Below are 288,358 nucleotides of genomic sequence, written 5' to 3' on the forward strand. Positions count from 1 at the left end.
GAAAACTAAAAAAAAAATAGAATGTTTTCATTAGGGAGTTTTTTAAACACGTTTCTTAGTTATACCTACCACGAAGGCTGTAAGAAAGAGTGTGCAAGAGGGGAGAGGTTGCAGACCTCTGATGAAGGGTTTTGATAATGGCAATCACAATCGTACCCTTGCTTGCTTCGGATCCTTCTCAACCCAAAAATAACACCAAAAAGTGTCATTTTAAGTACCCGATTGCATTTTCTGGCAAAATTATCAGGATAATTTGTCAGGATGTTGAAATTATCAGGATTTTAAAGCAATGAAGGCCATGTTTTTATTTTTTGATATGTAAAATATCAGCAAACTGGCAGACTTCCCCCTCACTTGAATAACTTTATCATTGTTCGTTTTGGAGAATGAAATGGTTTTTATTCTAGTTTATCATGATTTTTTTAACTTTTTTTGGTTTTAAAAAATGAAAAGAAAATATCAAAGCCCTTTCTAGTATAAAGTTACCAGTAGTTTACAAAATCCAACAGAATTATTCGAAGCTGTGTTACAGAAATATTTTTTTCATGGATTTTGGTCAAAAGCTGTGAAGTTCTTTTTTCAACTATTATCTTCTATTTTTTTTCAACTAAATGTAAGTTTTCAAGCAGAATTCGGCTAAGTAGTAGTTTATCTTATTTCATAACAGCGAAAAGATCATGCTGCTTTTTTAGAATCACAACGCCGGATCCTCGCTACGGTTATAGGCTAGTGGGAGGCAGTGGCAGGAAATTTCCTCTTGTAGCTAAGTAATCTATGAAACATGTGTCTGACAGATTACTAAATGCATCCGTATCAGTGGATATGTTACTGTGAATGTTCAAAATCTGGTTATTGTCGATATCCATCGGTGAATGTCCGAAATTCCTTTTTGTCTGTTTGGATTCAATTCGCTTTGCGCGTCATCTTTTTAGTCTTATGTAAGCTTTCATGGTAAAAGTTAAAGTTAGGTTACCTTAGGCTATAAACCTCAGAAAGGGGCTAAAAACCCAACCTAACAAAACCTGTCATCAGCAAACCTTGTATAAAACTGAAAAAGTTGACGGGCAGCGCTGACTAAATCTAAGGAGGACAAAAGGAGTTATTATATAAGAAAAAAAATGTTATTTCTTTTTATTTCTAAGGAGGAATAATAAAATTCTGAATATGCTGGCTTCATGTCCAGAAGCCTTTATCAACAGGAAAAAAGAAAAAATTAAAAAAAAAATGTAAAGAAAAGGGAAAAGCAAAACAAAAACAAAAATGACAAAAACTGACATCTTGAAATGTTCAACAAGATAATATTTGTCATGCAGTAGCACCAAAAAAAAAACGTAGGGAGGACAAATCAGGTTGTCTCTCTGGTATATCCCAAAGAAATAGATAAATTGGACCAAAAAAGAAATAAAAAATAGACCCACACACACAGACTTTATATTCAAGAAATACAAACAATCTTTGTTGTATAATGTATAGAAAGGCTAACGGCATTCACAAATTTTATTTTTTTGCTAATTAAAAATCTTTTTTATAGTTAGAACATCATGGCTGTTTCAATACCTATCTAGTAAAGAATGAACCACAAGCTATTATAACCAAAAGTATAAAAGCGCGTTTTACAAAACAAACCATCTAGTGGTAAATGTTCTTTTTTACTTAAAGGTTATTCAGGAAAGATAACTCCCGTATAGGTTCCAATTAATAGTAAAAACTTCGCTGCAATAACAAACTTCAGGGGATTTTGAAAAAAGGCAAGAAACCCTTCACGAATGGCGATGGATCGGTATTAGAACTGTACCATTAGAATCGGATCTATACTGAGTTAGAGAATCAGTCATTCTAAATAAAATTACTCAATAACTCCTTTAAGCTACTTAGTACTTCAAAGCGATGTAATTTTTAACGGACTCTACCAGTGGCAGGCAGCAAGGGTGTACGTAGCCTTTTCTTTAGGGAGGCAGACGATTCTGTGATAAAGGGTGGGGTGACTGAAGTTATATTGGTGGTTCAAAAAACCTTACATTGCTATCAAGTCCTATCATACCTATGGAATTGTTATTAATAAGTAATCACCAAAAATCATGAATTTCCAAAAACCTTCAGAATTAATCTTCTTGGAATAGAGCTAAATCTTTCTTTAGCTCTAATCAAAGAAGCTAATAAGAGCTAATTAGATAATTAGCTCTAATTAATTAGCTCTAATTAGAGCTAAGACATTATGGATAATTGCTGCTTGTTTGACTTTATTCTGTAATTCCAGCTGTTTATTTCCAGCTTTTTCAACCATCTATTTTTTATCAACTGCTTTTTAGCCGTCTACCTTTCTTAATTACTTTTTCAACTAACTGCTATCTCAGCCATATCTAGTGTAATTATTATTAGTTATTTTAAAGATCCTTCAAAATTATTATTTTATTACTTTGTTTTATAGGCCTATTAAACTAAAGCCAAATTATGAAGTAATAAACTACATTGTTTCTCGTAAAAAAATATTTTATAACGAATAAAGCAAAATAACTTTAAATTAAAGTAATATGAAATTACAGTTCGCTTCAATTAAACAAAAATGAAACTTTGAATAGAATTTCGAAATTAATTTTGCTGAATAAAATAGTTCTGAATCCCCAGCGCTCACGAAACCAATTTTCAACAAATCAGAAAGAATTAACAATCATAAATTGATTTAGGCGTAAGCAATTTACGTCAAAATGAAGCTTCTTTGGAGAAAGGTCATAACCCTTAGATTTCGACCTCAGCGAATCTGAACTACCAAAGTGAATATCCCATTAGTTACTGATCAGTAACGCCTAGCTATAAAAAAGAAGAATACGACATATTGAATCAGTAGCAATATCGGGTCCGGTCGACAAAACCCTACTGGTAATGAACAGAGGCGAAAGAAGAATCAAATTAATATAAATAAATTGCTTTTTGTTGGCAAGAAATTAAAACGAATCCTAATCAGAGAGTACAATTAAAAATGTTTGTCCATTAGAACCGTGACAAGTTATTGCAGAACGTTTTTTATTTATCTGAATAACTCCACATAATAGCATGTGAAATGAAAAATATAATAAATTGTCAGTAAAATTTTTAATTATATTTCACTGACTTTATGCGTCAAAAACAGATGAAAGGCTTTGGAACAACAAATGAAGTCAATAAATATGTTATGAAAATAAATAAAAGACGCTTAAATAATAGTTCACGTCCGTCACATTTACTAGTGTCAGTTTGTAGATTATAAATCACCGATTTAATTATATTTTATTCAGAAGTTAATGTCCGCTGCTTAAAAATAATCAAAAGTAAGCCGCTATTTGTTTCTTTGACAGTCCAAATGTTCGATGTTCATCATTTTAGCATTAAACTTCGGAGTTCAGTGACAGTCCGGAGTCCTTTTCAGACTCCGGCCTTTCGAAGCTGAACTAATTTGATAGGATAGACAGTGCTTGAACTCTTGTAAGATATTGAATCATAGAGAATCAATTCACAAGACATTAGAGGAAGACAAAATCTATTTTTCAAAAATCATTGGGAGGGGGATAAATCTGTCATTATTTTTAAAATTTTTCCAACGAAAATACTCAAAGGTAATTTTACCCCTCGAAAGGTACTTTTTTAAATCTATGGGAGCAGAAAATCAGGGGGAGGTCATAACACTACTGTTCCGTCATATTTCTTCCCAAAGATTGAGATGACATCATCTCCTTTAATCACTATATAACCACTGCTACTATGACTGACAACTCGTACCATCACCAAGTTTGAACTCAAGGGTTACCATTCTTCAATATAGATGACCTTTGTGATAGGTAAGTTTGAACTATAGTCTCCAGTGTTTCCAGCTGCTGCATTATTCACTGAACTATCACTAGGTCAGTCGATGTAGGGGACAAGACATTTAAAAAGAGAGGCAAAACAACTGCAAATTTATCAAAGGGCTCATTCAACGAGGATAAGAGCGGGACGAAAATCATGTCGGCTTTGACGGTCTAAAAACCTGTCTCCCTATGACTGTGTTTTTGTGTTTAATTCATCCAATGAAAGTATGGTTTTGTGTTTGTGGTATCTCTTGTTGAGCTGGATAAAGCGTTCTTGTTCAACTCTGCTTAGAGACTGGAGTAGATCTCAACTGGTACATGAGTTGGCATATATTTGATAAAATTTGAAGAAAAAAAAATCCTGAAGCCTTTCAGAAATTTTTCTAGTTATGAAAATTATGTTTTTTCTTCCATAAAAAGCGTAGGTAATACCAAATATAGCATTTGGAAGTTTAGTGTACATTAAAAGACTTGGTTATTCTTTTTTCTTCTTCTTGTTTGTACACAATAAGGGGTATACAAAATTTTTTTTATAAAAAATTAAATAAATATTATAGTTTGCAAACTAGTTAATGTAGACTTTAATTTTCTATTGAATTGAAAGATTTGTTGAGATTGTTTTTCTTTCGGCCGACTTTTGGCTAGATAAAAAAGCTCGGCTGTTTGTTAAACAAATGATTGTTTCTATTTTTAAAGTGCATGGTCCGGAATGACGCAAGGGGGAAGATGATGAAGTGCGAAATTAAACTTTTTAATTAGCCAACTTAGTCCAAACTGCACAACCATTTATATATTTAAAAATTAAGAAAAATCGAAAATTCACTTTTGATTAAAAAATTTGAGAAGTTTTTGGTATTACAGGGGTGAGAATACAGCAGAAAATAAATTTAATTTATGCTGCACCACACAGAAAGAAGATGAGCTTTCCATTGAAAGTGTAGCTGTTCAAGTTTAAATTTTTACAGACCAAACTGTTATGTTAACTAATTATATAACTAAACTATATTATCGAAATAAACTAGATTAATAAACTAAATAATTCTGCTCATTTATGTTCAGGTCCCAATATGATAACACTGATGAAAATATAGTACTCCTTAAAAACTTCCAAATTCTGAAACAACAACAATAAAAATCATAGAAAATTCGGTTTTCAAATATCAGTAAGCCAAAGGTGTATCCAGGGGTCAAAAATACTTTCATTTTCATATCCTTGATGCTTCAAAAAAGTATCATTCAGTCATTGTCTTTTCTCTTTTTTTTAGATTTCAGAACAAAAGAAAAGTTAATTTGACACTAATGCCTTAAATAGACACCCCATTTATGAAATAAACTTACTGAGATAAAAAAAAATATAATACAAAAATAATAAGCAATAGATCCCAAAACTAAAAGCTTTGAGTTGAACCAGTAAGTGGGGTGTGTCCTCATGAGAGTGCCCCTTCCCCTTCTTTTTTCAAGGATGTCAATTGGGAGTGAAAAACTGGACTTTCCACCGGAAAAGGATGTATTTTTCCAGCCAATATGCTCTAATTTAGTAAAGTTAAAAAAGAAAGCTTGCTAGGTTGGGCCTTAGATAAACATGTTAAATGAGATTGAATAAGATTAAAATTCTATTTAGCAAGTATTTCCACAAATCAGGGATAAATATATTTAGTTTGGATGAGTTAAGCTCTCAAATTTAAATACGTCGGCTTTCAAAATGGTCGTTAATATAGACAGAGCTGAAAAGTCGAAAGCTGGAGTAAACACGTCCTTATTGATTGAACACAGCCATTTTTTAGGTGGAAAGAAGCCACGTCCGTCCAGCCGTTCACGCTTACACAAAGGCTTTAGAAACTGTGAGTCACCGTAAAAATATCCATACGTAATTTGAAATCGATCACTGCATTCAATACTGTTGAAAAAAAGGTCATAATGTAAGGTTTTGTCCGCTATCAAATCAAGAGATAACTTTTTTACTCATTGAACTAAAATCATAGGGAGAGTTGTATTTTTTCAAAACCAGGTCGAGGCCGATGGCCTCGACCGAGCTCGTTAATTTTATTGAATTCAAATCGAATAGTTGTGGGCATCAAGCCATGGCTAATTGCAGAAAAAGCCGAGACAGATAGTGCGATTGAGTGAGAGGCAGATATAGCATTAACCTCCTTATTAGGATTGTATAAAAATGATGTTAGTTCATTAGTTAATAGATAGTTCTATCTATTATCCGTCTACGCGTCATTCTTGCGGCAGAAGATACATCGCTACACTATTTATGACTATAAAATTATATTTCGATTTGCCTGGAAATAACGACAAGGATTCCAATCTAAGGGATTGGAATTCTTAGAAATATCTTAAACGATCCATTCAGCTATAAATCCAACAACCGTCATCAGAAAAGAGAAAAAATTAAATAAAAACGATAAAATAACAACTCAATTCATTTCAGAAAGCTCTGAAAAATAAAAATAAACTAAATTGAAATACGCATTTGAAATAAGTTTTTAATTTTTATCTATTCTATTTTTTTTTTCTTCGCTGGGCACTCTTGAATTATCCAGTAGACACTCGAGAATTTGGATGTACAGATCAGACAATATCCGGTTTATACATTTCAGTATTCAAGAAAATTAACTTAGACTCTGTGGAAATCTATGTCTTAGATATACTTTTATTAAATCTTTAATATATAGAAATGGTATTTTGGATGGGTTTGGTTATGTTAGGTTAGGTATTTCACATAATCTGTTCTGTGCCGCTCCCTACCATAATTCTCTGTTGTAGTTTTTATAATTCTATTACCAAAGTGTTATGCTTCATCATATTCTGGTACATTTCATTAGGGTAAACCTAACTTTACCCTTCGAATGTGTACTGAATAATACGCAAATATCCTTCGCTTATAATGGAAGTTGGCTATGCTTAACCACAATAATCGTTAACTAATACTTCCTTCTCTTTGAATTCCTCACTGTGTTTACCCCTTGTTCGTGCCTTCCTAAAAAAAAATATTAGTTCCCAACTCCTGGTTCTAAATTATGTGACTAGATCAGTGGTAATGTCATTAGCTAGATTAAAAATATTAAATACATATGTGTATTTGGAGGTCTACCATTTCTCCAGAAAATAGTCAGCGAAGGCAAGCCCAGAAGGCAGTTGAGAATGTCACACCAAAAATCGTGAGAACGGCTTGAAGCAAATTGGGAGTTGTTTTTACCCAGAGGTCTTTTCCAACGTGACAACAGCATTCACATAATTACTATATTCTACTTATATTCAGTCCGTCAGTCTTGTAAGTTTATTGCTTTGCATGTTGAGCAGACTAAGTTGAAAAGAACTGAAGCGTTGCAACAAAGGCGCCAGAGTCCAGTAGCCATGTCGTAAATACGTGAAAACATTCGTAAAATCTGTAATTCAGTCGAAAGTACAAGAGTTACAGAGGATGAAGCGCGGTAAAAAGACAACTGACACAACTCATCCGTCATTGTGTAACTGCTAGTTGTCAGTCAAGTTTCTATTTATGCTTTTGCCAAATCTTGGCATCTTGGAGAACAAGCTTCGGTTGGCCTCTTAAATTGTGTAGTTACATGCAATAGAAAAAAAAGTAACTTTATGCTTTTAAGTCTTATTACCTCGTCAACAATAATACATCTCGATGTTCTTATGTTCATTCAAGCTTTAACTGGCAATTTTAGTACTTAAATTTTTTTTATCATAAAGTCAGAACAAAATATAAGAATAATGATCCTAAAATGCTTTTACAACAGCCAAAAATAAATCAATTGAAATTCATGTGCGGATATACTGCGTAATTTCTTGAAAGATGACCAGAATAAACCTTCTTAATAAGGAAGGAAGAGAAGCCTTAAGGTAGTTTCGAACGCAGAATATAGGAAAATCGAAAAGATTTCCTTAAACAGACCTACCTATCAAAGTTATATGATGGTGTGGGCCAGGTTTTCATTAAAAATCTATTCGTATTCCAAGGTTTAGCTGTGAAAAATTCCAAGGTTTAAAAAAAATCCCAGAACTTTAAATTATTATTATAATATATGCATTTAGTTTATTTTGCCATGATAATGTTTAAAAATGTAGACTTTTTTCTTCATCTGAAAGCCAGGCATGAAATACCACAATCTTGGGTAAAACCAAAAGGAGTGGTAGCCCTGAAATGAGTAGCGAAATGTCAAAATTTTCCATTTTAGGTACCAACCGTTTATCGTTCCAACAGTTTATCCAACAGTTTATCGTTCACATGGCGAACTAATTCTGAAAGACAGGTCTGCTCTGAAAAGCCTTCTTAATAAACTTTTTTCAGTTTGTGTGTCTTATCTATTATGAATTTATAATATCTCTATAATGAATTTATCTATAGCTTAGATAATATCTCCCAATAGACACAACGGAATACTAAAAGCCAGTACCTACTTTCCTGGAAATCTTAGAAAACCATTTAAATTCTCCCATTCTGGCTGGAGATGGAGATATCCAGGTTTAGTGAAACTTGTATCATTTCCAAGTTTGGATTTTGCAATTTCGGGAAGAATTTTCTTTTTGGGGTATAGGAACGGGCATTCAATAAGATTGTTCTGGCATACCTGCTAGTAAAACGTTAAAAATCAGATAAAAGGAAACATAATCCGAGCCAGTTGACAGCTTTGAAAATTCCTCAAAGTGTTACCCTGTTCGATCGAAAACCTTGGTGACACAGTGAATGTATTATTTATGCAAGTACATTGAAGAGATAGCACTTTGCTTAGCAATTAGTAAAATATCATATTTTTCTTTATATTAAGCTAGTTTCTCGTTGACTTTTCGAATTGCGGAAATATTTAAAATCTCCTACCATTATAAACGGATTAATCCCCCACTGATTTGCTAATGGGCCCTTTGTCTTTGACACGGTCAGCTAACGCCGAGTCTTGTAAATGTGTTTTCGCGTATCGAACGGTCTTAGCTATGGTTTCTGAGACAGAACCATAATAGTTTGGTATTCATTGGCTATTAGTGAAATCTGCACTAAAATGTCACTTTTGCTTTCTATAATTACGTCCCTGGATGATTCATTCGCTTGAATCTTATCTAGTAGAAATCAATAGAGTTAGGAAAAAATCACTAATTTAAAAAACTCACAAGAAATCACTAACCTAAAAAATCACAAGGCAAGAAAAGAAACACTGGAAATTTTGACAAATCACTAGGGATGGCAAGCCAGCATGTTGCCCATTCAAGTCTTGAGATGATACATTTGGTTGGCTGTCGTTAAAAATCAGTTACATCCTTAAAAAATAAAAGAAATAGAACCATAATTCAAATTCAAGCTTTTACTTTGATCTTTGCAAGTAGGAAAATTGGTAGAATTTAGAATTAAAGGTCAACATTAACCTTCTGACCCAAATTATATTCATAAAAAAATAATAAGCAAGAATTATATTTATTTTCAAAACTCTGCCTCCAGCTTTAAAAGCCTTGACTTTCTGTGGTGGTTGACATATACAATTCTGACCAAGAAATATAAATGATTCATGTAGAGAAAACAACCGCAGATTTTTAGACTACATCCTGGTTGGAGGCATGTCTCGGGGCTCGAAGCCTTAAGATATGGAAGTGAATGTGTTTGCATGCACCATTTCAAATAAAGATACTGACATTAATTATTCTTTATTACTTATGGCGCAATATTTTTGTCCATAATAAACTTCTGGGTATTGAGGCTTTTAAGTATTTTTTTTACCTTGAATTTTTGCAGCATCCTCAATTTGTTATTGGTTTTATTGCCCATATCCCTAACGGCTATTTTTATCAGTTGAGTTTTTAAGTTTCATTTTTAAGGTTTATAATGATGAATTATCGTCACGTAATTAAAAAGAGGGCTATAAGGGCTGAGTGCAATTCACACCTTCTGAAAATTCTGCTCAATCCTGAGAAATATCCTTGAGAATTAATTTTTTCATATTGGATGAGCAAAAAAGATATTTGTTCTCGCAAAAATAAGCAGAGAATTCTCAGCGTAGACACATGCTGACTGGATTTTCTAATAGCTTGAAGTAAACTGTATCAGTTTTCCAAGCAAAATTTTACTGTCAGAGGATAATTTGTACCATACGAGCAGTAGATAAAGAATTTGCCATGACAAGAAGAAAGTTTTCGATAAACTAAAACTGTACCAAAAAATTTCAAAAGTTCGGATTGGACCCGGACCTCCATATCGTACCGAAAACGGTGGAATGACACCGCTTTGGCAACGCTGATATTAATGAAATGAAAAACTGAAATTAAATACACCATCTCTGTTGCACATAGGGCCTTATCCAGAATTTTTGTCCGAGAAGGGGGATGTTTTTTTCGGGGGGGGGGCTACACAGAAAAACTAAAAGAACGCATAAAAATGTGTTTATACGCATTTCTGTTACGTTTTTACGAGTCAGAACTATATTTTAATGGTTCAATCCTCCCCCCTTCTTGGACACGGCGTTAATCCAACCCCTCGCTTCATTATCATTTTCGTAGTGCACTTTATGCATTGCAATTTATATATTTATTAGAAAACGGGCTATAAGTGACATTAACTAATATACAGAATAAATAAAGCTTAGTTACTAGCATTTAACCCAAAACTGCTTGACATTTCGGTTTTTCAGAGAAAGCTTCAATGTGGCAAACAATAGTTGTTCCATAGTATCTCTGTGCGAATTTGTTAAGACATCATTAATATAACCTAAGGTTACTTGGCATTTGGTTATGCAAAAGCGATGAAAAAATCCTCCTAGATCCGAAAAGTATATCTTACTCCTCTCTCCTATATTTTCGCAAATTTGTGCAAATAAGTGTTCTCGAAGTATTATTGTGCAAAGTTCAAGTTTTAATGTAGATAACCAAGTTTAAGGGGCTAATAGCCCCCTTAGTATTCAAGGTATCTTTGGGTATGCTATAAAAAAGGAGAGAAATTAATATAAAAATTAAGTTTATTTTTCAAACATTAAAATATAATATGAGCAGCAATTGCTATACATATAGTGGGGCTTTTCCCTCTTTATCCTTTTGCTCTTTACGCTAAAATCTCACTTTTTGCCTGAATTCTATAAAAAACGACTGCTCAAACACAAGGGTCGAGTAATTGATATAAGTATTATTTTTCAATAACTTTAAAACTTTAATGTAAAAAGCAGTATGTTGAGGCTCAAACACAAGGGTCGAGTAATTAATATATAAGTATTATTTTTCAATAGCTTTAAAACTTTATTGTAAAAAGCAGAAGGTTGAAGAGGGGACAGTCCATATGGCTTGCGAGAAGATTCCAGTTAATATTAACTATGTAATTTACTTTCTTTTGAAAAAAAACTTTTATGTATTTAATAAATTACGATACAAACGCATCATCGCATGTCATTATCCACTTAGAAATTGGGATACTACTCTAATGGTCGTCGAAATGTCTTAAGAGAATTAGCTGCCTCTTAATTTAATTCGATGACATTTTGGCCCTGTTCCAGATAAAATTGGCAACTGCTAATTGACATTTCGCTTTAGCGTTAGATGTATTTAATAAATTACGATACAAACGCATCATCGAATGTCATTATCCACTTAGAAATTGGGATACTACTCTAATGGTCGTCGAAATGTCTTAAGCCAATTAGCTGCCTCTTAATTTAATTCGATGACATTTTGGCCCTGTTCCAGCTAAAATTGGCAACTGCAAATTGACATTTCGCTTTAGCGTTATATCTTTTTTTTTTATTGAAAAGTAGAAATTTAATATTTCTGTTCGAATAAACATTCTTCTGATAAATTTGTGACTCCTGAAAGGTACAATCACACCTTGAAAAGAAAATATGCATCCGTTGTCATTCCGTTGTCATCCGTTGTCATTCCGTTGTCATTCCGTTGTCATCCGTTACAATCACACCTTGAAAAGAAAATATGCATCCGTTGTTATTCCTCTGAGGAAAAGACGAGATTTCAATTGATTTTAGATAACAACTAGAAAGTCTTTTTTCCAGGGTTTGCAAACATGTTGAGCTATGACATTCAGTTTTCGTCAAGATCAGTCCAATTTTCAAAGGGGTATCGAATCCCTTGCCTAGATTGTCAAGATGGATGTCTAGGTAAAAATTATGAAGTTTTCAAGGGGTAGGGGATTTCAGGACGACCTCGTTTGCACTAGAATGCTGCTTCCACCACTAAACGGCAATACACTATAATTACTTTGGTAAGATCCCTTTTCCTGCTTAAAGTGGCACTAGAAATTTCACTGTCCATTAGAATAATAAAATAAGCATGAATACACAACCATCCTTCTGATGGAATATACAAAATATTGTATTTTTGTATTTGATATTGGATTGAAAATTCTCCTTCACGTATATCAAACATCATGAAATGAAATGATGGGTTTATATTCGGCGGACGCCCCCAGGAAAAACGTATTATGATAATGAGAACCACCAAGACATCCAAAAAGAACCTAAGTTTTCGTTTTTTATGCGATATGACTGCCCAACCTGATACTAACCATGGAATAACCATCCCCTAATGACCCGACGTTGGCGACCTTGGACCGCCGCTGGTCACAATTTTTCAAAGCAAATTGCACCATCGAACTGGCTCTCTGGAATGTCAGGAAAATTGTCAAGCTATCAAAAACAGATGAGGTTATTAAAGGAAATGGATAATTATGGCCCGGATGTATTAGCGCTCTCTGAGGTCGGGTGGATTGGTGCAGCCAAACCAAACCTGGATATGGGGTATACTGTACTGCTTTTTCTTACGCCCTAAGTGACTCTGGTGGCACAGGGAATCTAAGGACTAAGGTAAGGTAATTGAAAAATGATTGGGTGTAAATCTAAATTGTAGAGTCTTGGTGTAAGTCGCTCTTTACTTACAACTCGCTACAACCATCTATCTGATACCAAAATCAGACCGAATTCGGAGCTTGAAACAAGTATTATGAAACCTTGTCACAGAATCGCTGGTACTTTAGTATCAGCAATAATAGCGAAAGTGAATCAGATCGATTAGACACGCGATTCTTTCCTGCTCTTATCAAATTTTCCAATTAAACGCAAACTGTGTGTAAAACAGTTTTGTCCATCCACTTACTCGAACTAAGTACTTAGCGTGACATTTATGGTAAACCATTGCAACTGAGGTAAAAATAAAATTGTGAGCCTGCTGTGTGTAATTGCTACTGTCAGAAGAATCTCACGAAATGGACAAAATACTTTAAAATTACTAGGAATGACATTAGGACCGCAGCAACAAGTTTTTCTCTTCATGGAATGGACTTATAAATTAATGAACTTCAGCTGAAGGTAATGTTTACATTCATGGACTAGGACCAAAAGCATAAAAATTTGAAGTAATTTAGTTCCATGTGAACATAAGATATTTAGTAAAAAACTTATTTTTTTATTAAGGTGAAAAATTGAGGAAAAATTCAGGGGCAAATCTGAACTAAATCAATACATACTATGTGCATAATGATTGTCAAAAGGACGTATCAGAATTATCTTAGGAGCGACTTGGTCCATCAAGCCGACTTGGACCTGTAAATTAAAGAATTTCAACAAAAGGTAAAGTTTACATTCGTGGACTAGGACCAAAGGCATACAAATTTGAAGTAAGTTAGTTGCATAGGAACATAAAATATTTAGTAAAAAACTTAAGAGGCTCGGTTCAAGACAACTGGGATGACTTTTAGAGAACTACAAGGATTCAAGGATTCTTCAACTTCCTCCCGGCCCACAAGGTTATTAGAAGCCCATGATTATTTCTAATTACGAGGTCTATGATTCTAAAAAGAATGCAAACACAGAAGGCTGTCTCCAAGACGATGTCAGGTAAAGATTTTAGAAAAATAAATAGAACAGTTTTGCCACATTGGCACCCATTAATGGAAATGTAGGGGGAGAGGAGGAGTTTGAAATTTCTTCAAATTTTTAGAGAAGTCACAAAAAAAGATAAAACAGCTCATCTCTGTATTGTGACTGGGTCTATTTTAGACACAGAAAATTGTAAGAAATTAGTGTACAAAATCAATAATGAGTACCAACAAATACAAATTTTTGTAAACAGCCTACTCCTAAATCTGAGCAATCTTTCTCGGATTTTCTCTGTTCTACTCCAAATTTTGACACCAATCCTGGAAAATCAAAATGGACTATAGAAACACCAAATGAAGCTCAGAAAAAAATCTAAATTAGTCTTTTGTTATTTTTAGACTTTAAAATCCAGGCTTGGGCCATCTCTTCCGTTTGCAGGTATGATTAACTACTAAAAAAAATATGGAGGCATTCTACATATATGCCCAGACGAAATTCATTTACATTACCTTTCCAGAGGTTCTCTTTTGGGTTCACCTTCCATGGGGCTAAGATACCGGGAACATCTTTTTTAGAAGCTACGCTTAAGTCTCTCCTCGTGACATTTAGTCTCTCATCTCAGACTGAAATGAATATTTATTACTATAGTCAAATCTTTTTTTGCTTGGTGTTTACTAAATACTTCAAGCATGTTCATGTCTAAGGCATGGCTGACAACAAAAATGGAATATGGGGTCATTGGCCCCTACCCTTGGAAGAAGGAGTGCAGTCAATAGCTTTACAATCAGTCTAACACTAACGATGTGCTTAATCATTTCCATTTTCTTGAACATGTTACTAACTCTTAACCAATCTAAGCGCGTTAGGTTACTACCATCACGGCTGTTCCTTGAAAACATCTTTCTCTTCATCATAGGAATCTTCCTTGTTCCCTGGTAAATTTCACAAGGGTATCCTTGGCCTTTACATGTTTTCTTTCAATTTAATTTTTTCAAAAATCTGGAAATTCTAGTGGAAGGAGATTTTTCCCAAAATAACCAAAGTTAAGAGCGCCAAAAAATATTGGAAATTTTACTACAAGATAACAAAACATGCGAGATTTCTCGCTGAGATATTTTCTCGCTGTAAAGGGGACTGACCAATCTGTGGGGGACTGAAGGCATCGTTTCTCCAACCCCCTAGAATTGCAAAATATACATAAGTGGTAACAACGAGCTAAATTCCTTCTAAAATCAAATGTGACAAAAAATTAATACAGCTTCGAGTCCACTACAAAAAATTCAATTTCAAGTCCTTACCAGAAACATTACAAGGAAGAATTTAATAATTGAGTCAATGTTCATTATTTACAGATTTTGACGTTAAAGTACTTGGTATAAAACTAACTTTGTACTTTTATAAGGATATTCTCCCAAAATATAAAGAATTTAAAAAATGTTACTGAAAAATTAGCACAAAAAAGACAAAAAATATTCCGAAGGTATAATGCTGAATGATTTCTATAGAGGCCACTTTGATGAATATACCTAAGTATACATATGTACATTATTGTACAATATGTACAAAGTAGGTATAATGTGTGCTGAAATGTACTAACATTTAGCAGAGCACAGTGTCAATCCTTAGGCATAAGAAGAAAAGGAATGATTGTAATTTTGAATTAAGTTTTATTTACATTTTATATTATACAATCTCTAATAAATCATATACATTTTATCAGTTGTACATGAAACAAGTCATAAACGCAGCAATTGAAGGAAAAAGCCAAAACCCAAGAAATACTGTCGAAGAATATTTACGATACTCGAACATACAAAACAGTAAACTAAAAGTTTTGGCCGGCATTTTCATTACCCAATTGCTATGTTAAAATAAAAAAAAGTATGCATATTCATGTGTTTCTTGAATTTTTAGCGTTTATTTCCAAAAGTTAGTTCATCTTTTGCTATTTTTTCCTCGTTTTGTTTAGTTTAGTTGTGAGCACTGAGGGTGGCTTGGAGGAGGTCCTTGCCAAAATATCTATTTCTGTTTTTTCGCTTCGCTCTTGCAATTGGCTAAAAAACACCCTTGTTTTCGTGGTTTTTCTTAATTGTTTAATATCAAACATGTTCTTGTCAATTTGTTTACTTTATTGACTTAATCATATTCATCTCTGAACAGCTCATTTGTGTATTGTGACTGGGTCTATTTTAGGCAAAGAAAATTGGAAGATATTACTGTATACAAAATCAATAATGCATACATTCTTCTAAATCTGTGTAACCTTACTAGGTGTTTTCTGGATTATTTCAAATTTTGAAACCTATCCTGGAAAATAAAAATGAATTATACAAACACCAAACGAAGCTCAGAAATAATAGAAGCTTATTACTTTACAATATGAAAAAGGTGAATCTCAATTGAATTGTAATACCTTTTCTGGGTTTATTCAATTGAAACCACAAGACACAACAATCTGAAACCGAAAGGCTTGATTACGTTGGATTTTTTTTTTCATCCATTTTCTGATTGTCTTTTCAACCAAATTTCCATAAATTATTTCTTTGCATGACAATTTAGACAAATAAATAGATTAGAATTGGCGCCATTACCGAAGATGAATCGACTGAACAACCGAAAAATCGATTGAATGTATCTTTGGAGGTTTTTTTTTCTCTTCAAATCACTGTTTTGGGAAATCATATGCCGGTTCAAATTTTTTTCTAATCAACAGATTGCTTAGAAAGATATGTCTTGAACTTTTTGTCCAGTGACCCTTTTCATCATGAAACTTACCTGAACACAAAAGAGCGTCAAATTCGCTAGTGTAAGATTACAAAAAAATATTATTCGAAGTAATTCGTTTTAATCGTAATAGTTTCAATAAAAAAAGTTTAAAATAAATTTTATACTTATTTCATATTTATAGTCATATAAATTTTATATTACAAATTTTATTTGAAATAAATAGGATTATTTTTTACCACTACTACTACAACTACTGCGACGATTATTACTGTGACTAATCCTACTACAAATGCTACGACTAAGAGTTTACTATAACTACAGAACTAAATCAAAAGAGTTTAAGTACATCCAAGTTGTCAAAATGGCTTAAACACAATATCTCAGGAGCGGTAGAGAATATTAAATTGGAAGTTTCAGGGAAAGTTTAAATGGGACAAAAAACTAAATCAAATGACTCTATGAGTATCCGGATTGCCAAAAGGACGACTGTGCAATATCCCAGGAATAGCGGGGGAGGGGGTATTATCCTATAATTTTCAGGGCATGTGGTTGGCGACGTATTCTAAATTAAAAGACACTATGCGTATCCGTGGCTGTCAAAAAGGAAAAGTGCATCTGCAATATCTAGGGAACTGTAAAGTTTATTTAGTTGAAACTTTCAGGTGATGTTGAGGGGAGATATTGAACTATAACAAGAAACGCAATAAATGTCGAAAGGACCTATCTGTAATTTCTTAGGAATTGCTTGGAGAAATAAGTTGAAGCTTTCAGGGCATGTAGAGGAGGAAGGTCGATTAATATTTCTTTAGAGTCTATTCAAAGTGTAACATGATGGTGATCAGAAGGATTTCAGTTCTATAGAAGCATAAAGACAATGCATATTCTTAATCTGTTTATTTGATTAATATTCCTCGCACCAATCTTTACAAAATTCTATAGTAAAATTATTATTACTTTTTGCAAAATATTGTCCAAGTGACAAACAGCAAGCCAAAATCTTGATTCTTCAGGAGATAAACTGAAAAAGTATTATAAGTATTTCTTTATCAATCAATAAAAAAACTATGTCTATTAAAAGCGAACAGAAATCAATTTAAAACACTTTCACAAAATAAGCTTTTCAAAGAAAACTAAAGCCTAAGAACGAGCAGAATTTAGTCAAATAGTAATTCAAGCGCCAAACAAATGTAAATTCCCACCAATAAATAAATGAAACCCAATTGAACAGTAACAATAATCAGCGCAGTAGCGCTGCCTGAGTAAAAAGCGATGTGGGCACAATGTATTATATATTTGTTCTATTTTGTAGTGTCTTTTCTCCAAGGCACTTCGCATAGAAAGGCTTGTAGCAAAGCCTTCGATAGGAGCTCTTTTGATTGCAAATTGAACGTACTTGAAAAAAAAATTAATTAGAAACCTCAACAGCTTGAGACCCTGAGAATTTAAATCACCAATCTATACTTATCAAATACAAATATAACAAACACATAATTATTTGTATTTCGACTCATTTACTTAATTTGAAGCACATACCAACACCCTTCTTTAATAGAGTTCCTATTTTTCTGACGATTTTTGTTTTTATTTCTCATATTTTAGGATGAATAGAAGAGGAAATGCTAACGAATAGCTCTAAACTAACAGAACTCTAGAATGAGAGGACTGGCGATTATAAACGTTCACTGAAATATTGAGGTAGACATCATCCGTGTAATAAACCGATATGACGGGAGTGGAAATAAAGAAAAAGACTTTTTCTTATAAAATTTTGAATTCTGTAATTTAAGCAAAATACATCGAACTCTAAAACGCGGAAAGATACGCTACGCTGTCATGAAAAGTAAAATAGTAAAATTTAAATTTTGAATGTTTTGAATAGTAAATTTTTGAGATTTCGTCAAAGTTGACACAGTTTATTAAAACACTATTTTTAAACAGAAACAGGGATTAGTTAAAGCTTTATTGCCTATACTTAAAACCTTCGTTTTAAATGTCTTCTATGCATTTCTATCTCTTCGTTCTGTTTTGTGTTATCACCTAAAAGAACTAATACTTAATGTTTAATACATGTCTTATGAATATACAAGTTGTGTCTTTATCCTCATTTCCCACTCTTCATTACTATCACAGTTTCTAAGCGATGCCACAAAGTTAGGCGACATGCTAAATGGTTTTACCTATACGAAGTGCCACAAGGAGTGCATGACCCCAAAAGATGGTTCAAGACCAATTATTTTTTTTGCAATAAAAAGTTTAACTCACTCGCTATAGTGGTCAGAAATGCAAAGGCTAACAATCATGCAGAAAATATAAAATATCATATTCTTTATAGATGATGAACAGCTTTTTTTTATGGCGGGGACGTTTTTATAACTTACTATTTTGTGTATGAATATTTTTATACCATTTTAAATTCGAAAGATTTATTAGAACTTAAACCCTCGCTAGATATTAGATTAAATTTACGACCATTTCCACTACCTACCTACAACACATAATTGTCGAGGTTCCCTTTTAATTGCGGATATTTCTTTGTTCGCAAGTTTATGGAAGCAACCTATTATGCCCCCCCCCTTAGGAAAATCCTGGATCTGCCCCTGCTCCGAGCCAATTTTCCCAAATCAAATGAAAATGTCAGTAATAACTAAAAAATGAGCTATATAGTAAAAAAAAGGTGCAGATATGCTAAAGAAAACTAACCCATTTCTGCGGATACTTGAATTAAGTAGGCTTATCTTTCTTTCGACAAGATTTTGGAAAGACTATATTTCAGCTAGGGTGAAAACTGGGGTCTGAATAGGGAAACTTAGGTCTGGGAGGCGTGGTTGCCCACACCCTTACTATAGCAAATATGCATCTCTGTAGTCCCAGGCTGTATTCTAAAATTTAGTTTTGTTTAATCGATACAGGTTTAGAGTAAAAAATATAGTCTTTTTCTAATTGTGATTTTTTTTTAATCGATAGCTTTTCAAAACACTCGACTTAAAACTAAATCAATTTTTTAAATCAAAGCATACGCAAAGGATAAAGGCTTCAATTTTCGAGGCTGCCCTACTCTTTAAGATATTCTTATAAATTTGTTACGTATATCTATAATTTGTAAATATATTATATAATATTTATCATGAATATAATTGTCGATAAATAACATGTCATAAATATGTAAATGTGTATATTTTATTATATTTTATTGTTTTAATTAAGATATTTTATATAAAATATGTATGTCTAGATTTTTTAAGTGGCAACTGTGAAATTTCAAAATTTTGGCTCTAACCAGCCCAAGAGCCAAATAATAGTAAGAAAAGGAGTCTAGATACCCTCCTTTCATTTTTTACTCTTAAAAACGCACTATAACTCGTGAATCGTTCGAACTTCAACTCAATCGAATGAGATCTTCGCCAATTTGTTACGACCGCTGATCCGATATGACCAAAGTTACCAAACCAAGAAGTTATATATACAGCTTTTCAACAATTTTATATCAATTTGCAGTCTCAGGATTTTCACTTAATAGTACTTTAACCTTTATCGGGCAAATATTGTTGTTCTACGTCACAAAATGGCTGAGGGCATCCCTTTATTGTGGCTCCTTCTCTTTTGTTACTAAAAGGGGCACGAAAACTTTCAATTTATGTTTCGATGACCCTTCTGCCTATATTTTATGGCAACTTGTTCAATACAATCACCCCCTTACAAAAGTCCATTACTGAAACATTTCCAAAAAAAAAAGATCCATGACTATCTGCACCTCCAAAGAAAAAGTACAATTTTGAAAATTGAGAAAATTGATGATTTTAACGTGATTGTTCGGAATCACCAAAAAAAATTCAATTCTTTTGATACCCACATTGCTATCAAAATTACATTTGTAAGGATTTCGCTTATTGTTGATACGGTGATACTTGTGATACAAAGGTGGATGTATCTTTATCAAGATTACTGTTGCCGCAACTTGGGCAAATACATGGATGATAATCGCTATCTCCATCCTCCCAAGCATTCGCAAAAGTATTTCTAGCTGTTTGGATTGACAGACAGATTTTTCCGAAGACAAAACTGCAATTTAAGACAGTCTGTTTTCTTCCGTGTGCGTTGTTTCGCCTACAGACTAGGCAAACTGAAAAGTCAAAATTCAAATTCAAGAAAAATAACCAACACTATTTAATATTATCTAGCAACATTCCCAGGCTACCAAAAAACTTGAATAAAAAGCTACGGTATTTATTGTAATTGGCTTGTCTTTCTTTATTAAATTTATGCTGAATTCTAAATAAATTATCTAAAATAAAACTGAATTATCTAAAAAGAAGTTGAATTGTTTACCCAAATGTTAAAAAGAGAAAATCGTATAGAGTTAAAAAGAAACAGAGATGTGAAAACTGATTAGAACAGTAAAAAGATTATTAAGAATCAACAGTCAGCAGGAAACAGATATGTGAAAAAAAACTGATTTGAACAGTAAAAAAAAAAATATGTGAAACATAGGATGCCGCTGAAATTATTTACGATAGCAGGAATTGAACCTGAACGCCCATTTACATCGGACACACTCACATCCGCTGTCCTTTCATAAGCTATCCATGCGGTAAATTTGTCTTAGACTTTGCTCATATTACTTTCATACAAGAGTTATAATAGTTAATGTACAACCACATCTTTGTTTAGCTATCTGCAGACTTGAGGTTTTATTTGCATCGATTGGTATTTCAAAACATGAAAAGGCATTATCTTGGTATGACACAGATAACAATGACAAAAAAGATAAATAAAATCAGTGGCACAATTTTTCATAGTAAGGGGGAGGGCAAAGTTGGAGCCAATTTTTCCAAATCAAGTGAAAATGATAGTAATAATTAAAAAATAAGCCATTTGGTACCATAAAGATAGTATTTAGTGCTATAAATATACTATAAAGGTACTTTATAGTACTCTAAAGGTAAAAATGTACTTAAAAAACTGATCTGATTCTGTTGATGCTTGAATTTTAAAGGATTATCGTAGCATTGACAATATTTTGGAAGAAACTAAATTTCAGTTGGGGGGGGGGGGTAAACTGGAGTCTGGGGGGAAAACCGAGGACTGGGAGGGGTAGTTGCCGCCCTGCCCCATAGTAAGCTACGTCCCTGATATTAGCTCATTCTTGAAAAAAAATAATGGCATTATGGAGCAAGAATGGCTATGGTGAGTTCTAAAGGGTAAAATTAACGAGAAATTACATCTTTGTATACTTTTCCCTAAGCACTGTCAATGTCAGGTGTAATTTAATGCTTCACAAATTACAGAATAAAAGAAAATAGTCATTTAAGTGACAAAATACGGGAAGATGAGTTCAATAGCCCAATACAGCCCAATACATTACAAAATACCTTGAAGATTAGAACATGCTTTTGCACAGATATGGAATTCAAACTGACCACACATGGCCATTTGTTGATTATTCCTACAAGAGGTAAACACGGTTAGTTTGCATAGTGAAAACATATTTATAACATACAGTAAACAGTAAACAATATATTACCAAAATCTGTTTCTATTAAAAAAAAAAAAAAAGAATTAAATGAAAGTAACATTGTTGGCATTGCTGACTCGAAATTTGGTATGTTTTTATCCGAAAAATTTTCCTAGTCAAACAGTTCGTGGTAACGAACTGTACGTAAGGAGTGACCCGGCTCAATACTAACTGAAACTCTAAAACGCGGAATTTTGATACCAATAGAAACATCAAAATCGGATGTTTATGTTGGTTTTAAATGTATGAGTTTCGTCAAGTTTAGTCCTATCCATCAAAAGTTACGAGCCCGAGAAAACTTACTTTATTTTCAAAAAGGAGAAAACACCCCCTGAAAGTCATGGAATTAGGTTTTGTAGGTTTTTAGTAGGTTAGTAGGTTTTGTTAGTTGTGTTATGGAAGAGGCCTATGTTAGCCACTACAAAGAAATAACACAAAACTTTTCTTAAGATGGCAATGTAGGAAGCCCAGAGAGGCTATCGAGCCCCACCTTAGTGCAGAATGAAATGATCTCAACAGCTGAGATAAGTTTAAGTTTAGCTAAGTAGAGTATTAAGTTGAAACTTTCATTGCTTGTTGAGGGGAATGTTGAAAAACCAAAAGGCACTATGTGAAAACGGTTACTACTACCACTGCAACGGTGAAACTTCCAGGGATTGTTAAAGAGGCTGTTGAGCTAAATTGAATCATGCTGTGTGGATACAGGTTATTAAAAGGGTGTAACAGCTATATCTTAGTTTCTGCTTAGAGTATTAAGTTGAAACTTTTAGTGCATTTTGAGGGACATGGTGAACCAGTCCAAAGATATTATATGCTATATACTAGATACTATATGCTACTACTTAATCTACTTACTACAAACACGGCCACTGAGGCTAATGGTATTAAGGAAATTTTTCTGACAAAGCGCTGAATTTCTAGATTATTCGACCTAATTACAGATACACGAACTGACGAAGCCTTTGATGTAATTTTCCAGAAGGTAAAAGCATTTTCTTGTGAATTTTCTTACCGAAATCTGTCAAGTTCTAACTGTTTATCTAAACAACTGAAGTTTGTAAAGGAAGTAGTTTCTAGCTTTGATAATTTTGTAGCCATGTTGACTTGTGCCAAAGCTGATTTTGCTGGGGCCGAAAAATCAACTAAGGATGCTTGCAAGAACATTAATTTCTTCGAGGGACTGTATTTACATGTACTGTAAAAGGGATGCTGTAGCTTTTGTTACTTCTCTTTTGGAAGAGGCCTGTACAAGCCACAACAAAGAAATAACACAATTCTTCTCTTAAGATGATTTGTGACCATGGTAATGTAGGGGGCATAGGGAGGTTATCGAGCACCTCCTTAGTTCAGAATGAAATGATCCCAACAGCTGAGATAATTTTTCCTAGTATTTTCATGAAGGGTAGCATTTCGGGATTTGCTTCTCGATTTCAATTACCTCTCTAGAAACTAGTGACAGAAAGGACTTATTGAGGATAGCTTAAAGGATGCTTGTCTGCAATACTTTTTGCGAAGGGGAAACGAGATTGGGAAAGATGCTATATGTTTTTTCATAATTCTTCAACGGCTTTCATTTTTCCATTTGCTTTAATCAGAGGCCAGTTTAAGTCTTTAAATACAAAACAATTAAACACCAATTAATAAAGGCCAATTAACAAAGGCCAGTTTAATTTTTTCGATAAGTCAATTATCTCCGGAAATAAGTTTTTGTATTGATACCCAGTTATGCTTTTAATAAAAGTTTTACATACTTTTCCCCATCAATTTGTGATTTGACACGTTTAAAATCTTTCTTCGAAGAAAAGTAGAAAAATTGAATCACACAAAACTAGAAGAAAAAATAACGAAGCCACCCAAAATCTGGGTATTCAGGAGGATAGGAATACAGGTCAAATCCCCCTTTCTTCTTGTCTGCATTATTAATTTTTTTCACTTAATTTCAAACTTTCATACTTTTCATACAAAATTTCATACTTTCTTACATCTTTGTGAATTGGTACCATAGAAGGTCAACCGAGCAAGCTTGTCAACTACTGGCAGTAAACTGAATTAGTTGGGGTTTTTTTTTTATGTTACCTGGGTAAAACTTCACAAATACTTTGCTCTGATTGGTCAGTTTATCTTAGGTTCTACCAATTCGATTTATATAGCATTCACGAAGGTGAAACAGCCAAAATTAGTGCCACTTGCTTAAGCCAAAAGAAATTAAAAATGCATTGTTCCAAGTCTCTCTGAAGATCACAAAATACACAAAAATAGGTAGCGCTGTGGTTGAATGGTAAAAATGTGATTCTAATGTGATAAAAATAATGTGATAATGTGATAACCAATAGCAGTCAATTGAATTAGAGTTTTTTTTAATATTATCCAAGCAAAACGTCACAAGTACAGTGCTTTCATTGGTTGGTTTATCTCAGGTTCTACCAATTCGGTTTGTAGAGTATTCACGAAAGTGAAACAACTAAAATTAGTGCCACTTGTTTGAGCCACAAGAAATTGAAAGTGCATTGTTCCAAGTCTCTCTGAAGATTACAAAATACACAAAAATAGGTAGCGCAGTGAGGGAATCGCAAAAATTTGATTCTAATGTGATAAACTAATATGATAAAATAATGTGATAAATATGTGATAACTAATGGCAGTCAATTGAATTAGAGTGTTTTTTTAATATTATCTAAGAAAAAATTCACAAGTACTGGGCTCTGATTGGTCAGTTATCTCACGCTCTACCAATTTGGTTTATAGAGCATTCGCGAAAGTGAAACATTCACTCAGTTATCTCAGGCTCTACCAATCAACAGTTATCTCAGGCTCTACCAATTTGGTTTATAGAGCATTCGTGAAAGTAAAACAGCCAAAATTAGTGCCACTTGTTTGAGCCACAAGAAATTAAAAATGCATTGTTCCAAGTCTCTCTGATACAAAATACGCAAAAATAGGTAGCGCTGTGATGGAATCGTAAAAATTTGATTCTAATGTGATGAACTAATATGGTAAAATAATGTGATTATGTGATAAAAATGTGATAACTAATGGCAGTCAATTGAATTAGAGTTTTCTTTTAATATTATCTAAGAAAAAATTCACAAGTACTGGGCTCTGATTGGTCGGTTATCTCATGCTCTACCAATTTGGTTTATATAGCATTCGTGAAAGTGAAACAGCCAAAATTATTGCCACTTGCCTGATCCACAAGAAATTAAAAGTGTTTCGTTCCATGCTTCTCTCAAGATTACGAAATAATCAAAAATAGGTAGCGTTTTGATGGAATCGTAAAAATGTGATTCCAAACTGTGATTCCAAAATGTGATTCCAAACATCCCAAATCGTAACAGAAAAGTATTATTTAGGGATATATATGACTCCACAAGGGAGGGGGGGTGCATATTCGAGTGAAAAACTTACTATTTTTAAAAAGAGCATGAAAAAAGAGGTGAAGTAGTTTGTTAACCTTGTCCATGCTTTAGTAAAAGAATCATTTATATGATTCATATATTTACTTTAAACTGAAACTGTCAGAAAATAGTCAAAATCAAAAGACACCATGTGCATCAAAGAAAATAAATTAATAAGCATAAAATGTACTTCAAAAAACATTTTTTTTACAAAATTTATAGGTATAAAAAAAAAGTTTAGTCTTTGAACAAGTAGAATACCTTTCTTCAAAGTTAAAGTAAAGACATAGCGTTAAAAGAAAACAACTAAAAGGTTTGAAGTTACAAAAAACTCGGGGGTGAGGGGTTAATTTTGGAGGAAAAACAAAAAATGTTCAAAACGAAAACAAATTATATGTACCTGAACAGTGAAAGTCTTTGAGTGACTGTCAGAAGTCAGTCAAAGACTTATATATCTGTTTTGAGCTTTATCATTGATGCTTACTTTTTTTAATTTGAGCTAAATATAAACAATAGATTTAGTTCAATTTCTTCTTTTAACCGTTTTCTAACACTCTCAGTTTAATACCCGTTGCCAATTCTCACTATTAAATATTTACTCAGCCCCCCTTAGCGTCTTTCTCCATGAATATCTAAGTCATATTTACCAAATCAGATTATATTTAAGTACTTAAACATAACTTAAGTGGATAAATATCTTTAAATGACTGTTGATTACAGTGGCTTTAAAAAGAGTTCAGGCTGTGCCGCTAATTGTTTTCTTTTTTGTTTTTTCAGATAAGAAGTCCCATGATTGCAGATGAATGCACACTATAGAGTCATTTTATGGTCCTCGAAAGAGGAATTCATCATACCATATTTAATAATCGTCACTTTAGATAAATTAAATTTTAGCCCTCCCTCCATGAAATCACCAAGCCAAAACACGCTTTGATGAAGTGTAACAATTTCTTCGTTCAAATATTTATTGATTTAAATAAAAAGAAAACAGAATATCAAACAGTCCAATATAATTCTTTTCAACAATTCGACACTATACAACTTTAAAAATAAAAGTGATCGAACAGTTTGGGTATAATAAGCACAATAAAAGTCCTCTACTTCAGCACACTCACTCTTTGACATCTAGACCTTGACTAATTTTTGTAACTTATCTCTTATCACAGACACATGTTCGGTTTGGTAAACACTAAAGTATTTCTAGACGGCAGCTACATCGTACTTTCTCCCGTTACATTTCATGTATGATACATTAACCAATGACACTTGTTGTGATCTAAAAAAAATTTTTTTAAACAATTTGATCGAGCTCCAAAGTAAGCGGAACGAACAAGAAATAAAGGGAGGAAGAGATGAGGGAGATTATAAATTAAACAATGACACTTGTTGTGATCTAGAAAAAATTTTTTTTAAACAATTTGATCTAGCTCCAAAGTAAGCGGAACGAACAAGAAATAAAGGGAGGAAGAGATGAGGGAGATGATACATTAACCAATGACACTTGTTGTGATCTAGAAATTTTTTTTTTTAAACAATTTGATCTAGCTCCAAAGTAAGCGGAACGAACAAGAAATAAAGGGAGGAAGAGATGAGGGAGATGATACATTAACCAATGACACTTGTTGTGATCTAGAAATTTTTTTTTAAACAATTTGATCTAGCTCCAAAGTAAGCGGAACGAACAAGAAATAAAGGGAGGAAGAGATGAGGGAGATGATACATTAACCAATGACACTTATTGTGATCTAGAAATTCTTTTTTTAAACAATTTGATCTAGCTCCAAAGTAAGCGGAACGAACAAGAAATAAAGGGAGGAAGAGATGAGGGAGACGATACAATAAGACTGTGAGAGGGATTGACACAGACAGAGATAGCAAAAGAGAGAGGGGAGTTGCGAGATAGAGAGACAAAGAGAAGGGGAGATATAACTTTGGAATACTTCTATTTCCGAACGAAATTTATGAAATTATATATTCCAGGTATACAACAATTTGAAAATGAAAGGCATATTTAGGTATATCTGCTTCACTCAATAAAATCTTTGCTTGACATATTTTGAAAATATTTTAGATTATTAGGTGCTTATATTCAGACACTATGAGAAAAAATCGATCAAACTTGGTTCTTTCAAATCTTATTGTTTATTGAAACATTACCTGATTGTATAGGTGAGCTCACCCACATAATCAGGTGATGTTTCACTAAACAATAACATTTGAATGAATCAAGTCTTTACAGTTTTTTCCACTGGTGTTTGAAGCAAAAAATAGAATTTAGTATTTGTACTTTGCGTAATACAAATTAAGTAGTAAAAATAACAAACAAATACAACGTAGAGACAATAGGGAAAATTTTTCAAGACAGTGGAAATTATTTCTGTAGATATTTCGGCCCTATGTCCAAGGGCCGTCTTCAGCACAATACAAGAATAAGAGAGAAACTATATATATATATATATATATATATATAAAAGAACTTACATCAAATTGTGAGGATTAAAACTGAATAATTAAAAACACTTTTTAAAACTTTTTTTAAAAATAGCCCTAGCATCCTTACTTCAACGAAGTTCAACCAGGACTGGCGAAAAGAATGAAATGAGAATATAAGCTCATTCAAACTGAAGAGAATAAAATGATTAGATGCAATTTCTTAAAGCTAATCTTGCTTGTTTAGCAGCCTGTCTCAAAGGCCTTTTCGTAGTTGGTTCAGTACTATTATAAATCGGTGTAGTAAAATATTTTGTTAGATCATTTTTAATTAAATTTGAGTATAAAGAATTTAGTGAGTATTCCCCCAAGTCCCTGTTCAAAGAAATATTATTATTTATTTTGAGATTAATTTCGATTGATTCTCGAACCACCTGTTTTATTCCCAAATCATTACTAATGAGTGAAGAGTTTTCAAAAAGTATCATGTGGGACGGATTATTAAATATATGCCAACCTAAAGCAGAATCAAAGGAGTTGTTGGAACTATTTGAAATTAAGGCCTTGTCTATGTCATTTTTATGCTGTTGTGACCGTTTGTCTAGATTCTGATGGGTTCTGCCGACATAGTATTTTCCGCAATCACATGGTATTTGATAGACCCCTCTTTGGCGAGTAACTGGGGTCTTATCTTTACCCGAATTTAAGAAATTGATGATTTTAAAATTATTGGTAAAAACTACGTACAGATTATTTTTTGTGCAAATATTTTTTAATTTTGTTGTGATCTTTGGGATATATGGAAGATAGACAATATTTGAGGGCTTATCAGTAGCCTCACATTGTGAAGTATCTTCTTCGATTTTACAAGAATGTCTTTTTATTCTACGGTTAATTATTTTATTGACAAAAGGAATGGGGTATCCAATACCAAAAAGAATATCTCTGATAAAGTTTATTTCTGGATTTATATATGAATTGGAGCAAATATTCAGGGCACGATCAATGAGGGAAGTTACAACTGCTCTTTTAACTTGTGGGGGGTGATTTGAATTAAAGTGAAGATATCTGTTGTTTTGTGTTGGCTTTCGATATATAGTAAAATCCAGTTCATCAGCATTGCGAATAATTAAAACGTCTAAAAACGGAAGTTTATTTTCAATTTCAACTTCTAGGGTGAACTGCAAATTTCGGTATTAAGTGTTAAGATGATCTAAGAAGCCCCAAAGTCCAGCTTCCCCATAATTCCAAAGTGAAATTACGTCATCCATATAGCGACCCCAATAGACGTGTTTAAAAAAATTAGAATTCAATGCCCAATTCTCAAGATTCTCGACGTAAATATTTGCTAGTAGCCCGGATAAAGATGCCCCCATGGGTAATCCATTTTTTTGCTGATAAAAAGAATCGCGAAATTGAAAATACATAGAAAACTTATTACAAATTTTAACAAGAGTCATTAAAACTTCACAATCAATTCCTGTCGCTGAAGTCTCGATTAAGTGGTAATTTTCTTCTATTTTGTTTTTTAATAATTCCTCTGAAATAGTTAGATCTATATTTGTATACATTGAAACAATGTCGAAACTACTAACTATTGTGTTTTCTGAAATACTTGTGTTGCTAAGTTTTTTAACCAAATCTGCCGAGTTACGAATATAGGAATTTTGAGAATACAATAAAGGTTTGAAAGCTGTACAAAGCCATTTTCCAATATTGGCAGCGGGGGCTTTAGTACAAGCTACGATAGGTCTTAAGGGAATACCCTGTTTATGTATTTTTGGTAAACCGTAGAGTTTAGGACAGAAACTACCACGGGGAAAAAATTAATTGTATAGTTCTGGGGTGATTTTACCATTTTGTTTTAGCTGCTTTAATTCATTTATAATATTATTAGTGAACTGATCAGTAGGATCATGAGTTATTGTTTGATATGTAATTGTGTCATTTAAATGTGAAAGAATTTTGTTGTCATAGTCTGTCGTATTCATGACAACAAGTGAATTGCTTTTGTCTGCTTTAGTTATTATAATAGAAGGATCTTTTCGGAGATTAGATAGTATTTTTATGTCATGCAAATTTTCCGGTGTGGAATTGGTAGGAGGCTTAAACTTTTTTAATTTGAAGGTAGATCTGGTCTTATAAATATCCTCCATAACAGCCAAAAAAAGTTTAAGCCTCCTACCAATTCCACACCGGAAAATTTGCATGACATAAAAATACTATCTAATCTCCGAAAAGATCCTTCTATTATAATAACTAAAGCATTATAATAAACCACAAAACCACAAAGCAAGTATAAACCACAAGTTAAAAGAGCAGTTGTAACTTCCCTCATTGATCGTACCCTGAATATTTGCTCCAATTCATATATAAATGCAGAAATAAACTTTATCAGAGATATTTGTCAAAATTTGTCAAAACAAGCGGGTAACAAATAAATTATTATTAATTATTATTCTTTTTGGTAATGGATACCCCATTCCTTTTGTCAATAAAATAATTAACCATAGAATAAAAAGACATTCTTGTAAAATCGAAGAAGATACTTCACAATGTGAGGCTACTGATAAGCCCTCAAATATTGTCTATCTTCCGTATATCCCAAAGATCACAACAAAATTAAAAAATATTTGCACAAAAAATAATCTGTACGTAATTTTTACCAATAATTTTAAAATCATCAATTTCTTAAATTCGGGTAAAGATAAGACCCCAGTTACTCGCCAAAGAGGGGTTTATCAAATACCATGTGATTGCGGAAAATACTATGTCGGCAGGACCCATCAGAATCTAGACAAACGGTTACAACAGCATAAAAATGACATAGACAAGGCCTTAATTTCAAATAGTTCCAACAACTCCTTTGATTCTGCTTTAGGTTGGCATATATTTAATAATCCGTCCCACATGATACTTTTTGAAAACTCTTCACTCATTAGTAATGATTTGGGAATAAAACAGGTGGTTCGAGAATCAATCGAAATTAATCTCAAAATAAATAATAATATTTCTTTGATCAGGGACTTGGGGGAATACTCACTAAATTCTTTATGCTCAAATTTAATTAAAAATGATCTAACAAAATATTTTACTAAACCGATTTATAATAGTACTGAACCAACTACGAAAAGGCCTTTGAGACAGGCTGCTAAACAAGCAAGATTAGCTTTAAGAAATTGCATCTAATCATTTTATTCTCTTCAGTTTGAATGAGCTTATATTCTCATTTCATTCTTTTCGCCAGTCCTGGTTGAACCTCGTTGAAGTAAGGATGCTAGGGCTATTTTTAAAAAAAGTTTTAAAAAGTGTTTTTAATTATTCAGTTTTAATCCTCACAATTTGATGTAAGTTCTTTGATATATATATATATATATAGTTTCTCTCTTATTCTTGTATTGTGCTGAAGACGGCCCTTGGACATAGGGCCGAAATATCTACAGAAATAATTTCCACTGTCTTGAAAAATTTTCCCTATTGTCTCTACGTTTTATTTGTTTGTTATGGAAAGGCAGTGTGGTCTTCGTCGCTATTTTAGTAAAAATAACATTTTGGAAACAGAAGACACTAAAGATTCTATTATATATGACATAAGTAAAAACAAATAGAGGGATAAATAGAACAAAATAGGATGATTAGGCTTTCTAAAAAGATGATCTCGTAAGTAAGTCAATTAACTGTTAGTTTATTCTTTAAAACTGAATAATTTTAATAGTAATCATATTAAAACATAAACTAGACTTTTAGCTATTCTTTTCAATTTCTATATCGATAGTTTCAATTTCAATAGCTCTTTTCAATTTCTATTTGTTAACAGATTATTAGGGCTATATTCTTACATAAATTTAATCATTCAATCACTGTTATTACCTAGTTTAATGCCAAAATAATGGCAGTGTTAGTCTAAATTGTTCAAATTACTCGCTGTTTAAATGCTTAGTTTTGGTTTTCAGATTACCTAGGAGCTCTCACGGTTGTTTGGTATGCTAAGATTCCCAGAACTTCCAAAGGGTATGCTCAGGAGAAGAAACGCTAACCAAAATAAAGAAAGAGAGGCTGTAGATACCCGAAGCCGTCCTAGCCTAATAGTTAGTACACTGGACTTGAAATCCTGAGAACAAGGATCCGAGTCCTGGTGTCACTGGTTATTTGGTTTGGAACACGGGTCAATGACGTAAATCTGTAAGCTCAGCCAGAGTCGACCCAGGTCTAAATGAGTACCTGGAGAAATCTGGAGGAAAAACACGGGAAGCGTTAGATGATTTGCACACAACCAAGCATTGCACTCCTGGCCAAAGGCAAGTGAGTCATGATATCAGTACCTGCGAAACGCCGACCATTAGTTTGCACGCAAAAAAGGTTTTTGAGTATTTGTGTACACCTAGTTCTGAAAATATGTACATTATTTTGAAAATGGCTTTCGGGATAATTTGAAACTTTTAGGGAGCATTAGGAGTACACTTAAAAGGACCTCAAATTTTGATTTAAAGAGAAAGTAGACTGGCAGAGGCAAATTAAAAGACAATGTGTGCAGCCATGTTAACGAGATTAAATATTTATAGTTAAGTTCCCATTCAAGTACATGTTGCCAAGCACATTCGAGAGCATATGTAAAAAAAAAATAAACAAAGTAGATCTTTTATCTTATGAAACATTTTTATACTATTTTAACTGTCAATTTGAGAGAGGTAGAGGGAGGAGTGTAGTCCTTGTTTTTATTTTCTGCTATACGAATTTTTTTAGCCAAATTTCAGTAGTCACTTTATATCGTTAAAAAAAAAGTATCTAAGCATAGAAAAATATCATACCTTATCCCTTAGCATATGGAGAATTCTCATTAGTTTGAAGGTAGAAATTACCACGAGCACTGAAAAAAACAAAGATATGATTTTGAGCTTTTATGTAATTTGTTTACCCACTAAAACCTAATTTGACACTATACAAACTACGCTCAACGTATTCTCTCTAGTCCATTTATTTCAGCTGTTGTACTAATGCTACTACTACTAACAGCTCACTGTAATACCAGGTAACCACCGTGGGTCTACCACTACCATTGGCAAAATCATACAAAAACAAATATGACACATTAACAGTCATTTTTCAGTGTTGGAAAAAGTATTAAAAACAGATTTTGCAAAACTTATAAAGTATTACGTAGTGAGGGAGATTGAACAATTTGAACTGCATTTTCGAACTCAGCAAAAAAGTTATAAAACTAAATTCGATTTTATACATTTGTAAATCTGTACATAAAAATAGATAGAGTATAAAACTCAATCTTACTGCTTTTACCAAACTTTATGATTTCAACACTTCTGCTCACCTATTTATCCATTGATTTAGTCAGCATGCTAAATCATATTACTTTTTCCTCAAGATTTTTCTGAAATTACGATTTTTTCTTCTTTGGGTTCGTCCGTCACCTTTGAGTTTGTATGATTTTATAAATCTTCTTGCATTATTACTGCTTTTATATGTGTGTAAATCTCAAAATTTATGCTTGTAACATCTGTTAGGAAAATTAAACTTTATCTTGACTTGCTTTACTTTTATTCTATATGTAACAAAAGAAAAAAAAAATATCACGAGCCTCTCCAATAAAGTAACCAAAAACAATTGACTTTTTGGCTAATATCAAACAGTAAACATTGTACAAGCGTGCTATCAAAATTAAAAATAAAGCAACATTTTTTAAGTATATCCAAAATGAACAGAAACAGTAGCATTGCTGTAAAAAAGAAGAAGCAGTGGACTACTTGTTCCTAACATAATATTTTTAGCAAACACTAATCCCACGCGCACCCTGTGTACACGACGGTACCAAAAACAAAAAGAAAGATTTTTGTCCTATAAATCTCTAGCAAAACCTGTGTTTCAATCGCATTTGTTTTCTGCACCGTATTTTTGTAAGCCAATCATAGTATTCCCTTTTTATACGCCAAAAGTGAAGCCAAAGCTTGGCCTTTTTAATTCCTGATTGTTTTCAGGGTGAAATTTTAAGCCAGTAAAAAGAACCAAAAGATTTTGGGTTACGAGATTTCTTACAAGTAAACTCTCTGTTTCTCTTTATAGGTGAAATAATGTCTTGTATATTATTTGAATTTCTCGAGCCCCAAAATTAAAAGTAATGAGGCTGCTGGTACCCTGTATTTATACCCAATTATCTCCCGCCATCTACGTTTGTTTATCTAGTTACCGGAACAAGTACTGGCATCCCTTATGTTAGATAATTTAGAATTTTCTGGACACTGAAACTAACAGCCTGATAATCTAGCTTCAGGTTCATACATACTCGACTTGTGCACATAATAACATCTTTAGTTTTACCGATGGAACATGCCAAGATGAACAGGGTCACTTATAGAACTGCGAATTATGGATTTTAAAGTCGTAATAAGGGAAAAAAGAAACAAAAAACAAATTTTTAGAGTTTTTATAATATATTTATATATTTTTATAATATATTTACAGAATTTTTAGATAATTACAAAATAAATTTTTATAGCTTACCTTGTCGACACCACGAATCCCATATACTCTTCTGTATTAGAGTTACAGACTCCAGCAAGATATTCGTCGTATGATCCACATTGTTTCGCCCGAAAAGCATTGGATCTTATGGATTCAACATAATACTGATGGGCTCGAGCATGAGAGCATCCAGCTTTAAGGAATAAGAATTTGTAAGTACATGCCTAAGCAAAAAATTAAAAGAAAAAAGCTACTCTTGTGGACTCCTCACAAGGCTACCACCGACAAAAATGAAACCCTGACAGGAAAGGATAGTTTTACGATTTAATACGGGTACATTGAGATTTGAAGATCAACAACGCCGTTGACAGCGCATTTTGACACAAAAAAATCAAATCAAACGAATATAATTTTAGCTTATTATAATTTGGATTTCAATTAAAATAAGACAATAAAAACTCTGGGGTCGACAAAACACCCCAGGGCCTGGGACAGGCGCTGTAAGTTATAACCTGGGGGCATATATGTTCTTGTAGAAGGGATCCCCACATAAACATCAGGGGGGGGATCGTTTGATTTGAAACTGAAAGTTCCAGTTCACTTTTTAAAAGTCAAAACAGATCAGACGGCATCTAACCCCCTCCCACGCCCTTTTTTCAATAAACCCATCCGCTAAAAATTTTGAGATAGCCATTTTGTTAAAAACAGTTAAAAGATCACATAACAAAAACCCAAATGTCGACACAATCCCCAGGGCCCGGGGGCAGGCGTTGTAAGTTATGCTCTGGGGGTATATAATTCTTATAGAAAGGATACCCGTAAAAACTTCAGAGAGGGCTCAGTTGATTGGAAATTGAAAGTTATAGTTCACTCTATGAGAGTGAAAAGAGACCAGGGGGTAATTAATAGTCCAACAATCAGATAACAAAACCTTCGGGGTCCATCCCCCCCATTCTAGAGTTTGGGGGAAGGGCTGTACCTTATGCCCTAGGGGCATATAAAGTTTTATGGAAGAAGTGGTCGTACAAAACTCAGTGACCACTCAAATGACTAGAAATTGAAATTTCTAATTCAGTTTTAAGAGTAAAAAGTGACCCGATTGCAACTAGCCCCCCCCCTCCCCACAGCGCCAACCCTCTTTTCCCTAAATGCGCCCGACTAAATTTTTTATATAGCAATTTTGTTCAACATAGACCAAGAATCCAGGAATAACATAGCTACCAAAACCCGTGGGCAGGTGTTGTAAATTATAACCCGGGGGCATACAAGGTTTTTATGGAGGGGATCTTAGTATAAACTTTGGAGAGGGCTCATTCAATTGTAAATTGGAATTTCGAGTGCCCTTTTCAAGAGTCAAAAGTGAACGGAGGGCAACTAGCTCCACCCCCATAAGGCCCCTTTTTCCCCAAATGCATTTGACCAAATTTTGAGATAGCCATTTTGTTCAAAATAGTTTGAATCAAATAACAAAAATTCATGGGTCAACAGAGCCCCAGAACCCAGGGGAAGTGTTCTGCATTATGCCCCGGGTACAGGTAAGGTTTTCGTAAGAAGTGGTTCTATAAACATCAAAAGTGGCTCATTTGATCGGAAATCGAAATTTCTATTTACCTTTTTAAGAGTCATCAAAAGTGATCGGCGGGCATATAACTCCCCCACTCTTTTCCCCAAATGCATCCGACCAAAATTTTGAGATAACCATTTTGTTTGAAATATTCCAACGATCACATGAAAAAACTTCGGGGCCCACATCCCCTCCCGAAACCCAGGGGAAGGGTTGTAACTTATGCCCTGGGGGAATATAAGGTTTTTGCAGAAAAGCTTGTCGCATAAACTTCGGAGGGGAGCCAAATGATTATTAATTGACAGTTTCAGTTCCCTTTTTAAGATTCAAAAGTGATCCGATGGCAACTAGCCTCCCCCTACCAACCCCAAGGCCATAATGCTCCAATTTTTCTATACAGGCATTTCATATGCAAGGGGTGGTGTTATAAATGTTGGAGGAAGCTCATTCAATATGAAATAATAATTTATAATTTATAATTTATATTGCCCTTTTTAAAATTAAAACGTGATTATAAGGCACCAACCCCCCCGCCCCCTTTCCATGCCCTCTTTTCCTCAAACGCATCCAATCAAAATTTTGAGATGACCATTGTGTCCGAAATAGTCAAGAGGTGAAGTAATTAAAACAATTATTCCCCGGGAGCTGACCTAACCTTGCACTGCCCCAAGGGCAAGGGCTCTAAGCTATGCAAGCTTTCCATTTTTCATATATAAGGCTTATATCGAAGGGGTAATCGTATAGACTTCGGAAAAGCCTCATTTGACTTAAATTGAAGGTTCTAGCTCCACTTTTAATAGTCAAGGGTAATCAAATGGTAGGCCTCTCCAGCCCTTGGGTTTAAGTTATACTAGCAGCCCATCGTTAACATATAAAGCTTCTATGGAAGGCGTGGTCGTATAAACTTTGGAGGAAGTTCATTCCATCGGAAATGGACATTTATTGTGCCCTTTGTAAGAATCGCAAATGATCAAAAAGTAACAAGTACCCCCTCCCCCTTGTGCCTTTTCCTCTCAAATACATCTTATAAAAAAAAAAATTGAAATAGTCACTTTGTTTAAAATAGTTCTAAATTCAAAATGTTATAGCTTAGGGGTTGAGAAATCCTTCATAACCCCCAGGAAAAAGGATTGTAACTTGTTTAAGTTGCCAATTATTATAATTTAAGTTTTTTATGGAAGTCGTCATCTTATTAAATTTGGAGGGGGCTCATTCGGTCGAAAATTAAAATTTTTAGTTCTTTTCTTAAGAGTCGAAAGTTATAAATGGGCGATTAGCCCACGCCCCACTTTCCCGAAATGAATCTGGTCAAAATGTCGAGATAGCCGTTTTGTTCAAGACAGTTCAAAGGCCAAATAAATATTATTCCATGTTTGAGCCCCCCAGCCCCGTAGAAAAGGCTCTGAGTCACGAAACTTGCTTATTGTTACTTTGATACTTTGTTTTCCTTGATACCTTGCTTACTTAGATGCTTTCTTTACTTTGATATTCAAGATGTTAGTTCATTGATGTCAGTTCAAGATGTTATTTCACTGTAATTTTTATTTTCATTTTCATTCCTGTAATTGGAAAAGAAGATATTTGTAAAATAATTCGTTTTCAGTGAAGCACCAATGACAGAGTGGGCTTAGACTTTCACAGCTAAAGAAGGGGGCAGTATCTAAACTCTTGTTTGTAGTAAAACTATGTTTGTCTTAAACAATCTCGGAAAGAACTAATAAAATTAAACTGAATATTTGATGTATAATAATATTAATTGCTGAAATCTCATCACTTCAAAATTTAATTCTACTCTCATTTTTATGTTTATTTTTAATGTTGTACTAAGTACAAAAAAATTACTTGTAATATAATTCGTTTTCAGTAAAGCACCAATGACGCAGTAGGTTTTAGACTTTTACAGTGAGAGAAGGAGGCACAACCCAAACTCTTGTTTGTAGTGATTTTTGTTCGTTTCAAGCTTGATTGACATATTCAATTTAGGTTTCACTCGTTTTGAAATTTATTTATTCGTACCTATTGTATTTTTTTTGCTATGTTATTGGAAATGGAGAAATCCTCCATAGCCCCCAGGGAAAGAATTGTAACTTATGTAAGTTTCCGTTATTAGAATATACGTTTTTTGCAGAAGGAGCTGTCGTATTAACTTTGGAGAGGGCTCATTTGATCGGAAATTAGAACTTTTACCTTTTTTTTTAAGAGTCAAAAGTGATCAATGGGTAATTAGCCCATGCCTCACTTTCCCAAAGGGCATCCAGTAAAAATTTGACCGCATGCCCTTGATTAGTGAGAAAATAAAAATCACCCAAACTCTTGTTTGTGGTGATTTTTGTTCGTTTCAAGCTTGATTTGCATATTCCTAGTTACATAGATGTTTTGATCATTCATTGTAGTTTATGGTCATTTTGTGTCTCATTTATTCATCGATAGTAATTTCTGTACAATTTAACTATGAATTACTATTTGACTTTATTTCTGTTCATGTTTGGTTATCAAAATAAGTTCTGATTGATTTAAAAAAAAATGAAAAATATAAATAAGAAGTCAAGAATCAATACAATAAGATTTAATTCTCAGCTGAAATTCTCTTGGTTCTGAAGTTTTGGTTGTGATATTTTCATGGCTTAAAGTTTAGAGCGGTTCCAAAACTATTGTCTAGTTACATAGATGCAGGATATTCAAGCAGATTATTGCTGATGACAGTGTTTCTTTAAAAAAATTAAAAAACATAAAAAATAAAAACTCTGAATCAGGAATAGGGTACAAATTATTTGGAGCGTTAATCTTGCTAGTACTTGTGTTCTTAACAACCCAGCGCTAGAAAAAGGCCTTTCATAGAATAGTTTCACTCCTAACATTTGAAATTGACTGATATTTCTATGTTAGTTATTTTAATTTACTTTTAAAGGGAAATACATGGGACACGGTCATGTGCAACGGTTTCGACATGGCGCAACCGAACTGAAGCCTACCGAAGAAACGAAAGCCTCCCAACGCTTCCTCGTCGTTCTTCACCATTAACCACCAGCCTCTCTTCTGGCATTCAGGTCGAAGTTTCCAATTTTCGAAAGGGGGTGCGCTAACAGTAGACTTTGAAACGCTTTGGGGTATTTTACGGCACAGGCAATGACCCAGCCGCATGTTGTTTACACCACACAGAGATCTCCTTGTTAGATAGTCATTCGTGGGACTGGAGACATAGAGTACGATAAAGACAGCTGTGATTAAAGACATTCGGCATTCTACTACTTTGAGCTTTGACAACCCATGTTTCACAATCACATAGGAATGTGCTTATGACTATTCGTCTCGTAGACTCTAATTTTCGTAATGAGGTTTAAGCTTCGACGTTTCCATAGGGATCTAGGGAGTAGAGCAAATATGCTGCAAGGTGGGAAATTGGTCTTTCAATTCTTGGTCGGAACATCCCTCTGAGTGGTCTGTCGCTATTGCCGTCAAGGATATAGAAGGGAATTCTGTGAATTAGCAAACAACACTTAACTTTTTGTTGGATCAATTCTTAATCCAGCCATGGCAGAGTAATATGTAACATCATCCATCATTATTTGGGTTTTCAGTGAATCATCCTCCTCATATGGGCAATATCATCAGTACAGTCCAAATCAGAGACCTGATCACCTTTTCCAATCGTCACTACTTGGCATGTTCTGATAGCCCTGTCCATAACCAAGTCAATTGCGTAATTGAAAAGGACAGGGGGATAAAACATTACTCTATGTTTATAAAATAGGTTCGAAGGAAGTATTGAGTATCAACTGTCGTAGGGTGCTAATGTTGCTCGGAATTTTAAACAACCAAGCGCTAGAAAAGGATTTTCAGAACCTAAATTCATTCCCACTGTTCGGGGTGCTAGTCTTACTTAAATTTTTATTTACGAACAACATAGCTCAAAAATAAGACCTTTCAGAACGTAATTTTATTCTCAACATCTGAAATAAATTGTAATTTATACATAACATGAACCACATTCAAAGGAAGCATCTGAGATCAACAGGTTGGGTGCTATTCTTGCTCAGACTTTTATTATGAACAACCCAGCACTAGAAAAATATATTTCAGAACAAAATTTAATTCCCACCATTTGAAGACAATTGTTATTTATTTGTTAAACGAAATAAATTTGAAGCAAGAATTGGGTATTAACTTGAACATTCCTGCTTGAACTTTTATTAGGAAATACCCAGCTCAAGAAAAAGACTTTTCGTGAAAAAAGTACATTCCCAACAACTGAAATAATTGTTTATATTTACGCAATATAAGCAATAAATTCGAAGAAAGCACTGGATATCAAGTGTTTGGGGTGCTAATATTTTTTTCAACTTTTTTTCAACTAATATTTTTTCAATATTTTTTTCATTATTAATAGCCTAGTGCTAGAAAAACACCTTTCAGAACATAAGATCATTCTCAACATATGAAAATAATTTTTTTTTCCGACGTTACGTAAGATAAATTCAAATGAAGAACTGGGTATCAACTTTTTGGTGCGTTAAACTTAATCGGACTTTTATTATGAACAACCCATCGCAAGAAAAAAAAGCCTTTTAGAATATAATTTCATTCCCAGAATTTGAAGTCATTTGTTATTTTGGTGTTACATAAAATAAATTCAAGGGGAACACAGAGTATCGACTATCTGGGTTTTATGAATAACCCAACACTAGAAAAGAGTCTTTCAAAACATAATATAGTTCTCTTGATATTTAAAATAAATTGTTATGCCAATGTTACATAGAACAAATTCACAAAAAACATTTTGTATCTACTGTTTAGGATACTAATCTGGCTTACGCTGGTGCCACGGACGGTCCAGCGATAGAAAAAGACCGTTCAGCTTCTGTGACTGTAGGTTTTAATCCCCATTAGCATATTATTCATTTCGAATTTTTGCTTTCTATTATTTGCTATATTTTTGCTATATTATTTACTCCTTTTTTGCTTTCTTTTGCAATGTGCGTATCTATGTTTTTTTTTATATATTTTTTTTTCTTATATTTCTCTCTTTCCATGTTATTTACTCTTTTCTCTACTTTTTTACTTGTAAATATTTTTCCGTTCCAGAGCGAAAATTCAAGTTCGTGCCTTCGCCTTATGAATTTGCTGTCATTAGGATGTCTACGTCACCCGTGTTCACTCGACTACAGCGTGGTCTCTATTCATCACCTATATTGGTAAGTAGTAATGTATGAAATTGAGTTTTCATCGAGGACTGACGCTAATCTCACGAAAAGGAAATTAGATGAATATGAAAGTCGTAGAGTAAATTTTAATGAAATTTTGAATAACCCGATAGGAAGAACACCGAATATGAATTTTGATGAAAATTTAGATAATATTATTGATAGTAATTTTGTGGAGGAGTTTGGGCTATGGGATGTTGGGGCTCGGTGGGAGGATGTCCTCCGGGTTGTGCATTTGAATGCTCAAGGGCTGAATTCTTCCCTGGATGATATACAGCTTATATGTAAGAATTCTCGCCCTGGAATTATTGGTTTATGTGAAACTTTTTTAAATGAAAAGAACCAGCTACTTATGGATATACCCGGATATAATTCAATATTTCTAAATAGAAAGATAGCAAAAAAGGGGGGGCTAGGATTTTATGTATTGAGTAATCTGGCAGTTGTAAGAAGAGATGATCTGTCTATAAACATTGAACGGGTATTTGAATCTCTGTTCATAGAATTGGCTACTAGCTCCAATGAAAAGATAATAATTGGCGAAATATACAGATCTCCAAGCGGATCAATGAAACAATTTATGGAAATATTAGAGATAGTTCTTGGGAAAGTATTGTCTGAAAAGGCAGAAATAATTTTAATGGGTGATTTTAACGCTGACATGATGGATATGTCATCGAGTCAGGCTTGTGATATACTGGCACTAGTAATCTCGTCTGGGTTAACTCCCTGTATAAATATCCCTACACGAATTTCAAACCAATCTGCAACCTTAATTGACAATGTGTTCTCATCTATACATTCTGTAAAAAATGAAGTGCTACTATCAGATACATCGGATCATTTTCCAGTAGGAGTTTTACTTCCACTCCCCCGGTCTGGCCGCCGAATAGTCCCTGATAATAAACCAAGATTCCGATATACACCAGCAAACATCGAAAAGCTCAAAGATGATTTATTCACTGCGTCATGGGAGTTTACAATACCTGAGAGGGTGAGCTTAGAAAATTATAATAAGGCTTTTGATTTTTTTTATGAAACAGTAAAGAAGAAATTTATCCACCATTGCCGAACACCCCAACCAAGTCTTTCTTGGACCCATAGCCTGGACACAGACCCATAGCCCCATGGACTACAGCTGGAATACTAAAGTCAATAAAGAGAAAACAGAACCTTTGGAAAGATATAGGAACAGACCAAGTGATGCTAAATTAGAGACTTTTAAACTATACCGGAAGATGCTTAAAACTCTGATTCGAAAAGCTAAAATTACATATTTTTCCCGAAGGTTTGCGGATTGCGGCAAAAATATTAAGAAAACTTGGGATGTAATTAAGGAAGTTACGCAACCATCGGCAAGACCTAGAAAGCTCCCTAAATCACTTAGTGTTCAGAATCAGCTTTTCTTGGATGAAGACCAAGTACGACATCAGATGACTAAATTTTTTGCTGAGGTTGGGAAAACAACGGCGTTAGGTGTGGTTCCTTCTTCAAGTTCTAGAACTTGGAAGCAGTTCCTCGGTCCTTCCTGTGTAAAGTCAATGGTTCTTGAGTCAGTTACGGAGCAGGAACTGATAACAATAATTTCGTCATTGAAAAATTCTTCATCTGGATTCGACCAAATTCCGGCCAAATTAATCAAACAGATTCTTCCCTCAATTATTACACCACTGTGCCACTTAGTTAACCAGTCATTCAAGCTCGGAATATTCCCTCAGCGTCTCAAGTTGGCACGAGTGATAGCACTATTTAAAGGAGGTGACCGGGAGGACCCGGAGAACTATAGGCCTATATCTCTTCTGTCTGTCTTTTCTAAAATATTTGAAAAGGTTATGCTAAAGCGTTTGCTGAGTTTCCTAGACACGAAGAAGTTTTTTCATCGGCACCAATTTGGTTTTCGGGAGAAGTGCTCAACAGAACTGCATGTAATATGCTTCTTCATTTTGTACGACAGTCTTTAGACTTCGGCCTTATCCCTGCGGCAATATTCCTTGATGTGAAGAAAGCTTTTGACAGCCTCACACACGAGATACTTATTGGTAAGTTGTCGCATCAAGGTGTTCGTGGAGAAGCTCTGTCCTGGTTTTCTTCATTCCTAACTGGCCGATCCATTGCAGTTAAAGCTTCTGATGAGCATATTCCAGTCGAATATGGAGTGCCACAAGGCTCAGTTCTTGGGCCATCCCTTTTCCTCATATATGTCAACGACCTCTATCGACTATTTAGCAACCCACGATCTGATTTCTGTTGTCATTTGTGCCAGAAAGGAGATGCTGTGGTTGAAGCCTTGGATACGCCTGGTCAACATGAAGAACTCTTTGCATTCGCCGACGACACCACCCTGGGGGCTGCAGCACCTGATGAATCATCTCTTATCCTCAAGCTACAATTGATGGCAGAAAATATATATCGTTGGTTTGATGCAAATTTGTTAGCTTTGAATGTAAAAAAATCGTTTCTTCTTATATTCTCCCGCATAGGCAAAAGCTGCCCTACAGTGACAGAGCTTAAAACATCTAAGGGATCCATATCCCGCCCAGCTGACCGGTTTATTCGATTCCTTGGGATACTTCTGGATGAAAATCTATCTTTCAAACGGCATACTGAGTCAATGAGATTAAAGGTTTCTCGAGGCCTTGGAATTATTCGAAAGCTGAAGCGAGTCTTTCCTTTCTCTATCCTTCGTCTATTATATTTGTCTCTTATTTACCCTTATTTATGCTACTGCTCGTCAGTGTGGATGTCAACATTTCCATCTGTACTTACACCTTTACATAATCTCCAACTGAAAGCAGCAAATTTCTTCAGTCTACCACCCATATTTCTGTTGGAACTTCTGAAGATTAAAGATGTTCATACATTACACCTCTCTTTCATTGCGTTTCAGTATTTCCGTGGAGACCTTCCATCAAGTTTTTCCGGGCTTTTTGAAATTGTTCGAAATGTCAGTCCTTATGAAACTAGAAACAAGGATGATGTGCTAGTGCCATCCACCCCTGCAGTGCGCTCGGACTTTGGTCTGATAGTTGCTGTCGGACGTGCCTGGAATTCCATTCCTGTTGGGATTCGACGGTCCTGTACCATAGGATCCTTCAAGAAACGGTTGAAGAATTTTTTAATCAAAAAAAAATAAATTAAATTATAATATTGATCAGTTATTTATATTGTTTAGTTATCAAGATTTAATTTATTTATTTAATTATTTAGATTGAATTTATTTATTTAGATTTGGGTGGTGTGAGTGTTGGATCCTCGATGTATATATATATTTTTTTTTATTTATTTATTTTTTGTAAGTAGGTGGTGCGGAGACCGGTTGTACTCGGGTGAGGATTGGTGAGTAGACTCTAAATATATTTTAAGTGTGAATGTAATTAATAGTTATTTATGTTTTGTTTTGTTGGTTTTTTTTTTCCCAAATAACGGGCCATTGAGCCCTTTGGGATATTTTTTGTTTATAAATGGATGGATATTGGTAATAAAAGGAACTTGAACTTGAACTTGAATGTAATACCATTTGTCGAGTTTGCATGTAATAACAATAATCATGCTAGATACTTACAGATCAAGTCATTGATACTTCTTACATTATCGAAACAGCCTGGTTGGACTCGGCCACCATTCACGAAGAAATCAGTATGACCGATTGGATCAAGAAACGACAAACCTCCTTCAAAAAGTGGTCCTGAATTCGTGTGAATTACATCAATGAAATCAGCGTCACTTGGATCAAGGCAACGATCAGTATTTGTAAAGCTGAATGAGGGTAAGGCGGGATCCAGTCCTAACGAAAACATTTACATAATTATACAATCGCTGTGTATTTCCAACGTTTTCATTTTTAAGACGTCCTACAGGCCTTAAAAAGTGTTATTGTTTGGCCAAAATGTGTCTACCTTGTTCCTCAGTCTTTCAAACAAGATTACATTTGCTTGAAAATAATACGAATTCACTTAATGATTCGTCAAGATTGACCCATGAAAATGGTACCCTGCCCTGAAATTGCTACAGTCATATTATTAAAAAATTCTTTTATTACTAAATGATGAAGAATGTTAAAAACGGTTTAGTTTTTAACACCCCTAGTATTGTATTTTTTTTTAAATTTATTATAATTCCGAAAAAGTTGTTATTAAGTATATTCAGTGTGCTTTACAAAAATACGACTAATTTTCAACATACATAAAAAAAAATTCCTCAGTAGTAAAAATCTTATATTCAAAGCCCAAATTCTTGTAAGAAACTGTTTGAAACAAAATGTATTAGACAAAAGTAACTGGTAACCTTGTTACATGGACAGATTCAACATATAATTTTACAATAGCTACATATATCAGCTCTAAGCCCAAAAAAGTGTTCGTCCGGTACAAAATGTGTTTATTTTGTGTTTATCAAGTGAAAGTATTATGGTTAGAAAGCGACTTAAAGCCATAAGAAAATAAAAACTAGGACTAAGCTAGTACGTCTAAGAACTATGATTACAACTTTCCTGATTGTACTTACACTCTCATTATTCCGATTTAAATTGACAAAATAAAAAATAAAATATCTTTTTCTTACACAAAAACTGTATTTAACTCAGATTAAATTTATAACTTCATTGCATACATATGTTCTAGTTCTGAGCCGAAAGTCTGTTTATTTAATTAAGAATTTAATGTGACTGAAAAGTAAATTACAGAGACAACACAAAAACAACTAATAAAGATCTTCCGAAAGGCTAACCATAAGATTAGAAAGCAATCTATATTAACATTATATTACAATTATACTAACAATTTTATACTATTGCTACATTCGTTCTGAGATCACACTATCCATAAATGGTGAATGAAAAAATAGGTTTTTTTAAGGGGATTTAATTTTTTGGACCTTTCGAACAATTACTTTGTCTTTTTCTTTCTTTTGTTTAGCGGTAAAGAAGATGTGGACATTATCTTGTAATCTCTTAAACAAGCTTTGAAATCTAAGACCTTTTTAGGTAAAAAAGATGCTTGATCAGTACGAGATAAGCTTCAGAATTTACTTCCTTTATTTCTTTGGCTCTCATCTTTCTACGCCAATTGTGCCAATCCCCCTCAAGAGTCTATCTCCTTATAGCTGCTTTGCAGCTTCTCTGAGTAAAAAACTCTCTGAATAAAAAATTCGTGTCCATACGCAAGTCATTACTGCCTAATTGTGTGTCTAATGCTTCATAGTGCTCCAGCTCACTTTTTTTGAATGTCTTAAGAGGATGCAAAACCTCTAAAGTTTTTTTTATTCTGTACGGCCAAACTATTTAGAACTGATTGGATGGTCATGTCATAGCTCACAAAATGGTTTTTATGGGATTGAATGGCCTTAAGGCACAATTGATTACCAGAAGAGAAATACATGTTTCAACCTGCACCTGTCCTGTAATTAAGAAACAAAAAAGAAATAATTACCTGAAATTCTTGACACAGAGCCACTGACAGCGGCACCGACAGCACCAGCAACATGTGCACCAAGACTAAAACCAATGACATGAAAATCCTTAATATTTGCACCATTTGCTACAAGTGAATCGACGAGAGACGCAGCGTAAGCTCCAACGTCGACAACAGCATAAGCAGAAGAAAAGTAGTCGAATGACGCAGCGTCTATTCCCCAATCAATGCTGATGACATTATAATCTCCTTGGCTGAGAAGAGCTGAATTAAATTTTTTTGATTAGAAAAATGAATAGGGAAATGTACTTGAAATTTTAAAGAGCCTTGGAACTTTTCAAGAGTATTTTGGTGATTCCTATAGTTACCAACTGAAAATTAAAACAAATTTTAAATTTTAACTGTTTCATAACGGTCAAGTAAAATTTAAAGATACAACCACATCTTCAATAATTTGTCGTCAAGTTTCAAGTCTACAAGCTTCAAGAGCATAAACTAATAACATATCGGAATGCTTCCATCTCTTCTATAAAACTTTTTGTCACTAATAATGATTAGTCTGCTTACAATAAGCCTATTTCTATATACGAGTACTAAGAAAGTTTTTTGGCCTTGTGGATCTAATTAGTGGAGCATAAGATTGAGCTAATGCCGAGATTTAACTAGCGCTAGTTTGAGCCAATTTACATTTTTGTTGAAACCTTCTGATTGCCAGAAAAATTCTATGAAAAATTCTGACCGGCTCATATCAGCGCTACCAAAACACTGGTATCAGTAAAATGTCACTGTGAATGGGCCTTCAGACTCCGCTGGATATCGGCCAGGTAAAAATTGATCAACTTCAACCGATGAAATGGTTTAGAAAAGCAAAGATCTTATACTAGTTTCGAACGTATACCCCAGTACCAGTTTCATTTATAAAAGCTTTAGTTTCATATCAGAGTTTCCAGTTGTTTGATTTACTCTGAAAAAGACGAATCTAAGCAAAAAAAAAAATGGAAATTGACATCGAGATAAAACAGATAAGCTAATAAAAGATTGGGAAGCTCTTTGAAACAGTTTTGTCTAAAATAACGATTGATTCTCTTAAACTAGTACCAACTCTTAGGATGCTTAGGGAAGTTATATGGCTAGTAGATTTTACTTAGACATCCGTCTCTTTTCAATTCTCTAACTTCGACTAACAAAGGGTTTAAAAGTTTGAAGATCTTCTGTTAGTTTAAAAACCCCAGGAACCCCATCTACATTGGTTTATAAAAGCTTCTTAAAATTCTATCAAGGATTAATCTTTTTGTCTTGTTGGGTTCCTTTTCAAAAACTCGTATCCTGAAAAAAAGGACTTTTTGGATATAGATTCAAAATAGAACGACGACCAGGAAAAGACCATCATCATTTTTCACTCTGATGAAAAAAGGATAGGCTAGATTATTCACACAAAATGCATAAATAGAGGAAAGATAGCAACATTCAAGGAATTCTGGGGAGGACGTTGAAGTAAATAAAAGACACAGCTAATTCAGGTTATAAAGAAGTCACATCTGCAATGTCTCGGGAAAAGGTAAGGGTCTTAACTTTAAACTTTCAGGGAATATTAAAGGAAGTTTTTGACGAAATAAAGAGACTCTGTGAACCAGGTTGTGAAAGAGACCCATTTGTAATATCTCAGGAATGACTAAGGGTGTTGAGTTTTTCAAAGGTTATCAGGTGTTAAGGGTCTTGAGTATATGAAAAACGAACAAGGGTCTTAAGAATCAGAAAAAGGGGAATGCTGAGAGGGTTGTTGAACTAAACTAAAAGAAACAACATACGCCCCAGTCGTCAAAAGGGCGTATCTGCAATACCTAAAAGACAGCTAAGGGCATTATTTTCGAAATTTTAGGGTAGTTGAATTGGATGCAGAGCTAAATAAAAACATTTGGTTTGTGAGAAAGGTGTATCTCATAGGCAATGTTGAGGGGGTTGTTGAAGTAAATCAAAAGACACTACGTGCATCCACGTTTGGGGGTTGTTGAAGTAAATCAAAACACTGCGTGCATCCATTTTCTTAAAAGGGCATATGTACCAGATCACACGAACAGCTCTCGGTGTTTGCTTGAAACTTTTAGGGAATGTTGAAGAGGAACCCGAACTAAGTCAAACGTCATATTGCATCCAGATTTTCAAGGTGGGCAAATCTTTAATACCTTAGGCATTGATAAAGGTATAAATTAACAGCTTAAGGGGCACACCTGAAAATTTTAGGAAACATTGGAAAGGGAATCATGAAAACTTAAAATTTTGACTTGCGGGATAGAGAGGATTTGAAATGAACAATGAAGGTCTGAAGAAAAAGGTGGTTGTATTGATTCTTAGAGCAAAATATTCTTTTTTTTTTATATCGAACCGCTCTAAACTTCAACCGCTAATAACTTCAAAATACCTAAGAATTCCAGGGAAAAATATCGTTGTATATAAAACAGCTAATCTACTTTAATTAGCTCTTTTCAGTATTCTTGGTTGTTATGATAATATTTTTGATTTTTCTATTCTTTATTTTTAATATTATTTTAAATAAAAATACACTGTTCGAAATAATAACCGTTTTCAATAAAGCCCCAATCAAGGCCGTATCCAGGATTTTTTTTTTCGGGGAGGTAGGGGGGTTGCAAAAAACTTAAAAAAAACGCATATATTCATTTTCGTCAGTTTTTACGAGTCGGACAAACATTTCGGGGGGATGGACAAATACCCTACCCTCCTACCATCGTATATACGGCCTTGGCCCCAATGAACAATGTTCAAGTATCTGATGACCCATTTGACTACTACAATAAACTTTGGTTAAACTGAGGATATGATTATGCCACTTTTAAACTTGTCTTCACTGATTCAGGGTAATTTTGTGTGTTTTTTAATCTATTAGAATTTTATAATCTTATTTGTTATTTATATATTTGCAACCCCCCCCCCCCCCTCCCAAAAAAAGAGAAAAGGATAAAGAGGAAAGATTTAGATTTAAGAGTCGTCTGCCAATAGAAACGTCCTAATTTCCTAAGTATAATAATAATGTTCAATTGTTGGGTACTTTTGGTATTAATCCATGCTTAGAGTATTGGGGGCTTAACTTAAGTTGGACTGAAAAATCATAAAATATCCCAGAAATATATTCGACCATTGCTGTGAATTTTTATATGAAATTTATGAGTACGTAACCACCTCAAATTTTGTTTTTGGGTGCTGTAAGGCATTTAAAACAGCGAATATGATTTTAGATTAAGTTAAAACTACAAACCGTCTTTCATTTCAATGACAAACATGTCTAGGCCATTTTGATTCCATCCGTGAGCTATAACTTTAGTCTTTCTACCATTGTCAAAGTTCAATCCAAAGTGACCAGGATGAATGTTTTCATAAGAGCTTGGATTGTCCCTAAATAAAAAGAAGATAAATACAATAGAATCAAATGATAATAAACAATTTATTTATATTCACTTTTTACTTAAAACTTCCCTTGAAAGAAATTTTTACTTAAGTATTCCTTTGAAAATTTAACATAAACTAACAAATATCAGGGTGAAATTTTTTCTTATTCCTAAATTGTTGGCACCAGGTGCCTCTAAGTAAGATTTGTCGCTGGTCTTTTACATCGTTTCATTACGAGATCTCAAAGGACTATCAAATCTTGAGATGAAACGTAACCAGATAAAAGACACTTTTCTGTGTGGTTATCCCAACAGATGCCAAGGGACTCTACAGAAAGGTACATTCTTCAAATGGAGAAAAGAGGCGATGCCCATCCGGCGCAATTGAGGTGGCGCTCCAGCATAGAATGGACCTACGCAGAGTTTTAAGCAGAGCATTCTTATGACCTCACATCTGTGCATAGTCAAACACACCATAGCTAGGAGATGATCAACACATACGCGATGAATAGAGATTTCTTATTAATCTTTCCTTTTCTATTGGTTTGCCCGACATTCTCCATATCTTAAGATTCATAGATCTATACTTAAATCAGCTTGGCTTAAAAACATATATGACACATACAATATGCACAAGAGAAGACAATTAATGTTTCAAGTTTTGGTTGTTTTTCGTCTAGATATCAAATTTTTTTGTTTTTTTTATGTTTTATGAAAAAGGCTTACACAGTATATGCAGATATCCGTAGAACAACAGTCGAATAAACTTTGCCCGAAGGTAAAAGAGATAATCCCTAAATGGTTATTATTTGAATGACCCAGAGTGTCTCCTTTTTGTGTCTGAATGATCCATCTTGTTTAATTTATTCACACCATAAAAAACTGGTATCGTTCCGCGTACAATGAAAGTCCTACAGTCCCCTCTCTCCCTTCTGCCACTCATAAAACAGGAGCATTGTGAAGAAGACAGCAGATCTCAGAAAAAAAATTGATATAAAATATGTAAAACGGAGAAGTAAGTACAATCATAGCCAAACCTAAGAGAAAGTTTTTTTTTTGTTCTACAGTCCTTACACCGAAAAATGTTTTTCGCTTCCAATATCTTGTCGTTACCAAGGTATATATCGCTAGTTATGAAAAAAAGCGAAAGTAACTGGAGGGGAATCATGCCCCTCCAGTTAATGGTCTCATCCCCGAAAATCTCTCTTTTTTGCATTCAATCTTTGAAGATTTATTGGAGACTGCTCTCTAAGAAACTCAACCTAGACCAGCGTCTGGTAAATCAAATAATGCTTTCAAACCACAGCGTAGAAAATGTGCATTTTAATAGCTCGCTCAAATATATAATACCTAAGTATATTATGTACCCGCGTAGTTGCAATTCAGCAACATGAATAAGGGTTGAATTTCGCATGGACCTGATTACTGGCCACTCTTAGTAAATTTAAATATCCATAAATTAAATGAATATACTTCTCGAGTCATGGTCGGTAATACCTTTCTCCTCCCAATGATGTAGATAAAATAGGAAAACTTGACAGAAAGGCCTTGACATGAAGGCCTACATTCTCCCATGCTGTTAAGCCTTGAACCCTTTAGATTTTTACTGATCATGCTGATCTTCTGATTACAAAAACTTCTCCTAAATAAAAACTAAAGCAAATCATCGCTGATAGTTACATATTGAGTTTATTTTTATTTTAAATCACTAAAAGCAATTGTACAGCTTGTGATTGTGATGATGAAAAAAAAGTTTCTTTTTCATCTTTTTTATTGTAAACTTTATGAAAACGGTAGAATGCAAATTCAATCAAATTACAACAGTTCTCTGACTCTGAAATATTCAACATTATCGTTATTTGGAATGCTAAAGAGAATTAGCACGTGATTTTCCCATATTTGATTAAAACAAAATGACTATTGAATAAAGTTTTTCTCCTTTTTTTTCTTCTCTTGTAGACATTTTCGTTCTTTTCTCCTACATCTAAATTTTGTAATCGAATATTTCCTGTTTCTTGTTTATCTATTGCTTTGTTCTTTTTAATTTTTTTTTTTTTGCTTTCTAAAAATGTTTTCTCTATTTTTTAGATAGTAAAATACTCTCTACAGTTTAGTCACTAAATAAAATCCTTTATTTATCAGCAGTTGGAATTCTTTTGTAATTTGAATTTTTCATGTTTAAAATTTGGCGCAGGTAAAAGCAGGTAAAATTTGGCACAGGCATGTTTTTACTGGGTGATTTCCTCCAGGTTAAATTTTGAACGGGTTGAATCTTGTGAAGCTTGACTTTTGTGTGATTTAAATTTTGTGATTGAATTTTCATTTGGACAATTACTACCAGGTGAGGTTTGAGTTTCTTTGGCTGGGCTCCATATTCTTTTGTTAATTTTTTCCAGGGCGATTGGTTGAATTTTAGAAGGCTTGAGTTATCTTTAATTTAAATTTTTGTCTTAGGTTGAATTTTCATTTTGTTTAATTTTTACTCCGTTGACTTTTACGAGGCTTGAGGGTTGCAGCGTGGGTTGAATTTTCTTTCATTTAATTTTCCTCGAGAATTTACTTGGGCTGAATTTTGGAAGGCTCGAGTTTTGTAAACATAGCTTACCTTGTCCAGAGATAAAAGAAGACATTATTGGGGTTAAACTTCGGTACCGAGTGAATGCGTGCAGCGTTTCCAACTTCTACTCTTTGAGAATGTGAAACAGGACTACCTATATTCAAAAAAAAATCTTGATATAAAAGGAATCAAATACATATCCGAGCAATTTTTGTGACTTTTAATATTTTATTTTTTAAGGCGCGCGGGGGATGGGGGAGGAGCACAAATCCTGAAAACAAGGTTAGAGCTAAACAAAAGTAAAATAAGACTTCCCCTGCAAAACAACATCTTAGGTTTTAATCTTCTCCCCTAGTACATTAGAAGGGGTTTGAAAAACCCCCTCCCCTTCCAAAGAAAGTCTTGGGAATACTTATTGAAACGCTCAGCATAGGTCAGGAATTTATGGGTCAATTTAAAATAAAAAAGACAATAGATGATAATAACCAAAAACATTCTCTTTATAAAGGTTTTGGATAGACTTTATCCTTACGTACAATGTTTATGTATATAGATATATATGTCGCAGTAAGGTAACTGTATCAGTCATTTGATGAAATGTCTAGCTTGTTCTTTTTTTAAGGCCCAGTGGATGACAAAATATATAAATATGACGACTCTAAGTTGTCGTCACTAAGGCCGTACCTGGTATATTTACACGTTTGGGGGAATCGTCAAAAACTATAGGCCAAACTGTTCTCGAAAGGTGAATCAGTAGATAATGTACGTCAGAGGATTGATGTGCGATTGATCATTAATTACCATGCTGATTTACCCTCTGAATGCAGCTCGGGAATTTATTTTTGGCAACTATTTAAGTAGATTTAGAGACCCTTTGGCGTAACAGCGACAAAACGTAAATATTTATTTTTACGGGCACATTTAAAATAAATTTAATTGACACGGTGAAAATCAGATTAAAAAATATATTCTTTTGACATAGGTTAAGTTGGAGCTACTTTGGGCCGCAGATCCATTCCGGCAGTTCACGGTACTCAACAGCTTTTCCCTATTTCGTTATCTACTGACACTTTACAAAATCCAAGGGGCAAGGCTGTGTCCAAGGGGGTAGTGGGTTTGAACCTCCGCTCCCCAAAATGACTGTCCAACTCGCAAAAACATAATAAAAACAAATATAAACAAATTTTTGATGCGTTTTTAGTTTTTTGTAAAAATCGGGAAAATAAACCCTTTTGCACCCCCTCCTACCCCCCCCCCCCAAAAAAAAATATCCTGGATGCATCTAGTTTTGTCACCGTACTATAATATAAATATAGAATGGTACAAATATATAGACTATAAACGTACATATTTCAAAGCTCACAAATAGCATGTCGAATGAAAATAAGTTTCCTTTGCAATAACAAACATGTACCCTGCGTTCTATAGACTTATTGCATTTGATTTTTAAAAAAGAGACTTTTTGCATTTGACTTTTGTAATTTTTGGCGTTCAAAAGACAATGATAATAATTGAAATTGTGTTTAATAGCGCTAATTTCAACCTACTAGATTAATCGTTGCTTATAATGTTTCAGACCTCAAAGAGCTGCAATGCGTTCTTTTCTATCTAGAAAAATTATTGATGTATTTATCTATTAGGATAAATCAAATATATTTTAATTTATCCATAGCATTAGGTTTAAATGATGCTTTAAATCTTATGCTTTAAACCTACCTATTTTAAAAGATGCTATGGAACTGCACGATTTTTAACACTAATTATTTTTTTTCAACTTTAATTTTAATTATTGGGAGTATAGAGAGGGAAATTTTGGTCTTTATGATCTTTATTTCAATTTCAAATCGTCCACGCAAAATTAGTTTTTACTGTCTGAATGGTGTTCAGAAGAGCACAATGATTGCACTAATTAATTAATTAATTATAATTGATTACAGTAAGCTATATTGAACGTGGGGATAGCTTCTGAAGGAAATGAGCCCACGGAAATTCGAAGAGCCAATGTGATGTAGAACACGATTTTGATAGTAGCCCGTTTTCAAACAACCCATTGAGGAAGCCGACTTTCGCTTCCCTAAAATAAATTCTGTAAATAGATACAGTGGAAATATTCTTAATTGTAGCATTATAAGGTTGGAAATTTTATTGTGGGAATTAAATAAAATTGTTGTGGCTGAAAAATTAGGTATGATTGAAAAATAGGTATAAACATAGTTCTATAAAAACAAAAATGTAAACTGATCCAAGTAGTGGCTCAAACGAGAAACTACTTAAAGTTGGCACTGCCCCCCCCCGACTCCTCAAAGTTTCAATTCTCGCTCATAAAAGTATTGTTTAAGACACTCAGACGGTCTAAAAGGGAGAAGGGGGCTAGAGAATGTTTTGTTGGGGTTTTTTTTTCGTAGCTTACTGGGCATTTCCATGTATCGCAAAATTTTCGGTTGTTCGGACGTTATAACCAATATAAATATTATTGCCACAGCGAGAAGTTGTTGACAATATTAAATAGAACGTGCAACTTCAACCGGTTATACGCCGTTCAATTTGCTTCTATATTTTTTTGCAGCGGAGCAACGACACATCTTCCGTAATCTAGGATTAAAAATAAAGGTCTAAAGGGTCTAGGGTAAAAAAAATAGGTGGTCCCCAAACAGGCTGGGAAGAGGTCTTAAGGGGGGAATTTAGAGAATCTATGGGGTTAAGAGTGGAGTTTTGAAAACATTGGGGCGGTGTAGGAGCTTCCATTGCTGTCTTAGCCTTAGGTGGCTTGGTGCAGCAGTCGCTAGTCGTAGTAGTACAAGTAACATGCCAATGAGGTTTTCAATAATTTTTTTTCAGATATTAAGTAATGCACTGGTAATACAAATGAAATTTTGAGAGGTAATTTTCTCTTGGAAAAAAACAATTCATATTTTACGTAAGATTATAGAGGCGAATATTATTTTTTATCAGATGTAAAAATAATTGAACTTCAATTCAATCGCCCAGCTTACAGAAAAAAATAACAAAAATAAAGGGAAGAGGAAAACCTACCTAGCGCAAGATTAACAAGACCGAAAAAAATCCAAACTCTGATCATCGTTCCGCATTTAGATTTCATCTCATTACCTAATGAATAATGAGCATATTTTTATAGCTAAATCTTATCATTAAATTTGTCGTATGACAATTTGGAAATTTCAAAAGATGCGTAAAAAAAATCTAATTTCAAACATCTGTCAAAAAAGAAACGTTTATTTGTATTAGATAAAACAATCAATAATTATATTTCTAGAGACCGACAATTTATTTCTCAATCAGTCAGTGATTTCAAAAAAAGGGAATCAAGAAAAGATAATTCAATAAACGAAAATTTTATTGCTTGATGATTATTACAAAAGAAGCTAGCACGCCGTAATGACAAACAAAATAATAGCTAACATTAATATAAAAAAATTAGCATCTTATTAACATAATCACATTTACGTAAAAATTGGCCTATAATAAATATTTTGTTTACATTTTTTGTGTGTTCCATACATACCCGATCAGGGATATCAATTGAAACTAATGTAGGGAAAACAGCAAAATTAACTTTTGAAAATCTATGCTGGTAGCAATAGTGTATCCAGGGGGATGAGTTAGGGTGTTTGAATCCCTCCCTAAATTTTTCTGTACAACTGGCAAAGAAGCAACAAAATACATGTAAACAAATTTTGATGCGTTTTTTACCCCTCCACCGATAAAAATACCCCCCCACACACACACACAGGAAATCTTTGATACGACCTTGAACAGTTATATTGTTGGTTTTTGAAATAAATTATACCAAAAAAAAGCATTTTTTCAGTGAAAATACCAAAAATATATTTCCAAAATATAAAGGGTGTAATACAGGGAGACTTATTGCCCTCCCTCCGCCCCAAAAAAACAACATTAAATACCGCTGATTAATTTTCACAGCCACTTCATAGCACAATAGCATTCACTCCCAAACGCACTTATCAGCCACTCTGCATTATAGCTCCCAAATGAGATATTATCAATAGAACCCTCCAATGTTTCAAGGTCACATAACAGATACTACATGGTTTCCTTAAACACCATAAAGTGGATGACAACGGGTCCTTTCTTTTTCATACATTCCTAAAACACCTTATTTTCACAATTGGGGAATTGGTGCGTTATCACGAGTTATAGAACAACACAAGAAAATAGCGATTATTGTCTTAAATCCTTTGCGCCATTGCAGATTTTTGTGACGTTTTCTTTTACATTTTTTCTTCTTTGGGGGTGAACCTGCAAAAAGAAACAAGAAAAAAATTACAAAATAAAACTGAGTAAACAAAAAAGAAAGAAAAACGCTACCTCTCAGTATAAGAAACATCGTTTTATGTGCTTTCATTTAGCCCTAGCATATAATTCGGCGTGTAGCTTTTCAACAACAGACATGGAAGCTAGTAAATCCTGGAGTCCAACGTTAAATTAACATGCTCTTTATTTAATTAACACGCTTCTTATCACGCTTCATACACTCATTGTTTTATGAAATTTTAGACTAAATAATTTTCTTTTTATGGCTGTTTTTTTTTGAATATTAGGAGATTTTATTAGGAAATTATGAAATCAATTATAATTAGGAAATCAGGCATTTTGTGGGAAAGATACCAAAGACAATGGGAATACTGATGGCGTGTACTATGTCTAAAAATTTTTTGAGCTTGAAGTGAATATGACACCCATTTTCAATAAAAGTCAGGGAACGTAAATACACATCCTTTAATTAGTTACCACTAAAGTTTCAGCCATATTTGACGCCCAGAGTCGATTTGAGTATTTTTGTGAAAATAGATAAAATTGATTATTGATCTGCCATAAAACATTTTTTTTTGAAAGGTAATAGGACTACACAAATCAAAGATGAGATAAATTCTGTGTAAGGGGAATCATTACCATTATTAGCCACAGTCAAATTCAGAGCAGCTGAATATGAACATACTGTAAGATCTCAGGAGGCGATAAACATTCTGAATGTCCAAAAACCGCAACTACTGACGACAACATTCTTAAGGTTCACCAAATGGAGGCAGATGACTGCCAAATTAGAGGAGAGATATTGCAGAGGTTATGAAGATGAACGCTTTTTTAAATATCAAATAAACATTCAGGCAGGAGAAAGAAGTCTAAGCATTAAATGTAGCGTTTGCTGACGTTAGATGAAAAATATATTCGAATGATCATTTCCAACGCTCTATTGGTGCAGCTTAGGCACAATAAATCCGAGTTCTGGTACCGACTATTATTTCACTTAATTTTAAAAGTAAAAGTAGATTGCGAAAACAAGTTTATAGTGATTTCGAAAAAGAGCCTGAAACCCCTCCAAAAGCGAGTTGACACCCCTCCATATTGAAATGAAAAGTAAACCATTGCAATCAGCATAGTCAGAAACCAGGTATAGGAGAATTACAGTAGTCCACCTTGAACAACAAGGAAATTACCTTTTTGTATCGGCAGCACTCATGTGTCTCTTTCTCTTTTTTTTGTCTCTTTTTTTTTACCATGGCCAGTAGTTTACCAGAACATCATAAAGAGATGTTTAATGTCTTATTTGAAAACTATTGTCATATCTAAGCGCTTTTTCTAATTTTCACCATCTTCAACGCCAAATGAAATCAAAAACGGCACTTTTGGTGCCATTCCTCAAATGAAAATCTTGGAAGTATAAAAATGTACTATTGTAATATTTATGGTCCAAAATCCTTAACTAGAGGTTCAAAATTCCTCCTCTCGCATACACCTCCTCCCAGCCCTCTTAGTAAGTTTCATAAGTCGTCTGTTCACCAGTTGGCTACTGCCACATTAGCAGGAACAGCTGGCTACAACGCCATCGAAGAGAGATGCTTAATAGCTTATTGGAAAAGCTATTGCTCATATCTACGTGCTTTTTATAGATTCTACCATCTGTAACTGCCACATGGCAATAAAAATAGAGGTATTATTAATTAAACGAGACATACTCAACAATTAAATTAAGGTTAGATCTCAGAAAACCGGTTTCATAGCAACAAAGACAAGTGAAAGGTGATAAATGCATTGGACTTGTGTAATTTGGGCTATATATTTGCACATTAGGGGAGTGGGGGTTAGTCTAGGTTAGGCTACCCTAGGCTAGGGGCACTGTCCAAATACTTTATACACCCCCCCTAATGTGCAAACATATAGCCGAAATTATATTATTATATAAACCAAAAGGTTATATGAAGGTTATATTTGAATAGGATTAACCTAACTTCAATTTTTGGGTGCGTTTCATTTAATTAAGAAGTACTAAAACTTTTTTCTGCCATTCACACATTTTTTTACTTTGTATGAGTCGGAAACTTATCATTTTTTTGGGGGGAGGGGAGGGGAGCTGTCAAACACAGTGCCCCCCTCCTATAGAATAAAATTCCGGGTGTTTATTCTGAACACCCTCTAAAGATGAGACAGTACAGCTGTGGAAAAATTTATGGTGAAAGAAACTAAGAACATAGTTTCCTTTTCAGTATAAGCTTATAGTTCTTTTTCTAGCTTTGTCAGCATTAAGGTATAAGAATGTCTAATTTCATTAGCCTCCAGGATTACCAGCAGCGACGAAGTTTTACACTAGTCATTCCTCCCTTTCCAGTCTCCTTTAAGACTAAAAATTGACTAATTTTATTACATTCGAGAAGAAATAACATAAAAGTGTAAAGTCTTTTTCAGACGATTGCCAACTTACACCCCACTTTGGAAATCCCAAGGCTTGAATCCCAAGTACCCCCTTTCTGGTTAAAACGAACGAAAATTCTAAGGTTAACATGTCCATGCCTATATGATGAAGACACATCCATAATTAAAATGAAATGAAAGTACACAATAAAAAATAAGACTTTTAATTAGGATAGCTTTGATTTTCACTATCTTAATTAAAATTCTTACCCGATATTACACATATGCACAATACAATCATGCAAGAGCGGATTTTTGGGAGGGGGCATTCCTCCATACCTATAAAAATACTCTTTTTACAGTTTAATCTTAAAAAAAAGATAGCGCCCTCCTTCTAGATTAAAAAAAAAACTTTCCTTTCTATTTTCATAAAAAAATCTGAATCCTTGCCTCCCTCCCAATATCCCTGAATTGCCACCACTGGGACCATGTGTGGGTACAACCTCATTCAAATACATCCGTGATGTTATGTCTATAAAGAAAGCGAGTTGTATATGTATTTCAACTTTTTTATATAAATAAGATTTCCATAGACAAATTAAGATAATTTTTTAAATAAAAATTGGTGCTTTAACCAATGTCAAAAGACTCTTTTTATGATAACTCTTATTAGTAATTTCTTCTATACAAATTTTTACTGCCTGTTAACGTAAATCGCCTTCTTATACGATAAGGAAAAACGAAACAATAATGACGATGAACATACCTTATCCCTGAGCATATGGAGAATTATCATTAGTTTGCAGATAAAAATTGCCACGAGCCCTGTAAAGAAAGAAACGATTTTTAAAGTCACTATGAAAAGACAGCAAATTGTCTCAAATTGTCTGCGGTAAGAAGACAAGCAACAATGAAAATCCATAGATAGAAGGCTACCCCGTACTATATATATATATATATATATATATATATATATATATATATATATATATATATATATATATATATATATATATATATATATATATATATATATATATATATATATATATATATATATATTTATATAATGTATATATATGTATATATATATATTTATATAATGTATATATATATATATATATATGTATATATATATATATACATATATATATATATATATATATATATATATATATATATATATATATATATATATATATATATATATATATATATATATATATATATATATTCTCCTGATGAGCCCTTGTGTTGGCTTGTTGCCTCTGAATTATTTGTCTTTATTGTTTTTATTGTTTGGTAAATGACGACTTATACTTATTGACGACATGACTGCCTGTCCATGGATTATTCTTTATGGTTGATTGTGTATGGCTATGCTCTTTGACCTGTGTGATTGTATGTATGAGTAGGTTTAAGGCCTCATTCAAGTACTGATCTATGTTAATCACTAATATAGGATACACGTTGTTATCTTGTTTGTTACAGTTATGTTATAACGATTGCCAGAAACTAGCCCACACTTAAGCTTGCTTCACCAGGAGCGAGTGATACCAACCTAACTTAACGATCCCTGCTTTAAAACGGTAAAAACTGGTTTAAACTGGCTTTAAGCGGTCAGAAGCTTAATAGGCAGCTTTCATCGTGTGGCTAATTGTCGCAGAGTAAATGTTTAATGTACCCTGAGGAAGCAGAGTGAATTAATGCTTTCCTTAGCAATACAGGAACGGAGGGGGGTTGGGTCGAGACTCGCTGCCACAAGGTCGGGCAACAAGCTTGTTACTTGTCCTTGTAAAAAAAAAAAGATTCAACAACTGACATGTAGATTTGACATCCTATGCGCCAGTAACGACCCTGGAAGATCTTTCTCCGTTTTATTTTATTAATTTTTGTTTTATTTTATTATATTAAAAAGTTTCCAATGCTGTAGAATCGGTCACACCATGTGAAAGTAACTGGTAGGGCCCTTTTATTCTAATCGGGATTGCGTCACAAAGTTTTCTTCAAAGATGAGCGTTGGTCTTCCACCACTCGACCTTAGTCCTGCGGCCACTTTGATGCTTCAGTTGACAGGGTTTATCCTAATTTTAAAACAAACATCCAAATGACCGCTTAGACTGTGATCACCATTTATATGAATGGTGTCACACAGTTTAAAATCAGCCATTATGTGGTCAGTATTGGTTGTAGCTTCCGGGCTGTGAATACATGTATAAAGTCTTCCTTAAAGACTTCCTGGGGGATACCAGACAAAAGAAGTTACGAGATTCTGTGTCTTATATCGCACTTAAAATATGAAAGGCGTCAACAAACTTGAGCAAATCACCACTCAGATGCCAGCGTTTCCAGATGAGTGGGCAAGTAAACCATGAAAGGGACAAAAACTACTAGCCTCTGGGAACTCTACCGCAAGATAGCGCTCACAAGATTTGACTTTAGACAGTTCAATGAGAAGTCAACAGTAATAGCTATCCCTCTACTAAGTTTCCCCACACACAAAGTATCTCTTAGCTTTGTATAGGCACAACCTATTTTACGGCAACTGTTCAGGTAATTCAAAGTTAATATTTTCATTTAGCTTAAGTTAATATTTCAATTTTTTTTGTACCTTAAATGTTTGGTTTCGCGAGGAATGAATCAATGCATAATAGACTAAAATAAGCATCTGAGGTAAGTTTTGCCGATTAGGATTCCAATTGAGCATGCTCAATTTCATCAAATGAAATTATTGTTTTCTAATTATTCCCAAAAATCGGGAGCTTCTACTACATTTTTTCTGTATCTTAAATAGATGGCGGAGAAATTGGACACTTATAGCTCTGACATCGGATACTGTCTATCCTGCTTTTCCAAATTATTCAAGTATTACAGGTTGATTTCAAAGCTGGACTCTGACTTAAATGATATAATAATTTATCAAAAATTTTCATTAATTATTTTCCTGAATAATAACTGAACTTACCTGGATAAGTCAAGTTCAGGGTTGTCTAAATCACAAATTAATCTTTCACAGGAAATTGAAATTACTTTAAAATTAAAAAGGTATTTCACTACTTAGAAAGAATATCTAACTCTTCAGGTTATATTTAATTCTTTCAAAGCTCATTGTCTTATTAAAACTTTTATTAAATAGCTAAGGGTAGAAGCAACTGTGGTATTTTTTATATTTATGAACAAAATAGTGTGTTTTTATTAGGGCAAAATACATAAGCCGGATTAAGGACCAAGGCAGCAGAAGGCTGTTCAAGGCCTAGGACGGCCAAAGAAATGGAGAGAGGCATTAAAAGAGCCACATTGTCGGCTATTTTGATAGTTCGTTATGTTTTGAGGTAATTTAAAAAATGAAGATCCAGGTTGCTGTTCCACTGAATAGATGAAGGCAAAACTGCCTGCGATATCTTTTTTTTATATAAAATTAATATACTTTTATTTTTCATAAGTTATGGTTTCAAAGGAAAAATAAAAGGATCTTGTTTATGAATGAAGTATTTTTAATTTAACACTCCGTATTGAAAGCCATATTCAGTGAAATTAAGAAGATAAACTGTTCGTGTTCAAGCAGACGTGAGTTGTCCTAATTTGCGGAGTGTGTTTCTATGAACACTGAAATAGATACTACAAAAACTCATGGCATCATGCTATTAAATAGATGGCGCAGAAACGCATGGTAACATTAACAGTCTAGGTTAAATTTTTTTACGGTATCTCAGCCAGTAATAAGATAAAAAGTTCTAAAGATATTTAAATTTAAGGCAATGACACAAAAAAATAAAAAAAAACTTCAAATTTCCCGCTCTGTATATTTCTTTTAAACATGGGTATGCTCTCGATGACTTTATTACAATCTTTCAAGACCCCCATACTTTATTTCTACACGAATATAACACTTTGTTAAGCTTAGCAATAATTCAATGGAAGACTGAGTCAACGAATTCATATTAAGTACAATATTTTGCAAAATTATTCTGCCAGATTTGATTCATCATGACAATAGACAATAACCTTATATTTCTATATATATTGTCCATTAGAAGATTTTGTCTATCTATTCGTCTATAGATAGACGATTTCGTCTATCTATTGTCTATTATTGTTAAGTTATAGTCTATATATATAGACAATAACCTATATCTTAAACTTTACTTCTGTATTGTATCTATCTAGTTTCCTAATCATTTCTGTACCCTATTATCAATATAATTAGAAATTAGATCCATAATTCCTAACTGTATTTATTTTATTAAATCGTTTAAAACTTGCTAAAGCTTGCAAATTTAACCAGAATTCAAGGCTTATTGATAGACTTAAAAATAAGATTATTGATAAACCAATAAAATAAAATAAACCCAATAAAAGATAAAATGCTTGTTTGGCTTTAATTTCAACACAATCACGCACAAAAAAGCTAGAATAAATCCGAAATCTAGATAATTTCTTTTTCCATTCACTTGGATTTTTTCTGTAAAAATGGCTCTTAGTTCTCAAGATAAAAAGACCTTAAGAAGCATATAACAGCTTGAATCAGATATAACAGCTTGAGAAATATCTTTTTTCTCACAAAATTTTTCATAAAAAAAAGAATAGAAAAGATATTCAGTTTTGGTGCTTGTTAATAGTCAATATTTAATAGACTATTGAAATGTTAAAAATAATGAAATGTAAATAGAAATGTTAATAGACAAATTAACGCCCACAATACAAAGTTGGTAGCCTTCCTTATCCACCCAACGAAAGAACGTTTGATATTTTCAACTCTTCCCCAGAGGTTGGAGGAAACAGCATGGATTTATGAAAACTACGCATAAAATTCGTTACTATTTGTCAAACGATTCTAACAATTGTGGAATTCATAGACATAGTGATTAATCATACACAGATTTTTTATTTTGAAATACAATTGTAATTCCCTTATTGAATTATTAAGCGTTTTTTGCCAATAACTGATTTATTTGAATAGTTGAATGATTGCCAATAGTTTTTTTTTATGGGCTTCCTAGTGTCTAAGTTTATGTGTGAGCTAATTTGAGAGGGCCGATTCCTTTGACTTCATTTCACAAAAACCTTATAAGTTACCAAAATGTGATTTTTTGTTGATTTTATTTTTTTCATTGCACTCTCCACTCTCAGTAGACTTTTAAATTGCTTTTTTTTTCTGAGTTTTATATATTTCTTTGAATCAGCTAGCTTCTCTGGATGCGTGAGTTCTTCCACAAAACTTTAATTCAACATTCGTTTTGTTGAAAAAGTCATTTTTGTTTTGTGTCATTTGTCTTTTATAGTTAATATCTATCTTGTCACCGTCAACAACAGCAAAATCCCGAAAATTATTTCAAAATTATGAAGTTTTTAGGGCAGTACCCCATTTTTATCAGCGTTGCAACATTGAAGCATGAAAAAATAAGCAAAACTAATTAGTTAAATCTGACAGCGTCTTTCGTCCTTAAGATTGAAACAATAAAGAACTGTTGATTTCAAATGACAACTTTACCTTCAAAAAAAAAATCTAAACCTTCTTTTGGTGTTTGACGATGGCTTTTTTTTACTAGTTTTTACTAATTTTTCCCCATATATTTTTCTTTACCCTTAACACTACCAACAACTGCATAACCGCAAATAGAGGTCTTCGTTATTGAAGATTAAATTCCAAATTTTTCCTTATTTTTAAAGATATATATGATTGTGTAAGTTTTAATTTCAATTCAAACAATCAGATTTTATTCTTACTATATTTGGTGCTTTATAAGTTATTTTATGTTTGTCCTGACTGACAAGTAAAAAAGCATACAACAAATTTAAGGAATCTTACCCTGTGGATACTCCATATCCCATAGCGGCCCCAGCATTTGAACTGCAGCTTCCAGCCAAATATTCATCGTAAGAGCTACATTTCTTCGCTTGAAAAGCGCTAGATCTGATAGATTCAATATAATACTTTGGGGCACGACCATGAGAGCATCCAGCTATAAGAATAATGAGAAGACCTTAATGTCAGGCTCAATAATTACAAGAATTTCTTCTACTCCAAAGGGATATTACCATAAATTCATTGCAGAGTTAAACTACTTGAGACGAAAAAACTAACGAGTAAACCTTCTCCATTAAATCTCTAGTTGAAGTTTATCCTTTAACCTCATCAAAAGAGACATTCGAGGATTCACCCTCATTCAGCTTCAAGCATTCATTTAAACCCTCATACTAGCCTGGTTTCTGGATTATGTCCTTTCTCTTATCCTTTCCTGCAGTCACGACAAAATTTCCTTAAAATCCTAGGGAGGGGGGTCAAGCTGGAGCCAATTTTTCCAAATCAAATAAAACGAAAGTGATCACTGAAAAAACAAGCCATATAGTGCCATAAAGGTAAATATATGCTTAAGAAAACTGACCCATTTCTGTGAGTGCTTGGATTATGCAGGCTTATCTTAGTTTTGACAAGGTTTTTGAAGAAACAAAATTTTAGGCAAGGAGGGGTGGGGGCAAACTGGGGTCTGTAGGGGGGGGAACCGAGGTTTGGGGGAAGCGGGTCCTGTCCCAGAGCAAATGACAGTTGGCCTGTCGGCCAACTGTCTTGTGCCAAACGAAAAGCAGGTCATCCCCGAAATAGGTGGGAGGAAGTCACAAGGAAAGATTAAGGGGAAATGAGAACTTCTTGGGAGGTTGTAAAAAGTGAAGCATTGAATAGACTGGGATAAAGGAGGACTATGCGTAGCTGTGTTGGCCTTAGGCGGTTTGATGCCGCAATGGGTTGTTAATAGATAGGTATCTTGCGCTAGAATGTTGTATTGAGCTCAAAAGAAATGGAACCAGTTGGCATTTGCCAAATTTAAAAAAAAAAAAATCTTGAATACATAGCCAATACTAGCTTTGTGCTAGCATTTTTATTTATCCGGACATTTGGCTTTCCTTTTAACAAGTGTCGTTTTGACAAAATTAATCATTGCGGTCGACTCAAAAGAACAGAAGCTTTTGGTATTTGTCAAATCTATAAAAAAAAAAATATCTTGACTATACAGGAAATATTAACTTTGTGCTGGTACTCCAATTAATTCGGACGTTTTGAAATTTCTTTTGACAAAAGTGAGATGTTTAGACAAAATTAACTTTTGTGCTAAGCTCAAAAGGAATGACAGCATTTAACATTTATCCAATTTAAACGTTATCAACCAAAATTAATCGAGTGTTCACTCTTTTACAATTGTAATATGCGCCAGATTGTCGACGTCCTAGATTGTACCAGTAGTCCTAATCCACACACTTTTCTATAATCGCTTTATGAAAAAATTGACAAATTGTGTAAATGATATCAGTGATAAGAAAAATTAATTTATTATCTTCTCTTTTGCAAGTGTGGGATACAATTTAAGAATCAGGCCAATTATGTCGGTGACACTGTCAAAATAGCAGGGCTACTCATGTTCTTCAAGATTATACAGGTTGTGTTAATTCAAAATAAATATATTTCAGGTATCTGTTCTTTTACAATTGTTTTATATCAAGCAACTTATATATGATGCGGACTTGATGAGTATATCACTTACACAATCAGAATAGCCGGGGTATCCAGATTGAACAAGGTAGTAGAACTAAATGAGACACTACCAAAAATTATTTGAGCATCTACTCTTTTACAATAACTCTGTAAAAAAAAATACTTACAGATCATGTCAATGATATCACTTATATTGTCAAAACAGCCAGGTTGTTCATGGCCACCATTAGGGAAGAAATCAACATGACCAAGCGGATCAGGAAAAGATAGACCTCCTTCCGCAAGGGTTCCAGTATTTGTATGCATTACGTCGACAAAATCAGCGTCACTGGTATCAAGGCGACGATCTGTATTATCCATACTGAATGCAGGGTACGCAGGATCAAGACCTAACGAAACAAGAAATCTTAAAGTTAAAACTTAAAAATAGAAGAATTTTAAGTTGAAATTTAAACATTTTACTGCTAAAGCATTGATATTAATTTTATAATTAATTTTTAGAACCAATTTTACATTAAATTTATTCTAATTTGCTAATTCATTTTATTTAGTTTTTTATGTTTTTTGTTCAGTTTGTCAATTTTGAATTGTTATTTTTTTATTCTCAATATTAAATTTTGTCTTAAAGTTAAAAATTAACTTGACCTGTGTAATTGATCTTGTCAAACATTTCCGAAAAAAAACCGAAGACGAAAGAAATGTCATTTTTGGTTAAAAAGCGTCAATTTTGCGTTTAAGTTTTTAGCCTGATCTGCAATCTGCCTAAAATACGTTCAAACAAGGCTTAAATGCTTAAAACCCCACTCACATTTCAGTTATTCTATTTAAAAATAACAAAATCATCAAAAATATCTTAAATCAAACCAAAGAATTGCTATAAAAGTGTCTCGACAGAAACAAAGTTTACGTGACAACCATGTACGAATATTCATTTATTAAACAAGGAAAAGAACAAAATCCTGCACAATTTGAACTTGTACTCTATTTGTTGCATATATTTGTTGTATTAGGCCCCCAGCCAGAGGTTTGAAGATTTACATGTTAAAGGTGTGAAGAAAAGGAAAATGATTGGATAAGAAGAAAGTGCAGTGCCATCAAAAGTTTTACAGTGTCTGCAAAAGCTAAAAAAGTTTTCTTCCTTGACTCTCCGCCAAGTCATAAGTAGGTTTTGATACTTTGTGCTTGATGTCAGTCATGTGTGCAAAGGACAGATAGCCCAGAAGCATTCGCGACGATAACAATTTGAATTTTTTTTTTTAGCTCACATTAATTATTTTGTTAATTTTACATAAATTAGAAGTACTGTCTCTGTAGTTTTACGACGAAAATTTCTCAACAGAAAATAATTAAATCATAGGCTAATTTTCAAAAAAAAATAATTAAATCAACAACAGTTCGTACGAATCAAGTCTTATGTTACATTTTTGCACAAATTTTCAGTTTTCTTCTGGCTAAATTTTGATGAAAACTATAAAAGTCTTCATGTTGCAATAATAGCAACATGACAAAAGTTTCAACGATAGCTTTCATTGTTTTCTTTGTTGGGTATAGATTTATCTTTTTTTTTGAACGCCAACGATAATAATCGAAGTCCCATCCATAATCTAAACCAGGAGGGGCCGCGGAGTCTCTTCAGCAAATATGCAGCAAAAACCCTCATATTTTACATTGTTTTTAACATTTTCAGTTATGAAAGGGGAGGAGTTTAAGCCCAGCAGCAGCGTTAACCTATGATGGCATTAATTATTAAATTATATTTTCTGCAAAAAACAAATCCTTGTCTTCATTTTTATTTCACTAAATAACAACAACAAAGTACAATTAAATAATTTTTCTAGGTGGATATAATATTAATTAATTGTATTAATAACAGGGTTATAGGGACGAAATTACCAATACGGCAGCCAAATTTTATCTTAGCCCTTCCCCCTCTCTATATCTTAATTCTGTATCCAACCCCGGGTTCATCAGATTTTTCGACAATAGATCTTGAACTGACAGCGACGAATTAAACTTTCCATTTTCAATATTTTTCAAATCAATGGAAACAATTTAAGAAACAATTTGCTCTAAGTTGCAAGAAATTGGGAGGTTAAGACAGTTCCTTATCACACAGCAAAGTAAAGTCGTCCAGAAAATTCTAAATACTTCAGAAAGTTTTTAATGCACTTTTACAGGTTAAACTTGAAAACTTCAATTTTGAATTTCAAAACTGAAAATCAGTTTTTTCGTATCCCTAGTTTTCACAAGCTTTTTTTGCAATTTTTATACCTTTCACATTTTGAACAAGCAAAATTTTGAACGCTAGTAGACACTATATAATTATAAATAGTTCCCCATGAAATAGCAAAGTAAAATCGTGAAAAGAAATTCTAACTGCTTCAGAAGCTTTTCAAAGTCGACGTTCCAGTCAAATTCAAAAATTTAAGTTTTTGTTCGTACTGCCAGTTTTCACATAGTTTTTGTCTGTTTTTTTTTTTTTTAAGTCTTTGAAATTCTCAACAAAAAGTTTAAACGCAAGTGAAATCTTAAATCTTCAAGCTCAACATAAATATCTTCATCAGGAATTTCCGTAAATAATTAATTATATTTTTAAACAGACTAAAATTTCAAAATTCTTACAAAGCAGAATAAAATGAAGATAAATATCCAAAAACTGAGGAGGATAGACATATTCTGATTGTATTTACCCATTTAAAGATGAATTTTTTTTATTATTATTAGAATCATTTAGTTAATTCTTTTTTTTCCTATGGAGTTCTGCTGTATTGCAGTGTTTCCCCTAACAATATTCAACAAACCTCAAATTTATGCCAAATGCCATCATTTTCTGATCACAATTAAACTTTTGAAACATTTTTCTTTGTTGGCAAGTGGATAACCTAAACCCTTTACATGGATATCAACGATGGAAGGGAAAAAGTACATAAAGGACTTCCAATATTTTCTTTCGTATGAAAAGACCCAAAGCATCTAGAGACCTAAGGATGGTGGTAACTCTGATTAAAATTACGACCTGAATTGATGATATGAATTAATCACGGCTCGGCCCTGCCTCATGTACTCTGTGGATATAACATGCGACTGTTTTTCCTTGGTGCTAGACAATCATTTAAGTGTATACTCTCATTTAAGTGAGTATTTACTGCATTAGAGAAGTACTATAATTAAGGGAAAGAACTGTTTTTGTTTCCTTTTTTAATTTCTATTTTGCCAGTGAAATCAATGGGAGAAGCCTGTGGTCCCCCAGATTCCCCCCTCAAAAAAGTTTTTGAAATATACATTTTTAAGGGTAATTTCACTAAATAAAATTAATAAATGACGAATTAGCGCCATCCCACAATATTGAAAAATACATTTTACCCCCTCCCCCTAATTCTTCTTGATTTAACGCCATTGTCTTTTACTATCATTATTTTCTTAGTTGATATTTCTTAATATATCAAAACGTTTGGGTTTATAATTTTCAAATAGACATTCCATCTATCCAAGACAAGAATAAACCTTATTAAAAAAAATTCGCCCGAGAGGTGATAAAAACTTTACAAAAGATTTAAAATTCAAGGGCAAAAAACCACAGCTAGCTACACTGTAGTTACAGCTACTGTACAGCTGTAACTGTTAGTCTGTAACAGTTACAGACTAACTGTTAGTCTTACAGACTATAAATGTTTCTCCTGGTTTAATTCTTCATATTAATCAGTGACTCGCTACGTCAAAAAAAAAAAAAAAAAAAAAAAAAAAAAAAAAAAAAAAAAAAAAAACTAAAGAATTCATGACATTATTCAGCAAAAACGGTCTAAAATAGAAGTAAGCACCTGAAATCCTCGACACGGAGCCACTAACAGCAGCACCGGTGGCACCAGCAACATGTGCACCCAAACTGAATCCAATAATATGAAAGTCCTTAATGTTCGCACCACTTGCAACAAGTGAGTCGATAAGAGACGCAGCATAAGATCCAACGTTAACAACAGCATATGCGGAAGTAAAGTAGTCGATTGATGCGGCGTCAACTCCCCAGTCAATGCTGATGACATTATAATCTCCTTGGCTGAGAAAAGCTAGAATATTTTTTGGAAAAATCAGATACAGAAAAGTGTTATCAGATTTGACTCAATAACACTTAGACATATTCGTTATCTTGCGACAAGATATATAAAAAAATTGTGTTAGGGCAATCAGAAATACCGCTCATGCGATTCTTAAGGGTTATGTGAGGGGGTTCCTTCTTAAAAAAGTCTTTTTTAAAACTGACATTTTTTAATCATAAGTAATTATTAAGTAATATTAGGGATTCTTTTTGTAGATTTCTCCATTCTTTATTTTTCCATATCTGCATTGATATAGAATGTTTTTTTTTATAGTTAACTATATATTTGCAGTCAAAGTTTTTTTTTTTTTTTTTTGGTGTCAGACATAAACCTTTACGAGAGGTACTCAAGAAATTGTTTCTTTCGAATTTTTCTGGTAAATACAATTCCAAAGCTATAAATAGACACAAACTATCTATAGTTTATGTGCAAAAACGCAAACTACACGACTTATGAAAAAAAAAGACTAAAAAAAACGACTAAAAAAAAGAACGGTGGAAAAAAAGTAAAACAGCAGACGCGGAAATGACCTACTAAGTCAACATTATTTTACACAAAACAATTAATGATGTCGGTAGCTTCCCACCAAATAATAGCTAATCTGATAATGTGATGCAACAAACACCATAGAGAGGTAATAATTTCCCCAGAGAGCAATCTGGATACTTACAAGAGAGTTTGAGCTCAGAAGAGAGATCTTTTTTTTTCACCTAAACGTAAGCGATATTATCATGGTTAAATACGTAAGCATGATAATAACTATATTATCATGGTTATAGCCAAATGAGTATCCAAGCAAGGTTGTTACCGGATTTGACCCCCCCCCCAAATGATTCGGAACTAGTGCAGGATCAGGAGACTATTTCTAAAAAAAACTATTTCTTGACTCGTAATTTGCCCTTGGAAGTGAAGGTAAAAATACCCATAAACCATTCCCCCGAAAAAAAGTTTTTTTAATAGCCCCCGTCCAAACAACAATTGTGGATACAGTCGTAGTCACAGCAATATCTGCAACCAAGTAAATCCCAATATAACGATTACCATCAGTCAACGCAGGCACAATTTGCAATGAGGCACGGTGGCAAATGCCCCTCGAGACCCCTATTTGTCCCCCCTCCCTATCTTTAGCGTCTTCCAAAATCTCGCCAAAACCAAGATAGGCCTACATAACTAAAGTATCTACAGAAATAAATCGATTTTCTTTAGTATACCTTCGCCTTTATAGTACTATATGAATCATTTTTCACTTGGTTATTTTCACTTGACTTGGGAAAATCGACTCCGACTTTACCCTCCCCGCCAGGATTTTGACAAAATTACACCCTAGGTAACAATAGGTTTCACTAAAATAATACTACTCATAACTCACTGCAACACAAGCCGCCTGAGGGCAACGGAGCTGCGCACGCTTCTCCTCCATCCCGATCTATTCAAAGCCTCCCTTTTTACGCCCTCCCAGGAAGTTCACGTTTCCTTTAAATCTTTCTTTATGACATCCTCCCACCCCAACCTTGGACGACCTGCTTTACGTTTAGCCCTAGACGGTTGCCCGAGAAGGAAAATCTTCGGCAATCTGTCATCCTTTATTCGCAGAACATGCCCCTAAAAACGGGATTGATCCACACTTTTCGTACAGCCTACTGTTTGAAATACGGTCAGTCAGCCGGATACCCTAAACAATCCGTATGCAATTTCTCCGGAAAACATCTAGCAAATCTTCATCCACTATCAGAGCGCCTATGCTTCAGAACCATATTTGACCACTGTCATCACTGTAGCTTCCAATATTCCAATCTTGGTTTACAGACTTATCTTCCTATTTTTCCAAACCTTTTTTTACTGTAAAGAAACAAACCTTGGTAATTTTACTTTTAACATCTTCACTGCCCCAGCAGCCTTTACTAAAAATAAGACCAAGGTAAGTGAAGCTGTCTACCTGATCAATCTTTTCGTTAACCCATGTCACCTTTTCATCTTCACTTATTCCTAGCCTTAGTGACTTAGACTTCTTAAGATTAATTTTCAAAACTATTCTAGCACCCTAAAATCGCAAAACCTCTAAAAGTTCATTAATTTTGCTCACACTTTCGTCTAGGATGCTTAAATCCTCAGCACAATCTAAACCCATTACCTTTTCTGTGCTCTTTAAGACAAAGTCCATACCTTAAAAGCAGCAGTGTTATTCTAGTACATAACTTTAATGTATCACTTTATTTGACTTTAATGTATTTGTCTGGTATACCAGACATTTAGCATATCTGGTATACTATAATCTGACAAATATTATACGTAGCTTGCTAAGTATACACAGTTTTGTCTTACGGGGTCAAGTTAACTTCCGGGGGAACTTTGAGATGAGGGGATAATATTTGGAGAAAGAGGACCAACTATTTCTCTCTGGTCCTCACAAATAGCTCCTCTGGTCCACACTATAGAAGTTTTTTGTTTTCTTTTTCGCAAAGTACTTATCACAAAAGGGCGTTTTTAATTTTTAATTTCGAAGAAAAGGGGCGCGTTTAGAAGACATAGTTTAAAGCTTACAATTTAATACCTACCCTTTGCATTTTTTTTTCTAGTCTTAAATAATTGCCTATTCCTAAGGATTTCTTCCTCCGTATTAGCACTAATAACTGAACAACATACCGATATGTTTTTTTGATTTTATAGTACCGCCGTTGAAGGCATACACAGGCCGCCATGGGTTTCAGCTTTTAGGGCCCATGCCCTTATCCCAAAATCATGATACTTTTATTATTTAGCTTTTGTTTCTTAACCTACAATTTACCTAGCCATGTATTTTGCTTCAAAGTTGCAGCACCTCCCCTACCTCTCCATGTGAAAGAAAGTCTTGTGTACGTAACTGTGCCATGTTAAAGGTTTTAGATTGGAGATACATACCGTCTTTCATATCTTTGACAAATCCACTAAGACCATTTTGATTCCACCCATGAGCTATAACTTTAGTCTGTCTGCCATTGTTGAAGTTCGATGCAGTTTGGCCGGGACGAATGCTTTCATAAGAGCTTGGATTATCCCTATATTCCAAAAAGAAATTGAAAAAAAATCAATTTAAATAGAAAAAAAAATCATAACTGAGAATCAACTTTAAACGGTGAACTCTATAGACACACAAGAAAAACATAAATAATACTTTTGTGTCTTATATTCTATGGATTTAATCTATTTTGAAATTCGAAAAGAAGTTTATGCCTATATTTTTTGTGACAAAATGTTTGTGCGAGATAAGGTGACATACGCATTTCAAGTCCTATTTCTGACATGTGGCCAAATATTCCAATTACACTATTCCTGGAAGTGTTCAAGATAATCTTTTTATTTGACAGATAGGAGTTATCTTAATAAAATAACATCTTGTAAAAAATCAAACACAGGATTTAACCTAAAATTTTATCAAAAAAGAGTCGTTTTCCAAACAGAAGACTATTTTGGGAACATATACCTCAGTTCTTTTATTATTAACTTATGAAACAATTTTCAATTTTTCTTTTTTTTATATATTGCCTTTTATGAGTATCAGATAGTGCACTTCACTCTTAGTTCTATGACTATCTACCTTAATTCTGCCCTAGGAATGACGTATAGACGGATGATAGATGTACTTATTTACCAAAAAATGAACTGACATCATTTTTACAATCCTAAAAAGGGCTTATGCCAGATTTGGCTTTCACCACTCGGACTATTTGTCTTGGCTTTTTCTATAATCAGCCATGGCTTGATGTCCACATTTACTTGATTTTAAATTTCGCAGTAAACAATTCTTTGCCATTTGTTTATGTCTTTCGAAAATTTTGACATTCAAAAAGAAGTTTGCTGAGCAGAGAGCTTCTAGATCTGGCTTTATTGCTGTTTTAGGTCATTTTGCAATTTCACACATTTAGCCAAAATACAGTTTGTTTTCAGATAAATGTTACACCTTAAATGCTTTTGCGTTTTCATGTGCATTCTCAAATGCACCGCATATGTGCTTCTCAAAAGTATGTATATTCCAAAATGCGCCGCAAATATGCACCTCAAGAGCATATTCATTCTTAAATGCACTGCAAATATGCACCTCAAAAGTACGTGTATACTAAAATGCGCCGCAAATATGCACCTTAAAAGCATGTGCATTCTCACATGTTACATAGTTACATGTAACCACAACACAGTTAGATCTCCGGCAACAGTCTGAGAGGCATGGAGAGAAGATTCGGGGCTTTGCCCCAATTTTGAGATTTTCACTGTTAAAATAGTCTTGGAATAATTTACCAAGAATTCAGCCATTTTACATTTTGTTAGAAAATTCAACCCTTATACATTCTAGCAAAAAATCAATAGCTGAACGAAGGAAATAGGCCTCATTTTATTAGTTTTAAAGTAATTCGCGAGTGGCCGCTCTTTCCTATATTGTTTTCAGTCGTTCGGTTGCAAAATTATCAAAAACTTAATTTTAGGTCATAGTTTGTCTTGGAAGGGCCTTGTGGACCAACCATAGATACCCCCTCTTATCCAATCTGAGTGAAAAGAGGTGACTCCAAATTTCTTGAAAGGCAAACAAATTCAATCGAATCAATGTCTTCCTCATTTGTTTCATGCCCCTGGCTTATTTTGAAACCCCACCTAAGTGCGGCTTTGCAAGGCATTTCATTTGTCAAACCAAAGGAAGCATAAGATATTTAAAGCGATCACTATATAATAAATTATTTTCTTGTTAGTTTTTATTTCCATAGTCCCAAAACAAAAATAAATAACAAAGTTTATTCGGTTTATAGAGGATGTTGACCTACATTTATAAAATTTGAATTTCAGTTGCCAACATAGTTCACATGACTTTTCTTCCGCAATATTTGGCTATTTTTCAGCAACAATATATATGTCTCATGAGCAAAAACAAAAGTGCTAGAAGAGACGAGCGTCAGTCAAGCCACCCAAGCCTGAGAGGTTCAGACAGCCGTTAGGCTAATTTCTCGTAGCGTTGTAATGTAAAATTGACTAATCAAGATAAACCAAAAAATAAACTAAAATAGACTTGGAAAAGCAGGATATCTTTAACAGTAAACGAATTATAAAAACTAACCAAAATGGTCTTCTTAACAAACCTGTTGGCAAGAAAAACACCTACCTCATGGGTGTTTTATAACCCTTCCCCGCTCATCCCATAACCTACGCTTGGCATTTTTGGCCTCCGGTCCTCGCCTGCTTGCTATCACTATATCCTTTATCCAGACGAGGCTCTGTCATTCGGCTCCAGCACGCATTTTATTTTCAACCCGCTTAACTTAAACTTATATTATATTAAACTTATTTAAAATCATATTGTATAACTTAAACTTATATTAACTTAACTTGTGTTCTGCTTAAACTTAAACCTTGTCACATCTGGCAGTTTTTGTTTCAACTCGAGTAGCTGTCAGCACCTCCCACGTTTTTGGCCTATTTCTCTCAAACCATTCAACAAAAAGTATCTATTCTTTAGTTGTATAAATTACCAAACTCATAAATACAAACATTTTTGAACTACTCTTATTATAAATTAATCTCTTTGTTTTCTTAATCATTCATCACAATTTCAATGAAAAGTACTATATCAAACAGTTCGTGGTAACGAACTGTAGTAAGGAGCGACGCGGCTCAATAGTAAACAAAAGTCTAAAAAACGAAATTTTGATGCTAATAGATATATCAAAAGAATTAGATTTTTATGCTGATTTTAAATATATAAGTTTCACCCAAATTAGTCTTACCAATCAAGAGATACGAGAAAATTTTCCCTATTTTAGGAAATAGGAGGAAACACTCCCCTAAAAGTCATAGAATCTTAACGAAAATCACACCATCGCATTCAGCGTCTCAGAGAACCCCACTGTAGAACTTTCAGGCTACTATCTACAAAACTGGAAATTCGTATTTTTTTCCAGAAGACCGATCACGGGTGCGTGTTTAGTTTTTTTTTTTCAGGGGTGATCGTATCAACCTATTGATCCTAGAATGTCGCAAGAGGGCTTTTTCTAACGGGAATTAAAAGTTCTAGTGCCCTTTTTAAGTGATCAAAAGAATTGAAGGACACTTAGGCCCCCTCCAACGCTCATTTTATTCCATCAACGGATCAAAATTTTGAGAAAGCATTTTTTTCAGCATAATCAAATAAGATAATAACTATGTCTTTGGGGACGATGCACTCCCCGTAGTCCCCATGGGGGGCGGCTGCAAGTTACAAACTTTGACCAGTGCTTACATATAATAATGGTTATTATGAAGTGTACAGACGTTTTCAGGGGACTTTTTCGCGTTGAAGTGGAGGTAGGTCGGGGGGAGGAGGTTACGTGGGAGAATCTTTCCAGGAGGAATTTATCATGAGGGAAGAGAATTTCTATGAAGGGGGCGCGGGATGTTCAAGCATTATTTATAAAAAAAAAACAATGACGAAATAAGTAAAATAAAAAATTTTCACCTGGAAGTAATTAGTAGAATTAAAACTTCAAACGAACAGAAATTATTCCGTATATGAAATGGGTTGTTCCCTCCTCTTTACGCTAAAGTTTTTTATTGTTTTAAAAAGTAGAGTTGTGACAAAGAGTCAAACTTTAACGTAAACAGGAGGGCATTGAGGATGGGACAACCCCTTTCATTTATAGAATAATTTCTGTTCGTCTTAAGTTTTAATGTCGCTCCTTACTTGTAGTTAAAAAAAATTATTTTTTTATTTTATAGTGAGACAAAGGCTTGTTTGGCAGGATAGTTTCTGGCCCAAATGTTTCAGACACGTAGATTCTATTAGCAATGCTTGGATCGATACTTTTAAGTACCTTACCAGTATATCGATACTTTTGCCAAGTATCATGTTGATACCCGATGCTTGTTTCGTATCACACAAATTAATAAAATTCAAAACTTACTTTGTCCACAGATAAAAGTAAACATCATTGGGATCAAATTTCGGTAGAGAATGAGTGCGGACAGCGTTTCCAACTTCTCCTCTTTGAGAATGTGAAACAGGACTACCTGATGTTGAAAAAAAAGGAAATCTGATAAAAAATCAAAATCTTATTTCATTTAGCAATACCTATAATTTTTATGCCAGATTGGCACAAATCGAGCTTTTTGTCATCTTAGCTAGGGCCAAATGAAGCCGGACGTCCTCAACTCGAGTGGAAGGAATGTATTACAAAGGATTTAAACGAGAGATGAGCTTTAGGGGAGGTAGAAAAGAGTCAAGCAATGAGTCACTAAGAGTGGAGATGAAGGGTGTGAGAAGAGTCCAAGGACTTAGAGTCCTTGCACTTAGAGTCCAAGGACTCTAAGTGCAGCTGTGTTGATACTGCGATGATTTTTCAGTATTCATTAGGATTCGTAGCCGTATTATTTTTTAGCACAGCGAATTTGTGACGATCGAATACCAATAAAATGGAAATGCTAAAACTTTGCTACCGTCATAACAGCAGCATTTCAAGGCGTGAAGACTAGAAGCGTCCAGGCCTGTTAGGCTTAGGTCACATCTTCGCCTATGAGTTCAAGCAAATTCAGTCCCCCATTTTGCATAAGAGTCCAGACGACGTCATGCATCAACCCAAAATTAATCTAATCTTTCATCCCTTAGTTCTATGACTATCTACCTTAGTTTTGCTCTAGGAATGATGTACGGACGGATGGATGACAGACTTATCTATCAACAAGTGAAATGACATCATTCTTATACAATCATAAAAAGAGCTTATGCCAGATTTTGCCTCTTACTCATTCGGACTATCTGTCTTGGCTTTTATTTTACAATTAGCCGTGGTTTGATGCCCGCAACTACTTTATTTTAATTCACAACTTTAACCTAGCGAGAGTTTGGAGGGGGGAAATGGCTATCTAAGATATCGAGCTTTTAGATTTATTAACAATTTACGCAGTAGTGACTTAATAAGCGAGCCAATACAACTTTTTTTGTCAAGCTTCAGGTCAGTTCTGTTTTTTTTTTGTTTTTTTGTTTTTTCACTGAAAAATAGCCTAAACAAAATTACTGGAGCACTAGATGGGCAACATAGTAAGTTCCTTAGCTTTGATGCAAGATAAAAATTAATATTATAATCTAGAGAGTTTTCAGTAAATATTAGAGCAATAGCTTTGAAGTAAAATTTTTGTTAATATTTACTTCAATCATTTACTCATTTACTTCCTTACCTGAGAGCTGGGTTTACTGATATACGTCTATTACAAATAAATATGGCACAAAAAAAACTTCACAGCACAATGGCAACCACGCCGATACAGACACGAGCAATCATCTGCAGTCGTAATGCTGCATGACATAACAAGCCTTTGAACGGAGGGGTCTTTCCCAGTGCATATACTATCTCTGAATTCTCCAGTGTTTCTCCAAAAGAATATTGGGTGCTCAGAAATTTCCCAAAAATTGACGTCAACAAAATCTGACGATTTTCATTCCGTGTTGTCGCATTATGCCTTTGCTAATGTTAATATTCAGGGGACTTCGGAGAAGCCAATTTTCATTCAGGGAAATTCGAGACCAGTGGCAAAACTGGTCTCCCGTTTTAACTAGGAGTCAAATTTGTGTCAGTGAATAGGAAAACTTAATTCGCTATTTGTCAGTTAACTGATTTACATCAAGATATTTTTCACCTATTTTTTTCGTTTTCTTTTCCTTTGGGCTATAATTAGATCGAGTTGGAGATATACCCATTTTAAAATTTATTCAGTTGATTTTAACTTAATTTCAACTTAATTATTTTATTTTAATTACAATTTAATGATTTTAATTTATTTTAATTATTTCAACTTAATTAATTTTATTTAATTTTACTAGCCTTATACTAGTTTATCCAGAAAGACTGCCAGACTTGCAGTCCTTACAGTGTAAATAATTAACCTTGGAGAGATTTGAGTAAGAAATGAAAATCCGTTTGTATTTATGATTAGTGACCTTTTTTATGAAATTCTTCGTTTTTGTTGGGTCTTTCAACTTCCCTTTAGGCCGAAGCCAAGAAGGCATTTCCGGTTTTAAACCTATTGTCTAATCTAGATTTAATAATTATCCAGACTCCTTGGCTATTTACTGGCCAAAAAGGACCTAACAAGGCATGTTTCAGTGAAAATGAAATAAAAAATAAGAAAAAAATAAACCTACCTAGCACAAGGGTAACAGCCCCGAAAAAGATCCAAGCTCTAATCATCGTTCCGCAAAGAGAATGTATCTGATTATTTGGTAAATAATTCAGCTATTTTATAACTAGACCTTATCATTGTTTATGTCTTTGAAAATTTTGACATTCGAAAAGATGCATAGAAAACATCTAATTTGGGAACTTCTGTCAACAAAGCAATTTTATTTGCATTTGATAAGAAACAATTAATAATTTCGAAGAAGAAATAAAAAAGAATTTGGGAGAATGCACATGAGTTTGATAAATTTGAAAACACAAAAATGGCAAATTATCACAGGTAATGGAATCACTCAAGCTCGTAAACTATCTTGAAAAACATTATTGTTTTAAATTCTGAATGTCATTACATATTTTCGCAAATTTTTCTTTTACATTTTTCCTTCTCTCGAAGTGGACCTGAAAAACAAATAAAATAAAATAAATAAACATGAAAATATCTAAAAAACAACCAATTGAAAAAAAGAGAGAAAGATTTGAGCTTCGCTGAAAAAAGAGCTCCGCTTGGTGATAAAGATTAAAAAGTAAAACCATTAGGGTATTGGACGCTAAAGCGGTTCACACAGTAGCGGTTCTGGCCTCTTTTGTACCCGGGAAAAATCTGAACTTTCTGGCCAAACTTTAACAATATTTTCATTTATCAGCATACTTGTTTTGAATGAATTTTAATTATTTTTAAATTAATTTAATTAATTAATTAACAATTTATCAATTATCTTCACGTACTAACTGCACCCTACTTTATTATAGTAAACCAAATTTAAAAATTACAAAATGATTACGACCGTTATGCTATTTATTTTAAATTTTACACCCCTAAAATTTTTGAACCCCGGGCAGGTCCCCCTGTTCTCCTCTAAAACTACATCTGATTGGACGTCTTGGTATTTGTGAAGTCATTCATACAGTTTTTTTTTCTTCCATAATTAAAACTCAACAAATTTTCCCAAAGTTGTGTCCAATCGAGGTCGCTTTTCACGCCAGAAAGCGAAAAAAAATATCCTATTATGAGCAATCTTATCAAATTAGCAGTAGTTTTATATATGTAGGCATATGTATTTTTTATTCCTATACCTGGTATAGGTAATTTTTATACCTATAACTATACCTATAATTCTTATACCTAATATAGGAAATGTGTAGCATGTTATGACAGGGCAATTAAGAATCCGAAACTCACTTCATAGCAATCAAAACCTCAGAATCATCTGGGATGTCAACCTACTTTTGCTTCTGGCTGTCAACCTTAAGAGGTCTCAAATTTCACTCAACGCACAATTTATGAGAAATATTAAGGGGGTTTTGAGGCGCAAAAGAATTTTCCCAAAGTCATAACCTATCTGAATCGTTTTTTTCGAGGCGAAAAAAGGTAGTATGCCAATTTTCAGGAAAAAATTGTCGTGCCGTTTTCAAGAAAAAATTTACGAACATTTACTGCTCGTTGCTATCACAATTATTGCTTATTTGATAAGATACTGTTTTTTTTTTGGGGGGGGGGGCAAAAAATATGTTTAGAGAAAAACAGGCAATATTCCACAACTTAAGTTTTGATTCGACGAAATCTGTCAGAAATTTAGAGAGAATATATTGGGTTAAGTTCGTTCTCAAGTGAAACGCCAAGAATATTTTTGGGGTAACTCCAAAGTCAGTAAAGTCCAGTGGCCTTCTGCCCTAATAAGACCTTTTATAAAATTAATAAAACCTAAATCTAATGATATTTTCACTGCACTCTAAGGTTAATGAAGAATGAAATGAAAAAAAGATAAAAATAGTTTTATCAACAATAAAACAAAGCTACGCACATTAAAACAGTAGTTTTAATATATAAAAGGCATTTTCATTATATAACCTTAGAGAAAATTATCTTCTTTCATAAGATTATATGAGTTCAGCGGGCTCATCTCTCGAATGATAAAAGTAACTATAGAGCTTAGAAATAAAACATTTCTACCTCTAGAAATGTTTTCTAGAAATAAAATATTTCTACCTCTTTGAAAATTTTATTACCTCTTTTAAGTCATCAACTTCATTTTTTGGAAGAAATCAAAAAAGTTCAAAATCTTTCCAAGCACCAGAAAGCACTCAGTGCTTTTAGTTCAGTGCTAGAAAGCAAGTAAGTGGAAAATTAGTATGAACTTCTTTAGTATACTGACTCTATGACAGCAGCCAATTAGAATAAGCTTGAAGTATGACAGCAGCCAATTCGAATAAGCTTGAAGTACCGAGGGCAGCGAAACTTAAATCTGATTGATTGAATAGGTCAAGTGGAAACTTCCACTCTTTGTATTTAAACAAAAAATATGAAAAATCAGAAATGTTTTAATGAAAAAACCCACCATATGCAATTATGCACTTTTTGATAGATGTAAAATATAAAAAAAAAGAAAAAAGATGTGGTTCATAATCAACAAAAAAATAGGTTGAAAGTGGTCGTATATAGCACCAAACAGCTCTCCTTTGAAGGAAAGCTGGTTTCCTTGAAAGGCATAGCTTTGTTTTGAAGATGTAGTTGTCTTTTGGAAACATTGGGATACATATCTTTGAATATTTGCAGATGAAAGCATTGTTAGACAAAAATGATTAGTTTTTTTCACAGTTAAACATAGCGAAACTGGCAAATATACGGTTCTACCCAGAAAACTTCATAGTTTTGAAGCAACCTAATGGAAAATCTTTAAAAACTGTGGTTTTAAAAAATAAATAGACAGGGGTCCTTTTTAATATCCTTGGTACTTTCACTTCTTCAATATTATATTTCAGCGAGTAAAATATTTTGTATGAATATTCTGCCCAGACACTCCAGAATAGATTGACATTCCAAAAATTGCTAAAAATCAAGAAATTAAAGGGATTCAATTTAGCACCTTGGGTGGAATGGCAAAATTAAGCCCAAGGTGGAATGGCAGAAAACTGAAAAACGATAGTTGAAAATTTAAGCTTATCCCGACTAAAAAATGACAGTTTTTCTGTTTTAGCAAAAACTCTAAAGTTTAGCCTCTAAATTAAAAAAAAAATCCGCTACGACATCTTTAGTATTTGATTTCACCTTTAGTATTACCTAACATTTCCAACATTTTACAGTTTGTTGGGGTTTTAAAATAATAATTAAAGAAAACATTTTTCTATGATCACTTCAAGGACACACACTTTCCTAAGAACTTATGATAAACTTCTGTATCTTCTCTGTTTCGATATTATACCTTTTTATAGCGTAACGCACGGTTATGCGAAACGTCTGTCATCGTTTCTCTCTTCTTTGTAATTTTTGTTTTGCAGCGCACGGTGCGAGTAATACCGGTGATGCGCCATATTCACCCTGTAATCCGACAGGCTGTGGGACCAACGTTTCTTCGGTTGGCCGCGAGGTCGCTTCTAACCGACTTTGACAGGGTCCAAGTCGTAGATCGTCTTTGCGGGTAGATGTTGTGGCAATCGAAGCAGGTGCTCGAGCCACCGTAAGGTTCACTCGGCTGCTTGAGTCAAAAACCAAGACTGCTTTGTGAGCCACAGAAGCTTCTCAGTGCTGACAAAGTCGGACCATCGTAGGCCCTCGATCCTCCTCAGGCTCATCGCATGAAATACGTCAATTTTTTTGAGGGTTGCAGCTGATGCTTGCCATGTTTCAGCTCCGTAAAGCATAACAGAGCCGACTAGAGCGTTGAAGATCTGCAGTTTTGTTGTACGACTGATGTTCGGTTTTCGCCAGAGGTCACGATTCAGTCTGCCCATGACAGAAGATACTCTGGATAGTCTCGCTTGCAGCTCGGAGAGAAGCGAGCCATTTGAAGAAATTATGGAGCCCAGGTAGGTGAAGCCCTGGCCGAGTGGGTTGGTGCGCTGGATTCAGGATCCCTTGTCTGAGAGGACGCGGGTTCGAATCACAGTGTACCTAATTCTTCAGTTTGGGACGGGGGTCAGTGGCGTGACTCTGTAAGCTTAGCCAGAGTCAACCCAGCTCTAAATGGGTACCTGGAGAAATCTGGGGAAGGTAAACAGGAAGGGTGTGCGAAAGCACAGGTTGGCTGGCCCCCAACCCCCCATTGCACTTCCTGGCTGAAGGGCCAAGAAACGGAGATCAGCACCGCCGGTACGGACTGTAAAGTCTAATGCCGTATCCTTTACCTTTACCTTACCTTAGGTGAAGTCTTGAACAACCTCGATGCCAGTGGTGCTGTAAAGGGTAGTTAAATTGAAGTTAGTTTGCTCTCAAGAGTAGTTAGATTGAAGTTAATTTGCTTTCAAGTTTCACATAAAAAAAATAATGGCTTTTCTGTTGCATGGAAGCAGATTTTAGGTATTTTGGTAAACGGAATAAATTAGTGGTAGGAAGGGTTGTTGCGACCAGGAACTGGCTAAGGACATGATTTTTTTTTTTTCTCTTGATTATTTTTCTTCTCTTCTCTTCTCTTCCCTTTCTTTTTTTTCCTTATCTAATGATATTATATGGGTTCAAGGGATTGATAGACTCTGTACAAGCGAAAGCTAAAGAAGGGTGAAGTTGTTTTTTTTTTTTTTTTAGAATAAACCTCGTAATTAATCTAACCTAACCTATAATTTATGTCTTTCGTATAATCTAAAACCGTTCCATAGTCTAATATCCCACTCAAAATGAGATTTTACTAATACAGTGATTTAACTAGCACTAATTTTAGGCAATTAGCTTCCTCGTGGTATTTTCTGATTGGCTGAAAAATTCCACGAAATATTGCGGTTGGCTTAAATTAGCGCTAGCTATATTTTGGCATTAGTGAAATCTCATTCTGAATGGGGCATGAGCTACCAAAGGCTTTATCACATCTGCAAAAACTACTTCAACTATTGGATATTTAAACTCTAAGTGCATTTACAATATTCGTATTTGTTTAATGAAACAGCTATCGTAGCACTCAAAAATGAACGCTAAATTACGCTACTTTTAAAATCACAAAATGGTCACCAGTTAAATACACTTACGAAATATGGTACAAAGGAGTCTGCGAATCTGTTCGTACGGCCCTTGACTGATTCTAGTTTGTTATAATGCCTAGTATGTCTGCTAATTAATGCGGATGGTGGAAGTATGAATCGGTGCTTCTCTTTTGTCAATAGTGATCTTCCAAATTTCATTATTAGCTCATGTCTTCGAACACATAAGGTTGGCAAATTCAAGAGCTCAAGGGCACTTTCGTAGCTGCTGAAACTGGGTCCGAATATTATCCTAGTAGCGCGTTTTTTGAACATGTTCTAGTTCATCAGCCATGTAAGCTGTGTTCTGAGTTTGGGGATCCAAAACCAGACAGCAATACTCGAGGAAAGGCCTAATGTAGGTTGTATACGCCAACAGGAGCTGACGATCAGAGAAGCCTAACCTGCGCATACTTGTTAAACTCTGGATTGAGTAGTGACCTTTGTGCACAATATTGTCTACATGCAGTTTAAACGAGCAGTCTTATAAATGTTACGCCTAGGATTGCTGCAGAGGAAACAATTGGAAACACAGTATCTGGGATAGTGATTTCTCGCTTGAGTGCATTAAATCGTAAAACCTTTTATTTTTGTTCATTAACTTGTAGGCTATTCGACTTACACTGGTTGATGAAGTCTGTGAAGAAATTCGGGTCAGATTGCTGCTTTGCTACTGCATTTTCGACTATATATTTGAGAAGTGCAGACAAGTTATCAACAAACTAGAAACGCTCTTTAAATTCTGCAAGGATGGGGTTGATGACGGCAAGAAATAAAAGAGCAGCTAATTTCGTTCCTTGGGGGCATCCACAGGTTAGTTCTGACCACTCAGAGCAAGTATCTTCTGCAAACAAAGAGTAAACTGACTGCCGTCTCCTCTGTAAAAAATTCTTTCACTAATAGTAGTATTTGTTTTTTAGCTCCCATTTCTTTCAGATTCGTTAATGCGGTCATGTCTTTGATAAGGTCGAATGCTTTTCGATAGTCCGCTAAAAATACGTCGACAGTACTATTAGAAGTGTCCAACCACTGGACGGTTTAGTGATACATTCGCACTAGATACATTGCCGTGCTACTGCCTCGTATGCAAGCATATTGGTGCGAATCGATCGCTAGAGCGATTTGTTCTAAGAAAGAACGGTAGATAAAATCCTCAGCTACTTTTGCCAAGTTAGGAGTAATCGATATTGGTCTCAGTTAGTCACAGGACTGGGGTGTCTTGACTTTCGGTATAACACGGACATATGCAGCTTTCCGCATCTTCGGAAATGATTGTTCTGAGAAACATTGGTTTATCACTGATACGACAGGCTTGACTAAGAAAGGTGAGTACTCTTTCAGTAATTTCACGGGGAGTTCACCTGGGTATGAGGCACAGTTGTTACGTAGTCGTCCGATTGTATAGTGAACTCCCGTTTCTGACACCTCTACGATTTCATCTGTACTACTGTTGTTAATGGTGTCACACATTTGTTCGTCATTTACGGTTGGGTGGGTACAAATCTGAGTAATGAATTAGTTGACTTCGAAAACTATTATCAGACTACCATCTGGGTTATTGATTCGTATTTCGTTTCCTTTCTTTTTCCCACTAAGCTGTTTTACTGCGTCATGCCACTTGTGAGAATGTGACTTGAGGAGCGGTACTATTTTTTCCTGTACATATCTTTTTCGGGAAGCTCGGAGGGATAAAACGACTTTGTTTCTTATCTTGTTTGCATTCAGTGTGTCACCTGCAGCATGTTCTTTGAGTTTACATCGTTCTTTGATATATTTTTTTTATATTAGTATCTAACCACGGCTTGTTCGTCTCACATATCGTGCGTTCTTTAACGGGAAAAAGTTCATGTTACATTTGCTGCAGAATCGACTATAACGTCTCGACTTTTTCATCAATATTTGCTATAACACACATTGGATCGAAGTCTAAGTTAGCGACCCACTTGCCAAATGCTTGGATGGAGCTATCACTGAGGGGTCTGTAAACTATTTTTACCTTTTTTGGTTTCGGTATATGATTTCTGCTCTTTGGTTTCCACCAGAGAACGTTATGGTCTGACTTAGCGAGTGGTCCTAGGGAAACTGGTGTTTCATAAAACGCCTCAAGATTCGCTAGTATGAGGTCTAGTATGCTTCCACATGTGAAATCCACTTTTTTTTTGTTAACTTAAAGTCTCCGCCAACGATTAAAGCTGGATTACTGAATTGTTTCCGGAGGTTGTCAACTTGATGCTGCAGAAACGTCACCAATTCACGTCTGTTGCGAGCACCTTCCAGATAGTATACTGCTGCTAGAATGATACACGAGGAAGTTCTTGGTAAACCTCTTGGTCTGCACCACAGCCAGATTGTTTCATGACAGGAATCTGAAGGGTTATTATGTTACCTGCATGGCAAGTCTTCACGACAATAGATGCCTACTCCACCTCCACGTCGTGTGTCGTCTCTGTCACGCCTGGTATTGAAGAAGTTCAGATAACCTTTTACAACACCTGTTTCAGCAGTAATACCCCAACATTCGGTAAGTATTGCTAGTGGTGTCGAGTTGATGCGTAAGACAAGTTCTAAATCGCCCACTTTATTCGTCAGTGATCTGGAATTGCACAAAATCAGGCTTGGGTAATTCGATTTGGCACTAAGAGTGACACGTTTTAGCACAGGAGGGGGATTATCCGAGTTATTCGAAGCTTCGTCACAGTAGCTGTAATGAAATACAGTAACAACATGTTCTATGTTTGTGTAAAAATGAAAAGTAACTAGAATCTAAATTATTATACAAAGAATCAAACAAAAAGTTTTAAACACTTTAGAAAAGAGAAAAGTTATTTAAAGTGAACCTGTATAAAAATTAGAAATATACCAAGCATAACAAAAACATAAGAGACAAGAAGAAGAATAGGGAAAAAAGTTTTGAAAAAAAATTAGAAAAACAATCAACCAAAAATAAAGGAAATAATACTGACCTCTCCTTCTAAAGAATCAATCTCCCGATCGACTACGCCCTTTTCCTGAACGTATGATACAATTTCATCCATTGTGTAGTGAAGTTCAGTAAAATACTTGTAGCAAGGCTTGGCATTGGATATCTTCAAGGCTGTCTAAAACAAAAATTTAAAATGCAACGAGATTTTAAAGAAATATGACAACCGACATATTATCTTTGTTTAAATAAACATTTTAGTTTCTAAACTTTAACGTAATTTTAACAAAATTTATTATTTATGGTTTATTATATAGTTTATACGTTTGATTATGGAAGCGAGAAAGAATTTCCTATGCCGACTAAGGTGAATAAGGACCTGGTCAGAGGAGTGAACTACAGCTTGCTTGCATTCCCACCGCACATATGATTAGCCGTCACTAGAAATTCGTCATTGCGTACGCGCAAAGGAGGAGCCAAAGAAAATGTAGTGATACATGGTGGTGTGTCTCCAAACTCTTCAATACAGAATATAAGAACGTATCCCTAACGTATCCTACCGCAAATATGATTAGCCGTCACTAGAAATTCGTCATTGCGTACGCGCAAAGGAGGAGCCAAAGAAAATGTAGTGATACATGGTGGTGTGTCTCCAAACTCTTCAATACAGAATATAAGAACGTATATGACTGTATATACCCAGGCTCTGCTTAAGAAGGTAAAAAATTTTGGCAGAAAATGGACTGACATAAGGCCAATATCTCGATCACTAGACATTCAAGTTTCTAATCAATAGTTTCAAGTTTCTACTTGAATAAATAATTGATAATTAATTCAAGTGTCTAATCTATTGTCTTTATTTTTAATGTGATCATTATTTTAATTTCTGGTCGTTTTCGATTACATTTATTCTTTGACAGCAATTTCTGCTCTAATATTGAATTGTTTTAGGATTTTATTTCTGTTCATTTTAAGTTTTAATTTGGATATTTATTTTTATTTGAAAGACTTTCTTTTTGGAATTTGTCTTTGAATGATTCTTTGATAGAGGGAAAAAACTTCTTATCAGTTTACCATGTATGTGATGCGTAATCAGTGGACACATAAATTAGCTGTTGTTTGTTTGCATTTATTAGATCCACATTCCTTCTGTGATGCTTGCTTTATTTATAATTTAAATTTATAAGTAGATCCTTTTGACGTATGTATTGTTTTCTCGCTCCCCTTGACCCCGCCTCAATAAGTTCGTAACAAGTAGGACTCAAGGAAATATCCCCTGAATATCTAATTAACACGAATATTGGTGAATAGTTTGATTTTTACGTCTCCAGACGATTGCAACGAACCTTTTCCGTAAGAGACTGTTGTTGGTCCTGACCTGAGTTTGTTTGGTAACTCCGAAGATAAACCGTTACCTACAGTTAGCTCCAAAAAGTATAAGAAAACAATACGAAACTCAAAAATCGGTAAGGGCAGAGAAATTATAAGAGAAAGAAACGATGAGAAACAAGAGAAATAACAAGAGAAGAGACGCAATCTTGTCTCTGAGATTTAAATAACTAGCGTTGTTTAGCAAAATCATAAATTCACTGAAAAAACCAAATAAGCATGATAGCTTTTTTTATTCCTTCATTAAAATTCTGCTTTACATTAGGCCAGAGATTAGAAAAAAGTACTATAGGCACATTTTTGTGCATTTTTGAGCCGCTTTGTCAGTTGAACTAGTAGTTTTTCCGACTCCTATTTTACCCGTGTAGAATCGCTTGAACCAAACATCTCATCATTGAATTAAATAATCGAATTAAATGAAGTCAAATTGAATCTTAGACAGGTAGATATATTTCAAAGTAATAACCTAAGTCATTCAATAAATAAAATCATTAATCACAGGCAGCGCATTAGCGCTAACTAAGTAGATAGCGAGGTGACTCTGCGTATTATTATTATATATTTTTTATACACTTGGCATGGAAGAAGTTGTCATAGAAACTTTGAAAGCTCCTTTTATTGGAAATGGAAGGTTCTTCAGATTCAAAAGTGATTGGAGGGCACCCAACCCCCCTGCCACAACCACTTTTTCCCCTAAAAGATCCAATCAAAATTTTCAGATAGCCATTTTGTTCAGTATAGTTGAAAGATACAATAATTTTGTCTCTGGGATTTTCAACCCTGCCCCTCTCCCACAGTCCTTGGGGCAAAGGCTGTAAGTTATGCAGTTAGCCCATTGTTTACTCTGAGCCTAGGGGCCCAAAAGGTCAGGGGCAATCAGATGATGTTTTCAGAGAATGTTGAGAGGAGTGTTAAACTAAATGAAAACACATTATGTGCTTGTGGGTTGTCAAAAGGGCGTAGCTCAGGAATAACTTAGATATAAGTTGGAACTTTCGAGAAATGAGGGAGGTAATCAATTGAAAAAAAAGTCAATATATGTATGCTACTATTATTATTAATGCTACTACTACTACTACTACAACTACTACGTCCACTATTACTACTAATGCTACTGCTAACACCCCCATCAATACTATTGCTACTGCTACTCACTATTGCTACTACCACCACTACCACTACTGCTACTACAACTAATACTTCTATTACGACTATTACAAAGGCTGTGGATATTAAGGTGCAAATAACAAGAAATGTTGAGGTGAAAGCATAACAAATAAAAACACGCTATATGCAAACAGATTGTCAAAAAAGCGTATCATCAATATTTCAGGGATGGGTTAGAGCATTAAGCTGAAGGGCGATCACAACCGACCAAAAGGCAATACGTGCATACTATTACTTCTGCTAGTACTGCTGCTACTGCAGTTAGTACTACTGCTACTAATTCTACTAAAACTACTACTACTTGGCCTAGTACTAATGGTCCCACTACTACCACTTTGACTACTACTGCTAAAGCTAAGGGTATAAAGTTGAAAATTTCTGGGCATAAAAAAGGGTAAGTTGAGCTAAATCAAACCACACTGTGTGGATACAGTTTGTCAAAAGGGCGCATCCGCAATATCTTAGAAACGGTTTGGAGTATTAATTTAAACTTACAGGGCTTGTTGTGGGGGATGCTGTAGTAACCAAAAGGCAATATTTGCATGCTAAAACTACTACTGTTACTACTATTACTACTACTACTGCTAAAGCTAAGGGTATTAAGGTGAAAAGTTCAGGGAATTTCGGGACAATGTTAATCTGAATCAAAACACCCTATGCGCATGCAGGCTGTCATAAGAACGTATCAGCAATGTTCCAGGAACTGCTTTGGCACTAAGCCTTCGGGTATCAAATTGAAACTTCCAGCGTATGTTGAGGAGGATGTTGAAAAAAATCTACTATTTGTATACTGCTACTAATGCTATTACTGCTGCTACAACAATTGCTACTACTGACTACTGCTAAGGTTTTGAAGTAAAGCTTTCAGGGAATGGTTAGTGGACTTTGAACTGAATCAAAACACACTAAGTGCACGTGGAGTGTCAAAAGAGCGTATCAGCAATATTTCATTAGAGCATTAAGTTGAAACTTGAGGAAGATATTGAACTAACCGAAGGGCATTATGTGCATGTTACTTTATGTTGATTCATTGGTTTAGGAGCATTATTGCCTACGTCGTGACTATTGATACTATTACTACTTCTACTCAGGCCAAGGGTATTAGGGTGAAACTTTCGAAGAATATTTAGGGAGGCAGAACTAAAACAAAATCAAAAATGAGCGCCAAAAGGGTGCATGACTCAGAGTACTCAGTTGAAACTTTCAGTTTATATTGAAGCGGATTTCAAACCAACCAAAGCGTGATATATGCGTACTACTACTAAGACTTCTACTGCTACCATTCATACTATTACTAAGGCTACGGTTTATAGGGAGAAATATTTAGGATTTTGAAGGGAATCTTGAATCAAATTGCAACACTCTATGTGTATGCAAGCTGTCAAAAGGGCGTATCATCAATATCTCAGAAACTGCATAAGAGTATTAGGTTGAAAATTTCAGGGCATATTGATTATGATGTAGTTACCCCGAATGTTAGAGATTCGTGAATCGATATTCACCTTTGAATGCCCGAAAAACCTTCTTTTTTTCCCCTTGGATATAGTCAGCGTTGGGATTCAACTTTTTCAATTTAATGCAACGTTTGATGATGACAGGTTAGTTTAGATTAGATTTGGTTAGGTTGAATTAATTTAGTTTAGGCTTTTAACCCATTTCTGATATTTTTATGTCCTAATTTAACCTAACCTAAACTAACGTAATCTAACCTAACTTTAACTTTTACCATCATAGCTTGCATAAGACTGAAAAAGACGACTCGCTTAAGTAACTGAATCCAAGCAAATGAATCTGGGACATTCACCGGTAAATGTCAACATTAATCAGATTTCGAGCTACCGTGCTACCGTGAATACGGTAGCAATGACATAATAACGACCTAATAATGTGACAAGAATGACAAAATAATATAAACCGGAAATACAAAAAAAAACTATAATGTTTAAAACCTACTTGAAATAGGTGTTCTTCCGCTTCCGAAAATCCTCTACCAAGCTTGCCAGCTGTGTTATTAAGACATCTTTGAACTACACGTATATCTTCAAGGACTTTTCTAGCTTCTTCATTCTGCTTTTCTAACGTTCTGTTGAATTCCAATATTTTCTTCGTGTAATGACTTCTAAATATCAAGAAAAACTTAGAGCTAGAGCAAAATGCCTCTTTAAGACCATCATCGGCATAGTGAGAAATTCAACACAGAGAGTATTGGCATAGATATCACAGACACCAAAGATATCTGTGTTTCTTCAGATCTTTGACAAAAATTCATATACCTATTTTCATTTGAGTCCAGAGATGATAATTCATCCATCATACCTTCGTTACATTAATTTCACTTTGCTTCCAGTCTTAACTTCATTCCTTACCTTCATTTAAGTCTCCTAAATCCCCCCTTTTTGGATCAGAATGCTTGCTCTATGCCACAAGATTTATTGAGGTACAATTTTTTGTTTACTTAAAGGAAGGTACTAAGGTCAAACGATCAGATTCAAATGGTCCTTCGATCTATTTTCTACGGCCGCTGCTTTGATAGAACCACTGGTGAAAAGCATGCACACACAAAAAAATGTAGAGGGAGGGGCAGCTTGGAAACTACCAAGGAGTAGACTTCCAGGTATATAATTTTCCAGCTGTTCAAGATGACGGGGCTCTTCGGACAATCACGATGGTATTTATTGCCCCCTCCCTCTCCACTCCCTTTTGTGTAGCTAAGCATGCCAATCAAAAGTTCCGCTGAACTGTAGAACTTTTGATTACACAATCAGGTGTCAACCTTTGATTAATATTAAACTTGACGATTTTTACACATTTGGTGTCAGCATTATATATTTGGATTTCGGTCGCCATTATCCTTCGACACCATGGAAGGTTAAACAGAAAAAAAAGAAGCTATAAATGCCACCGCAATGTTGCCGCATTATAAAGTTTAGCCTCCAGTTTAGACCGAAATTAAATAAGAATAAATTAACTTTGGATACACAAGAGCCAGTAGAAATTAGGGGCAGATCCAGGTAAGCAGAGAGGTATTTGCTCCCCCCCCCCTGAAGGTCGAAATTTGCACCAATTACAGAAGGCGAAAAATACCAATTTGGGAGCCTAATTTTCGTTCGCGCCTCCCCTCTCCCCACAAGCATTGTGTATCCGGCCTTACTTGAAATTGTTTTTGTAATGACTCCAAAATTATATAAAACTTCGAAAACACATCTTCTTAAAAAAAATTTACCTTGAATATTTTAGTTACTTCAAAAGGAAAACAAATTGAACAGATAACGTTAACTAGCATCAAAGTCGCAGCATAAAATCAAACGCGTTTCGAAAATCTTTGAAAAAAAGATTCTACTAACAACTCACCGCAGCACCAAACCACCTGAGGGAAAAACAGCTACGCAAGCTCCTCCTCCATCCCAATCTATTCACAGCCTCCCTTTTTACACTCTCCCGGGAAATTCCCATTTCCTTTAAATCTTTCTCTATGACGTCCTCTCACCCAATACGAAGAATACCTGCTTTCCGTTTAGCCCTAGACGGTTGGCCGAAAAGGAAAATCTCCGGCAATCTGTCATCCTTCATCCACACAATGTGCCCTAGCCATCTCAACCTTTCTTTCATTATAGCCCTAGAAAGGGGGATTTAACTACATTTTTCGTATAGCCTACTGTTTGAAATACGGCCAGTCAGACGAGTACCCAGATCAATCCGTAGGCAATTTTTCTCGTCAGAGTCCTCAATTCAACCTCAGTTCATTCAATGCTCTCGTCAGTTCATTCAATGTCAGTTCATTTAAGACCTCTGAGCACAAATTGATGTGAAAATATAATCACAAGGATAGTTGGATATACATGAAGTCTATTAGTACATAATGGGTCGTCAAACGAAAAACACTAGACAAGAAGGTATGAGTAGTACAATAGACACCTCGGAGTACAGCTCTAGCTCGAAACCAGAATTATCAATACAGTTGCAGACTATAAGATAATTCTCGATGTCGTAAAAGAAAACGGTAATAAGCTAGGCAATATCAACAATCAATTAGGGAGTCTTATGGCAAGGGTCGATAATTTGGAAAAAGACCATTCACTACTTAAAAAAAAAATTAGATTAATAATACTAAACTGAAAATAGAAAAGATCAAAATGCGTCTCGCCTCAAATTGCATATAAAAACATGTACTGATGAAACAACGAAGTTAAGAAGAAAATATGAAGATTGTACGGGTCGAATTGTGAGAATGGAAGCCACTAAATTATTAAATAATGTTATCATATGGAATGCTGTGTGCGAGAATAATGATAATACTAAAGCTTTATTTACAGAGATAGATCGTCACTATCACATACTACGACAGAAATAATTTTGAAACAATAAATTTTGAAGTTGACACTGAATAAAAAATGTGATAAGTTAGCTATGATAGAAAATGCTAGTAAGTTTAAGGGTAAAACAATCCATGGGAACAATTCGAACTTTTTTTATTAGTGACGATGTTCCAGCCGAAATTCGTAAAATACGTAAGCTGTAATATGATAAATTAAGAAAAATTCACTGATATGATGCATAGATATCCAAGGGCATTCAGTCATATTTGTTTGTGGAAAGACCTGACGGTCCGACTACAAAATACTCATTTAATGATTATATACTAGACATCGACGACTTTTCGAGAGTCCAAGGAGAAGCACATCAAATTTTACAAGTGGATGATTCTGTCATATAAAATTACTACGCATGATAGTTGGAACGCTCTGTTGTTATTATTTAATTCATATAAGTATGTAATATTTAATCTTGTTTTTACTTAGCCACTTTGTTTGTATTTATTTATTTTTATATGCCTTCTTCTAGATTCTTAAATTATTTTTCTTTATTTACTTTTTTTTTTACTTTGACCCGCAGAGAGGTCTTTCTGATTAGCAGTATTGAAAGATATCAACCTGGAATGAAGACATTTTTCTATTCTTTTCAAAGTCGTTCCTATTTGTGTTACCTTTTTTTTCTTTTGTTTGTTTGCTGGGCTGGTGGGGCGTGGTATGGTTGTATTTGACGTGGTGGTAACATTTGATAACGGATAGAAGAATTCCATCACCAAGGTTAAATGAATTTGAGCGAGATTCTGTTTTGTTTCTTTCAGTTTTCCAAAATATTGTAGCTAATTATAATGAAGACAATTGCAATATATAAGATATTCCAAAAATCAATATTTATTTTTGAATGGTTTGGCAAAGAATAATGTTAATACAAGGAGGATAACGTTTTGGAATTGTCAGGCTGGAGGACTGCCAAGAACGATTGAAACTTTTTTATCAGCATCTAAAACAGATATTTCAGGCCTATGTAAAACTTTTTTAGACGAGTTTTCAATTGAAAGTATTCATGTTAAAGATTATCAATGTTTTCATATCGGTCGAATTAGACAAAAGCAAAGGTAGCATTGCTGTTTGGGTTAAAAATTGCATACTGGCTCGCGCAAGGCTAGATTTCTTGCCAATGAATATTGTAATGCTCTTTGAATCTTGTGTTGTTGATTGTTTTTTCCAAATAATCAGAAACTGCTAATCGTAGTTATTTATCGTACTCCGTCAGCTAGTCAGGTAGACTTTATAAATCGGTTTGTAACTTTGTTGGATAAATTATCTAGTCTTAATATCCTTATCTAGTTACGGGAGATTTTAAGATTAATTTAATGAGCCTTGGATCTGCTAACCAGAATAGAAGTGATAGAAACACTTGGCAGTTTTTAGAATCTCCGTTAACTCTGAATTAAACCCTGTATGTTTTATGCCATCCAGGATAACTGATAGATCATTTTCAGAAACTGATCCTATTTTTTCACCTTACAGCGCCCTTAATACATATGTCATTTCTGATGATTCATCTGATCGCTGCATAATTATGGCTGATTTTTCTCCTTTATTTCCCGTATAATAAAAAAAAAGTCAAACAAAGCGTGGAGACTTTTTACATAATTCTTTTTTAAATTTAACAAAAGGGCTTGGTGACGTTAAATGGAGTCCAGTAATTAATGGAAAGAATCCAAATCAATCCTTAGATAAGTTTTATAATATATTGATGGAAAGCTTGATCAATTTTGCTCGTATAGAATTTCAATAGGAAAGATAATGCTCCTAGAAAGCTTTGGGTAAATAAGTCCCTTTTGAGGTTGATTAATGAAAAATAAAATACTAATGAAAAAATATAATTAAAAATAATAAAAACCTTTTGGTAAGGACTCATAGAGAAAGTGAAAGAACTTATTATGAAGATTCATTTCAAAATTCTGATTCTTCCCGGGAAAATAGCAGTTTGATCGAGGATAAAATTAGACAAAATAAACAACTGTGGCATCCAGAGGTATTATATGACATAAATAGTGAATAAGTTAAAGGATCACAGACTGTTGCTTTAACAATTTAACAATTTTTATTTAAGAAGTTAAATGTTTTGATTATTTTATTGGTGTTGGACAATCTATCATTTCTGCAGAAATAGATTTTTCTTCTCGCAGGATACATAAACATTATTTCTCTCCCTCTGGAGGTACGAGCATATCCCTGGCCCCAGTTAATCTTGCAGAATTCCACAAGGCTATTAAAAATATAAAAAATGGTAATTCAGTGGGATATAATGGACTATCAACGAAGTTTTTAAAAGTATTGCTAGAGTGATTTCTGATCCACTTATTCGTATCTTTAATTTTTTGTATCAGCTCAGGTGTGTTTTCGTAGTAGATGGAAAATTACTCAGGTAATTCCATTACATAAAAAGGTGATAAATTTGACATAAATAATTATCGTCCCATTGCAATTTTATCACCTTTATCTAAAGTGTCAAAAAAATTTTTAAGAAAGGATTTCTATTTATTTGGATAAGAAAACTTTTTTCACCAAATGCCAGTTTGGACTTAGGGCAAGCCATTCGACACAAAAAGCAGTTGCAGCTCTTTTATTAGAATTAAATGATTGTCCAGATAAGGATTTCCACGTAGCTACTGTTTTCTACAATTTTAAAGAAGCATTTGACACAATAAACCATGAAATTCCTTCTGACAAAATGGAAAATGCAGGCATAAGAGGTATTGGACTCGACTTAGTAAAATAATGCCTTTGGTCGTCCAATTGCGGTAGATATCGATGGAACATGGTCTAATTTAAAAAAACCTTAATGATGTTGGTGTCCCTCAAGGTTCAGTATTAGGTCTACTCTTATTTCTGATTTATAGAAATAACTCCCGCAAAGTTTGCAGGAGAATATTAGTATTACTATTTTATTTGCAAGTGACATAGCTATATCTGTTGAAGCGAGGGATTCAACTACATTAATTGAAAATTTGATTGTAACTGCAACTTCAGATAATCGATGGCTTGCTTCCAATACTATAGCACCAAATTTTACTGGATTTATGGTTTTTGGTCGTCCGAAACGCACCACTCAATTGATTTCTTGTCAGGAACTCCAGGTTTTTGAGAATAGAATTTGAAGGGTTCAGTCATATCGTTATTTAGGAGTTTTTCTTGATCCATTGCTATCTTTTCGCAATCACTTTGATCATTTAAGGGCTAAACTTCCTCAAAGTACTGGGTCGATGTGCCGTGTGAAAATGTTTCTCCATTTTCCATACTAAAAATACTTTACCACTCTTCAATTGCCTCGTATTTGAATTATTGCTCAATTGTCTATCTTACTACCTTTTGGACGCACTTAATACAATTAGAAGTACTACAAAATAGAACAGTAAGAATACTTGGAAATTTTTTACATCGACGACCCTCAAAACTTGAAAATTCATCGGAAACAAAAACGATATTCTTTTTCCTAAATTTGTCGGGGTTAAAACGTATACTTGATGTAAATATTTCCTTATGGCATTTTCAAATTCAAAATCTTAAAATTTATGTCTACAATAAATCTATGTTAATACCCTCGTTCGGCTCGTCGGTAGGTGGGATTATGCCGAATTTCTTTCGCAAAATGTGAAAGGTCAAGGTTTTCACTTAGGTACCTAATGCCATTCATTGCGAATAAACACAAGCTGAATGATAAAACTCAGGTTGATCAATCACACAAATATCAGCTGTATTTAAAGAAGCAGTATTTAAAGGTAGTTTTTTAATGTTTGTTTATTTACCTTTAATGATGGAATTTTAAAAATTTATGTAGTTTTTCTTTATATGTTAAGTTTTTGTCTCCACAATGGGATGGCTTCCCATGCCCCTCCTGCCCAGCATTTCTTTTCTCCCTTTCCTTCTGATATTTCTTGTTTTCTAGGTTTTTGTTGTTATTATTTTTTTTTGTTAATTAAGTTAATTTTGCTATTATTATTATTATTATGACGAGATGTTTGTTTTGTGTATGTCCTGTTCTTACACACCCAACCTTACGAGCTCGGCTCTCTGTCGGGGGTTAATATCTTTGTATATTTCTAAGTATATTAAATAAATTATCCTCATCATCATCATCAATAATTTACAAATTAGCAGGAATATGTAAAGAAGAATACTGTATAAATACGTAATAATGTGCAAATGTGTGAATGCATAATAATAAAAATAGTGTATATGTTACAGTGAAAGACCAAAATCAGGTAAATGTCGACATTCACGGACGAATGTCTGAAATCTTACCGATATGTTCGATATTCGACATAACATTCGGTGAATGCCCGAAACCCGTCGACATTCACCGGCGAATGTCTTATGCAAGGTTTGATGGTAAAAGCTAAAGTTCGGTTAGGGTGGGTTTGGTTAAATTAGGTTATAAATCTCAGAGATGGGTTAAAAACCTAGCCTAATCTGTCACCATCAAACCTTGTGTAAAACTACAAAAGCTGACTGGTAAAACTAAATGAATCCAAGTAAAAAAAAAGTAATTTCGGACATTCTCCTGTTTCGGTCTTTTACAGCAACATATATAATACACAATGTATAAATAAAAAACTGAATAAAACAAAGATCGTGGGATGATTTTTTATATTACCTTTTTAATATTTAAAGTAGAACAAATGAACTAAATAGACTTGTTTAAAATGAATTTCCCAGTGGGCCTAATATTCTTATTTCATTTCATTAATTCAATTCATTTCATTTCTTATTTCATTGTTAGTTAACCGAATGCCAGATCACGAATGTCTATTTGCTAATTCCAGCCCAGTTTTATTTTCCGTTCAAGAATTCTAAAAAGGGACCAAAAGCAATATCTTTCCCTTCCACAAGAGGACACTTGATTAAAACATTCGCTACTCAACTAAAAAGCATGATTAAAAACTGTTATTTCTTTAGTCAGAATATTATCACTATATTCTTCTGCATATAACATTCTTTCATCCACCTATACGAACTTCCACGCAACGTTGGATACAATGCAAAATAAGAAATAACATCTAAAATAAAATAAAAAGTCGTCGCAGCAAGAAGGCCAACGTACTAAGACCAATACAAGCTGTGTATGTTTCTTGGCCATGTTTACATCAAGTGTCGTCGTTTACTGAGGTAAAAGGCCAAGCGACAAGTAGTTATAACACGAACGCCACGTTTGGCCGGCAAGATAGTATTTCTTTTTATTCCTTTTTTTTGCATTGACTGCAGAGTTTTCAATGTTTCTGAAGGTTTTTGATTTATGCTGCTTAAATGGCCATTGCATATAACCATGTATTTATTTTCTTTTTTGTTCTTTTCTCATCATTTTCTATTATCAGTGTTTATTAACGGTTTTGGTGCAACTGATATTCAATGGCCCATTTTCATACTACTTCCAAAGCTATGCTTTCATCCCAAAACAAGTTCCTTCTTCGTGCCTGAATCAAAAGAATGATCGGAAACTAAGTAAAAATAATAACCCAAGTTACCTTTTATGGATTTTTTCTGTGGAGGAGCTGAATTTGGCTTGTTCGGTTTCAAGGGTACGCAGAAGTGTTTCAGCAATGATGATCTTATTTTTAGTGGATGCAATATCGTTGGCAAGATTATCAACAATCTTCTGTTCTTTTTCATGATCTCCCTAAAATATAAATGAAGAGATAAATCTACTGCTACCACTGACATCTCTCCATACCACAAAACCAACTAAAGTTAACACAGATTCTCAGAGTCCTTCTAAACCCTCTCAGCTACGAGCATTACTCTTTACTATCATTTATTAGGTTCCAATTTTCTTTAAATTTATTTCGCCTGACCTCTTTTCACTCCCACTTGAAGACGTCTTGTTCTTCGCTCAAGACAGATTACAAAAACCATAGTTTTTCGGTGATTTTTCGGTCAAATCGGATCACAATTTGTTTTTGCTGATTCGCACAACCTGTTTTTGGCAACCTAGGCTTTTTTCACTGTGGCCTCTGAAAGAAGGATCAAATTAAAACTTTATACAGTTTATTGTTCGTTAAACAAGTATATAAACGGGTATAATAATAATTTATTTCTTACCCACAACAACACTATAAAAGTATTAAAATGTGGAGTACAAACAATTAAATACACAAAAAAAAAGCAAAACATACAAAAAATGAAAAGTAATGACAATAGAAATTTTTTACGTTAATACGAAAAATTAAATAAACACATAAAATAACGAAATATGAAAAAAAATAAACATTAGATACACACAAAAAATGAAATTAAAAAAAAACACAGAGAAAAACAAATACACACACAAAGTCAGCGAAGAAAACGGATAAGACGTTGGTGAGGGGATAGGCGCGCATAAGCTGTACTGGGGAGTTGTCTGTGAAGAATCTCCAACTTTAAAGTTATGTCAGGAACTGAGAATTTTTTAACAAGAGTCGGTTTTTTGTCCAAGATGGAAGAAACAGAAGAAATTTGCAAAATTTGAAATAATTTATCCGAATTCTTTGTAAATTACCATTATTAAGAAGGGGGGAAAGACCTGAAGCATAAAGGACAGAATGATCACAGAAAGTAGAATAAAGTTTAGCCAGCGCACGTCTATTATACTTCCCTCTATTTGCAACAATTTTTGCATAACCAATCTGAATCTTTTTACTTATATCACAAACAGTACGCTGACTTAGGCTCGAAAGATTGTTAGTAATAGAGATACCAAGCCAACGAATATAATTAACAAGAGGGATAGTGAAGTTATTACAGTGAAGGGGAGTAGCAGTAATACAGTTATAGGGAAGAAACTCACATTTATCTATATTAATTGAAAGGCTAATATCAGAGAAAGCATCAGAAACTATAGAGACCATTTTGGAAAGACCCTTTTTGGAACGGCTAATCAGAAGCAAGTCGTCAGCATACGCAAGATAAGAAACATCCACAAGACCAGAAAGGTATGTCCCTGAAATCTTAGACAGCACACTAGAAATACAAATCTTAAAAAGCGAAGGGGACAGAACACCACCCTGCCTAACTCCTCTTCACATTCTTATAATAGTGTCTGGTGCAGGTCCTAATTGAAAAAACGAATTTAAATACCGAAACCTAAGAAGCATTATAATAGAGAGATTGACCCCAGAATTATACAAGGAAAAAATGAGCTGTCTATGGACCACACTATCAAACGCTTTCGAAAGATCCAAAGCACAAATATAAAGACCATTTCCCTTGGAAGAATTATCAGCCAACAGAGAAGACAGAAACTTATGCGCATGCTGACAACCCACCCCACTCCAAAAACGAAATTGGTTCTCATCCTCAATAATATTTTTAGTCAAAAATGATAGAAGGATATACTCAAAAACCTCACTAATATTACAAGATACAGTAATAGGTCGATAGCAAGAACAATCAATCGGTGACTTTCCCCTTTTTAAGATTGACGAAACAGTTCCACACAGAAAACTCTCAGGTACGTATGAAGTACATAGACACATTTGAAGAAGAAGCTGAAATGTGAGATATAAGGGGGATGCATTCAATCGGCATATGCATCTTAGAAATACCATCTTTATCTATTAAATCAGATTTTAAACTTTTAACAGCATTAATTACGGAAGAAAAAGATATGGGCATTATATGGCGTTGCGAAAACGTTGTACTAGAGAGGGGGCGGGGTAAGAAGGCGAGTATATACAGAATGCAATGAGTAATTAATCACTAAAAAAAAACGAAGAATAATGTTTATACCAAGCTGAAGTTGGAAGGCAGTTTTACGTTTAATATCAGCGACACACCCAGAACTTGGCCGACCACATTCATTCCATATCTGGAGCCATAATTTTGCTTTATTTTTTATCGACTTTAAACAAGGGTCCATTGACCAGATAGATTTTTGTGTTCTTTTACGAATACGTTGCCGAGGTATGGCAGCTTCTTCTGCCCTTTTCATACACATCACAAGTTGGTTATAATAACAGTCAATATCGGCTTTACCATTATTAGGTACCTGGCGCTGAAGAAGATGATATGGAACACGTATGGTAGAAAGAAGGGTTGTCAAGGTAGAGATGTAGTGCGGTATATTGGCTTTGCTCCAATTACTTTTTTCAAACCACTTCGATTTTTCTCGCGAGCAATTGGTTTCCGATAGACCAATATCCATTGTAAATGTCGCTGAAATTGGCATGTGGTCAGTATCTTGCTTACTAACATGAACAGAAGCAGAAGAAGAGATAATACCAGGCGAGCAAATAATATGGCCAATATCACTTGTGCTTCCAGAATGATGAACATATGAAAAATTATGGGATTTGGGCACAACGCGGTATGAAGGAAGACACTCAAAAAGCAGCTCACTTCTTACAGAAGATCGATTAATATCAGTATTTAGGTCCCCAATTATTATATACTGTAGAGAGTTTAACAGTACCTGATTCACAAGATTCTTAAGCAGACCACCGCCTTTCCGAATTTAGTTAAGGATCTGATCGAGTATTCTTCATGTGGGAGATAAGAGTTTATAAATACAATACTGCCAACACGCACAGCCGAAAAAAAATCGTCGGAGTAGAAGAGTACTGGGGAGGGTAGATGAATGTCCCGTTTAAAGACACAGGCTAGTCCACCGGAAGGGCAACCGCCAGTAGCTTTTGCTAGACTCAGGAACGCAGTATGATGCTGACTTCGACGCAAAAAATTCAAACTTGAAGCAGTGAGAAGATGCTCCTGGAAACATACCAAGTCGTAAGAACCATACAACTCATCAATAACAAAATCCTTATCTTTGGTGCCATTTATATTGAACGAAATGACTGAGATTGATACACTCATGGTTGAAAGGTGGATTTGCACTTTATTCCATTCTTAATAACGGGGAAGGAAAAGCTATAGGAAGGGTGTTTTTGACCGCAATTTGCGCAATTGGGATCAGCAATGCATGGCTCATCTTTTGTTGATATGGGTGGCCCTCCACAACGAGCACATTTCGGGAGAACGCTGGGACAGGAGTACTGTAGATGGTCTAGTGATCGGCATTTAAAACAGCATTTGGGTAGGTCCTTAAACTCGTAAACAGGAAAAATTTCATAGCCCACTCTGAGGCCATGCTTGAAAAACGTAGATTGCGCAAAAGAATCCAAAAACTCGATTTTCACAGACTTCGATAGGCCCAATCTCTTAGCATCTATGATACCGTGTTGGCTTCCAAGTACCGTAATGTCAACGTCGGTAGGAATATTACGTGATATACCAAAAAACCGCTTGGAAACCACTTTTGTTGTAGTACCGGAGATTATGTTCTGGATTGACGAGCAGAAGTCCTCCGTAGCAGACTTGTCCATATTAATATACCACTTGTCATTGATGGGCTTTACGCTACGTACTAATTCATGTCCAGTAATTTGGTCTATAGCAGCTTTTCGCTTAAGAGGGTCAGATAAGGCGTCCGGCACCTTTGAGACGATAACTGTTGCATGCGAATCTAGCACTGAAGCCGGCTTGGGTAATTGGGGGAAGCTCAGTTCATAATTGTCAAGTTTTGAAGACATTCCCAAAACAAATTGATGGAGCTCATTAAATTTTGAGAATAAAGAGGTGTAGGCAGTGGCAGGGAGGCAGGGTACTTCTTATGACGAATGTCGGAACATCAGTGTCAGTCTCGTCAAGAGATTTTAATAAAGTAATTATGTCGCTGAAATGGCTAACCAATGCATTATTTCCCTTCCAAATAGGGCAATCTTCATTACCCGGACAAAGCTGCCACAATAACGTCTTTGCCACCTTGACCGAATTAGAGTCAAAAAACTCCACTCCATGCCTTTTAATCACGTCATCCTCTGCTCCAATTATCAAATTGCTCTGTACAAAATTCAATACCGGGGAATAAACAAGGACAGGATTATCGTCACTGGTAACAGGCATCACGCTGGTTCAATTAGTTCAATAATAATAGCTCAATAAATATTTTTTTCTACAATTCATGCACAAATAGTTCTTTTGATAATCCTCTTATGTAGGTCAAGGTTACACGTCACTTTATCCTTAACCAGTTATTGCAAAACCTTGAATTATAATGAACTCATTTTTATTCGATGAGAGCTTATAGCCGAGTGTTGAAATAGTTCATAATTCATAAGCTAAAAAGGGCTTACTGAATTAATAAGTTCATAAAATATTCAATTTAATCCAGGTGTGTTCACTTTGAACTCAGATTCAATACTCTCAAAGGATGAGCTCAATTTCCATTTTCAATGTTTTCCTTTTGAAATCCATAGTTGTCGTACTCAATCTGTTTGTAATAGCCAAAATTTCCAGGTGCTTCCGGTATCTTTGCATCTTTTATTCTTATTCTTTTACATCCACGATCCTCTTTGGGGAGGTATTTGTCAACTAACTGTTCAAAAACTTTTTGATTAAGCCATTTTGGTCGCTTCAAAACTAACTGTGCAAAAGGAGTAACATCCTGGTAGTTGGGAATGTCCATATTTGGATTATAGTCTATCATTCACTGTATAGCTGTATTATTGTCAGCAATTATAGCCCAATGAATAGCAGTGTTTCCACAAAGCGTATCTTGGATAGATGGCGACGCACCACACGACAATAATAGCCGACATGGATCCACCCCATTAACTTTTGAAACAGCCCACATAAGTGCAGTCATTTTGTTTTTATCAGGTGCATCAGGATGGACCCCTTTGCCCAGAAGGTAGGCAATAATAGACGTGTGTCCATATTGAGCAGCAAGATGAATTCCTGAATATCCTTCTCCATCTCGGATTTGAGGATCTGCTCCGTGCTTCATCAATAAGACAACCATTCGCAACTGTCCTTGTCTGATTGCCCAATGCAAAGGGGTGGAGCTCACAACTCCACCGACAGCATCAACTACTGCATTCTGGGATATGTAGTATTTCACAATTTTAAATCTATTGTTAATTGATGCCCAGTGAAGTAAAGTTACATTTTCTAAATCTCTTTTGTTTACATCATAACCTGCCTCCACAAGCTGTTTACATCTTTCAAGGACTCCAAACTGAGTTGCTTTCACAATACCAGCAGTCTGATCACCTTCATCCCATGTCATCTTTTGTGCAAATTTAAATATCTATCAACAACAATTCTAACTAAAACTAGATTTACATTGCATGGGCAACGTGAGGTGTTGCGGCAACCTTTGCTCGGCTTCGCCGAGTAAAGTGTTGCGAGAGCAACACTTTGGTTTTGTTTCCTCGCTGCGACTAAACGCTGAAGTTGTTAATCTGTAAGGATGCTAAAATACATACTAGGTACACCAACTCGCAAAAGTTGCAAACTCCTCATTGCTAAAGATGATTGTAGCCTTACAGCCGATTATTACTTACAAGTCCCCTACATGTCTTACCACTGGAACCAAATTGGTCTTACCATCAAATACAACAGAAACAAAAAATAGGTACACCAACTAGTAAGAGTTGCGAACCCCTCATTGCCGAGGATGATTATGAGCTAACAGCCGACTGTTGCTTACAACTCCCCTATATGTCTCACAATTGGTATCGGCCTATTTTTGGTTTCAGTGTGTACCTTACTACTGAAGTTGTCAACCCCTTTAAACTTTCAAACTGGTATATCTCATGAAGGAATTTTTGTACAAAAAAATGGTTAACTTATACTTTGATCAGCTCATCAAAAGCTATCGACTGCCGTCGAAAAAAAAAATCTATCTGTCTTAGTTCAAAAGTTGACTTTTTTGCCGTAGGCCAACTTTCTAACGTCATCACTTAGAAAGGAGCAAAGGATAAACTCTAATTTCTTTAGCAATGAGAGAACTTTTAAAGTTTAAGAGGCATATCTGATACCATTTCTCTACCGCAATCCCAAGTGCGAAAAACCGAATGATAAACTCAGCTTAAATCACGAACAGAAATGGGTAGAAACAATAGATGGCAGCACTTTCGGACCCGTGGGAAAATGCCGCTTTTTTGCTTCTCTAAATTTTTCTATTTATCACTCAAAAAAGATATATTGGCTGTGGGGCAGGGTAACTGTCGCATATATTTAACACTTATAGATTTTAGTCCATCTTCAATTTGAAACTGGTGCCTGCCTGCTTGCCTGCTAGAACGGAGCTTTCCACTCGAAAGCAGAAACATGATTTGATGAAACGAAAGCTTGGCTGCATAACTTCAGATAGTCCTCTCTGACATAGGCTATACAACTCCTCTTCACTTCCCACACTATAGGCTCTGGCTCAAGGACAAGCAAAAACCATCTTTTTTGGCCCCAGGCAAGAGTTCTACGAAGCTTTCCAAAATGTAAAGTCATATTCATCAATCCGGCCTAAGGTCCACACTTTCCGTAAAAACCGCAGAGGTTAGACCCTCACCACTTTCTAGGAATAAGCTGAAATCGGGGTGCTAGGAACAAAAAAAAAAAAACCACGACAAAACCAAAGTGTTGCTCTCGCAACACAATTCAAAACAATGACGAATTATTTTTTAATCAGAGAATATCTCGCATACATTTCGAATTTTCAAGGCGGCCACGTTTCACAGCCGTAGCATTATAATCTTATCTCTTAGAATTTTCTTATTCTTTTAACTTCTTTCCAACAACCAGTGCTTTTGTTATTCTACTTTGTATATCTATATATATAAAAATAAGTTGTCTGTCTGTCTGTGGATCAGGTGACGTCATGTTTCTGTGTCGGCTGACGTCATGTTTTTAACTGACGAAATTACAGACCGGGACATCGGGACACAAATGACGACCGGGACACCGGCACATAGGGAATATAAATGACGACAATCAAAGAGAAAGCGACCGGGACAAAAGGATTGTTCGATTAGCAATCACCATCAACAAAGCACCGGGACACAAATGACGACCGGGACGCAGGGAGTATAAATGACGACCAGGACATAAGTAAAAAAAAAACTAAAAAAACTAAAAAAAAGGTAAAAACTACAAAAAAACTAAAAGGAAAAAAAAACTAAAAACTAATAAAAAAACTAAAAACTAATAAAAAACTAAAAAAGCTAAAAAACTAAAAAAACTAAAAAAGGAAAAAAATAAAAAAGGAAAAAATGAAAAATAAAGGAGAAAAACAAAACTAAAAAACGAATGTATATACAGACCGGGACACCGGGATACAAATGACGACCGGGACACAGGGAATATAAATGACGACCGGGACACAGGGACACAACTGGAACGGGGACGCCGGGGGGCACAGGGGGATATAAATGACGACCGGGACACCGGGACACAAGGAATATAAATGACGCCCGGGACACTCAAAGAGAAATCACAGACTGGGACACCGGGACACAAATGACGACCGGGACACAGGGAATATAAATGACGACCGGGACATAGGGACAAAACTACAAAGGGGACGCCGGGGGGCACAGGGGGATACATAAATGACGATGGCGACACAGGGAATGGTCGATTAGCAATCAACATCAACAAAGCTCAAGGGCAATCATTAGAATCATGAGGTATAGATCTGAATACGGATTGTTTTCCCATGGACCATTATATGTTGCATGTTCAAGAGTCGGCAAACCTGACAATCTATTTATATGCACAGACAATGGGACAGCAAAGAATGTTGTATATTCGCAAGTTTTACGTAGTTAAAAACATATATACATATATATATATATATATATATATATATATATATATATATATATATATATATATATATATACTAGCTGTTGGGGTGGCGCTTCGCGCCACCCCAACACCTAGTTGGTGGGGGCGCTTCGCGCCCCCCCAAGCCCCCCCGCGCGCGTAAGTCGTTACGCGCCATAATAGTTACGCGCCATTGTAGTTGTGTCCCTATGTCCCACCTGTGAATATAGATATATATATATATATGGTTTTAACTACGTAAAACTTGCGAATATACAACATTCTTTGCTGTCCCATTGTCTTTGCATATAAATAGATTGTCAGGTTATCCCCCTGTTTCCCCCGGTGTCCCCGTTGTAGTTGTGTCCCTGTGTCCCGGTCGTCATTTATATTCCCTGTGTCCCGGGTCCCGGTCATCATTTGTATCCCGGTGTCCCGGTCTGTATATACATTCGTTTTTTAGTTTTGTTTTTCTCCTTTATTTTTTTCCTTTTTTTTTCTTTTTTAGCTTATTTAGATTTTTAGATTTTTTAGTTTTTTTTATTAGTTTTTAGTTTTTATTTCTTTTTAGTTTTTTTGTCCCGGTCGTCATTTATATCCCCCTGTTTCCCCCGGTGTCCTCGTTGTAGTTGTGTCCCTGTGTCCCGGTCGTTATTTATATTCCCTGTGTCCCGGTCGTCATTTGTATCCCGGTGTACCGGTCTGTATATACATTCGTTTTTTAGTTTTGTTTTTCTCCTTTATTTTTTTCCTTTTTTTTTCTTTTTTAGTTTATTTAGATTTTTAGATTTTTTAGTTTTTTTATTAGTTTTTAGTTTTTTTTTCTTTTTAGTTTTTTTGTAGTTTTTACCTTCTTTTTAGTTTTGTTAATTTTTTTTTTTACTTGTGTCTTGGTCGTCATTTATACTCCCTGTGTCCCGGTGCTTTGTTGATTGCTAATCGAACATTCCTTTTGTCCTGGTCGCTTTCTCTTTGAGTGTCGTCATTTATTTTTTTCTTTTTTAGTTCTTTTAGTTTTTACCTTTTTTAGTTTTTTTTTAGTTTTTAGTTTTTTTAGTTTTTTACCTTTTTTTAGTTTTTTTAGTTTTTTAGCTTTTTTATTTTTTTTATTAGTTTTTAGTTTTTTTGTAGTTTTTGCCTTTTTTTTAGTTTTTTTAGTTTTTTAGCTTTTTTATTAGTTTTTAGTTTTTTTTGTAGTTTTTGCCTTTTTTTAGTTTTTTCAGTTTTGACGTCACCTGATCCAGTTTTTTCAGGTGACGTCACCTGATCCACGATCCACAGATCCACAGACAACTTATTTTTATATATATAGATAGTTTTTTTTTTTTACTTATGTCCTGGTCGTCATTTATACTCCCTGTGTCCCGGTGCTTTGTTGATTGCTAATCGAACATTCCTTTTGTCCTGGTCGCTTTCTCTTTGAGTGTCGTCATTTATTAGTTTTTTCCTTTTTTTTTATTTTTTTATTGGTTTTTACCTTTATTTTAGCTTATTTTTCAGTTTTTTTCCTTTTTTTTAGTTTTTTTTTATTTTTTATTTTTTTTAGTTTTTTACCTTTTTTTAGTTTTTTTAGTTTTTTTAGTTTTTTAGCTTTTTTACTTTTTTTATTAGTTTTTAGTTTTTTTTTGTAGTTTTTGCCTATTTTTAGTTTTTTCAGTTTTTTTTTTAGTTTTTTATTGGTTTTTACCTTTATAGTTTTTTTAGTTTTTTGCTTTTTTATTTTTTTTATTAGTTTTTAGTTTTTTTTGTAGTTTTTGCCTTTTTTTAGTTTTTTCAGTTTTGACGTCACCTAATCCAGTTTTTTCAGGTGACGTCACCTGACACATCCATCCATCCATCCACAGACAGACAACTTATTTTTATATATATAGATATATATATATATATATATATATATATATATCTATATTCACAGGTGGGACATAGGGACACAACTACAATGGCGCATAACTGATATGGCGCGTAACGACTTACGCGCGCGGGGGGGCTTGGGGGGGGCGCGAAGCGCCCCCACCAACTAGGTGTTGGGGTGGCGCGAAGCGCCACCTCAACAGCTAGTAATTTATATAATTTCCTGAGTTCATCATCATTACTAATGACGCCAACTAGGTAAGTGAAGCCTATTCAATTTTCTCATTACCTAACATCACCTCTAATGTCTCATTAGAATTTAAGCCTCTCAACATTCATATCAAAACTGAGTTTACAGATATATTACTGAAGATAGCGAATATAATTTTTGAAAAGAGGAGAGTATCCAGGGATTTTAGAAAAACTTTAAATAAACCCCATACCTTTATAACCCCACCTTTATAAAAAAAAAAGGTGGTAGGAGTAAGTGTGGCAGTTTTGGAGGCATTAACTTGGTTTCTATAGGAAGCAAACTACTTTTATGATTGAATTTTTCAGAAATGAAAAAAAGCTGTAGATCACATTTTAACCCTTAGATTAATAATTGAGAAGTCCCTTTTAGTCCTCAGTTTATCCTTGCATGGTATACAAGTTAAATACATTAAAGTGGATAGTGTCATAAACGAGAATAACATTGCTCCGATTGAAATAGGCAATTAGGCTAGTAGCTGGTCTCAAATTGAATCAGAAGTTAAGTAGGATTGCGTTTTATCCTCGTTTATATGGACTATTTTGACGAGCTTTGTCCTAGGGAACACGACAAAGGCTATGACTTTTTGAATCAATTTCAAATTTCAATCAACTTTTTGAATCATTCGAACATTGAATCAAATGAGAAAATAGAACTTTCATAGATTTTGATAACACTCATGATTTGAGAGTCATGAGGCAAATATTAGCAAAATGAATGGTTTTTCGGAGGTTTTGAGAAATCAGGGCGCAAGAATAGGATTGAAAATTAATGTTAAGAAGACTAAGTCGCTTAGACATGGAGTAAGCAAAGGTGAAGAGATTATGCTCGGCAGAGTTTTCCAGAGGAATAGTCTACGGACAGTTTTGGGTTCCCATTTGACTGAACATAATTCAAACAGTAAGCTGCATGAAAGATAGGGCTTCATCCTGATTTCTAGGAATGTGGGAGGTTAATTTACCGTCTTAAACCAGGTAAAGCATCGGCTTCAGACGGCCTGCAACCCGAATATCTGATGTACGGGACAGTAAAATTATTTGAACATCTTGCTATTTTATTTCAGGCTTGTATCGCCCAGCAGCATATTCCTGATGCGCTATGCGAAGGTCTAGTAACGTGCATTTTTAAGAAAAATAAAGACCCGAAATCCTATGACGCATATGCACCGATTACTGTATGTTCGACGATTGGCAAGCTTCTTGAGAAGCTTATCTATATTAAAATTAGCACGACATGTGATCATGGCGACAGCCACTTTGGTTTTCGGGAAGGTCTTGGCGTGCAGAACGACCATGCAACTCTTTAAGCGATTCTTAAAAAGGCATAAAAAGGCAAAACGTAATCTCTACGTTTGTGCCAAAGGCTTTTGAAGGCTTTTGTGCCAAAGGACTTTTCCCACAACTATTCCCTTTTCAATTCAGAAACCAACGGACTCGGTGGAGGCCTTCGGCCTCGACCTCTCCCAAGCAATTATGTCTCTTTTTAGAAGTGGACTTAATCCATTTGTTTGCACCTGCCTGTGGCAGTGGTATCAGCACTCCTCAATCCAGATTCGTTGGCAAGGTACTGTTAGTAATCGTATTCTTATGCGCTGTGGTGTTAAGCAAGGTTCTCTTCTTAGTCCGGCAATATTTAGTAACTCTATAAGAGAAGCTGCTCGAAAGATTCCATCATACTTAATTGAGCCATATATTGCCGGACGTCACTTGTCTTATGCCGATGACAATATTATCTTGGCTGACAATTTTGGGGTACTCCAAAACGTTGTTGATGTTGTTTGCTCCGGACTGAAAGAAATCGGTCTTTCGGTTGCTACTTCCAAAATAGAGTTTCTTGCCTTTGGACTGGAGATCGCCTCCAATGATACAATCCAAGTTGGTCCCGTCACAACCTCATCTTCCAGTTCATTTAGGTATTTAGGTCTTCCGTATGGAACTTCAATAAAATCCACTATGCAGCTTATAATTACTTCTTTGAAAGAGAAACTAAGAAAATCTTATGGTCCTCTCGCCAGGACAAAGGGCCAGTTTGATAAGAGAACCCTTGGTCGGCTATATAATGTGCTTTTTGCACCGCATGTGATGTTTTTGTCACCAGTTTGGAAATTTTGTCTGGACCTGGTAAAAAAACAAACCTGATTGCTGTTCTTTAGGTTCTGCAAGTATTTTCTTAGTACCCCCATTTGGACTCATAATAGTTACATTGTGTATTGGTACCAGCCGGCCTATAGGCCTTAAACTGCTGTGGACAGGCAGCTCAAGTACCCGCACTTCCCACATCACTTCATTAGAATTACTTAATTTCATACGAAGAACCCTTTGGTAGCTGATTGGAGGATATCTTATTTTTAATAAAAAAGTGTTTTAAAGTGTTTGAAGTTGTCAAGAATTGTGCGGGTTCTTTTTTTTTCTTTTTTTCTGTGCCCTTTTTGTTTTTCTTTTCATTTTTTTTTATACTCCTTTTTAGTGCATTTATATTGTATGCAGAGGGTAACAATAAATTATTATTATAGCTAGTACATGTTCTGGAAATGAAGGATCACAAAGCTGCCAAAAACCGCCATTTTCGGCCAACCATCTAAGGCCATACAGAAAAGTAGGCCGTCCCGAATGGGGCGAGAGGAGATCTTAATGGAGAACTTAATGGGCTGGAACTTTTTCGGGGAGGGGGGGTGTATAGAGGAAAGATTCGGATAAATTTGATAGAGGAGGTGTGTGCGTAGCAGCGTTGGGCTCAGGCGGCTTGGAGCTGCGGTGAGTTGTTAGTACTAGTAGTATTTGCACTTCCATACCTATTCTCGCACCCTGGACTCTCAAAACAACAAAAAGTAATTCTTTTCACAGACATTTTATCTAGGACCCTAAACTCACCTGCGTAATCTAAGTCTATGGTACTTCCACCTTTCAGTTGAATAGCCAATTCTCCCATAGTATTCATTGTGGTCAACAGGCGGACCTAGTACACAAATACAAATAAAAGGAGATAAGGAGCAACCCTGTCTGTCTTATGAATAAAAGTAACATCACTTTCTACCTTAACTCTCAAAATATGAAAACGTACCACCAAAGTGTCTTTCTTAATCTTCAGCTTCTTTTGGGTCAAAAGCAAATTTTGCTTTACTTCCTTCCATTGCTCTTCCATAGATTCTCTTTTTATTTGTATTTCTTGAAGCTTTTCTTTTAAATGCTCCATGTTGTAATCGTAGTTTTCGTATAACCCCACAGCAATTTTCTTTGCTTTCGTTTGACCAGAAAAGGACAGCAGCTTCGACTTCTCAGCTTCTATTTTTATCGACCCCTGGAATTAAAGATAATCGCTTTCTTGGTGGAAATACCATCTTGTTTCCTTAAAAAGCAATTTTTATCTGGGCTCATTAGCTACCCATAATATATCAGGAACGTCATAATCATATGTCAGGAACAATGTACCATCAATATATCAGGAATGTACCAACAATATTTCAGGAACGTCTTAGAGCGTTAAGTTGAAACTTTCAGAGAATTCAGAGGTGGACTTCAAACTAACTAAAAGGCACTAGGTGTGTATTCCTACTACTGCAGCTACTGCTACTACTACTACTGATGCTACGATTATTGCTACTAGTGAGGCTAATTGTATTGGGATGAAACTTCCAGGGAACGTTTAGGAGGAGTTTCAACTACAAAAACACAAAGGTTGTCAAAAGGGCATATAAGCAATATTTTAGGATCGCCTTAGAGAATTAAGTTGAAACTTTCAGGGCCTGTTAGGGGTGATGTTGAATTAACCAAAAGGCACTGTGTGCATGTTACCACTATTACTACTGCTACGACTACTACTTCTACTGAGGCTAAGGGTATTCAGATGAAACTTCCAGGGAATGTTAGGGAGATGTTGAACTAAATCAAAACCCACTACATGTATTCAGGTTGCCAAAAGGATGTGGGGGCAATTTCTTCATAATAGCTTAGAGCATAAGGTTGGAACTTTCAGGGCATGTTGAAAAGGATGTTGAATTAACCAAAAGGCACTCTGTTCATGCTGGTACTAGTACCACTTCTTCTACTTCTACTATTACTACTCTATCACTAATACTGAGGCCATGGGTATGAAGATGAAACTGTCAGGGAATGTTTAGGAGGTTGTTAAACAAAATCAGAACACACTAAGTGTATGCAAGTGATAAAAAGGTCGTATCATCAATATTCCAGAAATTGTATAGGATATTAAGTTGAAAATTTCAGGGCATATTCAGGGGGGCGTTGAACAAACCAAAACGCAATGCGTGCATACTACTACTACAACTACTGTCACAAATACTACGCCCAATGCTCCTACTATTACTTCTGCTGCTACGGCTACTAGTATTGAATATGTGAATACTACTAAGATGAGCAATACGACTACAGATATGACTACGACATATCCTGCCCATTACTTAAAACAAAATGCGTCTTAAATTTTTCATCTTTTTTTAACTTTATAAATCCAAAACTATTAAGACTTTTAGAATAAATATCAGTATATGAACATTAATGTAAATGTTTTTAAAATGTAGAGTTAAGAGAAAGAGTCAAACTTTAGCGTAAAGAGCGGGGCGTTGAGAAGGAAAAGCCCCTTTCATATACGGAGTAATTTCTGTTCGTTTTAAGTTTTAATGTCGCTCCTTACTTTCATTTAAAAACTTGTTTTTTTCATTTATCTGAACAGAACATGATGGGATTTTCTTCTTTTTTTTTGTTATGAGAAATAAAAACACATAGCTCAAAATAAGGATTGTTTTCAGTAAAGTGCAAATTAAATCATGGTATGTAGAATGAACGGGGGGGGGACCAGACCTACTCTTTGTTTCTGCTCGTTTCGAGTTCGGCTGGCTTATTTGTTGCAATTTCTGTTTGTTTTATGCTTGAAAATTATTTGTTCGTTTCTGTTCATGGTTGGTTCACCTTTTACTTTAGAATGAAAAACTTCTTTAGTGGAAAATCTTTTTAAAATTAATATAAATTAATAAAATTATTAAAATTATATACTCATCAAAGATTTCTGCACCATAGTGCCGAAATTTTGAATATTCCTAAAATATTTCTACTCTAGAAATACACTTATCGGTCAGGGAGACTTTAAAGGCAGAGGAAGGATGGTTATATAAATTTATAAGAACTAAAAATACTTAATTTAAAAATTAGCAAGACACTATAAAAAGACTTGCACACATTTGGAATGACAATTCTTTGTGCTGCTATTATACCAAATAGCAGCACAAAAAATGACGTTTGATATAATGTGGTGTAGTATTATTTAATAACGGTCAAAATTAATAATAGTTATAGGGATTGCTACTAGAACAAAACCAGTATTAATTATTTTTCTTTTCCTCTTTTTAACAACCCTTAAACTAAGCTCCTACCTACAAAATGTGGAATCGTATTTTTTGCCAGAAGACCAATCATGGGTGCGTGTTTATTTGTTTCCTTTTTTTTCCCAGGGGTGATCGTATCGACCCAATGGTGCTAGAATGTCGTGAGAGAGCTCATTATGAAGGAAACTAAAAATGCTAGTGCCCTTTTTAAGTGACCGAAAAAATTGAAGGGCACCTAGGACCCCTCCCACACTCATTTTTTCCCAAAGTCAACGGATCAAAATTTTGAGATAGCCATTTTGTTTAGGATAGTCCAAAAGCCTAACAATAATGTCTTTGTGGACGACTTACTCCCCCAAAGTTCAGGGGGATATTTTTGGTTGGAAGGGGGGGGGCTGAGGGGACGGAGTCACGTGGAAGGATCTTTCCATAGAGGAATTTGTCATGGGCGAAGATAATTTCCATGAAGGGGGCGCAAAATATTGCAGCACTATTAAAAAACAATGAAAAATAAATATGGAAAAGTTTTTCATCTGAATGTACGGAGCAGCATTAAAACTTAAAACGAACAGAAATTATTACGCATATGTGGGGTTCATCTCCTCCAAAATACTTCACTCTTTCCGCTAAAGTATTTTTAGTAATTTCAAATATTTATTCTACGGCCCTTGTGAATCAGGGGTCTTTCTTAAAGAAATGGGACAAAATTTAAGCTTTAGTGTAAAAAGCGAGGTATTAACGAGAGGCAAACCCCCTCATATACGTAATAAAAATATACAGATATAGAAGTTCACTACGTAAGTTAATTCGTAAGTTACGTATATTTTCTACTAATAAAAACGTTCGTAAAGAATTAGAAGTTCTAGTTGCCAATTTAAGTAACCAAAAGATTAGAGAGCAACCAGGCCTTCTCTCCCACCCCTTTTTTGTCAGAAATCTCCCGATCAAAACTAAGAGAAGGCCATTTAGCCAAAAAAATTAATATGCAAACTGAGTTTTAATTATTCATGTGCGAACAGCCAAAATCAAAAACTGTATTAATTCAAAAACGTTCAGAACTGATGCATTTACGAGGCCAAATAAATTCTGAAATAACACTGATTAAGAATCACAGTAGGAAAACGAGAAAAACAGTGAAAAAAATTAAAATGCATATTTTTTTGGCCTAGAAATATTGCTGTTGAAGTTCGGCTTTTTATTGTGTTTCGTGGACGTTTATTCGCCCTGTATTCTCCTTTTGCACTAAGGATAGATGAGCGGATGTCTCGAATGAAATATTGGTATTTTATTTTTTTTTCCCTGGCTATGAATTACCTAATTTTTTGGGGTTTCCCAATTTGTCTCATGTTCTCACTAAGAGGGTCAACCTAACTTAGAGGAGAGAAAACTGACAGTCTAGAACAAAAGAGTCGATACTTTTTCTTTATAATATCCATCTAACATAATAGCCAATTTACAAAAAGCCTCGTACTTAAAGTGGACGTGGCAACAAAATCCGCATAAAAAATACTTAATCAAGTTAGTCTTTTTTCATTTATAATCACCTTTTATGTTATCATTGCTTTTCAAAAATGTTGGCATTATATTCAATCTACAAATAATTGGTATAATTCAATGTACTTTCAGGAATCAGCATTTTCACACTAAAGTATACTTTCATACTTTCACTCTAAAAAAAAAAAAAATTATTGTAATTTGTTTTGACTCATTATCATCTAAATGGCTTTCATGAAGTTTCATTGAAAGACTGGATTTTTATCAAATATCGTAGTATTCACAACCATGAATGTGTATCGAACTTCATTCGAAAAAGAATTAAATATAAGAATAACTAAAGAAGACAGAATACACAAAGAAAAAGATAGAATATACATGTTAGAATATAAAGATTGAAAACGATAGAAGGTAGAATATACAAAGAACATACAAAGAAAAACAGCATTTGAACCATTTGAGCCTTCTTTTTATCAAGAAGACAGAATATACAAAGAAAACCAAAATAATACAGAGGATAGCATTATAATTGGGAACACTCAGATCCGGCCATTAAGAGGGGAATCAGATTTCTGATGTAAGCCTACTGTTTTGTTATACCTAAAGGCCTATTTTTTCACGCATGTTGAACCCCAACATAAATCGACCCAAACCTTAAGAACAACATTTAAACCTTTTTAGATTTTTAACGTATTATTTTGAGACGCCAAAAGCTAATGAGCATGATATGCTCATTAGCTCTATAATTTTTTCAAGTCTCTATAATTTTACTAAAACTACTGCTAACAACTCACCACAGCACCAAGCCGGTGCTGAGAAAATATAATTTTACTGCAGATAAAAAATTGGATGTTTTAAAATTTTTCCACAAAATTTTATGAGGAATTAAATAAAGGAAATTCAGAAAAAAGTACAGTGCATAGCCTAATTACGAGTAGCAATTCTTGATTTAAAAGGAGTGAAATTTTAAACGAGAAAGAAATTAATAATAACAATAAATTAAAAAAGATAGAATATACAACAAAAACGAAAATAACAGAGAGGATAGCATGAAAAGTGAGTCATGGTATTTCGACCTTCGACGAAATCTTTCACGCACGTTGTCAGAATGAATTGACTAAGCTGTGGAAAATTATTTAGATTTACATCATAAATATTTCTAATTCTATAAGCTTATTGATAAGATTACTCCCAGTCCTACAAAACTACAGTGATATAATAAAATGCAATCGAATTTTCATAGGTCAGGGGGTATTCCATTTTATTCAAGCTTAAATAGTGACGAAAGAAAATAAATCTCTAAGTCGTATTTTCATACGAAGGTCACTCCCCGGTAAAAATCCAAAATTTAAAAGGTTAATGAAAAATGAGGATTATTTTCCTAAAATTTGCGTAAAAACTGATTTATTCTTGAGTCTTAGCTATGCTCGACAATTTATTCCTAAACCCGGTGAAAATTCCCAGCAACAAAATACGAAAAAGCTCTATACTAAAAGGCTAATATCATAAAGCTAGAAATTTCCACATTGTAATTTCAACTAATATTAGGAACCATCAAGGCCGTATCCAAGAGGGGGGGGGCTAGGAGGTTTGAAACTCCTCCCCAAATGTTTGTTTGTTTTTGTAACGCCCCGATGCATCAAATATTTTGATGGATTTCTTAAAGTTTTTTTTGGAGCCCCCTCCCCCTAGAAAAAAAAATCCTGGATACAGCCCAAGGAATTGTCACTTAAATTAGAAATAAATCAAGTTTTTTTTTGGCATTTGTTTCTACATATTTTATCGTAAAAAAAATCATACCTAGGAAGAAATTCTATTTGGTGTAGATTACATTTAGGGTATTTTTTCAATAAAATTTGCTATTCTTTCCATTAGATTGTTTACTTTAAAAAAAAACCTCTAATGTTTATCTTGAAGATATGACGTAAAATGTGGCATTATCGTATCCTGTTTTGAAGTCTTTCTATCTAAGAATAGCTCTTGATACCTTTTAGACAAATTAAAAGTTTGACAGTAAGTTAATATTTGCACTTAGTAAAATAAAAGGCGCGGTGATAAAAAAAAAAAAAAACTCAATAAAAAGTCTAGCACTGTTTTATAATTGTCAGCATTTTACATACTAGTAAGCTATTCAAAAATAAACAAATTAGCACAATTACACAAATTAGCACAAATTAACAAAAATTTCATTAGATAAAATATTTCCAGTGGTGGCCTGAATCCTAGCACTCGAGATGAAAAACACGTGACTGATGAGATGCCACTAGGCAAAGCCGCATTCAGGGGTTAGGCGGTTTCAACCCCCCCCCCCCCCCCCTCCCAATAAAAAAATCCTGGATACGACCCTGCCACTAGGTCTATACTGGCACAATGGGACTGATATCAGGTTGGTTTATGGGACCCAGAATTGAAACTCAGCCGCAACAGCACTCTCCAGCAGATCTTTCAAATGTTTAGATTAAGGTCCACCATCTTAATGTTTAATCTGATTGAAAGTTATAAATCTAAATAATATGATTTTTTTTTTTTTTTTTTTTTTTTTTTTTTTTTTTTTTTTTTTTTTTTAAGGATGTTTATTTTTTTTTTTTAAGTATTGGGTTGGTCTCCGGGGTTCGCCCATGAGGCCTTCTTATGACTCACTTGGTTTTAAGTTGTAAATTTAATTGTCTCAGGATGGTGCGCGGAGGATGGAAGTGGTATCGTACGGCACGGGATTTGTTTTTTATTTATTTCTGTTAAGTTTGGTTAAGAGAAGTATTTATTTTTAATTTTTGTGCATATATAGTGTTTCTTAAAGGTAGCTCAATTGCATTCGAGCTATACTCTCAGCCTTGAGTTACCTAATATTTTGTATATATTGGTTATAATAAAAGAACCTTGAACCTTGAACCACAAGTGAGCTTGAAAACTGAAATCAATAATTTTGTCTTTTTTTGTTTTTACTGATACTTTCCATTCTTTTTTTTTAAGAGAGAGAAATTTATCATTAAACAAAAAAATAACAAGAAAAAATACCTACAAGATACTACAAATGCCAATCAAAAGAGACCTCGATGAGGTTTATAGTTTAATTCATCTTTTTACTCCAACCTCCAGTCCTCGTATGACGTAATAATACTATTACTAGTACTACTGCTAGCAACCCCTTGCATCACCAAGCCCCCTGAAGCCAACGCAGCTACACATACTCCTCCTCCATGTTAATCTATTCAAAGCGTTCCTCTTTACATCCTCTCAAGAGGTTCTTATTTTCCCTTAAATAATTACATAAAGCATCCTCCCATCCCAGTCGAGGAAGAACTGCTTTTCGTTTTTCCCTAGACGGTTGGCCAACAAGGACAATCTTTGACAATTTCTCATTCTTCATCCTCAGTATATAGCCTAGCCACCTCAACCTTATAGCCCTCTCTCTCTATAGCCCTAGAAAGCGGGATTGAACCACACTTTTACGTTGTAGGTTTTTTAGTTATTTCTGTGGTCTAAGTCTATTTTCACGGTTTAAACATTATACTGCAAAGTTTTCAAGTTTTTAGCTTGTTTATTTGCTAGCTTAATTTTCTGTGTTCAGTCGCAAACCCAGAGTTAATTTTAGAATTTGCAGATAGTCATGCGAATCCCAAATAAATGTAATTATAATGTATCTCGAAAATAATCAATCTTTTTATTGTGTGGCTATTTAAATGAACCTCCGAAAATATTTAGGACAAAAATCGTCGACACTCGAAACAAAAAATTTAGACACAAATTATCATTATATCTTAAGAGAGCAAAATTACACATTTTTAAAATCATCTTGTATATTTGTAGAAAAAAAAACTCTGAATCTCCCAATGACATTTTTGTATCCTACAGAGCACAGGCCTAGGGCTCATCTTCTTCTTCTTGGGTTTTAAGTTACTTTGACCTTCAACATAATTTTTAAATTTGAAAACTAATTCTGCGGAAACACCTAACAAAACTAGACTCTAAATATAGGCGAGATTACTTACAAAAGCCAGAAATACTTCGAAGTTCCAACGGACAGAACACCATTCATAATTAGAAGACTATAAGAAATAGGTCAATTTTTTTCAATGCAGTGAAAGACCACAGGAGAGGGGCGGCACATGGTTTCATACCACTGGTTATAGTGACATTCAAATTAACGTTGGGTGGGGTCTACAGTATCGAAAGTAGCGATAATTCGAAAGTTATTCTGACACCAATAGCGATTCGACCTCGCAGTCAAAACTTCGGCTCTCATTCAAATTCAGCGCTATATATTTTATTATAAATATATTTCATCTCAGCCTATTGGAGGGGAATACTGGTTGTGACAGTTCCCCTCTCATTAGGGTATATTTCAGCTCGTTTTAAGTTTAATCACTAATTACTTTTCTGTTAACGTCACAGTTTTTTTAGCTATACCCTCCCACTATCAAGAAAATCCATCAACATTTTGAATATATTTTCCATTCCAAATCTTATCTTTCCCTTTTTACAGGTATATTACTTTAATTTAATTTGGTTCATTTTATGTTGGCTATACCAGAAAACCGCGATCTTCCGAGATTTTTTTTTGCTCTTCTTGAAATTATGAAGTTTTTAGCACAGAAGCAGATTTTCGTCAGTGTTGGCACGTTGAACTATGAAAATCAATAAAAAATCAATAATCACAACCAAAATAATTAAGTTTGACAATATTTTTTGTCGTAAAATTCACACGCTAACAACCTGTTGATTTTCAAAGACAACTACACCTTCAAAGGAAAATTAAATTTTCTTAAGATGTTTTGTGCCGAAGGTTTTCAGCTTATTTTTTACTGATTTTACACACATTCTTTTTTTTAGATTTGCCACCCGCTACTACCAAAATGTGGAGATCTTTCCCACTAAAAACTAAATCTCAATTTCTGTAAAGTTTTTATACGGTATATAGTTGCGCAAGCTTTTTACTGAACCAGTTCATACAATCAGATTTCATTTCACTGTCCCTGGTACTTAAAAATTTTGAGAATTTACCTTATCAATATTGGCAGAAAGGGTAGCTATTTCTAGTTCAGTGTTTTCAATTGCTTTTTTCAAACTCGATAGTTTCACTTTCTTTTCTTCCTTATGGCTCTTGTCCATTTTCAGCTCCTGGTCATGCTTATCTGTTGGCTTTGGTGGCAACGGCGGTTTTCCCTAAAATACAGCTTAGTCAATAAACAGTCAGTCAATAAACATACAAACAGCATTTTGAACCAATTACATACATATCTATGCAAAGAATTATTACCCAGTTGCGTAAGCTGACAAAGATTTGGGAATAGGCAAAATGTATTTATAATTGTAGGACACGGGGGAGGGAAAAATTTGTTATTTTTTCCAATGAAAAATACCGAAAAAGGAATCTTTCAGTGAATATGCCCCAAAAACGGAATTTTTCAATTTTCAGGAGGGAATTGTCCAATTTTTCCGCGCTAGTTGACACCACCGTTATTACCATTACTACTTCATGTAAAGATGTGGAGCGCAACATGGAGCAATTCATACTGGAGCGCAGCCTTCCCATTTCTTTCCATATATTTTAAATTACAAAAAATTGTTACCTTGAATTGTCAAGGCAGTTTTTGAGAAATAAAAGTGAAAATGTTCATGGATTCTCGTCTTTTTTTTAGATGAAGGTACACAAAAAAATGGTATTTTTAATCTTAAAAGGGGAAGGGTAGTTTTTCCAACCAGGGCTAATGAAAGGCTAGAACATCGTAGAGAGATATTTAATGGTTCATTCGAACGGAAATAAAAGTTACTAGTGTCCTTTTAAGTGACTAAAAATATTGTAGGGCAGCTAGTCCCCTCCCCCCAAAGTCGTTCTATAAAATTTTGAGATAGCTATGATATCGGGCGAAGTGGGTATCAGATGTAGCGGTATCGCACGTATGGGTATCGGACGTGTTGGTATCGCATGTATCGTATCGGGCATATCGCTGTCGGGTGTTTTTGTGCCTTCTATCATTTTTGCAGCAGTAGCTTCAACCTAGTAAAGCAGTCCAGAAAGGGATCGACCGGGAACAAATTGCAAGAGAAAATATTTTTTGACTACCTGCCTTTCCATTTATAGGCGTACAACAACAAACTTGATGTCTAGAATAGTGCAATAGATCAGGGTGATTATGAAAATTACTTGTATTTGAACTTAAAACTACCAATTAGGTTTTTTGAGGTTGAGGTTGATTTTGAGGACGTGAAAATCCTTTTTGCATATAAATGCGTACAACAACAAAATTCATGTCTAGAAACGGGTACTAGATCACGGTGATTATGAAAATTACATTTAGTTTAAGGTAAAATTAAAACTTTCATTTAAACATTCCACCAGTATTACACCAAGTTTAAGCTGAAAGTAGCCGCTCCTAAAATATAGAATGACAACTATCAAAAACAAGAAGAACAAAAGGGAATTCTTTTCGTAAGACAGCGAAAATCTAATTTGAATGGATATTTCGGCCCTAAGGGCCGTCTAAGGGCCGTCCTCAGCAAAACATAAATATATAAAAGATGAAAAACTTACAACATACGACCAACAAGTCCATACAAGTCCCAGCATCCTTACTTCAGCGAAGATAATTATTTATGACAACTATCACCCAATTTAATGTTCTAACTAACAATTAAAACATCCTCGACTTTTTCACCGACATAATATACATATAATATACTGTGATAAAAAACCGAAATATCAATATTCACAAATCTTTGCTATCTTCCAGGTCATCAACTCAGAGAAACTCAGTTGTAACACAGTTAGCAAAATTTGTTCCCTTGCATGGTCCACAGGTCCATGGTGCATTTCATCCCTTTCTTTTGCAAGTGCATCGTATATTTGAGCAATCGGTTTTGCAGTTACAGTGAAAAACTGCAAGAAGAGAGTTGGGAGCAGCTGGGAGTTCACTAAAAATAGCGCAATACAGTCCATTCCGAATTACCCAACCGAACTGGGTAGGGTCCAGATTACATCCCAGGGTTCTCCATGATCTAAATTTGAGCTGACGCAACTGATTGGGAGTTGAAATTGAGTCTGGGCACTTATATAAAAGCATTATTGCTTTTTCGCCAACTGCTGAAGTGTCATGCTTGGTGGATGGTGGGTCCGTAAAAATTTAGCAGATTCGTAAATCCCGTCGTTTTTATCAGAAGCTATAGTCCCGCCGACTTCCCAACGTCATAGATGCAAAAAGTTGAATCGCACACAAGGAAGGCGTGGACATATTTGAATGTGTTACACATACGAGATCCAAGTTTGAGTTTCGTTGCATTTATATCCCAAATTCTACTCTTTGAGATTTCAGCTCGAGGTTCAGAGTAAAAGTAAATCACTTGGCAACCTGTCTGTGCGTGATAACACAGGAGTATAAGGAGATTTGTGACGTCTCCACCCAGGACAACAGGCATAATAGAAGCAGATCGAACTGCAGTTACAACAATGAGAAGATCCGGGTCACCTTCTGCCTGGTATACCTTACAGAAGTCTTGCTAGAGTCTTAAGTTTTTGGCTGTTGCTCTGCAACTAGACACCACATCGCATCGGTGAGGGCAGGCTTATCGGTTAATCGTGGAAATCTGTTTGCTTGTGAAAATGACGGAGGTGGTGAACACAATTCATACTTAAATTTATACTCGCTCTTTACGCTCAAGCTTTTAATTGTTTTAAAAAGCAGAATTGTGGCAAAGAGTCAAACTTTAGCGTTAAGAGCGAGGGATTGCGGAGGGGACAACCCATTTCATATACGGAGTAATTTCTGTTCGTTTTAAGTTTTAATGTCGCTCCTTACTTTCAGTTAAAAAAAAACTAGTTTTTTTAATGTAATTTCTGAAAGTTTTTGAATTAATGCATGTTTGATTTTGGCTCTCCACACATAAATTATTAAAATGAAATTTGCATATTAATTCCTTTTTTGGCTAAATGGCTTTCTCTTAGTTTTGATCAGACGATTTTGAGAAATAAGGGGTGGGGAAGGAGGCCTAGTTGCCCTGCAATGTTTCGGTTACATAAAAAGGCAACTATAAATTTTAATTTTTAACGAATGTTTTTATTAGTAAAAAATATACGTAACTCAAGAATTAACTTAGTTAACAAACTTTTATATTCTTAAATTTCTATCATGTATATGAGGGGGTTTGTACTCACTCGTTAATACCTCGCTCTTTACACTAAATCGTAAGTTTTGTCCTAATTGTTTAAGAATGACCCCTGAATCAGAAAGGCCGTAGAATAAATAATTGAAATTACTAAAAATACTATAGCATAAAGAGCGAGGTATTTATCTCCTCCTAAATACCTCGCTCTTTATGCTAAAGTATTTTTAGAACCCCTCATATGCGTAATAATCTCTGTTCGTTTTAAGTTTCAATGCTACTCCTTACTTTCAATTGAAAAAACTTTTCATGTTTATTTTTTCATTGTTTTTTTATAGTAATTTTAGAAAATCCTGTGCCCTTCTTCATTGAATTTCTGTTCCCCATGACATATTTCTCCAAGGAAAGATCCTCCCACATAGCCCCCTCCCGTCAACCCCACCCCAAAAACAAAAAAAAAATTCCCTGAAAACGTCTGTACACTTCCAAATAACCATTATTATATGTAAACAGTGGTCAAAGTTTGTAACTTGCAGCCCCTCCCCCAGTGACTGTGGGGGAGTAAGTCATTCCCAAAGACATTGTTATTATGGTTTTTGAATATGCGGAACAAAATGGATATCTCAAAATTTTGATCCGTTGACTTTGGAGAAAAATGAGCGTGGGAGGGGGCATAGGTGCCCTCCAATTTTTTTGGTCACTTAAAAAGGGCACTAGAACTTTTCATTTCCTTTAGAATGAGCCCTCTTGCAACATTCTAGGACCACTTGGTCGATACGATCATCCCTGGGGAAAAAAAATAATAATAATAAAAAAAAAAAAAAATAAACACGCAGCCGTGATTTGTCTTCTGGCCAAAAATACAAACTTCCATATTTTAGTAGATAGGAACTTGAAATTTTTTCTGTAGGGTTCTCTAATACGCCGAATGTGATTGTGTGATTTTCGTTAAGATTCTATGACTTTTAGGCGGTGTTTCCCCCTATGTTCCAAAATAAGGCAAATTTTCTCAGGCTCGTAACTTTTGATAGCAAAGACTAAATTTGATGAAACTTATATATTTAAAATCAGCATGAAAATCCGATTCTTTTGATGTATATTTTAGCATCAAAATTCCGTTTTTTTTTTTAGTTTCGTTTACTATTGAGCCGGGTCGCTCCTTACTACAGTTCGTTACCACGAACTGTTTGAAAGTTTCTTGAGAAAACCAATTTTAGATGATTTTGGAAAAGAGCCTGAAACCCCTCGAAAACGGCTTCAGGTCAAAATCAAAGTTGCACCACTGCAATCAGTATGATCAAAACTCTTGCATAAGGTAATTAGAGTCCCCAACCTTGAACAACAAAGAAAATCACTTTTTGTAGAGGTAGCCCTGATATGTTTAATGACTCATTCGAACAGAAATTAAAATTGCTAGTGCCCTTTTTAAGCGACAAAAAGATTGGAGAGCAGGACCCAAAGGCCCCTTTCTCCTTAAGTCGACCAATTATATTTATGAGATAGCAATTTTTTCAGCATAGTTGAATGATCTAATAATAATACTTTTGGTGAAAAAGGGCTGTAAGTTACGTAATTACGGTGCTAAAAAATCCAATGAATTAAATTAGATTAATAGAGTTCGTAGTTCAGTCGGTATAGCTTGGAATTAGGACGTCAAAGGTTCAAGTCTTTAAAGGGATATTTTTTGACCATAGTTTTGTGAGTTCTATTAGATTATGTGGTTTGGTTTTACATTTTCTTTCAGTATTTCGGAAAAAATTAAATCAAGCTATCCGAATTCGTCAGTTCATTATTTCTTTTGGTTCCCATAGTCTTCAAAGAAAGGTTTCATATATAGCCTAGCATTTGTTATTGGGAAATATTTGGGCATTTTCTAGGGTAGAATTTTTTGTGGGGCGGACTTTCCACGGAAAGCAAAAGTTTACAAGGGGGTATGGGAAATTTCTATCATTATTTAAAAACCGCCACAAATTAAATAAAAAAAAAAACAACCGGAAGTAAGAAACAGCATTAAAACTTACAACGAACAGAAATTATTCTTTATTAGAAGGGGGTCCTCCCAGTATATAAAATAGATCACGGCAGTATTTGTTAAACCTTAAATCCAAAATAAAACGGGCAAAGATTTATTTTAAAAGAAAAGTTTTCTAAGGGAAGTATAGAGCAAAGTTGAAACTTAAACAAACAAAAATTATTGCTTCATAGTTTATTTAACATATATCGATAAAACTAGTACAAACAAACCAAATGATAATATTTCCCTATGTTTGTATGATTATAGAAAACTAGCGCTTTACTGAAAACACCCAAAGGCCAGTATAAAAAAAAAGGAATACTGATTTGGGAGTCAAAATGAGTACATAGTCTGACAACAACAAGCTTGTTTATAACACTTTTCATAGTCTGGTATCAGTAATTTCCAGTATACAATAAAAATCATCTTAAATCTTAAGCATAAAAACATATAGTGTTTTGAAAGCCGCAAAGTCATTGAACAGCACACACAAATAATGGATTAATTTATCAGGTAACATATTTGTCTCAACAGCTATAACACCAATAGTGAATAATATACAATTTTAAATTATAAAAACACGCTTTAGTGTTACTCGAAATGAAAAACAAATCAACCATAATATGAGCTCCGGAAATCCGATAATTTCTCTGTATACAACGGAATATTTAAAGTTATGATACAAATTATAAAGCTAGTCTATAGTCCTAATACTATCAAATAACTTAACTCCAAACTTGTCTACAAACTAATAATGAAATGTACTTTTCAGAGCCGAAACAAGATTCAATCAAGATGATTCGAAACAAGATGATTTTGTCCATCAGGATCGATATTCACCATCAATTTCGTCAACCAGATTAGACTTCCTCTGCTTGCTTATCCCAGTATGATTAGCAGCTCTTGTGTTTGTTTATCTCTTTCAATTTTATAACCATTGCCGATTATCGTGACCAGTCTTTTTCTAGGCTTAATTTGACCTAGGTTTTCCATTTGGCGTATAAGGTAACAACAGTGCATCTCCCCAATGGCAATCAAGGAATCTTCGCATTCAATTTTTTAGCAGCTTAATTAACGCACAAGATTCGTATCTATCTATCTATCTATATATATAAAAATAAGTTGTCTGTCTGTGTGTCTGTCTGTGGATCAGGTGACGTCATGTTTCTGTGTTGACTGACGTCATGAAATTAGTTGTCGTCATTTTTGCTTTGACGGTGACGTCATTCAAGATATTTAAGACATATGTTCACGTAGAAATCTATTAATGTTTAAATTTACAATGACTGATGAACTTACCATGGCAAAAGCCGATGAAGATGCTCAAAGAGTCTATGCCAAAAAACTTGCTGCTGATAGAGAAAGTCAGAAAAGAAAGCGTGCCGAGGAACTACCAGAGCAACGCGAAAGCAGACTTGCTGCTAAAAGAGAAAGTGAAAAAAGAAGGCGTGCCGAGGAATCAAAAGAACAGCAAGGAAACAGGCTTGAGGCTGATAGAGAAAGAAACAACAGAAAGCGTGCCGAGGAATCAAAAGAACAGCAAGGAAACAGGCTTGAGGCTGATAGAGAAAGAAAGAACAGAAAGCGTGCCGAGGAACTACCAGAGCAACGCGGAAGCAGACTTGCTGCTAAAAGAGAAAGTGAAAAAAGAAGGCGTGCCGAGGAATGACAAGAACAGCAAGAAATCAGGCTTGCTGCTGATAGAGAAAGTAAGAAAAGAAAGCGTGCCGAGGAATCACAAGAACAGCAAGAAATCAGGCTTGCTGCTGATAGAGAAAGTAAGAAAAGAAAGCGTGCCGAGGAATCAGAGCAACCTGAAAGTTTTGCCTGGCATTCAGGTACAACCCAGTCGATGATTACAGCTTGAGTAGATGTGTTCAAATCAGGACAATGTCTAAAATTTGTCCCTATTGCAAGGCCTTGAAATTCAATGGTGAAACAATGGGAATGTGTTGCGCCTAAGGAAAAGTTAAACTTCCTCTATTGGCTGCACCACCAGAGCCATTGAAGACTTTCCTTACTGGAACTACGTCAGAATCTAAGCGTTTTTTGTCAAAATTCAGAAAATACAACTCATGTTTCCAAATGACGTCGTTTGGAGCCCAAATCGAAAATCCAGATCAATTTATGTCTACTTTCAAAGTAAAAGGGCAAATTTATCATAGAGCAGGGTCCCTTCTACCATTCTCAGGCGAGAATCATAAATTTTTACAATTGTACTTCATCAGTGATAGAAATTCTGAATTGAATGCACGTTGCGAAATTTCTCCCAACGTTGAAAGGACAATCGTTTCCCAATTGCAACAACTTTTCCACGAAAATAATAATTCAGTGCGTCTGTTCAAAACAGCCATCGATTTGATGCCTACTGATACGCATAAAATTGGTATTTCCGCTGACAAAACGCCTCCTGGCCAACATGTGCGTAGATACAATGCTCCAACTATCGACGAAGTGGCAATCGTTATGGTCGGTGATCAGTTTTTACCTCGAGATATTATTCTTCATAAGCGAAACGCTCAGTTGTTAAGAATTGCTGAAACTCATCGATGCTACGATGCCCTACAATATCCTATCATTTTTTGGGATGGAGCCGACGGCTATCACTTTAATATTAAATTGATGAATCCAGCCACTAACAAAGAAATGAATAAGAAATGCAGTGCAATGCATTATTATTCCTATAGACTAATGATTCGGCAGGATGAAGAAAATTATATTTTAAAATGCCGTGAATTGTTTCACCAATTCGTCGTTGATATGTATGCTAAAATTGAATCAGAACGTTTGCTATATATCCGCCTGAATCAGACCAAGCTCCGCTCTGAACAATACATTCATTTGCGAGATGCAGTTATAAATGACGGTAATACCACAAACGTTGGAAGATTAACAATTTTACCTTCGTCATATGCTGGCAGTCCCCGTCATATGCATGAATATGCTCAAGATGCTATTGCAGATGTTCGTCTCTATGGTCGTCCAGATTTATTTATTACATTTACATGTAATCAATCTTGGGACGAGATACTGCAGCTTTTACTTCAAGGACAATCGGCGGTTCATAGGCATGACATTTCGGCCCGTGTCTTCCGGCAAAAGTTGAAATCACTGATAAACTACATTGTAAAACTTGAAGTGTTTGGGTCAGTGCGATGCTGGATGTACTCAGTGGAATGGCAAAAACCAGGTTTGCCACACGCACATATACTAATCTGGCTACATAAAAAAATTACATCGAACGAAATTGATGATGTGATTTCCGCTGAAATACCTGATAAAAATGTCGATAAGGGGTTACATGATATTATTGTAAAAAATATGATACATGGACCTTGCGGTGCACTGAACGAAAATTCACAATGCATGGCCAAAGGAAGGTGCACAAAGCAATATCCTCGACTTTTAGTATCAAACACAATTACTGGCAATGATGGTTACCCACAATATAGAAGAAGATCTACTGAAGATGGCGGTAAAACAGCAATAATAAAGAAGCGTAACGGTACCACCATCGAAGTAGATAACCAGTGGGTTGTTCCATATTCCCCATTATTATCAAAAACATTTAATGCACACATAAACGTTGAATACTGTAACTCCGTAAAGGCAATCAAATACATATGTAAATACGTCAACAAAGGCAGTGACATGGCAGTTTTTGGCTTGCAGCCCGAAATCAAAGATTTCGATGAAATCGTACAATATCAGGCTGGAAGATACATAAGCAGTAATGAAGCTGTTTGGCGAATTCTTTCATTTCCGATACATGAACGTAGTCCAGCTGTTGTTCACTTAGCGGTACATTTACAGAATGGTCAACGTGTTTATTTCACGGAAACCAACGTGCAACAAAGAGTCCTGAATCCACCGGATACAACATTAACAGCTTTTTTTTCGCTTTGCAAAAATGATTCTTTTGCAAAAAAACTGCTGTATACTGAAGTGCCTTCGTATTACACGTGGAATACTAAAAATAAAGTATTTGAACGTCGAAAACAGGGTAAGTCAGTCGACGGCCAACCTACCATCTTCAAAGATACCACGATAGGAAGACTCTACACCGTTCACCCCAATCAACATGAATGCTTCTTTCTACACCTGCTTTTGGTGAATATACCCGGTCCGACATCCTTTGAGTATTTGAGGACTGTAAATGGTACTAAACATGACACTTACCGTAGTGCATGCCAAGCTCTGAATTTATTGGAGAATGACCAACACTGGGATAACTGCATCAATGACGCGTGCGAAACGTCAACCCCAAGTCAAATTCGTGCATTGTTTGGCATCATTTTAACAACTTGCTCTCCATCAGCTCCTACAGAGTTATGGGAAAAATATAAGTCAAAAATGTCCGAAGATATACTCCATCGAAAACAGTTAGAGACGTCAGATATGACTTTTGATTTTACATCAGAAATTTATAACTACACTTTAGTTGTTATAGAAGATTTGTGCGTACGTATGGCAAACAAACCTCTTCAGGATTTGGGAATGCCTTCACCTAACCGTATCGCTGCTGTTTCGACATGTGTAGAATTGGATCGTGAACAAAGTTACAGTACGAGTGATCTATTGTCGTATGTACAAAATAACATTTCCAAGTTAACGTCGGAACAAAAAGACATTTATGATACGATAATGCATTGTGTCGATAACAACGTTGGAGAAATTTTCTTTTTGGATGCGCCAGGAGGTACTGGTAAAACGTTTGTGATAAAACTGATTCTGGCATCAATTCGATCAAAAAATGATATAGCGTTGGCAATTGCGTCGTCCGGAATAGCCGCAACATTGCTGCCTGGTGGAAGAACTGCTCATTCCGCTTTGAAATTGCCTCTGAACTTGCATTCTACAGAAACTCCCACGTGCAATATTTCCAAATCATCTGGGATGGGTAAAGTATTGCAGCAATGCAAACTTATTATTTGGGATGAGTGCACAATGGCACACAAAAAATCGCTCGAGGCTCTGGATCAATGCTTGAAAGATTTGCGAGGGAAGTCGAAACCCTTTGGCAGCACATTAATATTGCTTGCGGAAGATTTCAGGCAAACATTACCTATAATACCTAGATCAACTCCTGCAGACGAAATGAATGCTTGCCTGAAAAATTCTAATTTATGGGCACACGTAAAAACATTAAAATTAACTACAAATATGCGTGTCCGATTGCAAAACGATGACTCTGGTCAAACATTTTCAGATCAATTGCTGGCAATGGGAAACGGAAAGCTCCCAGTAGACTCAATTTCAGGACGTATACAACTACCTGCTGATTTCTGTAATTTAGTGACGTCCAAAAATGAATTGATTGAAAAAGTATTTCCGAATATTCTAAAAAATTATAAAAATAATAAATGGCTAAGTGAAAGAGCGATTCTCGCACCCAAAAATATAGACGTCCACGAAATCAACAATATTATTTTGACCAAGATTCGAGACCAGGCAGTCCTTTACAAGTCAGTCGACACAGTTTTGGAACCAAATGAAGCGGTTAATTATCCATCTGAATTTTTAAATTCCATAGATCTTTCAGGGTTTCCACCACACGTGCTACAACTAAAAATAGGCGTACCAATAATACTTTTAAGAAATATAAACCCACCAAAGCTTTGCAATGGCACTCGACTTGCCGTAAAAAAAAAAACAATGGAAAACCTAATAGAGGCCACAATCTTGACAGGGCCTTTTGAGGGTGAGGCTGTTCTTATTCCTCGCATTCCCATGATTCCAACGGATCTGCCTTTTCAATTTGAAAGATTGCAATTCCCAATTCGATTAGCATTTGCAATCACCATTAACAAAGCTCAAGGTCAATCATTAGAAAAAATGTGGTATAGATCTTAATACTGATTGTTTTTCCCATGGACAATTGTACGTTGCATGTTCGAGGGTCGGTAAACCTGACAATCTATTTATATGCAGCGACAATTGGACAGCGAAGAATGTTGTATATTCGCAAGTTTTACGCAGTTAATTTGTATTTTGGAACCAAATGAAGCGGTTAATTATCCATCTGAATTTTTAAATTCCATAGATCCTTCAGGGTTTCCACCACACGTGCTACAACTAAAAATAGGCGTACCAATAATACTTTTAAGAAATATCAACCCACCAAAGCTTTGCAATGGGACGCGACTTGCCGTAAAAAAAACAATGGAAAACCTAATAGAGGCCACAATCTTGACAGGGCCTTATGAGGGTGAGGCTGTTCTTATTCCTCGCATTCCCATGATTCAAACGGATCTGCTTTTTCAATTTAAAAGATTGCAATTGCCAATTCGATTAGCATTTGCAACCACCATCAACAAAGCTCAAGGGCAATCACTAGAAAAATGCGGTATAGATCTTAATACAGATTGCTTTACCAATGTACAATTGTATGTTGCATCTTTGAGGGTCGGTCAACCTGACAATCTATTTATACGCACAGACAATGGGACAGCGAAGACTGTTGTATATTCACAAGTTTTACGTAGTTAATTTGTATTGTATCTATCTATCTATCTATCTATATAAAAACGAGTTGTGTGTATGCATGTTTGTTTGTTTGTAAAAAGAGCGTTTGCATATGACGTCATTATTAGTACATACGGCTTTGTATATGGACAGACAATGGGAAAGCCAAGAATGTTGTATATTCGCAATTTTTACGTAGTTTGAAACACATATATAAATCTATCTATATTCACAGGTGGGACATAGGGACACAACTACAATGGCGCGTAACTAATATGGCGCGTAACGACTTACGCGCGCGGGGGGGCTTGGGGGGGCGCGAAGCGCCCCACCAACTAGGTGTTGGGGTGGCGCGAAGCGCCACCCCAACAGCTAGTATACGTATAAAATCAAGTAATGTATGTTAGTAAATTATCTTACTCCTTCTGCTAGATTTTTAGCTATACCATTTAAGCTAGAAACATTAAAATCTATATAGAGAATAACTTTCGAACAAGGAGAATAAATACAGGCTATGAAAATTGAAAAAAAAGTTAACTCAACAAACATGAAAACATGACGTCATGGTAAAAAGAGTGGAAGGGCCTATATGATTACATTCCTTTATATTTATCAAGATTTTGTTTTAGCTTTTCAGATTTTTTTTGTCAAAATTCCAAACTTTACTTTCTTTTGGTTATGATAATTTTGGCTGTTTTTTTTTTTACGAAAAGTGATCTTGTCTTACCATCAAGATAACAAATAAGGCTAAAATGATGACAAATTCCATCAAAGTTGGGTTATCAAATTCATTTTTTACTTATATTATACACTCTTTACCCCCCCCCCCGCCTATGAAGTTTCAATTTTCTTTGAATTATTTCTTATGATACCATCCTGTAATGATATCATTATAATTAATGATATTATCTAAATGAATATAAACTATTATTGATTCAATGTTAAAAAACATTCCTCTCCAAAAATCTAATTAATAAATCTTTATCGAGTTTTAGCCGGTTCGGCGCACGTCATTTAACCACAGAAAAGTACCTGGCTGGAAAAATGTGGTTTTTTGAGAAAGTATAAAAAGTAAGGTTTTCTAGCCTTGGCGCTTGTTTTTAAGTCATTCGTCGTCTAAAAAGGATATAGCATAAGTAAGTGTGATTTAGGTGTTGCTAGGCGTTTTTATAAATGTTATTGGTTGTCTCGTGCTTGCACTGCATTTTCAGTTAATACAGTAGTTGAAAGAGAACCTTGGATTTCCTTAGTTTGAACTCGGTCAGGACCAGCGCATACTTGTCTAGGCACTCGGGATCGACTATGGTGTTGCCGCTATGTACGCCTGCTAGTAATGGGTGTTTTGAACCCGGCGGGCTCACCTTAACAAGCGTTAAGGACCCCCCGAAAAAGATTTACTCCAGGCAGTTGACCGTTGGGCTAGTACAGTCTTCAGTCGCAGCGAACCGAGTGACCTAAGAGTATTGCAATCGCATCCCATTTGAGGACTTTGCTAGACCACAGCTAGACTACAGATGACCAAAAAGCACGGTCTTTGGCAGTCTACCATCCTTCATAAGTAAAAACTGGCAAACGCCTAAATATTGTGACTAAGAATCCTATTTACATAGGACAACATAGAGTATATACCTAAAAAGAAGATGATACTATTTTTCTTATTAAAGAGGGGGGGGGGATACACTAAAAAATAGATTTTTAGGCCAAGGTTTTGCAATTTCTCATGATATGGCACAAGACCTCAGGAAATCTCAGGAAATGGAAACACCTCCTCTCTGCAGGCATGCCAGTGCAAGAAATTAAATAATTACCTTTTTATTTCCTCTTTGAATAGATATTTTCTGGAGAACTTTCCATAAAGCATGTCTTTCCGACTCGCTTGCATTTGCTAGAAGTGACGCTGAAAATAATAAATATTAAAATAAAAACAATAATAAAATAAACAATAAATTAATGACAATACATGAATATATATAATAGTAAAAATACGAACATAATAATAAATAAATATGACGTCTTAAAAAACAAACAAAAAGGTCTTAAAAAACATATATATAATAGTAAAAATACGAAAATAATAATAAATAAATATGACGTCTTAAAAAACAAACAAAAAAGAAGAGCATTATTCATAAAGACTACAGTACATAAATGATAAGATAAATTCTTAAACTGAATGGAAAATATGATCAGCCTTTGATCACTCACAGTTAAAAAAAAAAATAAGCAGAAATTTATTGTTTAGGGAAGTTTGCTATTTCTGAATTTATCTGCTAAATTTAATAATGCAATTAAACTTTTCATAAGACCCATAGTACTTGACTTTATACACTAAATCTATAAGCTAAACTTAGTAATGCAATCACTTTGTCTGTGTTTCTTTGTTATTTGTTTGTGATTTTTTTTTTTATATATATCTGGCATAAGAAATTAAGTCAAACGTATCCTAAAGGAATTGAATTCATTTTATGCATCCTAAAATCCCCCCCCCAAAAAAAAAGAAATCATTATTTGAGAGCGAGTCTTTCTTGAGAATAAATTCCAGAAAGCTCTACCATATAAAAAAAAATCATCAGTTTAACAAGAGCATTTGATAACAACTCTAACAGGTTCATTATCGCCATAGTCGAAAAATCAGCTGTGCATATTTGCGGTTGTAAATCAATAATCTGAAATATAAAATTATTCTGTTTAAATGCCAATCCCAAATAACAAAATTTATTTTAGGGATAAAATCAGATTTGCGTTTAAAATTTAAAGCTACTGTGCATATTGATTTGGGCATAATGATTAGCACATTTCAGAATAATAACTTTTATTATTAATTTTTATTATACGTAGCAATTCTTTACTAACAAATGATAATATTTAAACTTGGCTGTGATACTAGTTAAGGTACATACGGGTACCACACTTTAACAAATATTACATACAAAGCTGTTATGGCCACGATTAAGACCTCGCCTAAAATCTACGTTCTCTTAAAGTCTAAGATCTCTTTAGCCCATGATTACCCGGTCATACATCGGCAAAGTCAAACCGCTGTTTTGATGTCCCCCCTCTCTTTGGGAAATATCTTCAACACAGCTGACACCTTCAAGTCTCACAACCTTGCCCCACCTAATTCGGGTTAAAAAGTAGCCAATCGTGAGTCTAAGTGAGTTTAAAAATAAACTCACTTTAATTTTCAACTCGTACAGTTAGGCCACAAAACTCAAGACAAACTCTAAAGGAACTCAACGTGAATTCAACACGAACTAACTGCAAAACAGTTAAACAGAAACTCACTTCTTTCGTGGGCAAGGGGGCTGCGGACCAATCAAAACGAAATAAGCGTCACTGACTTTTGAAAACTCAACCTACCATCATCCGAGTAATGAGAAAAGATTATGTCAGTTTGCACTTAAGCAATCTTCGCAAAAATATAATGTTAAAAGCTGATAAATTTTTCAATCGAATTTAGAGCTATAAAAATCAATACATCTAAAGAGCGGCGGAAAGTGGATTCATATAAAGGGCAAAAGAAAAATTAAGAGTAGCAAAAAGCAAATTTATATTAAGGGCAAACGAGGCATTTATCTGGAAGTAAAATAAATGACATACTATATTATTTAAAGGGTGCTATAACTGTTGTGCTACAAAGTGAATTTCACAATACTAAAGTTCGTTTTTGTTTTTTATTAGCCATTATGATTCTTTTCTAACAAATCTATAGTGTTACAAGTTTCTTATTATTGTTTTTTATGTCAATTCTAAGGCATTATTTAAACCTATCCATAGAGATAAACTATTATGCTAGACTTATTATGGAAAATGGTTTGTGCTAAAAAGTACATTTCACTATATTAACCTTTGTTACTTTTTTAACCATCGTGGCTACTCTTTTCTAACATAAACAATTACTTAAACATATTTATTGTGCTGTAAGCATTGGGTACAACACTTAGTGCTAAGAAGTGCATATCAAGATAGTAATTTTGGCATTCATTTTTTATTAATCGTGGCAATTCTTTTCCAACATAAATTTTTACTTAAGCATAACTACATAGTATACCTCGAGTTTTCCAGTAAGCATTTGCTGTTGGTGCTTCGAGAACATTTATCTGATTCTGAACCTGCTTAATCAACTTCTCACGCTCTTCTGAAAAAATAGAGGAAAACAATTACAAATCCTTAATTTAGGCCCAATACAAAACACAATATTTAATAAAATAGCACAAAAACCCAATTTAACGGACAACTATTGGGTTCGCTTCTTTGCATATCTCATTTACAATACAATACTTTTAGCAAATCTTATTCAATGAGCAAAACACTAAACTAGAATAGGAAGCACCCCGGGCATTCATCAGTCTAGCATAAATTTAAGTGCGCAATATTCGAAGAGATACCTAATTACAAAAATCATAATCCAAAATTTCAAAAACTATACTTCGTAAACGTTTACAGGAAATAAATTTAGAATACAGATAACATTAAAAATACAACAACAGACGTTTCAAATCAATTCTTACAATTTTTCTCCCTTGACTTAAATCCATATATCAAAATCCATATATTACTTTAAATTAAATCCATATATTACTTTAAATTAAATCCATATATTACTTTAAATTAAATCCATATATTACTTTAAATTAAATCCATATATTACTTTAAATTAAATCCATATATTACTTTAAATTAAATCCATATATTACTTTAAATTAAATCCATATATTAAACTAAAAAAAAGGGAAAAACTGAAAAATAAAAGAGAAAAAGAAAACTAAAAAAATATGAATAAATATATATAAAAATAAGTTGTTTGTGGGTTATGTCTGTCTGTCTGTCTGTCGAGTGACGTCGTGTTTGTCCGCATATGACGTCTGAATTATTTCACACTAATACAAAAGAAGAAAAAAAACTAAAAAAGGTAAAAACTACAAAAAAAACTAAAAGAAAAAAAATTAAAAAAGCTAAAAAACTAAAAAAAGGCAAAAACTAAAAAAAACTAAAAACTAATAAAAAAACTAAAAAAGCTAAAAAACTAAAAAAACTAAAAAAAACTAAAAAAAAAAAAAAACTAAAAACTAAAAAAGAAAAAACTAAAAAAAAGGAAAAAACTGAAAAATAAGAGAAAAAGAAAACTAAAAAATATCAATAAATATAAAAAATATAAATATAAATATAATATAAATTAGCAATCAACAAAGCACCGAGACACAAATGACGACCGGGACACAGGGAGTATAAATGACGACCAGGACATAAGTAAAAAAAAAAACTAAAAAAACTAAAAAAATGGTAAAAACTACAAAAAAACTAAAAACTAATAAAAAAACTAAAAAATCTAAAAATCTAAATAAACTAAAAAAGAAAAAAAAGAAAAAAGGAAAAAAATAAAGGAGAAAAACAAAACTAAAAAACGAATGTATATACAGACCGGGACACCGGGATACAAATGACGACCGGGACACAGGGAATATAAATGACGACCGGGACACAGGGACACAACTACAATGGGGACGCCGGGGGGCACAGGGGGATATAAATGACGACCGGGACACCGGGACACAAGGAATATAAATGACGCTCGGGACACTCAAAGAGAAATCACAGACTGGAACACCGGGACACAAATGACGACCGGGACACAGGGAATATAAATGACGACCGGGACACAGGGACATAACTACAAAGGGGACGCCGGGGTGCACAGGGGGATATATAAATGACGATGGCGACTCAGGGAATGGTCGATTAGCAATCACCATCAACAAAGCTCAAGGGCAATCATTAGAATCATGAGGTATAGATCTGAATACGGATTGTTTTCCCATGGACCATTATATGTTGCATGTTCAAGAGTCGGTAAACCTGACAATCTATTTATATGCACAGACAATGGGACAGCAAAGAATGTTGTATATTCGCAAGTTTTACGTAGTTAAAAACATATATATATATATATATATATATATATATATATATATATATATATATATATATATATATATATATCTATCTATATTCACAGGTGGGACATAGGGACACAACTACAATGGCGCGTAACTAATATGGCGCGTAACGACTTACGCGCGCGGGGGGGCTTGGGGGGGACGCGAAGCGCCCCCACCAACTAGGTGTTGGGGTGGCGCGAAGCGCCACCCCAACAGCTAGTATTTATATAAAAATAAGTTGTCTGTGGATGTGTCTGTCAGGTGACGTCATGTTTGTGTGTTGACTGACGTCATGAAGTTAGTTGTCGTCATTTTTGTTATGACGGTGACGTCATTAAAGATATTTAAGACATGCGTTCACGTAGAAATCTACTAATGTTTAACTTTAAAATGACTGATGAACTTACAATGGCAACAGCCGAGGAAGATGCTCAAAGAGTCTATGCCAAAAAACTTGCTGCTGATAGAGAAAGTCAGAAAAGAAAGCGTGCCGAGGAATCACAAGAACAGCAAGAAATCAGGCTTGCTGCTGATAGAGAAAGTAAGAAAAGAAAGCGTGCCGAGGAATCAGAGCAACCTGAAAGTTATCGCCTGGCATTCAGGTACAACCCAGTCGATGATTATAGCTTGAGTAGATGTGTTCAAATCGAGACAATGTCTAAAATTTGTCCCTATTGCAAGGCCTTGAAATTCAATGGTGAAACAATGGGAATGTGTTGCGCCTCAGGAAAAAGTTAAACTTCCTCTATTGGCTGCACCACCAGAGCCATTGAAGACTTTCCTTACTGGAACTACGTCAGAATATAAGCGTTTTTTGTCACAAATCAGAAAATATAACTCATGTTTCCAAATGACGTCGTTTGGAGCCCAAATCGAAAATCCAGATCAATTTATGTCTACTTTCAAAGTAAAAGGGCAAATTTATCATAGAGCAGGGTCCCTTCTACCATTCTCAGGCGAGAATCATAAATTTTTACAATTGTACTTCATCAATGATAGAAATTCTGAATTGAATGCACGTTGCGAAATTTCTCCCAACGCTGAAAGGACAATCGTTTCCCAATTGCAACATCTTTTCAAATGAAGCGGTTAATTATCCATCTGAATTTTTAAATTCCGTGGATCTTTCAGGGTTTCCACCACACGTGCTACAACTAAAAATAGGCGTACCAATAATACTTTTAAGAAATATCAACCCACCAAAGCTTTGCAATGGCACGCGACTTGCCGTAAAAAAAAACAATGGAAAACCTAATAGAGGCCACAATCTTGACAGGGCCTTTTGAGGGTGAGGCTGTTCTTATTCCTCGCATTCCCATGATTCCAACGGATCTGCCTTTTCAATTTAAAAGATTGCAATTCCCAATTCTATTAGCATTTGCAATCACCATTAACAAAGCTCAAGGTCAATCATTAGAAAAATGTGGTATAGATCTTAATACTGATTGTTTTTCCCATGGACAATTGTACGTTGCATGTTCGAGGGTCAGTAAACCTGACAATCTATTTATATGCAGCGACAATGGGACAGCGAAGAATGTTGTATATTCGCAAGTTTTACGCAGTAAATTTGTATTGTATCTATCTATCTATCTATCTATATAAAAACGAGTTGTGTGTATGCATGTTTGTTTGTTTGTAAAAAGAGCGTTTGCATATGACGTCATTATTAGTACATACGGCTTTGTACATGCACAGACAATGGGAAGCCAAGAATGTTGTATATTCGCAATTTTTACGTAGTTTGAAACACATATATGAATCTATCTATATTCACAGATGGGACACAGGGACACAACTACAATGGCACGTAACTAATATGGCGCGTAACGACTTACGCGCGCGGGGGGGCTTGGGGGGCGCGAAGCGCCCCACCAACTAGGTGTTGGGGTGGCGCGAAGCGCCACCCCAACAGCTAGTATATATATATATATATGTTTTTAACTACGTAAAACTTGCGAATATACAACATTCTTCGATGTCCCATTGTCTGTGCATATAAATAGATTGTCAGGTTTACCGACTCTTGAACATGCAACATAAAATTGTCCATGAAAAACAATCCGTATTCAGACCTATACCTGATTATTCTAATGATTGCCATTGAGCTTTGTTGATGGTGATTGCTAATCGAACATTACCTATGTCCCCGTCGTCATTTATATATCTTCCTGTGCCCCGGCACCCGCCTTGTAGTTGTGTCCCTGTGTCCAGGTCGTCATTTATATTCCCAGTATCCCAGTCGTCATTTGTGTCCCAGTGTCCCAGTCTGTAATTTCTCTTTGAGCGTCCCAGCCGTCATTTATATTCCCTGTGTCCCGGTCGTCATTTGTGTCCCGGTGTCCCGGTCTGTAATTTATCTTTGAGTGTCCCAGTCTGTAATTTCTCTTTGAGTGTCCCGGTCGTCATTTATATTCCCTGTGTCCCGGTTTTTAGTTTTCTTTTTCTCCATTATTTTTCAGTTTTTTTCCTTTTCTTAGTTATTTTTCTTTTTCAGTTTTTAGTTTTTTTAGTTTCTTTTTATTAATTTTTGTTTTTTTTTCTTTTTATTTTTTTTGTTGTTTTTACCTTTTTTAGTTTTCTTTTAGTTTTTTTTTTCTTTTTTAGTATTTAGTTTTTTACCTTTTTTTTAGTTTTTTAGCTTTAGTATTTAGTGTTTTACCTTTTTTTTAGTTTTTTAGCTTTTTTAGTTTTTTTAGTATTTTCTTTTTAGTTTTTTTTGTAGTTTTTACCTTTTTTAGTTTTTTTTCTTCTTTTGTATTTTACCTTTTTTAGTTGTATGTGTCATATATAGTTGTATATAGTTATATATAGTTATGTGTTATATATAGTTGTATGTGTTATATAGTTGTATTTAGTTATATATGTGTGTGTGTGTGTTTTTAACAACGTAAAACTTGCGAATATGCAACTGTAGCATAAACTTGCGAACGAATATAACTTGCAACGAATATTACAACGAATATATTGCTTGCATAATTACTTGCAACGAATATTACAACGAATATAAACTTGCGAATATACACCTGTGGATATATATATATATATATATATATATATATATATATATATATATACATATATATATATATATATATATATATATATATATATATATATATATATATATATATATATATATATATATATATATATATATATATATATATATATATATATATATATATACTATATATATATATATATATATATATATATATATATATATATATATATATATATATATATATATATATATATATATATATATATATATATATATATATATATATATGTACGTGTTTTTAACAACGTAAAACTTGCGAATATACAACATGTTTCGCTGTCATAATTGTCCATGGGAAAAACAAATCCGTATTCAGATCTATCATGTGATTGCTAATCGAACATTCTCTGTGTCCCCGTTATCATTTATATATCCCCCTGTGCCACCCGGCGTCCCCGTTGTAGTTGTGTCCCTGTGTCCCGTTCATTTATATATATATATATATATATATATATATATATATATATATATATATATATATATATATATATATATATATATATATATATATATATATATATATATATATATATATATATATATATATATATATTTATATATATATATATATATATATATATATATATTTATATATATATATATATATATATATATATATATATATATATATATATATTTATATATAGTATATATATATATATATATATATATATATATATACATATATATATATATATATATATATAATATATATATATATATAGTATATATATATATATATATATATATATATATATATATATATATATATATATATATATATATAGTATATATATATATATATATATATATATATATATATATATATATATATATATATATATATATATATATATATATAAATATATATATATATATATAGGCTATATATATTGTGATTCCTCGGCACGCTATCTGTTCTTACTTTCTCTATCAGCCGCAAGCCTGTTTTCTTACTGTTCTTGTGATTCCTCGGCACGCTTTCTTTTCTTACTTTCTCTATCAGCCGCAAGTTTTTTGGCATAGACTCTTTGAGCAGCTTCCTCGGCTGTTGCTATTGTAGGTTCTTCAGTCATTTTACAATTAAACATTTTTCCGTCCACGATCTTCTTACAATTAAAAATTTGTCTTTGAATGATTTTCTTAAATACCTTTAATGACATCATCGTCATAACAAACATGACGACAACTAACTTCATGACGACATGATGAAATGACGTCACTCGACAGACATAACCCACAAACAACTTATTTTATATATATAGATATATATATATATATATATATATATATATATATATATATATATTATTTATATATATTCCGATCTTGAGCCTAGAAGCTGCGACTGTTTAGGTACGAAAATAGCAAAGACTTAATTAAGCAACCGTTTCAATGAGAGCCGACTTTATCGCTATTAGCTATATATCCTTGGAGTAATCATGATACAGCTTTTTATGATAATTTTTATTCATATTTCTTTTTCAATTGCACTGGTATCTTGATTTTTCACTTAGGTTAGATCAGATATTGGTTGTATAGCTGTAACGATCATACATCCTAGTTTTAGGTCAGTAACTTGGTAGGGTAAAAATAGTGGCATCAGTTGGGGAGCGGCAAGGGGCTTGTGTCCCCTTATACTTTAAGCTCAATCTCCATCAGATTTTCGAAATATATTTTTGGTAGCATTTTCATTGAAAATGACTTTTTTGGTATTCTCATTGAAAAAACAAAAATATACTCCACTTGATATTGGAAAATGCATTTTGTCCCTCGCCATCCCGACAAAAAGAACAACGAAATGGCAAAACAGGATAATTTTTTTCATTTCTTGAAAAAATACAATATTAAAAAGATAATCCCGACCTATGAGTGATACTATAAAGCTCATTAGGGACTATTTTCATACCATGAGCAGCTATATCAATTTTTCTGTCAGAAGGAAGCAGTCCCTGCAAAAATAGCAAAATCTTCTTCAATTCACTTTCACTACCATAGAGAAATGTATCGTAGCCAAGGTTGCCATGATAACCAATATTCTGCAAAAGAACATAATATTTTACCGAAACTCTTAGGCGTACGTAGGGGGATGTAATAGTACGAATTCTGAGGACATAAGGCTGGTTGAGCGTAGGTTTTCCTGCATTAAATTGACATTCCATATTGGAATGTCATGGTCATGGTCAGAGCTATAGACTTGGGGGCAAGATCAAAATTGAAGCTCGGACGAAATTCTTGTCTACAATTTTGGACAAAAAGCTCTAAACAGTCTTTGAAGAAGTAAATATGATAAGTTAGAACATTTAAATTACAAAAAGTATTTCACACTATGTTACATATATTGTACAATATATTTTATACTTTTTTCAGACACAAATAATAAATTCGTCAGTGGGGCATTATCAGTACTGCATGAGCAGTAATGAGAAAGGATCCAAGAACCCCTAAAATAATTCGACTTATTTCACCACTACTCATCAATTAAGGGTAAAATTACACAAAGAAATACAAGATAACTTTGATTTCCCATAGAGAGTACATATAGAAGATACATATTGATAACATATAGATACCATATAGAATATATAGATATAAATTATCTATATATAAAGTATGCATAGATAGAAGATTACAAATAGAAGATAACATTGATTCCCGCTGAAGAGTATAATAATAATATTAATAACATTTATTACCCACAAACAACAGGGACTAGCTATACTCAGATTATGCACTATCCTAGAATTTTATTTTCTAAGGTCTGCAGCATGATATATTCTACTCACACGGAAAAATTGCACTTAGGTAGCTCAAACTTCGTTGAAACTACTAAAATTACCAAAAACTTATCACAGCAGCACCAAACCACCTGAGGCCCAAACCCACCAGTTGTTTCTCCATCCCAATCTGTCCAGACCTGCACTTTTTACTTCCTCCAGTGGACTGCCTATTCCCTTTATATTCTTTCTGATCAAACCTCCCGACCCATATATTACTAAAAAGCGCAATTTTCAGCAACCTACTATTCTTCATTTGCATAATATGACCTAACAATCCTAACTTCTCTTTCATTATAGCCCTAAAAAGTGGGATCAAACCCAGTTTTTAGTACATCTTATTTCTTTATTTACCATCATTCAAATGAGTGCCTAGACCCGTCCTTAGACAGTTCCTCCGAAAAAACATCCACCAAATTTTCCTGTCTTTCTAAGCGTCTACATTTCAGAGCCATACTCGTCCACTGCTGTTACCGTGACTTCTAGTACCCTAATCATTGTTCAAATGTTTACCTTACTATTCATCCTTCCTTTTTTCAGGTATAAGAATATACCCTGCACTTGGGTTATTCGGCTTTTACACATTTATTTACTATTTAACTTAGTCTATTTTTAGGGTTCAAATCTTCAAAGATTAATTCTTCCAAGCCGACAATCACACCCCTTTTACATTAATCGTATACAAGTAATTCTGTGGCTGTTGATTGTATAAAATTGTTGTAATTCTTATCGTGAAGTTTCACAAGCAAGATTTTGGAAGTATAATACACAAACAATTACATTATGATCAAAAGGACTAGTACTTTTTCTCCCATAAGAATTACGAAATACTTTATGTTCCTAACACTTTATGGTTCCTGCTAGCCAGAAAAATCAAAAATGTTTAAGGAATAAAAGTGAGAGCGTGAAAGCGTGGAAGAGTCATGACATAGGGCTATATCTATTTAAAAACTCCTTTCGAATCAATTCGTTTCAGAATGCCCAGATAATTGAATTCTGAGCCAAATGAGCACTCTACGGACGTTAAGATTCACTGGTTAAGTATAATCACTCCTTAAGGAAAAGAAACCGAAAAATAAACGCGCATCAATGAACATCATTACCATAAAGAACAAGTAAGTTCATATTTTTGTAGATTAGAAGTTCAAATCTCTCCTAATTATATGTTAGTTTATAGTGCAATCGCATACAAAATCAAACAGGGGGGGGGGGGCTTTTCTTAAATTTATGCAAACATTCTCTTTTTAGACACTATAGATGGGTCTAAAGAATTTTCGCATTCGGAATTACACTGAAAAGCAAATTCTTGTAATGAGCAGCTTCTTAAAACAATTCTTTGCTGCAGAGAGCCACCTGGGCCAACACAACCACGTACGCGCCTCCTTCACCCCAGTCCATTAAAAGCTGTAGTTTTTATCCTCGCCTGTGAAGTTCAAATTTCCGTCAAATCCTTTCATATGACCTCGGTCCACCTCCACTGGGGATGACCTGCTATAAATTTGGCCCCAGAAGAAAGGTAAAAACCACAACATTTGGCGATCTAACCTCCTTCACCCATTGCAGGGGGCCTAGTCATCTTAATCTTATTTTATTACAGTCTTAAAAAATAGGATTGGACTACGCTTTTTGAACAACTAATTGTTTCATATATGATCAGTAAAACGACTTCCTAAATTTATCAATGACCTTGGACAAAGCCCCAGTCTTCCTAAAAGACAACATTCCTGAAAAATAATTAACACATATTTCTCAGCCTTTCAAAAGAACGTATGTTTCGAGCCATGCCTGACCACTACCATTACTGTGGCTTTTAATACTCAAAACTTAGTTCAAAAACCTATCGTCCTATTCTTCCAAACATTTTTCAACTATGATAAACACCCTAATCCTTGACTATTCTACATTTAACATTTTCATTGCCTCTACCATCTTTTCGAATGATACTATCCAAGTAAATAAAGTTATCCACTTGACCGATTTTCCCATTACCAATCATCCTTCCTTCACCTTTCCTTATTTTTAGTCTAAACAACTTATTCTTCTTAAAATTAATTTGAGCATATTTTCAGACCAAACTCTCAAAACCTCAAAAACTTCGTTCCTTTTGTTAGCGTTTTTATCTAGGATACTAGAATATCTGTCTGGTTTAAGTCTAGGAGAGAGTTTTACCATTTCATTTGATACCATATTCTTTGATAATTTTTGCTGTGCTCCTTTGGACAAAGTCCATCAAACTATTCCATATAAATGGGGATAAGGTACAACCCTGCTTAACAACTGATTCCACACTTCCCCAGCCAATAACCTCACTGTCAACATTAACTGAGCCAATATTATCCTCGTTTAACAGCTCAAATCACTTTAATATTACTTATTTAGTACACCTTGCAAGGATAGGACCTTCACTGAAGTTTTTTTTTCATTTGAATCAAATGCCTGTTCATAATTTATAAAACATAGCACCAAAGGAATTTGGTGAATTGTTAATCTAAGAGGGAAAACTAGTTGATCCATCTTCTTCTCTTCCTAAAACTTCTTTGTTCTTCTTTTAAAATCTTAAATACAACTTCCCTTACTCTGATAAGTATCATCATGCTAAGTAATTTAGTACCAACACAAATCTTCCTAATGCCTCTGTGATTACTACATTCATTCCTATCATCCCTCTCACAATGAGATTTAAGTTTTCCTAAAATCTCTACGCACATCCCTTTGTTAAATCATATCTAACATCCAAACAGACTAACAAAAAAAAAACCTAACTTTGCAACCACAATATTTCAGAACTCATGTACCACACTATCAGCACATGAGGCTTTTTTGTATTTTTTGTTCCTTTAAGCACTGTAACTCTTCCCTGCTAAATAAATGTTGCTTCACTCCCTATAGTATTTCCTTCAAATTCATCATGGTTCAATACATTCTTAAAATATTTTGCCCATCTGTTAAACACTACTCTTGTGATTAACTGAAGCCCCACTCCCATTTTCAAGTGTCCCATTTCAACTCTCTCCTCTCAATTTCTCAATCTCAATAGGCCAATTTAATATATTATTATTTTGCTATATAGCTGTATCTTCCACATTTTTGGAAATTTTTCACATGGCCTGCATTTCATGTCACTTTAATCCACTCCATAATGCCTTTCCTGTACTTTCCTGTTACTCCTATAATAGGAAAGTGAGCACGGATACATAATTCCTGTTATTCCTTCCACAGATAAAATTAGAAGTAAATTCTAGAAAAAAAAGGATAAAAATCCTTCAGGGCCAGTCAAAAATCATAGGGCGTCAAGTAGACGTATCAATTAATATTTTAAAACTCACTCCTCAAATTAAAGTCAATTGATAATTATATAACTACTGATAAATACAATAGATATTTTGCCCCTCTAAACTCATTCTTCAGGTTTAGCTAGATTGTAAGCCACGATTGACAATAAGATGACACTTGAGAAATACTAGATCCAGAAACTTACTCTAGACCATTATTTCCCTGGTAAATCTAATCATTGATAAATAAATTTATAAATCTTCATCAATGTAAAAATAACACTCTCAGATAATACAAGATTCAAATAGGCCATCTGATCCTGATGGAGACACACGAGATTTCTAACAAATACGAAGAGGTAAGTTTTTAGGAATTTAAACTTTTTTTTTAATTCTAGCAAGTTTCTAAAAACACTGCATATTCCAAGAAAATTTCAGAAGACGCCTATGCTTACAGAGACCTTTCAAGCATTAGGTATCCCAAAATTACATACTCCCAAGATCAATTTAGAAATTTAACTAAAGGCGCATACCATGGTACCAATGAGTATGAAAAGTGACAAAAGAGTTGGCCCTTCAACATTGATATAAACCAAAAAGACGTAGCACCGATCACAGCACAGGGCTACCCAACACATGTAGAAAAATTGAAACAAGCTCATTGTTCGTTTATCAAAATTCATATTCAAATCAAACTCTGAGTTTATTTGTATCTACTCAAAGTTCCTGAAAGTATACATTTTTTAAATCATTTTTTTATTGTTAATAATATAGGCCGGGGGTACCAATTCACAAAAATATGGGAATGTGGCAAGGATTGTTTTTATCTTTTTAAAAGAAGATACCTAAAGAAGAATTCTTCAAAATCTAGGAGACGGAAGATTTTCTTTTTTTTTTCAATAAAAATACCAAAAAAAAATGCTTAAAATACAAAGTGGGTAGGGAAGGGAATGGGGTAAAAGAATCTAGGGGGCCTCTAAATGGCACTCCAAGGCTAGGCTAGAAAACATGGTAATTAACAGAGGATGCAAACACTTTTTGGAGGGGGAGGGGGCAAAAATTCTCTTTGATCTGCAGCCCAATGAGAAGTAAAAGCAACAAAGAAATGTTACAAAAACTTACATTTTATTACTGTTTTTACAGGTATCTTTTTAGTTTACTACTCTAGTGTTATATGGTGGGAATATTTTCCCTATTTTTATTCGCAGAAAAACTGAATTCCCCTTTCTTCATCAATCCCTATACTCTTTATTATTACATACAGACAATATGATACAAACGAGACTAACGATATGGTAAAAAAAAGGAAATTAAAAAAATTAGATAAAGGCATACTTGTATAATAGACACCAAAGATGTTGACAACTTGTACTTTTCTGGCAAACTTGTGGAAACATCAGTAGGGATACTGTTACTGCCTTCTGCTTTAAGCTGCTTTAGGCAATGAATCACCCCAAGTATGAGCTCTCTTGGTGACAATTTGTCAATATCTTCAAGAGAATTAAAATCCCTGAAACAACACATATAACATTAGAATAATTCTGTGACCAAAGCCAAAAGGCCATATTTCTTATGCTTTATCTTTTAATGGCTATGTCTTTGTAGTCTATATTTTCTAACAATTGTAACAACAGATTATTCTAAAAATTTGTACACACGTGCATAAGAAAACTCTTTCATTTTAGAACCATTAAAATATGTGTACAAACGTACAAATGAATCAAATAAGACTATATTGAACAAGCATGCATCAATAAATGAGACTGATGAAATAATTAAGTTTAAATGATAAAACTGACAATCAAGCCCAAATTATAGTTTATTACAAGGGGGTTGTGAGGTTATTAACTTTTATTTGGGGTGAGACTGAGAGCAACACTTCACAGGTTTATAAAAACTCTTAAAGGCATCAAATATCCAGTTCTGTTCATACAAATATAAACAGAAGATAAAGTGTCATAAGGTATACTTTGTAAAATTTATACTACATTGATGTTTCCCATTCCTATAGATCCAATCAAAAAGTTTAAAGTTTGAACGCTAAAGCTAGAATAGAGCTTGGGTGAATTATGAGATTGAATGTCTTCCACTGGGCGTGGGGGTTGACAGAATCGAAGGGGAGCATGCACTACAGCATTAGTGGTGAATCTGGCTGAAAAACCCCAAGCATATATGACATTTATCTTTGCCCAACCAAAAGCGTCTTTATGCTATACTACTGTTGTCTGCAGCTGCTTATTACTGACAACTTTAGCAACAGCCAAGCATCAGTACTTATATTTATGACTGTTTAATGTGCCTTTATTGTTTATTCATTTTATTGTTAGTTGATTTATTGTTATTCATTAAGTGGTGTGTTTGTTTAAGGGAAAGGTAAGTATGGAGCTCTTTCTATTAGCCTATTTTGCTATGTAAAAATTAACATGCTACTCAATGTGTCTTTTCATGCTATTTCCAAATATACTTCCTCTACAAAATTTTATTTTGAGCCCTTAAAGTAACACCTCGGTCCTCATTAGAAAAAGGCTACCAAAGATTTTGAAACTACATTAAAACGATCATAAATACTTACTTATTTCATTCCTAGAAGTTTTTTGCTTCACTTTACCAGGGTAAATATATGGTCTGCTATATATATTCAAGCTACCTTTTTCAATAGCATGACTATTTTCTTCTTCTTTTATTTTACAGCTAATACTAGTGATTTGGCAAAAGGAGAGAATTGCATGATTCCTAAAAAATAGTTTCAATATTTAAAGTGGGTTTTAAATTTAGCCATCAGGGAGGAGAGGGGACTAAGTGAAGGAATGTACTTTCAGGAATGAGATAAGTAAGTATTTGTGATTGTTTTAAAAAAAGATATTTATAATTTTGGTGACCAATTTCTGCTTGCAAATTATAAAGAGCAAAGTATCACATTCTTGGTTCAAATAAACTTTGCAAAGTAAGTTAGTATATTCAGAAAGAACATAAAATAAAGCATTAAGTTTTGTATGCACCTGCAACCAAGCAACTTAATTGAGAAAACTCCATATTAATCAAGGGAAGATTTGCATAAAGAGGATTAGAGTTTTAAAATTATATTAAAACATATTTTTTTAGTTTTCTTTTACTAAATAGTGAAAAATGTCTCTTTATATGGTTTGAAATATACAGCCCTTACAAGATTTGGGCTTACAGCCATACAGAAGTAAACATGAAAAGTAAATGTCAAGCCATTCTGAGAATGTGACATTGTTCTAACACTTAAAACATGATATTATATATTCTAGAACATGTACAATTACATTATAGCTAGTAGTTGAAGAGTAAGCTAAATATCCAGAATAAAAAATAAATTCAATTTCACTACAATGATCAAAATTAAAACATAATATGAAAAATTGTTTTTGAGAAATATTCATAAATTTGTAGTCAGTACATAAGTACTTGCTTGTCAGACTTTCCAGAATTTTGACATTATCTTATCTTTTTTTAAAAACATAATATGTCTTTTCCAGGTATCCAAAATTGATACATAAAATCAATTAAAAAATAACTATTTTTTTAATTTTACTTGTCGATCAGACTTTCAAAAATTATGACTTTATCCTGTCTTTTTTTAAGATATAAAATAGCTTTTCTAGACATCCAAACTTGGTGCATAAAATCAATCAATTTTTTTTTAATTTACCTATCCAACAGACTTTCAGAATTCTGACTTTGTCTTGTCTTTTTTTTAAGACATAAAATAGCTTTCTTAGACATTCAAACTTGAAGCATAAAATCAACCCTTCTTTATTCTCAAAGTTTATCTTACTTTCTGCATCCGCATTCCCTATGAATCCTTCCTTTTGATCTGTTCCAAACCCATTAAAGGAAGACCTACTTTGAGTTCAGCCCTAAGTGGATGGCCAAGAAGCACAATTTTTGTCATTTTTGCCATCTTGACATTTTTCATATTCTGGCCTTTTAAAATGGAATCAAACTGCTTTTTTGTGCAGGTTATTTATTGATAAAAATAAGATAATTTCTCTGGAAATTCCTCAAGAAATCTTCCTATGCCTTTTTGATGTTCTGGTATGTCAGAGCCATGCTTGACTACTGTCATTATCATGGCTTTTAAGATGCTCCTTCTTATTTATAGTCTTAGTTCACATGCCTCTCCACCAGACTTTCTTTTTATATCTTTATTTCATCTACCATCTTTATTAATAATGCTATTCATGTAAGTAAAACAATCCACTTAGTGTTGTAAAATTACTGCGAAAGTTAAAATTGGTAAAATAAGGTAAAATTATAAAATAAGGTGTTCCTTAGGAAACATAGGGTCAAATTGATGTTTTAGAACTGCCCTGTAGCTACAAGATCAGTTGAGCAATTCTTTTTAAGCAACACTTTTAGCTTTTATTGAAATTTTTTAATAATTCTGTTTTTCCTGGGCTTAAAAAAGGTAATGCCCCTTCACCATGAGTATCAGAAATTTGATTAACTGTCTAGTTTATCCCTTTGGTAATCTTGTGCCTAGGATAATACCTCAGCACTTGGACAGTGTCTGATTTTGGACATCCATTTTGTAAAAAAAAAAATATATATATATAACAAATAAAAGATAAATTTACCATTATTAAGCAATTTTTTTCTGCATTTAAACCTAAGAAATGCTACCCTAACCACCTTACATTTTTAAATAACTGTATTCAGCAACATTTCTTATATCATACATATTTCATCTTTGATTTATTTATAAAACCACCAAATACAAGTAAAGAAGTGGTTTGAAACACTATGATAACTGATAAACTAAGTAATGGATCATAATAGCAGAACAGTCAGACACTGTCAATGATGAAGGCCATCTTCAACAGGAGATGGTTAATGAACTATAACTTATTAAGTAGCTTTAAAGCTGTTACTAATTTTAAGTGTGAAGTTTGCTCTTTACTTCAAGCAAATAATTGTTTTTTAATTAATCCATACTTGTTTTCAACATAAAGAAAACAAGAAAAATAGGAGTTCATTACAATTTGTAAGATATTTCACATTAATATTTTTCCAAATATGTTGCCTTTAAAACCTTATCATTAAGTAAAAATTTGAGCCTAGCTAATTGCAAAATTGGAAAATATTCAATGCTTTCTGTTAAGCCACATTTCCTTGGGTAATTTTTTCCTCTGATATTTAACATACTTTTAATTCCTAAAATTTATAAGTTCAAGACTAGATTCTCTTGTTTTATAACTTTCAAAAGTGGAAATAAATGGAATAAAATAAATGGAATCATTGAAGAATAAGAAGGTAGATATACAATGAATTTAATTTCCTGAATGAAAAAGAAATCACTGAAAAAGAAAATAGGATTAGTGCTTTTTATAATGACATCCATACTATAACTAGATAGGTCAAATTGGTTGTAGTTTGGTCATGGAATTTGGTAGAGGGGAGTCTGCTCCAGGTCTTATTTAATTGTTTTAATTTTTATGTCCAGTATTTATTGAAACTCTAATTCTCTTATTTGTCATTTAAATTTCTAATAAACACTGATAACATCATATTCCTTACGTTTTGGATTCACATACTAACCCACAAATATGGTGACTACCTCTTTCTATAATACTATGCTGACTTCTAACTATTTTTGCTTTACTACATATTTCTCTTAATGAGAATATGCTAAGAAATTATATATATTAAAAGTTTAGCACAACAAATAAAATTTTATAGTCCAAAAACATTCAAAATTACAAGCAAATGAATAGCATAATTCCCAGGGCTATTAGAATAGAGCTTGGGTCAATTATGAGATTGAATGTCTTGCACTGGGTGTGGGGTTGGGCAGAATTGAAGGGGGGCATGTACCATAGCATTAGTGGTGAATCTGGCTAAAAAAACCAAGTGTATATGGCATTTACCTTTGCCCAACCAAAAGCTTGTTTATGCTATACTACTGTTATGTAGCAGCTTATTACTGACAACTTTAGCAAAAACCAAGCAGCAGCACTTATATTTATGACTGTTTAATGTGTTTATAGTGTAGAATGTAATGTTTTCAAATTCATTAAGTGGTGTGTTTGTTAAATAGTTTCTCTTTTTCACAACCACTTAAATAGGACCTAATTCAATATCACTCCTCTTACCCACCCACCCCAATAAAAATACTATATCTTCACCCCTGTCTGTTCCAAAGCCCCCCCTGAAAAATATCCCTCCCCTAAAAAAAATCCTGGATATAGTCCTGAGGATTATATATCAATTTCTACCTCAACCTTTTCCTTGTTCTCTCTCAGAACTAATTCTGTATTTACCTGAAGATTTTTTCAAAACTTCTGCTGAAACACAATGGCCATTAAACTAGAATGAGAATTTCTTAGAGACACTGCAGTCAGTAACAACTCATCCAGTAGCAATTTGTCAACAAACAACAATGAGAGATAAAACTCAACAACAAAAAATCAAACAAGACTGTAGCCAGTAGAGAGAAAAGAGATAAAAGACTAAAACAATGCAGATATTTTGCCTGTATGTAAACTAGGTGTCTTCAGCCAATGAGATTATCAATGCAACTGATGAAAAATTACATATAGGCAAAATATCTGTGTTATTTTAGTCTTTCATACCTTTTCTCTCTACTAGCTGCAGTCTTGTTTGTTGTTTTTTTTTGTTGATTTTTATCTCTCTTTGTTGTTTGTTGTCATGGCTGGCCAGTTCAGCTTAAGAACTTTCATTTGCAATTTGTTATAAAAAAAACAAAAAAAAAAAAACAGGCTAAATCTTAGAGAAAAGCACTAGAACTTTCAATTTCCAGTTAATTTAGCATACGTCAAAGTTTATTCAATCACCCCACATGAAATGCCTCAGGGGGAAATAAATGAACAGAAACTAGTACTTTGAACCCTTATAGGTCTTTACTATAGGCAAAGCAATAGGATTTTAGGATTGCCTCTGACAAGCAGGAGAGTAGTTCAAATTTAATTGAATTAAACAGGAGAGTAGTCCAATTTCCTTTCTAATGAAGATCTGGAATTATCTAGGGGAGATTTTCTTTTGGGGAGGGAGGAATTCCCTGTGGGGTATTTTCTGGGGGGAAGGTAAATGCTGGCTCCTGGGGGAATGATAGCATGAGCACAAGATTTCTCTATGATCTAAAATTAAAATGAAATGAGGATACTGATTCTGTTTTGGCCCTCCATATCATTGAAAATTCAGATTATTTAGTTCTTTTTAATGAGGGAACTTCAATACCTGAAGCAAATGGCTTCCCATATTCTTTTAGGAGGGTGAGGCAATTGAAATTAAACATTCATGAAAAGAGATCTTCCTTTAAATAAAGATACTGGAGATATTCCTATAAACCCAGTTTATAATAACTTAAAATTAAAGTATCAAATAATATTTTTCTTTAGTTCAAATTAAGATCATCTGACTACACTTTTAATGAAAATTAGGTCAGTGACAAGCAAAGTCAATCACTAAGCAGATAATTTTTGTCTAATCTAATTGGTGAATAGTCTTTCATTTATTCTGACTTGGTTTGTTTAATTCAACCTTTCTTCTGCTCAGTAAAGAGTTACTTCAAAAGCTTAGCGTTCATTCTTTTTTTCTTTTTTTTTAGCACTGAAGACAGCTGGGCAAAAGTCCCTGACAAAATATCTGCTACTGTGATTTTTGCTTCTTTTCTGTCCACTGGCTGACATTACCATTGTTTTTCTTGGCTATTTAATTTTTTCTTGTCTGTTGTATAGTATCAGTGAAGAGTTGAGGCTGTTGAGAAGTAAAACACCAAAGGATTATGAACCAGCTTTAAAATCCTAAAGATAGCTCTACTAACTTGTATCATTCCTAAGAATTCTTCAATTTATACCCTCCCTAATGTGTAAATAACTGAAATAGCCCAAAAAAATCTAAATATTCTGATTTGTTTGAAAATAATACTTATTTACCAAGCATTTTACAATGGGCCTATGGTACTTTTTTTGTTTTAAATTAAAACCCATTAACTGGATCAATATTGAATAAATTAAAAAAAAACAGAAAAAGCACAAAAACGTTTAATTTAGGCTATATATTAACATATTAGGGGAGGTGGAGGTAAAGTAAAATGAAGCACTTTTAAAGTTGATAGGCTATAATTTGCCTACTTAGGGATAGTTGTTTTCAGGATTTTATAGTGCTTCCTTACTAGCAGTCCCAAATGCACAATAATATCATACCCTCCCAAATATTGTCATAGCCTACTCTAAAAAAGGTCCCAAGATTTCACCAGGCTTCAGGCCTATAGGCTACTAACCCTGTCTACATATTCTGATTTGTTTGAAAATAATACTTATTTATAAAAACTAACATTTAAATACTTCAGAAGAAGAATTTTGTCCTGATAGCGTAAATTATCTAATAAGTAAAAACAACAGAAGCCATTGTCAACTTGAAAATGTCAATATGTTAGGGAGTTGTCACGTCCCAAAATTTTAAATATTTTGAAATAATTATTTCGTATAGATGGCAATTGATCTGAAGAGCGCCTTGATTCTTTTGAAAAACTGCCCATGGAATGACAGGCGCTGCCTAAGTAAAGAGCGATATGGGCAGAATGTATTATTTGGTTAGAACAGGGCACTTTGTATTGAAGATATCGAAGGGGTTGTCGTAGAAACTTTGAAAAGAGCTCATTCGATTGGAAATTCAAAGGGCCAGTGCCGTTTTTAATAATTGAAAGTGATCAGAGGGCAACTAACCCCCTCCCACACCCACCATTTCCCCAAGTACATTCAATCAAAACTTTGAGATAGCCATTTTCTTCAACATGGTTGAAAAATCCAGAAATTATGTCTTTGAGGATGCACTTACAACCCCAGCCCTCAGGGCAAGGGTTGTAAGTTATGCCCTGAGGTATTTAAGGTCTATATAGAAAGAGTGATCGTAAAATCTCCTGAGGGGGCTCATTGGATTGCTAATCAGAAGTTTTAGTGCTGTTTTTGGAATTCAGAGTGACTGGAAGGTGGATACCCCCCCACACACACCTCATATTTTCCCGAAATGGATCTGATAGAAATTTTGAGATGGTCATTTGTTCTCATAGAAATTTCGAAAAAAGCTCATTCAATTGAAAATTGAAAGGGCTAGTGCCCTTTTTAATATTCAGTCGAAGGTGATTGAAAGGCAATTAATTTTCCCCCCACACGCCCACCATTTCCTCAAACACATTCAATCAAAATTTTGAGCTATTTTGTTCAACATAATTGAAAGCTCTGGAAATTGGGAAACTATGTCTTTGAAGATGACAACCCCTCCCCCCCCACAGTCCTCAGGGCAAGGGTAATAAGTAATTCTCTGGGACATATTAGGTATATATAGAAAGGATGATGACAAAAACTCCAAATTGAGCTCATTTGATTGGAAATCAGATGTACTAGTGTCCTTTTTAGAATTCAGAGTGGTCAAAGGGTGAATACCCCACACCACACCTCGTATTTACCCGAAATACATGCGATAGAAATTTTTAGATGGCTATTTGTTGTCGCGGAAACTTCGAAAAGAGCTCGCTCGATTGTATATTGAAAGGACTGGGGCTCTTTTTAATAGGCGAAAGGGATTGGAGGGCAACTAATCCCCCTCTCACACCCACTATTTCCCCAAACCTATCCAATCCAAATTTTACATAACTATTTTGTTCAAAGTAATTGAAAGATCCGGAAATTATTTCTTTAATAATGACACCCCCACCCCAGAGCCCTCCGGACAAGGGTTGTAGTTATGCCATGGGGACATATAAGGTTTATATAGAAAGGGTGATCGCATAACCTTCAGAGGGGGTTCATTGGACAGGTAATCAGAAGCTATATTGCCCTTTTGGAGATTCAAAGTATTCAGAGGGTGTATATCCGCCTCAAACACGGACACACCTGAAAATGTATCTGATCGAAAATTTGAGATGGCCATTTGTTGTCAAAAAAATTTCGAAAACAGTTCATTCGATTGGAAGTTGAAAGAACCAGTGCCTCTTTTAATAGGCGAACGTAATTGGAGGGCAACTAACCCCCCTCCCGCACCCATCATTTCCCAAAACACATCCAAAACAAAATTTTGAGATAACCATTTTATTATTGTAATTAACAGGTCTGGAAATTATGTCTTAGAGGATGGCAACCCCCCCCCCCATAGCCTACAGGGCAAGAGTTGTCTCGTATTTTCCAGAAATGCATCTGATAGAAATTTTGAGCCTCGTATTGTCTGTTAATACATCTAATAGAAATTTTGAGATGGTCATTTGTTGTCGTAGAAACTTCGAAAAAAGCTCATTCGATTGGAAATTAAAAGGACTAGTGCCCTTTTATTAGTAAAAAAGGGTTGGGGGCAACCCACCCCCCAAACTATCGATTCTCAAAACATATCTAGTCAAAATTTGGAGATAGCTATTTTGTTCAGTGTGGTTGAAAGGTCTGGAAATTATGTTTTTGACAAACCCCATACCTTCTCAAGACTAGAACATAATATGCTTTTTGCTAAAAAAAAATGGTCGTGGATTGTCAGTTTGGTATATATATACTCATATATATTCCTCAAAATTTTAAGAATTTTTAAGTTTATTAAAGTTAAAAAGTAAAACATTTTTTTTTATTTAAATCTTACAATAAATAACGGAGTCAAACTCAAAACGAGCAAAAGTTAACATGAGTCCGGCTGACAACCCCCATGCCTTGTCAACACCAGAAGATAATTTGTACTTTACAGAAAATGAAATATATTTGAAATGTTTTCGCTTTGTTTTTACTTGTTTAAAAAAAAATTACTAGATATATGAAGGGGAAGTCCCCCCCCCCTTGCACTCTAATTACGGCGCGAGAGTCTGGTGCCCTTCTTAAGAGTAACAAGAGATTGGAGGGCAAGCAGCCCTTCTTTCAAGTCCATTCATTTTTCAAACACATCCAGTAGCAATTTTAAGACATCCAGTTTGTTCAGCATAGTAGAACAGTCCACCAACTATGTCCTTAGAGATATTAGGCATGTCAACTCCCCACAATTTTGTAATTGACCTATTATACTTTAAAAATAAAGGAGGGCATTGGAGGGCAAGCAGCCCTTCTTTCAAGTCCATTCATTTTTCAAACACATCCAGTAGAAATTTTAAGACATCCATTTTGTTCAGCATAGTAGAACAGTCCACCAACTATGTCCTTAGAGATATTAGACATGTCAACTCCCCACAATTTTGCAATTGACCTATTATACTTTAAAAATAAATGTTGCTTTAAAATAAATCAAAAGGCATTGTGTTTATGATTGCCACTAAGACACCTCAGCAGCATATCGAAAACGATTTAAATAGAAACTTTTGGGGATACTACTATTACTGCTTCTGCTCGTACAATTCAAGTAAATAAGAAGAGTGTAACTGTATCTAGGTTGTCAATGAGCACATATAGAATCTTTTGGGAATGATATTAAGTTTTGTTTTTCAGGTGAACTTCAGAGGATATAAAATTAAATTAGATCATACTGTTTGTGGCAGGATTAAAAATTATTGAGAAGTTTCTCCAAAATACAAATAGCAACCCATACTATGGATTCTTATAGAAGAAAACTGAGAAAATTTATAGTTTTTTTTCCGTGAAAAAGACTATGTCAATAAAAACGAACAGAAGTTAATTTAAAAAATGTTTTCCACACGACAAGTTTTTCAAAGAAAGGTAAAGAGCTCCATCAAGCCTTGATGCTATTACTTACTTTGAATCGGAAAAGCTTGTTTTTTTTTATTTAATAACAAAAAAGAAAAGAAACAAACCCAGCAAACAAGGAAAATTCACACAGAAAAAAATCAAACAAGTAAGTGCACTGTGGGAAGACAGGCGCTTGTGGATACCATTGGGTAGTTTAATAGTGACCTCTTTCTATTTTAAAACGAGCTCAGGGAGAGGTAGATTCAATAAAAACTGGAAAGATGGATATAACTTGATCAGAATAACCGGATATTTTTGTTATTAAGAATCAGGTTAATCGAAGTACAGGTTAAGAGACAGTCCTATCTTTTGAAACTTGGAAGCAATAATCGAAACAGAGATAGAGAACCCCTTTTATTCCTGCTCATCAAAAGTGTGTCCTTTGCATAAGCTAGATAAGAAACATTCACTGAACTAAAAATGTAACGAAAAGGGATAAAGTAAAGTAATTGGAAACGACGCTTCTTTACTACTAAGGTCCTTTACTACTAAGTTCCTGTCGACCATGCAGTGCGTTGCTATAGCCGGGTTCAACCTCTGGGTCCCGTAATCTAGAATCCTCTCCGACAGATAACCGAACCCCGTTCTCCAAGTTCAGACAAAATACAAACTTTTTAAAAAGAAGGGGAAAGGACAGCTCCTCGCCGGACTTTTCAAGCACAGCCTTTGGGAATTCAAACTGCAGAGACCTTTCTATCAGTTTTAATCTTTAAAATAAGAATTTGAATACCAATAGCTAAGAACATATTGCTATTGAAATAGTAGCCTCAAGAATAAAAACTAAGGAACGGCCTGAGAAAGAGTAACGCTGTTCAACACCTTGGAGAGATCCAAGGCGCACGGATGTAGCTCAAATCCCTTTTTTGTAGCTTCATTAATTAACTTAGTCAGAATGCAATGAGCGTGATGACAACCCTGCAGAGAAGATAATCTGGTTTTCACCATGATATGCAACAGAGATAGTAGATAGAAGGATGGGCAAATAAAATATGGTTTCTTCCAAATATCATAGTTGTATAACTGTATATTAACTTCATACTCGTAAATAGCAATCCTTGTCCCGTTACAACCAGAAATGTGAAAAATAAAGCCTTTTAATTTTGGAAATTTGCTATTTCCGCTCATTTGAAAATATAAAGCAATATTCATGCCATAGGCACTGCAGGAGTGTTGCCTGATTCTTTGAACAATTACAACTTTGCTTTATGTTTGCCTGAAAAAATAGCGATTCATGCAATCGTTTTTCTTTTTGTGGCTGCTTTACTCTACCAGGTATTGGGTGACTTTGAACCTGAATATTTCACAAAATATTTGGGATGGATTGCTCGTTTTATCCATCAAAGAAAAAGATATGACATAAGTTCAAATTAAATTATGGCCTCGTCTTAAATATTGTAAAAGTTTTCGTTTTCTTTTTTCGTTAGTTTACATAAAACTGAGCTTAAAAAGGCGACACAGTATTTTTCGTAAAGGAGTCCTAGTTAATCTTTTAATATAGGCTTATGGATGATAAAAACTTTTATGCCAAAATTCTGGTCAGAGCATCATATTAAAGATTATTGTCATTATGACATTTTAGAAATCCTTTGTCAAACCTGAAGATGACAAAGAGTGCGTCATATTAAAGAAAAATACTCATTTAAAACTGGAATGACAGGGTGAAGGTGGCAAAAAAAATTCTTTAAAGAAGTTGCAAAACGAGATCGCAAACTTCATGACTACATTCAAGGGATCCCAAAGCTAGCTATCAGAAGATTAGCTCACCGAGGTGGAATAAAACGTATTTCTGGCCTAGTTTACGATGAAACTATAACTGCAGAGAATGTTGTCAGAAGCATCAAGGTTGTTCATTTTATGATTCTGGTATTTAACGCCATCTATTCAATTTTAAACCCTTTGAATCCTATCCAATAGCCTTCTCAAATGTAAAAATACACACTAAGACACTATTTTAACCCTATGTTATATGAACCTTCTCTCTGTTGCATGCATACTATGTGTGGAAATACTAAATTTTTTTTCGCTGCTGTGTTTTCTCAATGAAACTACTCAAGCAAAAAAATTTTGCTATTTTACTGTTCCTGCTTACTTTTACAGTTTTTATGTTCAGTTTTTACTGGGATTTTATTGTATTTTAATGTATTTTATTGCTTTGATTCTTTCACCTTTAGTCAAAGCAAGTAAGAATACCACTAACTAAGAAAAATGTTTTAGCACTGTTAGTAAATTACCGCGCGACCTATGATTTTGGTTAAAAGTTTTTATTTAATTGCAAATAGTGAAGAAGTATGAAAAGCTGCAACTGAGAGCCGACAAGATTTAATGAAGTAAATACTTTCGTTTTTTGTAATTTTATTATCAAGATACGTTAAAATGCTCAATAAAGCCCGAACTCATTTTATCAAGCTACAAAAAACCAATCAAACAGTTCGTGGTAACGAACTGTAGTAAGGAGCGATCCGGCTCAATAGGAACCAAAACTCTAAAAAATTGAATTTTGATATCAATAGCTACATCAAAAGAATCGCATTTTAATGCTGATTTTAATTATATAAGTTTCATCAAGTTTAGTCTTAGCCATCAAAAGTTACGAGCCTGAGAAAATTTGCCTTATTTAGAAAAATAGGGGGAAACACCCCCTAAAAGTCGTAGGATCTTAACGAAAATGACACCATCAGATTCAGCGTATCAGAGAACCCTACTGTAGAAGTTTCAAGCTCCTATCTACAAAAATATGGAATTTTGCATTTTTTGCCAGAAGACAAATCACGGGTGCGTGTTTATTTGTTTTTTTTTTCCCAGGGGTCATCGTATCGACCAAGTGGTCCTAGAATGTCGCAAGAGGGCTCATTCTAACGGAAATGAAAAGTTCTAGTGCCCTTTTTAAGTGACCAAAAAAATTGGAGGGCATCTAGGCCCCCTCCCACGCTCATTTGTTTCCCAAAGTCAACGGATCAAAATTTTGAGATAGCCATTTTGTTTAGCATAGTCAAAAATCATAATAACTATGTTTTTGGGGATGACTTACTCCCCCACAGTCCCTGGGGGAGGGGTTGCAAGTTACAAACTTCAACCAGTGTTTACATATAATAATGGTTATTGGGAAGTGTACAGACGTTTTCAGGGGGATTTTTTTTGGTTTTGGGGGTAGGGTTGAGGGAGGGGGCTATGTGGGAGGATCTTTCCTTGGAGAAATATGCCATGGGGGAAAAAATTCAATGAAAAGGGCGCAGGACGAATGTGGTCACGTTAGAAAAAAACGTCAAATTAAGAGCTTAACATACAATGCTGGGTGTTCGGAGCCTCTCTATTATGGAGTATAATTTGAAAATAACACAACTATACGAGCGATAAAACATATATACCACAACCATAACTCAACTAACGAAAGAACTGCTAAGAGATAACACAACTATAAAGCGAAAACAGGTGAAAACTAACGGGAAAATAAACGAACTAAGAGGTGGAAGGGGCCCTGAGAAAAAATATAATCCTTTTTCAATTTTGAGCCTAACTTCCACAAAGGAGTAATAATGTCAGAAGCCCCGAAATACCGAATTATTTTCTTTTCAAACAGTTCGTGGTAAGGAACTGTAGTAAGGGGCGACCCGGCTCAATAGTAAACGAAATTCTAAAAAACGGAATTTTGATGCTAAAAGATACATCAAAAGAATCGAATTTTTACGCTGATTCTAAATATATAAGTTTCAATTAATTTAGTCTTTGTCATCAAAAGTTACGAGCTTGAGAAAATTTGTCCTGTTTTGGAAAAAAGGGGGAAACATCCCCTAAAAGTCATAGAATCTTAACGAAAATCACACTATCGCATTCGGTATATCAGAGAACTCTATAGCAAAAATTTCAAGCTCCTATCTAAAAAATGTGGAGTTTTGTATTTCTTGCCAGAAGACAAATCACGGGTGCGTGTTTATTTGTTGTTTTTTTTTCCCAGGGGTCATCTTATCGACCAAGTGGTCCTAGAATGTCGCGAGAGGGCTCATTCTAACGGAAATGAAAAGTTCTAGTGTCCTTTTTAAGTGACCAAAAAAATTGGAGGGCAAATAGGCCCCCTCCCATGCTCATTTTTTTTCAAAAGTCAATGACTTACTCCCCCACAATCCCTGAGGGAGGGGCTGCAAGTTACAAACTTTGACCAATGTTTACATATAGTAATGGTTATTGGGAAGTGTACAGACGTTTTCATGGGGATTTTTTGGTTTGGGGGGTGGGGTTGATGGGAGAGGGTTTTGTGGGAGGATCTTTCCTTTGAGGAATATGTCATGGGGGAAGAAAAATTCAATGAAAAGGGCGCAGAATTTTCTAGCATTACTATAAAAAACAATGAAAAAATAAACATGAAAACGTTTTTTCAAATGAAAGTAAGGAATAGCATTGAAATTTAAAACGAACAGAGATTATTACGCATATGAGGGGTTCTAAAAATACTTTAGCATAAAGAGCGAGGTATTTAGGAGGAGATAAATACCTCGCTCTTTATGCTAAGATATTTTTAGTGATTTCAACTATTTATTCTACGGCCTTTTTGATTCAGGGGTCATTCTTAAAGAATTGGGACAAAACTTACGATTTAGTGTAAAGAGCGAGGTATTAACGAGGGTACAAACCCCCTCGTACACATAATAAAAATATAAGAATATAAAAGTTTGTTACGTAAGTTAATTCTTAAGTTACGTATATTTTTTACTAATAAAAACGTTCGTTGAATATTAAAAGTTCTAGTAGCCTTTTTAAGTAACCGAAAAATTGGAGGGCAGCTAGGCCTCCTTCCCCACCCCTTATTTCTCAAAATCGTTTGATCAAAACTAAGAGAAAGCCATTTAGCCAAAAAAAAAAAAATTAATATACTAATATCATTTCAATAATTTATGTGTGGAGAGCCAAAATCAAACATGCATTAATTCAAAAACGTTCAGAAATTAAATAAAAAAAAACTAGTTTTTTTAACTGAAAGTAAGGAGCGACATTAAAACTTAAAACGAACAGAAATTACTCCGTATATGAAATGGGTTGTCCCCTCCGCAGTCCCACGCTCTTTACGCTAAAGTTTTTAATTGTTTTAAAAAGTAGAATTGTGGCAAAGAGTCAAACTTTAGCGTAAAGAGCGAGGGACTGCGGAAGGGACAACCCATTTCATATACGGAGTAATTTCTGTTCGTTTTAAGTTTTAATGTCGCTCCTTACTTTCAGTTAAAAAAACTAGTTTTTTTTTATTTAATTACTGACTTAAAATAGAGGAAAAAAGTTCAAATATTCTATATTTATTTGTTGTGTATCCTGTATATTATTAAACAAAAAATAAGGTTTTTCAACTTGAATCAAGGAGCAAAACCAAAATTTAAAACAGACATGACTTAGGCCATATGTGAAAGAGGCTGCCCCCTCCTCAACAACTCACACTTTATGTTAAAGTTCAACTCTTTGTCACAACTCTACTTTTTAAAGTAATAAAAAAAGTTTAGCGTAAAGAGCAAGGTGCTGAGGGGGGAAGACCTCTTCTATATACGGAATAGTCTTTTTTGGTTTTTAGTTTTAATGCTTCTCCTCATTTTCAGTTGAAAAAGACTTGTTTATTTATTTAATAATCTATAACTGAGTGCTATAAGTGTTTGACTATTTAGGTACTTTCTAGTTTTTAATATAAGAGTAAAAATTTGGTCGAGACATCCCCAACCCTTCCTAAAACCACACTGTTCTTCTCTTAAAACTTTATCTTTAGCATCTCCGATTCTAAAAAGTATAGTCATTCTAAGCAACTTGCTGCCTACAGAAACCAGGCTAATGCCTCTATGATTACCACACTCACTCCTATCATCTTTCTTGCTTAGAGATTAATTATAGTTTTCCTTAATTCACCAAGTACTTGCCCTTTTTTCAAAAATAACATTCATAATCTTCAGCAGCTTATTTCTAAGCTCACAACAACCATATTTAAGAAACTCATTTCTCCAAATTTTCAACGCCTGGGACCTTATCATCTTTTTATCTTTTAGTACAGTCACTAATTCAATGTCACAAAATAAATCTTCCTTCCCATCCAAAGTGTTGCAAATTTTTCGATTAATGTCTATATCTCTTCCTGTAACTCTATCATGATTTGCCACATTCTCAAAATGTTCTACGCATGTCTTCTTAATTCTATCCTCTATCACTAATTGTGACCCAAGAGATATTAGCAGTACTGAATCCTGTAATGATATTACTCCGTATATGAAAGGGGCTTTTCCTCCTCGACACCCCGCTCTTTACGCTAAAGTTTTTTTTATTGTTTTAAAAAGTAGAGTTGCGAGAAAGAATCAAACTTTAGCGCAAGGAGCGGGGTGTCGAGGAGGAAAAGCCCCTTTCATATAGGGAGTAATTTCTGTTTTAAATTTTAATGTCGCTCCTTACTTTCATTTCAAAAAACTTGTTTTTTTATTTAATTTCTGAAAGTTTTTGAATTAATGCATGCCTGATTTTGACTCTCCATACATAAATTATTAAAATTAAATTTGCATATTAATTCTTTTTTTGGCTAAATGGCTTTCTCTTAGTTTTGATCAGACGATTTTGAGAAATAAAGGGTGGGGAAGGAGGCCTAGTTGCCCTCCAATTTTTCGGTTACTTAAAAAGGCAACTAGAACTTTTAATTTTTAACGAACGTTTTTATTAGTAAAAAATATACGTAACTTAAGAATTAACTTATGTAACAAACTTTTAAATTCTTATATTTTTGATTATATATATGAGGGGGTTTGTCCCCTCGTTAATACCTCGCTCTTCACACTAAATCTTAAGTTTTGTCCCAATTCTTTAAGAATGACCCCTGAATCAGAAAGGCCGTAGAATAAATACTTGAAATTACTAAAAATAATTTAGCATAAAGAGCGAAGTATTTATCTCCTCCTAAATACCTCGCTCTTTATGCTAAAGTATTTTTAGAACCCCTCATATGCGTAATAATCTCTGTTCGTTTTAAGTTTTAATGCTTCTCCTTACTTTCAATTGAAAAAACTTTTTCGTGTTTATATTTTCATTGTTTTTTTTTTTTTTTAATAGTAATGCTAGAAAATCCTGCGCCCTTTTCATTGAATTTCTCTTCCGCCATGAAATATTCCTCCAAGGAAAGATCCTCCGATATAGTCTCCTCCCCTGAACCCCACACCCAAACCAAAAAAATCTCCCTGAAAACATCAGTACACTTCCCAATAACCATTACTGTATGTAAACATTGGTCAAAGTTTGTAACTTGCAGCCCCTCTCCCAGGGACTGTGAGGGGGTAAGTCATCCCCAAAGACATAGTTATTAGGGTTTTCGACTATGCGGAACAAAAAGGCTATCTCAAAATTTTGATCCGTTGACTTTGGGAAAAAAAATGAGCGTGTGAGGAGGCCTAGGTGCCCTCCAATTTTTTTGGTCACTTAAAAAGGGCACTAGAACTTTTCATTTTCGTTAGAATGAGTCCTCTTGCAACACTCTAGGACCACTTGGTCGATACGATGACCCCTGGGAAAAAAAAAACAAACAAAAAACAAACAAACAAATAAACACGCACCCGTGATTTGTCTTCTGGCAAAAAATACGAAATCCCACATTTTTGTAGATTGGACCTTGAAATTTTTTCTATCGGGTTCTCTGATACGTTGAATGCGATGGTGTGATTTTCGTTAAGATCCTATGACTTTTAGGGGGTGTTTTCCCCTATTTTCCAAAATAAGGCAAATATTCTCAGGCTCGTAACTTTTGATGACAAAGACTAAATTTGATGAAACTTATATATCTAAAATCAGCATAAAAATCCTATTCTTTTCATATATCTTTTAGCATCGAAATTCCGTTTTTTTAGAGTTTCGTTTACTATTGAGCCGGGTCGCTCCTTACTACAGTTCGTTACCACGAACTGTTTGATAATCAGCAAGGAAACTAGCCGCCCTGATTAGCTCCATTATCTGGTTTTTGAATATTTCACTTTAAATCCTCCCACAATGATTCATTTTGTTAAAGAACTTCTCTAACAATTTTAGTCAACAGTTTTTGTTAGTAAACTTAGCAGTGGTGTCATTTAGGGTGGGGGGGGTAGGGTTGCACTTGCCATCCCCAATAATCTGGAAAAAAAACTATGATTTATTAAGTTGCTTTAAAACTAATGCTCGTTTTAAGTGTCAAATTTGCTCTTTACTTCGAGCAGATAATTTTTTTTTTAACTAATCCACGTTCGTTTTTGAGTTAAGGAAACCGAGAAAAATAAGGGTCCATTACACTTCATAATAGGTTCCACATTAACATTTTTCCAAATATACTGCCTTTAAAACCTTACCATCAAGTAAACTGTGAACCTAGTTAATGGCAAAATTGAAAAATGTTTCATCACATTTCCTGTTTCCTGTATCATCACATTTGCTCAGGTTAATTTTTTCCCTGGAACTTAAGTTACTTTCACTTCTTAAAATATTTCGTTTCAAGACTAGATTCTCTTGTTAAAAAAAAACTTTCAAAAGTGGAAATGAATACACCCTCTACATCTGCAAATAGGACAGAAATGGAATCATTAAAGAATAAGGAGGTAGATATTTAGAGAGTAGAATTTCGTGAATGAAAAAAAGATCATTGAGAAAGAAAATAAGACTTAGTGCTTTTTATAATAATATTGTTACTATAACTTGATAGGTCAAATCGTTTGTCGTTTGATCATGGAATTTGGTAGAGATGGATCCGCTCCAGGATCCGGAAATGTATGCCACCCATAGCCTGATTTACACAAGGAAATTTCTGCGTAGTTGTATAGACTTTATTTTTTTTAAACAAAGATGCAAAGAGGAAAGTAATTTCGAACTCTAGGAGTCAATTTTCCCTTCCCATTGTCATCCCAGACAATTTTAATTAATTTAAGATTTCTGCCGCAAGGATGCCATGAATTGTTCGGGTTTTCTGGATATTCATTGTCAAACAATGCCCAACAGATTAGTCAAATTCTAACCTTACTTTTAGGACTTTTTGAAATTTGAAATACGATCGCTACATAAAAAAAAAAAAAATAAAATCGCTACATAAAATCGCTACATAAATGTGGGGAATATATCACAATATAATCTTGAAAAACCTGCGGTAACACATTGATTTATCCTGTATCTTTACTTAGACAGCGCTTTTGCGCTGCCTATGATTTTGCTTCGGCTCTATGTGGCCCTCTGATATCAATGCTATTTGTTAACATAAATCCGCAAACCCACAAACAAATCAATTTAACAAAAAATCATAAATAATATCATAAATAATATTTCAATAAATCATATATATTAAAGGTTTAGTACAACAAATTAAATTTAACAGAGTTGGAATTCATTCAAAATTACATGCAAATGAGTAGCGCGATACTCAGGGCTGTTAGAATAGAGCTTGGTTTAATTATAAGATTTAGAATCCAGTGTTGGGTGGGGGGAGTAAAGGGGGATCTGTACTGGAGCATTAGTGGTCAATCCGAATAAAAAAAATCTGAGTGTATACGACATTTACCTTCACCCACCCGAAAGCTTGTTTAAGCTATACTACTGTCGTCTGCAGCAGGTCATTGCTGACAATTTTAGTAAAAGCCAAGCACTTATATATTTGATTGTTTATTGTGGGTGTATTGTGTATAATGTATTACGTAATGTTTTTAAAGTCACCGAGTAGAGTGTTTGTTAAAGAGCCCCACAAATGTCATATTTTCCCAAAATACATCTGATAGAAATTTTGAGATAGCCATTTGTTGAAAAACAGTCCTAAGATCGCATTATTACGCTTTTGGGGTTGACACAACACCCCAGAGTCTGGGGGCAAGGGTTGTTTGTTATGCCCCGGGGCTAAAGTTTAAATTTTAAAGTGTAAACTTTAAAGGAGGATAATTTGATTGGAAATGTATAGTTCTAGTTCCGTTTTAAGAGTTAAAAGTGATGGAGGGCAACTAGCCCCGCCCGCCTTCCTGACATTCTCTTTTCCCTAAACGCATCCGATTGAAATTGTGCCATAGCCGTTTTGTTCACAATGGCCCGAAGAGCATGTAGCAAAGTCTTGAGTGTGGACACATCCCCCAAGAGCCCAGGTTTGTAAGTTATGCTCCGGGGCATATGATGTGTTTATGAAACTGGTGGTACCATAAACGTCGGATCGGATGTGGCCTACTATATTGGAAATCGGAAGTACTAGTGCCCTTTTTAAGAGTTAAAAGTGAATGGAGGGCAACCGTCCTCCGAAGCCTATAATTCCCCAAAACACATCCGATCAAATTTTAAGAGAACTAATTTGTTCAGCATTGTTGAAAGATCCAGATTAATTATGTCTTTGGGGATGTCAACCTCTCCACAGTCCTCAGGGCAATTCATTCATTATTTACATATAGTTTATGTTATTGAGAAAAGTATCTATTTTGAACTCTGCTTTCACAAAAGACAAAGGGGTATTTAGCTGGGCCTTTCAGAGAGTGTTGAGTAGAGTGCTGAACTAAATCAAAGCATGTTATGTGTATACGGATCGTCAAAAGGGCGTAACTCAGGAATGAATGAGCATATTAATTTGGAACTTTCAGGAAATATTAAGGGAGATGATTAAAAAGACGATATTTGCATGCTGCCACGACTGCTGTAATTACCACTACTACTACAGCTACCAAAACTACTATCACACTACTCCATTTACAATATTGAAGGGAAATTCGAACTGAGTGAAAAGACGCTACGTAGATATATATTGTCAAAAGAGCGCATTTTAGAATTCGATTTGGGTAGTAAGTTGGAACTCTCAGAGAATACTTAAAGAGAAGATCATCTGACCAAAAGGCAATATGTGCCCGCTACTACTAGTACTACTATCACCGCTACATTTCAACTAATACTTCTATTGCAATTACACTACTACTACTACTACTACTACTACTACTACTTCAACTACTACTTCTATCGAAACTACTTGTAAGGCTAAGAGCACTGAAACGAAAATTTCAAGACACATTTGAACAAACAGGTTATGAAAAGGATATACCAGCAATATTATAGCAATGGTTAATTCTATTAGGTTGAATCTTCCAGGAACTGATGAGAGGGATATTCAACTTGCCAAAAGGCAAAGCGTTAATTTTACTGCTGCTACTATGACTAATTCTATTACAATTAATATTGCGACAAGTAATACCAACACTACTGCTGTAACTACTATTACAACTATGCCTACCGGGTGTGAAGGTGAAATTTTCAAGGAACATTTTTTCTTGTGGGAGGAGGTGAACTGAATTACAACAGGTTTTTTGTCAAAAGAACGTAAGCGCAATACCCTAAAAACAGTTTGGTGTGTGAGGTTAAAACTAACAGGGGTTGTTGTGGGGGGTGAACTAACCAAAAGGAAATATTTGCATCTTAATGCTACTGTTTCTACTCATACAACTGCTACTGCAACTAGTATGACTATTTCTACTACTACTACTGCCATTAAAGCTAAGGCTACTTCTTTTCTGAATTCGACCAGTAACATCTATGCTGGGTAAATTTTGAAACCTGTTCGAAAGTTATTACAATCCCATTCAGTCATTGACCAGTTCCGATCTTTATAATATGGATTATTTGTTTCACTATTATGTCAAGGCCCATGAAATCAACATGCCCAAAGTGTATGTTTCGTGCTGCTAGTGGAACGATGGAGTGCAGTTGGTGTCAACAGTGGTCTCATCCAAAGCGCAAAGGCATGTCTATTGAGGAGAAGAAACAATGTGGTGAGTGACAAGGCTGTAACCAGGGAGGGGGATTAGGAGTTTGAACCCCATGCTTCTGAAGTGTTTTTCTGACTCATAAAAACATAACAAAAATGCATATAAACACATTTTTTATTCTTTTTTGTAACCCCCCCCCAAAAAAAAAAAATCTTGTGTAAAACACCCACCGAAAAAAATCGTGGATAAGGCTCTGGTGACTGGTTATGTTTAAACTGCCAATTCCCCCGTTCTCTGAATGGATGGCCGGTATTTACCCCCCCCCGGAAAATACCCTCTCCGGAAAAAAACGCCCAGAAAATACCCCCTCCCCCTGCGGAAAACAACCCCCGAGGAAAATTCTCCCCGCGCAAAATACCCCCCGTGGAAAATAAGGCTTTCTAAATTTGGAAATTTTATTTTAGTTTTGCTTTTCAATTTCGGTAGGGGGAAGGAATTTTGATACTTGTGTATTATGCCCCACTCGCTCACGTTTTCGCTGTGTAAAACTCAATAACAAACCGGTTTTTCTATTAGTTTCTTCGTTAATTTAGCAACAAATTTGGGATATAGATTCGAACATTGGGGGGGGGGGTAAAGTATAGAGGGTCTGCATACAAAAGGTGTTAGGTACAATTATTCTGTGTATAATGAAGAAAGAATTTTTTCCTGACTTCAAAGTGTCCGAACATTTTACCCCCCTAATTTGTATATATATAGCCCAAATTGTATATTTCCCATATATTCTGTCACTTGTATCTGTCTTGTCTGGCTCTATGCTGAAAAAAAAACTAACGAAGAAACCGGTTTGTTCTTGAGTTTTACACACCGTAAACTTGAGTGAGTGCTGCATAATACAGAAGTACCGACATTCCTTCCTCCTACGGAAAGAAAAAAACAAAACTCAAATACAATTCTCAAATTTGGAAAGCCTTATTTTTCACGGGGGTATTTTCCACAGGGGGGGGTATTTTACGCTGGGATATTTTCCCCGGGTGGATGGGGGAATTATACGGGGGATGGTAATCGCCGAGAGGGGGGGGGGGTAAACGCCCAAAACTCTCTAAATGATAATTAATCGTCTATAACACCACTTTCTCTACCCCCTGGCTCTAAACCACGCTGTTGACCCAAGTCAGTCACAAAATCAGCAACCTTTAAATCAGTTTAAAAAAACTAAACTTTTCAAGTCCCCCCTTGTGTTGACTGTGATAAACATATCAAACAGCTTGCTGATCACCGAAATAAATACAATGCAAAGTAAGAAAAGAATTTAAATCATAGAGTAGCCATAAAAGATTTGAAAAAAACAATTTGACGTATATAATATATACAAGGGTAATAATATGCTCAATGAACATGATTGCGAAATAAAAAGACTCAGTGAAGATATTAACTCCCACAATTCCCATCGCCTTGTTATGGAATATGAACTTTTAATTCTACAAAACAATCAAATGAACTTAAAATCAAATATCACCAAATTACAAGAGGACAAAAATAACAACAAAGCAATTATTAGTACACTATGGGGTTAAAAAATCAAAGTTGAGTAGCGCCAGCAATAATTCTAAAATATCCCAAGAGACCTTACAAATATCTATTTTTAGGTTTAAGATAGTGAAAATAGTGACGATGACCACACTGCCTTTCCATAACAAACAAATACAAAGTAGAAACAATAGGGAAAATCTTTTCAAGAGAGTGGAAATCAGTTCTGTGAATATTTCGGCCCTATGTCCAAGGGCCGTCTTCAGCACAATACGAGAACAAGAAAGAAAATATGTATATATAAATAAACTTACATTAAATTGTGAGAATTAAAACTAAATAATGTTTTCTAAAAACTTTTTTATAAAAACAGCCCTAGCATCCTTACATCACGACCTTACTTACATCCTTACGAAGTTCAACAAGCACTGACAAAAAGAATAAAGTGAGAACATAAATTCATTCAAACTAGAGATAACAAAGTGATTAAGTGCAATTTCTCAGAGCCAACCTTGCTTTTTTAGCAGCCTGTCTCAAAGGCCTTTTCTTAGCTGGTTCAATACTATTATAAATCGATTTGGTAAAATATTTTGTTAGATCATTTTTAATTAAATTTGACTATAAAGAATTTAGTGAGTATTTCCCTAAGTCCCTGTTCAAAGAAATGTTATTATTTATTTTGAGATTAATTTCGACTGATTCTCGAACCACCTGTTAATTAAAAATAATCTAACAAAATATTTTACTATTGTGACTCTGGTTAGAGAGTTTTACATGCAAAAATGATCCTGTAATAAATAGTCCACCCCCAAAATTATCCTCCCCCCATTCGATGACCCAAAATTAAAACTCAGTGTCAAAACTCAGTCAAAATTAAAACTCACTACTGAAATCCACTGAAATTCATACTGTCACGCATATAAATCGCTTTAAATTTCCTAAATTTTTAATCACTGATGCTGAAAGTGCAATGAAGATGCTATCAGAATTAAAGGTAATTTATATAAATCTACTCGATTCTTCTACAAAAATAAGGCCGAAGAATTGTCTACCAACAAAACAAAAAATTCGTATTCTGAGGTAAAAAAGCTGTGTGGTATAAGTCTAGACCAGCTTAATTTCAACCTACCTGAATCCCCTGAAGTTCAGTGGGTTCAGGCCCCACTGTTGCGACATGGCAAACATTTGGTGTATCATGGGCAGGACGTGTAACCTTTGGCCTAGGCCGTATCCAGCGGAATGGGGGTAAAGGGGGTTTGATGCCCCACCCCGTAATGTCTGTCCGACACGTAAAAAAGCAACAAAATTGAATATAAACAAACTTTGTATGTGTTTTTTAATTTTTTTTGTAGCCCCCAACACAAACTCTTTTGTTCCCTCTCTCCCCTAAATAAATCCTGAATATGGCCCTGGCTTTGACTGAAAATACTTTAGAGCTCTATTTATGAACATTTTTCATGTGAATGATCTCTCATTCATGGTCCTAGGGGTTTCCCCCTCACCAAAGCGTTTACTCTAGGGTATTTTTAGGGGGTATCTTCTGCGGGGGGGGGGGTAAACACCGGCCACCCGTATTCATATGATTTAAGAGCAGAAAAGATACGTTATAGTATTGCAATAACGTCATGCATTGTATAAAAGGCGTTCTATATAGACAATATTTTTCAGATAAAATATTCCTAGAGGATGACCAGAAAAAAAAAAGTTAATGGCCTTTTAAGTTTCCTTCAGACGAAAGTAACGTTTTGAATTAAAAATTCGAGACCATGGGGCGGGACATCATGATTAATTTGTTTATTTGTTTAAATAATTTGTGCATTCGAAATGGCCCATTTTTTTTTATTTTCGAAGAAGCTTGCAACTCAAATCTGTTCGCTCCTTGGCTGAGGATCTCGAAACTTTCCAAAATAGGCCATTTTTGTGATGAGCCTGCAACAGTCATTCTGTTCTTTACCTCCATGGCCTTGTCCTACATCGAGTGGGCGCTGACTACTACTACCTGGTGTCAATCTCGGAATGCCACAAGTTCCACCACGCTTGGCTCAGTCCCCAGAATGTAAGATGCAGTTATCCCACTTTTGACACACGCCACCTGGTGAACATGATTTCTGAGAGACAGCAGTCCCTCACCCTGCATAAAATTTCCTATTTCCGCTATTATGAATTTCTGCTTTATCTGAGATTTTAATGCCTGGGACGAGAAATTTTTTTTGTGATATTGGAATAGAAAAAGTGAAAAGTTTCACTTGACAATTCTGATTGAGAAACTGTATGATCAGCTCAAAATTTTTTCACAAACGGGTCATTGACAGCGTTTTTTCACAAAGAAATGGAGGGGGAGAATGTATTTCCAAAGTCTAGCGAAGTGGTATTTTTTTTCAACTGTTCAAAGAAAATACCCCAAAAGGCATAAAAAAATAAAACTATCCCAAAAAAGGTTTAGCTGAAATCTAGAGGGCCCTGTGCCCTTCGTTGTCCCCTCCCCACTGGGCTGTTGCCCTATTATGGGTCAATATATTTATTTTCTTAGTGCTTTTGTTGATAAAAAGGTGTTTTTGCTCATAGCAATTGGTCCCAATTGAGAGCCTCCAACTAGACAAACCTTAGTTAGCGGACGTCTATCCTTACCGTTACTCTTGATCTGCGTCTTAATCCAGTTTTACATCCATATTTACGAGATGCGTCGTAGACCCGAATTTAGTTCTGAGCGGGAAATCGAATTTAACGAGAGAGGAAATATTTCTGAAGCAGATACCGACCTTGTAACTCCTTCCCCCTTGTTACGGCTCAATGACTTATCATGAAAATCCTTGTTTGTAAAGGCACATCCAGGATTTTTGTTCGAGAGGCGTGTTGATTATCATAAAAGACACCAGCATTTTTCTTATGTTTTAGTGAATTGCACAAAATTTTCGGAGAGGGGTTTAAACCCAGTAGTCACCCCCCCCCCTGGAAACCGCCTTACTTGTTCATACCGTAATTTTTCATTTACAATACAAATAGTCAAGTCATGCTCGACTACACTTGCAATTTTTAGTTTCCCGCTAGACTGACAGAGAGAGAGAGCAAAAGAGTCACCTCCGGTCACCTCTAACTGAATTCTATTTCCCGGGCATGTCAAACAGTAGCTCAGAGTCAGCTCAAACAAGTAGACCATAGAAGACTGTGGAAACAATTTAGTATAACTCGGATTTCATCAGAAATTTATATTTTAGTTTTAGAAGATTCTTGAATTGTTGACATGGCGGATCAGCAAAAAGGACGTGAGTATTACTCTATATTATTTTCGAAAGATTCCCATTATCCATTACAATCCTTCGAAAGTAGGCTAATTTAGAGTAGATATCCATATTTTTGTCTTCAAGAGGCTGTGTGAAAAGTACTATTTTAATTGTAAATCTATTTATTAAATTTAGGAAAAAAGCCTTGATATGGCTTAAATTGTTGGAGAAATAATGGGAGCTGCATTTTCAAAAATTAGTGCTACTGCAAAAGAAAACCCAAAATAAAGAACAATGGAACTAACAACTCACTACAACACCAAGCCACCTGAGGCCAACACAGCCATGCTCCTCCTCCATCCCAACTTATCAAAGCCTCCCTCTGTACATACTTTGGTACTTGTATGATATACGCCCTGTCTAATGTTCTTCCAATATGTTTCTCTGACACTCACTCCTAATGAATCATAGTAAAGTAAGACAAAATAAGGTTTTATACTTTAGAAGAAAATTTGGGCTATATATTTCCACATTAGGGGGGGGGTAAAGTATAGCGGGTCTGCATGTCGAATGTGTTCGATACAGTCATTCTGCATATTATGTGCCAAGAATTGTTCTCTAACTTCACGCTGTCCAAATACTTTACCCCCTCCCCCCTAATGTGCGAATGTATAGCCCAAATTATTTATTTTCTATTTATTTTGTGACTTCCCTTTGTCTTGTCTCACGCTAAGCTAAAAAAAAATTCGTCTCTATAATGCGTCAATGCATGAATAATTTGAGCGGTAGTGGCGTTTATCATACAAGTATCCACCCTTCCAGGAAGTTCCAATTTCCTTTGAATCTTTCCCTACGACATCTTCCCAGTTCCCATCCCTTTTGGGGACGACCTGTTTTTTGTTTGGCTCTAGATGGTTGGCTGAAAAGGACAATCTTTGGCAATCTGTCATCTTACATCCATAGAAAGTATCCTATCCGTCTCAAAATAATGGAATATTTGTTGGATATTTACAATTCAGGGTATACAGTTGACCATTAAGGCAGAGGCGTAGCTAAGGCTTTCAGATGCCAGGGACAGTGCAGGTTTGCCTCCTGCGTGAGCGATTAATCTTGCCTTGTCGTCCCTCAGAGGTTGTGCCCCGGGACAGCTTCCTCCCCTACCGTAGCTACACCACTATATTAGGATGATAGGAAAAAATAAATTTGTTACATAAGTGATTTTATGTTTGGATTTGGGATGTAATTCTGATTCTAAGGATATTTCTATTTCTTAGGTACCTCAATTGTCAGTTATTGAGAATATTCACCAAATTAGGCCAGGGAGGTGTTTGAAAGTACCTACCTCCATTCCTTTTCCCTTCAAGGGACACTGACCTCCGATAAACTGGGACGAAATTCTGGGTACTTATGCGTTAAAGTGACCCCATTCAAGAAGAGAAGTTAGGTTCGTCCTAATGAAATATACCTAAATATGATGAAAATATAATACTTTATACTTAATGACCAATTATGGAAACTACAACAGAGAATAATGGAAAGCAGGCTCTACGTGGCCTAGTTATACACTTCCAGAAAGTGTCTTTATCGAAATAACATAAAGTCATATTGTGACGCATTATTTTGTATTGGGAAACACCCCTTGTTCTGGAAAAGTCTAAATGTCTCTTCTTCAGCCCTTGCCAAATCCCAAATCTTCATTTTAACATCCATGGTCAGACACTACTCTCTATCACTACACATCCAGGGTTGCCACTTCAACTAATAAAACCACAAGTTTTTCACCAAGAAAATCATCAGTTTTTTCACCAAGAAAATTACCAGTATTTCATCAAAGTTACCAAAAATTGGTGGTCAATAATGATAGGCTTTAACGCCAAAAAGACGCGTTGTGCATCCTGAGCTAAGACATTATGTTTTTCAAAGGTCGTCAACTGCTCAAGAAGGAAGAATATTTATACCTAAAACCGGAGTTCCAGCCAAAACTAAAATTGTGACCTAAAATCTTGTTTCTGGACATAAAGCTTTTTGTTTATTTAACTACAATTGTCTTTAACTTGCCTTTGTCTTTACTTTGCAATGGCCACTGAAAAAGAGCATTAGAGCTCATAATTTCCGTTCGAATGAGCCCTCTCCCGATATTTTAGGACCGTTAGTTCTACACGATCATCCCTGAAAAAAGAAACAAAAAAAAACAAGTAAACAACCATCAATGAACTGTCTTCTGTCAAAAGACACCAAATTCCTCATTTTCGCAAACAGGAGCTCCAAATCTCAATAGTAGGTTTCTTACACTGAATCTGACGGTGTAAATTTCCTTAAGATTTCATTATTTTTTGGGATGTTTGATATTTGTTTAAAAAACTTTTTCCATAAAACAAGTTTTCCAAGAAAATTAAAGAGCCAAAGCCAAAAATGAACAGAAATAAATTCAAATAATCTTCCAAGCTTAAAACTATCACAATTACCATCAATAGATAGCCGAGTCAAACTCAAAAAGATCAAAAAATAAAATTAGTAGGGTTGACAGCCCCCATGCCTTGTCAAGACCAGAACGTTATTTATACTTTACTGAAAACATTATAGGCTGCATCAAAATAGTCTTCAGGCTAATACAAAACATTTGAAATTCTTAATTTAAGTTTACTCATAAAAAGTAATCAGGCTGTGAAAACTACGTAATTTTTTTCAATTACACCATCAAGTCTGATAGGTTCATTAACTCTAGAGGAAAGGTTTAAACCCCCTATATAATTTTTTTTTTCTCGGTGAGAATGGTCGTGGATGCGTATTTATTTCTTTGTCTATTATTGTATTTTTTTACAGAGAACATCTGGCCCTAGGGCTATTAGTGATTCCTCAGCTGTGGTATTTGAAATAGAGCTTTCTCATCTCGTCGTTCCCCTTTGAAGGGGAAAATACTATCAAGGAAGAGCCTTCCTTGGTAGAGTTAGGATGTCTCAATCGTTTCCCCCAATCCCGAGAACCCCACCTGCCAGCTTTAGAGTGGGTTGGAGAGACAATACTCGTCCCTAGAAAAAAGGAGAGAGCTACCCACTACTCGCTGAATCTCCGGGTTTCGCAGTAACAAGAGTAATGTAACAAGAGTAAAGTAACAACAGTAACAAGTTTCTTACTGTTTTAAAATAGAGTTAAGAGAAAGATCAAACTTTAGCGTAAAGAGCGAGGCGTTGAGGAGGAAAAGCCCCTTTCATGTATGGAGTAATTTCTGTTCGTTTTAAGTTTTAATGTTGCTCCTAACTTTCATTTAAAAAAACTTTTTTTTATTTAATTTCTGGACGTTTTTGAATTAATGCATGTTTTGATCTTGGCTCTCCGCACATAATAAGTAAAACAAAACTTGCATATTAATTAATTGCAATTAATCGGAAGATTTTGAGAAAAAAGGAGCGAGGGAGGAGGCCTAGTTGCCCTCAAGTTTTTGATTAGTTAAAAAAGAAACTAGAACTTTTAATTTTTTACAAACGTTTTCATTTGAAAAAAATATACGTAACTTACGAATTAACTTACGTAACGAAGTTCTATATTCCTATGTTTTTATTGCGTATATGAGGGGGTTCAACCTTCGTCGCTCTTTCACACTAAAGCTTAGATTTTGTCCCAATTCCTTAAGAATGACCGCTGAATCACAAAGGCCGTAGAATAAATAGTTGAAACTACTAAAAATACTTTAGCGTAAAGAGTGAGGTATAACGAGGAGGTAAACCTCTCATATGCATAATAATTTTTCTTCGTTTTAAGTTTCAATGCTGCTCCTTACTTTCAGTACAAAAAACTTTTCATATTTATTTTTTCATTGTTTTTTCAAATAATGCAAGAAAATCCTGCGCCCCTTCATTGAAATTCTCTTCCACCATGAGAAGTTTCTCCATGGAAATATCCTCCCACGTAAACCCCCCTCAACTCCCCCCTAAACCAAAAAAATCCCCCTGAAAACGTCTGTACACTTCCTAGTAACCATTACTATATGTAAACACAGGTCAAAGTATGCAACTTGCAGCCCCTCCCACGGGGACTGCGGGGGAGTAAGTCGTCTCCAAAGACATAGTTATTAGGTTTATCGACTATGGTGAATAAAATGGCTATCTCAGAATTTTGATCCGCTGACTTTTGGGGAAAATGAGCGTGGGAGGGGGTCTAGGTGCCCCCCAATTTTTGGTCACCTAAAAAGGGTACTAGAACTTTTAATTTCCGTTAGAATGAGCCCTCTCGCGACATTCTCGGACTACTCAGTCGATACGATCACCCCTGGAAAAAAAAAAAAAAAAAAATAACCACGCATCCGTGATCTGTCTTCTGGCAAAAAAGCGAAATTCCATATTTTTGTAGATAGGAGCTTAAAACTTCTACAGTAGGGTTCTCTGATACGCTGAATTTGATGGTGTGATTTTCGTTAAGATTGTATGACTTTTAGGGGGTGTTTTCCCCTATTTGCTAAAATGAGGCAAATTTTCTCAGGCTCGTAACTTTTGATGGGTATAGCTGATCTTGATGAAACTTATATATTTAAAATCAGCATTAAAATGCGATTCTTTTGATGTAACTATTGGTATCAAAATTCCATTTGTTAGAGTTTCGGTTACTATTGAGCCAGGTTGCTCCTTACTACAGCTCGTTACCACGAACTGTTTGATTTACAGTTCACATGAAAATAATTGCCATTTTAGGACATCTATTGTATGGATTTTTATTGGAAGAAATAATTAGAGCTAAGAGCTCATATGGCACTTGTGACGAGGCGAAAAGAGCTGAGAGCCAAGAGATCATATGGTATGAGCTCTAACATAATTCTATGAATCAATGGATTGATTTAAAAAGGAAAATAAGAGGCTTAATACCGGTCAAGATTTAAAATAAGAGCTCTGAGTCACAAAGTCCTTCTAAATATCAAAATTCATTAAGATCCTATCACCCACTCGTAAGTTATAAATACCTAATTTTTTTCTAATTTTTCCTCTCCCTTTTGCCCCCCAGATGGTCGAGTCTGGGAAAACGACTTTATCAAGTCAAATTGTGCAGCTCCCTGACACGCCTACCAATTTTCATCGCCCTAGCACGTCCAGAAGCACCGAACTCGCCAAATCACTGAACCCCTCCCCCCCAACTCCCCCAAAGAGAGCGAATCCAGTACGATTCTGTCAATAACGTATCAAGGACATATGTTTATTCTATCCACCAAGCTTCATCCCGATTCCTACACTCCAAGTGTTTTTCCAAGATTTCCCCCTCCAAATCCCCACAATGTCAAAAGATCTGGTCGGGATTTGAAATAAGAGCTCTGAGACATGAATGCCTTCTAAAAATCAAATTTCATTACGATTTGATCATCTATTCGTAAGATATAAATACTCCAATTTTCATGTTTTCCAAGAATTCCGGTTCCCCCCCTCCAACTCCCCCGAATGTCACAGGATCTGGTCGGAATTTGAAATTAGAACTTTAAAGCACAAGATCCTTCTAAATATCAAATTTCATTAAGATCTGGTCCCCCTTTCGTAAGTTACAAATACCTCAATTTTCAAAATTACCCCCCCCCCCCCCAATTCCACTAAAGAGAGCAGATCCGGTCCAGTTATGTCAGTCACGTATCTTAGACAGGTTTCTATTCTTCCCATCCAGTTTCATCCTGATCTCACCGCTTTAAGTATTTTCTAAGATTTCCGGTCCCCCCAACTGCCCCCCTCCCAATTACGCTTGATCCGGTTGAGATTTAAAATAAGATGTCGGAGTTACGAGGTCCTTCTAAATATGAAGTTTCATGAAGATCCGATCACTCCATCGTAAGTTAAAAATACGTCATTTTTCTTATTTTTCAGAATTACCCCCCCCCCCCCGCAATTGAGCGGATCCGTTCTAATTATGTAAATCACGTATGCAAGATTTCTGCTTATTTTTCCAACCAAGTTTCATCCCAATCCCTCCAATCTAAGCGTTTCCCATCATTTTAGGTCTCCCCACCCCAAAATTCCCCCAATGTCACCAGATCCGGTCAGGATTTAAAATAAGAGCTTTGAGACACGATATCCTTCTAAAAATCAAATTTCATGGAGATCCAATCACCCGTTCGTAAGTTAAAAATACCTCATTTTTTCTAATTTTTCAGAATTAACCCCCCCCCCAACTAACCCAAAGAGAGCGGATCAGTTGTGGTTATGTCAATCATGTATCTAGGACTCGTGTTTTTTTTTCCACCAAGTTTCATCCCGATCCCTCCACTCTAAGTCTTTTCCAATTTTTAGGTTTCTCCCTCCCAACTCCCCCCCTAATGTCACCAGATCCGGTCGGGTTCAAAATAAGAGCTCTGAGCCACGTTATCCTTCTAAATATCAAATTTCATTGAGATCCGATCACCCGTTCGTAAGTTAAAAATACCTCATTTTTTTATTTTTTTCAGAAATACCCCCCCCCCCCCCAACTACCCAAAAGAGAGCGGATCCGTTCCGTTTATGTCAATCATCTATCTAAGACTTGTCTTTATTTTTCCCACTATGTTTCATCCCGATCCCTCCACTCTAAGTGTTTTCCAAGTTTTAGGTTTCCCCCTCCCAACTCCCCGCCCCCATCACCAGATCCGGTCAAGATTTAAAATAAGAGCTCTGAGTCACAAAGTCCTTCTAAATATCAAAATTCATTAAGATCCTATCACCCACTCGTAAGTTATAAATACCTAATTTTTTCTAATTTTTCCTCTCCCTTTTGCCCCCCAGATGGTCGAGTCTGGGAAAACGACTTTATCAAGTCAAATTGTGCAGCTCCCTGAAACGCCTACCAATTTTCATCGCCCTAGCACGTCCAGAAGCACCGAACTCGCCAAATCACTGAACCCCTCCCCCCCAACTCCCCCAAAGAGAGCGAATCCAGTACGATTCTGTCAATCACGTATCAAGGACATATGTTTATTCTATCCACCAAGCTTCAGCCCGATTCCTACACTCCAAGTGTTTTTCCAAGATTTACCCCTCCAAATCCCCACAATGTCAAAAGATCTGGTCGGGATTTGAAATAAGAGCTCTGAGACATGAATGCCTTCTAAAAATCAAATTTCATTACGATTCGATCATCTATTCGTAAGATATAAATACTCCAATTTTCATGTTTTCCAAGAATTCCGGTTCCCCCCCTCCAACTCCCCCGAATGTCACATGATCTGGTCGGAATTTGAAATTAGAACTTTAAAGCACAAGATCCTTCTAAATATCAAATTTCATTAAGATCTGGTCACCCTTTCGTAAGTTACAAATACCTCAATTTTCAAAATTACCCCCCCCCCCCCAATTCCACTAAAGAGAGCAGATCCGGTCCAGTTATGTCAGTCACGTATCTTAGACAGGTTTCTATTCTTCCCATCCAGTTTCATCCTGATCTCACCGCTTTAAGTATTTTCTAAGATTTCCGGTCCCCCCAACTGCCCCCCTCCCAATTACGCTTGATCCGGTTGAGATTTAAAATAAGATGTCGGAGTTACGAGGTCCTTTTAAATATGAAGTTTCATGAAGATCCGATCACTCCATCGTAAGTTAAAAATACGTCATTTTTCTTATTTTCCAGAATTACCCCCCCCCCCCGCAATTGAGCGGATCCGTTCTAATTATGTAAATCACATATGCAAGACTTCTGCTTATTTTTTCAACCAAGTTTCATCCCAATCCCTCCAATCTAAGCGTTTCCCATCATTTTAGGTCTCCCCACCCCAAAATTCCCCCAATGTCACCAGATCCGGTCAGGATTTAAAATAAGAGCTTTGAGACACGATATCCTTCTAAAAATCAAATTTCAGGGAGATCCAATCACCTGTTCGTAAGTTAAAAATACCTCATTTTTTCTAATTTTTCAGAATTAACCCCCCCCCCCCAACTAACCCAAAGAGAGCGGATCAGTTGTGGTTATGTCAATCTTGTATCTAGGACTCGTGTTTTTTTTCCACCAAGTTTCATCCCGATCCCTCCACTCTAAGTCTTTTCCAATTTTTAGGTTTCTCCCTCCCAACTCCCCCCCCCCCCCCCAATGTCACCAGATCCGGTCGGGTTCAAAATAAGAGCTCTGAGCCACGTTATCCTTCTAAATATCAAATTTCATTGAGATCCGATCACCCGTTCGTAAGTTAAAAATACCTCATTTTTTTATTTTTTTCAGAAATACCCCCCCCCCCAACTACCCAAAAGAGAGCGGATCCGTTCCGTTTATGTCAATCATCTATCTAAGACTTGTCTTTATTTTTCCCACTATGTTTCATCCCGATCCCTCCACTCTAAGTGTTTTCCAAGTTTTAGGTTTCCCCCTCCCAACTCCCCGCCCCCATCACCAGATCCGGTCAAGATTTAAAATAAGAGCTCTGAGTCACAAAGTCCTTCTAAATATCAAAATTCATTAAGATCCTATCACCCACTCGTAAGTTATAAATACCTAATTTTTTCTAATTTTTCCTCTCCCTTTTGCCCCCCAGATGGTCGAGTCTGGGAAAACGACTTTATCAAGTCAAATTGTACAGCTCCCTGACACGCCTACCAATTTTCATCGCCCTAGCACGTCCAGAAGCACCGAACTCGCCAAATCACTGAACCCCTCCCCCCCAACTCCCCCAAAGAGAGCGAATCCAGTACGATTCTGTCAATCACGTATCAAGGACATATGTTTATTCTATCCACCAAGCTTCATCCCGATTCCTACACTCCAAGTGTGTTTCCAAGATTTCCCCCTCCAAATCCCCACAATGTCAAAAGATCTGGTCGGGATTTGAAATAAGAGCTCTGAGACATGAATGCCTTCTAAAAATCAAATTTCATTACGATCCGATCATCTATTCGTAAGATATAAATACTCCAATTTTCATGTTTTCCAAGAATTCCGGTTCCCCCCCTCCAACTCCCCCGAATGTCACAGGATCAGGTCGGAATTTGAAATTAGAACTTTAAAGCACAAGATCCTTCTAAATATCAAATTTCATTAAGATCTGGTCACCCTTTCGTAAGTTACAAATACCTCAATTTTCAAAATTACCCCCCCCCCCCAATTCCACTAAAGAGAGCAGATCCGGTCCAGTTATGTCAGTCATGTATCTTAGACAGGTTTCTATTCTTCCCATCCAGTTTCATCCTGATCTCACCGCTTTAAGTATTTTCTAAGATTTCCGGTCCCCCCAACTGCCCCCCTCCCAATTACGCTTGATCCGGTTGAGATTTAAAATAAGTTGTCGGAGTTACGAGGTCCTTCTAAATATGAAGTTTCATGAAGATCCGATCACTCCATCGTAAGTTAAAAATTCGTCATTTTTCTTATTTTTCAGAATTACCCCCCCCCCGCAATTGAGCGGATCCGTTCTAATTATGTAAATCACGTATGCAAGACTTCTGCTTATTTTTCCAACCAAGTTTCATCCCAATCCCTCCAATCTAAGCTTTTCCCATCATTTTAGGTCTCCCCACCCCAAAATTCCCCCAATGTCACCAGATCCGGTCAGGATTTAAAATAAGAGCTTTGAGACACGATATCCTTCTAAAAATCAAATTTCATGGAGATCCAATCACCCGTTCGTAAGTTAAAAATACCTCATTTTTTCTAATTTTTCAGAATTAACCCCCCCCCCCCAACTAACCCAAAGAGAGCGGATCAGTTGTGGTTATGTCAATCATGTATCTAGGACTCGTGTTTTTTTTCCACCAAGTTTCATCCCGATCCCTCCACTCTAAGTCTTTTCCAATTTTTAGGTTTCTCCCTCCCAACTCCCCCCCCCCCCCCCAATGTCACCAGATCCGGTCGGGTTCAAAATAAGAGCTCTGAGCCACGTTATCCTTCTAAATATCAAATTTCATTGAGATCCGATTACCCGTTCGTAAGTTAAAAATACCTCATTTTTTTATTTTTTTCAGAAATACCCCCCCCCAACTACCCAAAAGAGAGCGGATCCGTTCCGTTTATGTCAATCATCTATCTAAGACTTGTCTTTATTTTTCCCACTATGTTTCATCCCGATCCCTCCACTCTAAGTGTTTTCCAAGTTTTAGGTTTCCCCCTCCCAACTCCCCGCCCCCATCACCAGATCCGGTCGGGATTTAAAATAAGAGCTCTAAGACACGATATCTTTCTAAGCATCAAATTTCATTGAGATCCGCTCACCCGTTCGTAAGTTGAAAATACCTCATTTTTCTAATTTTTAAGAATTACTCCCCCCCCCCAACTACCCCAAAGAGAGCAGATCAGTTCCGATTATGTCAATCATGTATCTGGGACTTGCGCTTATTTTTCCCATCAAGTTTCATCCCGATCCCACTACTCTAAGTGTTTTCCAAGATTTTAGGTTTCCTCCTCCAACTCCCCCCAATGTCATCAGACCCAGTCGGGATTTAAAATAAGAGCTCTGAGACACAATATCATTCCAAACATCAAATTTCATTAAGATCCAATCACCCGCTCATAAGTTAAAAATACTTCATTTTATCCATTTTTTCCGAATTAACCGGCCCCTACTCCCCCCCCCAGATGGTCAAATCGGGAAAACGACTATTTCTAATTTAATCTGGTCTGGTCCCTGATACGCTTGCCAAATTTCATCGTCCTAGCTTACCTGCAAGTGCCTAAAGTAGCAAAAACCGGGACTTTAGGTTTTCCCCCTCCAACTCCCCCCAATGTCATCAGATCCGGTCGGGATTTAAAATAAGAGCTCTGAGACACAATATCATTCCAAACATCAAATTTCATTAAGATCCAATCACCCGCTGATAAGTTAAAAATACTTCATTTTTTCTATTTTTTTGCGAATTAACCGGGCCCCCACTCCCCCCCAGATGGTCAAATCGGAAAAACGACCATTTCTAATTTAATCTGGTCTGGTCCCTGATACGCTTGCCAAATTTCATCGTCCTAGCTTACCTGGAAGTGCCTAAAGTAGCAAAACCGGGACCGACAGACAGACAGACCGACAGAATTGGCGACTGCTATATGTCACTTGGTTAATACCAAGTGCCATAAAAACCGTGCCTCTGTATTTTTTTACCTCCTTCTTACCCTGGATTTAAAAAATGCTTTTATTCGGGTATTTTATTGAAAAATGTCTTTGGGATTTTCATGGAAGAAATAAAAAAAAAAAAACATAAATTTACCCCGCTAGATGTTCAAAACTACGTTTTGACTCCCTCCCCCTCTGAATTTTTGGTAATTGGTGTCAATGATGTTGTTTTTTCCTTATTTTTATGAGATCACTTTTAAAGATTTATGACAAAGCAATAAATTTTATTATGGAAACAAATCAAAGGGGTCGCTCTCTCTCTCTCTCTATCTCAAATCATGTACACCAGGTGGCGCTTACCAAGCGTGGTTTAGCTGTGCCAAGCATGGTGGAATTGTGCCAAGTTTGGCGGAGCCGCGGCAGACGGGGAGTTCTGAGATGTACATGAGGTGGCAGAAAGTCAGCACCCTTTCCAACCGACCCATCATTAGACTAAACCGCTACTTGAGCTTAAGTCACTTTGTTATCTTTTTTGTGTATCCTTTATCTTTGGTCAGTTCCATGGGAACCGCCCAAAGGCCCTTAAGTATAACAGTATGACATCTATTATGAAAAAAGAAAATGGTTGTTCGTGCTCAAGGTCGTATCCAGGAGGGTAGGGGGTATACCCTACTATACAATTTTAACATATAACAATATGACACCTATTTTGAAAAAAGAAAGTGGTTGTTTGTACTCAAGGTCGTATCCAGGACGGGCAGGTTGGAGGATTATTTATTTTATTTGTTTCTGATTATTTTTCTTAGCACGTTCGAAATTTGTATAAAATTCATGTTCCTTTTACTCCGTCATTTATGTCTGATTTTAATCCTGTAATTGTGTTTCGCATTTTCTAAAGCATATTCCCTGAGTCAGCTTGTAAGCGTCTTTCTTTCATGGTTTTAGGAAAATCAAATGATCCTTTAAACTTAAACATTTCTCTGATGTTTTGCTGCCCCACTAGCGGGGACAAAAAGAAAAAAGGGGACATCACTGCTTCCCATGCAAAAAGCGGCTTTCCTTTTTGCTCAAGATAGGGTGATTCACACTAACAGGTTTTTCTGCGATCGAGATTCAAATGGTACAGTTCTATTTCGATCAGACACTATGTTTGTGGGGTTTCAGGCTATTTTTCGAAATCCCCAGACGTTGGTTTTGCAAAAAAAAAAAAAATCAAAATAACAGTTAGCATTCCTGAATCAGCTTCAAATGACGATTCTTTCTCATTTGATTTTTTTTTTATGCTGCAACCAAGATAGTAATAAATACTTTGTTACTATTGTGGGCTTTGATTTATTGGTTTTCATCTATATTTTGTTTTTTTCATTAACATTTTTCTTTCTTCTATGCATCTTTTTTCCGAGTGTTTTACCATGCATTTGAGCCACGCGGGGGACAATGCTGTAATACTTTGATTTTTTTTGTGATTCAATCCTTTGGTCGATCCTACATAAGCTCTTTACTTTTTGCGTGAAAAATGTTCGCAAATTTCTGGTGTTGACACGAGACTATTATATATTAACTAGCTGTTGGGGTGGCGCTTCGCACCACCCCAACACCTAGTTGGTGGGGGCGCTTCGCGCCCCCCCAAGCCCCCCCGCGCGCGTAAGTATATATTAATGGTGGTATTGTTGGCTGATAAGCTTTATTAATAAGCAGTCGAGTTGTCCTAGTAGAATGTGCTTTACTAGGAATAGCCGAACTTGGAATATTCGTCGTAGTGGTTGTCGAGATTTGAGCCGGTTTGGGCGAAGTAGTTGACGGTTCGGTAGTGTAGTGGTAATCATATGGTTGCCATAGGAGCAGTCTAGATCGGGATATTAGTGGTAAGACCAATAGGAAGATGCATCTTGGATAAGTCTTAGTAGAAATTCGCGTTGTAGAAGCAGGTGGGAGTCTTTGCTATGCAAAAGGTTGTCCTATGCTACATCTGGATGTCTAGAAAACTAAAATTTTGCTTTTAAAGGTTGAATGCTCACTGTTAATCTGATTTTCCTTAAATTTCAAAATGTAGCTTATTGCAATTTGTAAAATTTATTTTGATTTTTAAGAATTGATTATCTAGGACCACTTCTTAAATAATCCTTGGATGGTAAAGAGTACACAGTAATATAACCTCTCTATTTAGTGCAGACCACCTCTGCACTAAAATTAATCTATAAAGCATTCGTTTAAAATAGATATAAATAATGTAATACTCTTTTCCCTGGGAAAGGGGGAAATCTGATTGCCTATAATGTGAACCACCAAAGTTTTGCATATCGTCGAGGACTATAACTTGTTCAAACAGGGAGGGGATTGGTACGCAATTGTCTTGCTAGTGACCCTTATATTTCAAAACAGTGTTGAATGAGGTTGGTTCAGATAAAACCATGTACGAGACTATTACCATTTCTTGCTCGGCGTTCTTAGCTTTTGAACTTCCAGATTACAATATTAGTCTTAGATTTAAGATGGACATCTAGAGATGGACATCTAGATGGGCTCGTTGGGCAATAAAAGCAAATCAAAATTATTTCCGAAAGCGCAGGCATAGTGGTCACCGCATTATTTGACCACCCATCATTACAAGCTGTCAGTTTTTGGATTACATTATTAGGCCTACTGAGACATCCTACTCGTGATTGTAAATACGTGTTAACACTTAACAACTTCTTTCATCTTGTTGTCTTCCTTCAAGTTTTGTCATAATTAAAAAAATATATATATTTTCTAAACACAATATCACGAAGAAGAAAACGATAAATCTTAGAATGATATATTGATTATGAAGTTATAATAGAAAATGCCTAATTTCTCTGATATCATTTGTTTTTCAATTCTCAGTAACCTCATTGACCTCGATTCGTTCTTCTTTCAGAAAATTTGAATTAATTGTGGGCTGGGGTCATATCTCTACTCCTGATTCGCTCAACTTAGATCAGCATAATTTTAGTTTAATTATCCTACAAGAGGCTAAGTAGACAAACAGTTTCTGTCGACGAACTGTAAGTAAGGAGCAAATCGGCCTAATCGTACCTGAAACTTTTAAAAAAGAGATTTTGATACATCAAAAGATATCGAAGATACTTCAAAAGAATTGGCTTTCTATGCTGATTCCAAATATGTAAATTCATTAAGTTTATTGTTACACACCGAAAATTACGAGCATGATAAAAATCAGCTGATTTTCAAAAAAGGGGAAAACACGCCCAAAAAGTGGATCGATCTTGATGGAAACTGCAGTGCCAAATTTAGCAATTCAGAGAACTGTGTCGCAGAGGTTTCAAGCTCCTATCTACGAAATGTGGAATTTTGCCAGACGAAAAATAACGAATAATTGTTAATTTGTTGATTTTTTTCAGGGTGACCTTTTCGAACCAATGCTTCTAAAATATCGAGATAGAGCTGATTTAAACGGAAATCGAAAGCTCTAGTGTTCTTTTTAAGCGACAAAAAATTGGGGATTAACTAGCCCCTCTCACACGCTCCCTTTTCCCCAAAAACATCTTGTCAAAATTTGAGATAGTTATCTGTTCAACATAGTCGAAAGGTCCAATAAGTATACATTTGGGGATCACATGACCTCAAATAGTCCCCAGGGAAAGGGCTATAATCTAAGTAGTTTTTCCTTTATTCACGTACGGTATTGGTTATTACGAAATATACCTAATTTCTTGTGGGGAGGGGGATTTTCGTCTCTGCTGGAGGAAATTTTTCAGGGAAAATTTTACATGGGGAGGAATCGAAGGGGATATCCTGATATGATTTTAAAAACGGTCAGAAATTAAATAAAAAATACAAACATCTCTCTTCAACTGAAAGTAAGAAGCAAGATTCAAACATTTTTTTTGTTAAGGAATTATGTTATGCGTGGTTAACGAAAAGTAATAGGCAATTATAATAGTTGTTTTATCCACCGCAACTTAGAAAAGACCGAACTCTAGCCCATGGTAACCAAAATTTTATAAAAGCCCAACGATTAGAGTAATAAGGTTTTCATGTAGAGCCCCCCCCCCTGAACGAAGATTCTGGATTTGTCCTTGCTGCCAAATAATGAATAAATATGAAAAGGTAAAGTAAAAAGGATGGAAAATATGTTTGATGTTATCAGAAATAACTGTTATTGAAATGTCACGCTCCTCCCTAAGAAAATTGTGTGTCCCCGTTTGCGTTGCTAAGATTTTGACGATTTGCACACGTGAAAGATTTCAATTGGGACTTGGCATTTTATTACGATTTACCAAGAAGGCGGGTTATATGACTGCTCTAATTCTTTTATTTTCTATCGTGTCTGTCATGCATATACCCAAGAATTTGTTCATGGGTACGATCCGAGAATAACCTGAAAGTATGGGTGAGTTTTATGGAAAATATACCAAATTGAATTGCAAACTATATGCTCATCCGATATATATATATATATATATATATATATATATATATATATATATATATATATATATATATATATATATATATATATATATATATATATATATATATATATATATATATATATATATATATATATATATATATATATATATATATATATATATATATATGAATATATATATATATGAATAATGAATAAGGGTACTTTCGTCTTTTTAGCGATGATACCAGCAAGATACATCTTCACCTTTTTCGCCTCTGCTGGCCTTGCCATTCTATATGGACTAAAGGTCAATCTGTCCGTCGCGATTGTAGCTATGGTTAATCATACAGGATTGGCCGAAACAACTCATGATGATGGCAGCCATGGTCAGGCCAATGTTACTTACGCATGTCCCGCTCAAGGGCCGTCAAACTCGACTAACACTTCCGAGCAGGTAATTTTTGTTTCTCTAACGCACAGATAAACCAAGGAAAGCCTACTGGCGTCGCATGGTTTATAGTCATTATAGCCTTCAACTTTTTTTTCTCTCACGCCACTTTTTGTGCTCAAAAATGTCCACTATCGTATTAATCCACCTCGCATTAGTAATGCTAAGTATGTTATTTTTAGTTAGCACAACGTTTTATTATGCTATTGACAATTTTTCTCTTAAAAGTTGACTGCTTTGTTTGCCCTCAGCCCTTCCGATAAATTATTTATTAGCACTTTTCAATGTTTAAAACACTAACTAATCTTGCGAAGCTAAGTAACGGTTGGGACGGGGTGTTACAAGCCCTCGATCTAAAGTCGGTCTTCAAAAACAGATGTAACTTTTCTTCCTTCCGCATTTTTTTTTAGGTTTTGGGAAGATCATGAAAGACTAACAGAGATTCAATGAGCCCTTGGGCGTTGCTCCATCATGTGAAAATTTCTGAAGTTGGCACAAGTGCCTTTTTGTATTTTCATTGAAAAACAGAAAAAATTGCAATCCCCCCCCCACTAGATATTGAAGAATACATTTTGAATCTTTATGAATTAATGCTGCTTGGCCACTGCTGTGTCATTTGCTGCCGATTGAGTAGGCAAGAGTACATAAAATTATTTGGAAGGGGGTATTTAAAAATCGAAAAATTAGGACAGTCTATTGAATATATAAGGAGTTTTTTAATATTCTATAGTAAGTTTGGGGAAGGTCCATCTGTATTCAAAGTACTTAGCTGCTTGAATATTTCAAACAGCTAACATTATTGAAACAAGTTTTAATGAGTGATTTGTGGGAAATTTTGGGTTGTGATTTGAGGAATTTTGGTAAATCCTGATTTTGAAAACAGGATTTGGAAAAAAAAGAACTGTAAGGGCTTACGATTGGATGCAAATATGCCTTACTATGTGCTACAATAGGATATACCATATTGAGTAAAAATGGATTATTTACTAATCTTCCCATGGTGTTAATTTTTATTTTTGGAGACTCTCAGCGCCAAAATTTTTACCTACTACAGCCAGTGCCAATAAATCAAGAATTGTTTCTGGAATTCAAACTCAGTCGCGAATACAGAATGAACCTTGTGGTGCTGAGGTCTCGTCATTACATGACTTTTTTCTTAGTAATTTCCTGATTTGTTCGTTTTTCAGATTTTTTCGACGGGAGGGTCCTTGTCACCCCTCTCTATTAAGCGGTCGTCTAATTTTGTTTCATTTTCTCTTACTATAATATTAGTTTTTTAATTTACTTAACTAATACACTATACTGTATTCATATGGTAGTTACGAATTTGGTTTGTGTAAAGCTGCCGGTTTCTAACAAAATCGTATCATACACCGCTATTCCTAACTGTGCCCATCCGTGTAATGGCGTTTGTTCGTGAAGATGTAGGATGGAAGCGAGCAAATTGTATTTGCTGAAGTCTAGGGGAGTTGTAATTTTGCTGTTGCTTTCAATGGGATTATAAAAAAAAATATTTTCACCCTAAATCACCATACAAATTTATGCCCTGCACCTCTAAGTATGTGTCTGTTTCTACATAGTTTGGTGATTCTCTGCCTCTTTTAAAATGTGCCGGCCTTCCGTCTCCGACGTAAGCTTCTGCCTCTTTTAATATGTGCCGGCCTTCCGTCTTCGACGCAAGCTTTTGCTTACTTGTCTGCCGAAGAAACTGTAATTTTTGGTAACGGTCATTTTGTCACTGAGGACACGTGCACAGTAATTGAAACGGGTTGAAGGGGGGGGGGGTCAACTCATTAATTTATTCATCCACATATCTAAGATAACAAAAACACACAAATTCAAGATCGTCTCAACAGTTTGACTCTTATGCAAACACATATATTTAAAAAAATGTAATTATTGATTTTGACGAAATAGTAGTTTTAACATATATGAAAGACCAACGTCTATTTGACTGCATGCAAATACGACATTTTTCGATTTGCATTCTTTGAATTCATTAGTCTTTCTTGATTCCACAAAAGAAAAATTAAATACCATAATTATTGCTAAGCGGAATGTCTAAATAACCTGACGGAAAGTTCATTGTTAATTCCAATTCGCAATTATTATTTAGTTATGACAAAAAAATGTGCATTTTCATTGCAACCTTGCATTCATTATTGGAATTTTAAATGAGCTATTGATTCACTTTTAAAGAATACATAATGAAACAATTTTTACATCTAATTGACATTATTAAACATAATTACATTGGGATATTAAAAGTTCTGGGTTCCTGACACGTACACATGAATTTATTCGGAGAGGGACCCACCTCCTTTGGGCGTGTATACAGGGTACCCAAAAGAAGTATCCTTTTCCTTACATGACCCACAATGGGTGCATAATCTAAATCTGGGCTTCCCAAAATCTTCTTGGTATGACCTTTCACGGAAGGGAATAATTATAATTAGTTTAGAAAATTACACACTTACATATGATTTTCTAGATTTCAAGGGTCTTCTAATCGGCATTCAAGTACGAATTCAAAATGTATGTTTTAAGAGAATTTTAGGCTTAAATGATTCACTTTTGCTCAGTGGGGCTTAAATGAGATTTATTTGGGGCTTTTCAATTTAGCCTAAGCAGTGCTAGATTGGTTAGAATGGTGAAATTTTGTGAGAAAATAATTAGGCTACCTATAGTTCGGCTTCTTAATTCAGCTTACTTGGAGAGTTTGAAGGGTGGCATACGTCATTCGTGGCTTTTTGGGGATGTGGAATGAAGGAAAAGACCCGACGGAGGAAAGCATGTCAGTATGGAAGGAAATCCAGCAAACCCTAAACGACCGAGAAATCCAAGAGTGGCAAGCCCAAAAGGACCAATTTATATCTTTAAGGTTTTACTCCCAAGCTAAAGACTGTTGGAGGAGGTGTATTTTAGGTTTGGGCAAAATAGAGAGGACTTGAAGAACTTGTTGGTGGTAAGTCGGTGGTCGGTCCCTACTTTTGCCCTATGTCTGATGGAGAACCTCTTTCATTTTGTATCTTAGTGTAAAGAGCTGTCTGAGCTGCGGAATGAATGTTTTGGACGAAAGTGTGAGAGTGAATGCAGGTTAATTGAGCTGCAAGTGTCGTAAGTTATGCACCAAGGGAATATTAATTTTTATGGCACTTGGTATCCACCAAGTGACATAGCGATCGCAAATTCTGTCGGTTGGTCTGTCCCGGTTTTGCTACTTTAGGTACTTCCAGGTAAGCTAGGACGATGAAATTTGGCAGGCGTATCAGGAACCAGACTAGATTAAATTAGAAATTGTCGTTTTCCCAATTCGACCATCTGGGGAGGGGGATTGGGGGGACGGTTAAGTCGGAAAAATTATAAAAAGAGAGGTATTTTTAACTTACGAGCGGGTGATCGGATCTTAATGAAAATTGATGGTTGGAAGGATACCGTGTCATCTCTTGTTTTAAATCCCGACCGGATCAGGTGACATTGGGGGGAGTTGGGGTGGGAAACCTAAAATCCTTTGGGGGAGTTGGGGGAGGGTTAATTCTGAAAAATTAGAAAAAAATGAGGTATTTTCAACTTACGAAGGAGTGATCGGATCTTAATGAAATGTGATGTTTGGAAGGATATCGTGTCTCAGAGCTCTTATTTTGAATCGCGACCGGATCCGGTGACATTGGGAGGAGTTGGAGGGGAACCTAAAATCTTAGACAACGCTTAGAGTGGAGGGATTGGGATGAAACTTGGTGGGAAAAATAAGCACAAGTCCTAGATACGTAATAGACATAATCGGAACGGATCCGCTCTCTTTGGGGGGGGGGTTGTTAATCCGAAAAAATTAGAAAAATTGAGGTATTTTTAACTTAAGAACGGGTGACCAGATCTTAATAAAACTTGATATTTAGAAGGAACTCGTAACTCAGATCTCTTATTTTAAATCCCGACCGGATCCAATGTCATTTGGGGGAGGGGGACCGGAAATCTTGGAGAACGTTTAGAGTGGAGAGATCGGGATGAAACTTGATGGGAAGAATAAGCACAAGTTATAGATACGTGATTGACATAATTGGAACGGATCCGTTCTCTTTGGGGGAGCTGGGGGTAGTTAATTTGGAAAAATTATAAAAATTGAGGTATTTTTAACTTAAGAACGGGTGACCAGATCTTAATGAAACTTGATATTTAGAAGGAACTCATGTCTCGGAGCTCTTATTTCAAATTCCAACCAGATCTGTTGACATTGGGAGGAGTTAGAGGTGAAAACCGGGAATCTTGGAAAACGCTTATAAATGTTGTAGATTCGTGATTGACGTAACCGGACTGGATCCACTCTCTTTGGGTGAGTTAGGGGGTGGGGTTCAGTGCTTTGGCGAGTTTGGTGCTTCTGGACGTGCTAGGACGATGAAAATCGGTTGGCGTGTGAGGGAGCTGCACAACTTGACTTGATAAAGTCGTTTTCCCTAATTCGACCATCTGGGGGGTTGGTATTTTTAACTTACGAGTGGGTGATCAGATCTTAATGAATTTTGATATTTAGAAGGACCTCGTGACTCAGAGCTCTTATTTTAAATCCCGACCGGCATTAAGCCTCTGATTTTCCTTTTAAAGCAATCTATTTATTCTTAGAATTTTGCTAGAGCTCATACCATATGAGCCCTTGGCTCTTCCGACCTCGTCACAAGTGCCTTATGAGCTCTTAGCTCTTTTTTGCGGAAGGAGTGGTCGTATAAACTTTGGTCGTATTCTTCTTTTCCCTAAATGCAGCCGATCGAAATTTTAAGATTTTTATTGGTGACAAAGTCACCACAGGAAAAGGTTAGATAGGCTCGGAGGGATCCTGGTTACCATAATATAGAAGAAGAGCATCGGAGATAAATACTTTCCTGTACAGGTGGCTGCCGTCCCCCTACCCCTCGGCGGCAAATCTGGAATAAACCCTTTTTAGGAGTGTGGAAAAATGATATCATTTCATTTGTTGATAGATAAGTCTATCTATCATCCGTCCAGATGTCATATCTAGGGCAGAACTAAGGTAGATAGTCATAGAACTAAGAGATGAAAGATTGAATTGATTTTTGGTTAACGCGTGACGGACAATGTCCACTGGACTTGTATGCAAAATCTGGGACTGAATTTGCTCGGACTTACAGGCGAACAAGTGAAACTTAAGCCCAATATGCTTGGCCGCTTGTAGTCTAAATTTGAAAGTATTACGAAAAATAACGCTAGAATTATTAAATTATCCGTTTGCCATTATTTGACAAATGAGCAATTCTTGGCATTTTTGCGGCAGAAACCTTAAAATAAATTAAAAATTACCAGGGATGCCAACTGGAAGGGAAAATTGACTCCTAGGTTTTGAAAATTGCATTTCCCTTTGTATCTTTGTTTAAGAAAACGATTCTATAAAAGTTAAATAATTTTTTTGTGTGCAAATCAGGGTATGGGGGGTATACATTTCTATAGGGGGGGGGGGGTACAATGAATATCGTTTTTATGTCTATAATTCCCTTCACAAGCAAAACTCTGCCTCCTAGCACTGCATGATACTGATAACAATAAAAAAATAATAATAATAATGAGCTGGTACCGCTTACACGTGCACACAAAATTTCTAAACTTTGATAAAAATATACATATTTTTATTTAATCTACTTTATCCTACTTGCAGCAGACATTTCGTACAACATGTAGACGCAGAAATAAATGTCACTCAAGTAGCGCTGGCGTTATATGAAATGCGACCAATAACAGTAATAATCCTCAGCACATTTATATCAATTTTTTTTAGAAATAGTTAAAGTAAATAATTAGAAAAGCGAAAATAGCAAAAGTCAGCATGGTATTGTACATAGAGGCAGTCCTACATTTATGGGCTATTATGTGAACCCTGAACCCGAGGAATAGGACGTTATCAGCGCTTATTAGGCATTTCAATGACAAACTTCCACTTTTGAATGTTGTAAAGCAAGAGAATCTATTCTTGAACTGATGCATTTTAAGAAGTAAAAGCTGCTTAAGTATCAGGGAAAAAATTGAACTGAGCAAATGTGTCGAAACAAAAAGTATAGGACATTTTTCAGTTCTGCCACAAACTAGGCTCACATTTTTACTTAATGATAAGGTTTCAAAGGCAGTATATTCGGAAAAAATGTTACTGTGGAATACATTGTGAAGTGTAATGGACCCCTATTTTCTTGTTTTTCTTATATTAAAAACGATCATTAATTAATTAAGAAAAAAATTATCTGCCGAAAGTAAAGAGCAAATTTGACACTTAAAACAAGCAACAGTTTAAAAGCTAAATAATTTTTTTTCCTAAATGGGAGGGGGCGACCTCCCTCCCAACGATGCCACTGCCATTCTATCTACAAGAAGCCAAATTGCAAATTATAAGAATTGCCCTGTACATTTGTATGAAAAATGATTTTAAATTCAGTAATTAAAATTCCATATCACACAGGACACAAATTAAGATTTTGTCTGCTTCATTTCAAATTTTCACTTAAGTGTGTCACAGGAAAACAATTTGTGATTTGGTCCATTTAAACCAGAGGTCAAGACAGGTAAAAATGACTGACGACCCAATAATCAAATTATCGATGAATCAGCGCAAGAAGGATAAGGTAAAACGGTATGTCAGCCAGTAAAAATGGACATGCGGAAACAGCAAGATAAGATTAGAAGTATTTCCCAACAAAAATCATTCAACAAATACAATTAACGGCGTATCCAGAATTTTTGTTCGCAGAGTGGGGGAGGGGTATTGTCTTCGTTTTTGGCAAGAAAACTTTTAAAAATACATTAAAAATCATTTATATGCATTTTTACCTGTTCACAAAATTTCAGTTGAGGGGTTCCAACCAAGTAGACTCCACCCCCAGGGTACGGCCATGAATATAATGACGTGACCCCTACAATGATTCCATGGCCTTTAATGTACAGGCTCATTGTACAATGATAGGATTAGAATGGAGTATGTCATGGAAGCAAGCAGCCTACAATTACCACTGCAAATATAGGTTCCCATGTTCTTGGAGGTTTTATAATGGAACTCGCTTTTTATGGCACTTGCCGTCGGTCAAGTGCCATATAGCGATCGCAAAGCTGGGAGGCGTATCAGGGACTGGACCAGATTAAATTAGAAATTGTTGCTCCCTCGATTCGACCATCTGGGTGGAGTGGAGAGACGGTTAATTTGGAGAATTAGAAACATTATTTTAAAAATGTCTCCTCGAAAGCCTGCACAGCGCGATGGATATGATGTTGGTATTCTACTCCGAAGGTTTTAGGTTCAATCCTTGACAGGGTTTAATAAGTTTTTTTCTTACTCTGCCATTTTTAGTTTAATTTCAAAACCTTTTCTAAAATGTCTGGCCTTGGCTAACACTTTTACCAAAAATATCAGATTGGATCACGTTTTATGGTGATTAAATCTTGAATGTGCTATAGCATGGGCCAGCAAGCATAGGAGGAGCTAAATCAAGCAATAGATTTAAAGCGATCAAAAATTATAGAAACAGCTATTCGGTTTCAGAGGCAGAAATCCCACGCAGGGGTGCTTATCATGGTAGCCTAAAAAAAAAACATCACTGTAATAGAATTGTGAAATGTTGGCTCTTCCGACCTCGTCGGAACCTCGTCACAAGTGCCATATGAGCTCTTGGCTCTTGTTTTTGATTTGCAACGCTTCCTTTGACAAAAAAAAACGGTTTGGGCGTGTATATAAACGGGTCTGAACAGTCAGCTACAGGTTTTTGGTTGAAAGAGGACGATAGCAATGGTTTTCCTGGCTTTGCACCTATTTTTACTAACTGTAATATCTTATTTTTCGTTGGATCTGGATTAAACATAAATAATGGGACCTCATGTCACTTCAATTCATAATGGAAAATTATATTACTAATGTTAAGCTTTTGTAAGTAAGAAGCCGTCCTCAATGAAAAAGAATTAAGAGAGATAGACATTTATAAACAAACAAATTTATAACATAGTTGGCTTCACCAGCACGGATAGTCTCGGGGTATATATCTAATAATGTGAACAATAGTGAGAAAAACAATATTCAAATGTAAAAATGAAACAATAACGATTCAAATAACGACAATAAGAAAACAAATCTTGATGAAAAGAAAACAATAAAAAATCTCCCTCTTTAGTCTTTTGCGAGGAAATTTTTTTTTACTATGGCCTTGAACGCAGGAATATGCATAGCTTCGCGCACATCACCTGGAATCATATTCCAAACCCTTGAACAAAATTTCTAATAGCCCAAAGAGCCCCTATTTTTATACCTCTGAAAATTGCTATTTAAAAAGACTTTTTAAAATCTAAATATAAGCAGGGGCACTAATTCGCAAAAACAAGGGAGATTTTACCCAATTTTGCAATAAACTGCAAAAATAATTTAATCAACAAACTGGGGGGGGGGCAAGACTTCTTCTTAGCTACCTAAAAAAGGTATTTTTCAAAATCGAAGAGAATAGCGTTTGCTGACCCCCTTAATAGGCACTCATGTATGCAAAAGCGCTCTTTGTAACGTCAAAGAGTTTATTTTTGAAAATAAGTTGAAATTAAGGACACATTAACATCTTGGTGAGAATCTTTACATCTTTGTTCGGGTTTACTTGTTTTTATTGTATTGTGTTATAAAGTTACTTAAACCACAATGAGCAACCGAGCACGCATATGGATAATAAATCTTTATATAGCAAAATAAAGCATTTTAATGTTGTTTTTTTTACTTAAAAATTTAATGTAGCAAACTGCATTAAGGGATCAAGACAACTTTAGCTGTATAATATTAGCACGATGTTTTATGATAAATTCTCATCTATAATGAATTCCAAATGTTTTGTTTCCCAATCCCAGTGGCATCAATTCACAAAAATTTAGGGGGGATGCAGTTTCAATATCTAAGTGGGCTAAACAAAATGAGCTATTATTGAATTTCTTCCATAACATACAAAAAAAATGTTTCAATGAGAATACCCACAAAAAATACTTTTCGAAATAACAGGAAGGAAGACAAAAAATTAGGAGGCCACAGACCCTCCTTCAATTGACGTCAATGCACAAACCCAATACATTTTCTTTCTAGTTACATATTTAATATTAGATTTGCTTTAACAGCACTTATCCTTGAAAACTTCACATAGTTAGTTGTATTATTAGTTTTAGTATGAAGGTTATAACCAATCCGTTCTACGAACTCCTGTAGTTCTTCGCGCACCACTGCAGTACTGTCACTGAATAGTCTAGCCCCCCAAAAGTTATTTTTTCCTTTCAAATGCTGGGAAAATCGGTATTGACTAAAAATATGATTCTGTCTCGATTTCAACTATATTACTCTAAATTATATGTAACTGAATAGCTGATTTAATCAGCCATAAGAAAATGAATGCAGGCATTGGTGTTCACTTATAATTTACCATGCAATAAAAAAAATTACCAGTGGTAATAAAATTACCACTTTCTACTCGCGTAGAAAGTATCCAACCAAGCACATTCATAATCAGATTTAAAATATTGGTCGAGGATCCATCTTTATCATGCAGCTTGCAACTGCCCTCAGGTTCTTCACAGGGATGCTGATTCACAAAAATATGCGGGAAGGCACGGATTTATCATAACAAAAACTAATTAAGTGAAAAAAAAATCGTCTGGAGACCAATGGTACGAGTAGCATAGCTATTGATCTTCTGATTCTCTGCCTTCAGCCGGGAATACTTTGTGTGGTTGGGGGGCAGATTATCCGATGCTCCTCATGTTTTTCCTTAAGATTTTAATAAGTATCCATTTGAATCTGGGTCGATTCTATCTGAACTCATAGAGTCACACCGCTGGCCCTCATCCCAAACCAAACGATCAGTAACTCCAGCACCTTAATGCCTACTCCGAAGAACATAGGGTTGCAAGTCCAGTGTGTCAACCACACGGCTAGGGCAGCAATTCTTAAACGAATTTACGAAAAAGGCATCTCTTAAACCTAAGGGGAGGCAATTTAGTTTTTTGATTTTTTTAAGATTACTACCCAAAAAATTTATTTTCATAAGCTAGGGGAAAGCGTTGATTTTTTATTTAGTAATAAACAGCCCTGAGTCGTGTGCTATAAGATAAAATTTGTACAAGCCAAGAAAAGAAAAGAAAAAAAAACACAAGATGGTCCAACATTTTATGCAACAACCACAACCATAATAACATTCAGTCCATAAAAACCATAACGAGCTATCCCCTCAAACATGATTCCTTTTGTTTAGTCCCTAAGCGAAGAAACACGGGTATTGGGGGTAGTTGCCCTCTGATCACTTTTGACTCTTAAATAGGACATTAGAACTTATGATTTCCATTCGACTGAGCCCCCTCCGAAGTTTATACGACCACTCCTTCCATGTAAATTGTATATGGAAGGAGTGTATATAATTCCATATAAACTCTATTTAACACTTCTATAGAAAAATAAACTAGTCGAAGGATTTTCTAGCCTAGCCATTTAATCCCTTAGAAAACAATACTCACTTTCTTGGGCCATTCTCGTTCTTTTTTGTCTTTGAAGCATTTTTTTTTGTCACCACTAGATTTCAGTTTCCCTATATTAAATGTATTGGATATGTTGTAAACCATGTATATTATGTATGTTGTTATGAATTGAATTGGCTATTATGTATGTTGTTATGATTTGAATTGGCTATTATGTATTTAGGATGGACCCTTCCTCTGGAACGAACCAACTCAGGGATTGATCCTTGGAGCCTATTTCTGGGGCTACATTTTGACTCAGATGCTTGGTGGCTGGTTGGCTGAAAAGCATTCTGCTAAATGGGTGTTTTGGACTTCTGTCATTGTCAATGCTGTCTTAACCCTAATCACCCCATGGGCTGCTAATGTTCATTTTGGACTCGTGATTGCTGTTCGGTTTGTGGAAGGATTAGGGGCAGTAAGTGATTGCTTGATTTTTTCTTTCTAAAATAAATATCAGCTATTGCGCAGTTTTCCAAAATAACATTTGATCTTATTTCTTGGAAGTTAATGCAGGGATTTAAAAATGCTGGCGGTAAAAAATTATTTTGAAAAACCCAGGTATTAAAAAGTTATTGATGTCAACCGGACTATCAAAGGTTTAAATAGGAAAAATTTAATTATTAAAAATCATAGAAAATTTTTATTATGAAAAACGTAGGAAAGCCAATGTTTCTATTTTTGGCTTAGTTTTATTATGATATCCAATATTCTTAATATAATTTACTATGCTTTTATTTTGTATACCCCACCCCCTCCTCCGTCCTATCAGAATAATTTTAGGATTTCTGATTTTTACATACCCTATTTTATTTGGAATTATTGATACCGTATAAGTAAAAGTTTGACTTCATTTAATTAGTAAGCAATTCCGATAACATCAATTAAATTTTGCACGAAATGAAATCAGGTGACACTCATGGCGCGAAGCATCATTTTTGCAGTAAATAAAAGAAATAGTATTTAAGATTAGAAATGATAAAAGAAAATAATAACAAATAGATATATGTCTTTGTATATTTATGCGTCATTAAAAATAAAGATAAAAAAACATGTAAATATAATAAATAAATACATGTCAATTGGGAATAGTCGTAATGGGAATAAGACACATGGAAATTGAAATCTATATATATAAAAATAAGTTGTCTGTGTGTGGATCTGTGGATCAGGTGACGTCATGTTTGTCCGCATATGACGTCTGAATTATTTCACACTAATACAAAATAAGAAAAAAAACTAAAAAAGGTAAAAACTACAAAAAAACTAAAAAGAAAAAAAAACTAAAAAAGCTAAAAAACTAAAAAAAACTAAAAAAAGGTAAAAAACTAAAAACTAAAAAAACTGAAAAAAACTAAAAAAAGGCAAAAACTACAAAAAAACTAAAAACTAATAAAAAAACTAAAAAATCTAAAAAACTAAAAAAACTAAAAAAACTAAAAAAAGGTAAAAAACTAAAAAAAAACTAAAAACTAAAAAAGAAAAAAAACTAAAAAAAGGAAAAGACTGAAAAATAAAAGAGAAAAAGAAAACTAAAAAAATATGAATAAAAATACAAAAAAATAAAAAAGATAAAAACTACAAAAAAACTAAAAAGAAAAAACGAAAAAAAACTAAAAAAGCTAAAAAAATAAAAGAAGCAAAAATCTAAAGAAGGTAAAAGCTACAAAAAAAAAGAAAACAAAATAAAAAATCTAAAAAAGCTTAAAAACTAAAAAAAAACTAAAAAAAGATAAAAAACTAAAAAAAAACTAAAAAAAGGAAAAAACCATAAAATAAACTAAAAACTAATAAAAAAAAAGGAAAAAACTGAAAAATAAAGGAGAAAAAGAAAACTAAAAAAATATAAATAAAAATAAAAAAACTAAAAAGATAAAAACTTAAAAAAAAACTAAAAAGAAAAAAGAAAAAAACTAAAAAACCTAAAAAAAAGGTAAAAACCAATAAAAAAAAACTAAAAACAAAAAAAGGGAAAAAATTAAAAATTTATTTCATCATAAGTTTTCAACTGACGAAATTACAGACCGGGACATCGGGACACAAATGACGACCGGGACACCGGCACATAGGGAATATGAATGACGACACTCAAAGAGAAAGCGACCGGGACAAAAGGAATGTTTGATTAGCAATCAACAAAGCACCGGGACACAAATGACGACCGGGACACAGGGAGTATAAATGACGACCAGGATATAAGTAAAAAAAAACTGAAAAAACTAAAAAAAAGGTAAAAACTACAAAAAAACTAAAAAGAAAAAAAAAACTAATAAAAAAACTAAAAAATCTAAAAATCTAAATAAACTAAAAAAGGAAAAAAATAAAGGAGAAAAACAAAACTAAAAAACGAATGTATATACAGACCGGGACACCGGGATACAAATGACGACCGGGACACAGGGAATATAAATGACGACCGGGACACAGGGACACAACTACAACGGGGACGCCGGGGGGCACAGGGGGATATAAATGACGACCGAGACACCGGGACACATGGAATATAAATGACGCCCGGGGAACTCAAAGAGACATCACAGACTGGGACACCGGGACACAAATGACGACCTGGACACAGGGACAAAACTACAAAAGGGATGCCGGGGGGCACAAGGGGATATATAAATGACAATGGCGACACAGGGAATGGTAGATTAGCAATCACCATCAACAAAGCTCAAGGGCAATCATTAGAATCATGAGGTATAGATCTGAATACGGATTGTTTTCCCATGGACCATTATATGTTGCATTTTCAAGAGTCGGTAAACAATCTATTTATATGCACAGACAATGGGACAGCAAAGAATGTTGTATATTCGCAAGTTTTACGTAGTTAAAAACACATATATATATATATATATCTATATTCACAGGTGGGACATAGGGACACAACTACAATGGCGCGTGACTAATATGGCGCGTAACGACTTACGCGCGCGGGGGGGCTTGGGGGGGCGCCAAGCGCCCCCACCAACTAGGTGTTGGGGTGGCGCGAAGCGCCACCCCAACAGCTAGTAATTAATAAGAACCAAAAATAAGAGATGAAGATGCAAAATGCACCTCTATCTCGCTGAATTTGCTTTATATATACGCCTGAAAATCTGTATTGACAATAAGCAGATACAAATAAAGAAACAATAAACAGTCCAGAATAAAAATTGTTTTTTTTTTTATTTAAATCTTGTTAGGGTACTTCCATGATACAGCCCGACCTGATATTCTTCTTCTAAGTAGAAACTGTTTCTCTGACGCTCAATCAAAATGAAATATGCCTAAGTATGATAAAAATATAATACTTTAGAAACAAAATTGGGCTATATATTTGCACATTGGGAGGGGGGTAAAGTATAGTGGGTTTGCATGCCTAATGTTTAAGGTACAATTATTTTGCATATTATGAAGTAAGAATTAATCATTTATTTCCCATCTATTCTGTCACTTCTCTTTGCCTTCTGAGAGCTAAGCTGAAAGAAATTAACGAAAAAAACGGTTCTATAATGTGTCAGTGGATAAACAACTTGAGTGGCCGGGGCTATATCATACAAGTACCCCTATCAGTTTATATTGTTCTTACTTTTATTTGTTTTGATTGTTTTCATAGCTGACACATCTGTTATATATTTTGCCCAAAGTTTTTATACGGAAGACTAAATTTTAGGGTAATATACACCTGAGATTCTCTATTGTACTTTATGTTGACGATCTCAGAATGAAGACTATTATTTCGCAATGTAATTCTTATGAATTTATGCTGATCTTTCTGGTATTTGACATTCTTTCCATAGCTGACATATTTGTTTTGTTTTGTCCTGTGTTTGTTATTTAGAATACTTTAAATTACAATATATGATATGATTTCACCATGTGAGCTTATTTTCTATATTTTTCTAATTGAAAGGGTTGAGAATATCCTTATAAAAAAGTAGAGTTGGATAAGAGTTATATCTGACTCGTTTAGATTAATCATTTAGTTAGTCGGCATCCAGGAAGGGAGGGGAAGGGGGAATAACCCCCAATCAAAATTTTGAAAAAAAGCTTTTTTTCGTTGAATTCTCGTTTCAAGTAATAAGAATAATTGAATGCAATTGTGTAAATAAGTATATTTGTGCAGCTGTACAAGTCCAAGTAACTGGGCTTTCTGCTTTTTTGTCAAGTCTTCCTTTTTCAATAAATTACTCTCTTCATTAAAAAAGACGACTAGAGGTAAATATTGTGCGTGAAACTTCAAATTAAAATATAACTTTATTTCTAATATGACTATACTATTTTTTATAATAAAGTATTTGCAGGGCTAATGAATTTGTTTTTCAATTTCGACAACTTGAAAGTCATTTTCTTAAGAAAATAAATAATGAAAACTGGATAAAATCTGGTTTGAGAAATATATTTATTGAAAATTTGTTTTTTTAGGGTATATCCTTGCCAGCAATGCATGTACTTTTGTCGAAGTGGGCACCACCCACTGAAAAGGGAAGGATATCATCATTCACATACGCAGGTACCTTTGGTTTTACTTATTTTTTATTATTTATTCTTTTTATTATTATTTTTTTCAGACGCAGGTACCCTTGTTTTATTTTTTGTTACCTATTTTTAAAGTTTTTTTTTACTCATTTATTTTTTTAATTTTTTTCAATATCTTATTCTTTTTTATTATTTTTTTCATATGCAGGTACCCTCGTTTTGTTTTACTACTTTATTAATATATTTTCTAACTTTTGTTTTACCAACATACTTTAAAGAGGACAAAATAGTCTCGGAATCGAATTTTAATTCAGAGTAACTTATTGTGGTAATGAACAGTCGTCTTAATTTATTCATTAAATAAAAAAAACTAATTTTTTTAGCTGAAAGTAAGGAGCGACATTAAAACTTAAAACGAACAGAAATTACTCCGTATATGAAATGGGTTGTCCCCTCCGCAATCCCTCGCTCTTTACGCTAAAGCTTTTAATTGTTTTAAAAAGTAGAATTGTGGCAAAGAGTCAAACTTTAGCGTAAAGAGCGAGGGATTGCGGAGGGGACAACCCATTTCATATACGGAGTAATTTCTGTTCGTTTTAAGTTTTAATGTCGCTCCTTACTTTCAGCTAAAAAAATTAGTTTTTTTTTATTTTATTTCTGAACGTTTTTGAATTAATGCATGTTTGGTTTTGGCTCTCCGCACATAAATTATTAAAATGAAATTTGTATATTAATTCTTTTTTTGGCTAAATTGCTTTCTCTTAGTTTTGATCAGACGATTTTGAGAAATAAGGGGTGGAGAAGGAGGCCTAGTTGCCCTCCCATTTTTCGGTTACTTAAAAAGGCAACTAGAACTTTTAATTTTTAACGAACGCTTTTATTAGTAAAAAATATACGTAACTTAAGAATTAACTTACGTAACAAACTTTCATAACCTTATATTTTTATTATGTATACGAGGGGGTTTGTACCCTCGTTAATACCTCACTCTTTACACTAAATCGTAAGTTTTGTCCCAATTCCTTAAGAATGACCCCTGAATCAGAAAGGCCGTAGAATAAATAGTTGAAATTACTAAAAATACTTTAGCATAAAGAGCAAGGTATTTATCTCCTCCTAAATACCTCGCTCTTTGTGCTAAAGTATTTTTAGAACCCTTCATATGCGTAATAATCTCTGTTCGTTTTAAGTTTCAATGCTACTTCTTCCTTTCATTTGAAAAAACGTTTTCATGTTTATTTTTCATTGTTTTCTTATAGTAATGCTAGAGAATCCTGCGCCCTTTTCATTGAATTTTTCTTCCCCCATGACAGATTCCTCCAAGGAAAGATCCTCCAACATAGCCCCCTCTCCTCAGCCCCACCCCCAAACAAAATAAAATCCCCCTGAAAACTTCTGTACACTTCCCAATAACCATTACTAAATGTAAACACTGGTCAAAGTTTGTAACTTGCAACCCCTCCCCCAGGGATTATAGGGGAGTAAGTCATCCCCAAAGACATAGTTATTATGGTTTTCGACTATGCGCAACAAAATGGCTATCTCAAAATTTTGATCCGTTGACTTTGGGAAAAAAGAGCGTGGGAGGGGGCCTAGATGCCCTCCATTTTTTTGGTCACTTAAAAAGGGCACTAGAACTTTTCATTTCCGTTAGAATGAGCCCTCTTGCGACATTCTAGGACAACTTGGTCGATACGATGACCCCTGGGGAAAAAAACAAACAAATAAACACGCACCCTTGATATGTCTTCTGGCAAAAAATACAAAATTCCACATTTTTGTAGATAGGAGCTTGAAACTTCTACAGTAGGGTTCTCTGATACGCTGAATCTGATGGTGTCATTTTCGTTAAGATCCTACGACTTTTAGGGGGTGTTTCCCCCTATTTTCCTAAATAGGGCAAATTTTCTCAGGCTCGTAACTTTTGATGGGTACGACTAAACTTGATGAAACTTATATATTTAAAATCAGCATTAAAATGAGATTCTTTTGATGTAGCTATTGATATCAAAATTCAATTTTTTAGAGTTTTGGTTACTATTGAGCCGGGTCGCTCCTTACTACAGTTCGTTACCACGAACTGTTTGATTACCGACTTTTTCAAATAATGGCTTGTGGATGAAGTATGAAGGATACCCAAGATTATTCTAATTATTGTCAATCGGAAATTCCGAATATGAATAATTGGTCATTGTTCAAAATGCCTGAGCATTTTAGAAGTGATCCAATGGAAAGTAACAGAATGGCAAATTACATATATTCTCCGGGTATTCCAATAAAAATCCTTGGAGTCAAGTGCGCAATTTACAAAAGTTTTATTAATTTTATGGTGAATGTAAATAATTGTGTATTTACATTGTATTTTGGGTACTTACAGTACCAAATGGGATGGGGCAAAAACATAAATTACATAGGAAATACTACATTGCTCGGACATTATACGTAATGCCGGAAATCGAGTGAGCAGTTGGAGACAATTCTATTCATATTTCGAAATTTGTATTCAAAATTATTACGAATACGCAAATCTTAGAACTTCAATGTATTAGGGCAGCTTCCACTTTGATGCTGTTCTGACTCTCATAGTTTCTATTTACGGTTGCACTTCTTGGGTTTATAGCAACATTTACAGCCACGTGGACAATAGCCTTGGCCCCAAGCCTCAGATGACGTGCTTGCACATTCTCCTAATGGAATCTCTTTGTGAGGAATTTCTTTGGCATCAATAAACTTTCCATTGCATACTGTTAATTGATTTCTAACGTAAAGGTGATTTAGAATTCCATATTTCATGCCTCATTTATAAGGATTGGCACCTGCTACGTTAAGAACAGACGCCAAACATTTCTTCGATCACTGCGACCTCTTTCGACAACTAGGATATGAACTTTAACTGTACCACTCTCTTTAGCGGTAGTGTATTTGAATCAGAGGTTTGAAGCATTTTTTCAGCTTTTTTTTTAATTGCTGACTGATATCCCGCTAATTTTTAATGTCAGGTTTTCTTCTTTTTTTTCATTTTTTTTTTTACATTGGGATCATGAGTGGAATCTTCATAACCTTCCTACGCGCATTCTTCCTGACCGGAGACTTGAATATCAGATGGTTTGGAGACATCTATTTCTCTTTTGTTGTTGTAGAAACAGAAGTTGGTTCAGATGACGAAGTTGAAAGTTTAGTATATCTGTCAATAAAAGATAATTCCTCCTCTTTACACTGGTTTGGAGACATTTATTTCTCATTCGATGTTGTAGAAACAGAAGTTGGTCCAGATGACGAAGTTGAAGGTTTAGTATATCTGTCAGTAAAACATAGTTGCTCCTCTTTACACTGGCTTGGACACATTTATTTCTCTTTCGATGTTGTAGAAACAGAAGTTGGTCCAGATGATGAAGTTGAAACTTCAATATATATGTCAATAAAAGATAGTTCCTCCTTTTTACACTGGCTTGGAGACATTTATTTCTCTTTCATTGTTGTAGAAAAATAAGTTGGTTCAGATGACGAAGTTGAAGGTTCAATATAACTGTCAATAAAAGATACTTCCTCCTCTTAACACTGTTCTGGAGACATTTATTTTTGGCCTTGAAGCACATGACGAAGTTGAAGGTTCAATATATCTGTAAATAAAAGATAGTTCCTCCTTTTTACTCTGGCTTTCATTGGTGTAGAAACAGAAGTTGGTTCAGATGACGAAGTTGAAGGGTCTATACATCTGTCAATAAAAGATAGTTCCTCCTCTTTAAACTGACTTGGACCTAAAAAAGAATTGACCCTGCTCATTTGACAGTGCACTATCTTCTACAGACTGTAAACTGTTTTTATATTTTACTATCATGTCTAAGGCGTTTTCACAATTTATATTACAAAGAGTATCTGTTAGTAAAATTTCCAGACCAACTTTTATTTCCATTTTAAACATGACCGCGTGTGCGCTATGGTTTATGCCATATGTACACTATGGTTTATGAGCTTTATTCAATATAATCTGAAGAAAACATAAACCGCCTGACTATTTTCTCCCTTTGTTGTCTTTTAGTCTCGAATAAAGCATATTTTTGCTTTCTGTTCGCACGTTCTAAGGAGCCCTTATTCTAAGAATATCTGGGCTTCCCAAGTACCATCTTTAACCAGGGTCACATGCTCTGTAGTTCGTTAACAGTATTATTAGGAAATCGTATCCTATCTTTTCTTGCGAGAAATAGTACGAGCTCCAGAAATGGTACAAAAATGCAAAAAAACATATGCTGCTTCTTGCTCATTTGATTTTAACAGTTAGTGAAATGATCTTTGCATACAAATATGAATTTAAAATGATCATCAACTTGTGACCGTATGTCGATTAAATCGACTTGATACCTTGAACTAATGTTTTGATTTAGTATTAGCCTACCCACTAAATCTTTTTGGTGAACTGTGTTTCTTTTTGCACGTCATGCATGAATTTAGCTGTTATAATTATTTCCCTTGTGAAGTTTTTATACTTTATTTTTTTTCATGGGATTGCACCTTGAGCATCTTGTAAAAGTTGAAATATCTCTTCCCGATATAAGTAAAATCTTTCTAGCTTCTTCTGAAGGAACTCATTTTTCTTCTCTTCCATAGCTATGACGTCGAACCTGCATAAACCTTGATAATAGGTTTTTTCTTACAATTTTACTTTTATATATATTTTCGTAACTCCAAGTGTGGTTGTTTTGAGATAAATTGTATATTCTGATCTTATGATAAACTTAATTCATTCAGCCGTTTCGTTGAAACAATGCTTCATATGGCTTACGTCCGTTAAGAACGGGATACTGATATACTATAGCGACCCCACTCAAGATGTGAAGTTAGGTTAATCCTAATAAAATACACCTAAATTTGATGGAAATATAATATTTTAGAAATAAAATTATGGAACCTACAACAATGAATTATGGAAAGCAGGCCGTCCAGAACGCATCATATTAAATACCCAACCAAAATATCAACTATATATTAAATGTTTAAGTAAAATATACCTATATAGTAATTCATCTCACTGTACCTAAGCTAAATGTCTCTGAATGCAGACGGACAAACTGAATTGTCAATAGACAGAAAATCTGCCACTAGACAGATCAGATGAAAATTCTTGAGTGGGGTCGCCATAATAAATAAGTACCAAGAACTGTTCTTTTTTTTTTAGAAAAATACGAAAAAACGCAGGCATTTTTCATGCATAAACTGTATAATATTCGGCGGAAAACTTTAGAATTACATCAAAATAGAGCCAAGCAAAGAATTGGCCGCTGATTGGCCAGTGAGATTTACACCATTCACACTTGTTGTCAATTTGTTGTCGATTAATTGACAATATTTGACAACATTGACAAAAATGTTTTCAAGTAATTAAGCAGACAGAGAAATATTACTAATAGTAGTATCTACTATGACAAGGTAATGTAATAACTATCCTAGATTGTTGTAGACAAATACAAAATTATTTAACTACCAGATTTTTTTTATTATTATTTATAATTAACAATCACTTTCAAAACTGTCCCAGGCATTCAAATTAACCACAGCACATATTTAAAAAATTCTTTCTAATCCTTTTTTCACTTGTTAGGCATGTACTTCCAAATGCATTCACAGATTGTCGTATAATTGAGTCCGACCATTTTCCACCTTGGTGACATTTCCAATTTTGAAAACTTTTTGACAGCTCTTGCACGCAAGGGAGTATTGAGGATTTTGTTTGAAGAAGAACAAAAAAAATATTTGAAAGACGTATAAGAAAAATACTTTATATGCATTTTGCTACTTTTTGACGGGTTGGACATTTTTTTTGGGGGGGGAGAGGTTTAAACCCGGTAATACCCCAAATGAATAAATACATTTGGCCAACTAAACTATGATGAGCGCCAGTGCTTGCTTAAAAAATCAATTTTGATCCCACGCTTTCACTTGAAACCAAATTTCTTTCTTGCTTAAAGTACTGACATTGAACTGAATATAATTGGAGGATAGATTGTTTATGCAACCTCAGATTCTTGATGAAATTCTATCGCAGACTATCGCAACCTCAATCAAGAATGAAATGCGCTACCTGTCTTATTACTCCTAAACGCTATACATAGCCTACTTATCTATTATAGATTACTTTTTAAAGGTTGACTTTCACTGTTTGACTTGAAATGCATATTCGGCTTTTTTTGGTAGTCGTTTATCAATGCCTATTTTCTTTCTATCTACTCCCCCTCTCTATTTCATTTTCCCCCATTGATTATACTAGACTTCTTTTAATTAGTTTTTAAAATTTATTGTTTTGGTAGTTTATGTTCTCTTTTACCTGACATAAGATCAGAATTCAGCTCTAAGAGCTTATGCCAGTCTATGGAAAATGAGTACCATCTCATTTTATCTACAGGTCATTTTTGCTGCAGCGAAAAAAAAAAAATTGTACTTCTGAGTACAAGAAAGAATTCAGTATCCAACCGAAAAACAAGAGTTAAGAGCTCATATGGCGCTTGTGACGAGGCCGGAAGAGCCAAGAGCCAAGAACTCATATGGTATGAGCTCTAGCAAAATTCTAAGAATCAATAGATTGATTTAAAAAGAAAATCAGAGGCTTAAAGCCGATCGGAATTTAAAATAAAAGCTCTGAGTCACAAGGTCCTTCTAAATATCAAATTTCATTAAGACCCGATCACCCACTCGTAAACTATAAATACCTAATTTTTTCTAATTTTTACTCTCCCTTAAGCCCCTCAGATGGTCGAATCGGGGAAAACGACTTTATCAATTCAATTTGGACAGCTCCCTGACACGCCTACCAATTTTCATCGTCCTAGCCCGTCCAGAAGCACCAAACTCGCCAAAGCACTGAGCCCCACCCCCTAACTCCTCCAAAGAGAGCGGATCCAGTACGGTTATTTCAATCACGTATCTACAACATTTGCTTATTTTACCCACCAAGTTTCATCCCGATTTCTCCACTCTAAGCGTTTTCCAAGATTTCCGGTTTTCCCCTCCAACTCCCCCCAATGTCAACAGATCTGGTCGGTATTTGAAATAATTGGTCTGAGCCATGAGTCATCTAAATATCAAATTTCATTAAGATCCGATCAAACTCGATTAAATTAAAAATACCTCAATTTTTCTAATTTTTCCAAATGAACACCCCCAGCTCCCCCAGAGAGAACGGATCTGTTTCAATTATGTCAATCACGTATCTATAACTTGTGTTTATCCTTTCCATCAAGTTTCATCTCGATCTCTCCACTCTAAGCGTTTTCCAAGATTTCCGGTTTCCAAGATTTCAGTTTCGCCCCTCCAGCCCCCTATGTCCGCGAGTCCCATTCGAATTGAAAATGGAGCATCAGATACATAAGATCCTTCTATATATCAAGTTTCATTAAGATCCTATCACCCATTCGTAAGATAAAGATACCCCTATTTTCACGTTTTCCAAGAATTCTGGTTTCCCCCTCCAACTCCCCCCAATGTCACCGGATCTGGTCAGGATTTGAAATGAGTGCTCTAAAGCACAAGATCCTTCTAAACATCAAATTTTATTGAGATCTGATCACCCGTTCGTAAGTTACAAATACCTCATTTTTTCTAATTTTTCCGAATTACTCCCCCCCAACTTCACCAAAGAGCGGATCCGGTCCGGTTGTGTCAGTCACGTATCTTGGACTTAATTATATTCCTCCCACCAAGTTTCATCCTGATCTCTCCGCTTTAAGTGTTTTCCAAAATCTCCGGTTCCGCTCGACTCCCCCCTCCCAATGACGCTGGATATGGTCGGGATTGAGGGGGTTCAAACCCCGAACCCCCTTACCCGTCTGGATGCGGTCTTGGTGTCAGCTGTAGTAGCCCTATTCCAGTAGACTACTATAGTGTTGTCCAAATAGACTGTTGTCAAGCCAAATATCCATGGCTGCTTTCTCTAAACCAGGAAGTCAGTAATTCGACTTATCCGGATCGTCCATCGGTCCAACTACTAGGATTGAACCTCACGAATTTTAAAAAGTAATCTATTTCGGACTCAAAGTTTTTCCTTGTCATCCTCCTAAAAAGGTAGTATTTGCATTTTTGTTGTCAAGTTTTAATATTATTTCTATTATTATGGGCTACAAAAGAAAAAGAAGAAATCATTTCATAAACAAAATTTTTTATTACTAAATAGAAAGTGACTAGATTTTTTGTTTATGATAAACTCTTGTAATAAAAGAGCAAATTACAAGGAAGAAATTTGAATTTTGTACGGCAGTTCTTGGGAGTGGGCAAAGTTGTAAATTGCCTTCTCCTGACAAAACTAGCCTACAGCAAGTTTGAATGTCCGTGCATACAAAATCGCAACAGTTGAAATAGAAAATTCTCAGTAAGATTCTCAGTAATAGAAAATTCTCAGTTTTTAAAAAATACTTCGGGCGATCTCACGAATTTTTAATGTATTTTGATCATATTCTCTAGACATGGGTTGATTGTGCAGAAGTTTCTTGTCAACCCTGAGAGAAACTTTTTAACCCTGAGAGAACACAATCGGACAGTTTATTTTTTTGTATTATTGTATATATTCTTAAAAAATCCATTTAACCTTTTGGCTGAAACATAAAGCTCTTTGAAATTGTCCGCTTTCTTTACCTTTTAGTGGACCAACTGTACCTGGTGATTAGCAAAATTGAGCTGCAGGAATTTTAATGAATCAGACCTTGAAACTAATCTCAGCCCCCCTCCCCAATAATATCTTCATCAAAATAATAGGATTTTAATGTTGACATGAAGTATTTAAAAATGTGTTATACGTGTGGAATATGTGTTTTGACTGCGAGATATCTTTCTTCTTCACTTAATATTTCAGCTATTTAGATAGGAATTCATGTCAGTTTTCTGGTGTGTCACATAGGGTTTAGTAGTAAAAAGGAAGGTACTTATCTGTTAGCCAGTACACGCTCGAGAATTTGAATCTATGAAATCAGACAATAACTGGTTTATTGCTGTTTGTACACGGAGACAATTAGCTCCTAGTCACTGGAAATCTACATTGTAGCTTCATTTTAATAAATATTTAGTACATTTTGCAAGCATCCCCACTATACTTACCCCCCCCCCCCTAATGTGCAAATATACAGCCCGAATTTTATATATCCTAACCATCTCCCAAGCGTCTCAGTTGTTTCAACCCCTTACCCGTGGATCCAAATTCTCCAGTGTGTACTGGCTATTAGATAAGTACCAAAATGAAAATAATTTGTGCAGGAATCTATTCTGATTCCGTTTGGGGGGGGGATTCGAAGAGCACCAAAAATACACGAATTTTCTAGACATGAAAAAAATCAAGGGATTTTAGAAAATTTTAGATCTTAAACTGTTTACAAAATTATCCTGTACACGTAAAATTCATTGTTTATCACACATACTGTATTTTGTTTATAAGTGAGTTCTTCTTCGTTTTTCATTCTGCACTTATATAGTGTCTGTTTGTTTTGATTTTTATCTTTAAGCTGAGTGTTTAGTTGTGTTTTCTTTTTCTTTTTTCCCCGTTGATAAGTTCTTCCGAATGTTAAACCGAAATATTCAGGCTTTGTTATGCTTCTTGTGCTAATAATTTTTATTGGTTTGTTTTCACTGTCTTTTCTTTCATATTTTATGTATATTTTTATACTTTCTTTTATGGTTATATTTTATTTGTTTGTCTGTTACCATCTGCTTTTTATATTTTCTTTTCTCTTGTTTGTATGTTTGATAGACAGTGAAAACAAACTAATAAAAATTATTAGCACAAAAAGCATAACAAAGCCTGAATATTTCGGTTTAACAATGGCCTTTCTGTTTAGAACTAAGACTAACTAGCTTTGTTAAATGTCTGAGACTAGAAAAAGAAAATCTGTATCATATGTTTAGTCTGACAGGGTAGTCTTTTCTTAAAAATTAAATTATTTTGATGTTCTAGGTATGTCTCTGGGAACGGTGATCTCTTTGCCATTTTCTGGTGTTTTGGCTGGTAAACTTGGTTGGGCGTGGGTGTTCTACATTCAGGGTATCATGTCACTCGTCTGGTGCGTTTTATGGATTTTTCTGGTGTTTGATTCTCCGTTGACACACAAATTTATCAACCCCGTTGAAAAACAGTTCCTTATCGATTCAATGAACTTGAAGGCAGTACCTGCTGATGGCGTAAAGAAACAAAAGGTATCCGATTTTCTTTGTTCAAGTACTTCATAGTGGACCCACCTCTCCCTTCCTAAATCTAAATATATTAATTTGTTTTAGTTATCATATACTATGCTTTTTTTCTTTGTTACTCCCTTTTTCAAATTACTCCCTATCCCCTGCACTAAGAAATGCCTGTAAGTACCTGCCAACCTGCATCGCTAATATTCTTTCCTTGAAACGATTTTCTGTATAAGTATTAAATTTTGTCCATACAAGATCTTTATGCAAACCTATTTCTTTGACCTAACCCTATCCCCACGAAATAAATTTACTACTACTACTAATAACTCACTGCATAAACAAGCTGCCTGAGGGCAAGAAAACTACGCATGCTCCTCCTCTGACCCAATCTATTTGAAGCCTCTCTTTACACCCTCCCAAGAAGTTCTCATTTTCCTAAAATATTTCCTGGCTTTTCGTTTTGCCATAGACGGTTGGTTGACAAGAACAATCTCTGGCAATCTATCATCCCTCATTTTCAGAACCTATCCTAGCCATCTTATCGTTTCTCTCATTATAGCCCGAGAAAGAGGGATTGAACTACATTTTTCGTACAGCCTAATGTTTGAAATACGGTCAGTCAGCCGAGTACCCAGAATAATCCGTAGGTAATTTCTCTCGACAGAGTATTCAATTCAATGCCCATTCAATGTTCAGTCATTTCATTCAATGCTCTCGTCAGTAAGAGGGATTGAACTACATTTTTCGTACAGCCTTTCTTTCATTACAGCCCGAGAAAATGGGATTAAACCATATTTTTCGTACAGCTTACTATTTGAGAAACGGCCTTTTTTAGTTCCTTGCTTCTTCAATATTATTTTGGGAATCAATCATTGAATCAAGAACAAAAATGTTTTTATAAAACTATCAAATTAATGACCCACGGTAAGGATAATTCGTGTGGGGGATATATATTCAACAATAAATAAATAACATTATCTCCAGATACCGGAATAAAAAGATGGCTCTTGAACTCTCGCATGGTATCAAAAAAGAAAATGGCCAATAAATTCAAATTAACCATGAACAAATATACAACCAAGAATTTAAACTACAACCAACATATATGTACATATGGTTGTATATATCCAAAATATACAACCAACCAAGAATTTAAACTAAATCAAAAGTTACTAATTAAAGGAGTCTTTAATCTAACTTTATTATTAACCAGGGATCTATTCAAACCTACAAAAATACTAAATTTATTCCAATTATAAATAATGCTATGACGTGGTGAAAAACAGGACCTTTCAGATTTTGTTAAAGGCTGACGAACTGCAGAACTGCCATGGGTCAAATAAGCTTGTAAAATCTCATTATTATCCTCACGAAATATATTATGAATATAAAAAATATATATATATATATATATATATATATATATATATATATATATATATATATATATATATATATATATATATATATATATATATATATATATATATATATATATATATATATATATATATATATATATATACATATAAAAATATTATGAATAAAAAATAAAAATAAAAACAATTAGGTAAGAGGCGTTGAACATTTGATACATACTTTTCGTTGATGATTTATCATGATAAGGATATGGGCTAGGCAGGCGATTTTTCAATATACGCAAAACTTTATTTTGTTGCCTCTGAAAGGGAAGAACATTTGCTTTAGAAATTTTCGAAAAAATAATAAGAAAATAATTCTTATATGAATGTACCAGAGAATGACAAAGAGATTTCAGGGCTAAAAATTTCAGACGATTCATCATTCCAATATTTCTTGACATTTTCCTTCGAACATAAATTACTTGGCTTTTAAATGATAAACTTGAACTCATTATTACCCCAAGATATTTAATATTATCAATTCTTTCAATTTATGCGGATGGGCCCCGAATATTAATCCACATAACGTCCGGTGCTGCTCTTCCACTACTAGAGAAGACAAGGAATTTTGTCTTAGCACAATTAATAGACAAATTGTTTCTCGAAAACCAAAGGATCAGTCTCCTCAGTGCTGATTCCAACCCTAGCATCAAAGATCTAGAGTCGAGGCTGCTGATATTGTATGCCGGATCATCGGCGAATAATGTGTTCAGGCCAATATCTTTGGCGCTGTTACTGATATTGGTCACACAAATAAGAAGTAGCAGTGAACCTAAAATAGAGCCTTGTGGCACTCCAAATGACTGACATTGAGATATTGACGAGGAAGAAGTATCGCCTCCTTTGGCACACTGATTTTCGGTTTTTAGGTATGACATTATCAAGATGTTAACGGGACTTTTTATACCCACATTTATCAAGTTTTGCTTGCAATATTTTATGAGAAATCGTGTGGAATGCCATTTTAATGTTTATAAGAATTGTAGCAGGAATATCACCTTTGTCGAGGGCTTCATAAACAAACTGAGTCATAGTCATAATAGCATGTTCAGTAGAATGAGATTTCTAGAACCAAAATTTCATAGGGCTAAAAAATTTAGTTTTCATTAAAAAGCTGATTATACGGTTATATAGGCTCTTTTCGAGCAACTTCCCAGACGTAAACTTTACCCTTAGACCTTAGTTCCTCCGGCCCACTAGTGTTGTATAGGGCGTCGACGAAGCCTCTCCACTCGTCATGGAGCGATGCTGCAGCGGTGACATCTTCCCATTCAGGTACTAACCAAGTTTCAACCATCCTCAGATCTCGGTCAAAAGTTCACCGCAAAGTGTTCTTTGAACGACCCCGTCTTCTTCTGTCTCCTGGTTTCCAGTCGTAGGCTGTCCGTCGTAGAGAATTTTATCTGGATCATATAAAATCACTCCATTCTCGTTTTTGACCAGGTGATTCTGCTGCTCTGTTTCCCAACCATCTCGTTAGTTAACCGGTAAACAGTTCTAGAATCTCCCTTTCTAGTGGCTTCCTCTGCTGAAGGAGCTTTATTTTCAAGGACAAGTCTTTTATCTTTCCTAGCACTTTTTTTAATTTCTTTGTCCTTTTCCTTGTAAAGTATCTGTGAAGCTGACTGTGCACTCCGTGTTGCAGTAGCCAGTAAGGTCTGCTTAAGTACCTCACGCTATGACGATTAACTTCCATGTGGTGTCGGAGATCCACCTTTCCTTTGGTTTCTTCCTGAAGCCCAGCTTTTCTTCAGCAGCCGTAGTGTATGCACTTTTCATGGTGTCCCACTTCCCTTCAATGCTTTCTGGTTCGCTGGCTTCCACTGCTAGGGCGTCAGACTTATTTTTTATAGTCTTACAAAACTCTCTTCGAGCCCTACGGTCATGCAGTTTTTCTGTATCATATGGTTTCTTTAGGTTTGAGCTGGTTTCTGCGGAGCACGAAGTTTTATCTCTACGCGAGCGACCATCTAAAAGGCTTGTGCGCCACCTGTGGGAGATCAGACAATGACTTATCTGGTTCCGAGTTTAGCTGTCTGGTGACGTCCATGTGTATTTATGCTCTATTTTGTCTTCGAAAAACGTTCCTGCAACAACGAGATCTTAACTTAGTACATAATCTACTAGTAATGCGCCATTTTCATTGATGTCACCAAGTACATACAAGAGGATGGAAATCGGTCGACAGTTTGTTGGCTTCTTCGGATTTCCTCATCAAACAGTTCGTAAGTAAGGAGCGAGCCGGCTATATAGTAACCGAAACTCTAACAAACGGAATTTTGATACCAACTTATACATCAAATGAATCAGATTTTTACGAAGATCTTAAATATATAAGTTTCATCAAATTTAGTCTTACCTATCAAAAGTTACGAGCCTTAGAAAATTTGCCTTATTTTCGAAAGAAGGGAAAACACCCCTTTAAATTCATAGAATGTTAATGAAAATCTCACCATCAGACTCAGTGCAGCAGAGAACCCTACTGTAGAAGTTTCAAGCTCCTATGTGCAGCTGGACCGTATTGATCCAGTGGTCCTAGAATGTCGTGAGAGGGCTCATTCTAACGGAAATTAAAAGTTATAGCGCCCTTTTTAAGTTACCAGAAAATTGGAGAGCAACTGCGTCCCTTCCCGCGCTCATTTTTTCCCAAAGTCATCAGATTAAAATTTCAAGATAGCCATTTTGTTCAGCATAGTCAAAAAATCTAATAACTATGTCTTTGAGGACGACTTAATCCCCCACAGTCCCCAGAAGAAGGGCTACAAGTTAGGAATTTTGCCCATTGTTTACATGTAGTATTGGTTATTAGGGAGTGTACAGACGTTTTCAGGGGGATTTTTTCTGGTGGTGGGGAGAGGGTTACGTGAGAGGATCTTTCCATGGAGGAATTTATCATGGGAGAAGAGAATTTTTATAAAGGGAGCACTGGATTCTCCAGTATTATTAAAAAAAAAACAATGAGAAATTAAATAAAAAAGAGTTTTTTTCAACTGAAAAGTAAAGAGTAACATTAAAAATTAAAACGAAGAGAAATTATTATGTATATGACGGGGTTTGTCCCTCCTCAATACCTCGCTCTTTACGACCTTTGTGATTCCTCAATACCTCGCTCTTAACGACTTTTGTGATTCAGGGGTCGTTCTTAAAGAATTGGAAAAAATTCGAACATTTGTGTAAATAGCGAGGTATTCACAAGGGAGCAAACCCCCTCATATACGAAATAAAAAATACAAATATAGAAGTTTATTACGTAAGTTAATTTGTAAGTTACGTATAGTTATTACTAATAAAAAACGTTCTTGAAATAAAATTAGAAGTTCTAGTGGACTTTTTAAGTAATAAAAAAATTGGTGGGCTACTAGGCCCCCTCTCCCACCCCTTTTTTCCAAAATCGGCCGATCAGAACTTTGAGAAGGCCATTTAGCCAAAAAAAGTAAAATTAATGTGCAAATTTCGTTTAAATTATTTATGTACGGTGAGCCAAAATCAAAACCTGCATTAACTTAAAAACGTTCAGCAATTAAATAGAAGGAAAGAAGTTTTTTCAACTGAAAGTAAGGAGTGACATTAAAACTTAAAACGAAGAGGAATTATTTCATATGTGGAAGCGGCTGTCCCCTCCTCAATGGCCCGCTCTTTACGTTAAAGTTTGACTCTTTCTCTCACCTATGAGAAAATATGCATGATTTTCAAAAAAAGGGGGAAACACCCCTAAAAGTCATAATCTTAATGAGAATCATAACATCAGATTCAGTGTATTAGAAAACCATATTGAAGAGGTTTCAAGCTCCTATCTACAAAAATGTGAAAATTTGTATTTTTTCCTTTATCGAATAGATAAATACCTCCATTTTTATAAAAAAAAAAAAAACCTACGTGAAACACCAGACAACCGACATGAATTCGTATCTAAATCTCTAAAATATTGACTGAAAAAAGGAAGATATATCGCGGTCAAAACAGTCTCACGCTCAAAACTTTTTAAGGGAGATTAAGTTGATAAATTTTATATATCTCGAGTCAACATTGGAATCTTATTCTTTTGACGCAGATATTATTAGGGAAGGGGGCTGAGATTGGTTTCAAGGACTTATTCGTCAAAGTTCCTACGACCGAATTTTGGTTTCAAAAAGCTTTATCTTAAGAAATATAACAGATGTGTGTTTATTTGTTTTTTTTTCCCCAGCGTTGATCGAATCACGAGAGGGCTCATTCGAACGAGATTAAAAGTTCTAGTGCCCTTTTTAAGTGACCAAAAAGATTGGAGGGCAAATAGGCTCCCTCTCCAGCCCCTTTTTATTAAAATCGTCTGATAATGTTTTTTAAATTGCCATTTTGTTTATCATAATTGAAAGACTCAATAACTATACCTTTTGATATAAACCCCCCCCCCCAAAGCTCCAGGGAAAGGTCTCTAAGTTATTAAATTTCTCCGTTGTTTACGCACAATAATTGTTTTGGGGACATATGTATATATTTTGTATAGGGGGGATTTCCTGCTGGGGGTTTTCCACGGGGAATTGTCCAAGGGGAAGGAAGTTTCCATTTGCCAGAATTCCGAAATGAAATTCTTTCTAAATGTCTTGGTTTCTCTTTTCCGTCCTAATTTTACGCGTGCAGTTGTTAAGGGCAACTATCCGGAGTAAACTTTTACCGAAATTGAAATGTCTAGAGGATATTTCCTTGGGGAGGGGGATTTCTCCGTGGAGGTGGGGCCAGATTTCCTGGAACCATTAAAAAACAATTAGAAATTAAATAAAAAGTCAAGTTTCTTCAACTGAAAGTAAGGAGCAACATTAAAACTTAAATCAAACAGAAATTATTTCCTATATAAAGGGGATTGCCCCCTCCTCAGCACCTCACTTGCGCTAAAGTTTGAATTTTGTTCCAATGCTTTGAGAGCGACTCCTGAAGCACAATAAGAACAATAAGAAGCTTTTTAAAGGTACTAAAAATCTTTAGCATGCAGAGCGAGGTGTTGAGGAGGGGGCAATCTCCTGCATAGAAGTAATAATTTCTGTTTGTTTTAAGTTTTAATGTTGCTCCTTACTTTCAGTTGAAAAACTTGTTTTTTTATTTAGTTTTGAACGTATTAGCCTTTCTAAAGGTTCCTCTAATCATTTCAAACTCCTGTCTATCTCTTTTAATTTAATCTATTTTGGCCAGTATTTTTCAGTATATTCGCAGTGCTCTCTTTCGGCTACCTTTTCTCTTTGTTCTCTTTCTTTCATCAAATTCAATATCTTGTCATACCTACATGACTACTTTTTCTTGACCTCCTGTGGGATCTCGATTCCATACTGCTCCTTCTATTCGGTCAATTTATTTTTGGAATCGGTTCGTTCCATATTTCTTCGTTCCGTATCTTTATTATCTCTGACCGACATTATTTCAAAATTCGGACTTCTTCCATCTAAATGAAAATAATTTCTCAAATGTCGAACTTTGTTCTTCTCGTAAAAAATTGTTACGTCTCAATTTGCCGATTATTTTTGACGCTAATTAGTTGCGCGATATATTGATCTGTAAAATTTTTATTTTATTCAAACTAGGCAACGCCCATTCAGACTTGCATAGTATTTTAAATGTTTTCGTATTCTTCCTACGATTTTTTTTATGTACTCACAATAGGCTACTGTTTAGGCTAAATTAAATTGTCTTTTGAGATAACGCCTAAGATTTGAATTTGAATAAACTTTCATTTTTTTTTTTCTGTCTTATTGACCAATTCTGAAGGGTTGTATAATTCAAAATTGCAAAAAAATATATCTCAAAAAGGCAGCGAACTCTTTTTTGTTGAGTTTGTATGGGAGACATTTACTGAGATTTCTAATATTCTGATTAAAATAAAAAATGTGGCCATATAATATGAGTCACAACCAGATGTGGCCATATAATATGAGTCACAACCAAGAAAAACTGCAAAAAATTTCAAGAGGGGGGGGGGTTAAAAATATACAAGGTAGGTAAAGGCAAAGATTTGAGGAATTTTTTTTTATTCAGGGGAAAAAAACACTTTTTTCTAAATATAGACAAATCTATAATATATATTTTCTTTTATTGGGTTTGAGTTAATTCAAGAGCTGTTGGCTTATTTTCTGAATCAAAATTTTACTTAAACAGGTTTAACTCTAGGGATTTTTAAACTTCGTTTAGATTGAATACATTCACCTCTACTCTTTGGAACATTTATACTATATTATTTTCAGAATTCTGTATTATTGCTATTACATTTTAGTTCTAATTTCCTGTAATTTTGTTTATTTTAAATTTTATTTATTTTTTATTTGTCAACGAGGAAGGCCCAAAAAGGTTTTGTTGATTCTCGTCGCTTTCCCTAATAATTTTGGTTTCATCGCAATCGTTTTATCTTCGTTGTCATTACTAGCTTTATTCATTTATTCTCCACTAAGAGATTTGTTTATTTATTCCTTATTACTTTTGCTTATTAAAAAACAATTTGTTTTTACTGAAAGTAAGGAGCGACATTAAAACTTAAAAAGAAACAGAAATTATTCTGTATATGAAAAGAGCTGTCCTCCTCAACGCCTCGGTCTTTACACTAAAGTTTTACAGTTTAAAAAAGTAGAAATGTGACAAAGAGTCAAAATTTAGCGTATAGAGCGAGGCGTTGAAGAGGGGACAGCTCCTTTGATATACAGAATAAGTTTGTTCCTTTTAAGTTTTAATGCTGCTCCTTACTTTCAGTTTGAAAAAACTTGTTTTTTAAATTTAATATTCAGCTAGAAACATATCTTGGAAGTAAGGCTTTATGTGCGTTATCTTGCATTAGTTCCTTTAACGCTTTATTTTTATAGGTTCCTGTGCCATGGTTGGATGTTCTGAAATCAATGCCGTTCTGGGCCATTGCAGTTGCCCACACCTGCGGTAACTGGGGATGGTATATGTTCCTTGTGGAGCTTCCCACATATATGAAGCAGATTCTTCGATTTGACATCGCTGAGGTAAGAATTTTTTTTTTTTGAATTTTTTTTTCTAGAAATTAGCGTGCATAATTTTTTAAATCGGGTATGAACCGCAACAATTGAGTAATTGCAACATTGTGCAACATCAGCAAGAACTATGATGCTCTACGGATGAATAATGTTTTTGGCTCCCCTCCTTTCATCTCTGGGAAAAAGGTTTTTAGCTGAAAAACTATGGGTTGCCCCCTTGAGATCAAACTAGCAATAAACGAGCTCTATCCCTCAGTTATCGAAAATTTAAAAAGTCGTTTTGGAAGAAACTGCCAAGTGAGGAAGAATCGCTATGGTACACGTCATTTTGATTAACGTTTGTAAAGCGCAATTTTTTTTTGGGGGGGGACTTGACCTTCCTTTTATATATTTAACCTAAATATGAAAACTACTTTAAATACTAAACGTTGCTAAAAATCATTATATTTTTTGGGGTTAGGGGGGGGGGACCACCACAGACATGTTCTTAGAAGTCAAACCCAATGTCGATGACCACCACATGTAATTATGACTAATGACGATACTCACTTCCTTTATTCCGCTTGCCACCAGAAAGGTTATGTCTTGTATCAGTCCCTCACTTTGTTCGTACGTTCGTTGATTAACTGGGACTCTCGACTGCAAGGGTTCTCGTATCGTTCCTAGTGGCAGCCAGACATGAACCTTTGGTCATGTATCTCCAGCCAAAGACCAGCCCACTGGTGAACTTGGGATACAATCTCGTCCTGTTATAATGTGTTTAAATATATATATTCATTTACTAATTTATTTATTTATCCCCCACGAGAGGTAAAAAAAGGACACTTGCTGTAAAGCATAGAAAAACAAAAGAGAAACCGACTTAAACATTACAACAGCAAAACAAAAAGACAGAAATAATAAGAACAAAAGCGAAAACTGAAGGTTATCAAAAGAAAAATGATTCCTCTTTTTACCAAGATGTAAACAGAATATTTTTCATTTTCCTATCTATCTTCTCTTCTGCTTACTGGGGAAAACATTACCTCTGCCAGAATTCTATAATAAAAAGAAATCTGTTCAAATAACTTAATTTTAAAACTGAGGAAACGACGATTTTTTATCACATTTCATTAAACAAAAAAGTCAATGTTTCAATGCCCTCTGTCTGGTTTTCGATGGGTTGCAAAGCTTAGAGGAAATAATTTTTTGAAACGTAATGAAAAAAGTATGTCAAGTAAAGTAAAAGCATATAAAAATGAAAAAAAGTAAAGTAATAAGATAAGAACTCCTAGCATTCAGTTCTATTTAGCAATGCCGAAAAGTTGGATGGATATTATGTAACATTATCAACATTTTTGAACTTTGTTATCAAACATATAGACACGTTGAACGGTTTCAGATTCTGTAATTATAAAAAGTAAAGCGCATTTTCAAAGTAGTTGGTTCTAAGTAAATCATTGAAACTAAGATTAAGAAAACCAAATAAAAATTTGCTGGGCGTTATTACGGGCTGGGCGTTATTTAGAAAGGCTGTAACTACTGAACATTACTTAACAATATTGATATTTAAATTGAATTTTGAATACCAAAAATTGGTATATTTGACGGCTTTATACTTCCTAGCAACTAGGCCAATACAGTCACTCCTAGTGAAATAAAAATAAATAATGAAATACAAAAAAACATGGATACGTTCTGGGGGAAAATATAAAATTAAACATTGGCTCTACGTTTCTCAATTGGACGGCGTATTTTTATCGAGATTGCCCGCTTTTTAAGTTTTTTTCTTTCTTTTCCTATAATTATACGAATTTTCTTATGGGGTAACAACGTGGGATTTTTATAGATTAATAACGAACTTTCTAATGGACTAATAACGTGGGTTCAAACTCATTATTAAACATATTTGGAATAAAAAGCTGATTCTGGGATTTAATGTTGTCATTATTTAGGCTGTTTTGCTTTTGTTATTGATAAATATTGCTATTCATCTACCATTCATTACTACGAAGAATTCGATTTCATTTACTTCAACCAAGTCATATAGAAAAAAAAATATTTGTGGATAACTAAAAAGGGTCATTCCATCACAAATTAGAACTCGTATTGTCCCTATTACGGGCCAAGACCTATTAACAGGCAGCCAATCATGGGCCAGCCCGTAATTTTTTCAGGGTTTTCCCTACTATGTTCTTTGGTTCCCTAAAAATTACTTTAAAGTTCCCGAATTCCAGGGAGGCAAAGGCCCCTCCTGCCCCCCCCCCCCTGTGGTCCCCATAGAACATAGACCGACTTACCAAATTGCGCAAGAGAAACAGTACTGATACTACCGTCGTGTATAACTTTGTTATTAGTTATTGAATCAATTAACTGGAAATCCGCTTGACAACAACAAGGAAATTGGAGGAAGATTTCTAAAAATGCAGCAAAAAACACTATTTTCAAGAAGAGACAATTAGTATTGCTTAAACATCTAGAAGAAATTCTGCTATGTACGAAAAGCTACACTTTGGTCTTTCTTCAATTATCACTTTTCTGAATTAAGGACCGACAGAATCTTCATTTTTTTTTCTTGGTATAAATGGTTTTGTAGATTAATATTTTGATAGCAAGAACGGAAGTGGTAAATAGATGGCACTTTCATTGACGAAGATGAACATATTTAGAGTGATAATGTCACGTAGCTCTAAATAGAGATGCAGGCACAAATTAATTGACGCTTTATTATGTTGAATAAAATAGCCCGATACCAATTGTGAGACATATAGGGGAGTTTTAAGCAACAGTCGGCGGATAGCTCACAGTCTTCGGCAATAAGGGGTTCGCAACTTTTCTAGTTGGTGTACCTATTATGTGTTTCCGGTGTATTTGGTGGTAAGACCAATTTGTTTCCAGTGGTAAGACATGTAGGGGAATTGTAACTTTTGCTAGTTGCAATGAGGGATTTGCAACTTTTGTGAGTTGGTGTACCTAGTATTTATTTTAAGATCCTTACAGATTAACAACTTCAGCGTTTAATCAAAGCGAGGAAGAAAAACAACCAAAGTGTTGCTCTCGCAACACTTTACTCAGTGAAGCCGGATAAAGGTTGCCGCAACACCTCACGTTGCTCGTGCAACGTAGATCTAGTTTTCATTACTTTTAGTTTTGCGTTTGTTTACATAATATATGAGTATATCATATCCCTTCATGCTAATGATGCCCTAATTTCATACCCCTTTGATGCTTTAATATTACCTCTTTGGTCTACTGTTGTAATATATTATGAAATTTTAGAACGCCAGCTTATCTGCCCTTCCATACCTTGCTATGTGGGTCTTCAGCATAATTTTAAGTTCCATCATGGACAAACTCCGTAAGGATGGTATTATTGACCAAACAGCTGCCCGGAAAATATGCACAGGGATTTCTTCTCTCCTTCCTGCTATATGCCTGGTTGCTGTCTCTTTCTCTGGATGCAACCGACCCGCTGCTGTAGCTCTCATGACTGTTGGTGTCATGTTCGTATCTGGAATGTACTGTGGTCATTTGACAAACCATGTGGATATAGCTCCAAATTATGCTGGTAAGGGCCAATTTGTGACATTTTTTAAAGGCAATTTGTCGTGACTATATCTTTGTGCAAAAGTGGGAGGGGTTGAGACTATTCCAATAGAGTCTCCTACTCATCTCGAAAAAATACGGGACTAAAAATTCACTTTGCTTCTGTTTTGACGCATATAGAAATGTTGAGTATCAAAGCAACACTAACTTGACCCCTCCCCCTCCTGATAAAAAGTAGTCTGCCGCAAATATCATTATTATTGTGGACAGAATCACCAATAGTGAATCGAGTCTTAGACCTCTTAGGCTATTGCTTTTAAATATGTTGCAACATGAAAAAGAAACGATTAGAATTTCTAGACGAAAATGATTGCTTCGCACAGTCTAACCAAAAATAAAATGGCTGCGCAATTTCTCCCAACTTTCTCCACACTTTTCTCCAAACTATGTATCCTTTTTTAATTGTCTTATAATCTAGATATAGGTTTATGCTGATGGTTTGATTGAGCCTAATTTTGTTTTATTTTTTATTTAATTTTCACTGTCTTATCTGTCGTCAAATTTGAGACCGGCTCATATATAACTAATTTACTGCATTTAAAATGTATAAATCTAATCCCACATAATAATTGAAGCCATACATTCAAGAAAGCACCATCATTTTTATGAGTTTTTCGAATTTAAACTGAACAGAAAAAGAGCAGTGGCTTCAGTTGGGAGAATGTAAGAAGGCCCATGACTTTTTGCTCCCCCTCTTAGATTTTGAAAAATACCTTTTTTTGCGAAGAATTTTCATTGAAAATGTCTTTGTATTTTTATAACTGCAAAAAAAAAAAAAACTAAGAAATTGTCCCCCCCCTTTCTGACTCGATTTTGAGCAATAAATTTAGATTCTCCCTCTCAGCTTTTTTCGTGACCTGACGCCACTCAGCGAGAGAAATCACTTTTCCCCACTTCCTTTTTAAAATCTGTGCTTTAATTTATTGGCTAATTTTTGTGAAGTTAATCGTCACAGCCTACATTTTTTTTTTAATTTAAAGAGAAGCTTTATAAAAAATAGTTAAAAATCTAATTTTGAAAGCTAACTAAAAAAAAACTTTAAAAAACAACTTTATTTAAAAAAAGAACTCCAGCTGGATTTGCATATTCATTTTAAGTTTCACCCGTTTTAAGATTTATTTACTCATTTATATTAGTAACTATTGTTTGTTTGTTTGTTAGGATTGTTTCTTTAATTTGTTTGTTTTGGGTTTCATTTATGCCTCAATAGCGAAGTAGTTTTGCTCGTTTTAAGCTTGATTTGGATGTTCAACTTAATCTTTACTCGTTTTGAAATTCACTTATTCATTTATATTAGTGCCTGTTGTGTGTTTTTTTTTGCTAAGATTGTTTATTTAATTTCATTGTAGGTTTCTATTTCGTCTGATCTTAAGTTTAATATGGCCTTTACTTTCTTTAGAAAACTACTTTTCCGGAAAGTTTTTTTTTTAATCGATTTCCGTTAGTTTTGATTGCAAAAATTTCAAGTTTTAGAAAAATTCCCTATTTCAAAATATTTTTTTATTTCAAAATAAACTAACAGTTTTGGTAAAAACAAAGAAATAAAACTGAATGTTGGATATATAATGATATTAATTGCTGAAAGCTCGCCAGCTCAAGATTTTGTTTCACCCAGGGCCGGATTTCAAGCTTTGACGCCTCTAGGCCCAAGCGTTTTTGCCGCTCCGTTTTTGCAAGATCTTCGAGGGAATCCCCAAAACTCCGGGAATATGGAAAGCCGTAGGACCTAGGGGAGCCTATTGGTAAATCCTGGTCTGGTTTCACTGCAGTTTTCATTTTATTTTCATTGTTGTAATAAAAACAAAAGGAAATATTTGTAAAATAATTCCAATTAGTAAAGCCCCAAATGGTAAAGTTAAGCCCCAAATAGGCCTTATACTTTTACCGTTAGAGAAACGGGCAGTAATCACACTCTTGTTTGTAATGAAGATACCATTCAGTAGAATTACATAACCCCTGCTCCCTGAAAACGACCGCGGTCTAACAACCGATCTTAAACCCAATACTCACTTGTGTTTGAATTCTGTTCTTTCAATTATTATAGTAAAACAAAGGTAAACTAATATGCAGAACTTATGTAGTCACTTAAGTAAGAGAATGATAATTATAAGTAAGAGAATTGGTTATTTAACTAAGAGAAGGATACTTTTACAGTTAGGAAACAAGCAAGCCATACTCTTGTTTGTAGTGAATATAACATTTAGTAGAATTAAATAACCCCTACTCCCTCAAAACGACCGCGGTCTAACAACCAATCCTTATTAATAACTAACAATTATCATAATAAAAAAGATAATCTAATTTTGCAGAACTTTGTAGCCACTAAAGCAAGAGAATGATAATTCTAAGTAAGAAAATTGATTATTTAAGTAAGAAAATGATACTTTTACCGCTTTGGAAATGGGCAGTAGCCACACTTTTGTGTGTACAATATCCCAATTCCTTAGGAGAGAATTGGGCAAAACACTTCCGGAAAGTTTTTTTTTAATTTTTGTTCGCTTTCTGATTGCAACAAGTTTGAAAAAAACTCCTTATTCCAAAATAAGATTTTTCTTTCCACATCGAACTTTCATTAAATTATCAAAACTAGTATCAAAGAAACAATATCAAAAGTACCAAAGTATCAAAGTAAAGAAAGGATCTAAGTATCAATAAGCAACTTGTAAAGCTTACAGCCTTTGCACCGTAAATCGAAGTTACCACGTAAATCACTAAATCCAAGTATCAAAGTAAATATAATTGAGTTTCGTAACTCAGAGCCATTTCCCCCGGGCTGGTGGAGGGGGTCAACCCCCATAGTTTTTTGGCCTTTGAACTATTTTGAACAACATGGGAATCTCTAAATTTTACAGTTAGGAAACAAGCAAGCCATTTACAGTTAGGGGGGGGGGTAGATACCCTCCGATCACCTTTGATACGGTAGCTAGAAGTTTCCATTTCCAATCAAACGAGCCATCTATGAAGTTTATACGACCATCCCTTGCATAAAACCTTATATCCTCGGGGCATAGCTTACAACACTTGCATCCGGGCTCAGGAGTTTTTGTTATTTGATCTTTAAACTATTTTGAACAAAATAGCTGTCTCAAAATTTTGATTGGATGCATTTAGGAGGAAAAGACCTTGGGGGAGGGGCTAGTTGCCCTCCGATCACTTTTGACTCTTAAAAGGGGAATTAGAACTTTCAATTTCTAATCGTTTGAATCGAGTCCCTTCCAAAGTTTATGTCGACATCTTCCATAAAAACCTTATATGGCCCCCCGACATAAGTTACAACCCTTCCCCTGGCTTAGGGGGGGATGTTGATAACAAAGTTTTGTTATCTCATCATTGGACTATTTCAAATAAACTTGCTATCTCATAATTTTTATTTGATGCATTGATATCTGGTGTTAGAACTATTTTTAAAAAACGGAGTTTTTGTTATATGGTCTTTGAATTATTTTTAACAAAATGTCTATTTCATAATTTTTATCGGATGCATTTGGGAAAAAAAGGGCGTGGGGGGCTAGTTGCCCTCTGATAGCTCTTGACTCACAAAAGGGAACTAGAACTCCCTTCGAAGTTTATGTATCAACGACCCCTTCCATATCAAGTGCCTCTAGAAAAAAATAAAAATAAAACACTGATGCCATGTTGCCTTTACTATAGGCAACGCTATAGCGTTGCATGTGATTGAATAGCAGGCGAACCGGACACACTTCAGACCACTATATACACACATACACACAAAAAAAATCCATAGAAAGAAACAGCTTTTCCTGTACTAAAAGGCGTCCTACCACCCTTCTTAAGGTAGCCTTTCTTACCACGATTTTTTGAGCCTACAACATTGTTGCCTAAGTATATGTCCAAAAGGCAGGCCTATTAGCCCCGCCTTATTTCGGACTAGTTCATTTGCATGAAATTCAAACGTAAACTCTCTGTTTCTCTGTTCAATTTCTCTATCATATGAAAAATTTTAAACATTATTTTATCTCTCTTCTAATATTAATAGAACAGCGATATACGAGATTATAAAAATAAAATCGTTAGGTCAGTGGAACTTGGCGAAGTATAACTACAACTGAAAGTGTGATCTGATTGAATACTATTAGGCATTGTTAGGCACTTAGAAAAATTCCTCAGGATAGGTATGAGCATTTTGAAATTTGATGGGCACTATAGGCTAGATTTTCCATAATTGTTTTCACAAGATTTTTATTTATTTATTACTTCTTGTTATTATTTTGCTTGCTGTTATGGCAAGCAAATTCATGTGTTACTGATAAATTTTCCATTGATTGAAATTGTTCCATGCGTAAAATATCAGATAGGTTCTACCATAGTGCTTTTCTGTGATGTCTGATTGTTTTTACTTATTTTTAGTTAGTCTCTACTCGGGATGGTTTTAATTTGAATCCTACAAAAATCATACTATTAAAAAGGGTTCAGAATCAAACTGAAGCAAAAAAAACTAAAAGAAAATAAATTAAAGAGAGATATCATGAGCATCACAGTTTATTATAAAAAACAAATACGGTGTTGTATTAACCCCCCCCCTCCCCCTCCCCATGAAGAAGTAGGAAAATTTCAGAAGCATGGGGTCAAGCTGCATACACTGCTACAATAAAAATATGGTGACCAAACATTTCCGCTTTGGTGCCATAAATCTTACAAATAAACAGCAATACTCAAATTAAAAAATATCCTCAAGAAAGAAACAGGGTTAAAAATTCTATTTACCAAAATTGTCTTATTTACTTTCTTAAAGAAAAATTTGTTACAATTTTGTTTTCATATTCCGACCAAAATGGTTATAATCCCTCTATGAAGAATAGAGAACGTTGACTATGCTGAAAAAACCGATGAAGTATTAGCATCTATCGAGGACGGAGTGTCATAATTCTGAGACAAAGATATCAGTTGCACTAAGCAATCAAAACGCTACAAAATCGGTGTTTACTGTGTTGAACTCTAAAAATGAACAAAATGGACTCATTAAGCTAAACATCCCAACTGTTAGAATATAAAAGTTCCAGAATCTTAAAGATTACTTAGGCCTTAGACTAGTTGAGGGGACTGAAGCACCGCAGCAGTCTAGGCACGAATCTGACTCCGTTTGTACTCTTTTGCCTGGGCTTGCTCGATGTGTTGCCGAATTTTTATAAAATTCTTTCAATTCGATGGGAAATTCCTTTACCAGCCCAGTCTACCCTTAAAATCAATCACTATCGAATTGTTTGTTCCTTCAGCTAGTGCAAAAAGCGCTTTCTGGTAAAATTTTTCTATTTCAAGTGGCGCCAAAATTCGTACAAGAATTACGGAATGGTGCTTCTGTCAAATAAAGGGGGAAGAGGTTTACTAATACTATTCTGCAAATAAGAACACAGTTGTGCCTTACTATTTAAACGAACTAACTTACTTTCATCTTTAACAACTACGCCTCGCTTAAAACTGCTAAGTAATTAATTTTTGTGCAAATTTTTTTTGCAAAAAGACCATATTAAGTAGGTACTTTAGATGGATACCGACGCGTTTAATAGGCTTCAATTGTTTAGTTGAACAGTTTTATCGACACTGTGTTTTTTTAGGTACTTTGATGGCTCTTACCAACACTGTGGCAACCGTGCCTGGATTTATCGTTCCTATTTTTGTTGGAGAATTAACGCATGGTAATCAATCACATGAACGTTGGCAAATCATTTTCTGGGTCACAGCTGTGATTTATATCGTACAATTAGTTTTCTACACTATATTTGCGTCGGGTGAGGAACAACCATGGAATAAAAAATATACTAAAGATGGAGACAGTGTTGAAGCCGGTGAATTTTTGGGACACTAAGTAGCGCTTTTAGTGATAATTTGAATTATGTTTATTTTATCAGCTGTTTTTCAACCAAAGTTTATGGATCATTTGTGTGTTTATTTTCTCTCTCTCTCTCTCTCTTTCTCTCTCTCTCTCTCTCTTTAATCTTGTCACACTGTAAAATTGGAAACTGTAAATAAAATATTTTTTTAACTAGTATTTCATTCCTTCTAGTATTTTCATTTCACTAGTATCATTTCAACTAGTATTTTCATTTCAACTAGATTTTCATTTCAACTAGTATTTCCATTTCAACTAGATTTTCATTTCAACTAGTATTTCATTTCAACCATAATTTTTTGAAGGCATCAACTTCTCTCTACCGTTTTAAAGTGTTTATGAGAGAGCCGCATCTCACTGGTACATCCCATTTCGATAGTTTTTCTGCCTGAAAATCAACTTGAAAAAAAAATAGGTACAAATATGGATTCTTTTGACTTTAGCTTAAGGCCCTTAAATTTCATTTCCTAAGATCTTACTCAGATACGAAAAAAGATTAGGAATTCTATTCCATTTTCAGGAAAGTCATAGCTCCTATTTACGCATTGCATATGGAGAATGTATTATTCAGAATCTATAGGGGGGGGGGGCAATTTTGTTGTTTCTTCCAATGTACAAAAAAACACTTTTCAATGACAATATAAAAAAAGTCAAAACATTGGTGGGGAGGTGAACCCCCTCCGCTCCTAAAAATTGATCCAACTGGAAAAAAACCTTGAATATTCGGCTATGGTAATTAAAAAGTGACATGCGCCTTTTTTTACTCTTGAGGAAAGCCAAAAAATGGAAAAAAAAAATTTGTCGGCTGTGGTCGCTCTGAAGGATGAGGCTAATGGAGATAAACGGAACATATTCTAAAATTATGTTCTTTTCAAAGGTATAAATTAAATTAATGGGTTACGAACGAATTCAAAATCATTCCATTTTATGGTATGATAAAATGGGGTACGGGTCCCCATGCTTCAGCTCCATAAGATAATATCTAAGTCCGAAAGAACAAGGTCAAAAAGGAGACATGTAATCTGCACATGTCTTTATCTTCGTAATGGTATAAGACAGGACAATTATGACTGCACCATTCGATTCCTCGTGCTGATTTTACCCATGACACTTACGTAACTCATCTTCGACCAAAACAGCATATGTCACCCTTTTGATTATCACATTGGTTCGAGGAGGGATGGTTTCAGTCCTTACGAGGGAAATTCTACCGAAATTTGACCCCCCCCCCTTTTCTCGAAAGAATAATTCAATTGTGGTATGACATTTTTCTTCTCGTATTTCCAACAACGCAGTAACGATGACACATCTTGAACTGACAGAAGGAAGTAATGAAACCTGCAAAAGCAGAGCACACTTGCCAATTATGTGCATTGCGTTACTCATTGTTTAAAATCTGCCCTGGTGAAGGCCTCCAATCTAGAACTAATCTAAGGTTCTCAGTGGGAAGCTATAAGAAGGGGTATTTTCGATCTTCATTATAAGAAATACGCAGGAAAGAAAACGGAAAAATGATAGAAACTTTGAAGCATGTAAAAAAGAAAATAAAGTTGAAAACTGCGAACTGTCGGAAATACAACTGACTGACCCACCCTCCTCCGAAATTTTATAAAAATCTGTGCCTACAAAAGTGTAAACGGACAAAGTTGGGGTTTCTACTTAACTGTAAGCACCTCTGAAAATCCCATAAATACATAATATTTGAATGTAATGAAGTTCAGAGGACGACTTCAGTGGTTTCCAAAAATCATTGGGAAAAACTTGAACTAGTAAGGATTTATTGAAACGAATTATAAGTCTCATGCCTAAGAGAATGTAATTTTGGCTCACAGCTTTTCAACAAAGTAATTACAAAAAATACTTCTCTGTTACGATTTGCATGTTGAGTGATTAATTTTATTGAGCTCATTTCTGCTGCTACCAGTGCATAAGAGAGCTTTCTCAATAATTCGTCTAGTCCAGGTCTAATGGCGAAAGCCAGATCTATAGCACAACTATGGATCCAGGAATCTAGAACGAAAAAAAACCTTTCTTTCCCTCTCAACGCTGATAAATATATGGAAAAACTGCACCTAAGCCAGGGGTGATCCCCCCTTCAGGATCTATTACCTCTTTAGAAGAAATCACTCAATTTAGCTTCATTTCTCTTTGAATTGTTGAGAAAGTCATTTAAATTCCTACTTTCCTCCTCGCAATCTAACCCTATCGATGTCCCTTCGTGGGAAAGACATTTTCTTCACTTTTCCCCGATGATCCTCCTCCGGTTGAAGCTACCTATAAAAATGCCCTACTTCACCATATGTCAAAACTTGACTACCGGAGGAACTTTGTCATTGTTACACCTTCAGCTGTCCAGACAAATTCGTCCATAGGATGCTGAAAAAGAACCTGTATTTGAGTGCAATCGACATTTCGAAGGCGTTCGATTCCATTATCCATTCAAATGCTATTTTTTCTCTATTGAGAAGCGAAATAAACCCTTTTCTCTGCCGTCTCTTATACAATTGGTATGGTAATGCGTTCATACGGGTACGTCTAGGTAGCCAGCTGGGCAAATCCGTCACTTTCGGAAAGGTGTGAAACAAGGCTCTGTGCTTAGTCCAGCTCTTTTCAATAATCCCATCAGAACCGTTACTAAAAATATTCCTCCATTTCTAATTGAGCCCTATATTGATGTCAGCCATCTCTGTTACGCAGACGATATCCTTCTATTATCAGATGATCTCCAGGTTCTCCAAAATACATTTCATACAGTTTGCTCTGGTCTTAATGAGATTGGGCTTCAAGGCAACCCCCTCTAAAATTGAGCTTCTCGTCTACGGTTCTTCACAACAGCCTTCTGTTACTATCAATGTTGGCCCGGGATCTATTTCTGCATCGTCCTCTCTAAATTATTTAGGTCTCCCGTTTGGATCAAATGTTAAAAATAATAAAACACTAATTATCTTGGCGGTGGAAGAAAAGCTTAGAAAATCGTATGGGCTGCTTGCTCGAGTTAAAGGCCAGTTTCATAAAATAACCATGGGCAGACTTTACAACCCTTTTTGGCACCACTTGTCTTTTTCTTGGCCCCTTTGTGGAGATTTTTCCCAATATCTGAGCGGAAGAAAACTAGATCTTTTTTCTTCCATTTTTGCAAATATCTTCTGCAATTGCCGCTCAGGACTCGCAACCGGTACATTTCGAGTAGATATTGCGCTTTTGATATTTCCTCAAAAATGGACCAGCTTGTGGATAGGTTTCACAAGCGTCGAGAAAATATTGTCGACTTTCCACTTAATTGTTTAGCTTAATTGTAGTGCGAAAGTAGCTGAGATGTTGCTTGATTTTTTCTTTTGTGAGTTTTTTCTTGTTTCCATTTTATTTTATTTTGTTGTATTTTTTGTACTCCTCTAAGTGCATTTTATGTACGTAAAGAGGGTTTAAATAAATTATTATTATACTGTTTTCAAACTATATTTCTCTGCAAAACGAAAGTTTACATATATTTGCTTACTACGAACATGTCAATCAATCCAAGTCTACTTTGAAAAATTGACGGAAGTTTTCTTCTTTTTACTGAAAGGGGCTTAAACATCTGGATACGTTGGGAAATACCAAGATCCATCATTAACCATTGCCAGAATTTCTTGCATTCCCTATTAATTAAAAAAAAAATAAACTTTTTCTACAAAACAAATTTTTCAAAGAAAAGTAAAGACCTACATCAAGCCAAAAATGAGCAGAAAGTCAAATAATCTTCTAAGCGGAAAACTATTACAAATCACCATCGATCAACCTTTATCAACCTTACCCCAGACTCTGGGGGATTCGTCAACCCCTAAAGCCTTATTAAATGATCTTTGGACTATTCTAGAACAAATGACTGTCTCAAAATTTCTATAGGATGCATTTTTGGAAAGACGACGTAGAGGGGGCGGGGGTTGCCCTCTAATCACTTTGACTCATAAAAATGACACTAAAATATCTGATTCCAATCAAATTAGCCCATTCCGGATTTTTATGGCCACCCTTTCCTTAAAAACTTCATATGCCCTCGGGGCATAACTTACTTATACCTTACGTTCCCTACTTAACTTATCCCCCTCCCAAAAAAACATGAAACAATACTAAGATGATGGGTAACTTATAAGAATGTATACTGGAGCTAGTGTTATAAGAGAAAATCGCCAGCGCCACCTAACAAAGTTTTCTATTTTCGTCATTTTGTTTTTCTCAAAAACTGAATACCCTTGGTTCACACTGCTCCAATTTCCTACAAAAAAGTTGTTTTTGCATGACTCACACGCAATTTTTCTCCTGCAAATTTATACATCACAGTGGTTCAACGACTGCGTTGAAATATTTCTACTAAGCCGTCGAAAAAAAACTTCCAATATTTAGAACTGAGAGCTTTATAGAACAATAAAAAATTGCTGAACTCAGACAATAGACATTGCATTTGGATTACAGTTAAGCAAGGCTTTATTTCTTTTCTAAATCTTTTTAGAAAGCAGATATTCCGTTACTAAAGCATTAAATAATCTAATCTATGAATTCTTCCCACAAAAGATATTGAATTAAGTATTCCCCATAAGGAACCACAGCACAAGATGGCGGAGGTGTAGAAATGCTCCCAATTAATTTATTGCACAAACTTGATTCCACTTTTCTTCTCAAGTAAGAAGAAAAGAACTGCGAATAAGCACCATCTATTCAAACTATTGATTATGATTTCCTATATTATCATTGAATAGCCTTTACCACAAATTCATTTTTTTGCCATCATTTCTAAGGAGCAGGCCATAACGGTAAAATCTATTTTTATTAACGTTAAAAATCTTTTAATCAGAATTTATTATAACAAGATCTTTTAGGAAGGATGGGGGGAGCTATCTTTACCAGTATTCAAGGAATGGACTCTCTTTGTGTAGGTAGGGTTTCAACCAATACACACTTACACGGATGTTATTAAGTAAACGTACGATACTCAGCATTAGGAGTTCACTTGATGGTCACTTCTTGATTTGCAATTCAAAATGGCGGAGACGCGGAAATGTACTGCATTTATGAAGAACCCTTGTTGTGTAGACAGACATTTTAAACTCAAGTCTTTGACAGTAAACTTGTTATGAGAGTAATCAATTAGAGAAATTAAAGGGTAGCGATGTAAATTATGTTTAGAGCTGTAAAGAACCTCATGAGCTATTAAAGATTTAGTTAAGAACATCATTGAAGGCTCTTCATGAAATTCTTTATCGTACTTGAATAGCCTATTCCGCAAATGCCCATTTTAGCCAGCATATTTCAGAAGTGAAACGCAAACTCAACTATTCTAAAACTTAACATAACCAACTTCGTTACACAGATTATAACATTATCGTAAAATAAATCTCCTTGTAAATTTTGTTAAATAGAAACATATATTTTAGAATAATTTTCAATCTTTTTTGGTTTTTACATACAAAAATCCCCCTAAAACTGAATTACGAATCAGAATTTGTAGATTTTTGTGCATTACTAACATAAGCCTAAATAATGAGTAAATGAATGGATTTTCTTTTAGATAGTTTTAATTTTGATATTCTTTTAGTTTTCGTTGCTTTTTATACTTATTTGTTCCTCCTGTTTTCATTTTTTACTCCAAAATTCAAATTCAACCCCTCGGGGCTGGTGGTAGCATTTTGTTAAAATAAATATCTTACTGATGATATATAAATAAGCATCAATAACCTAAGCTACAATTCATTCTTTAACTGAGATAGATCCACAGTTGCTATATATTTGTCTCTGTCATAGCAGCAGGAGAACCAAGTCAACTTGATTTTTTTTTTGTTTATTGTTCTCAGCCTTTACCGAAGTTATACCACACAAATTCGTCTAGCAATTGTCTAATAGTTTTACACAGTTGTAAGCAAAAGCATTAAGTTAAACTTTAGTGACAAAATTACGATTGGAAATGATGCACACCCAGTCTTTTTTTTACCTGAAATTCAGGACCCTTTTTATGAGAGTCTCTAACTATCGTTAGATATCTCCTCTTCGACCAAGCATCAATTGTAATTCCAGTAAACACAAATAGATGTATAGTCCCCATCCGCTCTCACTTGATCCCCTCCTTCTTCGAATCATATGCTGAACATCTCGTTTACTACTGAAAAAGGTCTCAACGCCCCTAGCCAAGATACGTGGGACTTCCAAAAAAGTAAATATTACAAACCTTTAGACAAAAAAAAGTAGAGCAAATTTTCGATAGCCTCGAAAATCGTTGTGTCACTATAATTTTTATAAATATATCTACAGCGCATAATAAGGCTCGTGGAGTGTTAAGTCTGGTTAATATACAAGAGTTTTAGATAAAAGAATGTTGTTAGTAGTAAAAGATGTTGTTAAAAGGTAAGTTAAGAGTTGTTAAAAGGTAAAAGATGTTGTTAGTTATTTTTCTTTTCTACATTACCGTCAGTTTCCACCCTTAAAGTTTCTCACATTCTTTGATACTAACAAAAAATACACAAAATCGCTTTTTAGAAGGAAATCGTTCCTACTCGGGCACAGCCCTTCATCACATGTATCACTACATATAAAAGCGGGTAAGACTATCGTTTTTCTTTTTTCAGAGTCAATTCAAATGACAAGCGGTAGAAAAGGATCAATTTAGAGATCAACTGTTTCAAAGGTCAGCTGCCTAGTGACTATTTATGGACCAGTCCCTGAGTGTACGTAAATAAACGCAAATAGATGTATGTAGTTAACCAAGTTAATTTCCTCTTAAAATAATTTACGACAGTAAAACACATAAAGTGCACAACGAAAGAAAATTATTCATCAGCATCGAGTTGTTTCAACCGTAAAATGGCTTTGGCAGCCCCAGCTGGAAATATTCCAATTTCTGTCACAATTGCTGTCAAAAAACTGTTGGGTGTTATGTCATATATCAAGTTCAATCCATCAATGTTCGAAGATTCATTCAAATCAACTAGTTGACAGGGACTACCTATAAAAATAAATATAATTGCAAAATCAATGGGTATATCTGGTGCTCTTTCGGAAATCAAGTAACCACAAATACTTGTGGTTACTTTTTTTTTTTGGGGGGGGGGGGCAAATATTTTTCCTCCAGTCGTTTCAAAAATACATTTACAAGTTACTATTTTTAAATTTTACACAGAAATCCTTCGGATCGATCTCAATGGAAGCACTCCCCTACTTCGTAGTCCAAGTATGAAAGAAACTCTTTCTTTCAAATTTTTAGAAAGATTTAGGCCAACATAACCACTGGTCGAACAGGAGTAGTGATAAGGCTGGTACATGTTGGAAGAGGGGAAATTGAAAGAGTCAGAAAGTGTTAAAGAATGGGACAGTGTTAAAAACCAGCGGATGACCATCCTTTATCATTTAAGCTAGAAGCAGCCATTTGTGCTCTATTTGTACATTTGTAGGTTTCATATCAAGCTCAGACAGGAATATTAAAACGTTTAGCCATTGAGGTATAAGCAAGCTGTTCTTTAACCTCTGGTACTATTTACAACTCACGAAATGCTGACGTTACATAATCGAACTTATTAGCTAAGCAAACTTGGAATGATCGAACACACTGTGCGCAAACGCAGTTAGACTTAGGGTCTACTGAAATTCAACAAGTATAAACCATTGTAAAGTATGAAATTTTAAAGATTTCTGACTTCCACATAAACAATACCGATATCTATCTTTAATCCCCTTAAAGTAGATGCCATAAGTGAACCTTCTACAACCATGTTCAAAAATACATACGCTTTAGCGTAATCTCCGTAAAATTCAGTGTTCAATAAGAGTGCAGGCAAAAGGGTAGCATGCTCGCATCAGGTAACTTTTTTGGGTGGGGGGTTGTCTAATACACACACATGTAGGTCATGATCGTGAAAAAGTAAGGGGTAGTGATTTGCTTTGGATACGTTTGGATGTATAGGCAAAAGTTTCTGTTGCATTTTTGTGGGCAATTTCTTACACACACACACACATCTACAAAAAAGTTAAGTATTTTTACTTTTACTCAACTTTTACTAAGATTCAGGAAGTGACGGTCTTTTCTATGCCAAAATTTAGGAATCTACGTCACTTATGGTTGTGGCTAGACAAGTTTAAGGTTACTCAAGGTTGAAAAGATCGTTTCTGACGTGTGTTTGAGTTACACAAAAACTGCTAGGCCTCAGATTCAAATTCAAAAGAATATTCAGCTCACTCATTCTCCAACCTCTCGATTGTTTACTACATTCTCCAGTACTGCTTACTAATACAGAAAAGCTTCTTATCTGCTCGGGTTTGTGCAAATACATAAAACTACTTCTATATTATATCTACCAAATATTATTTATTAGATATATAAAATTATTAGAAGAAAATACCAAGTCGATAAATCGGTTTTATCAATCTCTGATTCAGAAAAGTGATTGACAAAGAAACATTAAAGTGTGTCCTTTCACATACTGCTGGCATTTTTCATTGAGGTTTCAGTGATATTAATTGTAACTTTTTGCAAACATATTTTTATTATCTCCTTATATATTATTTTGTCTTTATTTCTTTGCCAGTGCTCCACTTTTTCTTAAAGCTGTTATAAAGACGATTTCTACTAAATTAATTAATTTGAGTATTGAAGAGCAAACCCTTTTTTCAAAACCTAGATTGGATGAAACACCCAAAATCGAGGGGAGATTCCTCCTCTCCAATTGACAGTCCCGGTTCTCGTTCGTCAATATAAATATATATATATATATATATATATATATATATATATATATATATATATATATATATATATATATATATATATATATATATATATATATATAAATAGGCCTATATATAGGTATGCCAATGTTAAAAAAGGTGGGGCAACAAATATTCTTACTTAGTAGTATCCTCTCTTTCTTTCTAAGATTTTGGGAAATTTCGAGGTTACAACTACTGGTCGAACTCAAGTAGTGATAAGGTTGATATATGTTAGAAGGGGAGGGATTGAAGGAGTCAGCAATTGTGGAAGGATGGGGAGTATGTCAAAAGCTAGCAGCAGACCAACCTCTTTCATTTAAGCTAAAAGCGTCCGTTTGTGCTCTATTTGTACATTTGTAGGTTTCACAGCATGCCAAGACAGGAACATTAAAACTTTTAGCCGTTAATGCCACTTGAGATGTGCCTGCTCTAGCCAAGACGTCACTATTTACAAGCAGAGCCGAAGAGCCGAGGAAAACCTATAAAAAAAAAGCAAATTTCAATGAAACTGATAACTTTCATTTGCCCTCCTCCGTTGGAAAAAAAATGCCCTTCCACAAGATGCAGGTCACATAAAAGGCTGCAGTCGGCGGCAGAAAAAGGAGACTCCTAAAAAGTAACTGACATGTCAACTAAACTGTATACACTGAGCAAATGACACAGGGAAAACTTATCACTTCAAAACTTTGGAGGAGACTAGACCTAATAGACCAATTCCTAACTAATCCCTAATAACAAATAGATAGTAAAGACATTGCCAGGAAAACTTATCAATTGAGAAGCTTTTTAAGGAGACTAGACACAATAGACCAATTCCTAACTGTCCCCTAATAACAAATAGAAAGTAAGGACATTGCCAAGAAAACTTATCAATTGAGAAACTTTTGAGGAGACTAGACACAATAGACCTCCTCTGAACTAAACTAATATCAAAAAGAAAGTTCAACATTAGACAGAAGCCAGTTCATTTTTTCATTAACAAGTATGAACGCTCTAACATAGCTGACACTCAATGATTTTAGCACATTCACAAACTAGTTTCAAATCTGTGAATTAGCAGAGGCAGATAACTTCGAAGACCACACTGCCTTTCCATGACGAAAGTAAAACAGTTCAAAATAGGGATGATACCTTTTTATTGACAGTGAATAGATATAAAATTATTTAACTGGATATTTCGAACACATATACAGTGTTCATCATCAGCAGTAAAACTAAAATGTGTGTATATGTGTATATTAGTAAAACTAATATATGTGTTCGAAATATCCAGTTAAGTAATTTTATATCTATTCACTGTCAATAAAAAGGTATCATCCCTATTTTGAACTGTTTTGCTTTCAGCAGAGGCAAATCAGCGACTCTTGTAGCATCCTTTATGATTTATTTTCAGAGCAACAATGAACCAAATGAACTTTAGTTTAGTTTATTGCCGTAAGTACCTGACGGATATTTACTGGATTTTCAGAATTTACCAAAGATTCCGCCCGAAATTTGCTTGTTTTTCTGTTTTGGGAAGAAGCAACTTGAATTTTTTTTTTAAAATTGGCAATGCAACAATGTTACACCTCATTAATATTTAGACCTATCAGACCTCAGACCTATTAATATTTAATAACATAGATGTCTTATAAAAATGTAACTGAAAGTGAGCGACTCAAATTTAATGACTAACTCCAGAAGACAATATCTCAAAGTATTTTGTTGAACTTGATTCGTTCTAATACGTAATCTTAAAAAAAAAAAAAAACAACAACAACTAAGAAACGCTTTAACTCGCTTCCAAAAACCAATTTCAAAGTGACAACAAGACCGAGTATTATCATCAAGTATTAATACTAAACTGATACTTTTAATTTATGAAATCATTGTACATATCACAAACTACAGACAATTTAAATATCAATTAATTAAACTATAAATGAGAAAAATTCGCCAATTCACATGTACCTTCATATGTTCCATCACGAAGCTAATATTTCTAGAAAAAACTGTCTAGACTAAAAAAAAATATGTAAAAACATCAATAAATTAATAAACAAAATACAAAAAAAAGATTATAAAACTAAACTGAAAAAAAAACTAAGTCAAACCTGAATGTCACCTAATCGTTATTTTGCCCTTTGTCATCGAAAATAGCTATGACAGCCTCGGAAATTCGAATTTTTAATGTCTATAGTGATTTTTTTTTTTTTAATCAAGTCTAAAAAATTTGACTTCTTTGTCCCTGTATTAAATAAATCTATAACTTTACGCTATCAATCCTAAGGGGAAATTACACTCATGCAAATAATACCAAAGAAGAATTTATGAGCAAGGATAAAAAAAAAAAACTGTAAAAGTATCACTTACCATTTTGACATATTTCATCATGAAACTAATATCCTTGGAAAAAACTAAAGTGCACGGGATATCTAATCTTGCAAGTCGCTTCATCATCTCTTTTCCCTCTGATCTCAAAGCACTTTCAACTATAACGACATGGAAAACTCTTCCAATCATCTTCATCTTCTTAAACACTTGAAACACAGTTGACGAAAAGCCAAAAGTCATATAAACTTCTTTAAAACTTGAATCTGTAGCTTTACAAATGGATTCAGCAATGCCATCAATTGCCTTTTTAATGTCTGTGTCAATATAAGAGTCAATAGCATCAATTAATTCCTCTTTTAGCTAGAAAATAAATAATATATATGGATAATATACACAGCATTTGGACCTTGGGAGGGGGGATAGGCATGAAAAAAGTTCTGAAGCTGCCAGTAGCAGAATTCGACCGAGTTCCAAAAGCTGCCAAATCTGTCAAAAAATCATACTAGGCCATAAAAACTGCCAAGCAGCACTGCTACTATGCTACCCCACTTTTTCACGGTGGGGGGGGGGGGGGGTTCTTACCAGTTTTGAACCAATAACAAGGGAATAATCTAGGGTAAACGTGTAGAACCATCTCTGCCATGGAGCAGAGATAAATTTTCAATGAATAGTAAACAAGAAAGATGTGAGACATCTGGTATTTCTATCAGATTCAGGTGGGTATCAAGGCGGATCTGTCCTAAGACCGAAGATTGGAATGAAGGGGTCTTGGTACTCGTTTGACCGTTGCCCTCAGAAACTGAATGAGTTACGACAGGAGAATACTGCTAGTGAAAATGACTATATCTTTAATCCAAAAAAGCCGACAGGCTCAAAGATAGAGTACACCAAAAAGAAGAAATAAATGCGGTCAGAATAAATTTTACTATTTAAAAAATAAGGACATCTTTTGCAACCAGCAAACTTGGAAGTATACCATTAGCATTCACGGTGCTTTGTGTTAGGTGAGGACTGCACTGAGACGAAAGATATTCGTCTATTTTCACTCAGCCGAGGAGTCGACAGCCTGTTAGCTATTTCTCTAAACTATCTTTTGCCGTAAAAGGCGATTTTTTACGCTTGTTTTTTCATTTTTTTCTTTTTTTTTAGTAAGGACGTGGTAGCTCGTTATTCGCAAAAACTATGCAAAGCAAAAGAAAAAGCTCTAGGATGTTGAAATGCGGATCAAACAAGAAAGTAGAAGTTGCTGGCTATCCTTTTTGAATACCAAATTAAAATAAAAAACTATTGCTCATTATCGGATTCCGACCAATTAATCAATGACAAATCTTCGATTTCTGACGAATCTTGGTCAAGGTCAATCTTCCGCTTTTTGCTGCTTGCCTTATCAGAATTTGATGCTCGTTTTTCATTACAACTAGAAATGACTGCTTGTTTTTTATATATGGCCATTGTGACATGTACTGGATCTCTTATTTCTAGGCTCCTATCCATTCTTGAGTCAACTATTTCAGGCAACAAGCAATCCATCCAAAAACGCTCAAGTTTCGAAAATACTTTTGCCCAGTACTGCCTTGATCGTTCAACTATTATTTATTTTCTAGTCTTCTTGATACAATCTTGATTGTAGACCAGCATATGACATTGCTCTTGATTAGTGACCTCTTGCTGGCCTTGAATTTGTGGTTTACTTTTAGCTGGAGTCCTGAATCCTTTTATTAAATCTTTAATACGAGCTCCGTCCTCTATAGTTTTCCCTAGTGGTATGTTATGTATTGTCTTTACTTTTTCACGGCTCTGAAGCAAACATAACAATATTTATTTTTTATTCCCTCATATAATAGTTTTTTAGTGAAAGCGTCAATAATGACCCCTACACATCCTTTGGTTGTGTAGTCATGACCCTTTGAGTTTGTTCCATCCCCCATCACATACTAATGTAGTCCAATAGGAACTATTCAGAAACCTGTCTTTGTGAGCTGTCATTTTCAGTGACTCCTCTCCGGTCTGCTATAAGATTTCCGTCAACGTTTCCATCCATACGGAGCCAATTGCCAATTCAGTTTTCATGAAAGTATTTTTTGACATAGGGCAGATGCCTAAGATGCCTTTAAATGAACGTGGCGTAGCTTCCACCTGTCCCCTTAACACCCCACACGGCCTTAGTGTTCATATTTCCTCGTGCATTGGTATTGCGCTCTGCTGTTCCTTTAGGCTCGCTGTCTGCAAAGGTTGTCAAATAGTCTTTTACACGTGTCGTGGGAGAATCGGGTTCGTTTTTTATGATTTTTTCCAATCACAGGCTTCACACCACACCTTGAAATCTATGTTTCCGCACTTGAATCTGTCAAGTATAACTTCAGTAAGCTCTTCAACGAGATAGGACAAGTTCATAATGCAGTTCACGCTAGGAATCATTGTTATGTCTATTCCGTCAGGCAAATGCAGATTCGTCACCTGCGGAGACGATGACTGAGGTGTACTACTTCCTTAAGCCTCTGGCTCATCACTGCACTGAGCGTTTTTTGTGGCAATAAGACGGATAGATTTTTCTGGATTATTTTGCCTCCTAAAGATAAGATATGTATCAACAACAGTGACTACATCTGGCATATCATTGTCCGGCTAACATGTTCATAAATTTGCACTTTCTAGACCAGCCAGCTTCTCTATAGAGTTTTTGTATTATATGGATTTTTTTTTAGAAATAATATTGTGCCTTATTTGTGGTCATTTTATTTAAAACTGTTACAAAAAAGCAACAACTGAGATTAGACGAAGCTTTGCTAGTGTAGACATACTCTAAAAATTAGGATGATAAATTTTGTACTTTTTTTGGGAGGAAGGCCCCTGACTCAGATTCTATAAATTTTAGACCACCTCCTTGTTGGTGTCCTCCACAGTAGAAACATAGCACCTTCTTCGTAGTGTCAGTCTACCCACGCTTTTACTTTTTCAGACTACATAATCTATTTAATGTAATCCGGTAATGGTAACGATTCAATTCAGAGTTTTCTAACCAGCCAAACAGATTAAAGACCCCCGCCCAAGTCCACTTACGACGTGTATGCCTTTGTCTATCATCATTTTTACACTATTTTCTTGTTCCATATACAGGACTTGGAATATACTCTTTTAGATGAAATTTAAACAAGATAAGTAGAGGTTTCAGATATAATCTTAATTAATTCAGTAATGGCCTTATCAAACAGTTCGTGATAACGAACTGTAGTAAGGAGCGACCCGGCTCAATAGTAGGCTAAACGAAACCCTAAAAACGCAATTTTGATACTAATAGATACATCAAAAGAATCAAATTTTTATGCTGATTTTAAATATATATGATTCATCAAATTTAGTCTTATTCATCAAGAGTTACGAGCCTGAGAAAATTTGCTTTATTTTAGAAAATAGGGCGAAAAACCCCTAAAAGTCATAGAATCTTAACGAAAATCACACCATCGCATTCAATGTATCAGAGAACCCTACTGTAGAAGTTTCAAGCTCTTATCTACAAAAATATGGAACTTTGTTTTTTTTCAGAAGACCGATCACGGGTCCATGTTTATTTATTTGTTTTTTTTCGTATGGATGATCGTACCGACCAGGTGGTACTAGAATGTCAGGAGAGGGATCATTCTAACGAAATTAAAAGTTCTAGTGCCCTTTTTAAGTGACCAAAAAAATTGGAGGGCACCTAGGACCCCTTCCACGGCTCATTTTTTCCAAAAGTCAACGAATGAAAATTTTGAGATAGCCATTTTGTTCAGCATAGTCGAAAAACCTTATAACTATGTCTTTGGGGAGGGCTTACACCCCCACAGTCCCCAAGGAAAGGGCTGCAAGTTACTAACTTCTGACCAGTGTTTACATACAGTAATGGTTATAGGGAAGTGTACAGACGTTTTCAGGGAGATTTTTGGTTGGGGAGGGGGGTCGAGGGGTGATCTTTTTTTGGACTAATTTGTCACGGGGGAAGAGAAAATCTACAAAGGGGACACAGAATTTTTCTAGCATTATTAAAAAAACAATGAAAAAATAAATATGAACAAGAGCTAAGAGCTCATATGGCACTTGTGACGAGGTCGGAAGAGCCAAGAGCCAAGAGCTCATATGGTATGAGCTCTAGCAAAATTCTAAGAATCAATGGATTGCTTTAGAAGGAAAACCAGAGGCTTAATGCCGGTCGGGATTTAAAATAAGAGCTCTGAGTCACGAGGTCTTTCTAAATATCAAAATTCATTAAGATCCGACCACCTACTCGTAAGTTGAAAATACCTCAATTTTTCCTCTCCCTTCAGCCCCCCAGATGGTTGAATCGGTGAAAACGACTTTATCGAGTCAATTTGTACAGCTCCCAGACACGCCTACCAATTTTCATCGTCCTAGCACGTCCAGAACCCCAAACTCGCCAAAGAACTTAACCCCACCACCTAACTCCCACAAAGAGAGCGGATCCAGTCCGGTTACGTCAATCACGTATCTACGACATTTGCTTATTCTACCCACCAAGTTCCATCCCGATCTCTCCACTCTAAGCGTTAACCAAGATTTCCGGTTTTCCCCTCCAACTCCCCCCAATGTCAACAGATCTGGTCGGGATTTGAAATAAGACCTCTGAGACATGATTTCCTTCTAAATATCAAATTTCATTAAGATCCGGTCACCCGTTCTTAAGTTAGAAATACCTCAAATTTTCTAATTTTTCAAATTAGCAACCCCCAACTCCCCCAAAGAGAACACATCCGTACTAATTATGTCAATCTCGTATCTATAATTTGTGTTTATTCTTCCCATCATGCTTCATCCCGATCTCTCCACTCTAAGCGTCTTCCAAGATTTCCGGTTTCCAAGATTTCTGTTCCCTCCTCCAACCCTCTATGTCCCCGGATCCAATTCGAATTAAAAATGGAGCATCTGAGACATAAAATTCTTCATATATCAAGTTTCATTAGGATCCCATCCCCCATTCGTAAGATACCTCAATTTTCACGTTTTCCAAGAATTCCGGTTTCCCCCTCCAACTCCCTTCAATGTCACCGGATCTGGTCAGAGTTTAAAATGAGTTCTAAAGAAGAAGATCCTTGTAGATATCAAATTTCATTAAGATATGATCACCCGTTCGTAAGTTACAAATACCTAATTTTTTCTAATTTTTCCGAATTACTCCCCCCTCAACTCCACCAAAGAGAGCAGATCCGTCCTGGTTATGTCAGTCACCTATCTTGGACTTGTGCTTATTCTTTCGACCAAGTTTCATCCTGATCTCTCCGCTTTAAGCGTTTGCCAAGATTTTCGGTCCCCCCACCCTCCTAATGACACTGGATCCAGTCAGGATTTAAAATAAGAGATCTGAGTTTTGAGGTCCTTCTAAATATAAGATTTCATTAAGATACGATCACTCTTTCGTAAGTTAAAAATACCTCATTTTTTCTAATTTTTTACAATTAACATTCCCCCCCCCCAGCTCCCCCAAAGAGAGAAGATCCGTTCCGGTTATGTCAATTCCGTATCTAGGACTTGTGCTTATTTTTCCAACAAGTTTCAGCCCGATCCCTCAACTCTAAGCATTTTCCAAGATTTTAGGTTCCGCCCTCCCCCCAACTTCCTCTTCACCGGATCAGGTCGGGATTCAAAATAAGAGCTCTGAGACATGATATCCTTCCAAACATCAAATTTCATTAAAATCCGATCACTCCTTCGTAAGTTAAAAATACCTCATTTTTCTAATTTTTCAGAATTAACCCTCCCCCCTCCCCAACTCCTTCAAATAGAGCGGATCCGTTCCGGTTATGTCAATCACGTATCTAGGACTTGTTGTTATTTTCCCCACCAAGTTTCATCCCGATCCCTCCACTCTAAGCGTTTTCCAAGATTTTCGGTCCCCCCCTCAATTCCTCCCAGTGTCACTGAATCCACTCGGGATCTAAAATAAAAGCTCTGAGACACGATATCCTTCCAAACTTCAAATTTCATTAAGATCTGATCACTCTTTCGTAAGTTAAAAATACCTCATTTTTTCTAATTTTTCAGAATTAACCCCCCCCCCAACTCCCCCAAACAGAGCAGATCTATTCCGGTTATGTCAATAACGTATCTAGGACTTCTGCTTATTTTTCCCACCAAGTTTCATCCCGATCCCTCCACTCTAAGCGTTTTCCAAGATTTTAGGTCCCCCCTCCAACTCCCCCCAATGTCACTGGATCTGGTCGGGATTTAAAATAAGAGCTCTTAGACACAATATCCTTCCAAACATCAAATTTCATTAAGATCCCATCACCCGTTTGTAAGTTAAAAATACTTCATTTTTTCTATTGTTTCCAAATTAACCGACCCCCCACTCCCCCTCTAAATGGTCAAATCGGGAAAACGACTATTTTTAATTTAATCTGGTTCGGTTCCTGATAGGCAAGCCAAATTTCATCATCCTAGCTTACCTGGAAGTGCCTAAAGTAGCAAAACCGGGACAGACCGACAGAATTTGCGATTGCTATATGTCACTTGGTTAATACCAAATGCCATAAAAAGTTTTTTCAACTGAAAGCAAGGAGCAGTATTAAAACTTAAAACGAACAGAGGTATCACGCATATGAGGGGTTCATCTCCTCCTAAATACCTCGCTCTTTACGCTAAAGTATTTTTAGTAATTTCAACTATTTATTCTATGATCTTTGTGATTCAGGGGTCATTCTCAAAGAACTGGGACAAAATTTAAGCTTTAGTGTAAAGAGCGAGGTATTGACGAGGTCATTTTTATGTGATTCTTTCAGAAGACAAACTCCAATTAAAGACAAGTAGACAATTAAACATAAGTATGACGCGTCCTTGCCTCGGCTATATTTCCAGCCAGGGGGTGTAAAGTGGGGTTATGTAGGATAGGAGAAACCGAGTAAATTTTTTGATAAATATATATAAAATTAACAAATTGATTTAGAAAGCTGAAAAGTTTGATATAAAATAAATAAAAAAGAGCTACAGCTTTAAGTTAATTCCGACTTTTTTGCTTTTATCCATGCCGTGCAAGAGTCCACAATATAAAAACACAAAAACGATCGTGGAGGAATAAATTAAAAGAATACAGAATTTTCAATCGGGCCAATTAATTTTTTTTTATTTATAGTACTTTCGATTGCTTAAACTTTTCCATTTTTTAGGCTCCAAACCTTTTTTAAAAAAAGGCTATTATGTTTTCAATTATATTTTTTTCTATTTTCTGGGAATCAAATCAGAAAAAACAGACCGGCCAAATTTCAGTTTTTCAAAGATCATTTGTGCAAAATTTCATTTTGCTGGTGTATCGGGTCAGAGAGCAAGATCTCTTTTTGTAGCATAGGAAAATATTGCAATGGATTTAGGGACTTTCACTTTAAGCAAGCAAGTAAAGATAAAGCGTCATGGAGCTATCAATTTATTGGACATACTTCATTTCAAGTTATAACAATCACACAAGCTTTGCCATTTTTTTTGCATGTGAACACCAAGAAATGCGTTTTTTTGCTTTTGTAGCTGCAATTTGACATGATTCTTGGGGAAGCATTAGTGACAGTACTAAAAGGATTAAAAGACAATAACGCCCCAGGTACTGACAGTGTGGCGAGTTTTTGAATATGGTGGTTATAAGGTTGGATACAAATTTTTTAACATAAGTCATATCAAATTACTAATACTACTACTAACAACTCCTTGCAACACCAAGCTGCCTGAGGCCAACACAGCTACGCATGCTCCTTCTCCATCCCAATCTATTCAAAGCTTCCCTCTTTACACCCTCCCAGGAAGTTCCAACTTCCCTTAAATCTTTCCTTATGATATCAACTCATCCCAATTGAAGACAACATGCTTTTCATTTTGCCCTAGATGGCTGGTCAAAAAGGGCAGTCTTTAGCAGTTGTCATCCTTCATCTGCAGAACATACCCTAGTCATCTCAATTTTTCTCTCACTATAGCCATAGAAACTGCGATTTAACCACATTATTTCAACAGCCTACTGTTCAAGATATGATCAGTCAGTTGGGTACCCAAAACAATCTGTAGCCAATTTCTCAGGAAAACATCTAATAAATATTCCTCCATTTTTGGAGCACCCATGCTGGACCGCTGTCATCACTATAGTTTCAAATATTCTAACCTTGGTTTGCAGACTTATCTTCCTATTCTTCCAAATAGTAACTTATTTCACCCCCTCACTCCTATATTGCAGATTCTGCAATATAGAAGGTTTAGACTACTGCCTATCTGAACATAATTGTGCCAACACCCACTGTGTATTTTTCAAAGTGCCTCAAACCCCAATAACTATCACCTTCAGTTAAAAGCCTTGTTGACCAGACCCTTGAAGAGTTCAAAAGAGCTAAAAAAAAAATATAAAATAAACCACGGCAATTCAGTACCTTCAGTCCAAGGAACTACTAAGAGACATGAAACTGCACTAAGCTGTTGCTGATCAGCTGTTGAACTGAGCTAAATAGTCCTGACTAAAAAGTGCATAAGCTTTTTAGAAGAAGAAGAATAGCTTTACTGAGAAAAAGCAAAAACAAACCTCATTGCTGGGTATATTCTTTTCCCCTAACTGTAGGCACTTAGTCTTAATGACTCGTAGACAATTCATCATTGAAACGCTAGCTGGTCGATGCTGTTCAACAAGCCTAAAATTTAGCTCTATTCTAGACAACAAGTTCCTACTGAAGTCATTCTCAGCTGAAAGTTCACATGATCTGATCAAGAGCTTTAAACATGTGAGAAGACCAATGGCTCTGGCATTTCCTCCTCTGATCAATCCATTAGCACAGTCTTGCCCAAACTTATAAAACGATTGATGGATTCTGCACAACTCAAAAGCTTTAACTGCAAGTTTTGGATCCTTTTCAATAATTGGGAGATGTGAAAAAAAAGACAAGGCAGAAAATTTAACTTTTTTCTTCGTCTTTTCAACTGTTCTGGTTGTCAGATCTAGTTTGGGCATTGCTTTTTTTTCTTCTGTAGACAGCGCAGGCTGTAACTTTTCAACATATTTTTCTTGTCCATTGGAATTATTCTCTTTATCCTGCTTACTTTTCAAAAGCAATCCCTGAGCATGTTTTGCAGCTCTCTGTGCCTCCTGTAATTCCCTTCTCTGTGCTTTAAGCTGACTTTTACTTAGTCCATTTGTATTATTTTCCACTTTTTCACTACTTATTTTACTAACGCTGATCATTTGAATACCAGGCAATGTTGTAACTGCACTAACTTTCCCCAAGATTCTTTCTCCATCAACTGAATCCGTTCCAGAGTCAATTTTTATAGCATCATTTGCTTTATTTTTTACACAACTTGTCATATTTTTGATTGACAGATCATTTGTGTTCTCTGTCTCAGAATTCATTACTCCATCTTTCGTGCCAGCTTTGACTTTTTTGGCAGCTTTTAAAGCTTTCCTTAATTTTCGTTCAGCTTCTATTTCTTCACGACTCTTCTCAGGAATAATTGGCTTTTCTTTAGATATTGCTTTTGATGCCCTGAAAAAAGATTATTACTGAAAACTCCAAACAGGACAGCCGCATAGATAAATCAAAAGAAACTTTATAAAAAAAAAGAATCCATTATGCCTTTGTGAGACAAATATGAGGAAAAAGAAAAAACTCCATTCTTTTGCTGTAGAGTAGAGGAATAATATTGCTGTTTCTTTTACATTCATTTTTAAGTTGAAACTTTCAGTGTTACTACTATCATTATTTCTGCTTGTACAATTTAAATAAATCAAAAGAGCGTAAGTATATCCAGGCTGTAAGAGAGCATAGATAGAATTTTCTGGGAATGATGTTGAGTCTTATTTGTCAGGCAACTTGAGGAGGTATAAAATTAAATTGAATAATACTATTTGTGCCAGGATGAAAAATTCTTGAAAAAGTTTCCCCAACATACAAATAGTAAGCCAAACCATGGATTGTTATAGCAAAAAACCGAAAAGACATAGAATATAATTTTTCTTTTTCCCATGAAAAAGACCATGCAAATAAAAACAAACAGAAATTATTTTAAGAAATTTTGTCAACAAAACAAATTTCCAAAGAAAAGTAAAGAGCTCCACTAAACCAAAAAATGAGCAGAAATAATTACAAATAATGGTACAACCATAAAACTACAACAAATCACCATCAAAAAATAAATAAAACCCAAAAAGAGCAGGAATTACAAAAAATAACCAAGTCAAACACAAAACAAGCAAAAATTAACATGAGAGGGCTAACAACCCCCATATCTTCTGCAGACTAGAACATAATGTGCACTTTACTGAAAAAAACGAAAACAAAAAACAAATGACCATGAATTGCCAGTTTAAAATGCATATACTGGTTTTTATTATTTAAAGTCACATTAGGAAGTTTGAATCAGTATTGATACACTATCCATTATCATATGTAAAGGTGGTTGCAAACACTGTTGCAAAAGGACAAATGAATAAGCTCTGGTGGCATATTTTAACAATAAAGCCTAGAAATTTATACCCTTAAAAAAAAAGAAGGAAAAAAAGAACAAACATCTCTGCAAAACAATGGAAAAAGCAATTAACAGGAAAAATCTTTAAACTCTGTTTGCTAGCAGTAAAAAAATGGGTTGACTTAAATCATAAAAAGACTAAAAGAATAAAATACATCTTTTATGGAAGAGGGGGGGGGGAGAGGAGCACAGGAGTTTGAGTCAGTATTGAAAAGTTCCATGGAAATAGGTGATGTAAACACAGGCCTAACCTAAAATGAGCAGGTAAGAGGTGGTGGTGGGGTTTTTACAATTGTACTGGAGAGTCTGATAGAGCATTTGAAGGTCCAAATTATGAAATTTTGTTGTAGGGGATGCTTTGGACCAGTCTGATGAATATGATAATGGAAAGACAGTGATTAAATCTTACACTTAATTAGCATTGTCAAGGACCTAGAAAAAGCAACTAGAATCACAAACTGATTCTCTCCAACTGACAAAATGAAATTTGGAGTTTAGAACGTTAGGAGTTTTACTCTACATACGCAAGGCTTAACAAATACTGTTTCTGTCCCTTTCTGGTTTTGCCCCAATTCTGACAATTTCTACTTAATTTGTATAAAGGAAAAAAAATACTAAAATTGGTTTTCTTTTGAAAATAATGTTGATCTTTCATATTTACAAATGTAATCTAAATTAAAGTTTTGTTGTTCTACATGAAGAATTAAAAAAAGTAAAACTCTAGATACTCTCAAAATATTAAAAAAAGAAAAAAACTGTGCCTATTACTACATGTACTTTTCTTTCCAACATTTCCATTTTATACTAATGGTATTGTCACAAAACACAGAGTTAAAATATTGCTTTTAAGATCAAATTGTCCACTAAGAATCAGATACACAAGGATTCAGTTCCAATGAAATCATTAATATGTATAATAAAGTGAGTTTTAGAAAATAATCAGATATACCATTTTTTTATGTTTCACTAAAAAAAATTGAGTTTTTTTTAATCAAATACAAGTTACATTTCTTATGACACAATTTTTTTTGCATGCCCATATCCTAGAATGTGCTTATTGTAGGGGAGTTAGTTTGTCTGTGATTAGAGTGCTAAGGAAAATGTACAATAAGCTGAGTGCAAGAGTAAAGGTTCTGCATCAGGGACTTGAAAATCTCACACCCCCCATCCCTATTAAGAAAGGTATCTGACAGGGAGCAGTGACTTCCCGCCACTTTTTAATAATAGTGTATTAATACCCTAAGAAAAAGTGCTAACGACTTGTATACTAGATGGAATTGATGTATCAATGGTTAATTATGCTGATGATATTCTAAATATAAGCCATACAATAAAAAGAATTGAATCAAATTTCCGTATTCTTAATGGAGATGTGTGTTTATTGTTCAACAATGGAATATGGAGAAGTAAGTTTATTGGAGAGGTATGGAGGGCATGGAGAAGTAGGTTTATTGTTCAACAAAAGTAACGAAATAATGATTTTTAATCCTAGTCCAAAAGAGCCTATTGAAATTGATATTGGTGGTGAGTTAATAAAGCCCAGGATTCTTTGATATATCTGGGACTGCCTATTGGAACCAGTGTTTGTGCTACTCATCAGTCACTGAAATGTCTTTTTGCTGAAAAAACTCATAAAGCTTATGGCCTCCTTATTACATTAAATTATAAGTTTTGTTGGACCATTCTAGGCAAAGTGTATAATGCATTTGTTATTCCCCACTTCCTGCATTAGCACTGTTTTGGTGTATTTTTACTGAGGCTGATATTAAAGCATTATGTAAGTGTTTTTATAAGTTTGCAAAATATTTTTATTAATACCAAATACGGTAAGCTTTCAAGCTTGTCGCAATAAATATAATAAATAGAAGTTATGACAACATAATACATAATACAACTGACAACATAGTACACACATATAAATCGATGAAAATAACAACTACAACAAACACTGACAAATAATACTATAAATTATTTAAAAATGATTTACTTTGAAAATTTGTTTCTGCTAGTCTTGTTTTGAATTTATTTATGTCATCTGTTAGAAATGTTTTAGGTGGAAGGTCATTCCATGGCTTCCACACCCTGCTGTAAAATGAATGTTGGCCTATTTTCCTTTTTGAAAGTGAGGGGTACAATTTATGTGGGTGATAACAGGTCCTGTTAGTGTCATTAAATGTGAAGAACTGTGATGTACTTATATTATCAATGCCTTTGATTATATGGAATGTGTTAATAATGTCTGCCCCATCCCTTCGGAATTGAAGACTTGACAATCCTAGCCTGTGCAGTCTATTTTCATACGGGAAATGTTTCAAATAAGGTACAAGCTTAGTTGCTCTTTGCTGTATTTTTTCAACCCTTGCTTGGTCATTTTTATTCAATTAATACCATACTGACGAATTGTATTCGAGTTTAGGTCGAACTGTTGATTTATAAATGGCAATGAATGAACGGAGATTAAACTTACGGAAATTCCGTCTAAGACATAATAGCTGATAGTTTGCCTTACGAGTTACTTCAGAGATGTGCTTGTCAAACCTAAGACTAGAATCAAAATGAACACCAAGGTCACGGACATTTTCAACAGGTAAGATTGAATGTCCAGCAAGATGGTATTGGTAACTTTGTTCTACTTTGCCAAAGTAATGGACAACCCTACACTTATTTTCGTTGACAAACATGGAGTTAGCATTACACCAATTGTGCACTGCATCCAAGTCTTTTTGAAGCAACAAAGCTTCATCTGAATTTGTCAAGGAGCAGTAGAGCTTTACATCATCTGCGAACATTTTAATTGTGGAATGGTGGACAACAAGAGGCAAGTCATTGATGAAAAGGCAGAAAAGTACTGGACCAAGGCAACTACCTTGTGGAACGCCATTTAAAACTATCTCAGCAGAGGACAAAGCATCACCTACAATCACTTTCTGCGTCCTGCCTGTTAGATAATCACCAATCCAATTCAATGTTCTGGCACCAAGGTGATATACCTCACACTTTTGAAGTAAAAGTGGAATGGAAATTTTATCAAACGCCTTAGAAAAATCTATATGGATGCAATCAAACCTGAGACCTTCATCTGCCATCCTATGGAAGTCAGTAATTACTTCCAAAAGCTGTGTATCACATGAACGTTTTTTACGGAATCCGTGTTGAGATGGATGCCAAAGAAGATTCGATTCGAAATAATTTTGTATTCTCTTGACAATTAGTTTTTCCATAACTCTGGAAAAAATTGAAGTGTATATTTGTTGAAACTTCCACCTTGGTCAAGCAACAGCAGCATATCAAGGAAGTATAAAGTGGCCCAGTCCATAATTGCCATGCAGAAGCATCTACTGCAGTATAGGCAAGATCTTGATCTGACAAGTGATGTATATAGACTTCTGAAATAGATGATAATCTGTTGTTGATTACATACTGTTGTGCATCGTTTTTTTTTCCTAATTTTTCCTACTCCATATTTTATATATTATGATGGGTAATAAAATTATAATAATAATAATTATAAAACTTTTCGCACTTAAAAATTCTAAAATATTGCAGGAACCCACAAATAATCATCTAAAGAAGACATGCCCTGTGTTGCTCATTATTCAATGTCTACATGGAGATGGTCTAATTGCCAATCATATCATCAAGCCAAACAGGTTAGCCAGGTGATAAATAAAATCTGGCTTGTTATAGTTAGACTTATGATGTCTGTATTATTTTCTTGTTTTTTGAATCAAAACAATTAATTTGAAAATTTTTACTTTACATGACACAAGTAAAGTAATAAAAGTGACACTTTTGGAGTAAATATTTAGAAGGGAAAAAAAAGCAACAAAATGCCATAATTAGTCATCCTAAAAAGAGGTTCTTATATGTCAGTCAACAACTAATGATTTTAATAATAAATGATTAATACAAAGCTTAGATTTTAGTTATTCTACAACACATACACTTTCTTCCAATTTCTATTTGTTGACAAGATGTTGGGGCTAGCCTATATTTTACATAATTTTTCTCATCTAGTCACTGGATTTTTACCCAGTTCACTGCCAATTAATGGTCGTATTCTCCTTAGATATAGCAATCAGATAATTTAAATTTTCTAGAGCTCCATGATGATTTTTTTTTTGCTTGTTTTCTGCATATTTTTTATGTATGTTCTTTATTTTTAAACTTGGCACCTATGAGTGTAAAAAAAACTGAATTAAAAATTGAAAATTTTTTCATTAGAATTGAGTTCAAATTTTTTTTAATGTTTTAAGATATATATGGTTGTATAAGTTACTAGTTATCAATTCAAAGATTTAATCTTTAATGTCCTTGGTAATTCAAGATATATGAAAACAGATACCATTCCTGGAACAGCACTATTTTCAAAAACAAATTTTTGAACTTTTGGTTACTGGGTTGTTAGTTCAAGGGCTCAAAATCGAATTTACACTAGAAGCTATTATTGCATTTGGAAGAAGCATAAAAACAAGCCATTAAGTGATGTATTTACTTTTGGGTAAAACTTTATATAAACAGAATATTCAGATAGGTTAGGCATTGAATATAATACACTGTGGGTGGCCTGCTTTCCAAATTCTCTATTGTAGTTTCCATAATTTTGTAACTAAAGTATTATTTCCATCATATTTTAGTATATTTCATTATGATGAAACATTATGTTTAGGTCACAATTCTACATGACCTAACTTCACTTCTTGAGTCTGGTCAGGATATTTAATGAGTACCAAAACTAGTTTACCCATAAATTGATTTGACAGTGACAAAACTGAGTCAATAAATGCATGGCAAATAATATGGGCAATGTTCTTAGGTAAGGTTAGAGAGGATATGAATGGAAATGAATGTCATATTTGGAGTCAGGATGAAATTCTGATTCCAGAGGCAAGTTTATTTCCTGGTTATCTGAATATTCTGTTAATTCAATTTGTCTTTTATTGAATGTATGGATGCAGAAGAATCATTGTTCACTATGAAAAGAATATAATTGGGAGCTATTGAAAATTGCTCTTCTGTAAAATGGAAAAGGAAACTGAAAACCCTCCCATATATTACAAAAGAAATTAAAAGGCCAGGAACAGAAAAAAGAAATACTGGAAGCTGTACATAAACAATCACAACCAAGTGGATTATTACAAAAAATATGAACAGGTGTGTAACCAACTGCAGTCTCACTAGAAAAATGACCAAAAAATATGAGGAATGAGTAGTGGCCATAATGAAATCTAACCCCCAAAAATTCTGGAGGTAAGCATTCTGTTACACAACTTCTACTATATGGGACAAAAATATGCAGACCAGGAGAGATTACCAATACATTGAATAAGCAGTCAATAGTTATTGACTGCCCTTGATAATACTCCAATTCCAGTTCCCCAAGGTAAGGCATGGTGCCAATTAATATAACAAAAACTGAGGTAGAAACCCAATTGAAGAAGATTAACCCAAATAAATCTGCAGGACCAGATGGAGTACTCCCCTAGCCCCTAGCTAATACACAAGACACATGCAGTTTTATTGCATCCTCTCATTCTACTTTTCTAAAAGTCCCATGTAGTAAATATATTGTTCAAGATTAGAACAATACTTATATCATGACTGTACACAAAGGGGGCAATAGAAATGAAGCTAGCATTTACTGACCAATTAGTCTTACATCAGCAATTGGGAAGCTACTTGAAGGTATAGTCAATTCTGCCATTATGGTTCATTTAAATATTAATAGTCTATTATCACCTAATGAACATGTCTTTTGTCCCATTTGATCAATTTACACTAAGCTCATTGACACATACAAGCATGTCTCAAAACTTATGGATGAGGGATCTCCTGTTGATATGTTATTACTGGGTCTAGCCAAAGCATTTGATAAAGTTTGCCACAGGAGATCAAACTCTGTGCAATGAGCATCCATGATAAAGTTGTCAACTGAATAATGCAATTTCTTATCAATAGAAAGCAGATGGTAAGGATATTTGGAGACAACAGGTCAATCTTCTCCTCAGAATCAGCAGATGTAAAATGTGGAGTACCCCAAGGAACAATTTTGGGTCCAACTTTATTTAATACTTTCATCAATGATTCACCTTCAATCATAGAGAATAAAATTTGTTTATATGCAGATGATTCTAAAATAATTGGTCTTGTCCATGATCCTCAAAGTGCCATAGTTATCCAGGCTGATGCATTGTCAAAGTGGGCAAAACCCTGGCAGCTTGAATTTAATATTCAGAAATGTAGTCATTCAGTCTGGAGCAAATATTCTTGCCAGTATTTTATGGAATCCAGCAATGGTTCAAAACAGCCTTTCATATGTAGTCATGATGAAAAAGATCTAGGAGTCTTGGTTGATGATAAGCTCAAGTTTAATTTTCATGCATAGTCTGTAGTAGCTAGTGCCAACCAAACTCTTGGTTTAAGAACAAATACATTCAGCAGCAGATCTCTAGCTGTGATCACTAAGCTCTTAAAGGCCTGATCAGACCAAAATTGGAATTTAGGATGTGTGTTGCTACTCTAGTAAATAAGGATGATATATCAATTCTATAATCAGTACAGCAACATGTCACTAAATACATAAAGGGATTTCAACATCTTACATATCTACTTAATTACATAAGCTTAAACTACTGTCTATCACATAAAGACATATGCTAGGAGATGTAATAATGACATACAAGTTAAAATGTGACCAGAATATTATTGCTAACCTGTTCTAGATAGTCAGTTCACCAAGTACTAGAGGCTATCCCTTAAAGCTTCATCCAAAATGTACTAACACAGGGCTAAAAAACAAATTCTTTTCCAGACAAGCAGGCAGGCTATGGAACTCCCTTAGCCAGAATGCTATTATGTCACCCAGTGCTGAGGACTTCAAGTCTGCAGTCAACAAAGATGTGCAAGAAACCTTGAATCACAATACAGGATGTACCTAACAAGTTGAATTAGGCTATCATCATCAGTGAGCAGCCTTCACAGGACTTGTCCTTATTACTGGCAAGCATGATTTAAGGTAATAAGGTTTGCTATCTTTCTCCTTAGCTAAATTAGATAAATACATACAAATTTACCAGCTATTTTAGGCCCTAAACTCAACCCTGAAAGTTATTTTCCTATCTCTACAAGGCTACTTTTCAAGATAGCAAGAAGCCTTGAAACTAAATATTTACCACACCTCATAGGCCCATGGATTTAACTTTTTAAAAGTAATAATTTGGTCTAGGCTTATGCCAAGTTTCTTGTACCTTAATAGCCTTGCTGAAACTTATGAAGTTAGAATATTGATCAGGCTAACTTAGGTATAGGCGTAGCATACACGTAAATTACTAAAATAAAAACACAATCACCAAAAAATCCAAATTCCTTGTAATTGCATGCCTGTCTGCTATCATGGTCTTGAAACATAGACTAGTCTAACCCTTAACTAGGCTATATTAAGGCTGCTCTTCTAGCCTTATTCAGGCTAGCAGCCAGTAAGGGTTATTCCTAACTGAAAGATCTTATATCAAACAATAGGGATTAGAAAAAATTACTTACATTTTAGATAAAAACAAAGCATAAAATGATTCTAAAATTTTTGTAAAAATAACATCAGCCAAGATATACTCTAGTTTTTATCGAAAATGTTTACGGTGGAATATGTCATACTTTAATATCAAACTAGATGTCACTAGTACATATTTTCGGAATACAACAAAGACGTTGCACACAAAACCCACAATCCAAAGGGCAAAAGAAATAAAATGAAAGCCGTCATTGTTAGCCAAAAAGTTCTTTATATACATTTTTTTCCGTTATTTGTGGTTGTAGCGGTAACTGCAGCCTAGTCAGAGGCTATGCAAAATAGATCCCACACAAAAGTAACTTAAATACCAAACACTGATTGCCAATTGGCTAAGTACGGTTATCATCCTAGGTGACAGAAGACCCCGAAGTGACGCGGAAATAGGATTTAGTGGTGGCAGATACAATGGCACTCGGAAGAAGCGCACTGGCAGCGTGCCAAAAAATGTTAAGGTGTTGCATCGCCTAAAAACTATTGGTGGCGTGCCGTCAATTGATCGACGTTTGTTCTATTTTTATAATTCTTTTGGCTACTTTTACTAAAAAGTTTTTGAAAACTAAATTGGTAATGAAACAATTTTTTTCCTCCTGAAAGTAAGGGTAAATATTAAACCTTAAAATGAAAAAAAAAATTCTTCTGTATGTGATGTAATGCCCGTTTTCAACAACCCGCTCTTTATGCTAAAGTTCGACGTTTTGTCGAAATTATTTAAGAATAACTCCTGAAACACAATGGTCGTTGAATTAGAACCAAATTCATGCATTGAGGAGGGGACAACCCTCTTCATATACGAAATAATTTCTGTCGTTGGTATAATCGATTTTTCCTTTCTGATTTCAGCTCTATAGAAATCCGATATGAAACTTCTTTGGCCTTAGGCCAAAAAGCATTTTATTAGTACATTTTGGCCATTCGTCTCAGGAAGTAGAAACTATATAGGAAGTGCGGAAAAGTTGATCTTTGAATAGATTGGGGTGGAGGACAAGCTTGTGCAGCTCTGAAGGCTTGGTGCTTCAGTAAATTGTTAGTAGTATTGGTAGGAGCGGTATTGGTAAAATTCTAGATTATAAGGTTTTTACTATCTTGGAAACAGTTGAGTTAGGTGAATGACAGGGGTTATAAACTATATTAGGAATTTTTCTTCAAATCTGGGAAAAATTTTCTTATTTTTTCAAAATCTTTTAAATCAGGATTTAACAAAGTTGCAATGCTCAAGCATGTTCCCTGTGCCTCATTTGTGCAGTGAATTTAACTTTCACTTTTATATACTGTTAAAAGACTTTGTGAAATTTTATTAATGGTCAGTAATTTTTGGAGGGGAGGGAGAGGGGGCATTTGCTTCATATCACCTTCCCAAGACATAATTTAGGCTCTAGATCTAATGGCATCAATTCAAGCAAATATTGAGGGACAGAAAAATGTACTTTCCAAAATAAAAAATGGGAAGGGGCAATTTGGTAATGATATAACGGTTGACCATTTCTAAGAAAGTATTTCGAAAAAAGATGTAAAATTAGATTTCTTATTTTGTGCTCTAATAACATCCTAAATTAAAGGCTTCATAGAAGGCAACATCTTAATAAAATAAAGGAGTACCATCAAATTCTTTGTTTTACGCTCTTCAGGTATCAAATTTGTGTTTTTGACAGTGCACTGCCCTCCCCCCTGATGGTCCCAGATATAAGCCTAAGAAAACTAAGTAGAAAATACTAAAAGAAAATAGTGAAGTTCTTACCTTAGTAAAAATGCATATGTAGGATAGAGGCTGCCTACTTATGAAAGAAATCTGCTGAGCAAAGAAAAATAGTTATATTAGATTCCTTATTCTACGTTCTTTCAAAATATCATGGTTTCTTTTCTCACAATGCATCCCTCCCCCCTGATGACCCAAGTTATATACCTAAGAACATATCTCTTCATTGTTTATCGTCTCTTAATGTGTCGCGTCTTCTTTGCTAAAACGGGGGTATAAGCCAAGAGTTGAGGTTATTGAGAAGAAAACATGTTAATAGAACAATTCTTACTTCACAATAGGCAGGAGCACTGTATTTAACACATTTTAAAGGCGCTTCTGCTATACTTGACAACTTTGCTCCCTCCCCTAATTTACAAATTTTTAGGCAAATAGCCGCCTTTTTTGCATATAGCAAAGCATTTATAAATACGATATTCGAGGAATATCAGGGCTAGTCAAGATTATTTTAATCATAAAATATCTACTATATAACATATACTATATATCAGTATGTAAACATACAAATAAATTTATACGATGAAAATATATTAATGTATAGTATATAATTACTAACATATAATATATACGGCCGGTGCATCAAAGCCTTTTCGGGAGCGACCCCCTGAAAGATTTTCGGTGGTGTGCTGCCAGTCTTAGGCATGGTATAGGGGACTAAATGACAGATGTCTAACCAATTCAATCTTTTTTGACTGTTTACTTATTTTTAGCTTGCCAATCGTCACCATTTTAGTTTCTTAAGGCTGAACAGCCAAAACCATGGGGTGACGACGTGGAGCCACTGTTAGCATCTCAAAAATATTTTAAGCATAAAAACTTGTTCAGAAATTATCTAAACTGTGAAAGCACAATTAAACTGTCTAAGATAAATCAAAGATTGTATTTTAAGATGAACTAAGAGGGTTGAGCAATTAAAAAGAAAATTAAATGTTGACAAAATAAGCCTTTCTGTCGTCTTTTTGGATTAAACACGAAAAAACAGTTTATTAAAACGAGTAATTAGCAATATTAAAAGTCAAAGCGACCAGGAATTATTGTGTATATGTAGTTGTCGCCCCTTCGTCAACACCTTGGTCCTTATTGTAAAGTTTTTAACATTTAAAAAAAAAGCTTCCTATTCTAGCTAAACAGCCCTTGTGTTTCAGGAGCCGTTCTTAAGAAATTGGGACAAATAAAAAAGCCTTAATGCTAAAAGCAAGGTATCGAGGAATGGGGAAATCCCTCTAATACCCTTCGTTCTAATTCTCTTCCTCTTCGGAATAACTTTTCTTCTTTTTGAGTTTTAGTGCTACTTCTTACTTTCAGTTAAAAAACGCGTTTTGAAAATAAAATGTCTGATTGTTTTTCAATTCCCACTTAGGATACCACCCTCCACCTTTAAGGCTCTCTCAGGAAATTTCCAACCTCTAATAGACCAATGGTTTTGTTAATCGTTATGTTAGACCAATCATGTAAATTTAATAGACCAAAGGTTCAGGCTATAGCTGCTCCTAGACACATAATAGTAAGTGCTAAAAACACCTTACTAAAACAAATGCAGTTTTACCATAAGATTGAGCTTGGAATCTGGCCGTAGTTAAAGGTAGTCAATGATAAAGCCAAGGCTCTCTGTGGTTAGCTGTTTCTTAATTTTAACGAAATCTAAGTAGGATATCTCTTGCAAATTACAAAAAAAGTAAAAAAAAAATACTAGTAACACAACTTGGAACATAATTCAACACAGCTAGTTTATTATATGACATAACCTTTTTCAAGAATGGGACACACCGAAATTAGTTGTCTGGGAATCATCATGTTATATGATCGACACGTATGCTAGTCTGCCTAAAGTGATTTACTATTTAGACCCCACCCACGGGAGGGTTGTTTCAAGATTTGACTCTCCCTCTTCAAACCACACAGTTTTAATTTTCTAAAAAGCCAAGAAAGCTGAGTTTCCAGCAAAGCACTAGTTTTTCAAGATTCAGCAAATATAGGAAAATATCACGAGTCAGTTTATTTCCATGATTTTTCCAGATACATGTTGCATATACATGAACATGCTCAAAAGACTCTAGATGATATTGTCGAATGGTCAAGTCTGATTGTACTTAAAGTAAGTGCAGAAAAAACTAAATTTATGGTCATTAATCAGACCCAAATATCTTTGAGCGTGAACTTAACTCAGCTAGAAAGGGTTGAGTGCTTTAGCTACCTAGGCTCCATACTTTGCACTGATGGCTCTTCAGACTTAGAATCCAGCAAAGAATACATAAGGCACAGTTTGTTTTCGCATCCCTTCGAAAGCCCCTTTGGAACCGCCGAGAAATTTTCATTCTGACTAAAAGTCGAATCTATACGGCCATGGTCCAAACCATCCTACTCTATGGATGCGAAACTTGGTCCTTGAAGCTTCAACACGAGAGAGGACTAGCTGCTTACGAACGTGTATGCTTACGCCAAATACTTAGAATTCACCGGCAAGATCGTATATATAACTCCAATATTCGCCAACTTTGCGAGACTGGAAGAGATGTCGCTACCACCGTTAAAAAGCGCCGCTTAGAATGGCTGGGTCACGTCCTGCAAAGATAACCAGAATACCTGCCCCGCAAATCCTTCTAGTTGAGCCTTACGCTTCTTGAAAGAGGCATCAAGGAGGGGAAAAGAAGAACTGGAGAACCCTGCTCAAGTCTAACCTGGATCCCATTGGTGGCTTTAAGAAATTTGGACATAGATGGTTGGCCCAGTGGCTCCCAATCGCAGAGCAATTCGCAGCAGATCGTGAAATCTGGTCCAAAGAGTTCAGAGGGATCCTGGATGCCGGGTGAGGCAGAAACGCCTGACTCCCACCAGAAGTACAAGTACAAGTAAGTACTGTTTGAACAGAGGTTCCTGGGTAATAGCACATTTAGCTTTTTTTTAATTAAACGCACAAATGTATTCTACTATGTCACTGAGATGCATTCAGTACTGGGGTGTATAGTGTCAGTTTTAGGCCCGGATACGGGCCTTCTCGGTTTATCTGACATCTGAAATTAAATTCCTTTTATTTTATATTTTTACACTCCTGTGGTACACCTAGCCCTCCTAGATTATGAGTCCTGTAACCGCTACTGGGCGCATAAAAAATTTACGTTTAAAGTGGGGGGTCACCAAATAAACTAGTGCCTCCACACTAGTTCTCCCCGTCCTCTCTTGTGATTTTGTTGGGCTTTTGACCTTCTGAAGGTTCGGTAACGTACCCTTTTGCTTGGATTCACCCTTGATTGTTTTCAAAGGACTGTAATATGTTCATTTTTTTTAAAACTATTCTTGTATTTAATGTAGGCAATGCCATTGACAAATTATGATGCCAAAATGTTTAAGAAGCCTAATTTTAAATTATAGTTTCGATGAAATTTATTAAAGATGGCGCAAATTTGGACTATGAAAGTAAAAGTTAGAAGCCCCTAGCTAGTTATCATTATTTCATTATCATGCTAAAATGTTCGTAAGTTCCCAAATAAGGAAAAATTACATTGTTAGTAGGATAACCGATTTAAAAGAATATTTGGCAAAGTAAGTGTTTTCTTTACATTGTCCCTGGGGAAGGTATAAAAAGACAAAATAAACTACATGGTTGCTTTGCTTTGGAGTTCCAGTCATTACGTTAAGGTAGCTTCACATTTGTCATTAAGAAGTTACGCATCATCTGATGTTGTTAATAAAATATTTCTTCAAGTGGATATTCAATAAGCGGTGACGAACCTTACAATAGCTTTTTTCAATGTGCCTTTAGCAAGCATCTTAAGTCTAAAGAGCCTTTAAGACCAAAAATTTGGCTTGCTAAGAAACTGGCTTTTCCCTTCAGACTGGTCATCTTACATATTGCTATAAAGCTCACGGTTAAACTTAAGAAAACTACACTCTCTGTAACGTAATAAAATTACGTATGAAACAGAGTTGAAATTTGATCAAATTTACGTCAATAGAAATGTAAAAACGTAACTCAGGGTAATCAAACAGTTCGTGGTAACGAACTGTAGTAAGGAGCAACCCGGCTCAATAGTAACCGAAACTCTAAAAAATGGAATTGTGATACCAATAGTTACAAAAAAAAATTGCATTTCAATGCTGATTTTAAATATATAACTTTCATCAAGATTAGTCTTACCTATCAAAAGTTACGAGCCTGAGAAAATTTGCCTCATTTTAGAAAATAGGGGGAAACACCCCCTAAAAGTCATACAATCTTAACGAAAATCACACCATCGGATTCGGCGTATCAGAGAACCTTGTTGTAGAAGTTTCAACTTCCTATCTACAAAAATGTGGAATTTCGCATTTTTTCCCAGAAGACATCACAGATGCGTGTTTATTGTGTTGCGAGAGCAACACTTTGGTTTTGTTGTGGTTTTTTTTTTTTTTTGTTCCTAGCACCCCGATTTCAGCTTATTCCTAGAAAGTGGTAAGGGTCTAACCTCTGCGGTTTTTACGGAAAGTGTGGACCTTAGGCCAGATTGATGAATATGACTTTACGTTTTGGAAAGCTTCGTAGAACTCTTGCCTGGGGCCAAAAAGGATGGTTTTTGCTTGTCCTTGAGCCAGAGCCTATAGTGTGTGAAGTGAAGAGGAGTTGTATACCCTATGTCAGAGAGGACTATCTGAAGTTATGCAGCCAAGCTTTCGTTTCATCAAACCATGTTTGTGCTTTCGAGTGGAAAGCTCCGTTCTAGCAGGCAAGCAGGCAGGCACCAGTTTCAAATTGAAGATGGACTAAAATCTATAAGTGTTAAATATATGCGACAGTTACCCTGCCCCACAGCCAATATATCTTCTTTGAGTGATAAATAGAAAAATTTAGAGAAGCAAAAAAGCGGCATTTTCCCACGGTTCCGAAAGTGCTGCCGTGATTTCGGCTGAGTTTATCATTCGGTTTTTCGCACTTGGGATTGCGGTAGAGAAATGGTATCAGATGTGCCTCTTAAACTTTAAAAGTTCTCTCATTGCTAAAGAAATTAGAGTTTATCCTTTGCTCCTTTCTAAGTGATGACGTTAGAAAGTTGGCCTACGGCAAAAAAGTCAACTTTTGAACTAAGACAGATAGATTTTTTTTTCGACGGCAGTCGATAGCTTTTGATGAGCTGATTAAAGTATATGTCATCCATTTTTTTGTACAAAAATTCCTTCATGAGATATACCAGTTTGAAAGTTTAAAGGGGTTGACAACTTCAGTAGCAAGGCACACACTGAAACCAAAAATAGGCCGATACCAATTGAGAGACATATAGGGGAGTTGTAAGCAACAGTCGGCTGTTAGCTCATAATCATCCTCGGCAATGAGGGGTTCGCAACTCTTACTAGTTGGTGTACCTATTTTTTGTTTCCGTTGTATTTGATGGTAAGACCAATTTGGTTCCAGTGGTAAGACTTGTAGGGGACTTGTAAGTAATAATCGGCTGTTAGGCTACAATCATCTTCAGCGATGAGGGGTTTGCAACTTTTGCTAGTTGCAATGAGGGGTTTGCAACTTTTGCGAGTTGGTGTACCTATTATTTGTTTCCGGTGTATTTGATGATAAGACCAATTTGGTTCCAGTGTTGGTAAGTAAGACATGTAGGGGACTTGTAAGTAATAATCGGCTGTTAAGCTACAATCATCTTCAGTGAAGAGGGGTTTGTAACTTTTGCTAGTTGGTGTAGCCTACCCATACTCACTGTAACCCAGAATTAAGTGTTTACACAACAGGTACAAACGATAACGTAAAACAATGAGGTAGTTTCGTAATAATTAGTGTCACCTATGTTATTTTAATCCTGAAAAGTTACGGATAGCTTTATAATACCAACTAGATTATATAAAATATTGTTCCAAGTTTTCGTCCGTCACGATGTCTACGATTGAAAAGCATAAAGTTCAACTGGCTGCAAAGTCAATTTAGTCCCTTCTTTCGATATTCTTTTGATATTGTTGTTTTTTCAAGGCTGAGGAATAGCCTTTGATCATGTGATTACTGATCGCGTTCTTCTTTGAACATAACGTTTTAAAAGCTTCGATAGGCTGACAACTTCAGGGTTTAACCGATAGCAAAGATACAAAACCAAAGTGTTGCTCTCGCAACACTTTGTTCGGCAAAGCCGAAGAAAGGTTGCCAAAGTTCTAGTGCCCTTTTGAAGTGACCAAAAAAATTGGAGGGCACTTAGGCCCCCTTCCACGCTCATTTTTTCCCAAAAGTCACCGGATCAAAATTCTGAGATAGCTATTTTATTCACCATAGTCGAAAAATCTAATAACTATGTCTTTGGGGACGACTTACTTCTCCGCAGTCCCCGTGGGAGGGGTTGCAAGTTACAAACTTTGACCTGTGTTTACATATAGTAATGGTTACTGGGAAGTGTACGGACGTTTTCAGGGAGATTTTTTTGGTTTGGGAGGGAGAGTTGAGGTGGGGGGTTTTCGTGGGAGGATCTTTCCAAGGAAAAACTTTTCATGGGAGAAGAGACTTTCAATGAAGGGGGCGCAGGATTTTTTAGAATTATTTAAAAAAACAATGAAATAATAAATATGAAAAGTTTTTTTCTACTGAAAGTGAGGAGCAGCATTAAAACTTAAAACGAGCAGAAATTATTGCGCATATGAGGGGTATATTTCCTCGTAATACCTCGCTTTTTACGCTAAAGTATTTTTAGTAATTTCAACTATTTATTCTACGGCCTTTGTGATTCAAGGGTCATTCTTAAGGAATTGGGACAGAATTTAAGCTTTAATGTAAAAAGCGAGGTATCGACGAGGGGTGAACTCCCTCATATACGCAATAAAAACATACGAATATAGAAGTTCGTTACGTAAGTTAATTCGTAAATTACGTCTATTTTTTACTAATGAAAATGTTCGTAAAAAAAAATAAAAGTTCCAGTTGCCTTTTTAAGTAATCAAAAAATTGGAGGGCAACTAGGTTTCCTCCCTATCTACTTTTTTCTCAAAATTTTCCGATTAAAACTATGAGAAAGCCATTTAGCCAAAAAAAAACAACTTAATATGCAAATTTCGTTTTAATTATTTATGTGCGGGGAGCCAAGATCAAAACATGCAATTATTAAACAACGTCCAGAAATTAAATAAAGAAAACAAGTTTTTTTAAATGAAAGTAAGGAGCAACATTAAAACTTAAAACGAATAGAAATTACTCCGTATATGAAAGGGGCTTTTCCTCCTCAACGCCCCGCTCTTTACGCTAAAGTTTTTTTTACTGTTTTAAGAAGTAGAGTTAAGAGAAAGAGTCAAACTTTAGCGTAAAGAGCGGGGCGTTGAGGAGGAAAAGCCCCTTTCATATACGGAGTAATTTCTGTTCGTTTTAAGTTTTAATGTCGCTCCTTACTTTCAGTGAAAAAACTTGTTTTTTTATTCAATTTTTGAACATTTTTGAATCAAAGCATGTTTTTATTTTGGCTCTCCGCAAATGAATAATTAACGAAATTTGCGTATTAATTTTTTTTCTGCTAAATGGCTTTCTCTTAGTTTTGATCAGACGATTTTGAGAAAAAGGGTGGGAGAGGAGGCCTAGTTGCCCTCCAATTTTTCGGCTACTTAAAAAGGCAACTAGAATTTTTAATTTTTAACGAACATTTTTATTAGTAAAAAATATACATAACTTACAAATTAACTTAAGTAACGAACTTCTATATTCGTATATTTTTATTATTTATATGAGGGGGTTTTCCCCCTCGTTAATACCTCACTCTTTACATTAATGCTTTAATTTTGTCCCAATTCTTTAAGATTGACCCCTGAATCACAAAGGCTGTAGAATAAATGGTTGAAATTACTAAAAATACTTTAGCGTGAAGAGCGAGCCATTTAGGAAGAGATGGACCCCCCATATGTGTAATAATCTCTGTTCGTTTTAAGTTTTAATGCTGGTCCTTACTTTCAGCTGAAAAAAACTTTTTCATATATATTTTTCTTTTTTTTTAAATAATGCTAGAAAATTCTGCGCCCCCTTCATAAAATTTCTCTTCTCCCATGACAAATTCCCCAAGGGAATATCCTTTCCCGTAGCCCCCTCCCCTCAACCCCCAACCAAAAAATCATCCTGAAAAGGTCTCTACGCTTCCAAATAATCATTACTGTATGTAAACGCTGGTTAAAGTTTTTAACTTGCAGCCCCTCCCCCGGGGACTGTGGGGAAGTAAGTCAGCCCCAAAGACACAGTTATTATGTCTTTCGACTATGCTGAACAAAATGGCTATCTCAAAATTTGGTCCGTTGACTTCGCGAAAAAATGAGCGTGGGAGGGGGCCTAGATGCCCTCCAATTTTTTAAGTCACTTAAAAAGGGCACTATAACTTTTAATTTCCGTTATAATGAGCCCTCTCGCGATATTTTAGGACAACTTGGTCGATACGATCACCCCTAGGGGAAAAAAACAACAACAAACAAACAAACAAATAAACACGCACGTGTAAATTCAGTAGTAAATAATACTAAGTTCCTCAGTTTTATAGATAAGAGCTTTAAACTTCTACAGTAGGGTTCTCTGATACACTGAATGCGATGGTGTGATTTTTGTTAAGATCGTATGACTTTTAGGGGGTGTTTCCCCCCTATTTTCCAAAACAAGGCAAATTTTCTCAGGCTCGTAACTTTTGATGAGTAAGACTAAATTTGATGAAACTTACATATTTAAAATCAGCATAAAATTCCAATTCTTTTGATATATCTATTGGTATCAAAATTCCGTTTTTTAGAGTTTCGTTTACTATTGAGCTGTGTCGCTCCATACTACAGTTCGTTACCACGAACTGTTTGATACCAATCAGAAGCAAGATTACATTTATACTAACTTCATGTAAACAAAGGGGAACGGCCTAGCTGGTAATGTGTAGCCGCTGATTTTTTTATACATATTTTCTTGTAGTATCTCCACTGAGATCTCATATTAAAAGGTAACGACTGGAAAATTAAGTCAAAGTGGTGTTTTGAAAATATTTCTTCCGGCAGCAAAAATAACATGTATTAAACGTAGAAAAGCAGTAATAGCTGCTAAAATTTTCTCAGCAGATGCTAGGTATGCGTTAATGGTAATTGATGTTTTTCTTTGTTTGAGAAACTAGAGTCTCAGGTCAAGCAATTTCACGCACTTTTGGTCTAAAAGAATATGTATATATCTATATATATAAAAATAAGTTGTCTGTGTGTGGATCTGTGGATGGATCAGGTGACGTCATGTTTCGGCTAACGTCATGAAATTAGTTGCCGTCATTTTTGTTATGACGATGCTTAGTATATTGTAAAACACATTAATTTGGTTAATAATATACCATTTAAAACACCAAAATGAACATGCTGGAGTAGTCACTCGGTGAGAGAGGGTGTCAGAACGGAGAATGAAGGTCCCAGGTTCAAATCCTGGTTAGGCTAAAAAAGGTAAAAAACTAAAAACTAAAAAAAAAACTGAAAAAACTAAAAAAAGGCAAAAACTACAAAAAAAACTAAAAACTAATAAAAAAATAAAAAAGCCGAAAAACTAAAAAAACTAAAGAAACTAAAAAAAGGAAAAAACTTAAAAAACTAAAAACTAAAAAAAAGGAAAAATGAAAAATAGAAGAGAAAAAGAATACTAATAAAATTAAAAATAAAAATAAAAAAAATAAAAAAGATAAAAAGCTAAAAAAAGGTAAAAACCAATAAAAACTAAAAAGAAAAAAAGGTAAAAAACTATAAAAAAAAATTCATCTAAAAAACTAAAAAAAACTTAAAAAGGTAAAAACTAAAAGAACTAAAAAAGTAAAAAAAAACTAAAAAAAAGGAAAAAACTGAAAAATAAGCGGGATATAAAACAGGGGGATATAAATGACGACCGGGACACCGGGACATAAGGAATATAAATGAATCAGAAAATACAACTCATGTTTCCAAATGACATATATAAAAATAAGTTGTCTGTCTGTCTGTGGGTCTGCTGATCTGTGGATCAGGTGACGTCATGTTTCGGCTGACGTCATGAAATTAGTTGCCGTCATTTTTGTTATGACGATGCTTAGTATATTGTAAAACACATTAATTTGGTTAATAATATACCATTTAAAACACCAAAATGAACATGCTGGAGTAGTCACTCGGTGAGAGAGGGTGTCAGAACGGAGAATGAAGGTCATAGGTTCAAATCCTGGTTAGGCTAAAAAAGGTAAAAAACTAAAAACTAAAAAAAAAACTGAAAAAACTAAAAAAAGGCAAAAACTACAAAAAAAACTAAAAACTAATAAAAAAATAAAAAAGCCGAAAAACTAAAAAAACTAAAGAAACTAAAAAAAGGAAAAAACTTAAAAAACTAAAAACTAAAAAAAACTAGAAAAAAGGAAAAAATGAAAAATAGAAGAGAAAAAGAATACTAATAAAATTAAAAATAAAAATAAAAAAATAAAAAAGATAAAAAGCTAAAAAAAGGTAAAAACCAATAAAAACTAAAAAGAAAAAAAGGTAAAAAACTAAAAAAAAAATTCATCTAAAAAACTAAAAAAAACTAAAAAACGTAAAAACTAAAAGAACTAAAAAAGTAAAAAAAAAACTAAAAAAAGGAAAAAACTGAAAAATAAGCGGGATATAAAACAGGGGGATATAAATGACGACCGGGACACCGGGACATAAGGAATATAAATGAATCAGAAAATACAACTCATGTTTCCAAATGACGTCGTTTGGAGCCCAAATTGAAAATCCAGATCAATTTATGTCTACTTTCAAAGTAAAAGGGCAAATTTATCATAGAGCAGGGTCTCTTCTACCATTCTCAGGCGAGAATCATAAATTTTTACAATTGTACTTCATCAGTGATAGAAATTCTGAATTGAATGCACGTTGCGAAATTTCTCCCAACATTGAAAGGACAATCGTTTCCCAATTACAACATCTTTTCCACGAAAATAATAATTTAGTGCGTCTGTTCAAAACAGCCATCGATTTGATGCCTACTTATACGCATAAAATTGTTATTTCCGCTGACAAAACGCCTCCTGGCCAACATGTGCGTAGATACAATGCTCCAACTATCGACGAAGTGGCCATCGTTATGGTCGGTGATCAGTTTTTACCTCGAGATATTATTCTCAGGGTTTCCACCACACGTGCTACAACTAAAAATAGGCCTACCAATAATACTTTTAAGAAATATAAACCCACCAAAGCTTTGCTATGGCACATCTATCTATCTATCTATCTATATAAAAACGAGTTGTATGTATGCATGTTTGTTTGTTTGTAAAAAGAGCGTTTGCATATGATGTCATTATTAGTACATACGGCTTTGTATATGCAGAGACAATGGGAAAGCCAAGAATGTTGTATATTCGCAATTTTTACGTAGTTTAACTCCTGCAGACGAAATGAATGCTTGCCTAAAAAATTCTAATTTATAGGCACACGTAAAAATATTAAAATTAACTACAAATATGCGTGTCCGATTGCAAAACGATGACTCTGGTCAAACAGTAGACTCAATTTCAGGACGTATACAACTACCTGCTGATTTCTGTAATTTAGTGACGTCCAAAAATGAATTGATTGAAAAAGTATTTCCGAATATTCTAAAAAATTATAAAAATAATAAATGGCTAAGTGAAAGAGCGATTCTCGCACCCAAAAATATAGACGTCCACGAAATCAACAATATTGTTTTGAACAAGATTCGAGACCAGGCAGTCCTTTACAAGTCAGTCGACACAGTTTTGGAACCAAATGAAGCGGTTAATTATCCATCTGAATTTTTAAATTCCATAGATCCTTCAGGGTTTCCACCACACGTGCTACAACTAAAAATAGGTGTACCAATAATACTTTTAAGAAATATCAACCCACCAAAGCTTTGCAATGGCACGCGACTTGCCGTAAAAAAAAACAATGGAAAACCTAATAGAGGCCACAATCTTGACAGGGCCTTATGAGGGTGAGGCTGTTCTTATTCCTCGCATTCCCATGATTCCAACGGATCTGCTTTTTCAATTTAAAAGATTGCAATTCCCAATTCGATTAGTATTTGCAATCACCATTAACAAAGCTCAAGGTCAATCATTAGAAAAATGTGGTATAGATCTTAATACTGATTGTTTTTCCCATTGACAATTGTACGTTGCATGTTCGAGGGTCGGTAAACCTGACAATCTATTTATATGCAGCGACAATTGGACAGCGAAGAATGTTGTATATTCGCAAGTTTTACGCAGTTAATTTGTATTTTATCTATCTATCTATCTATCTATCTATATAAAAACGAGTTGTATGTATGCATGTTTGTTTGTTTGTAAAAAGAGCGTTTGCATATGATGTCATTATTAGTACATACGGCTTTGTATATGCAGAGACAATGGGAAAGCCAAGAATGTTGTATATTCGCAATTTTTACGTAGTTTAACTCCTGCAGACGAAATGAATGCTTGCCTAAAAAATTCTAATTTATAGGCACACGTAAAAATATTAAAATTAACTACAAATATGCGTGTCCGATTGCAAAACGATGACTCTGGTCAAACAGTAGACTCAATTTCAGGACGTATACAACTACCTGCTGATTTCTGTAATTTAGTGACGTCCAAAAATGAATTGATTGAAAAAGTATTTCCGAATATTCTAAAAAATTATAAAAATAATAAATGGCTAAGTGAAAGAGCGATTCTCGCACCCAAAAATATAGACGTCCACGAAATCAACAATATTGTTTTGAACAAGATTCGAGACCAGGCAGTCCTTTACAAGTCAGTCGACACAGTTTTGGAACCAAATGAAGCGGTTAATTATCCATCTGAATTTTTAAATTCCATAGATCCTTCAGGGTTTCCACCACACGTGCTACAACTAAAAATAGGTGTACCAATAATACTTTTAAGAAATATCAACCCACCAAAGCTTTGCAATGGCACGCGACTTGCCGTAAAAAAAAACAATGGAAAACCTAATAGAGGCCACAATCTTGACAGGGCCTTATGAGGGTGAGGCTGTTCTTATTCCTCGCATTCCCATGATTCCAACGGATCTGCTTTTTCAATTTAAAAGATTGCAATTCCCAATTCGATTAGTATTTGCAATCACCATTAACAAAGCTCAAGGTCAATCATTAGAAAAATGTGGTATAGATCTTAATCCTGATTGTTTTTCCCATGGACAATTGTACGTTGCATGTTCGAGGGTCGGTAAACCTGACAATGTATTTATATGCAGCGACAATTGGACAGCGAAGAATGTTGTTTATTCGCAAGTTTTACGCAGTTAATTTGTATTGTATCTATCTATATAAAAACGAGTTATGTGGATGCATGTTTGTTTGTTTGTAAAAAGAGCGTTTGTATATGACGTCATTATTAGTACATACGGCTTTGCATATGGGACACAGGGACACAACTACAATGGCGCATAACTAATATGGCGCGTAACGACTTACGCGCGTGGGGGGGCTTGGGGGGGCGCGAAGCGCCCCACCAACTAGGTGTTGGGGTGGCGCGAAGCGCCACCCCAACAGCTAGTATATATATATATATATATATATATATATATATATATATATATATATATATATATATATATATATATATATATCATGAAAAGATAAATCACCAATGCAAGAGCACAAACACAAAAAAAAAAAAAAAAAAAAAAAAAAAAAGAGACAGAAGGAGAAAAGGAAGAATGTTTTCCTAAATTAGTGATTAATATAGACCAGCACTTGAATGAGGCCTTAACCCTACTCATCCATACAATCACATAGGTCAAACAGCATAGCCATACACAATCAACCATAAAGAATAATCCATGGACAGGCAGTCATGTCGTCAATAAGTATAAGTCGTCATTTACTAAACAATAGAAAAAATAATAAAGACAAATAATTCAGAGGCAACAACCCAACACAAGGGCTCATCAGGAGAATACACTGGCCTATATAGGGTTTCGCCACTCTAAATTCTCTACCCAGCCAAGTGTTGTGACTACCACAGAATATATATATATATATATATATATATATATATATATATATATATATATATATATATATATATATATATATATATAGGGTTTCGCCACTATATAGGGGGCCTATATAGGGTTTCGCCACTTTAAATTCTCTACCCAGCCAAGTGTTGTGACTACCACAGAATATATATATATATATATATATATATATATATATTTACACTGTGCTCAACTCTCATAGACTCAGCCAAGACTGAGAAACATTTTGCCTTTGTCACGCCTAAGGACGGTTGAATTTCTGCCTTCGACGTTAGTTTTACCAAACGTTTTTTTTTACCGTTCAATGTGTACGTCACAATACTACCCTGTACACCTCTAAGAAATGCTCGGTAAAACAAACGCTAGGTAAAAAAGCCCAGTATGTCCCATGCCTAACGGTCGTACCTGACTTTTTCAAACGTCTAAGTAGCCAAAAGCTATTTCTCAGCTGTCCTCAAAGAGAGGATCAGTTAGAAAATACAGATCAAAATGAACAAAATTTGACTGAAAGATCCAGCTGACCCTTTCCTTAAAAATTAGTTTTAAAAAAATCCTAAAAAGAAGTTTTTCAAAGAAAAGTAAAGAGATGTGTAAAATCAAATAAGTGCAGAAATAAATCCATCCAACAATCCAAACTTCAAACGAGCAGAAATTATTATCAATGACCCAAAACGAAATAAAATTGCAAAGGATAATCAAGTGATACTTGAAGCGAAGTATTTTGAACAAAACGAAAAAAGATCGCCGTACGAACTAAGATTTCTGAAAAGAACTAATGACTGTTGACTCATAGTTCAATATATAGTGAAAATCGTTCCTGGGAATCTGCAACATTGGTGTATTAATGTTAGAAAAAGAAAGTGTCACCTTATGGTGTGTTTTCAGTAAAGCGGGAAAAACGTTCAGGGCTTTAGGTAAGGTTTTAGTAAGGGTGAATCCTACTCCTTTTTGTGATAATTTTCTGTTTGTCATAAATTTGAATTGATTATTCATTGTAATCCTCGTTTATTTAAGTTTGACTTATTATATGACTTTATTTCTGCTCGGCTTAGGTTTAATATAGCTTTTTACTTTTCTTTGAAAAACTTCTTTTCTTGGAGAAGAGTTTTTTTTTAATGATTTTCTGTTTTGGTATTCATTGACATGGCTTTTTTGTTGGATAATAAAAAAATATGCGTAAAACTTCTTTCGGTTTTTCTTCATAATATGAAGGTTCTGACTTGCTATTTCAATTTTGAACAAAATGTTGCAAATTTTGAAACTGCCCTTCGACCTGCTTGACTCTTATCACTAAAACTTTCGACTCTCAATCAAATAAACCTCATCTGAAGTTCTTATGCCCTCCCCCCATTCATATGAAGTGGCTCTGGATAAAAATCAATGCATTGAAGGCTTATGGCTGTTTATTAAAGCCATAGTTGACAACTAAATACCTGTTGATAACTAATTACCAATTATTCGTTTTTAATTAAATGGTTATCAACAATTGAAATGACATCATTCTTATACAATCCTAAAAGGGTTTTTACCAGATTTGCCTCTCACCTCGACTATCTGTCTTGGCTTTTTCTACAGTCAGCCATGGCTTGATGCCTGCAACTATTTGACGTTGATTAAAAATCAACAGATTAAAAAGTTCTACCTGATAAATTTCTAACTCCTTGGGTGAGCGACTATTTCATCTTCAAAATAACCCAATTGATGTTCTTAGTTTGATAAATAATTCAGTAGGTCAGTCTAACAAATCACCATCAAATCCCCATTTTTCAGTTAGTAGTAAATACGTATCTGATTTAGATCGAGTATCCAAACGAGATGGTATATTCTCTATACTTCAGCTTAATGTTCAGGGTCTTTGCTCTTCGTTTGATGAGTTGAAAAAAATAGTGCGTAGTGGCCACCCTGACTTCATTGGTCTTTGTGAGACTTTCCTTGATTCAAAAAACGAATCTCTATTGCATCTCCCTGGGTACAAGATGGAATATTTGAATCGAAGTAGGATGGCTAAAGGTGGCCTTGTTGTTTATGTTTCGGAATGTCTTCCGTACTCTGTTAGACATGACCTGTCAAGAAATGAAGAAGGAATTTTTGAATCCATATTTATTGAGATTAAAACCCAAGCAAAAGCTTTGATTGTTGGTAATATATACCGGTCTCCTAGTGGGTCTGTTACCTCTTTCCTTCAGATTCTTGATGAGGTCTTGGAAATAATCCAACTTCATTCATGTGAACTTGTAATTATGGGCGACTTCAACCTTAATTTGTTTGACCGGAGGTCATCCTCGTCCTTGGATTTTCTTTCGACAATGCTCGCTTGTGGAACACTGCCTTCTGCATGCATTCCAACTCGCATAACTAACACTACCGCTTCTTTGCTTGATAATATTTTTTCATCTTTGACGTTGGTACGAAATTCTATATTGATGAGTGATATCTCAGACCATTTTCCTGTTTTTTCCATGTATGATTTTTCCGATTCGTTGCCAAGGAGGAGCCAAGAAGCTGGTTTTTCCTCTTTAAAATTTAATGATCAGGACTTGCATATTCTTAGGTCACGGTTGGCAGGTCGTTCGTGGAGTATTTCTGAAAATGGGTCTGACATAGATTCTTTGTTTAATTCGTTTTATGATTCTTTGAAAGAAGTTATCTTTGATACATGTAATGCACCCCAGTCGAATCCAGCATCGAAAAGAACAACCCCTTTGAATCCTTGGATGACCCCTGGACTCCTTAAAAGTTGGAGGAAGAAAAATTATCTTTGGAAGGCTTACAGATGCTCTAAGCCATTTTCGCGTGATTCTCGGCTTCAACTTTTCAAAGCTTATAGAAGAGTTTACAATTCGCTTTGCCGAAGGGCTAAATCGTTATTTTATCATAGAAAGTTCTCTGCGTGCGGTAAAGACATTAGGAAGACATGGCAAGTAATCAATTCTGTTATCAGGCCATCTTTTCTGCCTCCTTCTGTCCCTTCAAGTGTTGTGATTGACGGGAAAAATGTAGAGGGTGAGCTAAAAGTTCAAGATGCGTTTACTTCCTATTTTGCTAATATTGGCAAAACTACAGCCTCTTCTGTAAGTCCTTCTTCTTCTCTACCTGATTTTAGGTCTGATCTAGGACCACCTTGTCCTAAATCAATGGCATTGGAACCTGTCTCTGAAGCTGAAATAGCCAGAATTGTCAATTGTTTGAGGGGTTCTTCATCCTCTGGCCCAGACCTTATTCCGATAAGGTTGTCAAGTTCATTCTTCCTGTTATTGTGTGAGCCCTCACGAGACTTTTCAATCTTTCTTTTGAAAATGGTGTCTTCCCAAGTGCTCTAAAGCGTGCTCGTGTTATCATCCTTTTTAAAGGTGGATCAAGGAATGATCCTGCAAATTATCGTCCCATATCTCTTTTATCAGTGTTTAGTAAAATTTTTGAAAAAGCTATGCTTTCTCGACTTCTTGATTTTCTTAATTCTAAACACTTTTTTCATGATTTTCAGTTTGGTTTTAGGGCGAAACATTCAACTGAGCATGCATGTGCAACTCTCTTGAATTATTTAAATTCAGCTCTTGACTCTGGTTTGATACCTGCTGCTCTTTTTCTTGATGTTCGAAAAGCGTTTGACTCATTAACACACAAGATTCTTCTTCTGAAAATGTCCCATATTGGTATAAGAGGGAATGCTTATTCATGGTTTCTATCATATTTATCTGGTCGAGTCATCTCGGTTCATCCGGACTTTTCTAATCCTTCTGGAATAGAGTCTGGTGTTCCACAAGGATCTGTCATTGGGCCGATACTCTTTTTAATCTACGTCAATGACCTTATTAATGCGGTTAAAAATTTAAAACCTACCATTTGCTGTCGTCTTTGTCAACCAGTATCCGTCACTAGCTGTGACAAGAGTTTGTCCTTACCGGATACACTTATTGCTTTTGCTGATGACAGTACTCTTGGCACAGCTGGTACAACTGAATCTGATCTTCGTTCAAGGATGATAGTCCTTTTTGAAAGAGTTATCCAGTGGTTTGATGTAAATTATCGTGCCTTAAATGTCGAAAAGTCATGTTTTCTCATTTTCTCCAGAGTCTCAAAGGCTTGCCCTGATTTAAATGAAATAAATTTATCAAGAGGTTCTCTAAGTAGACCTAAGGATCGTTATGTTCGATTCCTAGGCATCTTGCTTGACGAAAATCTTTCGTTCAAGCATCATATTGACCTGATTAAAATGAAAGTCTCCAGTAGTCTCGGAATCCTTAGAAAGCTCAAATATATATTTCCAGGGTCGATTCTTAGACTCTTGTTCTGCAGCCTAGTTCAGTCTTATGTTTCATATTGTTCTGTTATTTGGATGTCAACTTTTCCCTCGTCTCTGAAGCCACTTTCAAAACTTTATGATAAAGCAAGGACTCTTATTCAGGAAACTAACCGTTTTTCACTTAAACCCTTGCTTGATTTGAAATCTCTCTGTTTTCTTTCTTGTTCTTCTTTCGTTTTTTTTACAGTTGCACGGCCATCTTCCTGCTGTCCTTTGTAATAATATATCTTTTGTTTCTGATCAATCGACTTATCATCTCCGCACTTCCAACAATTTACTGGTTCTTCACACACCGTCAGTGAGGTCTGACTTCAACCCTCTGACAGCTTGCAACAGGATCTGGAACACGCTCCCAGAGTTCGTACGACACTGCCACTCGTTTGGTATGTTCAAAAATTATGTTAGAGATTTTCTAGCTAGTAAATAATTTTGTTTGTTTGTTGTTTTTTTTGTCTCTTTATTTTTTATTCCGGTTTCCCTTGGAGTTGATGTCTCTGGATTGAGTTGGATATTTAATTGAGTTGGTGAAATCATGTGCTACCCCCTGCCTAGCTTGTCATTTTTTGGAGACTATTAAGGTGGGCGACTCAATTTTGTTTTTTGGTTTTTGTTTATATTTTTTTGTTGTTGGTATTTTTTTTCTCCCCTGTTCTTTCCCGGCCATGGAGCCTTATGGGGGAGATTGTCTTGAAGTAATTTTTTGTTTATGGATTTTAATGTTAAATAAAGAACTCAGAACTCAGAACTTCTTTAATTTGTTATGAAAAGCAGCCGGCTTTTATTTTATTACATCAAATAAATAAGGGAACTTTAAATTAAACTCACAGGCTTCGTTTTTAATTTTATTATTTTACAACCTTTTTTAGGGTTCTGATTCCCAGAATGTCACAGAATCACATTTCTTACAGTGTCCACAGTTCAGAAGAACATGAAGTAGTTGATATACCAGTGAATGTTCTTATTCGACCCTTTCCTCCTGAGCTTGATGAAAGTAAAGTATGGAGTCTCATGGAAGCGTTGAAGGTATACTGAAATGTTGTAAACAGTTCGAATTTATCGGGCATGTCCACTCGTTCCAATTGTCTCCGAAGTTTCATTACCCAATATTAATAGACACCTCCTCTTTGTAGAAAGCAAATACTCCAACTGGTACAAGCGGAGAAACTTATTTCAGAATAAATAGCGAATATCCACTGGTACTTGCGGAGAAACTTATTTCAGAAGCTAGAGGGGGGGGGGTTGATTATCAAGTCATTAAATCAGAAAAAAGAGCAAAGAATATGAAATGACGAGAGATGTAGCATCAATTTCAAATAGTTATTTTTTACTTTGAGGGGCTCCTCTCCTTCATACGGAAGAGTATTAAGGAGCCATCTCTTCCACTCCAATAAGATAAATTACATACATATACAAAGATACATAGACAAAAATTTAAGACACATAAACTTAAGATACAAAACTTAAGATACATTTATAAGATACATAGAAAAAACTCCTAATTGATAAAAGAGCACCAGAAGAGTGTTCAAAGCCCCACAGCTATTGAGTTAAGAGAAAGAGTCAAACTTTAGCGTAAAGAGCGGGGTGTTGAGGAGGAAAAGCCCCTTTCATATACGGAGTAATTTCTGTTCGTTTTAAGTTTTAATGTCGCTCCTTACTTTTAGTAAGGATTTTAGTAAAACTTAAGACGCATAAACTTAAGATACAAAACTTAAGATACTTTTGTCTATGTAAATAAGATACATAGACAAAAACTCCTAATTGATAAAAGAGCACCAAAAGAGTCTTCAAAGCCCCACAGCTATTTCTGACGAGACATTTCAAATAGGTAGAGGCATAAAGCCAAAATTTATTTTCAGAGACCATAGTTGGGGCTGTAGTTTTAACCTAGTAAAGAGCGAACCATGAACCATAGTAACCGAATAATTTGCACCTCCATTTTTAGATTCATAAATTTAGCTTGCTTGAGGTTTTTAGAGAATTTCAATTGTAAACTGAAAGTTGCAGATATTGTAAATAACAAAGAAGACAGACGGTACTTTTCCACTATAAAAACAAACAAGAGGTAAAACAATAGGAAATAAAGGGCCCTTGGATATAGGGCCAAATATTCATTGATAGCCAGTTGGATATTGTGGCCAGTTGAAGGCTATAACCAGCCTTATAAATTGGTCCTTTATTTTCTGCAGCTTAGTTAAGTACTTTATAATAGACAAGAGAATAATCTGCTTTTTGGGTGGTTTTTAAGTCATCAGTAAAGCGCCGCTTTTTGAGAATTTCACAAATGTAGAGAAATACCACGAGTCAGTTCTTTGAGAATTTCACAAATACAGAGAAATAACACGAGTTAGTTTTGGAGAAATATGTTACATTCACTGTGAAAGAATAATTTTAGTTCCTTGTATATTTCAACTTCGCTCTTTATTTCCATCAGAAAGACTTGTTTTTTTTTTTTAACTTGGGAAGGAGACAAGTTAAACCCTTTGAGCCAGCGAAAACAACGACAAGCTATGCAAAAATGACACAAACAAAACAATTACAAAAAGGATTTATATTTTGAGGCCTCTCTCCCTTTGTTACTTCGCTCTGCTCTATCTATCAGTCCCCTCGCTCCACTCCACGCCTTCTCCCCCTTTGCTCTAGTCCACCCCTTCTTGATTTTACATAGCAAATACTTATCTGCAGATACTCCCAGAGAATAAATCACCTCTGAGACTCGTGTTTCATTGCTTGTTTTCGCAAAAAGTCTCTGAGACTTAAGGCGCACATTTACTACAGAGGCTAGTGAGATGGAAGGGGGCCAAAACCACCGTGGAAAATAAGGACATTGTTATAACATTTAAATTGGCTTCCTCTTTGTCCTTGACTGAATATGGCCCTTATGTTTTTGGCTCGAAGATATTGCTACCAATTGTTTTTTTTTTTTTTTATTTATTTATTTTTTTTTAATTGAAAATCTTTCAAGCTGTTAATCAGATTATGATTATTTTTGTAAAGAAAAAAAAACTAAGAAAAAAAATATTCTAAGAAGAAAACATTAAGAAAACTAAGAAGAAAAGATTCTAAGGAGAAAAAACGAATAAAGAAAAAACTAAGAAGAAAATATTCATCAATGTGGTGATTAAATGGATAATAACTTCGATTTATCCCTTTTAGGAGGAGAGAACAGAGAAGAATGTGCCCCCAATAGAAGTGCTTTGGATCAAAGGAAGAGAAGGTGGGGATTATTATTACTCATTTGGTGGATGTCACCGGTACGCAGCTGCGAATCGACTAAATAAAGAAACTATTCGCGCAAAACTTGTGAAGTCAAATATCTCAGATCTTAGAATGTACTTAGGTTCATCTACACCAGACTTAAAATAAAAGGATGATTATCGTTATCGATGATGGTATTGTTACTTTGAATTGCGGCGAAGGAGGGAGTCTTATAAATTTTTTTTGTGCATCTCAGATGTATGAATAAAAAATTCTAGGATACTAATCGATTGATCCGATCGTTATCCAATATCTAACTTTTTTGACTCTGTTGATAGCTTTACTCAAGATATTTAGCCAAGATCTTATCTTTGTATGATATGCCAAACAAATACCTTAAAGTGATTGGTGCTATGTACAAAAATAACACTGCTATGGTTAAGGTACGAAATGAGTTAAGAAGTTGAATTGTTTACCCAAATGGTAAAAGAAAAAAAAAATCAAAGAAACAGATATGAAATTGACTCGAACAGTAGACA

General features: G+C 34.9%; 6 protein-coding genes across 16 annotated transcripts in view; 2 read left to right on the forward strand and 4 right to left on the reverse strand.

Moving 5' to 3' along the window:
* Positions 1 to 26,214: 26,214 nt before the first annotated feature.
* LOC136036390 (pancreatic triacylglycerol lipase-like) lies at positions 26,215 to 55,430 on the reverse strand. Of its 2 annotated transcripts, none has more exons than XM_065718574.1 (8): positions 55,332 to 55,430; positions 52,351 to 52,452; positions 49,616 to 49,752; positions 46,363 to 46,608; positions 44,499 to 44,720; positions 34,211 to 34,364; positions 32,506 to 32,564; positions 26,215 to 26,543 (listed from the first exon to the last, which is right to left on the reverse strand). In XM_065718574.1, exons 1-7 carry the CDS (start codon positions 55,400 to 55,402, stop codon positions 32,507 to 32,509), a joined length of 990 nt encoding a protein of 329 aa, XP_065574646.1. In that variant the 5' UTR covers positions 55,403 to 55,430; the 3' UTR covers positions 26,215 to 26,543; position 32,506. The 2 variants fall into 2 exon arrangements, with proteins under 2 accessions (XP_065574646.1, XP_065574647.1); XM_065718575.1 differs by lacking the exon at positions 26,215 to 26,543 and adding an exon at positions 26,851 to 26,896.
* Positions 55,431 to 55,639: 209 nt separating this feature from the next.
* LOC136036391 (pancreatic triacylglycerol lipase-like) lies at positions 55,640 to 79,920 on the reverse strand. Of its 2 annotated transcripts, none has more exons than XM_065718577.1 (8): positions 79,684 to 79,920; positions 77,454 to 77,555; positions 73,453 to 73,589; positions 70,279 to 70,524; positions 66,628 to 66,849; positions 64,781 to 64,934; positions 59,738 to 59,796; positions 55,640 to 56,580 (listed from the first exon to the last, which is right to left on the reverse strand). In XM_065718577.1, the coding sequence occupies exons 1-7, from the start codon at positions 79,731 to 79,733 to the stop codon at positions 59,739 to 59,741; spliced, it is 969 nt and encodes a 322-aa protein (XP_065574649.1). In that variant the 5' UTR covers positions 79,734 to 79,920; the 3' UTR covers positions 55,640 to 56,580; position 59,738. The 2 variants fall into 2 exon arrangements, with proteins under 2 accessions (XP_065574649.1, XP_065574648.1); XM_065718576.1 differs by having other exon boundaries at positions 55,640 to 56,577; positions 59,736 to 59,796.
* Positions 79,891 to 156,722, reverse strand: LOC136036387 (coiled-coil domain-containing protein 22 homolog). The gene is made up of 11 exons (XM_065718571.1): positions 156,706 to 156,722; positions 149,992 to 150,166; positions 144,517 to 144,646; positions 137,653 to 137,739; positions 135,410 to 135,498; positions 122,027 to 122,188; positions 113,254 to 113,490; positions 99,980 to 100,131; positions 92,095 to 92,260; positions 87,629 to 87,763; positions 79,891 to 80,120 (listed from the first exon to the last, which is right to left on the reverse strand). Coding segments are annotated over exons 1-11 (1,413 nt in total). The 5' UTR covers positions 156,708 to 156,722; the 3' UTR covers positions 79,891 to 80,042.
* A 15,274-nt stretch (positions 156,723 to 171,996) lies between these two features.
* LOC136036386 (sialin-like) lies at positions 171,997 to 238,967 on the forward strand. 3 transcript variants are annotated; one of them, XM_065718567.1, is made up of 8 exons: positions 171,997 to 172,087; positions 192,371 to 192,588; positions 203,276 to 203,509; positions 207,505 to 207,592; positions 217,487 to 217,725; positions 225,950 to 226,096; positions 229,346 to 229,634; positions 235,246 to 238,967. In XM_065718567.1, the coding sequence occupies exons 1-8, from the start codon at positions 172,012 to 172,014 to the stop codon at positions 235,494 to 235,496; spliced, it is 1,542 nt and encodes a 513-aa protein (XP_065574639.1). In that variant the 5' UTR covers positions 171,997 to 172,011; the 3' UTR covers positions 235,497 to 238,967. The 3 variants fall into 3 exon arrangements, with proteins under 3 accessions (XP_065574639.1, XP_065574641.1, XP_065574640.1); XM_065718568.1 differs by lacking the exon at positions 171,997 to 172,087 and adding an exon at positions 176,645 to 176,817; XM_065718569.1 differs by lacking the exon at positions 203,276 to 203,509.
* Positions 238,968 to 242,242: 3,275 nt separating this feature from the next.
* LOC136036394 (translation initiation factor eIF2B subunit delta-like) lies at positions 242,243 to 264,706 on the reverse strand. The gene is made up of 5 exons (XM_065718581.1): positions 264,579 to 264,706; positions 255,103 to 256,057; positions 246,603 to 246,923; positions 244,558 to 244,729; positions 242,243 to 242,493 (listed from the first exon to the last, which is right to left on the reverse strand). Coding segments are annotated over exons 1-5 (1,626 nt in total). The 5' UTR covers positions 264,581 to 264,706; the 3' UTR covers positions 242,243 to 242,317.
* A 5,054-nt stretch (positions 264,707 to 269,760) lies between these two features.
* Positions 269,761 to 288,358, forward strand: part of LOC136036396 (sulfiredoxin-1-like) — a 51,440-nt gene continuing 32,842 nt past the window's right edge. Inside the window, exons 1-3 of one of the 7 annotated variants that reach the window (XM_065718584.1) lie at positions 269,761 to 269,899; positions 285,488 to 285,644; positions 287,778 to 288,105. In XM_065718584.1, coding sequence (XP_065574656.1) covers positions 269,826 to 269,899; positions 285,488 to 285,644; positions 287,778 to 287,987 — 441 coding nt within the window. In that variant the 5' untranslated portion in view covers positions 269,761 to 269,825 and the 3' untranslated portion in view covers positions 287,988 to 288,105. Of the gene's footprint in view, positions 269,900 to 269,994; positions 270,080 to 285,487; positions 285,645 to 287,777; positions 288,106 to 288,358 lie in introns of those variants that run through there. The other 6 variants (XM_065718589.1, XM_065718591.1, XM_065718590.1 and 3 more) reach the window with 6 other exon arrangements.

This window comes from Artemia franciscana, chromosome 15 (genome assembly GCF_032884065.1).
Source record: "Artemia franciscana chromosome 15, ASM3288406v1, whole genome shotgun sequence".
NCBI lineage: Eukaryota > Metazoa > Arthropoda > Branchiopoda > Anostraca > Artemiidae > Artemia > Artemia franciscana.

Coding starts and splice junctions, on each gene's coding strand:
- LOC136036391 (XM_065718577.1), bottom strand. CDS start 79,733: ATGATTAGAGCTTGGATCTTTTTCGGGGCTGTTACCCTTGTGCTAGGT. Junction 70,525..73,452: donor TGTCAAAGATATGAAAGACG/GTATGTATCTCC, acceptor AAAATATTCTAG/CTTTTCTCAGCCAAGGAGAT. Junction 64,935..66,627: donor TGATATCATTGACATGATCT/GTAAGTATTTTT, acceptor TTATTCTTATAG/CTGGATGCTCTCATGGTCGT.
- LOC136036386 (XM_065718567.1), top strand. CDS start 172,012: ATGGAGTGCAGTTGGTGTCAACAGTGGTCTCATCCAAAGCGCAAAGGC. Junction 192,589..203,275: donor CGACTAACACTTCCGAGCAG/GTAATTTTTGTT, acceptor TTATGTATTTAG/GATGGACCCTTCCTCTGGAA. Junction 207,593..217,486: donor ATCATCATTCACATACGCAG/GTACCTTTGGTT, acceptor TTGATGTTCTAG/GTATGTCTCTGGGAACGGTG.
- LOC136036387 (XM_065718571.1), bottom strand. Junction 113,491..122,026: donor TTTCTGCCAATATTGATAAG/GTAAATTCTCAA, acceptor CTTTAATTCCAG/GGGTCGATAAAAATAGAAGC. Junction 80,121..87,628: donor TTGATTCTTTAGAAGGAGAG/GTCAGTATTATT, acceptor TTTGTTTTTCAG/GTCCACTTCGAGAGAAGGAA.
- LOC136036394 (XM_065718581.1), bottom strand. Junction 246,924..255,102: donor AGAATATACCCAGCAATGAG/GTTTGTTTTTGC, acceptor TTTATTTTCTAG/CTAAAAGAGGAATTAATTGA. Junction 242,494..244,557: donor TTTTAGCTTAAATGAAAGAG/GTTGGTCTGCTG, acceptor TTATTTTTATAG/GTAGTCCCTGTCAACTAGTT.
- LOC136036390 (XM_065718574.1), bottom strand. CDS start 55,402: ATGAAATCTAAATGCGGAACGATGATCAGAGTTTGGATTTTTTTCGGT. Junction 52,453..55,331: donor GTTAATCTTGCGCTAGGTAG/GTTTTCCTCTTC, acceptor GAATATAGGTAG/TCCTGTTTCACATTCTCAAA. Junction 46,609..49,615: donor TGTCATTGAAATGAAAGACG/GTTTGTAGTTTT, acceptor AATTTAATTCAG/CTCTTCTCAGCCAAGGAGAT.